This window comes from Papilio machaon, chromosome 8, assembly GCF_912999745.1.
Source record: "Papilio machaon chromosome 8, ilPapMach1.1, whole genome shotgun sequence".
Taxonomy (NCBI): Eukaryota; Metazoa; Arthropoda; class Insecta; order Lepidoptera; family Papilionidae; genus Papilio; species Papilio machaon.
This window is the reverse complement of record NC_059993.1, coordinates 3820246-4062863: the sequence shown is the minus strand read 5'-3', so window position 1 is coordinate 4062863 and position 242618 is coordinate 3820246. Positions and strand designations below refer to the sequence as shown.

At 33.9% G+C, this 242618-nt stretch overlaps 12 protein-coding genes and 1 long non-coding RNA gene across 25 annotated transcripts; 3 read left to right on the top strand and 10 right to left on the bottom strand.

The window, feature by feature from the left end:
• The first annotated feature begins 7318 nt into the window (after positions 1 to 7318).
• LOC106720774 (acidic leucine-rich nuclear phosphoprotein 32 family member A) lies at positions 7319 to 13097 on the top strand. Of its 2 annotated transcripts, XM_045678851.1 has the most exons (7): positions 7319 to 7779; positions 9210 to 9586; positions 9951 to 10042; positions 10215 to 10352; positions 11209 to 11277; positions 11661 to 11783; positions 12079 to 13097. In XM_045678851.1, the coding sequence occupies exons 1-7, from the start codon at positions 7732 to 7734 to the stop codon at positions 12156 to 12158; spliced, it is 927 nt and encodes a 308-aa protein (XP_045534807.1). In that variant the 5' UTR covers positions 7319 to 7731; the 3' UTR covers positions 12159 to 13097. The 2 variants fall into 2 exon arrangements, with proteins under 2 accessions (XP_045534807.1, XP_014371046.1); XM_014515560.2 differs by lacking the exon at positions 10215 to 10352 and having other exon boundaries at positions 7322 to 7779.
• A 1386-nt stretch (positions 13098 to 14483) lies between these two features.
• LOC106720676 (origin recognition complex subunit 2) lies at positions 14484 to 19310 on the bottom strand. Its single transcript, XM_014515419.2, has 8 exons — positions 19140 to 19310; positions 18893 to 19063; positions 18569 to 18766; positions 18168 to 18259; positions 17801 to 17989; positions 16660 to 17188; positions 15819 to 16052; positions 14484 to 14851 (listed from the first exon to the last, which is right to left on the bottom strand). The coding sequence occupies exons 1-8, from the start codon at positions 19195 to 19197 to the stop codon at positions 14652 to 14654; spliced, it is 1671 nt and encodes a 556-aa protein (XP_014370905.2). The 5' UTR covers positions 19198 to 19310; the 3' UTR covers positions 14484 to 14651.
• Positions 19311 to 22096: 2786 nt separating this feature from the next.
• LOC106720763 (protein roadkill) lies at positions 22097 to 64406 on the bottom strand. 3 transcript variants are annotated; one of them, XM_045678954.1, is made up of 8 exons: positions 64378 to 64406; positions 52452 to 52480; positions 30910 to 31075; positions 26226 to 26563; positions 25266 to 25507; positions 23186 to 23364; positions 22785 to 22927; positions 22097 to 22284 (listed from the first exon to the last, which is right to left on the bottom strand). In XM_045678954.1, exons 3-8 carry the CDS (start codon positions 30982 to 30984, stop codon positions 22131 to 22133), a joined length of 1131 nt encoding a protein of 376 aa, XP_045534910.1. In that variant the 5' UTR covers positions 30985 to 31075; positions 52452 to 52480; positions 64378 to 64406; the 3' UTR covers positions 22097 to 22130. The 3 variants fall into 3 exon arrangements, with proteins under 3 accessions (XP_045534910.1, XP_045534909.1, XP_014371026.1); XM_045678953.1 differs by lacking the exon at positions 64378 to 64406 and adding an exon at positions 40991 to 41026; XM_014515540.2 differs by lacking the exons at positions 52452 to 52480; positions 64378 to 64406 and adding exons at positions 40991 to 41026; positions 49495 to 49704.
• A 1226-nt stretch (positions 64407 to 65632) lies between these two features.
• Positions 65633 to 67079, bottom strand: LOC106720702 (huntingtin-interacting protein K). Its single transcript, XM_014515450.2, has 3 exons — positions 66732 to 67079; positions 65994 to 66101; positions 65633 to 65815 (listed from the first exon to the last, which is right to left on the bottom strand). The coding sequence occupies exons 1-3, from the start codon at positions 66888 to 66890 to the stop codon at positions 65720 to 65722; spliced, it is 363 nt and encodes a 120-aa protein (XP_014370936.1). The 5' UTR covers positions 66891 to 67079; the 3' UTR covers positions 65633 to 65719.
• A 532-nt stretch (positions 67080 to 67611) lies between these two features.
• Positions 67612 to 71877, bottom strand: LOC106720697. Its single transcript, XM_014515442.2, has 7 exons — positions 71667 to 71877; positions 69768 to 69884; positions 69087 to 69201; positions 68755 to 68880; positions 68086 to 68178; positions 67932 to 67998; positions 67612 to 67699 (listed from the first exon to the last, which is right to left on the bottom strand). The coding sequence occupies exons 1-7, from the start codon at positions 71734 to 71736 to the stop codon at positions 67616 to 67618; spliced, it is 672 nt and encodes a 223-aa protein (XP_014370928.2). The 5' UTR covers positions 71737 to 71877; the 3' UTR covers positions 67612 to 67615.
• A 7610-nt stretch (positions 71878 to 79487) lies between these two features.
• LOC106720686 lies at positions 79488 to 81770 on the top strand. Its single transcript, XM_014515430.2, has 3 exons — positions 79488 to 79585; positions 80435 to 80612; positions 81205 to 81770. The coding sequence occupies exons 1-3, from the start codon at positions 79568 to 79570 to the stop codon at positions 81393 to 81395; spliced, it is 387 nt and encodes a 128-aa protein (XP_014370916.1). The 5' UTR covers positions 79488 to 79567; the 3' UTR covers positions 81396 to 81770.
• A 2341-nt stretch (positions 81771 to 84111) lies between these two features.
• On the bottom strand, positions 84112 to 84799 carry LOC123721184. Its single transcript, XR_006756170.1, has 3 exons — positions 84722 to 84799; positions 84471 to 84560; positions 84112 to 84243 (listed from the first exon to the last, which is right to left on the bottom strand). It is a non-coding gene; the product is annotated as an uncharacterized LOC123721184 (long non-coding RNA).
• A 1190-nt stretch (positions 84800 to 85989) lies between these two features.
• LOC106720684 (lachesin) lies at positions 85990 to 88781 on the bottom strand. The gene is made up of 6 exons (XM_045679065.1): positions 88724 to 88781; positions 88268 to 88365; positions 87303 to 87507; positions 86899 to 87051; positions 86054 to 86182; positions 85990 to 86012 (listed from the first exon to the last, which is right to left on the bottom strand). Exons 1-6 carry the CDS (start codon positions 88779 to 88781, stop codon positions 85990 to 85992), a joined length of 666 nt encoding a protein of 221 aa, XP_045535021.1.
• A 931-nt stretch (positions 88782 to 89712) lies between these two features.
• On the bottom strand, positions 89713 to 91444 carry LOC106720563. Its single transcript, XM_014515284.2, has one exon. It carries the CDS (start codon positions 91414 to 91416, stop codon positions 89713 to 89715), a length of 1704 nt encoding a protein of 567 aa, XP_014370770.2. The 5' UTR covers positions 91417 to 91444.
• Positions 91445 to 91827: 383 nt separating this feature from the next.
• On the bottom strand, positions 91828 to 93558 carry LOC106720564. The gene has a single exon (XM_014515285.2). The coding sequence runs from the start codon at positions 93556 to 93558 to the stop codon at positions 91828 to 91830; it is 1731 nt and encodes a 576-aa protein (XP_014370771.2).
• A 3318-nt stretch (positions 93559 to 96876) lies between these two features.
• Positions 96877 to 111771, bottom strand: LOC106720754 (guanine nucleotide-binding protein G(q) subunit alpha). Of its 8 annotated transcripts, XM_045679130.1 has the most exons (10): positions 111535 to 111769; positions 110852 to 111055; positions 107528 to 107712; positions 106869 to 107023; positions 106362 to 106490; positions 105917 to 106045; positions 103113 to 103242; positions 101905 to 102058; positions 100917 to 101024; positions 96877 to 97666 (listed from the first exon to the last, which is right to left on the bottom strand). In XM_045679130.1, exons 2-10 carry the CDS (start codon positions 110967 to 110969, stop codon positions 97584 to 97586), a joined length of 1191 nt encoding a protein of 396 aa, XP_045535086.1. In that variant the 5' UTR covers positions 110970 to 111055; positions 111535 to 111769; the 3' UTR covers positions 96877 to 97583. The 8 variants fall into 8 exon arrangements, with proteins under 8 accessions (XP_045535086.1, XP_014371012.1, XP_014371013.1 ...); XM_014515526.2 differs by lacking the exon at positions 105917 to 106045 and having other exon boundaries at positions 111535 to 111767; XM_014515527.2 differs by lacking the exon at positions 106362 to 106490 and having other exon boundaries at positions 111535 to 111767.
• Positions 111772 to 113905: 2134 nt separating this feature from the next.
• On the bottom strand, positions 113906 to 128492 carry LOC106720648 (fatty-acid amide hydrolase 2-A). 3 transcript variants are annotated; one of them, XM_014515377.2, is made up of 9 exons: positions 128365 to 128492; positions 119175 to 119357; positions 118732 to 118951; positions 116301 to 116518; positions 115913 to 116042; positions 115426 to 115565; positions 115122 to 115262; positions 114470 to 114739; positions 113906 to 114291 (listed from the first exon to the last, which is right to left on the bottom strand). In XM_014515377.2, the coding sequence occupies exons 2-9, from the start codon at positions 119349 to 119351 to the stop codon at positions 113935 to 113937; spliced, it is 1653 nt and encodes a 550-aa protein (XP_014370863.2). In that variant the 5' UTR covers positions 119352 to 119357; positions 128365 to 128492; the 3' UTR covers positions 113906 to 113934. The 3 variants fall into 3 exon arrangements, with proteins under 3 accessions (XP_014370863.2, XP_014370862.2, XP_045534882.1); XM_014515376.2 differs by lacking the exon at positions 128365 to 128492 and adding an exon at positions 123262 to 123587; XM_045678926.1 differs by lacking the exon at positions 128365 to 128492 and adding an exon at positions 121819 to 121855.
• A 105736-nt stretch (positions 128493 to 234228) lies between these two features.
• On the top strand, positions 234229 to 235586 carry LOC106720565 (trypsin-1). The gene is made up of 4 exons (XM_014515286.2): positions 234229 to 234334; positions 234543 to 234753; positions 234923 to 235181; positions 235290 to 235586. The coding sequence occupies exons 1-4, from the start codon at positions 234301 to 234303 to the stop codon at positions 235584 to 235586; spliced, it is 801 nt and encodes a 266-aa protein (XP_014370772.2). The 5' UTR covers positions 234229 to 234300.
• The last annotated feature ends 7032 nt before the right edge of the window (positions 235587 to 242618 follow it).

Sequence of the window (242618 nt, the reverse complement as noted above, 5' to 3'; positions counted from 1 at the left end):
GTACAAGAGCACCTCTGTTGATACACGGCTCAGATTTATTTTCTTTTGCAACCTTATATCACTTTACAAGTAAAGGATCACTTATCATTAACTGAAGGTGGGAATCAGTACATGATCGTACAATGATTCACTAATTTATAGTAAGTTGTTTATTGAATTGATGAACAATTTGTACAACCACTAATAAGCAGCTAAAGAATATCTTTTCTATAAAAGCATATCGTGTAACAACGTAATTTGTTCTTCAAAACAATGAAATTTACTACTTTCCTACCATTTACTCATTTAACTCGCCCGTGTTTCTGTTACTTAGTATAAAGTTAAACTTATAAGTATACATTAAGAGTTCAAAGTATTTATTAATGGTTACTAAAATATTCACCTAGGTATGAATTAATTGTGGTTGTTATTTATAATTGTTGCATGCTCTCAAAATATACTATTAATAATGTTTTAAGACCATTAATATTTTCAACGACTTATTTGTCCTTATATTCCACGCTATTAACATTTTTGCTTGGCGTTTCAGACAGATTAGATCCATGAAAAACCTAAACAAGTATGAAATAACGGAGTAATTTTAGAAATAATTTCAATTCGTATCTAAAATGGTATTCTGAAATAGATTATGCTTCTACCTTTTAAAATTTTCTTATTACCCGACTGACAAGAGTGTAATGTTTACCGCCATTAAATATTTATGCTTTTATGTATGTGGATTTTTATAATTCTTCTTTTATATTTATTTTATTTATAATTCGGATTTAAAAATCCGTGTCATTTTATCAATGTATTCAGTCTATCGGCAACCTTTACGTATTCAGGAACCCATTTACAACTTTATCCCTTCGCTCCCCAATTTCAAACGGATTCAATAAGGACGCCCAATTTTCTGTAACGGAAACTTTATTGAACCTGCCATATATATGTAGATGTGTATATATATTGTATGCTATGATTTGGTATATACTATATATATATAGAGTATTTTGTATATGTTTTTTTTGTAAAATATAATTGACAATAATTGTCTTATGTTGCTTTAACTTTGCCGACAAAAATTGTAAAAAAAAAATTATTCATATCAAGACCGGAATGCAATATGTATTAAAATTAATTTTAATCAGTGCAATATTTTAAGATTTAAACCGAAAAAAAAAACAATAAAATCCTTTCTCCCCGTAATATATAATAATAACTATAATTTCCTCGCTTCTTTTCCTTTCGAGATTGTAAACAAAATGTACATTTGTTCTACAATATTTCTGCTATAAAACGGCTTAGATCCTTATAACGGTTAATATGCAAATCCCTTGTCGAATAATAATGCTGCGAAATGGTCGAAGCAATACGAACGCTCCAATACGCTACCATAATGAAAATCAAATTGGAGAAATGTCTGCGCAATGAAATTTTCAAAATGTACTAGAATATATCACAGTTAGGACAATAAACACATATAGAGTGCATTAAATCAAAGCTGTCCAAATTTACATATGCTCTTTTTCAATTAAAATGTAGCACAGACGTAAAAACAGCACTATCAGCGTACTATGCATATGCATACTCATGGCTGACATATGGTGTAATGCTCTGGGGAAATAGTGTAAATAGCCAAGATTTATTTATATTACAAAAGAAATGTATTAGAATAATTGCTCAAATAGATAATCAAGATAGTTGCAGACCCTACTTTATTAAATATAACCTACTAACTCTTCCCTCCATATATATTTACGATATTAGTTTATTTACATTTAAAAATATAAAGACTTTTACAAAAGTAAAAGACACACATAATGTTAACACTCGTCACAAACATAAATTACACTTACCGCAATCTAGAATTAAAATGTTAAATGAAAGTCCCTATTATATGGCTGTAAAAATTTTTAACCACTTACCAAATGAAATAAAAGAAGAAGTAGAATTCATAAAATTTAAAAGAAAATTAAAACATTTTCTAATTAAGAAATGTTTTTACAATATTGAAGAATACTTTAAAAATCCAAAACAATTTAACCTCTAAATAAACCCAAATAAGCATACACACATAAGGCAATCAATAGGTAACATATATTAAATGTATTTCTTTCTTTGTTATTGTATATTATAATTTGTATTGTATTGTATGTTAAAAAATTATATGTAACGATGCCTGGAAAAGGCGAAATGTTCAATAAATAAATAAATAAATAAATAAATAAATAAATAAATAAATAAAAATTAATTGTTCATTGTTTTATTATGATTAAGAACACATTTGTTCTCTATTAATAATTTAAAATCGAAAACCTACTAAGCATCTTATTATTTTCTTTTGAAGATTTTCGATTTATTCTTATAATACGAGTATGTATTCTCTCTACTTTGCTTTATTAATGAATATTAGTTACATACAAAACATAAATCTGAACATTTTATACAATAAATGAAAAAGTGTCGTAGAGATTGTCGCAAATATTTTATCAATTGTCTTTGAATATACTCCCGCAAGTAAATTCAATCTAATCTCTTAGTCCCTTAACAACCGCGATACATCCAGCTAATTACTTCGTTAATTGGTAATTCAGTGTTTAACGAGTACTTTAAGAAGTCTCGGCTGAAATTGGATGTGTGAATTAAATGCAAAAGGTTTTATTTTTAATTCTATTCAAACTTTCCAATTAAAACTATTTTTTTTTCATGCTTTCAATTAATCTTACTAATATTATAAATGCGATAGTTTAGATGGATGGATGTTTGTTAGTAGGTATCTCCGAAACGGCTTAACGGATCTTGGTGAAATTTGGCATAGATGTAGAACGTAGTCTGGAAGAATCCATATGCTACTTATTAAGTTTTTTTTTAACTCCGCGCGGACGGAGTCGCGGAAGACAGCTAGTAACGGATAAATAAAGTTAAAGTCGTGTTTATTCATGAAAATAATTAAATATGATTAATTAAAAAAATATTTATCTTCAGGTGTTTCTTTAAACTTTCTAAAACTTGTATTCACCACTCCTATCAAAATTAAATTACACATACAAATTCCCTACAGCGTGTAATTTCAACCAGACAGGATGTGCGCATTGGAGTTACGAACAAGAATTTCAATTTGAAACTTGTACATTATGCATACCGTGCAGGCTAACGGAGTTCTTTTTCATTTTTTTGGTGAAGGAACATTTCTGATGTTTACTTTTATATGCATGTAGCTGTAAAAACAATTTACATGAAATGAAAGAAAACGTGTTCAAAGCTTGGTTCTAAAAAGCTTTATGGATGATCACATAAGTTTAAGACCAGACAAGGACATGGGTTTTTTTAACTTAGCAAAAGACTGACTTACAAACTTTTTAAACTAAAGTTTCAAATGAAAGGTAGTCTCGATTTCAACTTTAAAAACCTTTCTCAGTTAATGTAATCATATTGCACGGTCAAATTTCTAATTAGGTTAGATATGAAATAATTTTATCAAAGAAAAGCTGAATTAAGTCCATAATTATTATCAAATATAAATTCTGCGAAACCCTCGTGTATACGAGCGTAACCTAATCCTTAAGTTGGCGTCTTCGGGGACGCTAATTGGCTCGTTATACCCAAGCTAGGGCCTAAATGTACAAACACAATTTGTACATTAGCTGTTTTAAGTGTAATTAATTAATGGACATACACTTTAGCAATGTATTTTATATTATTTCTCATTATTTTTCACTTATATTGAGATGTTTTGATATCCATTGGTAGTTTTTTTTTAAATAAGTCAACAGATATCATAAATAAACTCTGAAACAATGATCTATTAACTGACACATAAAATTTCACAATCAGTAAATTTAGATTATCTTAGGGTATTATGTAAAAAAGGTCGTTACGTCGAGAATGAGAACTTTAATTATAAGTGTGGAGGGACGTAAGAAGAGATGACTGGATCGCGTGACATGATCAAGAAGGGAGTGGTGACTGAGATCACTGAAGATACGCTTCTACACGAGTGGGATAAGAACAGGGAGATGATGTTGAATTGTTACGTAATTTATTTTTATACGATTGATAAAGAATAATTTGTAATTCGTAAAACTTGAAGGATGCTTTGAGATTCAAGATAATGCCGACTCTGTAATGAAAAAAAACTACAAAAAATCTTTACAGTTTGTAATTTGAGATGGGGGGAGCGGCGTGGGCAGAACCCAGCTTGAATAATTTAACACCTCAAACAGTCGTATTCAAACGTCATTGTGATGAGTCCTAAAATTACAAGTTTATATACTTGTATGTTTACATAATTGTCTAAATGTATTCACAACTCAAATACATAGTTCCCTTCTGTCTGATCTGATGATGCACAATGTTACTTTGTTTATTGTGACTACGTTCCGTAGGTTTTGCATCGTCAGGAAGTTTAAATATTAGTATCTAAAGATAGAGCTCAAAGATCTGTTGTGTATTAACTGTTTACAGAAATTGTAAACTTTAATACACCTTGCATTAACTTCTGTATATGTACAGTCAAAACCGTTTATGGCGACATCGTTTAGAACAACATACCGGTTAAATTGACCAAAATCAAAGGTCCTGGCTGAATGTTATATACATATCTTTCCTATTAATACCTGTCACCGGTTGTTACAACTATCGGTTTTTACGACTCAATATGAGTAGTCCCTTCGATGTCGTTATAACAGATTTTGACTGTATATTCATATTTGCAGTTAATGCAAGGAACATAATCCGTCTAATTCACCTTAAAATTACCTTTATGTAAAAAACTTCAAATCACAGCTGGAATTTACTGGAAAAATTAAGCTGAGAAGTGTTGATAAGAAAAACAATACATGTGTCTTTTTTATTATCCGATCAAAAAGTTCTAATAGCCGTTAGCGATTTTATCGTTGGTTTCTGAGATCAAAATTCCTGTTTAAAACATATTGTAATCCCTCTAATTGTCTTTGAGAAAACAAAGAAAACAATACTTTTATAGAAGAAATTTTAGAAACCAACGATTAGTGACTTTTTCAAGTTTCTTTATCTAAAACTGCTGGCTCTGGTACTTTTATGTTACCCGTAAAATAAAGAAATTTAGACAATGTACATGACATATTAGATTCACCAGTAAAAATCAACATGTTTTGTAATACACATTTCAAATAGTTAATTAATCCTAAATGGACCCTTAAAAAACAAGTTGGCACTTCCCTAGACATTGCAGCACCCGTCAAGCAAAACCAGACCGTGTCAAGGAGTACACCACTAATCAAAAAAATTTGCTTTTTTAAACGAGTTTTCAAGCTAAAGAACTTTGATAACTGGCAGTGTACAATTATTACGAGTGTGAGAAATTTCATTCAATAATTTTCAATTGACTGCTGGTTCAGTTTTTTTTTTTTCATTGTTTTATAATAATTACGAAAAATATTTTGTGCTCCTTGATAAAAATAAAAATTGAGAAAGCATTTTCAATCAAGGGTTTACATACTAATAAAGCTCTTAACTTTGTAATAAAAACCACAAATATTGTTTAACGTATAAAATAATATTAGGATTTAAACTCAAACTTAACGTGCATTAAACTAACTTGTATTAAAAATATGCAAAGACATTTTTATAATGACTACCAACACTTACCGACATAAATATCGCCAATATTATTGACACTCAGTTTCACATAAATATTTTATTTTAAAATTAACATTTACAATTTTACACGCACTTTACATGGAGAAACTGTATTATATGCGAATTATTTAATATTAGTCTTGATTTTAAAAATTAAAAAAACATGATTAAGTAAAACAATTTTTTTTTAATTAAATCATTTTCACTTGATTTTATTGTATAAAGTATAAAAGCGAAAATCCGAAACAGCTCGTATGAACGTACGAGCGTAAATAATTAATGAAAAAGATGCGCTATCACTGAAACTGCGGTAATATGGTTGTCAGCCTGTCACGATGGTTGTATGCTATGTGATGGTGATGACGAAAGATATAGTGGTGAGTGCTTACCATTCCTCATGGTACCGTCGATTAGTGGCAAAGCTGCGAGCACACTGTTGCGTTCCGCCGGGCGGCAAGCCGGGCTGCGCGCGCACCGCGGCCCGTCAACCCGCCAGCGCCGCGGCCTGCCCGCCGCCGCCAGGCCACGAGGCCGCGCCTCCTATACCTACCATCTCACTCCTGACACTTACCGCTACACGCTCATCTCTTTGTTTAACGACACTTCATATTACTTACCGTTATTTTTCACGACAAGCAAAAATAATATAACAACCAATAAAAATCAACTTTCAAATCAACATTAAAGGTAAAAAAAGTAGTATAAAGTGGCAAGATAAATATAGGAAAAATTTTAATCATCATCATGTTGTAATTTAAAGTTCATTGTTAAAATGCACTTCCTACTTATCCTACATTACATCCATCTCTCTACTGCCTGCCACAGTATGCGATCCTCCGCGTAAGCCATCCAAACAATTCCTGCCTCTCCCAATGTCGCCCTCCAACAGCACTCTTATAAAACAAAAATAATTTGAAGTAAAAAAAAATATTTACATTATTGCAAGACATGGCATTATTAAGAATGGTTCATGAGCTTACTCACCTGCTCATTTTAAATTCAGTTTAAAAAAATCAGTGAGGATAAAAAATATTAAAATAAAACAAGCGTAATAAAAGGAGTTTGAGGTATTCATTTATTTTTAACTTAATATTCCAATCTATACCATCCCATTAATTCCTTCCAAGTTCTCTTGATATGACCGTTAAGAGGCAATTTTACTAATATTATAAACTAGCTGTCGCCCGCGACTCCGTCCGCATGGAATTAAAAAGCAAAACTTAATAAGTAAAAGTAGACTATGTTTTCTTTCAGAATATGTTCTACATCTGTTCCAAATTTCACAAAGATCCGTTGAGCCGTTCCGGAGATTCCTTCAAACATCCATCCACCAATCTAAACTTTCGCATTTGTATTAATATAATGGATTTTTGATTGAAGATATCTCCAAAACGACTCAACGGATCTTGATGAAATTTGAAATTTGATGAAATTGAGACAGATGTAGAACATAGTCTGGAAGAACACATATTCTATTCATTACGTTTTTTTTTCACTTTGCGCGAACACAGTCGCGGGCGAGAGCTAGTATTTTTGTATAAGTAAATAAAATTAAAACACATTTGTAATTTAAATTCATTTATTAAAAAAAAAAACACAGCAAATAAATTTTATATCCTATTTGGATCGATTATAAGGACAATATAATTTTATAATTATAAATAAAATTACTAAAATACAAAAGATTGAAAATTTTCAATTCATGAACACACTACTAAGCACTTTTTTAAAATCCGCGCCTTTTGTCAATCAAGGCAGCAACGTTACAATACCTGTCAAAACTGCCAACATTTCCAGTGCACTTTATTAATTATATTCAGGAAATCGAACGTTTTTGTGACTTTTTCAATTACAAAACACTATTATAATACTTTTACAACGAGTAGCAATATTTAATTCAATATTTTATCTCCTTGTTATAAGATTATTTATAATAAATTGCTCAACGGCGTCGTATCCGGTCTCGTTGAACGGCCACCAGGCGGCGCCTCTAGTACAACGTCACTCGTGTGTAATGTGTATGTATAGTTTCCTTCTGTTTTGAAACCCAAGCAAGCTTAGTGATTTAGTTCTTTTGGTAATGTAATAAGTGATCCGATAGTGCTAATTGTGTGAAACTCCAGATTTGCGAAGATGGAAAAAAGGATTCTTTTGGAGCTTCGGGGAAAAAATCCCTCACAGGTAAATAGATCTACACTTCGTTATATCGGAATGTTTTGTCGATACGTATTTCGTCAGGCATTTAGGTGTTACAATCCAAAAAACGTGATTACTCGAAATAAATAATCGGCCTTTTGTATAAGAAACCCGAATTTGGCCTTATAATAGACTGATGGTCTTTTTAGATGTGGCGTTATTGTTTATAACGATAGCTATTACCGATTGTTACGTCTCATACATGTCCACGTTCTAATATTACAAAGAGTTTAATTAAGATGAATATTTCTCCTTTAATATTTTTCCTACATATTCAAAAATAATTCTAAATACACCAATGTCTTAAATCTCTCAAAATTTTCATGTAAAATAATGTTCAATTTGAGGTTAAGTATTGAAACGCTCTAGACGTAATAAGTGCGACTGAAAAGCAAACAAAACGACGACAAAGTACCAACAAGTTTTAAAGTAGCAAATACTTTTAATTCCTTGTGAGATTTACATAATTTTAATCAATCATAAGTATGATTACTTTTCAGCTTTACATTACTAGAATAGCCGTGTGGAGTATTATTATCTCTTTTGAACAGAGAATATGTTATTTGCACTCTCTTCTATAATGATAATTTCGTTTAAGTACATATTTATCAGTTGCATTACAATATTTTTGCATAGTGATTTTATTATAACTACTCGACATAATTTCGCGCCCTTTCACCTATCTCCCTTTTTTCTATAAGAATAGCGAAACAAAATCAAGAGTCCAAAAGAATATGTGATCATTTTACTTAGTGTATTTATGATTCAATTAAAAATGTTATTCACGCAGCAACAAAATTTACTTGCATTTTGTAAACGCACGCCTTACCAATACAGCGGCCATTTTTATTGCGTCGCGATGATTCGTGTCATCCGCCATTGTAAATTGAAAATTTATCTAATTTTAGCGTCAACTAAAACACGGCATTATGTTTTGTTCAAACAAACGGTTACAGATACACATCCATTTTATATTCCCGTTTGATATTAGCCAATTTAATCACTTGTTTGTGGGATTTTACAAACTACGACAATATGGATCTTTGACAACTCACACCATTTTGACGTTTTGGTTGGCTTGACTTGAAAAATACGATCAGAGGCCAGTTGTAGTACTCATTTCTTTAAAATTGTAGTGTATCTAGTGTTATTACTAATTCTAGAAGTGAAAAAATCATCAGTTAATTTTAGTGACGTTTAATTTTACCATTCTCAACATATAATATTTATTGTGTACAGTTGACGTAACCTAACAACAGAATAGTGTTACCAGTTCGAAATAATTATAGTCTTCTAAAATACAAAAAGAACTACTTCAAAATTATAGTAATAAAATCACTATATAATGCTATTACAATTTTTAGAGTGAACTTGATGATGAGCAAAAGGCTAAGAATAATTAAATTGGTTTACAGGTCAAGGAGTTAAACTTGGACAATTGTAGAAGCACTGCCATTGTTGGGCTTACAGATGAATATATTAATCTAAAAATACTCAGTCTTAACAACTCAGGACTTACAACTCTGAAAGGTTTTCCAACACTTCCAAAGTTATGGAAACTAGAGCTTTCAGATAATAGAATATCAAATGGACTCAATTTTCTACATGGGTGCAAAAAGTTGACTTATTTAAATCTTTCTGGTAATAAAATCAAAGATTTGGTAACTTTGAAACCACTAGAAGCTTTTGAAAAACTGAAAAACTTGGACTTGTTCAACAATGAAGTAACTAATATTGAAGATTATAGGAGTAAAGTCTTTGCTCTACATCCATCATTGAAATATTTAGATGGGTAATGTATTTTTGTTTTTATATGACAAAAGTAGCATTTATACTCTGGTGGGACTACAGGCTTGGGATACTAACATTTATAATATTATGCTGCAGAATTGTCACAAATTTTACAGTAAAGAACAGTTTCTATTTTACTAGCTGATAAGAAACACTTGTAGAGTAACTGCTAAACTGTACTCCATCATAGTTTAAGTGGAACATTATTCATGGTCATTCAATATCGAGATGTTTGCAGATTCTTTGTGAAATGTAGAATATCTAAAGATGATTAAAACACATATGCTTTAGATGCCATGCTTGCCACAAACTTTCCATTATTATTAAGTAGTAATTGTTTTTTTTTTTTTTCTTTTTTTTTTTAGATATGACAAAGATGATAAAGATGCTGAAGATAGTGACGCCTTCAGTGGTGACAGTTATGAAGAGAATGGAAATAATGACAGTGAAGAAGATGGTTAGTATACTTAAAAATACAGAATCTAACTGTGAGTTTTCACTGGCAAGACTTGTACAAAACTATATTTAATAAACATATAAAACTGTCTATGGACTTTGGGGTTTTACTAGTGTAAACTTACGGTAATATTCTTCAAAATAGTATTTATGTTAACTTTGTTGGGTTGCAGATGTGGATATAGATTTGGGTCCGTTGGTAATTGACGATGATTCCTTGTCACAAAGGCTGACAGAGACAAAACCATCCTTACTTATGTCAATATATTCAGTTTATGGTCTCATATTCCACATGGGTTACCTATTAAAAAGTAAGCATCCTATTATTAAATCAGTGATGCTTTACTACATTTATTTAAAAAAACAAATTTAATGATAATTAATTAGAAAGATGTAAAATTAATATTGTGTGTGCCAAATCAAAAATTATTTCTTAACTTCAAGGAATATTATGTCAATTATTCTTTTAAATAACTGCACCACAGCAGATGAAAACAAATTTTTATAAAATCCCTTGATCACCTGTTTTTATTCAAGAACATTCTGAGATGAAATAAATCCTACTATATTTTTTACATTTTAAATGTTTGGTTTATACAAGTATGGAAGAAAATGCGCAATAGGCAGTGCAATCTGTGCAGAAATTTATTACTACTTAACATAATTTGGAGATAAATATTTCTTTTTTTTTTTCAAATTAGATTTTAAAATTATCCAAAAATAATTTTTGATATGGTGTCCTCAATCATTTGCTTGGACTGTTTATTATTGCTTCCATAGAAAAATAATATACTATTTAACAATTTATCACACTGGCTTGGGTAGTTTGTTTGTTGTGATGTCCTTAAATGAACTTTTTATGTAAGAGTTATTGTGAATCAAGTCAAATAAGGATTACTTTAAAGTCTCGTCACCTGCATCCGTTAATACTCGTTCTTCTCTTGTTGTCCTTTGAGAGGCCTAAATTGTTCTACTAAATTATAGATTTATGTGAAGAAAAGAATTACATCTCATATGGGAGTCCCGTAAGAGATTCTTTCATCACACAGGTCTATAAATGTACTTCTTTTTGTTTTCCATACCAAATATCTGCAATCCTTCTATAAATTTATCTCTATATAACATATTTGTTATATGTTGTATTGTAATATGCTATTGTTGTTACAGATTCCGATGATGAAGTTGAAGAAGAGGATGATGAGTTATCACTTTCTGAAGTCTACAATGAAAATCTAGGTAAGTTTTGAATAATTTAAATAGAATAAAATGGCTTTGTTAAATACAAATAGAATGCAGTATAATAAATAATAATTCTAAGTGTCATAGTTAGACTTTAAAATAAATAAAATTAAGGTTTTTCACCTTATCATGTGTTAAACTAAGGTAAAAATCAATTAGGATATGTCAGATACAAATCAATTAATATTTATTTTAATTTTGGCATACTTTTATGAATTTCCTTGTTTATTGTGGGTTAATTATAGACAAAAATTACACTTGTTAGTGCAGATTTACACTATGAACATTTCTAACAATATTGCTAATACAATGGCATGAGACATCTTTTTTTTTTTACTTTCTTTATAACTTTAGTAAAAAAAAGTTTAATTAACTTGTAGAGGAGGAGAGCTCAGCGAGTCCATTGTATGAAGCAGAAGGATACTTGGATGAGGACTATGATGATTTCGAGGAAGGAGATGAGGAAAATGATGCTAATGGAGAACACAACTCCAAAACACAGGGTAAGAATATATAATATACTGAATGGTAGCTGTTCTTAAAAACCATAGGGTTTCACTGCCTTCCCGAAACCTCATTGTTTTGTATGTTTTTATGAAGAGTTTAAAAAAATTACATTATTTCAAATTACAATTTAAGCTGGATTCAATTTTGATTGAACTTTGTGTAGGAATTATAACGGAAAGTCAGTTTATTTGCCTAATATATTTTTTTATTGCACCTACATTTATATTGCAACAATACTCTGTTATGATGTATTTATATATGGAAAATAATTTGTGATTACTGTTGTAACAGAGGGCGCGAACACGCGGGAGAACACCGAAGAGAGCACTCGAGGTAAAAAGCGGAAACATGAGGACGACGACGAAAACTGAAAGTTGCCTTACGCGGAGTTATCTTACTAGTTTGTAAGTTTACAAAGCTCCGAGACATCGGACAATAAATCACCACAAATTGAACTGTTCCCAGTAGACGAGAGATTGTTATCATCCGGAGCGTACAGAAAAATGTTACGTCTTTTGAGAGGAATCTGTAGTTTGTTGTCCGACAAGTTGATGTTTCAATTAAATTGTTTATGTAATAATAATTTTTTATTCTATTGAAATGCTTAATTTTTAGTCTAATCATTGAAATGAAAGTGCATGGATTTTAGGGTTAAAAATAGCTCTCGACAAATCTTAAATGTATAAATAACAATTAGCTATAAGTGAAATGATTTTTTTTTTAATGATTCCGATGCCTTTTAACACGTGACGATTATATTCCGATGTGGGTATTCCGCCTGTATATTAATATGACCAACTATTAGACTGGTTGAGACATATTAAATATGAAAAAAAAAAATTCTATGTGGTGACGATTTTCATATTTATGTACAAAATGAAAATACAAAAGCAAAGAATAAAATATTAGTACGGGCAAACTACATACTTTTGATTGACTTGTATATATTCTGTTTGAATTTATTTTATTAATTGATTTAAAAATATATATATACTCTTGAACACCATTTATGTTATGTTTGTGATTTCACTTGTAAATATTCAATATTTATACATTTAGGCAACACTAGCATTTTTACTCTTTCTCTGCATAGAAAAGAACAATGTACGAGATAAGAAGCAAACCGCAGAAAGTCAGTGATAAACCTCAACTTGTTTTCGATATTTTGTCTTATTGTACCATATTTAAATATTTCCAATGTACACTTGTAGAAAACCATATTGTTATTTTCACATTCTATTTGAAGAAACCAACATCTATATATATAAAAGAAAGTCGTGTTAGTTACACTATTTATAACTCAAGATTGGTCGAACTGATTTAGCTGAAAATTGATGGGGAGGTAGCTTAGAACTAGGAGACGGACATAGGAACTTTTTTATCTTGTGTGCATTTTTTTATTCCGCGCGGACAAAGTCGCGGGTAAAAGCTAGTGTTTTAATACAAGTGAAAGGATGACACACATTTTATTAATTTTGTTACGTTCCTTCGCAGTGTGACAAACTGTGTGAACGGCAGACTTAGCAAAAATTAGGAAAACAGTTATAAATCTAGGAACAGTACAAACATTGTTATTAATATTTATGTATTCATTTATTAAATACCTTATTCTATTTTCCATAATTAATACTAATTACAAATTGAATTATTTAAAAAAATCACATCATACAAATTATGCCTTAAGTATGACAAGGTTACCTATATTAACAACTTGCAACAAATCAAAAGGCGTCAAGAACTTTATTTTGTAAAATTTACAAGTGAATCCTTCAATGATTAGTATAATTTTGTACTCGTGGTTTAATAACATAGATGGTGGTCAAGAGGCGGGTAATTTTAATATGTAATAGATAATTGATTAATTCAGGCAATTTTTAAAATACCCAAACAATATCAAAAATTATATTGCAATCTCACTAATGATAATTCCCCTCATCAATGATGTCAAAGAGCGTAAACAAATTATTGGACAATGAAATCTTATCAAATACTAGGTCGTCTGAGATGAGTTAAGAGAATATTTTTCTACAATATATTAAAATTTAAAAAAGAGCAATGAATGCACTTATATCAATGATAGTTATGAAATGTTCGGTTGATGCGTCAATGGTGAATGTGCCAGAGATATGTTGAAGATAATTTTTAGTTAATAATTTTATTGTATTATGTAAGTCATTAAGTTTAAGTAATTTACAACTTGGCCTGTTGATATATATTATATAATCCTATTAAGACTTTATTTCTGGGATTGTAAAATAAAAACTGAACCTTATCCTTATAGTTTTATTAAAACAATCCCTTATTTTTTTTATTCCGAGATCGAAAAGACGACGTTTTCACATAAGAAATATGATTTTTCATTTCATCGATTTACGCTCAGGTACAGTGATAATTATATTTTTTGTTTTCAGTAAATTATTCAGAGGATTAAAAGGTTAATAAGAAATATTATACGAGACATAAACAAACACACAAGATTATTTCATTATAGTAAACCTAATACATAAACTTGATAAAAAAAAATCATATCTGAATCTACTGAAAAATTAGATCATTTTAAAAGTAATAAATCAAGTATACAGCAAATTAATTATCTTGCTCTAACTAATATAGAAAACGGCTCAAACACGTACATTTGTCCGGTGTCGGCACCGACTAGTTTCGAGCCTATCGGGGGCCTTTCATCAGGGCTTCATCTTCTCGAGGGGGCGCGGGGTCGTCCACGAAATAATACCAGTCCCACACAACCTGATGAAGGGCCCCTGATGGGCTCGAACTAGTCGGGGCCGACACCGGACAAATGTGCGTGTTTGAACCGTTTTCTATACTAGTTAAAGATAATGTCTCACGAAAGTTTGAATAATTTAATTATCTTGCTCTTCTAAAAACTGCTGTAATAATGAACTGTCAATGGGTATGATGTAGTTTTCTCCGCCATCGTATGTTCTTTTGATTTTGACCAGTTTGTGGTCGAGGAACTCTGTGAGTTGAGCTCTCAGCGCCAGGTCGGAACTCACCAGGAACTGCTCTCGACACTTCGAGTACATATCCTTGAAAGGTAAACCTGAAAGTATAATAGTACAGATGACAGTAGCCCGGGAGCCAGGTACATTTTCGGTCAATCATTTCCTCTCGAGCGAAACTTCGTAAAATGCATAAGGGACTTATACTATGAATACTCGCGACCATCAGCTGCGGCTCCGTGGGTGGGGTGGGCAGTGGCAGTCTCCCACGCATGGAGAAAAAAATTTTTTTCAGTCATTTCCTCTCATTTGAAAATTTATCATAGTATAGTTAATGTAGTATTTTGAAAGAAAAACATAGTCAGCTGACCATAACACGGTGGATTATACGTCAGCTGGCTCCTTGAAGATGGAAAAAAATTTTTTTTTTCAATGATTTCCTCTCAACTAATAATTTACCTGGTGATCGTATATATGCTACTATGAATGAAAATTAATGTCAGCTTGCTGTATCTCAGTGGAAAGTTTGTCAGCTGGTACCTTGAAAGGTGTAACGCAACAGCATCTATGACCTGTTGTGAGGTCACTTAAATGTGCTCTACATTTAAGTGACCTCACAATCTTTCTAGTGATTTTTAACAGATCCAAATAATCAACACGTTTTTTTATACCATAAGTTGGCAAACGAGCAAGCGATCACCTGAATTTGCAGTTACAGATGCTTTGTCTACCTTTAATCGAGGATAGGAGGCACAGAAAGTGGATATTTCCCCCCCTTCGTCCAATCCACTTCCCCTTCCCATCCTTTCTTCATAAGAAAAGAGTAGAAGGAAAAGGGGACTAAAATTAAACTTCTGGCATCGCAGAATTGCTTCCACTTCACATCTGTCTTCAGTGTGGTCGTGGTATTTCACTGGTCTGATGTTCTCTCTGACGACTGCTGCTGTCTTTCTCTGGTTTTGGAAAGACTTATAATGAAGTAATTCCAAAAAACATTCGTGCAACAGATGTTGCATCTACTACTGCTAAATGTGATTTGAAACATATATAGTATGTATTTTGTTATACCTTGGTAGTTGTGTTGCTTGTGGTGTTGGAGCTGGTGGCGCACAATGAGGTTGTAGATGCCTCGTGCGTTGGCAGTAAGGGAGCGGTGCACAGCTGCCAGCGAGGCCAGCTGCAGAGCTCCTCCAGCACGCGCCGCGACTCCCGCCGCCTGCGCCGTCTCCTGCGCATACGGCACGAACGTTGTCACATCCCACCACGTCCACCGCAGCTTGCTCAGCTTTCCACAATCCCATACTAGAATAGTTTACAAATACTTATTTTACCTGAAGTGTTAATACTTTGTTACTGTGGGTAGTTACAAATATGTTATGCCCATTTATCATTATACTGTATGTATGATCAAACTTAATGACCACTTTTTGACAAGTTTGGTGACTTAACCCAATTCATATTTTTTGATTTAAGTTTCATAGAGTTACTTTTAATTAAACAAAAGTAAAACTTGGTTTTTAACCATACCATCTTACTAATATTAAAGATGCGAATCTTTGGATGGATGGATGGATGTTTATTTGAAGATATCGCCAGAATGACACAATGGATCTTTATGAAATTTGGAAGTGTAGATAATAGTCTGGTAGAATACATAGGCTACTTATTATGTTTCTTTATTTAATTCCGCGCGGACGGAGTCGTGGGCAAGAGCTAGTACTTTATATAGATAAAGCAGAACAAAACATTGTAATTCAAGCTAAAAATAAATAATAATAAATAAATAACTGCTTTATTGTAACACTCATATACACAATTATGTGGGAACCCTGTGTTTCAGGAACCCTTCCCCCTAACATTTAACATAAAAATGCCTCTTCATCTCTACTTTATAATAATAAATACTTACAGAGTGGTGCATTAATATGATCAATAGTTGCAATCATATGAACATTCTTGAGTTGTGTGAGGCTCGCCAACACTGCCTGGGATTTCGAGTTACGTAACATGTCTCCGTCTATATTATGTACGATCAAGAACAAATCCACATTGTTTTCTGATAACTGAGAGCCAATTAAATCAATCGTATCACCAACATTGGAAGGTACTCGAGAATTTTCTAGCAAATCTATAACGATTGTTTCTAGAATACTTCTGATTGTTAAACTGGGGAAGAAACCGTTAATAACGATACAAGGTTGATCGTTGAGATTCTGAGCTTGGAACTGTTGTAAGACTCCACGCTTGGAACCCACTCCATACAAAATGACATTGAAATTCTCACTCAAAACATACAACCATCTATTAAATAGATTCTCATAAGATTGTACTAAATCAGTTATTCTGTGCTCATGCTCTTTTGATATATAAATAGTTTCATTTTCATCATTCAAGTTCATATTCTTAAGTCTAGCGAGAGTATGATCTGATGTTGTTATCTGAAAATTTAATAAGGATTCATAAAATAACTCATATCTATCGTCAATCATCATCAACAGCTCACTCAGCTATACGGCCCCACTGAGGGGCTCGGAGCCTACCCTAAGTTAGGTGTGACTAGGCTGTAGTCAACCACACTGGGCAAGTGCGTGTTGGTTGACTTCACACATATCATTGAATTTCTTCTCAGATGTTTTCCTTCACCGTAAGAACGTCGGATAAATGTACATATGTAAATCGAAAACCGAAAAACACATTGGTACATGGCGGGATTCGAACCCAGGACCTGCAGATTGTAAGTCAATTGCTTAACCCCTGAGCCACCGACACTCTATCGTCAATACTGTTACAGTAATAAAAATTATCAAATGCCATACAAAAATTGTAATAGCAATATCCACTAGGTCTGTCAATTTTTAATATAGAATTAAAAAATTGACAGACCTAGTAGATATTGTTGGCTTAAATGGACTGGCTCAAGAATACTAAAAATACACAAAGTGTACATTTGAAAAGAGTTCTTGTCTCTCTTTCAGATGTCTAGTACTACTTGTTACTACTTTTTTGACAGTCAAAAAACATTTACAAATGTATAGAGTATTTATACATACCTTTTTACTTGAATGCATCAAGAAGTAATTATCAGGAGTAATAACATATTCAGAGTCTTTTGGCCTTGTCCTATTGTCCTTTTTCTTTACGATTTGCAGTTTTTGTGCAGTGCAACGTAAATTACTCGTCTCATTTTCTTCATCACTTTCTTCTTCCTCTTCAGCAGTCTCCGGTGCAGAAGAATCGGTCTGGAAAATTACGTTGAATATCTGAACAAGTCAAAGAGAAGTGTAGGCTAGTTGAAGCACAATAGAATGAAAAATACATAATGTGCAAAAAATTTTACTCTTCTACATGGAAGGCAATGTACAGCTAAACAGAAAAACAAAGAACATAAATATATAATAGCATTATGTTTACTGGTACCTCATCATAACTCTTATCGGGAACAAAGTCACTGCTGCTTCCATCAGAGAAGTCACTCTCTGAACTCTCACTTTCCACTTCCCTCTTTATTCCTATAGTAAAAAAGTCTTAATTAATACACATATTTTGAACATGCCATCATTATCAACATGAGTGGACCACCACTGCTGGACGTAGGCCTTCCCTATCTATTATCACAATGGTATTGGTATTGGTAATGGTAGCTTAATGAAGATTCCCTCCAAGCAAGTAAATCTTATAAATGACTTCAAGTCATGAGACGAAATATACCATCAACATTCCACACAGTAATGTCAGATATACAAAAAGCCAAAGCATGGCTGATACCTCGTAAGAGATAGCGATGAAGAAAATTTTAAAAATTGCTAATAAAAACTTACTCTTTTTCATGATATCTGTGACGTGTCTGGGTGTAGCTTCACTAGTACTTAGTAGATGGCTTGCTCTAGACTTGCTAGGTGTCATCAATGGAGAATTGCTTACGGCTGCCTTGACTATGTTCTGTAGGTCATTCTTAGTGTGCCGAGATTTAAACTTAAATATATCTTGCCCCTCAACATCATCACTGCAGAACAAAGCTATAAATAAATTTGTTTTACTACCAAAAATATGAAAGAAGCATTATGACTTTTGTACAAATCAACTATTAGACTGTGTAACTTCAATGACCAACCACATTTTACTTCTAGTTTTTTAATATTTACCTGTAGGTTTTTCCGTACATGATCTTTTAACATCATCCTCTTCGGAACTTTCATATTCTATCAGACTTCTTCTTTTGCTCGGTGTTAACTCCATATCGCCATACTTTTTTGGTTTACTACGTATTCTTGTACTACGTTTTGGTGTAACTGAAGAATTTTGTCGCATTTTATCTAAAATATTAGCTTATAATTAGTAAAAGAACATTGATTTTATTATTTGGAATTTAGACAAACGTCAAATATATACCCTCTACTAAATTATCTTCAGTTCCTGATGACAACCGAATTCGATTTCTGCTATGCATTTCTGTATAATGTTTTAAATATATTTTTCTACTTGGATTATCTTTACTTATTCAACTAATCCTTACTTGACTATACCTTTTTGATTTGAACTAATCTAATAGCCGCCAAATTAGAAATTTAAAAATACTTTAGTGACATTGACTTAACATTATGTTGCCATGAGAAAAATAGAGTATAAGAGTAGTGGCAGAAAGAAATAGAGTAAAGTTTAAATTCTAACACAAACTTGTTAAATTATATAAAAATATAGTTAAAAAGTTTCTTTAAAATTAGTTAAGATTTTTACATTTTACACTTAATGAAAAAAGCTTGTCTATACTTGGAAATATAAAAAGTTGATATTATATGCATGGGATGTTGATTGTTATATGCATGGGTTTTAAGAAAAGTGATTTGGTAGTTATCAATGTAGGTTAAGGAAACAATCTCCACCGTATGTCGCAGCTTCGTAACTAATAATACAGTTAGCCGAAAAACTGCGCTACGGAAATAGCTTGAGAACGTGAAGGCTTTAGTGCCTTTGGCCTTAACTTGATTAGATTGTATGTGGTAGCGGATTCTATGTAATTTGCTAATAACTGCTAGTTTTAACATGCTACTGCTTTATGCATATTTAGGAACACTCACCAGCAAAGAGTGGTGACCATCAGTAGTTGTGATGTAAACAAATGTAGAGAACATTCAAGGCTTGTATGGAAATGTTTTTAAGGTAAAGATTTTGGGAAAGAATTATATAAAAATAAAATATACAAGTTTATATCTTTTTGTTTATTTGCTCAACTTATTGACAATTTCGAAAATCACAGTTAATATTTCTGACAATTGTTTTTGTAACTATCATATTACACGACAACATTTGCCAGCTATGTAAACGGAAAGTGGGTATAAAATGGTATTTTATAAATATTATTACTTTTATTGGCCACATTATTTTATTACTAATGTTGGGTATTAATTACATCTAATTTTTTTATTTTAGAACATGAGGGAAGTGAGACATTTTAATAGGAATAGACAGTTGTTTAGTACACATGTTTGTATTGTTACATTGAAGAATACAATATCAAAAGAGATACTGAGCAATATTTAACGATAACTGATCAATTCGACTAGCGCATGTCGCAAAGTAAAAAAGAAAAGCAAAAACCAATGAAGAAATTTTTAAAAATTATCTACAAACATTTTTAAATTAAGGCAATTTACAATTCATTGAAAACAGAAAGCATTGTGTGTTAAAACCTATGGGAATTTGTAAGAAAAATCACAATAATTCATTGGAATAACACCTATAGATACAATATAATATTAGAATGGTGTCACCTGTGATACCACTTACAATTTAGTACTTAGAAATATTATAATGGTGGGATCATAGCTCCTCTATTTACAACACCAACAATTTCATTATACTTATTACAAACACTCGAGTCGCCTACAACTTCTACACGTCACAAGGCTTGTTACACACCGCAACAAACACATGTCCAAAGCTATTAAACAATAGGATGACATTTTTCAAATAAAAAATTATTACATAGCAATAGATCGTTTAAAACAGAGATGATAAATTTGTACAACCTGGAAAACAGTGTTTAATAAAATAATTATTAACTTATTATATCTGAGTAGGTACTTTGGACATGATATCTGATGCTGAATGTATATGCCCATGTTGTTAACGCTTTAGTTGACTACAAGCCAACATTGAATCTTTATCCAACGACACTTCCAACAAAGCCATGTGACACAACTTTACATAGATTTATTGCATTCAATAACCATGCTACTTTCATATGACCAAATGTGCTACTTCAACAGGTCTAACTCTCACAATACATATACAGGACATAGAAATATCAACTGTCCTCACAATAAGAATTATATTTTACATCAAATAAGATATATTTTATTTATAAAATGTCTGCCAATAATTGATGATATTTTTATTACATTGTGGATTAAATTATTAATGACACCAACTGTTTAAGATACGAGGATTCCATTCTATTATTAGATATCAATAATTTACATTTAAAATAACCGTAAGAGAACATTCACAGAAACGACATACGTTAATTAAAATTAATTATAAACCGAGCCTAAAACTACAACGCACAAAAAGCGTTCAGCTTCAAAACACAATATTTAAAAGCGGTACCATTAAACGACAAAAAAAATATTAGGATCGAATATCGCCTTGAGATCAATCATAGTAAATGAAAGGGATGAATCCCTCCTGGATTTACAAAATACGGACAGTCGCAGTCCCACATTCCTCAGCCTGAGACAAACTGACCACATACAAAATACGGCCATTCCGGTTTCAACCGCTTCTACTGCATTTATAACTCTTAACTCGAGGCTAAACTGCTTGTGCTTGTATCATCGTGTAAACATAAAATATTGTACAACTTACACAAAACAAGCTATAAAAACACATATCCTCAATTTCAAATCAATACATACAATTTGCAATGTAAGACATTTAACAGAAAGATACATTAGAGGTGAAAAATATATTCCCATTTATGTATAGCGACTAAATGGTCCCACACATTAACAGTCCGTCGGCAATAGACCACACACTCACAGGTTTTGAACTGAGTGTGTGGCCGCTTGCCCATTACAGCCTGTATAGGGTAAGCGGCCACATACTGATGGTATAAGTCGTCAGTTCAAAACCTGTGAGTGTGTGGTCTATTGCCGATGGACTGTTAATGTGTGGTACCCTTTAATCTGAATATAGTCAATGACATAATTTGGTGCAATCAATGAACGATCAATGACAGTATATATATTGATTTGACAAGGATATTGGTGTGTGTGTGAGCAGTCTGCGGCGATCAATTCACTAGCACTTCAATCCGTATAGTTAACGGTTGTCTTTGGTATTGCGCATGTTGTGGCCGCGATGGCAAGTGTAGTGATGCGCCTACGCCTGCTTGACGCGCTTGCGAGGTGGACCGATGGGCGGTATCTGTTGCTGCTGCGTGGCGAGCGCGCGGAACGCCTCGGCGATCAGATGCGGGTGTGAGGAGATCATGTTCTTCCAGCCCGCGGTGTCCATCACATCCGTCGCGTGACTCCTGAAATATACCAATCGGACACTAAAATACACGTTTGTATACTTGTATACGTATATTAATTAGACAAACACATTATTATATAATTATTGTTAAACAATAGATTATAGGATATTGATACTTTTAGATGGTTACTAAAGATTGTAATGAAAAGCTTTTTTAACTTTTATTCATGAAAAAACATGGTGAAGTTTTGATGGATGGATGTTTGTTAATACGTATGTCTATAACGGCTTAACGGATTTAGATGGAATTTGACACATATGTAGAATATAGTCTGGAAAAACATATAGGCTACTAAAGCTTATTTTTTTAATTCCACGTAAACAATACTATGCAATATTAACCATGCATAACATCTACGCATCATAAATACTTTATTAACTGGAGAAACATGTATAAGTTCGAAGCGGAATAACACCAATAGTGACACAAACACTTGTGGTCCATCCACTCGACATATGTAAGCATAGACAAGTGTTAGTTAGAAGTAAAGCACTGACGTGTTGATGAAGTCTATGGTCTGCGCTTTGAGCTGGTCGGCGGAGTGCAGGTCGGCCAGTATGAGCGTGTCCGCCGCCGTCTCCACAGACAGGCTGAGGCACAGCGCCTCCTCGCACATTACTTTTAATCTGTCCAGCGCATACTGAAATCAAAATAAAATAAATTAATAACCATTAAATGTCTCAATATCTAAATTTACTTTGTGTTGCGCTCAAAATTTTCAAAAATGTAACCTAAAGACTGAGAGACCTAGAAGGAGTTATGCCTTATGACTTGACTTTAATTTTAAAGTATGAGGCTTTATTCGATTCGTATTCCTAAGAAGATCAAGGATTTTTTTATTAATTATTTGATACTAACGGATATATGGATATTACGAAAGAAACATACGAATACGTACTTTATCGGCTGCGGCTAATAGATCGTCGGCCATTTTGTCCAAATTAGGCGCTCGATCTGTGTAAATGAAGCGCAGCATCTCGCGCAGCACTTCGTGGTCCACGTCCGTGATGTCCACTCTATTTCTCTTTCTCTCTTCCATCTCGTGTTCAAACATGGCCGCGAACACAGGACTTCGGGCTGAAATAATAAAGGTCAAGTTAATTTAATATATGCAAAAACAGTTTCAAAAAAGAATCGGCTGCCATTTTGTGGCAGTCGGCCATCTAAGATTTACAATGCTATTTGGAATGTATTAAATTGTATTGTCTTCAGAAATAAATATGTGTACCAAATTTCTCAACAATTTATAAACATGATGTGGATTTAATTTTAATTACTAGAATCGACCCAAATAAATAAAATCCTTTTCCCCTTACCTCATACATGCAATAATTGTGACTAAACGAACTCTGATAAGGAAATATGTAAAGTACATAAAAACTGTATTACCCACATTTTATATATTGTTATTGTTATTTTATTATTATTCAAATAGTTAAAACTAGTTTAACAATATTTTTTTGTGTATTACATTCGTCATAAGATAAACCATTACAATTTAATACAACTATACATTGTAATCTATATATATAAAAGAAAGTCGTGTTAGTTACACCATTTATAACTCAAGAACGGCTGAATCGATTTGACTGAAAATTGGTGGGCAGGTAGCTTAGAACCAGGAAACGGACATAGGATAATTTTTACCCCGTTTTCTATTTTTTATTCCGCGCGAACGGAGTCGCGGGTAAAAGCTAGTAATTCATATAAGTAAATTTTATAAATTTCAAAATAATAAAGAATATTTTAACAATATAAAAAATATGTAAAAGTGGAACGTATCATTGTTTTTGTTTCATCATCATCACATCATCAGCTCACTATACGTCCCCACCGAGGGGCTCGGAGCCTACGCCAACTTAGGGGTGCTTAGGCCATAGTCAACCACGCTGGCCAAGTGCGGGTTGGTTGACTTCACACATATCATTGAATTTCTTCTCAGATATGTGCAGGTTGCATCACGATGTTTTCTTTCACCGTAAGAACGTCGGATAAATGTACATATGAAAATCGAAAAACACATTGGTACATGGCGGGATTCGAACCCAGGACCTGCAGATTGCAAGTCAAGTGCTTAACCTCTGAGCCACCGACGATCTCACCTCTTGTTTTTGTTTAATCCGAGTTAAATTAAGAGCGTTAAGCGTTATATCCACGTACGACCTAACCCGTTTATGGATTCAGTGTTATCTAGCACGTACTGTGTTTGTATCTAAAATTAACAATGTGTCAGCGTATTAATAATCGTTACTGCGCACTTCATTTTCCGCAGTGTTTATATTCCAGTTACAATAAACAATAATTAAACATTGTAACCGTTAGTATCTTTAAATGCGTATTAATTGCTCACATATCTTCGTGTCGATCTTTATACTCAAATACAAATAATGTGCTGTATCTCGGTTATCCATTTAATTCACATAATATAAGTAATTATTTTTATTACTAAAATTGAATAATAGAAAAATGTAATAAATTCAACCACAACACTATTGCCAAAAAAGACGCCAGTCTAAATTTTACTTGTCCCATAAACTAAAAGACTAAACATTTGGACTAGATTTTTATATGTATTTAGATTAAGGTGAGTATATATATATCTCTAAATATAACATTGTTTCATTTATTTATACGTAACACGGACAATATTTTTAGAAACATGTCTCCGATGACTAGAAGGAGAAAGCCAAATCAAAATTGTGAAGGAGGTCATGCGTCACTATATAGAAAAGTATAACACAAATATAAATCTAAGTGATTAAACCTACACCTGTTATCAATTAATATTATCGAGGGTATGTCAGAATTCATTTCGCTTACTTACCAGTCTTCTAACTTAACAGAGAACAAAGAAATTTTTATTTCTAACACATTAAACTAGTTAAAAAAAATACAGTGTATTTTGTAAGATGCTTGTTGCGTCATTTATACGGTATAAAACATAGAACCGAAAGGTTAATACTTATTGTTTAACTAACCTGCTAATATGGCTTTGTGCGCTTGGAACTCCCTGCCGCCGACGGCGAGCGTGACGTCAGAGAATCGCTCGTTGTCGAAGAGCGCGCCGAGGTCGTCGGAGAGTCGGCACTCGGGCACCTTGAACTGCACAACGTTGCTCTGTCCACTGATGTTGATACTGTCCGCCACCACCGACACCTCGCAGAATATCGTCAGCTTGTCCTCCGGCAGCAGGCCGTTCGCCTCATCCAATAGGAAATCTCTGTAAACCACACAATAAATAAAAATAAATTAACCATCACACTCGTAATCTGTAACCGCTGCCTGAGTTTACAGATATACAATTTGGCAGAGCTCTTTTACATACATCTCGTTTCTCGTATTATCATGCGTATTCTACTAATTTCCTTAGTCCATCTTTATTCATATATCGTTACAACATGCTCGAATCATTATGTGGTATCAATAACAGCGGCTAATTGACTGTAATGACTTTCGATAATGAAGTATCCTCGTTACAAACACTTAGGTGTTGATAGACTTACCGACACTTGAGATGGACACTATGAGGTGTACTGAAACGCATATCATATAGATATGTGTTGATTGCGACCATTTCAAATATATCTAAAATACATAGCATTTGAAGAGTAATTCCGCAGTGCGTCCGTCGCATATGGATAAATGCCGATGACATAATATTATTGTGACATAGGAGGAGTGCCGCTCATAGCACCATAGAAGGAACGCACATATTTCCTGCTTTATTTAACTGTGAATGCAATCGTTGGTATTGTTTGATCGTATTGAATTATTCACGTGAATACACAAGCTGTAAGTATAGTCTGTGTGACTAAAACACACAAGAAAACTTAAAAACAACAAAATTCGAGTCTAGACAAGAAACAGGTTCATAAAAAAATTAACAGCTTTTTGATTTCGAAATCAATAATGTTTGTTAAAATAAACAAAACACTAACCTTCTAATAAACTTTTTGAAGCCCCAATCTTTGCCTTGCACAAATCTGTAGGCGCGTTGCGACTCCATCGCCTTGGTCTCCTCTCGCTTCGCATTTAGAATCGAGAACTTGAACTTTGCCCGCACTTCAGATTTGTTACACGACACTAACAATAAATATAATGATAAGTAGTCTTTGCTCTCTTCGTCGAGTCCTTTTGGATTTACACGAAGACACCATTTTAATTTGTCACTAGCACCGGCCGAGAAAGTCGATGATTTTAACACTTCACCCATCTCTTCTCTACAGAAACTAAAATTGTTTATCGTCCACATATAACTAAACTTCACCACTTTCACCTGAAACAAAGAGATTCGTAGGGTTAATTACATATTGTTTAATACAACATTATTATAAAAGAAAATATAATTGGTGTTTGTTTGGAGATACAACGTTTAAGTACAGAGCTAGAAGTCCTCCAAATGAAGAAAAACTATTGGAAAAATACCAGATTTACTCTATCAAAGACTTGGTCTGTAGTTATAATGCAAATATTCCTTGGCTAACGACTGAGAACGAGTTGTGTAAAGTTCTTTTAACTATCTCAGCAATATCACATCAGTACGATTTAATTTTTTACTTTATCAATAAGTATTTACAATCTGTATTCCCAGCAAGGTTGGCAATCATAAGTAAAAGTACAGAATGAAAATTAAGGATAGCCTCGAAGCGGCCGGACGCAGGAAGCGCATAAATAATGCTGGAAGGTATAAGCTTATTTCGCAAAACAAAAGCTTTGCGAAACTCCATCACATTTTTAAACTTGTTTTATCCAAAACTTTTAAATTTAAACTGTATATCAACATACACTTTTAGCAAATTATTCTTCTGTTCGGTCTATCACGGAAGAAACGCTAAGCACGTGTTAACGCAAAATTTATGGCCGATAAATTTTTTCATCATTCCAGGATCCAAGGCCAGCTTTATTATACAAATTTACGTATATCGACAGCGTAATAGCTAACATTTAAACGTTATGCGTCTCGTATCGCAATACGCTACAATTGCAGCTACAAATAGAATTTCAAAAATATGGACCTTTAAAATAATGTGCAATATAACTATATAAAGTTTCCTTATACTAAGACAGTAGCATGCACCCGAGTTGCGTATTTCGTCAGAATTATAAGTGGCGTGTGGAAGTAGTGATGTGCACACAGCCAGGTATAAAAAGAGGCAATCGCATCGTAGGTAGCTGGGCGCTTGGGCCATAGGGGTCATGAGGAGTAGTGGTAGCGTCCGCTGGTCGTTGCCCCCGACCGTTGCTTGGCTTGCGGGCTGCGGGCTTGCGGTGCTGCTGGGGTCTTCGGCCGGTCACCGACCCGCCGCAAGGCCGACCGCATCATCCCCGCACGTTTATGGACGCACCTTACAGATAACGCTCGCAAATTCTAAACCTTCCTTCCAACTAGATATGTGACTAATATTTCCTTTTAAATATTTGAGCCAATTCGTATGCAGTGTGCGCCAATTGAGACCGACTACTGAAATTGTCACAATTGGACGATCATTTGTCCGTGTCTGAGTATCGAGTGATCTTTGTTTGATTCTCAGTCAAGGTTAATGTTTGTGCAAAGACGAAAATATTTGTTGTTATTCCATAGAATTGTCACCACCTTTCAAGAAAGGGCTGGGTCTCATTGAGATACTAAGGTGGAAATATTGAAACATGTTTTAGTATGAATGTAACAAAGAAAACCTCCTCCCTCAAAGAAGGATAAAAGAAAATTTAGTTATAATTATTTATTGCAGAAAATAGCAAAATAACAATTGCGACTTGTATTAAAAATAATCAAATAAAAATGTTTCATTACATCCCATAACAAGAGGGTCATACAAATACTAAACAGTACGTGTAGATGTTTGTAGAATGTAACGATAAAAGTTATATCGATGAATGTTAACGAGCGTGATACTGGCGTCAGCAAGAAATCTGATGTTGACGCGAAACAGTGCAACGTGTATTGTATCCACAACAAAGACACGTGGAACTGCGAGCTCTAGGAACACGTGTAATGATCACATTCCAACATTAAAGACCTACAAGGAATTGTTAGTTGACATTGTGCAATCAGTTTTAACACATATTCATTTGTAAACGAAGCGAAACTTATTATTCTGGTTTCTTATTGCTTTTTAATTAATAGTAAATATTATTTTCCAAATTAAAAAGTTCACAAGTTCAAACATTCTTATATCAACCAAACAAATGTGACTGACTCACAACCCTCTGTAAATAACTACATAGTAGTTAATTTTACGAGGAAGTCGCCTGTCGCCACATCTCTCTGATTGGTCCGCAACACTTCGTCGGTTTTACAAGTCTACCCGTTTGCTAAAGAACCCTCTTTGACGTGGAGCTGGTGTCTTTATATTGCTGAAAAATTGTAACAAAGTAACATTCACTTTTTAAGAATTGCCAATGGTACATTAAATTCGGAAACCTAAGCTGACGAATCGAGGCCTCAATAACCAGCGCGGCCATGTCGACGCCTCCATCTCAAACTTTACCGTTAATTTTAGCGAACTAAATAGATTTTTTTAAGCAAAAAGTACACAAAAATGGTAATACCCGGTCGACGGCTAAGTCGTTCAACGGTCGTTCTGATTTTTGGAGCGTACATCAGGAAACAAATGTTGAACGGTTGAACGCAATAATACAATTCGGCCTCGACGAAACAACCGGTCGCGCTGTATGTGAATTTCACCGTAGTGATTGCAAGTACGCGTATCACTTCTCACCTCTACCGTACACTTTCAAAAATAAACGAAAGATTATACATGCCTTTTATTTTTATTATTAATTTAAGGTTATCCTAAGTCCTAAGATTCCATTATAATCCTACACAACGTATATAATAACAAATCATGTATAAAACCTAGTAACATTAAAATTACAGGCGTATTTTTTTATAATTTAACATTTAAACACCATATATTAACAAACGTGCTTATATGGCATTGTGTGTACACGATCAATACTCTCATATCGACAGTCGGCAGTGTCATAATACATAAAGCGGCGAGCAATGTCGCCTCGCAACGCTGTGGGTCACGTCGCGTCATTGTTGCCCACCGCAAACACTGCGCCACCAGCGAGACTCACCTTCTAGCGTTTGAACATCACACACGTATTACGTACGTCAGCTACTTCCTCGTTGATTTTCATATTAGCACAATCAGCGAGTTTATTTCAAGTTCAACGATAACTACCGTCGGCGAAGGAATATTCATTCCGCACCTCTCAAACCTATCGTCGCGATACAAACGTCTATCGATTAAATATTCGCAAATTAATTTATTTTACATTTGCTTTTGTACAGTGTTCTTTTATTTGATTTGTACAGTATATAAATGATATACCAATTGCGCTGGTCCTTTTGTTCTTCTAAATCAAGACAGATAAAATTTACACTGACATAGTAATGTGTATTTATTTAGGGTTGATGTAAGTATTAATAAGATAAATGCATTTCTTACGATGTATTAGAGTTTAAGGGTCAAATAAACATAATATGTAAATAATTTACATAGATGACAGAGACAAAATTAATAACTTCTTTAGTAGTAAAGTCGTGGCCGCAGTCAAAGGGGATAGAGGTCGCCGTGATCGATACCTACAAGACGAAAAATCGAGGTTTACGATCACTCATAGTTGATGAAGCTGTTTGCTTGTCAATGCAAAGCTTCGAGGTCAAGGATAATAGTTTTAATAAATTTCGTACGCTTTATATAGGAAATGTTTAGTACAATAATAAGCAAGGGAAGGTCATTATCAGGGTTTTATTAAATATATTACATTGGCAAAGTCATCAAAGCATTTCCTTCTATCATCATAGCAAAGCACGTTATAAGCTCTACGGAATTACAAAGGTCGTCTTACTTTTCAAGAAAATCTTTCATGTTATGTTATTTTTCATGCTATATTTAGTTTCTTCACTTAATATGTTTTATGTCATAAAATTTAATTAACCTTCCTGGATTATATCATACAAAAGGTCGAACCAATGTCAAAACAAATTTGGTGAATGTTTTAAACCAAATGTTTTAAATTCAAATCAATTCGTTGAGGTTGAATTTGTATTTCTGAAGAAATATTTTTTAAATTCCTGCAATTAGCTATCACATTGAATTATCATGTAATTTTATAAAACCTTATAACAATAATACATCAGAGTCTTTTAGTTACAGATTTACCTTAATATGCATATATTACAGCAAGGTTAATGCTGACGTGCATGCTAAAATGCACGAAGACAAGTTTGTAGTCTTATTTTGTGCTACGACAAGTGCATTTTATGTATATTATGTTTCAATACTCAAGTACTATTCATTTTGTTAAACTACTCTTTGTTGATGTCGACTTCAAACAAATTTATATAAAAACTTTTTAAACGATTTGAAGTTCAATTGATTCACCCAGTCTTTCTTCTCCTATGAAGAGTTCCTAAAGTACAACCAATGGCTAATACATTTCATGATTCATTCGTGTGCAATGTGTGTTTCAATTTTTGGCAAGTAGTTTTAGTGAAGTCCAGATAAAGTTTTCTATCGGTGTCCATTAGTAGCCTGGAAATCTGTTTCAGCAGAATACAATGTTTGATTTGTCATTGGTGCGGTTGTATCATATGGTTTGTGTTCGTACCTGAGTAAAGCACCAGTTTTCGGCGACGGGCGTGTTGCCGTCGTGCAGCGGGCTGGGCACGCGGCTCACCGCCATGCCGCCGGCGCCGTTGGACGTGACGCGCGCCGACTGCGGAGCGGCCGCGCCCCCCGGGCCCGCGCCGCCGCACTCGCTGCCCGACCCGAGCCTGCAACAAGCGCACACACAATGCTATTCATGCCTTCACACCATAATATTAACCCTATAAGGTACGTAAACAGGTAATAATCACCTACATACAGAGTGGCTTAGTTGGGATATTCCAATTTGTACGCTCACCGAACATGTCATCTGTCCGTCTATAGGTTCTACTAACATGCTAATATTAAATAGCATAGTATAACAGGATTTTCAATGGATACTTGTCTTTGTTACATGTCTCAGTACTCATTTTGTTACGAGAACAGAAATAATTCGAGTACACAGCAATAAGCAGTTACGTTATACGATTATCAGCGATTTCAAACTAAGTTTCAAACATAAGGCAAACATGTGACTTAACTAAAATAATGTTCCAACACTGTAATTAGTTTACCAATATACATGGACAGACACTCCTACAAGTATGGATAACCTAGATTATACACAACAAACATTTTAGGTTAGTTAAAAGATAAGTCAATTAATCTTTTCTGTATGTCTTTGTAAACCTCTAAACATCATACTAAAATTAGCGCAGGAAATATTGGATCGTGGAAGTCTTTTAAAAGTTACGAGCGACTCAGTGACCTAAAGGCGAAATCTTGTAGCTTCACATAGAATTGAATGCAAGGCAAAATGTAACAATATCGCAACACGTCAATCGTCGATCGCAGTTTCGCATCCCAGAATTGGGACGAGAGCACAATTTTCGTTCCAGTTCACGAACAATGACGATTCGTCGAGAGAAGAGATTTAACGTTATTTAAAGTGATCTTTTCTCGGTTTTGGGTTTCGGTGTCGTCGAATGTCGACAGACGGTGCGGCGAAGTGGGACGCGGTACGATACGCGAGATATTGCCGTCCTGCGAGCGAGACTTTCACGAACTTCGATTACCAAATACGCGTTAGAATCTGTGTCAGTTTCATCAGCGACGCACTGCATCCGCTCGCGACTCACGTGCGCCGCTTTGTTCGGGCGCACGCGGCTTCGCCGGCGCGGCCCGCGTGTATTCGCACCCCTATAACTGCCCACAAAGGAAGCGGTTCGACCCCGAAACGGGCTGATTCATTGAGCAAACGAACTCTCACCGAAGAGTGATGTATGACTACCTACAATTAAATCGATTCCCCAACTCATCGGTGCCTAGACTTTAGGGAACATGTAGGAAAAGTTGGCAAATTAATAATGACGCCCTACTCTTCTTTTCCTACTATCTCACTATTTTTTCAACTATATATCGGCCTATAATTTTTCTTGTTTTACAAATTTCAGGGTAAGCGGCACGCACAAACCTACAGAACCGCTTGTTTACTTCCTTTCATTTTTTCTTTTCATGTCTAAATCGCATATAGGTAAAGCTTATTTCCTAACATATGATTCTATATATTAAATACCCGAGCACATTTTAAGAAAATCAGTGAATGATAACGTAATCAGCCTAGTTAACTATTGAAACAACTTACTCATCGCACTGCCCTTTAGGCCAAGGTTACCTTTTTGCAGGTGCGCTTGAAAGTATGTCACAGATTTTTCAGCGCTTGCTGAAGTTATAAAAATTCTCCGAATTAAAAATTTATTAAAAAAATAGTTGAATAGTTAATTGTGACAATTTAGAGTTGAAAATATCACAATTAAGGTTCATAATATGATTATTATTTATTGTTTACTAATGTACTATTAAAATACATTAGCAAGTGATTCGTGGAACATTATACAAATTAAATAGGTTATACAAAATACTTGACTTAATTAAGTTAATTGTATAATGTTTATTTACAAAAAGTAAAAAAAAATCATCAAATACATGTCATCTCTACTATCTTAATAGATAGTAAGTTGGCAGAGTTAAATAGTTTGGAGATTTACGTTATGAAAAGAAAAAAATAACGATAATCATGAATATTAATGTCAAGGGTTTTGCGACGGTCGAAAGCGTCATACACCTACAAAAAACGACTTGTAAAATAGCACAAAATGATGCCTTTAAAAAACTGTTGAAAAAAAAATGGTGCCATTAATTGTCTTTGATATTACACTAACTTAACATTAGTGGCTTAATAAAGAAAATGCTTTAATACGTGGTCAATTCCTCTATAAAGTGTTAAATTACATATGTAATTATGAAATATAAAATATATGAGTATCGTGCCAAGCGCTGAAATATTGATTAAATATAGCCACGAAAAAAATGAGAACGAATCCAGAAGGACGTTTGTCGAGGTTTTTCCCATTAAACATGGCCGTTCGTTACGGCGGCTAACCTCGGTGCTATTTTACCGAATCACATAATGCCGCGTAGGTCTCGATACGTGGTCAATTTTTCATAGCGAGTCGAGTACTGATAAGTTATCACCCGCAACGGTCCCACCGAGGTCGGCGAACGAATTCGCCACAGCGGCAAATGGAGCGACCCGAACGACCTACATTCGATCCGACTGAACCATAGTTCTATTACGAATTGTGACGAGCCATCGCAGCTGTCCTTTTTTTTAATTCTTGACACACAAACATACTGGGTGTGTACTTGAACTACCTGCCCGCGGCCAAAGATTTTCATTCGATAAGCATTGATAAGTTTCTATATTTGACGATTTACTTTTTATAGTATCATTGGACATTGGATAAAGTGTTTTATGTATTCTTATTATATTATCAGTACAAGAATAGTTCTGAAATACTTATAAACCTCTGACATCAGTTCAAACTTGTGTAATAATAAAAATACATATAGTCATTTCACAGGCATTCATTTTTACACAAAGAAATATTCCTTCATTATTAAAAAATAAACTACTCTTATCCCGATTATCTTGAGATCTGAAATTAATTACGTAAAAAATAAATCTATTTGATATCGAATTAGAACGACACTATACGGAATATCTATTATTGTGCACAGAAACACAAGACGTTCTTCCTCTTTAACCCACATATAACCATGAATGTGATACCTTCGTTTCGTGAAACAGAAACAAGAAGTGCTCATAAATAAACACGGAATAAAACTTATTCAAACAAGTTCATTTGAACAGCGATATAGCCTTCCTTATTACTAGCTCAGTTAATCCGCGGTTGGTTACAATTATCAACACCGATATCTTATAATTCTGGTTAAATTTCATGCTTCGTAAATGAGAAGTGAACAAACTATAATAAGTTAACACTATAAAACAATTTCAAACAAAATGCACTCAAAAGTAACATAAAAAAACAATTTCAAACAAAATGCACTCAAAAGTAACCTAAAAAAACAATTTCAAACAAAATGCACTCAAAAGTAACATAAAAAAACAATTTCAAACAAAATGCATTCAAAAGTACCATAAAAAACAATCTCAAACAAAATACACTAAAAAGAAACAAAATAATGTCATGAAAACTTCTTTCTTTCTTTCTTCTCTCTTTCAAAAACCCTCTAAACTCTAAAGAAAGTTCTCTTCTTTCTTGTAACATGTCTATATTGTATAATTATTGTTATTTCGCAGTCGGTGTCGGCCGAAGTAAATAGGTGACATTTTATATTTGAGATGTATTAGACATACTTACGTTTATGTCCCTACTTAGGCCGAAACCGACTCCAAAATAACAATAATTATACAATATAGACATGTTACAAGAAAGAAGAGAACTTTCTTTAGAGTTTAGAGGGTTTTTGAAAGAGAGAAGAAAGAAAGAAAGAAGTTTTCATGACATTATTTTGTTTCTTTTTAGTGTATTTTGTTTGAGATTGTTTTTTATGGTACTTTTGAATGCATTTTGTTTGAAATTGTTTTTTTATGTTACTTTTGAGTGCATTTTGTTTGAAATTGTTTTTTTAGGTTACTTTTGAGTGCATTTTGTTTGAAATTGTTTTTTTATGTTACTTTTGAGTGCATTTTGTTTGAAATTGTTTTTTTTACGTTACTTTTGAGTGCATTTTGTTTGAAATTGTTTTTTTTTTAAGTTACTTTTGAGCGCATTTTGTTTGAGATAGTTTTTTTTGTTTTGAAGTCGGCTATTTTTTTTTCTTAAAATGTTTGTTTTATTTCTCAATTTTTAGTGAATTTGAAGTTTAATTACAAATTTCCTTAATACGTATAAGGACATAAATAAGACAAATAAAGAAAAGGACTTTCCTATTTAATATGTGTGTACTTCAATTCAAAAACTAATTTAGAATACACCAGATAACCACTTATCCTTTAAACAATGAAATAATTATCAAAATCGGTATACAAATTGAAAATTAACGAACTAATACATCGTAGCGTGCCTTTAATTTTGTCCAGCCGCGCGCCACAGTAGCATTTTCGAATGCGCGTAGTTTTTAATAATTTAATATCTTCCAAACTATTGATCAGAATTACATAGTTTAAAGGCTAATGTAATCTGCATTTAATACTCTAGCCATCAAACATATTTATTTGGATAAGGATTCATATCGAATATAATATAATAGCGCCGTAAGCTTACGACGCTGTTTTTCGTGTGCAATTTAATCGAAGTTTGTTCATAATAACATGGTTTTTGTGAGACATCCATAGATGATAGATATATGCCACCTGAGACTTTTATTTAGCAAATTTAAGGATCTATAATTACTCGATACATCATTTTAATGTAGGTCATATAGTTTGACCTACGTAAGCCCAGAAAGCAAATTTGTGCTATTCATTGTAACGCGATGTAGCATTTTTCGTTTCCGCGTAATTTTATTCTTACGATATCTCCTAAACTATTAGACAGAATGATATAGTTTCAATTGCAAATATAATCTACATTAAATTCTCTTGATAATGAACATATTTATTTACATAAGGGTTAATACTGAACTTGAATAATAGCGTCGGAAATAGGGCAAGAATTTAATTAATGTTTCGTAAAGAAAAGAATGGTTATTGTGAGAAAACTATAAAAGATAGATATATGCTATCGCGGACTTTTATTTAGCACATTTAAAGAGCTACAATTCGCCATACGTCATTTTGATGTAGGTCTTATAGTTTAGCCTACGTAAGCGCTGAAAGCAAAAATGTCCCTAATTTTCGCAACAAATTTTGAAGCTTATTCAAAATCTACTAGTCTTCTAGTTATTTAAAAAAAAAAACAAAAAAATGGGACCCACCTGCAAGCACTTCCTTTCGATTAAAATAATTTTTATCAAAATCGGACCACCAGGGGCGGAGATTCGCGGTAACACACATAAAAAAAAAAAAAAAAAAAATTCAGTCGAATTGATAACCTCCTTCTTTTTGAAGTCGGCTAAAAATTTGAATAAAATAAAATGATACCTTCTTTGTAAATACGGACGAATCATTTGAAAAAGTCAATAACCCTTAAAAGCTTGAGCAATCTCGGCATAAGCACCTACCACCGTTCTCTCTCGGTCTTATTATAGATGTCATCCGACGTGCTAGTATCTCTTCTATATTTAAGTCCTCTCGGCGACGATTCCCCGCATCATTGAACCGCTAAAATAATTTTCGAAAGACTGCAATTTAATATCAACCTAAATCGATGCGTGACAATTATTGCGCTGTTAGCACGATTCCAATATAGATGTACTGGTGGCATTATTATTTGGCATTTATAGAGCAAAAATTTTAAGTTCCACCTTCCACAAATGTTTTTTTTAATTCAATTTTAAAAATTTTACACAAGACCAAGTGACGCACCGACACTGACCGTATGTACTCGACTTCATTGAAAGTCATAAAAATGTCACACATTTGACACTGAAAGTCAAAAGTTCTGCAACCCGACAGCACAAACAGACCAATGCATATGTAATTAAATTATTCATTATATTGTATCAGTACGCCATAACGAGCGAAACAATATTGGCAGTAGCGTTGGCAATCAATAATGGAGGAACAATGGCGTTAGAATTAGGACGTAGATAAAACAATGCGTTAAATGTGAAGTATCTACATATATTATAAAGGAGCGGTTTAGTTATGCGTCGAACGCTTCAAGGGGGTTGAGCGAGTATAGTGAGCAATGCCCGCTTAACGACAATTGCATGAGTCAGACGCCCCGAGGACGACCCGTAACTAGGGTCCTCGACTGCAGCCTGAAGGACGGATTATTCGCCGCAAACGAGTCGCACTGTGATATCGGACGTTGGGCACAATGCTGAATAAACATCGCCGCTTATTTATTGTTATTCGCTTTAAAAAGATCTTTGAATTTACATTTATAACAAATCACTTTTATGTATTATGTTGGCAACGAGTGCAATGCACTAATTCAAATCGAATAAAAATAAGATTTAAAAAAAACCAATTGCCTTTTAGTCTATTTCACCAATTTACTTGAATGTTATTAGGTGATTTAAAACATAATAGCTTTCAACTTTTATCTCTAGACCTAAACGATATGATGACTTGCCTTTCATTAATAAGTAATTGATATTAAAATTTTACACACTAACTTATCTTTGATTCAGAGGTAAGTTTGATAATGTACCCCTCTTAGGATAATACGAGGTCGACGTGCATCGCGTCTCGAAATACATCAAACAAAGGTGAGGCTGGCTATTAAGCCCTATTGTTCAAAACCTTGAAGCAGGTAAAAACAAGACGCGGGCTGAGGACGACACAACTGAGGCATTAAGTTAGCATCATGGCAACACACATGGAGTGTGTGCTAAACGCACAAGCCTACTCTGTGTTTCACATATATTAGTGCGTCTTTTTTTTAATTTAAAAGTTTCAATTCTATGCCAAATCTAGGGTACTGTTTATTATTGTTTAAATTACAAAGGAGCTAAGTCCAAGTTTTTTTAAATACGGATATAAGATCTATTTGTACCGCAAGTATATAAGGGCGAGGTATATAATGTACATGACTAGTTTACGTCATTTATAAACCTACTAATGATACTCGTGGTAATTAATACAAATTGCAGCTATAAACTGAACAAATAAATAGTTATAGATACACAAGCAATAGATGTGAAGCGAGCAGCGAAATGCTTATAGTTCCATACATATTTGTATATAGCTCATACATGAATAAAATACAATGTTCTTCGATGTCTATGTACTGGATTTTAAGTCTAAGCCTAAGTTAAGTTAAATTGATTCTGGAGTTTTTGAATGTTTCCTTTTTCGATGTGTTCAGTTAAACGACATTTGGTGTAGGATCGTATGAGTAATTCTAGGAGCGAATTACGTTATTTTTTTTAATAATAATTGCGTTTATAATGTATACTATAAAACAACCTTCACCATACGAATTGATTAGACGGTTTAAATAATAAATAAATAGTTGTTCGTATGAATATATTTCAATTGGAAGGAATATATTTATTATATCTCATACCATATCTATATACATAAAAGAAAGTCGTGTTAGTTACACTATTTATAACTCAAGAACGGCTGAATCGATTTGACTGAAAATTGGTGGGCAGATAGCTTAGAACCAGGAAAAGGACATAGGATAATTTTTACCCCGTTTTCTATTTTTTATTCCGCGCGGACGGAGTCGCGGGTAAAAGCTAGTAAAATATAAAAATGAAGATGTGTCAGGAGCGGATAACGGTTTACATAAAGTGTATTTTATTTCTCAATATTTATAAATGGTGTTATCATTGGGAATCACGATTTGACAAATATCAAAGCTATGGAGATATTTCCGACCGTGAATTGTCAGAAATAGAAAAAGACAGACATTAATATTCTCGGCTAAGGACGACCTTCAGACGTTCTCCTCGACGATTTTGCGAAGATATTATAATTATTAAAAACTCTTATGAAAACTCCTAAAGCACCAAACTTTTTTTTATTTATTAAATGAACGTTGAACATACTCATACCTGGTATGAAATAAAAAAAAAGATTAATTTTACAATGAAAATGTTTAATCTTGCATTAACAATGTGCCTATATAATAATTTTGCCTCTCCTACAATTAATCCGTATGAATCGGCATTATTAAATGTATGGGTATGGAAGGAGCGCACACATTAGTACAATTTGTAGGTGTGACGTGCGGAATAATAAAACATACTATACATCCAAGGCTACGTCGGCCGTCACAGTCTCGCAGACCGTCGTAATTTGTAACAATAGGTACTCAATGTCAAAGCAGTTTTACCGCACATGCGGAAAACTGTAACGCAAAAATTACCCATTTGAAAGGAAAGGACATATAAACGAGTCAAGATTTATAATTTATACCGCTCCTCACAGAAAAGGCAAAAATACACGAAAAGCTTCGAATGTATACTCGTAGACTGAGGAAATCAATACCGCTCCCACCCGCTGCATAAAAGGAATTACATTGGCGTATAACAAAATGTTATAAACTCCGTAATGTGCTTTCTGTGACCTTGGATGAAAATGTAATGCTCGAGATTATTGAAATTGTACGTATTTTTATAATTTTTAATCAATAATTTTAAACGTTCATTTTAAAATTTAAATAGACTTTTGCCATTTTGAGGCAAGCATAATTGCTCAAATTACGAAATATAAATAATAACTGTGCTCGTTGTTGTGGTACGAAGTGCAAAGCAACGCGGAACTGAATGCGAATGGCACCTCTATTCGTCCGAGATGCGCAGGGACGCGCAAGGTGACTTGCTCGCGTCACCCACTATGATTGTTTGCTCACATTCGCGACAATTGCGCGATTCACAATTACTATTAGTAAAGTTACTCAAAGAGGATAACATTGAATTCCGATAAACAACATGGAATATAGTCAGACCAGAATGAGAAACGAACTCGTTTTTGTTCTAATATTTTTACCTTTTGTGGTAATTAAATTCAACAAAGGTTTCCAAAATGATAAACTATTGGTTTTTACAATCTAAAACATTAAAATTAAATTTATCTACCAAGCTTGTTATTCAGTTTCCTTATCAGCAAAACCATTTCCGCAATTAGTGTCATGCGGTAGAAACCGTTTTGTATCAAGGAAATTTTATAAATGTTACATCACAATGTCATTTTTATCACGGAATGTGATGACGACCATATTTTAAATACTTTAATATTTAAGTTAATTTCAATCTATTAGGTTTGCAAAACTTGGTAGAAAAAACATAGATTAAAATGCAAAAAAGCTTATAAACCGAATTTGCGCAAAGACGCCTATTCTTCGAATACTCGTATCTATCAAGGCAAGTCTTCAATATTAATCAACACTTTTGCAGAGAGAATAATGGTGAACAACTCGCATTATCACCAGGAAATGATTGCATAAGTTCTGATTGGCAGATACAGAGATAGCTGGTTATCACCTCATGTTCTGATAACATTTGTAATGGTACTGTGTTTCTCATCATGCTGTACTTGATCGGCTTAAATTTATCTCTAATTCTTTTGACTAGTAATAGTGTCGCTGCCTTAGAAATTTTACGATTTTTCTTTTACTTTGAACTGTGGCAACTCCTGCTCAATATTATGAAATATAATTTCATTAATTAGGTAAAGATAAAAATGACTGAAAGCCTTTGGAATTATCGTGTCAGTACATTATTATAATACCAAACCGATGATTTAAGAATGGCTAAAATTTTCGCTGAATTAAAACTCTAAAATTACAAACAAACACCAGTTCTTAATTGTTAATATTAAAACCGATATTCTAGGCAAAATATTAATATAACAAAAATATGTTTGTAAAAACATACGCATATTACCATCGGATTTAATATTGACAGTGCTGGCAACACTATCTATGAAGCTGGCCTCGTGAGGAATCGGCCGGCGGATAACAAGACAGAATAGTTAGGTGTCTGTTACGTCATGACCTTCGTGAGCCGTTGGAGTGACGTCGGCACGCCTACTATAGCCACGTGTTCTATTAATTAACATTTGTTCTACAAGCATCAAATTCGCAAATTCATGCACATCCAATTACATCAATATTTTAACTTAAAATTTGTTTTATAAAAATTAAACCTAATAAATAATTCAAATTACGTACTTTAGCCAAGGCGAGCGCGCGCTCTGCTGATTATACCTAGAAAGGAAATACGTTAATATAATAGTGATAAATCAATAAACGAATAAGTGAAGTCGGCAGGAAGGTCTAGGATCAAGGCTTGTGGCAAAAAGATTATCATGGGCACTGCCGAACGAGGATAAACCGAGGCGGAAGCGAACGGAGCGAGGCCGAGGACACGCAGCAATTCACAAACTGAACGCACCGCCGCCCGCAGCCCGTCGCCCGCCTCCCGCGCCCCGAACGCTTTTGACCAGCTCCCATGTGCCTAATTGTTCTTACAAAGTAAAGCACTTAACATGCCTTTCACCCAGAGATGTAGACAGAGATTACGGATTTTCAAATCGCATGAACACAGCTCTTTCGTTTCTTTTACATTCATACATCAGCATATCCAATTTTCAATACCATATTTTCTAAATGTTTTGGTTTAATTGCAGTTAAGACATAACCGTTCTACGCACAGGTATTGTTTCACATTTACAACATATATTTCAATGGAATACCCCCGCATCTTCTTTTGCTACTTAAAAAATATTTTATAAATTACAGCGAAATCCAGTTACATAAATATATAAAAAGATTTTGTATAGGTATTAGTATTAAAACGCGGAACGCTCATCAAAGCAAACTCTGGCTTGTGCCAACGTGATAGATGCACCAGCTGTCAACGAGATTTTGAAATTGTTACGTTCACACTTAACATATTTTAAATACAAAGAGTCGGAGTTTGCGAGTATATTATGCAACATTCCGGTGACACGTGAGGTGAGGTCGCAACTCGCAAGCGGCCGCGCGTCCTACCTGTGTACGTACGCATATGTACAATCCGCAACTTGGGCCACGCAACAAACCGACAACATTTGGCAATGTGGCCAATGGAAAGCACACACGTCGATAGCTGTGTAACGCCGCATAGACATTAATCTAACTGGGACACATTGATTTATAACAGAAACAAGAAACTGTGCCACCTCGGCCCTACTGCAGCTCGCTCCACATTGTTATACTAAGAATATTCAAACGCAACATTGGGACTAATACGATATTTAGTTGTCCCTGGACTATATTAAAATTTCATTCAGAACAGTCAATAAAAAGGTTGCAGGCCGGCCTCAATGTTTATTGACTTGTCAGCGCGATGACGCTCCACGATCGGCCGAGGCCCTGACTTCAGCCTAATATAAAACGTGTGAGCTAACTTCCTGTAAAATTTTTGAGTCACGCCATAATCAGCTTCGTTTAATTGTATCTGTAAATCCGATGGTCACAGTGCCGCATATAAGTGTTATATTATGTAAAATAAAACTTCCTTGTAGCATTATTTAATACGATTGATCAAATTTGATTACTAAATTTAAGAAATCAGTATTTACGTTTTAATCGTATATTATCTTTTAGAGTCATCTAAAGCGAAGGTTTAAAGATGATTTATTTAGATATTGATGATGATCCAGTTAGAATTTTATATAACTCTTGTATTGTATGACACTAAAAAAATTGTTGTGACTTTAATCAAAACTTTAAAAGTCTGGGTAGTTTCTACGAACTTCTTATTTATTAAAAATTAATTAAACAACAAAAATATACAAAAATAAACAACATGGACATACATATGACATGAGTAACATTATGCGCTAATCACAACTTCAAAAAGAACTAGTTGTGTTGTAGAGCCAACACATTTAAAAGCTGCGTTCTAATAGTAATTCTTTCCGCCACGTCATTTTAATTCGAAATTACTAGATAGTAGGACATTGCTAGACAATTTATTGTTTTTATTTAAACTGACTGTCGCAGCCAAAGCTATTTAAGTGTAGAATTGGAGTAGAATTTCTTTTACAATTGTAATTAAAAAAATTCTGTCATTGAAAATAAATTGAAGGATCAACAAGACATTTTTTATAATATATTAAAAAGTGACAACGAGCAAGCGGCTACCTGAATTCGCCGAAACAGCGAATCGACTGATTACCATATAAATCCGTAATTGCAGATGCGTTGCCAACCTTTAGTCAACGCACAGAAAGATAATTCCACTTCCTATGCGACCCCTGCTCCATCAAATCACCATCCTCTTCCCATCCTTTCCTTACAAGAAAGTTGGGGTAAGAAGAGAAAGAGGGCTAACATTAAGCCTCCGGCACCACAATCTATTAATCTACTAACATATTTAATCATATTGGATTATGCAAAGTAGCAATGAGCAAATCCGTTATCCGTGCATAAAAGGTGCTTTAGCTATTTTTTATTACTTAAAGTTATGTTCTCGTGTCTGTGTGGCAAGCCGAGCTACCCGAGTTGTTCGGTGTTGGCATGGAGAACGCGACCCGGTTCGCGATCGAGAAAGCATCTACAAAACTCGGTTGAGGCCGCGCACACACTAAAGAGGACGTGTCTTTGTATACAATTAATGTGTAATATAAAACCTCCTGCAATTCCTTTGTCAAATAAACGGACGAGACCGAGCCTGACTCACCTTCAATAGCACGTTTCCTGTTTCAAATCAAATACGGCAGGTTACTGACAAAATTGTAGATTTAATTTTTAAGTACTTTTAGAAGATCTGTTTTTTAAACATAAATCACAAAAAAATTGATATTACTAAGAGAAATGTTAATTATTTGCTAGTATGGACATAACTTTGCAGCGCTATATTTATAGCGAATAACGTTACATGTTTAGAAAAAAATTATACTATAATAGTTTTATATATTTAATAACGCGATACATGTTTACCTTATTGCCAAATATTTAGTTTGTGTTAAATATTAACGAATTTGTACAGCTACGTCCTAGGCCTTGAATTCGACGCCCCCGTTCTACTTTTCTACGTCTTACAATGCGTTAATCACCATATGCAGAAACCCGAACGCTTGGATTTCATGAGTTCTCACTCATTATATAAAATCATACATAGCGAAAAAAGACTTTATAAATAATTAGCTTTTACCTGCGACTCTGTCCGCGCGGAATAAAAAATAGAAAACGGGGTAAAAATTATCCTATGTCCGTTTCCTGGTTCTAAGCTACCTGCCCACCAATTTTCAGTCAAATCGATTCAGCCGTTCTTGAGTTATAAATAGTGTAACTAACACGACTTTCTTTTATATATAGGTATAGATACATTATATTAGCAAGAGATATTACCATATTTCTACTTACAATTATTATCATGTAGATGTGAATAGAAAACGGGGTCAAATTTGACATCGCAATGCATTTGATCTACATGGAGAATGAATGACGTTTAAAAAAATCTTTCAAATTAGATTTTTAATTACAGGCTAATTGATAACTTATATAACTACCGATAACTCGTTTGAAATACGAAAATCCTAGTTAAGATACTGAAAGGACTACACTTGCCACGATGATCCAAAATATAAGGAATGAAAGAAAGAATTTGTTGCATTAACATAAAACGATAGTGAGACATTATGACATTTTCAACGATTTGGTCATTGATTTCAAGCATTTGATCATTCAAAAACGTAACAAAATAAATTCATTTAATAAGTATTGTATTTATACTTTTGGCCGCTCTAGATCTAGGTAATTCATAAAAACCGACTCGTGCGCTTGTATTCTTTTATTTAAGTATGGCGGCCATCGGCTGCTTTTTCGGGTCATACGGCAGAGTAAGGGGCACAAGGTAAAAGATGGTGCATTGAATAACGACCTTAAGCCCAATAGCGATCTGCGACCGTGTCGCTTCCTACTGGCGTGGCGCGGAGGCGACAATGCCGGCAGCTGCTCGACCCGAAGGTGACGGAATGCCTAAGGTTGAGTACCATTCGATCGATTATCGCAAGCTGCGACAGCAATGTATAGAAAACTAACCTTACTACTTATTCACTTTGTAGTATAAATATTAACTTAAATTAGACTACACTATTTGTAATACGTAAATAAACCCTTGAAAGTGAGTTAAAATGCGAATGTATCGACCTCTAACCGTGGACAACTTTTCTTTACCGACGCGGTGCGGGCCGCCGTTCTAATAGTTTAAGCCTAAAATGTGTATAGACTGTCGTAAGCAAACGAGTCGGTTGCGAAAAGTCCTTAAGTCTAGCTAATATAGCGAAGGAAAGGTTTGTTTATTATTGGCCGAGAGCACGTAATTTATTGTGTCGACATGAGGAAACATTGCACTTCTCATTGCTGCAGACCAGGCCACCGATAACACGATATCTGGTGACCCTAAACCATTAAACGAGACTGATGAAGGTGAAATACAAATACACGAGTTTTATAGGTCAACTGTTGTCGAGGGAGATGGAGTGTGGGCGCGGCGCGAGGGGAGAGGTGCGCGGGGGCGCGAGCGAAGGGTGTAAGTTCCGCGGGGAGGACCCTGACACAGATCCTACCATATCAGTGAAGGGCTATGAGAGCCTTGAGATTCGGCTGTGCGTTGTCATCGATTCCTTGGCGCACCACGCCGTGTAACGCACAAAATGGGTCAACCGGCAAGTCTTCTGTAAGCAGCGTAACGTGCGATGTCCCGGTTTCAAGACGCTTCCTCGACAAATTAACTCTACTCGCGACCATATTCAAAGTAGGCCATTCCTTTATCCCCGATTACTACATATAGCGTCATGTTTCTAATTTCCTTTCTAGGACATCACCTTGTTAAGAATCATATGAACACATCACACCGTATAAGAGTTTAATTGGCTTTCATAATTCATAATCCAGTTTATAGTTGATGTATTGAAGAACAATGGCTCATCAAAATTTTAAGTTTGCAAGTATACATATAAATTGAGAGAACGTACGTGACCCGGTCTCGTCAGTTGCACGGGGCCGCTTTCAGCTTAGCGACGGCTCCGGTGAGCGTTGCAGTCGAATTGCGACACTCCTTACCTCCACCGCGTACATAGCATGTAATGGACTCTTATTTTACAACTCGGCTAATATTTACTGTCTTATATTCATCACATTTTGCAGTCGCACTTTACCTCACAGAATCATTGTATTTTCATTTTTTTAATATAATAACTTATAAATAAATGCAATAAATAATCTAATGCTTAATTTACTCGAGCGACGTAACATTTTATAACTCAAGCCTTGGCCTTTATAGCAGACAGCTTAGTGCTCAATGCAATTGACAAAATAAATATCGCAACATTCATAAATGCAAATAGCTTCCTATTTTATTAACAGAAGATTAGTATTAATGAAATAATTTGCATTTAAGGTTTTTAGAATTTTACTAAATTTACATAAAATAACTGTACCATCAACCTCGAATTAAAACAATTTCCGCCGAATGTAACGAAAATAAATCTTATATTTTATTCCAAAAGACTTAATATTCGGATGTTATATATATTCACTAAGTCTTTGAGACATGTATTTTTGCAAATTGATGAGTTTGGACAGACAAAACAATAAAGGACTTTTATCTAAGAAACTTTTATTTTAGCAAGAAGCTAATGCTCTGTGAAATGTCTATAGACGAATAAAAAGTAAATGAAACACAACATTTACACATTTAACTGGTTGACAATGCAATTGCCTAGGAATTTATTTTGTTAAGTTTGTAAAATAGTCAAAGAAAAAAAAGTTATTGATACAAACATGTCTGTTTTTAAAAATTCTATGATTAAAGCCTTATAAAGGTTACATAGGTTTGTTACAGTTTGTCGTTTCCATTGAATTCGGTGATAAATTCAATATTAATTATGAAAACGGCATGTTATTTTGGGTAGATAAATGTCAATGGCTTACCACACATCAGCCATATAACAGTTCATTAGTTACAAGTTAATAAGTAATCGAATACCAAATAGGCAAATAACGTGCTGACACGTTGCCAACTATTGAGCTATCACAGCTTTTATATTAACATTTTTATGTTTTCCTTAGATAAGAGTCACGTTTCTATATCGTGTGTTCTTTTAATATCTGCAAATGGCAAAGTATCGATAATTTTGTACAAAAATATAGAATGCGATCGAAAACGAAATGGCCTTGGACTTGTAAAACGCAAAAGCGATAAAATATCTTCTCAAATACTTCTTTACTACGTAATTCAAAATTCCAATGAATTGCTAAATAATAATTCCAAAAAAAAAATAAAAAATTTTATTAATGGCAGATTTTATAAAGAAAATACTTTCCCCTACATCAACTGTGGTACAGTACCAATGCTTTTCTTTGTACTCAGAGATTTCAAGCCTAAAATTATATTAATTACATTACTATTTATGTTCTCTCATCATCACTGGCCAAGTGGCTTGTAACTTTGCCTTCATTTTGTACGAAATCAAATATTTTGTAGTTTGCTATTTCGAATGACAATATGCAAAAATGTAATAACGCTTAAACGACATCAATGGCAAAAATTAAATCTATCAAGTTAAATCAAAAAGGTGATAAGTGGTCGTTTTATGAGTAATAGTATTGTAACCGAAATACACGGCGGCAGCAGCGGTAACCCAGTTTAGTTATCGCATTCCGCTGTCAACGAAACAGGAGCACGCCGAGTGGGCCCGGCCGAGATCACTCCGCTAAATTGATACTCTCTTGCGAAATAACCTCGCCCAACTTATTCAAACACAATCAAATTTAATGGAGACCGGCCACGATTGCGTACTCGTGCTTGCTAACGTTGTAGTACACGAGGTGTGGATATCGATTTAGACGCAGGCAACAAGAAACTTAACTTACAAATAAACTAACGTCCGAGATTTCAAAAAACAAGTGAAGGATAAGTCTCAATTATTGAACCAATCTTCCTGTCGTTAAGATATTGTCAATGTCACATAAATAGCTGTAAATATGAAAATAGAATAGTGATATTATTGTCATAGTATTGAGACAAAAATTAACTACCAATAGAATTGCGGAATTTTATTTTTTGGTATATTTTATTAAATAATATGAATAAGAAAAAGGAGTATTATTATGTTAAACCGTCAACTACCTACGTGAGAGACATTTCTCTGTGTACTAGTGACTTTGAGAAGCCCTGAGTTCAAGGGATCGGGTATACATAATGTATCTGGCCGACGTATAAATCAAGTAGGGTGAACCGAGTCGAGGCGAAGGAATACACGTTGACTTTCGTGCAACCTCCATGACGAGGGGACGTTGACCTCTGAGAAGCGCATCCCTGCGAAACCTTAACATTCTTCCATAACTATTATACACTGTATACAGGTACATATACTGAATATCTGTGTAGGTTTGAATGTCATGTATGATTTATATACATTACATTATTAATTGTAATGTACTGCATAATTGTGTTAAATGTGTATTTGTATATCATAAACTCTGCGTTTACATCCCTTCACACACTCGCTTCGTTCCTGGATAAAAATTATTCAACTTTTAGATCTGAATTACAACTAATGCAAGCCGTAATGCTTGTAACAATGTTGTAGAATAGTTGATGACGAGGGTATTACAAAGTAGTACAATGGCACTCATTGTTTATCAAATAAACGGTAGTTTGTTTGTGATAAATATTACTAAAGTTCTTCGAATATTACTAATGTGATACAACAAAGGACGAAGATTTTAAATTTAGAAGGCCAATAAAAAGGCAAGAAAAAATTGTAAAGTAAGAAGCGAGCGCTTTCCGGCATCGGTATTTTGCTACCTGCACATCTACCCACAGTCAGGCGAGCGTTAGAGCGAGCGAGTCCTTGTTCAAATATAATACGACTATCTTATTGTACCACAAAACATTTCCATGGTGTGTCCATGAAACAGAAACTCGTCGATTTGCAACATTTACAAATGTTTCTATAACATTTCAAAACGTACGGATAAACGAAATGCGATAACCTATAGACGTTACTCGTTAAATAGTGACATGAATAACACATTAATACATACACATAAATACAGTAAACTTGTTTTATACATAACGTTTAGACGTGAACAGAAAATCTATAAAATCAAGCGAACATAGCAAAGACAACATTTGGGGTTCGCTTTTTAGGGTAACAGTAACAGACGAGGGTGCGTAGAAATAAAGAGGAAACAGCGGCATCCCATTAGGCCAACGTATACGAGCGCGTTGTGGGAAACGGGCCTGATGTCCGTTACACAAAGTTAATTTAGATCTACATACCGAGGTGATTGGTTTATGGTGAAACAAACTAATGTCTGTAAATGTGACTCGATTTCTAAGTCGCTCCCTCTACTTGTCGCTCGACGTTTAGCTTACACAACAAAGAAAGTTATATACGCATGCGGGGCAAATTAACTTTCGCCGTTTGTAGCATTGCTGTCTAATTGATACTAACACAACATTATCGGAAAGACTACTCTACTTAAAGGTGAACGTATCGAGGTTAACACGGACAGACGAAGATCGCAATATCTTTCGACATCTATTCACAATCAATTGCATACCTGTTTTGTTTTAACAAAATCAAATAACGACTTAAACGACGCAAAGTCCTTCGATGAACATAGCAAAATAAACTAGTTCCGCGTTGACTCCAACAACCAAAATAGCTCACCTAGCTAAGGCCATTATGTGTCTGTATAATCCAATTTTCGAAATCAGTGGCACCACTTCTTTTACACAAATCACCACGCGTTTATTGTGAAGCGGTAAGAGTTCACAGTGTACGGAATGGGATCACGTTTGACAGTTTCACTTCACCGCATGGTTGGATGTTCGCGTGAGGTGGCGTGACAGACGTCCGGTCCGCTCGACGTGTGACGGGCGACTGACTGATCGAGTTTGGGAGGCGCGGCGGCGGCGGCGCGGCGGTGCCGGGGGCAGGCGAGGGCGGAGCGCCCGTCCGCTCGCACAGCGCCCGCAGGACAGCTGCGCCGACCCTTTCTCTACACCATCTCCATTGTACCGGTGAAAGCTTAAGCCCGCTTGCATGCTGTTCATAATGCTCAGCTTAGCGGCAAACCATATTAGTACTTTTACCACGTTTTTTAAAGTACTATCGAAAGCTGCTGTCTTCTTAATTGCTCCACAAAATATCCTCATTTATATTTCCTCTTATAAAAAAAAAAATATTGAAGGTCAGGCATATGAAAAGGTGAAGACCTTTTCATATGTAATTTATCACACATAAGAAATGTAACAATTCCATTAAAGATGAATAACTAAATGTTGAGATTTAATTGACAATTTATTAATATTATGCCCAATTATAAACAGTTTTGGACAAAAATTTTAATAATCTAACGGGAACAAGGCCATACGGTCATACAGAGAAACTGAAAAAACAGGCGGTTTAGAACTTGCATTAGTACATTAAGTTCACGTTAAACGTCCTGTAAGTCGATAACTTCTATGGTCGGAATACCCTACGTAATAAGTGTATTGTAAACTTCAGAAGAGCTACAAATGTTATTGAACACTAATTTTTTTTTCTATAAATTGTTCGTGAAGTTAATTAAATCCCGAGGAGGAAAGTCGGTGACCGCTTACGACTTATTAACAAGTCCCACTTCACTCCGATCCAAGTAGGATTCTATGACATAACTAGCAGAAAGAATAATTTACACGTTTATAACTGCAACTACAACTACAAATATATCATCAGATAGAAGATAATCAGTTGATTCAATGATAATTTTGTTTAAAAATTTGTCAATAGATGGGCTAAAGCAGATACGCTAGCGTGCACTTTCCACGATTAACTTTCTTATTTACAATCGAATTGACCTTTCCTTTTTGTAACATTCACATGCAGTAAGTGGTTAACTAAAAGTTCTCTTCATAGGAAAAAATTTGAATAATAATAGTTGAATTTTCATATTAAAAAAAAAACATGGCAAACACCTATAGACAAAATTTATCAATATCAACACAAGCTATGTACCATGAAAACAGATATATTATGTATAGGAAAAGCCTTAATGGATGATAAAATTCAGAAATAATGTGGAGTCCTGCGGTACTGATTATAATTGAAAAGGAATAACTCGTAACTTTATAACGGCCAAGTTTAATTTTTAATACATTTCAATACTATTTAAAGAAACATCCCACACTAAACCAAAATTGTTTAGGCTATTCATTGTCATTGTATATTGCCATAGCGGACGGCAGTAGCGCTGCGTTCCCATTGGCAGATTGTTTCATCGGTTTCTCAAGCCCCTTCCTCCCCTCACGTATCCGTTTAAACAAAAGTTTTAGAGCGGCAGTTGAGGTGTGCAAACGAAATCAGTCAGATTTTAGTTGGCGATCGTAATGAAACCAGGCTTAATGTCAAAAATCCCAGTTTCTGTACCTTACATTGAAGATAATGGTTTTTCACTTCACACGAAAACATATAATGACAAGCAATGCAGCAAGCATTTGATTCTAAAAAAGCATACTGACTTCAATTCACTATGTTACAAGTGATTAAAGTTAGTATAAAATTAAATTGTTATCACTAAAAATCACCAAACAGCAAGTTCTGTATATCGAGATATTGTAATTTACAGCTCTATAACCTGAAAATAATGTAGGTAATATAGTAAGTATTAATAGAGAGTAGTGCAACAATCCACTGTCGACTCTCGCGATCTTCACCAAGTGAGAAAGCTCCTATCACACGGTGAAAACCCTATGGGCAACGTCATAGCTGTCACGCATAATATAAAGTACCTGCAGCTTTCAAAAATCGCCGGTCAAACGAAACTTCACGATTGTGAAAGTAACATGCACGATCAGAAACGTTGAGACGCTTAAAGGATACGACGTCGCGCGGCGCTCGGATTAACAATAATCGACTAAACAAAAAATATCGATAATGTCTCGTGGGTCGTAAGAGCGTAACGCTGCAGTGAAAGTGCATCGCGTCGCCATTGTGATCGCGCAGCATTCGGAGCATTTTCAGCGGCGCAGAGAGAGCATGAAGCGGCCAAGAAAGCGCCAAAAAGCGGGAGATGGCGAGGTAAAAATTTGAAAGCCGCCACACAATGGCGCGTTGTCGAAATTGGAAAGTCGAGTGGTGCGCGTCGATTGCATAAGCGCTCTTACGGCGCCGTGACGCTGACGAAAGGCTCGAGTGACGTCATCGACACGAAAGTGCATCGGCCGCCCCCCCGGACAGCAGCGTGCAGCGCACGTGCACCACTGCGCTTCCTGTATGAGACTTTCTATTGGGAAACTGCGGCAGCGGCCCTCTCTCCCGTCCGTTGGGAAACTTGACTCTCACGGGCCGATCGACTCCGAGTGAGATGCATCTGATTGAGCAACGACGCAGACCACTTTGCCGCGCGCTTACACAATCGAGAAACGGGTCGTTTGTTTCAGTAATAGATTCATAGATTTAAAAAAAATTGTGTACACGTGTTATAGCGTATATTACTTTTGTAAAAACAGATATTAAACAAAAATTAGACGTTGCGTCTGCCTGTTAATAATAATATAATAAATTATTTTAAATAGAATGGGAGAGGTAAATGTTGTATATCAATGTTTCGCCAGTGGAAACTGAAAACAAACGGTTATACTTACACTTTTGTGGCGCGACGTGCGCGAAATACCTGTAACAAAAATCATTACATTAATACAAGAAGGGGTACAAAGATTGTACCCCTTTTTAAATAAATTGCTTGAACGGATAAACATGAAATTTGATGTTTTCACAATTAAAGTACTTGAGAAGAAGGGCTGTAAAGCTATTTTTAATCAAAAAGGAAAAATCTTTGAATATTTAATTATGGTCGAATTTAAACGACCACTACTAGAAATTACAAACGCATTTTAAATCAAATTTCCAACAAATCAATAAAAATGGATAGACAATACAATACATACATACAATACATTTGAAAAAAATATATTCAAATATCAAGGGTTTGTTAAGTTCGAATAATTATGATCATTTTCGTAAGTCGTGGGATTTATTCTAATAAACCGCCATATAACAATGGTATTACTGTACAAATGTCATTCTGATTGACCAATAAGTAAGAGTTTAAAAAATTGAGGTCTCCACTATGCGGGACGCTCCTCGAAGGAGTTCATGGTTGAATGGAACATGTACAGTATTAAACTCTCGCTAAACATCTTAATATAGATCTTTGCACGCGGCAATAAGGTTTATTATCCAATGTCGAGTTAAAGTAGTTCCTAATTGTCAGATTGAGAACGACTGACGACCGTTTAATCAATTTCATCACTAAGGTGATATAAATAAGGTTGGTTATAGTTTGCATCGTGTCGACATTCAAGAAGTAGGTTGACATAACTCACACCTAGATACACTTGTATATAACGAAGATTCATTAACTATTCGGCTTTAGATTTTGTGCAATCAATAATTAACCTTATAAAATTTAATAAGAAACTATGGTATTAATAAACAGTTGATTTTTTACTCTTCTTATCCGTAAAAACAAACGTTTTAGAAGTAAATTTATTAAACAACGATTTTTTTAAAGAGGATGTAGAATAGAGTGCTGAGAGTTTTAATTTTATTTTTGGGATTCCGAACACAGGTTAAAGACTGTAGCGCTTCTCTGGAAGTTGTTTACCCTTTGACAATCCAAAAAAAAAAAAAAAGGTAAAATGGTTTTCATTGCTAATAAAAGTCTACGATAGCTCATAATCTGGTGATGAATATTAACTACATTCTGAAGTAGTACCTGTTAGTTTTTTTTTTAAAAGTTAATCGGTAACCATTATATGTTATTCAAATACTAATTAATATTTGAACTGGCAATTGTGAGTTAAATTTCTAAGGATTACAGAGGTTTCGTGAAAGTTGCAAAGTAAATTAAAACGAGGTTCAAAAGCAACGTTCGAATGCTAGTTTCCTAGGTAATAAATAGAGTCAGAAAAGCGAGTGGTTCGTGCACTTTCTAGCGGAGCGGTGGGCACTAGTTACGATATCTCGAATGATATAATAACAGTTAGCGCGGCGCCAGCGCCTACGCAGCGATCTGCCCAACCGCTACACTGAAACCGAGGCGTAGTGGCCACATTTATTTGAATACATTAATATGTATGTTGAGATTGTACATGTATTACAATTATAAATTATACCACATCTTTGTTAAGCTAACTTGTACATAATTAATAATCTAATCAAATAACAATCAGAGAACATGTTTTCTTGCATTCTAATATATTAGTATTGGATGTAGGCGTATGCACAAACTAGAACTTAATCTTAAATTTAAAAGCAGGACAAAATCAAACAATAAAAAATTATCAAATAAAAAAATAAAAAATCAAACAAACAAAAATATAAAAAAGCACCAGGAGCAGAGTTACGGTAACACATAAAAAAATACAATACTTATATTATAAATAAGAATATTTAAATGGATGGATGGATAGATAGATGTTTGTTAGAAAGTATCTACAGAACGGCTCAACGGATCTCGATGAAATTTGGCATAGATATAGAAAAAAAGTCTGGAAGGACACATAGGCATAATTATGTCTTATTTAATCCCGCGGACAAAGTCGCGGGTGACAGCTAGTATGCTAGTAAAATTATAATGTTTATTAGAGAATATGAAACTGATAGGAAACCATTTCATGGCAGATGCATCGTTGCAATTAGGTTGCAAAAGAAATTAGGTAGTTGGTGATTATGAAGATAGAGATTGTTGATTGCTCTTGGATCTCTAATAAAGTACTCGATGTTAAATCGCAAGAGATCTCGCCGAGAAATACGTTCACCGTCCTAGATGCGCGGTACTTTCGTTTTGAAATCGGCTCGCACAATTGGCCGTATCGAGACAGAGGCGGCGAGCGGCCGAATGGTGGCGGAACGCATTCCAGCGTTTCTAATGTAACCATTTTTTAAACGATAATGTGAAACTGAACGTTCTAAAATTATTACTTTTAATATATGATGATTTATCAATACAAAAATCTTTCAGGCGTTTTCTTGTAAGGCCTACGTAAAAGGTTATATTTATACATACCCCCAGCAAGATATGTGTAACACTTTTACCAAATGTTTAAATGTTGTTATCACTATTAGTCATGTTAAACAGATGTAACAGTTTTCATTTCTTTTCAATGTCGTATTTAAATACGATTTACAACTCAGCAGATCAACGTAATCGTTGAAAATATCAGTTTTAGTCGCAGTTACTTTCCTTTACGTAATAACTTTCAATATGATTATCTAATCTAGACTAGGCTATTTATTATAAGGCCTGCTATACAATGTCTTAACAATTTACATAAAATATACCGGCATTGTTGAATATAACCAGACGTGTAATTAAAAATTCGAAGAAAATTATTAATGTTTCGTATATACAGAAAAAACTACATGAATATTTTTTTTCAATTTAGAAAAGAGGATTTGAAGAACATTTCTTAAGTTAAGTTCCAAGTCCGGAGAATCAATGATTATTTTGGAAAAAATTGGCAAGGAGTACCAACCATAGATAATGAGATCAGGGATGAACAAAGGAATATGATAATAATCTATGTTCCTTGAGACATAGCGCAATTTTTCATTTAAATGTAATATTTTTATTTACTACATAGTTATCAGACACAAGGCCTTAAAAGGATTAGCAGTTGTAAAACTAATATTCAATCACTTACAATTCTACAAAATCTACATACATTTAGAGTTCTTTCAGCAATTTACAACATTAAATATAGGTACGTAAAATTCTATGTCACTTATGCAGGCAGCGTGCGCCAGATTTCATAAGCGATCTCTCCACACCCTGATCTAGGTTAGGTGGTCGGCATCGGCAGCGGCGGTATCGAGCGCGTCCGATGTTAACCTACATACACACATACAACGGCTGGGGTCGAGGGGACCCGCAGCCGTAAAATTCGTGACCCAATCCGGACGGTGGGGGCATTTCCGACCCCGGGCCGTCCCGACGCGGTCTGCGCTTCTAAACTTACTTAGATAACACTTGCAATGCTCCAAGAAGATCCTAACTTTATAGCTAGTAGCGATTGTCCGGCGACTTATCGCGGAAACAAGGCAGAGTTGGTCATTTAGCTCTAATTTAGAATAATTAAACCACGAGGTAATTGATGTTAGTTTCTATTATAATAACGGATCAAAAAATCAAAACTGTATGTTCTAAAACGAGATAGAGATAAAACAAATGTGATCACATTTATAATTAACGATAAGTCCTCAAATACATAAAGCGCATTTAAATCGAAGAAATCTTTTTAAAAGTCCATAATGTCGATAAAGCGAAGCAAACGGGGTAATACTCGGACTCGGAGTCAAGAGTGATGACCGGGAGGAGATCCAACAAAGACGAGTGCAGTGGTGCTGAAGTTGCAGGGTCGACGTCCGCCCGCCCGAGTCGAGTCCACATTGACAGGGTTGCCGACATCGCATCGAATGACATTACAACTAAGGAGTCTCTTTGTATTAAAAACCATTTCTTTGTACAAATAAATCGCACTCTAAATTGAAATACGTTATTCAAAAATTAAAGCTCTAACAACGTTATTCAGAGTTAATAGGGAACGTCCAATTACACAGTCGGTATCTTTTTAATAAAAATTCAGCTTTAACGTTAGATTCAATTTATAATAGAAGAATAGAAAAGAACAGATATATTCAGTCAGACAAATAAAATTTGATACATTGACGCTTTCCAATTTTAATTGTTATTTATGTGGGTATTCTATTAAGCTAATGTCTATGGCAACCCTGTTCATCAGAAATCGATAACCCGATTTGCACAGTACTACTTGTCATTATTCATTCAATAAACTATAACCGGAACATTAACTGCCGATGCCATATTAGTTGTGTTTTTACAATTCAAAAACGACCGACACAGGAGCGATAAGTTTGTTTACTTTGTACTATGAACGTAGTACGAGGGGAGGTCCAAAAGTTCGCGGAATGAAAGGGTTGTCAATGAAATATAACAATAAATTTATTTTTCCTTTTCAATATAATCACCCTTAAGTCTAATACATTTATTCGATCTATGAATTAATTTTTCTAAACCATCGAAAAAATATTTTTTGTCTTTGGCCTCAAAATGGGCCGAAATTGCCTCCTTCACTTCATTATCGTCGGAAAATTTCCTTCCCCTTAGCTCTTTTTTTAAATTTGGAAATAAATAAAAATCGCTAGGAGCCAGGTCTGGACTGTAGGGTGGGTGAACAAGTGGTTCGAACCCATGTGTGTGCAGAGCAGCCATGGCAACTCGGCTCTTGTGAACCGGCGCGTTGTCTTGCAAAAGCAACACACCCTTGGCCAATTTTCCTCGACGTTTTTCTTTAATTGACTCCTTTAACTTTTCTAATATGAGTGCGTAGTATTCTCCGGTTATAGTGGTACCTTTTTCTTTATAATCAATGAGTAATATTCCCTTACAATCCCAAAAAACAGTGGCCATCAACTTTCCCGCCGATTCTGACACCTTGAATTTTTTGGGAGGTGGTGTACCCTTTTTGTGCCATTGCATGGACTCCTGTTTGGACTCAGGTTCAAAGTGATGAACCCATGTTTCATCTCCAGTAACAATCCGCTCCAAAATCTGCACGGGCTCGTCTCCACACAACTCCAAAAAGTGCTTAGACGCGTCGACGCGCTGCTGTTTTTGAAGCGGCGTGAGCATTCTCGGCACCCATCTTGCACTGACTTTTGTCATGCCCAGGTGGTCGTGCAGGATACGCAAAATAGTTGTATCTGATACTCCAACAAATGCAGATAATTGTTTCTTCTTCAAACGTGTGTCTTCGAGTACAAGTTTTTCGACTTTTTCGACGATGTCTGATGTGGTGGCGTCAGCTGGCCGCCCAGAGCGAGAGTCGTCTTCAATTGAATCTCGACCATGTTTAAAAAGACCATGCCACTTATAAACCATTGTTTTACCAGGGCACTGATCTCCATAAACGGCTTCCATTTCATTTAAAATGGTTTGAACGTTTTTTCCTTGCTTGGTAAGGAATTTTATCACAGCGCGATGTTCAATTTTCTCCATAGTTGCAGTTTGCTTCCGGATTGACTTGTTCAGCAGGCGAGTACTCGTAAACGAATGGCACTATAGGGTTGAAATGTTATATATATATACTAATTATGAGTGCCCAATTAGTATGACACTAAGCGAGCTACCCTATCCCCACTCCATCCCCTCCATTCCGCGAACTTTTGGACCTCCCCTCGTAATACGATAATGTAACCTAAAGTGTACATAGCATTACTTAAGTCACAAAATAGACCATAGCTGTATTTGAATAAAGTTTTATATTCGTCAATATTGCACCGCCAACAGTTAATATAATAATAATCCTACACATTTATAATATTTTTTTATTGATGGTATACAAATACATTCATTAATCACTACCGAATATATACAGTTACAGTTTACAGTTTGCAGACAGTGAATCCTAAGGTTTTGACAGTGAGTCCTAAGGAAGATTTTGAATAACAGTTTCACTAGATTGTGGAGTATTAGCACTTGTATGATCGATTCTTTAGAAAATAATAACATTAAGTATAAATCAGAGCAGAGCTTTAATTCGAAGCACGTGGAGCAGTGCGACAATGCAAGCGCGTCCAGGGGAGCCGTATGGCCGGGTCAACGGCCTGACGATGGACGAGTCAACCGATGTATACAGATTACAGGCCTCACTAAATGCACTTTACAACGTACGCAATGGATTTCGTAATTAACTTTAGATTGACCGATATGAGGCACTAATATTTCCGATGTTTTTACCGACTTGAAAATTAATTTGACCAAAACAAAGGCTGTTTCTTGAAGAAACACAAGCATCTGTGACTGGCTGTACTGGTCTAAACATAAGAAAAATGTACTTAATCGTTTCCGAAAAGTCACATAAACCTATTGGGTTATATAATATGATAGACTGAATGTGGCCTTTAGCTGTTAAAGAACGGATTCCAGATTCATGTCAAATTTGTTGTAATTGTGCTTAGAAAAACAAGATTTTCTGTCTGCAATGCTTTCCTTGACACACGTAAAAAACTGATAGCGATTGTTTAGTCTATTCAAATGAATTTGAAGTCAAGCATTAAGAATAGATAATCACGTAAACATATTATAATTATCTATTTTTAATAACGTTTTATATCACATTTATATAAAGTGTCAATTGTTTTCAACAATGTAGCTAACGAACGTTCAGCCGTTGTACCGAATTGGATCAGCACACAGTGGTGACCAGAGCGATAACAAGCGCGATAGATAACATATCAACAAGGGACGCATTGTGCAAAACTGCTTAACCTACAATAATAACCGGTTTAGTCAAATAATCGTACAATATAGCCAACAGTCACATGAACAGTGTCCGTTTTTAATGTCCAATTACATTAAATTCATAATGACATAGCAATGAATTCAATTTATGTCAAAATATATTAACTGCTGTAGGTACATAATCATTAAGCTTTTTATCAGAAATTTATTTAGTCCAATTTAATAATTAAACTTGTGTGACAAATATATGCTTGCTGTAACAACTATTATTGTGAAACATTAAACATATAAGCATTTTATATTCAATATAAAAAATACAACAATATTATTACATATCTGCATCGCCAGATATGGCAAGTTATACTTTAATCCGGCCAAAGTTTGGCAGAACTATAGGGCGAAATTGGTCGCTCTTTAGACGAGCTTCCGGGTAGAACTGGCAACCACCCAATATAAAGAGAAAAGAAATTTACTAACACAAGACGCGTAAGTCTTTAGAAAATGTCATAATCACAGGTGGGCACAGTTAATCAAAAAGTTAACTTCGTTAATCGTTAATTCGTTAATTAAAAAATTAACTTCGTTAATCGTTAAAGCGTTAAATTCTTGAAAATTTAACGCAAGTTAAAGTTAATCGTTAACAGTTAACCATACCAAAATTATACATACTAATTTCGCTCTTATTGTGACGACACTTGTTTTAAATAGTTATTTGACTATACATTCTATAACACATTAGTATTAGAGACAAGTATGAATGCATTATAGTACATTTCATTACGAGTGTGGAAAGTCTGTCATTACAAAGAGTTCCGACAAATGTCTACCCGAGCCGAGGCGCAGCCGAAGGTGAGGGTTGAAATTTGGAACAAGTTGTAATGACAGTTTCGCACGTGTACTGAACAACTATTTTTAATGCAGTTTCGAAAAAATGAAGCAATTTAATAGAATAATAAAAACACAATAAACTCAACCAACTAAAATGTTTGAAAAATGGCGCCAACCGTAAAAGAATACAAACAGAGATTTTTTTTTTGTTTTCTTCACCTATTCTGGGTAGGCAAAGGGAACTATGCCCAAACAATCAAGTCTTCAGTAGATTATTTTTATTGATATGAAATGAAAATGAAATTTAATGAGATGAAATAAAATGAAACCTAACCTAATTCATTGAATAAAATCATTAAATTTGATATTGTAACAAATTAGGAGCTTCTTTTTAGAAATATTTGCATGAATCATGAAAACTTCAATGATTTTTTTTTTAAACTTCGTGGTAGGTTTTTTCTTTTTAAAAGTCATATTTTGACAGTTGGGAAAGAGAACGCACGAGTTTGGAAAAGCTAAAGAAAAAGCACGAGTAAAAAAGTGTTTTAATACAGTTGCTCAATAAGGGATTGGAGGGTATTGCAGGGACGAAGAGCGTTCGGAATGTGGGCTATTACATACTCTTGCTTTTACATACTCGTAATGAAATATACTATTTCGAATCTTCTTTTGATTTTGTCCTGTTGGTCACGTCTTTCCCGGACGATCTGATGCATCACACTTGCACGCGAACTTCACATATATCAATTATCACCTCGTTCGTTCACCATTCGAGTCGCTGACAGTCGCCCAACATAGCTGAACTTAGGAGCGTGGCGTGGCGCGTAATTTAAACAAAATGACAGCACGTCTCCAAGTTCCTAATTTAACGATTAACGGACTTTTATTAACGGAAGTTGAGTTTAACGGAAGTTAACAAAAGCGTTAACACTTTTTGAAGTTAACTTAAAAGTTAATCCGTTAAGCAAAATGTTAACTTCGTTAATTAACGATTAACGGATTAACGAGTTAATGCCCAGCTCTGGTCATAATATACAATGGAATGAGTAATGAAAAAAATACAACAAACACATTACAAAGAATTATTTGTTTTTAAAATATCTATGTAATCGATTTTCAGACATTTAACTAATTTTCCAACAGAAACAGTTTTTCCTAGTCTCCAAAATTTGTACAAAGATATATTGTCATTTCTTTATTTATCTGCGAGAAAACAGAAATAATAATACCATTTCGTGCAGGGGTATCGGCAGACAAAGGAGATTAAAACAGTTTACATTTTCTCTGACGGTAATAATGGAGTACCGAACGATATTAGCAAAAGTGATAAGCTTCTAGTAAACATTCTAAAATCTAAAAATTTAGTTTATTTTTTTTTGGTGTTGAAAGTTTCGCATTCAATTTGTTATGAAAAACGAAATAGATTAATAGAAAATACGCGTTTCTTTAATACACTTTCACATATCGTAACATTAATTTGCACCTCATTTCCGCTGTATGGGTGTCGAGTTGATTATTGGTAATGATCTGATAATACCCACCACCACTTTGTGCAGTGTAATCAACGACATATTACGTAATAGTAGTCACACTCTTTAAATTCTAAAGGACCAAACATTATATCAATGTATTCAAATTATTGAATTTGAATGATTACGTTGTGTGTGACATTTTTAATTTTTTTATATGACTACGTTGTAGTAAGTCGTTTTTAGGGAATTATCTATGTATACCTAAATTAGTTATATAAATTATTAACCTAATTTTGCAGTGACAAATTTAAAACATTAAGAGCTTGGTAAATACATAAAATAAGGGGCGGTATAATTTTGTATTCAGGGCGAGATCGGAGGGTGGGTACGAATGACCTAGAAACAACCAGGTATGCTTTTCCTTTATCATTACAATGCCTCCCTCCCTCCCCAAGTCCTTGAAGACTAACTCAAGGCCTACTCATTGCCGGAAATGTCCTTCAATGCGGAGATCCTTGTATATTTGGGCACAAGGTCAACTGTTTTCATATATATTAAAATGAAAAAACGCCTTGTATTAATATATTGTGCAGAGCCGCCAATATTTTTACGTTTGTTTACTGATTTTTAAGATAATTCTTTCGTAAGCTCTAAATTTATACATATTTGTGTGCCTATTAAAAAATAACCTTAAGATAATTGAAATACGATTCATAAGCCGACGGAGAAGGTACTGATAAGTCTTGTTGGGGGGTAATATAAAATTAAAACAATAAAACAAATTTAAATTTAAAAAATTCCAGGCGACATCTCGCTTTTCAACTGTCTGGTCTTATCTTTACTTTTATTATGGCAAAACTAAATTGCCTAACGACTTAATTGCTCTTTTGCCACGATTGCTTATCAAGGTAACCAATGATACTTTTGCTATCAGTTTATGAATTTGAATTTTCTCCAAGTATCTAATTAACCGTAAATAAAGATGAAACTCTACAATAGCAATAGAAATGGCTATGAAAAGAGACGCAAGATTGCGATTTTTTACCCGAATAGTTTGAATGAATACTTTATGCGGGTTAAAATTATTTGATCCTACATCTAGTGTAATTAAGAAATATTTGATTGAACTCACAGAGAACATCCTTTTAATAAGAAAAAAATAAATAATTCATGTATGTATTTTTCAAAATATGCTATTACCAAATTCAAACATTTCACACAAATTCAAGTTTTATATTTTTATGTATATATGTTTTGTGATTTATAATATTAACTTATGTTTTGTAATATTTTACAAAATTGTCAATATAAGTTATGATTAGTAACTTTTTTATTAGTTTTTAACAATGGTAGTCACCAGCAGCAACAAACATCTGTTGCATGAATTGGCCGTCTCGCCTGGTGACATACCACAACAACACAGAAGAGAAGCGTCAAGTGGAAACAATTCCGTGTTTTATATGATGAGTCTGGTGCCCGAGGCCTAATTAAAGTTTTCTTTCCCGTTCTTTTCTTATGATGAAAAGATGGGAAGGAGATGTGGAATTGACAGAAGGAATGCATAGGAAAGGGAAATATTCACTTTTTGAGTGTCCTCTTCTCCTCCGATTAGAGGTAGGCAATACATCTGCAATTTAGAATGTCCATGCACAGCGGTCGATTCGCTTTTTTGGAAAATTCAGGTGGCTGCTCGCTTGTTTGCCACCTTATAATATAAAAACATCTTTATATACGGATTTTTTAAAGATAATATGATGAGTGTGCTTGTGAATATTAAACAACTTTTTCCAAGTTGTCATGACACATGACACCATGCATTGTTCTGTTGGAATATGACACCCTTCAATTTTACAAGGTCAGAAAATTTTGATCTGTTGAATTCAAATAATTATTTACTTATACTTTTCTGGCTTTATTATTGTTAATATATCAAGTATCTGATATATTTGCTGTTGATTTTTAAGTGTTTGTCAATTTATTTCATAGTAAACAGTTATGTTGACACTTTTGTTGATTTGAAGAGGATATTTGATTTGTCCCATGAATATTTTGATCACACATAATTGACAAAAAAAATGATTATTTTTGGGTCACTTTAAATGATGTGTTTTTTTAATTTTGTAGACAAAAATATGCAAGAAACTTTACTTTTAAGGTTGCCGCAAGAATGTTGAGTACTATTGCAGGTTGCACTTGTAAGGGTATTTAGCTGACCCCCAGATACACAGTTTTAACTATGAATATTGAATACAAATTTTCAGCGTAAAATCCTTGATTTTTTCTTTCATTAGAACCGTCTGACAACAAAAAAATAATTCATCTGTTCCATCCATTCAAATGTGATGCAATGAACAAAGTAAATAAATAATTAAAATAATCATTTGTATAAAAATATAAATTAAGTAAATGTCCCAAAAAATTAAGGTATCTTAAAAAAATATTTTACAGTGATACATATGGATTTATAACGCATAATCAGGTCGTATTTTAATGCATTTTTTTTTTTGTAATTCGTATTAATGAACATTTGCATTTTTTAATACATATAAACACAGTTATGATAAAAGAGAAGTACCTTACAAAGTTAACTTCTTACTATTTATATAAATATGAATTCATACCAATTAACAAATTGTGTTAATGACAATTATCTCAGTAAACAGCAGTGACTGAATAAACGTGAGAAACATGATAATATGAAAGTTATATCTGTCAATCTTCATCACATGCAAAAACTCCATGATGGTTACCATTTAATCAAAGTAATAGATTTACACGTATAAAAATACATGCTAACTTACATTATATTATGCATTCTAAAAAACATTGAGATGCTTCAAAGAATACAAAAAATAAACATCAAGGCCAGAAAATTATTTTAATAATTAAGTAGACGCCTGAAAATGTTGGAGTTTGACGTTTAACGTAATACATCTTACTTACCAATTCTGATCTCAAAACCGATGCAATCGTGTTATAACATTACACTTACTAGTTTTATTATTTTTAACACAATTTTATTTAACCAAAGAATTATTTGCTGTTAAAAATAAAAACAAAAGAAGTAGATACTTGCAGATGCAAACACACCTCAGTTGGCCATAAAGCATACCGGAGACAAAATACCACAGACAAATTAATAAAAAAGTGTTTAGAATTTCGGTTTTTACATTCGTTCTCTTTGAAAATCGATTTCAATCTTGGACTGTAAAGGAACGGACTAAGCAAAGAGCCATAATTAATTATTACACGTGTTTAGATCGACAAAGTTACTTGATTTCGTTGGCTTAAGTCAAAATAAATAATGACAGCTTACCGCGATTAGAACTCCTCAATCTCCAGGCTACTATAGATTCTTTGGTCGAAATCATGCCGATTGGACCCAACTTTTCTTTATAAAGTTGTTTTGTTTGGCCAATAGAGGGCATTTAAGTTTACAAATTATTTTTCTTTCATTCAAATATCACAAAGAAGTCTTACGTAGATTTTATTCATATCGAAAACACGGTATTCATTTCTTAAACTACTGAACTTTTCTTTGTCTAAAGTGTGTTCGTTTGGCCAATAGAAGGCATTAAAGTGTAAAAAAATGTTTTTCTTTCATTCAAACATCACAAAGAGGTCTTACGTAGATTTTATTCATATCGAAAACACGGTTTTCATTTCTTTAACTACACATTTTTGTAAAACAAACCCTTGTCATAAAACCTATAAAGAAAAATATTGCCGTCTGGGTACTACTGTACAACTGCAACTGTATTTTATTACATGGTAAGTTAAGTAATAGATCTGTTTCCCATGTTCATACTTTGTAGAAGATAGATATACTTATAGCAACAAACAAACATACAATGACTTAAGAACCTTGTTGACATATTAACATATCTCTCTTGTTTCATTATGATAATGGCTAGCAATGGTTATATAATAATGCTCATTCTTACCATAAAGCCTTCATACCATAAAAGTTAAAATTATAAAAGGCTTCATCAATGTTGGTCACAGGTAGCATTTTTAATATTGCTTTAATTCTAAATTATATCCAAACAGAGGTGGAATACTTACAATCTTACTTATATTATGATGAAATTCGGTATAGATACAGAACAGTATGGAATACCACAAAGGATATATTTTTTTAATTCAGCTCGGAAGATGTGGTTCACAGCTAGTGATTAAATAAAACAAATTGGATGGTATACAAAATTCTATTTGAAAATGTTACATAAGTGTAACTATGTTAAAGTTTGGTTTGTGAATAAAATATATTAATCTTATCACATTGTTAGTTGGTAAGTGTTGTTAATGCCGCCACCACATCACCTCTATGTTCACGTAAGGTTCTTTCAGCTAAAATTCTAGAGATTTCCATTTCCTTGACCTGGAATATAAAAATTTTAATGTTGTTTTATTAAATTTTGCTATAACTTATGGGAATTACCTATACCTGATAATAATTATGTAAAATATTAAAGTAAACAAGTTTATTCACATTTAATAGAAAACATTTTTCAAGAAAAATTTATAATAAATAAAAAATACATAACATTTGTACTCACGATTAATTCTATATCATCTTTTTTGACAGAAACTTTTTGAAGCTCATTTTCTTTTTCTAATCTTTCAGCCGCCTCTTTATTTCTTCTGTCACCAATTAATGAAAGTGCCTGAAATTATTAATGGTACAAATAAAAAAAAAAGAAAATTAAAAACATGAGCCATTTAGCACATGTCTTTTCAAATAACTTGGTGGCTCAAGGTGATCTGTGTTCTACGCAGTGCCCTCCTCTGCATTATTTTATGGCCAGCTACAACCAAAATTGTATTATATGAAGCAAATTGAACATTTATCTAAGCTTTTTTGATAAAAATATTACATATTCATAAAACATAATCTAATTAAGAATATTGGAGACAAAGTATTTGTATAATAACACCCTCCTATATTATTTTTATCTATTTGAATAAAAACAAGAAGTGACTGAAGGGAGTTCTATGTATTTAGGTTGGAGATAGACCACAATGATTCAAGGTTATGAATGTCTGTTTTTGCTATTAAACTATAAAATTATTTTAAAAAATTAACAAGTTTAAAGGGGTTGTTCAGCCACACTTCACAACTCACACTAATGGACTTATTCTACTGGACATATTTGTTGTACATTTTTAAAAATATCTAACAACAGAATGAAATTGTTTCTATCTTTGCTTTACTTAGATCTGTAAAATGGATGTAATATTATGTGATGTTCATTTGCTGAGCTAACCTCAAATTTTTTGTAAACATAAATACTTACTCCAGATATATCTTGAGAGGATATTTCTTTTTCTTCTGCATAGTCTGTTACTTTTTCCAAATCAGCTACTCCACTATCGTGCTTAGCAGTTTTCTTCTGGGTTTTATCTTTATCATGCTGAATTTCGTCAGTGTCTCCATTAATTTCTTCGTCAGCCATTTTCACAAGATTCACGATTGTTCTACGTTTAAATAACAGTTCTAAAATTCATGAAATAGAACAGACGTTGTTTAAAATAGAGAGTTTCGATACAAAACTTATAATCTCATTATTTAAAAACGTTTCTGTATTAAAAACGCGATCGCAGTTTAGCTCTCAAAGTAATTTGACATTTGTCAAACTCGCCAATCGCCAAATGAAGAAAGGAAAGCTGTCACTTCATCTGTCAATTGGTGGATAGTTGTGGATTGCCAGAATTACTCGTATACTGTATATTAAATACTTTAAATTATTGTATACTATTACATTCTAGATACTGCTAATTCGTAGATAGTTTTTGTGTAACAGATAGTTTCTTGCTTTCAAAATCATTATTATCATTTCTTTCTTGATTTTATTGGTCTAGGAGCAAATATTAAAGGTAAAAGAGATACTGATTTTTTAAAGCATATACTTAGCACGGGTATTTACAATGTTCTTGTACTACGTACATAAGGTATTCTTGATTAGGAATCAAAGGTTTTTTTGCAGAATTTATTATAATTTGAGTAGAGCTCTCGTACTATTAATTAGTATAACTTAACTTCTATAGAGAAAAAAGTATGTTATAGTTTGAAAAATAGTCTTATTTTATTTTAATCTTATAAATTACAAAAATTACATCCAATCAAATCAAAAAGTTATTTATAAAACTATATTTACAAGAGATCGATTAATTATTATTTTTATATATGCAGGGTTTCGCTTTGAGTATCTCGGGGCTTGGTGCTGGGCGTGTAGGCTGGCGGCGGCACGCTGCTATCGTGTATCTGTGTGAAAAATAACAAAAAAATACAGATACTAGTGATTTATTTGAAAACTAAAAGAATCAAATGATTAGGCATCTTTGAAACACCAGGGTACAAAACTAACGAACTTACGCAATTAAGTTTGTTGAAAAGGTACGCTGGCTAGGTACGTTATGATTACTAACAAATCGTCTATTATTTGAATTGAATGACTATTGAACCTCGAAAGAGTTAAACGTATGAATTTACTTACAAAACCTGCGTTAAGATACGCGGACGCTGGATACACGGAGGAGCCAGCGGGCGCAGTTCTTGTATACCTATAATGAACCATTTTTATTTATTTGTTTATATATTATACATCTATATAAATAAGAATTGAAGTTTGTTTGTCCTCTACGCATTACCTTGGTGGAGCATCCCTTAATCTTTCTTCGACGTAAATTTGCAGGCTTCCAATAGACAGACGACTCTCGTAATTAGGTCTGGTCCCAACAGGTCTGAAAGAATATAGATAAATTGTGTAATAAATGTAACTAGAAATAATTGAAAAAATGATACTATTTGAAAAACGAAGGCTAATCCTTAGTTACTAAATGCCTAGTGCCATTTAAGAGCTTTTAAATCTTACCAATATTATAAATGCGAAAGTTAAGATGGATGGATGTTTGTTTGAAGGTATTTCCGGAACGGCTCAACGGATCTTGATGAAATTTGTCTCAGATGTAGAACATAGTCTGAGAGAAGACATAGACTTATTAAGTTTATTATTAATTTAGCACGGACGGAGTCGCGGGCAAAATGTAGTATACAATAAAAAGCCATTTTCATATTGAAATTAAAACCTTATTCTTCTAGTAATTTTAGTTAACATACTGGAAAAGAAAGTAAGTAAAGTTTTTTCTTTATCATCGTGTTATTAAGATTGGAAAGAATCAAACAGAAAAGTGTGTGAAATACAATTACAAATTACATTAAGAATTCCTTTTCTTTGGTTAATTTTGCTTTACAAAGTACACGTTAGTTGTGGAATGACTACTACCAAGTTTCCCCTATTTATTAAAGCGACTACTTACTGCAAGTTAGCGGTCGCAGCACAAAGTCTGTATAGTAAAATGAAAGTCGTTATTATTCCTAATATTAACGCAGCTGCCATTATTATCTGAGTACTCGAGACCAGAAACATCTGGTCCAAGGAGTCACTGTAATCAAAAAATTATTAAATTATTTTCACATCACATAAAATTAGCTAAGCAATTATGAAAATTGTGCTGAGTTTCGAAATATCACTTTCGGCAAAAATATTACTTTAGAAGAGTTGTGACAATCATCGTATGGGAGAGACCTCTGACGATGATGACTATAATAAGGATGATGATGATGATGATGTAAATTTTATGTTACATACCGACATATCCAATTGCCGTACGAATCATAGCAAGGTTGACAGACACCCTGTCGGCATTGAAGACTCCCATTCTTATGTTCACCGCAACATGTTCCGAAACATTTTTCACCCAAACCTGAAATATACACAAGTTGAAGTTATGAAAATGCGAAGATTCTTAATAATACTATAAATGCGAATGTTTAGATGGATGGAATTTTGTAAGAAGGTATATCTATAACGGCTGCATTGATCTTGTTGAAATTTGGCATAGATGTAGAACATAGTTTGGTAGACCACATAGGCAATTAGTTAAGTTTGTTTCCAATTCCCCGCCTACGGAGTCGCGGTCGACAGCTAATTGTAAATAAAAAATAACATTCCTGATTTTTAACTTAAATACTTTGGTCACTTTTAAAGTGCGTTTTTAGAATCACATTATTTAATATGAAATTTACTAAATAACATTAACTTAAGATACAAAATCTATGTTTGCAATTAATTTCTTACTAAATGTAACTGTTCAATTATTCGTTTTAGATTTTAATTAAATATCATAAGGGTAGCTTTCTGAAACATTAATCCAATTAATTTCAAAGCTAATGTACGGTCAGAAAACCAATGATTGGTATATATGTTTGGTTGAAAAATTAGACAGACATTATACACAGAAACGATATATTAAAGGAAAAAAACTAAGACCTGGACATTTTAGGCAACGTGTCTGAAAGGGATTGGGTGTGTATCCCTCTGCACAGTAGCACTCATCGTTTATGCATACATAGGCTTCCCCCACACAATATGTCACTCCACATTTCTCTGTAAACAAATTAGAAAATTTATATATATCAAGGAAATTCTTTTCTGTCTGCAAAACTGTGTTTGATCCGAGTAATCTCCGAACTTTGAGGGGAAGGTAGCTTATGTATACGAGTATATTATCGAGGACTTTTTAAAAATATTGAAGTAATCAACTAATACTACACTTAAAGTGACCACAGAGCGACCTATGGGGTACCTTTATGAATTTTATATCAAACAATATGAAATCTTAAAATGGTTAGCATATAAATTTCAAAGAGTTCAATGACATATTATGTATGTAGTATACACTGAACACGTACAGGTAACTAAAGTCAGTATGATAAGAATTACATAAATGAGGAATAGATTATAACAACAAACAATTATAATAGATACGTAAATATACAAATTTTGCCAAACATTCTGGAACTTTATATGAATGTTATCTAAAACTTAAACAATCAAGTGTTAAATAAGGAAATTATCGGCGTATTTACACAAGTACTTAACATCTAAGTCATGATTGTAAAAAAATTACAACATTCAGTTGAAAACATGGAGAAAAGAGACGAATTTCTAAGATGAATATGCAAAATGTAAGAACAAAAACCTTTTGCAAAAAATAAGTGATAATCATTCTATGGAATGTAAGAGTACGATAAAAAATATTGATATATTTAGTTTTTTCTACTTTGTTTTCATGTATTAGAGTGATCGATAGATAAGTCGCAAATTTACAAATGTAAAAAATACAGAGGTAAAAAACAATGGTCTTGTCAACGGCCATGGAGCGTCGAAAACAAAATACGTTTACTTTTTACTGATAAGACAAAAACCTAACACAATGAGACATTTATAGGAATTCATTTATGAGTTTTAATTCAAAATGTAACTGCTACAATAACATCCGGTAACACTTTAACAGTGGTAGACGGCAGCAACAATATCATCTGTTGAACGAATTGGCCGGTTAGATCGGTTTAATACCACGACGAGAAGGCTGGGGCTAAGTGGAGGCAATTACGCGTTTCGTCTGATCAGTGTGGTATCCGAGGCCTAATATAATATTAAGTATAAGTATAAAGTATTAACTTTCCTTTATAAGAAAAGGATGAACTGTACGCGCTCTAATTGGAAATTCGTAGACCTGTAAAATAGTTTGCCAGTAGTTTTTCCAACTGCCTTTGGGCATAATTATTATTCTATAAATCTATATATATATATATATATAAAAGAAAGTTGTGTTAGTTACATTATTTATAACTCAAGAACGGCTGAATCGATTTGACTGAAAATTGGTGGGCGGGCAGGGCAATTTTTACCCCGTTTTCTATTTTTTATTCTGCGCGGACGGAGTCGCGGGTAAAAGCTAGTGGTAAATAAAATAATCCTCTAATATAACTTGTGGGTTTTAATCGTTTACACAAATCTTACTTTTCACTTATTATAAACTAACTTTTGATGCGGAATTAATATTTGCTATTTAATGGTCATTATCTTTATTGAAAGTTAAATATCATATTTTGTCACCTTTTGAAATGATTGAATATAAACTTAAAATATAAAATTTAAATTCATAAACACTTAAACAAAAACAATATTGTTCATATATTGTTTTCAGATTTATTTTTTGCGTAATAATTTAAATTAAGAGAGAGATTGTTCTCTGTTAATACTATTTGGTTACTTACAAGTTATAATGTAAACAGAATAAAACACTATAAGCATAATTTAATTAAATATCATGATATGTAGGCTTCGTAAATAGCAATTGTAACAATGTAAAACAGTAAATACCTATGATAGCTTCATTTATCCGCAGCAACAAGCTAAAAAATATGCAACAAAACAAAAGCCGTAATGCCATTTCGAATCACACTACAAAACTACCGTCACAACATTGTCTAAACGTTTTTTTTCACGCGCAATATAACTTGTACGATATAAATTTGTAACATAATGAAATGATCGCGCTGAAGGTATGATGCGAACGTATTAAAGGCTCACTGATAACTTATCAGAGATGTGGCAAAGTAGCGATATCGTTACTTTCACGTCGTTCATTATACTGAATGTTGCCGCGGCAGATTTACTATAACCTTGAATCCGTTACTAATAGTACAATGGTTATTCGCTTGACTTAAATCATCGAACCGTCATTACGAAGAAATAAATCTATTTATTATACTAAGAAATATGTAGCCGCAATTAGAAACCAATTAAAATTGATTCAAATGAATGGCCCATTAATTAAATAGTAATAAGTTTCTAGAATCTTGTTTTGATTTCGCAGTATGTCCCATGAAATAACGTTGGAAGACCTGAACTAGGTTACTGTTCAAAGTGCTTCGGTTAGTCCTTTTAGAGAAAAAATCCTGTTTTTCAGATTTTTATTAAACGTCTTTATTACTGACAAAAAATCAACTTCACAGTTGTATTGAGTTTTAAATTTACATTTGGTTTACTTATGTATGAAAATGACGTTGTCTTACAAAAAGCATACGTAAAAGATAAAAAAGTATATGTCAAAAAAATTTTTATATAAAAATCCCTGTATGAAACAGATTGAATAACAACAAATAAATTATGAAACAAATCATCTATTTTGTTAAAGATAATGAGAGGGATGATGATATTTCTCGGACAGGGATGGTCTCAGTAACCAAAGATAAGTAATCTACTGTCGAATATCAAATGCAGCGGGACCAAAGACCACTAGAAAACAGCGTCACTCCAGTTTTTGGTGGTTGGAATTGATCCTGCCAATTTAAGTCTGCACTTAAATATATCCCACAATCCATCAATCCATCTCCAAATAGACCATAGACTTATGCTCAATTAGATAGGATTATTCAATTTCGAAATTTTTATTTTTTCAAGGCTTAAATATATTTTTGTAAACTTATGTAAGTAATCAATTTAATTCAATAAAGCATGACAAAATGTTTGTACCTCATAACAAACAAGTTTCATTTGTTTGTGACAAAAGGCTTGACCGCACAAACCATCATCAATCTAATACAAATAAATAATTGATTTGATGTTCACCGCAACCCCTGTCAGCAGCAGAACAACATTTGTCATGATTGTTTCGTGCTGACAGAAATATTGCATTTATTTCAGCAGATAAAAAAATTAGGCAATATCTCGTTTGCCACTTTCTTTTATAATAAATTTAGCTGTCGTAGTACATTCCTTAACGGGGTGGATTGTTTATGTAATATTCACATGAATAACTATGTTAACATGCTAAGCCCTACAATTTCTATAAACAACTTTGTTCAAATTAATTCTGAATTTGTGCATATTATAATGAGCCGTTAGTGAAACGGCGCCCCGTAGCGATAAATTTGGACATTGCAGCCACTAAGTAGAAATGATGGTAACAACTGTTTAGATAAGACTTGTATCAATAGTTTTAACGTGATATCTGAAAATGTACAATTAACATGCGCGTGCTAAAGTAAAATAGCGAATTTTTTTTGGGACAATTTCAAGAAGGTATTATTGTTATCTATTTAGTTAAGGTGTAACCTAATATTTAAAAAGGAAATGGTGTTTATATAGGCCCGTATTCGTATAGCGTAGCTAAGCTAAATTCTATTTAAATTGTCAGAAGAAACTATAATAGAATGTTACAGAACGAAGAAGGGGAATATTTTTTCTAGCAATGTTAGTTGATTTATGTTGGAGCAAAAATAATTCAAATAGATTCGATAAATGTTTCTTCAGTAAACAGCTTAGCTGCGAAAGTCGATGCGGTTGTACGAATTCTCTTGCTAATAAAGTAATTTACGTCTTGATGAACATGCCAAATGTTTTATTTATTTAAACAGGAGTACTTAGATATTATTTGGTTTTAATTTTCATTTCGTTTGCTTGGTGACAGGCATACTATTTAATGATTCCTAAAACATTCCAACAACGAATTATGGATACTTTAAACATCTTAATACCAATATTATCAGTTTTTTAGGACGTCATTCTATATAGTTGCATTGTACCATAACAACAATCACTAGCTGTTGTTTAGTGAGTCTATGATTTACTGTTGGTTGAATTAATTATAATTTAAACGTCTACAAAACTACTAAAAACTAAAATTAGACTCTATGGAGTCAACCTAATTTTATCCAATAAATGATTTTAATTGACATAAAAACTTTACTTATTTCAAAATAAGTGTTCGTAATCAATGAATGTAAAAAAATACAAAACAAACGCAATGATTTGTTAATAGTTTTAATTATCAATTAAATTGTTATTGCTCGATGCGATTAAAGAGAAGTAGGTCACACTCAATACAGCAGGAATCAAAACAAAATGTTTCAATGAATAACCTATCGATATCGGACTTGATTTCAAATTTATACATACATAACAAATGCTTCGGTTATTTTTATCTACAAATAAGGGATCTTTTTATTTGTAATAGCGTTAACTTGTATCTTTTTGGGATAAAAATCAACAAGATTTCATCGACCCCAATAGGGTATCCAGTTTGGTCTAGTTTTCATTGGCTCCGAGAAACATTCATGTTGGCTGTGTACAACGCATCACCGGTGCTATCGTTTGCAGAATAATGGATGTTGCTTATTTGCAGCATTGATACTTAGAAAAAACAAGGTGGAAGACAATACACAGACCTTTGGGTCTTTGCCTTTTCAATAACTCTTTTAAAGGCCCTAGAGGCAAAGTTGTACTTTTTTTGAGCAGGCCGGGCTGGCCTTCCCTAGCCGCTTACACCTCAGTCCAGGCTCGATAACAGTCCTGTTTGTAGCTTGCAGATAATTTACATGATGACAGATGCCAGAATAAATAATTCCATTCCCTGAAGTACCACATCAGCGACACAATCGGCAACAGCATTGGGGTCGTCCAGCTTGAAGTAAACTAGCTCTTATGGGTAGGATATAAAAAAGCACCGCATTTCAACCTACTCTCCTGACCTGTAGTGCCGCAATCGGCGGTGGCCATCCGGTATGAACCGTGGGCGACGCGAGCTAGGCACTGTAGTTCCTCAAGGCTCAATGGAAACTGAGTAGCTGTCCAGATCTTCCACATCTGGGATTCCCGTGGGCGAGGTAACTAGCTACGTTAGATCATATGATAGGCCAGTCATAGACCGATTTCTCCGCGTGGTCGTATCGTATGAGACCCAAGCCATTCGTGATCGTGGTGGGCATTAAACTCGCCAAGTACCACAATTTTGACGAAGGAAAGCTGCCATCACAAAGTTCGATAGGTGCCTTCCTTCAAGAAGGCTAAGGCGACGGGAGCAGATCTCCTATGGTAAACCCACATCCCATCCGGGGAAAAAGAAATGCTCTCATTTGTATCCTGGGCAGGATAGATACGATGTGTCCACCGCAGAGGTTATGTGCGCCTCGGTGAGGAAACGCAAGGGTATACTTTATAAATTACATATGATACATTTAATTTTCAAATTTGATTAGGTCGCTTTAAACGACCAATATAAATTTCATTTGTACTATTCTACTTAACCACGTACCTCAACGTAGTCAACATTCAAACAGACAAACTGACATCTAATTGTGTTTGTTAATAGTTTATCTAAAAGTTAGTTGCTTACCCACGCGACAGGCGTTTGCAATGACTTGTTTATGACTTGGCAGTATCAGGCGCCGGCCACGAGGGATGTCTCAGTGTATCGATAAACTGAAAAACAACAACAAAATTAAGGTTAGGTCAATTCTACAATGATGATTAAATAAATCTACTAGAGGAGATGTCGGGCATATTTCAATGACAAGTCTATTTTTAATTGTCTCTGTGGGTTCCATTATGGAAGGTTACAAAATTTTACGATATTGTTGGTTTGATAATTGGTTTCAATTCGTCCAAAATGGTTTCAAAACTTCCTCGGAGTGTTAAATAGGTATAGTCCGAGGTGTAGAGGTATCTATAATTTTATTAGTTTTTGATATTTATTAGCGTTAGAACATGAAACTATAGTATCTCTAATATAAGATAATATCATTGAAAATTGAATTTTGTATGAGATCCTCTGAGTTTATACATTATTTGAAGAATGGAAAATCCAGTTATAACTCGTAAACAACAATTTACAATGGATAATTTACTATATGCAAAGAGTAAGTAAAGTCGAAGATTGTAAAAGTGCATTAATCATTAAATAATTTTCCAAAGTTATGATTTTTTTTACTAAAAATAATAGCACACCGCCACATATTTATCATAGTTTAGTTTATGATTAATTTAATGTCCTTTTCGTATCGAAAAACTACGAAGTAAACAAGTAAACAATGACCTTTGACCCTGTATTTTTAGTTTATTCGTACAGCGAGTCTTCCGGCCTATCTCTCACCTATCACCCTCGCGATAGTGCCCTGTTGCTATGTGCCCGCAACGCACCCACTTTAACTGTAATAATTTATTTTTTAGACGTGTTTCCTATACATGTGGAAATCAGTCACAGTAAACAAAGTACTTATGCAAATTTTACTATTTTCTAGTAATTTCTCAAGATACTGGATTAAATTTTGTCTACATTTGTGTGTGTTCTTTTTAATTCAATGGACCAAGCTTCTCCGCAATGTAACATTTTTCTCAGTGGTAGCTTATTATTGTTGAAAATGGACAGATTATATTATTTTTTCCCGTCTGGTATATATTTTATAGATCTCATTGTACAATGCATATTGATTCATTTTTTTATATCATAAGGTGGCAAACGCGCTACCGGCCACCTGAAGCCGAAATAGCGAAGCGACCGCTGACCATAGACATATGCAATTGGAGATGCGTTGCTTACCTTTAATCGAGGAGGGGACACACGGGAAAAGGATATATTCCTTTCCTATGCATCTCCTCCTCCGTCAAATCCAATTCCATTTCCCATTCTTTCATTATAGGAAAAGGGTGGACAGAGAAAGGGGACTAAAATTAGGCCACCGTCACGCACACTCATTAGACGAAACGCAGAATTGCTTCAACTTCACAACTGTACTCTGTGTGGTCGTGGTATTGGTGTACGGTGTACGTGGTGGAGCCGGCCAATTCCGTCAATAAATGTTTTTGTTGCTGGGGTCTTCTACTGTTAAATTTATTAACTTTTAAGATTATTAAAACAGCATGTTAATACTTGAATTTAGGTCCCTGACTAAGGTACCTTATTTGTTTAATAACTATGGTAGTATGGATTTTGCGACATCCACACGAATTTCCCTATTTTATCTTAGATTAATATTTTTGTCACCAATTAAAAGAAAACATAGCTATCGAACAAACTGTAGTTTGTTAACTATAGTTAGTCTATTGAATTCTGAATTAGTTTCACAATTCATTAGAGATGGGTTGAGTAAAATTTTTCCGTGGTTCGATGGTTATTCAGATAGAACTTACAATCGATAATTTCGTGTTTTTTTAATTACAATAACATTAAAATTGTTTCTTTCTATTCCTAAAGCTAAATAAAGGAATAAATCTTTTAACCAAAAAACGAAGTGTTGACAAACAAAATTAATAATAAGAAAGATTTTTAATGTTTTTTTTTTCAAAATCAATTCGTTACTTTATAGGTAAAAATACAAGCTATAGCCACAAGGGTTGTCGTTTTTTAAGAAATTTATCAAAACATTTTTACTGGAAGTTTTTTTACTCGTCCGTACCCTATAGTGGTAAGCAGTAAATTGTGGCATCGTGGCAAAATATGTCACAGAACCTAGTAAATTTCCAGTGCTACTTGTATGCATGTCTTTATTATTCTACTCGGTTGGCAACAATCTTACTTTCTCAGGATTTCATAAACGTTTTTGAGACAAATAGAGGCGAGATAACCGTTTGTGGGACAAACACATTGTTGATCCCGGGTCACAGCGGTTGTTTAAATATTTTTAAACAAATTGTTTTTATTATACTAAAAGTTCGATCGGATAACATGGAAGAAAATATTTTTAAGAATATCACGTAATAACACAGACACGACGCCTGACTATTTATTGATAAACTACGTACCTATAATTGTTCATGATTCGATTTAAAAAAATTACGTTTTTTATTTAGTTAATTTGTTAATAAGCGAACTCTTAAAGAAGATTTATAATATTAAATCTTGATTTTACAACTTTGAGTGCGGCAGAAAGATTTGCTTGTCTCCATTAATTCGGATTATCAACTCTACTACTCGTAGTTTGAAGACGATATCTATTCGTGACACAATTATGTAACAAACTCCGTGACATATTGTCATCCAAATTATCATTATATTTAAAGAGCTATGTCAGTGTGATAAGAAGTTATCTATATATATAAAAGACTAAACTGACTGACTCACTGTCGTTATCTGTGATTAAAATCTCCATTTGAAACAAATCGTTGTCAGGAAAAATAGTGACAGAGATGACGAGAGGATTATACAGAGATTTTGGACTCAGAAACCCACGGTCAACTATCAACGTATAGCCAAAAAGTCTGGGTCCACAGATTTTAAAATGTTGCATACAGGTTTCTTTTACGAAGTAGGCGTCCACTAAGAAAGGATTTGACGAAATTAATCCCCTAAATGTCGAAAATTGGTGTCCGAAGTTTATGTGGAGAAACGTTAATCCTTCGGCTGAATTTCATGAAAATTGAGATAAATGCTTTTCAACACAAATAATTACTTCGTCATAGGCTTTTTACAAATGTTTACTTTAAGATCTAAAAAGGGAGGTCAAATTTCGTATCAATATTTATTTGTCACAGCGCAACGTTGATGCGAGGCCTAGAGACTTGATGTTTTGCCTATGGGATTTTATTACTACATAGAGGAGCACTGTAAAAGGCTTTTATGTAATTCATCCCCTAAAGGCGGGTGAACGTTTATATGGATATTGTATAAGCCAACACAAATTGTTTGCACATTCACATGGAGTCCACCTGCCGTAAATATAATTCATAGACCGACCACCGCACGTTTGTTTCGAAAAGAAGGAAGGATATGTGTAAAGAGAAAAGATTTGATTGTTTTTTTATTTGCTTGTTTGCATTGAGTAAGCTTCAAACCTACGGAATCGATTTAAAAAATTGTTCACTGTTGGAAAGCTACACTATCCCCGGATGTCACAGGCTATATTTATTACTAGATTTTTCTATTATTTTCTACTATAAATTTTGCGCGGACAAAGTTGCGGGCAACTGCTAGTTATATGTATTTGTGTTAAATGTAATTGCACACATCTAAATGGTTTCCGATCACTAATAAAAGTTTTCAAAAGTCAAAAGTTTATCAAGTAAAATATTTTGTTTTCATGAAATTAAAAAAAAGTTTGTTTTTATGTATTATATCTAAATATATAACATAAAAAACATATTTTGCTTCATACAATTACAATTAAAAATAATGTTTACGAAGCACATTTAACTGATTTCTTTTGAATAATTATTGATATTACATTAATTTAAATGATACTGAGAAATATTTAATTAATTATTAGTATTATTTATTTAATAATGAATGAATTGTAAATCACGTATTGTTAAGAGTTATCATTAATCTTATCGTAATGATATTTTGTAAATGATATTATTGGTGTAAGTTTTAAGTAATTCCGTACTATGGACCAGAGTGAACTTATTTTTAGAACGACATCGTCGATGTAGCTTCATTCATCAGGTTACTGTTAACCAGACCAACCATTTATTGTGCTAATAGTTAAAATAAAAAAAAGTTTCAAATGGATGTTAAATATATCGTACGTATAATTTTTTTTTTACTTATTATTGTTTTTGTAGCTTTTAAAATAGAATGAATTTTGTGATTGTGTTAGTGAGTTTAAATGTGCATTGTTTACATAATTTATATTTGTATACTGGATTGTTTTGCATGTATTTATTTTTTGTTATTTTCTCAATTTAAATACTAATTATACGCGTGTTTTTAAATCACTTGATAAATAACACCGATATAAATTATCCAAAATAATGTAAATAGCCTTTATAATAATTTTTCGCCTATTTTTGACTAGTAAAAAAAACAATACGAGAAAATTAATTAAAAAAGGCCATCTTTAATCTGGTTCATGGCAAACAATAAAAACATCGATTAAGCACGAAATACATAGAACGTAAACAATATCTAATACTTTCCAATGTTGTTGTACCACTATCACCATAATTAGAACGACTCTAAAAATAGACAACAGTTGTTGATATCGCTTAGCTCAATAAACAAACATATTCTAGACAAATATTTATTAGTTACATGTTTATATCGTCAATAATTTGTATTATTATATGTATATATTAGTATTTATAAAAGCGAGAAAAATAAAAATGTTATTTGTTCACTAGCATATTTTTTAAAGAGATGGCACAACGAATTTATATATTTTTTGGTAATTTTTAATACTCGTATATATTTTAAATTTCATTACTTTTACGAGGCCTAAGTTACGAGACATTTTTTAAAAGCTACTTTCAAATTCATAGATAAGATTAATTTGATATTAATTTGCGGCTGAGGTTCGTTGAACATAAGGACAAGAACCTTTAATATTTTATTGTGTTAAAGAGATATTGTGAACACGGTGTTTTGTTTTTAGCTGTACGTTGTACTTTTGTTAAATAGAAACATCAACACGGCGTATGGATCGGATATTAACGATACATTTAAAATAACTGACAGAGTATTCAGTTGCAGCAACTGGCTATCTTCACTAATAGACAATATTTGCAATAATGTGTACAAAATTGTTAAAAGGGATACATCGCTTATGATCGGTGAGTACATACACTTTACACATAATGCAGTAATCCTCGTACAATAAGATTGCTTTGCGTATTTTATGTCTATCGATACGAATATCTTCTCATTTATGAATCGCAATCGTATGCATTTTAATTGATACTAGAACAAGTGGCAAAAGTTTACCTGACTGCGCCTTCATTTATTCTGAAATGATCAAACATTTGTAAATAATGCAGGATACACACAGCTTGTTGTTTGCTAGAAAATATCCGAGCGTATGCTCTATCGCACGTGTGCAGGTTTCTTTATTTCTCATATAGGTAGATATAAACTAAAACCGCAAAAGGAATTTTTGCGATCGCGTAAGAAAAAGATGTTATTAATAAACACAGTGCTTATTTTTGTTTCAGTGCATAACATTATTCAGGGAAATTTTTGTAATGAAATAGTAGTTTGTGCTTGAAACGGACTTCTTTAAGATGTACTTCGTTAAGTAGACAATAAAGAAAATATACTAATCATGTGACAAATAGTAAACTGTCTTTCGAATTCGAAATATTATAGTGTAGCACCAGATGTAACTTTTTCTTTTTAAAATGTATTATATAGTACTTTAATTTCCAGAGAAAATGGCACCTAAAGATCTGCAAAAGAGCATGTACAAGCAACGCTTACTTACCGAAGAGCATTGGAGACGCGTGCGGAGGCAAGTCGCCAGTGAATGCTGCGAACGAGCGTGTACAGTCGGCAACATAATCATGTACTGTCCTGACGATGCAAAACTATTGCGAGAAAATCCTGACATATTCTATTGAAACGATGACACCAATGAGTGATAAAGCCAAAAATGGTACATTCATGTATCAGCGAACATTTTAAAATCTACCTCATGCTTCCGAGACAAAGACGGTTCTTAGGCAATCTGATGTTCCGAAAGTAGCTGAATAACTTTGTAGTACTCGTTATTATAACTGGCAAAGTTACAAAGTCCGTCCAGTATTTACGTGGTTAAATATGTGATCTGATGAATCAACAATTTAAATAAAATATTTTAAAAAGGATTTTCCTTTTTGACTTAAATATGGGTGGGTACATTCAGTAATATGGTAAAATGTTTAAATCGTACAAGTAAGATATCTTTCGAGAAGCGATATTTAGCAAGCTTTATGTGTAAATATTTTCCTTAAATTATAACTATATTCGATTTTGTCCCACTTTACTTATACCTTATTTAATTGTACAGGATTGTATTATTGTGATAGTTTTACAATTAAAAAGTTAAAAAAAGGAAGTGCCTAGTTTTTATTTATACCGAAAAAGTGAGCGACAAACAATCAGGTCATCTTATGTCATCTGAATACATATATGCCTACATCTCACTGCCTCTACCCATAGGTAAAGGCAGTGAGATGTAGGCGTTGCCTATCTTTAATGGACTGAGCAGAAAACACACAAACTAGTCCGTTTTTTTATCGTCAGTCACTTTCCAGAGACCTTTAAAAGAAAATATAATACGAGAGAACGTATCGCAAAATTTTAAAAGTGCTAGCTAAAAATAGACAGGCCCTTTAAACAAATACGATCAACATCTCATATTCCGATCATAAAAAGCTTAGTTAAGTGAACCAAATGTACATTATATATCAAATTATTTTTTTTACTTGAACATAATTCTCGTCGATTACTTTCATTGTGTACTAATGGAAGCTTTTTTTCTATTTTTAGTCATTAATAACAATTTTTACAATAGTAATTTTCTTTTGATAAAGATAAAAGAGAAGGAAAAGACAAGTGAAGGTTGTCGTATACATTAATTGATAGAAAGTTTAATTTATAAAGCTACAAAAAGATATAAGGTAAATTTATGTCTCATGTTAAAGGAAAAACTTGCGATTTATGAGATCTTTATCTTTACAATCTTAATTTAAAATTAGACATACATGAAAATAAAGTAGCAATCATCGTTTTTCTGTTTTTTCCCCCACTTAAATCGGTTCCGAACATCAATTTTTGTACACTTTCGACAAAAAACATCTCAGTTTAACAACAACTCTTTTCTTATGTCACCTTTTATTTTCAACAAACGGTATTTTGGCTAACTTATGTTAAAAATAAGCTCGCGTACCATGAATTTAAACAAATTAATATAATTAATAGAAGCGACATACCCAGAGCTGGGCATTAACTCGTTAATCCGTTAATCGTTAATTAACGAAGTTAACATTTTGCTTAACGGATTAATTTTTAAGTTAACTTAAAAAGTGTTAACGCTTTTGTTAACTTCCGTTAAACTCAACTTCCGTTAATAAAAGTCCGTTAATCGTTAAATTAGAAACTTGGAGACGTGCTGTCATTTTGTTTAAATTACGTGCCACGCCACGCTCGTAAGTTCAACTATGTTGGGCGACTGTCGGCGACTCGAATGGTGAACCAACGAGTTGATGATTGATATATGTGAAGTTCGCGTGCAAGTGTGATGCATCAGAGCGTCCGGGAAAGACGTGACCAACAGGACCAAAACAAAAGAAGGTTCGAAATAGTATATTTCATTACGAGTATATAAAAGCAAGAGTATGTAATAGCCCACATTCCGAACGCTCTTCGTCCCTGCAATACGCCACTTTTTGAGCAACTGTATTAAAACACTTTTTACTCGTGCCTTCTCTTTCCCAACTGTAAAAATGATGTCTATTAAAAAGAAAAAACCAACCACGAAGTTTTTACAAAAAAAAAAATCATTGAAGTTTTTATGATTCATGCAAATATTTCTAAAAAGAAGCTCCTAATTTGTTACAATATCAGATTTAATTCAATGAATTAGGTTAGGTTTCATTTTATTTCATCTCATTAAATTTCATTTTAATTTCATATCAATAAAAATAATCTACTGAAACCTTGGCTGTTTGGGCATGGTTCCCTTTGCCTACCCAGAATGGGCGAAGAAAACAAAAAAAATCTTTGTTTGTATTCTTTTACGGTTGGCGCCATTTTTCAAACATTTTAGTTAGTTGAGTTTATTGTGTTTTTAGCCGACTTCAAAAAGAAGGAGGTTATCAATTCGACTGTATTTTTTTTTATTATTCTAATAAATTGCTTAATTTTTTCGCAACCGTATTAAAATAGTTGTTTAGTACACGTGCGGAACTGTCATTACAACTGGTTCCTACTGTCAACCCTCACCTTCGGCTGCGCCTCGGCTCGGGTAGACATTTGTCGGAACTCTTTGCAATGACAAGCTTTCCGCACTCGTAATGAAATATACTATAATGCATTCATACTTGTCTCTAATACTAATGTGTTATAGAATGTACAGTCAAATTACTATTTTAAACAAGTGTCGCCACAATAAGTGCGAAATTAGTATGTATAATTTTGGTATGGTTAACTGTTAACGATTAACTTCAACTTGCGTTAAATTTTCGAGAATTTAACGCTTTAACGATTAACGAAGTTAATTTTTTAATTAACGGATCAACGATTAACGAAGTTAACTTTTCGATTAACTGTGCCCACCTGTGGACATACCTATGTCTAACTGGTTCTAGTCGGATTTTTAAATGATTAAATAAACTACGTAAAGTAAAATCGTAGTATGCGTTGTTCTTGTAGACATCGCATCCGATGTGTCCGGATTCGAATCTAGTCACGAAACAGTTGTCACACCTGAAACAATTATGGTACTAAAATAAAAATTTTATTACATTAAGTACGTTTTAAATGAGGCTTGGATATAATTAAAAAAAATGAAGTTAAGAGAATTAAAAAAAATTACGCGTTTGTAAACCTTACTATGAGGGTTGACTATTTACTGTATGAATAGTGTTGGATAGATGTAACTTTTAAATGATTTTAATGGACAGATCACATTGTACTATGTATATTGTTTTTACCTGGGTTCAGCATCTGATGTTGGCTAACTTTTGCTGGCAGAATTGAAGTTAGGTGTCCATCTACTTCGGTTACAATGAAATCTGGGGTAGCTATAGAAAATAAGAAGATTAATTGGCATATTAATATACTTGTATATCAAAAATTCTAATAAAAAATACATTTTTACACTTTATTATAAGTAATACACAGTTTCAGGGAAAAATCAATCTTAAATTAATTTTGAACCATTTCATAAAAGTGGAGTACTAACTAAAGTTTGTCGCAGTTGTAACTGGTTCCGATGACGTCACAGTTCGAACCGATGAAGTGCTGATTTCGGTCAATGTAGCGAGCGCTAGAAATATTGGAAAAATCATAAAACTTGCATTGCTGCTTTGTTGTAACAGAAAACTAGCAAGTGATATTAGTAGACAAGTAGTATTAACAACCGTGTATAGATTAACTTGGAAAAGATATTTATACAATCAGTTTGGTAATAATTTATATTTGATTACTTATTGAATATTAAGTATTTTAATACTCACTATAAAGAGTGACCGTGGAACTGCCAGCCCCAAGCGAGTTCTCTGCGAGGCATTGATATAGACCCGCGTCCTCTTTTGACACGTTGTTAACTGTGAGACTGCTTACGTGTACATGACCACGTGAGATCATCTTTATGTCGTACTTAAATCCTAAATACATATGTATTGGTTATTTTTATGTTCGATTTATTAAAAAAAAAAATCAAACTGATAGGGTTTTAAGACACCAATAATTATGGTATAAATTAACATGACTTCCTACTTTCTTAATCTCTCTCCTTTTTTATTTACTATCTAATGTACTCTTACCTGTTTTCTTCGCGTCTAAAATTAGTTCGTAGTAGCAGTACGTCATTAATAAAATATATACATATTATATTTATATATTATATAAATACGATGGAATATATCAATAGTACAGTGTACAATAACATCACAGCAAGTAAAATACCATTCGTCAGGCGATTGCCGCGCATATCGTTCCAGTGTATCGCAGGAGGAGGGTAAGCTTCAATATGAAACCGCAGTGTGGCAGCACTGTAGATATATGCTCCAACTTGTTGCTCTAACGCCTTTATTCTTGGCCTACCTGCGAATACATACCTATGTATGGAGGTACATACTGAGAGCTTATCCCTCTACATCATAAATCTTATAATTTTGTTCATAACAAAAAAGACAATTTATAACTTTAGCTGTTAATTAAAGACTTCTTCACAAATGTTATTAAAAATGTTTGCAAGTTACGAATATTTTTGACGGGATGACGTACGTAAGCATATTTATTCATTAGCGCTACGAAGTTGTAGCTAGCTACGTATGTGTGTCTTTTATTAGATGAAAATATGAATATGAAAGGTAATATTACACTGAGGTAATACTTGTGTTAGAACATAATGTTGACTCCGTTTTTTCAAAGATTACGATGTCATTATTGACAAAAAATATCATGAAAGTGTTTCGACTTTGGAAAAAGGAACAAAATTCATCTGCCTTAGACAAATGACATCTCCAAACCTTTAAAAAAATAACAATCATGATATGTTTATGAAACTTACTCAAGACGAATAGAAGAATTCTTTTGCTGACGCTTGGCGGTATTCCGTTGCTGGCAATACAGAAGAGCACGCAGTTCATATCCCGTTGAGCTACAGAAATATTCAGCCACTCGCCTTCCCATTTCAACACTAAAAAAAATTATTTATTCTTTATATTCTCTCTATCATTTTTCACTTTTGCCTGGTTCACTATTTCTTAGACAAAACATTTCAATTTAAAAAGTTTAATATGTAACGTATGTAATTACAAGTTGTCGCCCGCGATTCAGTCCGCGCTAAATTAGCAAAAAACTTTATTATTAGTCTACGTGTTCTTCCTGACTATACTCTACATCTATGCCAAATTTCATTAAGATCCGTTGAGCCGTTCCGGAGATACCTTAAAACAAACATACATCCATCCATGACTGAGATCACCGTAAAAGACATTATCTAATTACACTGAACTGCCATTAAACAAAATAAAATGGCTGTCAATTGACTGGGACATTCAATCGACATCTGAAATCTAATTTCGATAATAAATGTTGTGCTATTGTTTCCGTAGCAGTTTTCAATTTAGATGAATACAATTTTGTACTGAAAGTAGTATCTACCAAAATAAATTCCTTAATCATTATTGACAGTTTAGCTTAAACAAATGAACATTGTTATTTGCATTCTATTTATTGCGTTGTGAACACTTGTTTTTGGTAATTATTACATAAATTTATAATTCACTAGCAACTCCGAAACATACATATAACAAAGACTCGAGTAATACATGAGATACTTTTCATCTTTTTCTTAAATTCTGCGCCGAAGTCACGGGCAAAAGCTATAGTATAATAAAACAATATAGATACCACTTTCACCAGCAATAGTTAGAGGTTTGGATTCCTCCCTTTTCCAAGTGATGTTGGGTTGTGGGTTGCCCGACGCCGCGCAGTGCAGGGCTATACTGGCACCTTCCGCTACAACCACTTCACCAGTGCTGGAATCTATGATCTTTGGTGGAACTGTTAATATATTAAGATTTAACTAAAAATATATATTGTCTCCCTAATTTATATTATTTGTGGATTTTGTAAAAACGTGAGGAAAGAAGCACTTGAATCTTTAAAACGACCTTTTTTCAAGACTGACAAGCAAATTGTCCAGATGTAAGCCTTTTAGGTACTTCACTATCAGTTGCACTTTTCTCCGTTCTTTACTAATTTACGCAGCCATTCCTGTCTATCTTAAAAAAAGCGTTTAAAAATTATCATACCGTAAACTTGAAGGTAATGTATTTGCACGATCATGGGGTCAGTGTTGAGCTGGCACATGTATCGTCCGGCGTCACTACGGTGTGTGTCTCGTAGCGCCAGCGTGCATGAGTGAGGACCACTGAGTACTCCCACCCGTGGGTTCTTTGTCACAACCAAATGACCCACTGTCAATATAGTCTGCGTGTCAACTCGCAACCACGCCACCTGGTTACCAGACGGAAATCAAGTAGAAGTCCAATTATAAGCTATGATTATGACATTCAATTATATGTTGTAATCTTACTAATATTATTAATGCAAATATTTAGATGGATGGATGTTTGTTAGAAGCTATCTCCAGAACGGCTTTACGGGTCTCGCTGAAATTTTAGCATAGATGTAGGACATAGGTTTGAACATAGGCTATACTACTTAAGTTGTTTTTTTTTAACTCCGCGCGAAAGAATGTTCGTTGTTGGCCTTCTCAATACATATCTAGAATATTAAATACTTTTATATCGTGTCTCGAAAAAGCTTTATCATTACAAAAAATCGGGTGTATTATATATTATACGACTGCAATTGGATCAAAATTTATATTAAAACAGATTTTGAACAACATTGAATATGCTATTTACTTTTACAAAATGTTTTATTCTGTTCGCGTTCAAGATCACCGAAGAAATAGTAACAGATAATGTATCTCTTGTAATAACTATAGCGGTCTGCAAACCAATCAAACGTACATGAAAGCCTCATATTAATACTAGCTGTCGCCCGCGACTCCGTCCGCGCGGAATTAAAAAAAAAGATATAAGTTGCCTGTGTTCTGACAGACTATTCTCTGCATGTATGCCAAATTTCATCAAGCTCCGTTGAGCCGTTCCGGAGATACCTTCAAACAAACATCCATCCATCCATCTATCCAAACATTTGCATGTGTAAGAAGTAAGATGAAGATATATATAACGCAATGCAAAGGTACCATATAGTTTTGTAAGTTTTCCACGTTGCAAGTTAGGTATGCGTCGCGTCCCATAACGACTGTAAGATTTGTTTCGGAGCTCGTTATACTGGGCACGTCTGAAATAAAAATATCAGCAAGAGATATAGGCGGGATGATTGCTCATTGCAATATATTCTTCATTGTAGCATTAATTTAAAGACTTTTGGAAACAATTACAAATAAAAGATAACTTAATAAATTCATAATTTTAGCTTATTACAATATATATTCTATTAGCTTTTATTAGGCAAATAACAATATCATCCAATTTCCAGTTTGTACAAACAATAAACAAGTGAACTTTTCAAAGTATTTAGATTTTTTTAATGAAAAATGAAGGAATAGCATAATGTGGTCTGACTAAATAAAAACCATCAAGAAATGTGGAATACATTCTTTGATGTAAAATGTTCTTACTAATACATATTTATTTACCTTTTGCCAAAACTATATGCAGGATAATGGAAGTCAAAATTAATTTTTTAGAACACATTTTAAAAATTTCACATCAATTACAACGTCAATTGTTATAAAGAATATTTTTATTCAATCACTAAGTTTCCCGCGTAAAATTTAGATTTGATATTCAGCGCTGAATTTTCAGACGTGTTGTGCGTCGAATTCGCAAACCTAACTGGCGTTGAACACATTGAAGCAAAAATAAAGGCTTCGGAAATGCGCAGGTCCAAAAAGTATATAGTCCTATAAAGGGTTATTTAAGACTCACAACAAAAAAAAACTATGTCCCTTCACAAAACTTTTTGATTGACTACGCTTGCACACATAAATTAGCTAATACATAATATAAAATAAAAAGAGTAAACAAAAGAAGTTATACAAAAAAAGTGAGTTTAAATTAAATTAAAAAAGATTATCGGCTTCTACTCGACTGGTTAGCATTGTATGTGTAAAATATTAGCCTTCATTTGACATAATACGCTAGTAATTTTTTTTTTTCACTGGTGCTCCAAGTTCGTAGAACCTACCACTGTAGCAAAACAAATTAGGTTAACTCCGTGAACCGTTAGCATTGCTAACCTCAATTTGAAAGCAAAGGTTTAATAGATCCATTTTATATTTTCAGGTCCAAGCTAGCGGGAAAAGTGTTCAATTGGTACTACCTCAGCGGTCATTTTTATTAAATGTTTGTATGTTTCATTTTAACTTAATTCTTCTTGTTATTGTCGTCAAGTCCTTTTCATTATGAAAGACATCGAATATTTTAAAGCTCATTCCTTTAAATTATCGTTCCCGATTTATTTAATTTGAAAACAACCTGACGATAATGATCAATTATTTTTAAGGAAAAGTTTTATCGTAAAAAGGGTCAACAATAGGTATTAAGTTTTTCAGCCTTTTATTTATTTAAAGGTGCAATTACATTTGTTCTAAACAATAACAATGTTTGAAAAATGAAACATATTTCATTTCCCGTTAAGTCTTCCACAGTAAGCTTCAACGATGAAGAAGATGATAGATATGATCCAACCTAAAATTAACAAACCTATAGTGCCGGCAAAATATTTAACATTCATAGGTTCATACTGCTGCTTTGTCTGGTCATATAATTTACTTTGTAGGTATGTGCCTTGCGTGTACACTCTCTGTATAAAACCGCATTCCACGAGTATCTTTAAAATCCTATTAATCGGTCCAGTTAGCGCAGAATACTTAGTAAAATAAATTACAGAAGGACTGTTCACGATCTTTTCGGGAATGATTTGCAGTCTTCGTGAACCATTATATTGTTTTAAGTATTCCATAATAACCTCCTTATTGAACGCCAACACAAAGTTTGAGGTTCCACTGGATAGTTCATCTAAGATCTCGTAAGTATTAGAGAAGTTTAAAGACATCCAATTTCTGAAAATATCATCGTCTTCTGAATAATATTTTCTTAAAGATTCAAGACCACCGAAGGGATATTTGTCACGCAAAACTTCTTGTATGGTTGTAAATTTCTTTTCATACAATTTATGTTTCAATGAATCCTTTAGAGCGGCTTGGTAGCAGGATCGAATTATAAAACTAAACCAAATCCATATGTAAACGAATGCAACAAAATTTCTTTTCGATGGCATCCTCAAAATTGGCAGCCCTAAAAAAAGAACCCATGAATAAAATAGTAAATTAACATTAGACGGAGAAGCATTAATTACTTCCGTAATATGCTTCCAGAATCGTGTCTTAGTTAATGAGTTTAATAAAATAATAATTAAAAACATCAATATCAATATAAGTCTCGGGTAAAATTTGAGGGGATGTAAAAGTTTTTCCCAAGCCGGTTTTAATAAAGGCAATTTAGCTGTCCACACAATATCCATGGTATTGTATGTGAAAGAAATCTGAAAATTTCCATATAAATCAGAAGTGAGTGGAATAGAACACATTGAAGCGTGGGCTTCGAAATTATAAATGTCTCCCAGCGAACCGGTCCAATTGTTATCTTCATATGCACCCCATACTTCTCCCCCAGCTGGTAATTTTATTGTTAAACTAGCGTTTAATATATCAGATAAAAGTGTCAATACATCGCCATCAATTCCGCTCGGATTTTCAGTGGAATTTTTAAGAATCATAAAAGGAGGCTGATCAAATGTCGATACAATTAATGGACACTGGTGAAAATTTGTTAGTTGCTCTCGAAACATCGATTTCCAATTCATTCCGTTTTCGCTATTGTTAAATTTTATTTCGTAAGGAATGTCGTTAACGCATTTTTCGGGTTCTAAGAATCGATAGGAAAAGAGTTGTGGACTATCCTCATTCTGAGCTTTTAGAACAACAACATTAGGAATACGCTCATTGGATAATGTTAGGAAAATTTCTTTCTCCGCACATTGTTCGTAATCAGTAGTGGCACAAACAACAATAAATTTTCCAGATGTATCGTACATCGATTCTCTGAGCCATTTCAACATATCTGATATTTCAGAAGACTGTGTTCCGAACAAAACGTATTGTGATATATGTGTTCGTCGAGACGGTAAATATTTGCCTCGCTTCAGAATAACCGACTGATTGTACTTGCTCAGGAACACATCGACTGCAATCAATGTTTGTATATTGAACATAACAAGTGTAACGAATCGCCATTCGAAGTTGTAGTAACCAATTTCTGAAGCCATTTCACCAAGTTTTAATATAACTGGTGGATCTTCGTCTATTAATAACTGAGCACAGTTTGTAGATATACCACACATGTTCGTCGTTCACAGTTACATGTACTATAATAAAAACTATTTGTCTAAATGAGCGATTGTCGTGATTGCCAATACTTCGTAAGTAATGTCATTTTAAATTATTTATGCAATCACTTAAGAATCAAAGTTTTTACCATGATTATGCTGTGGATAAACGAGTTTTTTTATCCGGTTAATAAGAATAATTTTTTTCTGCTTTTACGTGAAACATAATTTTCTTGAATTACTTATATAAGAATAATTTGGTTGTATGATAAAAAGTTAATCTCAAACAAAATACTTAATTAGAAGAAAAACATTTTTAAATAAATTTAATTACAATGTCTAAGGATACATTTACGAAGATGATCTCGACCTTCCAACAAATAGTTCTAATATAAAAAATACAAGCGACATAATCCAGCCTCCGATGAGAATAGCATAGCAACCAGTATAATGCACTAGATTGATTGCCTTTTTCTTCCCACTCGACCTACTCGTATATCTCGACTTTGTATAGTTTTTGTACAGTTTTGAAGTAAATCCAGCTTCTATCAATTGCGTTAAAATTGTATTGATCGGTTCTGCCAACGGGGAGAATTTGTTAAAGAATATAACAGTTGGGCTGCTGATAACCTTTTGTCGTAACTTATGCAGGTCGATGCTTAGGTTTCTTTGAAATATTTTCAATGTTTCTGTGTTCACTCCTATAACAAACTTTTGGCCATTTGAAATGTTAAGCATCATGGGAAAGATTTCATTGCTTTCCAAATTAATCCAGCGATTATAAATTGTAGGTTCATCTATATAGTAATCTTTGAGTGCCGGCCCCCCGCCAATTTCGTAGTTAGCTGCAATGGCGTCCTCTATTGTCAACAGGTCTGAACGATATTTATTAGTTTTCAAAGCTTTTATAAGGAATACAGTGTAAATAGTCCTGACTAAGAAGCAGTACCAAATCCAGAAGAGAACGACATACAGAAATGCTGAATTTTTAGGTAGCTTCGTTGACGGCAAACCCATGCAAAGCTCCCATGAATAGAATACGAGACTGCGACGAGGTCGTATCGTCTTAGTTGCCCGAAACAAGCAATCACTACACTTACTCTTAACAAATATAGCTAGTATGACAATAACTACAAAAGACAGGGCCAAAGCTATCCTTACTTCGAAATTAAATGGACGCATTAACTTCAATGAGGGAGACTCTAAATCTGAAGGATGAGTGACCCATACTACGCTCACTGTATTATAATCCATAGACATTTGGAATTGTGAGAATCGACTGAGCGTGATGCTAGCAGACGTCATGGAGAAGTTGGCCAAGTTATAATAAACGTCAGCGAGTGATCCAGACCAAGTTCCGTCTTCTTCTAGTTTACCCCATCCGAAGCCCCGATGTGGAGTCATTAGTACGAGGCTAGCGTTTAACTTTTCTGCGATGAGACGAAGTAAATCTCCATCGGAACCTGAGGGAACGTCATTGGTTATCGTCATAAAAGGCTTCTGTTCGAACGTGGACACTGTAATAGGACACGATTGTAAGTTCCTTAATTTCAAAGGAAACATTTTTATACATTTAACGTCATTAACGAATAAACAAGAGTGCCAATTGTCTAATTTTATTGGCCGTATACTCTCACAATCATACTTTCTGTTGAAGTAGCTATACACATCTGTCTCGTTCGAAGATTTTCCTGTTTTGAGTAACACAACATTAACTATTTTGTAATTCCACAAAATTTTCACAGCCTCTGCTTCATCGCAATCGTGATTCGATAAACAAATGATGATGTACTTGCCGGTGTTGTCGAACTGACGTTTATTCATCCATTTTAACATTTGCGCGATGTTTGATAAATTCGTATCGAAAAGTATATATTGATGAATGTTTTCCGCGAATCGAGGATAGAAATCGCCATTGCTTAGAATTAAAGTTTTCTTGTATTTTTTCACAAAGAAGTCAATGCCGTACAAAATAGATATGTTATAAAACACAAAGGTGGTGAATCTCCATTCGAAATTGTTGAGCGCTATAACTGCAGCGCTTTCTGCTAAATTCTCAAAAGCCGAAACATTCGAAGGCATTAATAATTTATAATGTATGCTTTCATAAGTCCACATGTCGGCCGCGTGAGTGTAAGCGATTGAATATAATGTAGTCCGTGACATGGCACGGCTACGGCGATGTAATCTCGAGCTAAAATCACACCTAATGGTGCAAATGGATCACACAATGAATCATAATTGCCTCATAAAGTAATGAATAACCTTATTGAAAAAATCTGTCACTAATCATACAAAACCGCACAGTTTTTGTCGATATTTTCTCTTTAGCAGCACATCATTATCATCTTCCTGTCCTTGTCATGTACGTAGGATTGGCGAATCAGGTTTGTCCTTCATATGAATCTATCAACCGTAATCTCAGTCGTCACTCCCTTCTTAATCATGTCTTTAGGAGTACAATATATATTACTATATACTTTACTTTTAAAATTTTAATGATTATTGAACCACGTAGGGATTTAAAAGTTACCGATGAGTTGTATGGGTGTTTGTATAAGGTCAAAAAAAAACTACTTGCTTAGCTGAAAAAAATTATATTTTATGAGAAATTATAATTTACAATATTACATACAGGCATCCATCTTCAGTCGAAACTTAAGCTAAAATTCTCACAATCTCACGCAAAAGGTAAAGCAACGTTAGACTATAATATAGTTTTTAGCATTATTTTGAATGTCCACTGTAAAAAAAATATAGGTAATAAATCACGCCAGTACAAGATAATTCAATCCATTCGTACGACAGGTACCCGACGTGGAGGGCGCGGCGGACGGGCCGAGGCGTGCAGCCGGCGTCAGGCGAAGACAACTAGTTTCATTTATACGTTAGTCACAAATTGAACTATGTAAATGCAGACAGAATAAGAAAAATGTATAAGAATTCAGGCCATAAGCTTGTTGGAGGATGGAAAATAAACCTAGTTTAGACACAGTCTGAAAATCGTACAAATTTACTCTACAATGTACTAAGTAATTTATACAAAATATTAATTTTAATTTTCCGGAAGAGCGATGATGAATAAATCATAACATCAATATTCCTATAGTGCTTTCACTTTGAATCAATAAAAACTACTAAAATGTTGCCATGACCAACTGTAACCAAATAATTGTTAACCAATAAACATTAAGTGAAGTTTAAAAATCCAATGGAATGCTAACATCGGTTTCAATAGGTTCGATCAAGGAACGCTATTACTCGTCCAGATTACAAAAGTCATGAGATCTATGTTCCCCTCTTCATTGGCTCTGCCGGTAACCAAACATGAAACAGAACAAAATAAAGAAAACAATAATTTTAAAATATTTATTAGTTATTTCCATAAAAATCTTTGATTTTAAAAAGAGTAATATAAAGATCACGTTCATAAATAAGTCAAATATCCTGGCCCTGTTTTTTCTTAAAATATACTTGTTTTATTCATTGTGACATACTTAATTTGTTATATACTTAAAAGGAAAAGTCAATTACATTAATAAACTCAATAAAGGCTTTCAAAAGAGTCAACTAAGTTATGCTAAAGTGAAGAGAAAAAGCTCCTTAATTTACTTTGGACATCAGCATCATGTCTGGAGATCTCTAGTCGTTGAGTGTGGGCGAGGTCACGGGCACGAATAAAAAATATTAACCATTTTGAAATCTCACAATTTTCTTATTCCGTTTACATGACATTTATCATTACACAAACTCACACCTGACGCCCGCTGCACTGTACACAGCTGTAAACACCCACACTTATATACTTTAAAGTATTGAAAAAGAAAACTATAAGATCAGTCTGTACATCATTACTTATAAAGGCATTAAAACATATTCCCTTTGGCAAATAAGAGAGATTATCGATGGTGTTGTCTCCCCGGGCGGCGTGCGGTGAGACTGGGGGTGGGGGGAGGGTTAGTGGGGGAGTTGGGGGAGCGCCCGTCGCGCCGCTCCGCGCGGGCCGCCTGAGCCGGACACCGGACTCCTAACCGATCGACGCATTGCTGCACAGTTGCACAAACCAAACATAGTTCTATGTACACACAGAGATTGCACATCAATGGGTAACATCACTAGAAATATTCCAATATTGTGCGCTAAGTTTCAAATTCACAATATCTTGAGCATCTCGGACAGCTGTATCTCATAACCAAAAGCAAATAGTTTTGCTATTGACAGTGTCGGTGGTCGGCTGATATATAAAACTGTTCGCTTCCTTCTCCAAAATCAATTGGAAACTCTTAAACGGTAAATAGAAAATCAAGTCACAACAACAAATAAGTTAACACAATAAGTTATTCATTTAAAAAATAGAAACTTTGTTTCTCACTATACATAAAATAATTAAACAATAACACGAAGCAACACACTAAATAAAGCATAGCATAATAAAATTGTCTAAAACATGTATAGGAGTTGTGTGTGAGTGTGCGTACGTGTGTGTACGAGTGTGTGCGTGCGCGCCAGTCGAGGCCGCCGGGTGCGCCGGGTGCGGCGGGTGCGCCGGGTGCGCCGGGTGCGCGGGCGCGCGGGCGCGGAGGCCGCTGCGGTTGCCAATAGCAAAACTCGGCGCCGAGCTGTCTGCTCGCTGCACTCAGCACATTTAGACCCAAATGTACAATATATTACATTCGTGTGTTAAAAGCTTTCGTGCAAAAAACTCCAGTTACGGTTTACACAATTCACATTCCGCTTTATTGGATTTCTAGTAAAAAAAGTTTATATCAAATGCATCAAAAATGTCCTTACACAACTAACATAGTAACGTTCTATACTGATATAATGCTATTTGTTTTTCTTTATTTTCGTTACAGATAACATTAGGAAGAAACGAAATACACCATACAACTGCGTACACAAAGCCTACGGTCGAACGTAAATAAAAGTTTCGCTTGAAGTCAATTTGGGTAGAAAACACCATTGTTAAATATAAACAGCTTAAATAATAACATATAACATATTATATCAAGTAACAAAATTCCAATGTACAAAATAAACGCATCATTAATAGAATATAATCTTCCAAGCTAACAGAACATACAGTAGTACTGAATTCGAGCAATTGAGAAGCGGCCGAGGTACAGATGGGTTCTAATATGTACTGTAAGAGTTTGTACTCGACTTGAATTTAAATCTGTCATTGTTAATAGTCGTAATTATATAAAAAAAAACCCCGTGCCAAGTAAGAATTTAATCTTTGTTGCAAAAAATGGCAGTGAGAATTAAGGTTGTATGATTTTGGTGCAATTTGATTGGGCCATCTTATCATATAATTCGTCCCGCAGGCGACAAAGTTGATGTAAGTGAAGCTTAATAAGTATAACAGCGTTGTGGAAGATTGTAATCGACAATATTACCTTTCTCGGGGTGACTCCTATAAGGTAAAAATCCATAGAGATTAAATATTGGCCCCAAACAGAAGTTCCGTACCCGTGATGTCCCTCGGCCGTCTTCCCAGCGCGACCCTCACTCCAGAGCGGTGCACCAACCGCCGCACATCATCATAATTTAAATAAATACGTAATAGTAACACGGAAGCATCCCGATCGATAAAGCTGAAAGTCCCGTCTCGACCCACAAGGATGACGTGAAACACGCGTAAGTTCATAGGACTAGTTTGTTCAAATCCATTCGTCTGGACATAAATGTATACTAAATGTAGAAAGATATTATGGCAACAAACTTTACAAAAATCCTAAAACAATGACTATAAAGCAGGTGCCGCGGCGGGCCCGGGGCGCGACGCGGCATTTAAAAATGCACAATTTAATAATTCACCGATACAGACACATACATAAGTCGTGAATAACTTCATCATAAAAAAACATGTCAAAAAACCTGACGCGTCGTGAAGTGACCCAATCGGATCGAGAACGAATGATTTCCGACTCGTGCTAGTTTTGGGTTAAATGACTTACAATCTAACCTTATTTTTCTCATAAATCATTTAAAGATGTATCGGTTTGTCCATTCGATCTCAGTTCGTAAATTTACACTTTGTTGTGAAGTGATGATGTTTAAATTATGTGTTATACACAATCACAGAGGAGTGCGGGCGGCGCTGCCTACACTAGGTTGTACTCCTTCAGGTTGGACTGCAGGATGGTGTCCTTCACGGCGGCGAATACGAACCGGATGTTCTCAGTGTCTGCAAACAAACAATTATTATTCAAAAGCACATCAGACAAAACTTATTCTTGCATCTTATAAAAATTTGTATAGGTTTTACTCTATTTCGATGCTTAGCAGCTTTGGAACACCTTTTGTTGCATGAGTATCCGTAGAACTACTTACACTCCATGAGAATGCTGCGACTGGTTTCCTATTCACTAGTCAAAATGTAGAACATCATCAAGAAAAAATCCTACACCGTATACGTGTGTCAACTTTAATGCTGAGTTTAAAGCTGGTGGTTTGTGTTTTACGAGAAAAAACGGTGCGCTACCGAGTCGTAAACTTTTGACGTAAATTATAAAAACTTTAAATCCCTATCAAATTCCTATCAAGAATATTATGTCCTATTCAAGTGTAAACGAGTAAGTCAAAGACATATGCTTTGAAGTCTTGTGTGCTGTTGTTAATTAGAGAGAAAAAAAGGTACATATCACTGTAGTTATCAGCGCTGCCAATTAAGAACATCCATTACACTTTAAGATGCGCTTCCGGCCTTAAGTTAAACGATTTTTAATCAAAATGTTAACCTTACATTCTGTCTCATTATCTACACAACGCAACAATATTACACAAAGGTCGAAAATACAATGTAACGAAAACTGATTTTTTTTTTAATGAATTTTATAATTCTTCAATGCTTTAGGCTTAAAAAGAAATAACCTAACAAAAAGATGGAACTGTTCCAAAATAATAATATAGGTGTTTATATCAAACAAATAATATATGTTGTGTCTTATGAACATGCTATTTAAAAATATCATCAAAACTCCATCACCGCAAAGTAAAAGAAAAGATTAAATAAATAAATTGCACAATAAAAGGTTAAATAAAACATACATGCAACTATAAGTAAATTTTATTGGCAAATTAACACATATAAAAATAAATATTACATTAAGCTAAGTTAAATTCTTTCAAAGCGGATTGCATTATAGTATCCTTTACAGCACAGAACACTAATTTAATGTTTTCAGTGTCTTTAAAATAATCCAAGGCAGCATGCAAAAATTAAAAATAAATAGTAGAACTTGTTACACGAAAAACAAATTGTTATAACAATCAAAACATGCATTAAAACAATTTAAGTGAAGGTTCATGCAGTTTAAAATAGTAAGAAGATAATATTTAAAAAAAAAAATTTTAATCTGCATTAACTTCAAAGCGAAACGTAACCAAAAAAGCATTCTTAAACAATAAATATGAGACAAATGGATTCAAGCAATAAATAAAAGCATTTCTTTTTTTTATTTTGTAGAGTGGCAAACAAACAAGCGGCTACCAGAATTCGTCGAAACAGCGAAGCGACCGCTACCCGTAAGCATCTGCAATTCTTTATTTGACAGAGGACGGGATGCACAGAAAGAGGATATTTCACCTTTCTATGCGTTCCCTCCTCCACCAAATCCACTTCCCATTACCATAATTTTCTTATAAGAAAAGAATGTGGTAGGGCGAGAAGAGAATAAAAACTAAAATTAGGTCTTCGGCACGCATATTCATAAGACGAAACGCAGAATTTCTTCCACTTTACGCCTGTCATTATATTCTAAAGAAATGTTTTTTACTTTAATTAGTCGAGTTACTATGCAGTTACACGAATGAAGTTGTTAGCATGAAAAAATTCAAGCGCACACCAACAAAACCAAAACCATAGCTACAATTAATTTGACTAGAAAACAACAAATCACCTTGTATACCGAAGCTCCCATGCAACCTGTGATTCTAAAAAGTGTAACATAAAGAATAACATGGAAAATATACGAATAGGAAATGAAAAGAAGTATTCGAATACTTAAATCGAAGAAAATAAACATATTTATTTAAAAACGAATTAAAGAATAAAAAATAGATTTGATGAAATACGAATTTTTAACAACTATTTGTTAACACTCAAAACTTCTTAATTGGGATTGATTTCGATTTTGCGTTTATTTTATGGTTAGTTAAAAATTGTAATCAAAATCACTAATTAACAAACAAAACTCTTAAGCACTTCGTACACAAAGCAACGTAGATCTTGGAAACCCGCAGATTTCAGTCGCTAAGCGACTTAATACAATACACTGTCATAGATTGGTACACAGCGCGCGTTGCTCACATTTCGATCGTCTGATGTCAAAATCGTCGTGAGAAAAGGTCCTGCGATTTTCAAGCTGTCGGTACACATCTCTATATTTGACATGTAGTCGCTATGCATGTATTAACCGAATAGACGACGCGCATCGACGATTCAACGTGTATACGGAGCGCGCGCAACGCGATTTTTTTTGCCTTGTGTACGAAGTGCCCGAGTCATAATAAAATCTTGTAATAAATATCAAATAATTTATATTAAGGAAGTTATATCTGTAGACTCAAATTACCCTTTGACGCTAAAGGTTTACGGTTGCGCACAAACTAATTACAATGCAAGATTTTAGATACAACATTCCAGAGAATATTCATATTATTTACCTTATACATACAAAATAGCATGGATTTTACACGATTGTATAATAACTCAAAGAAAGCAGGTATGAGTACATAAGACTACCGTTGTAATACATAGATTCGAATTTATATGATTAGCTGTCGCCCGCGACTCTGTTCGCGCGGAATTAAAACAAAAGCTAATATGTAGCTATATGTGTCTTTCCAGACTATGTTGTACTTCTGTGCTAAATTTCATAAAGATCTGTTAAGCCGTTCCGGAGATAACTTCAAACAAACATCCATCCATACATCGATCCATCTAAACGTTCGCATTTAAAATAAATAGTTAGATTTCCTACACGCACTCACTATTTGAGTTCTTACAATCGATAAGCTTTGTTTACATAAGAATAAATCGGAAGTATGACGAATAATATGAACGAAAAACGACCCAAAATATTATTATTAAGTGTATGTACATTATAAAATACTTCGAAAAACGTATTACTATTAAATGTTAGAATTATGAGACCTAAAATATTTGTTACAAAAAAAAAACTGACTGCATATTAGGTGTTTTTCAACTGAAGAATAATCGAAATCTTATCGTGGGATTCTACGGCCGTAACATTTTCAGAAATATATCTCTTTGATTTGGTACATATTTGTAACAGGCAGTGAAACGAGATAGTTAAAGAATAGTGTCGTAATTTTTCACGCTTTATAAATAGTTGGTTGGTTATCTTTAATTCTCCATACAAAAGGCTCTGCAATGAAGATTTTCGTATATAGTAAATAGTTTGTTGACTTACCTGTCGCGCAGGTGAAGTGCGAATAGATGATTTTCTCCGCGTCCGGGTTGAGATCGACAAACATTCGTAGAATAAACTCACGCGCAGTGCTGGCGTCGCGCTGAGGACCTGATGGTATTACCACACGCTCACAACTACATTCATAAATACTTCAAGTCTTCATTGGCTTACAAAACGACGTATATATTGTTGTATTTTGTAAAAAAAAAAGTTTTTAAACCATGTAAAACTGATCCGAAAAATGAACTGCCGAATCAGTTTGACAGAAACACATTGTTAACTCTTTTTCATCAAAGATTGTGAGAGAGATGACAATGTATGCCACAGTTAATGCTTTTATGTTCAACTATAAAGGATAAAAGTATTAAAATGTAAATTATACCAAGTTTTACAAACCAAAAAAAGACTTAATTCTAGCTTACACACTTAGCCTAATCAACATCTAGCTAAATCACACAATCGAGCGTATACTGTTGTATGTAAGTCGCGTTAGAATTCAACCTGTGGCGGTGGTGAAATGCGAGTAACAGGATCTGTCCGGATCGGGGTTCTCTTTCAAATATTTCTGAAGGATAAACTCTCGAGCCGGTATCGGATCGCATTTCGGACCTAATGATTTCAAAAGACTTACTTAAAAACAATTATTACTTAATTATTACGATTCAAGTTTGGTATACTGAAATTACTTGCATGTGATAATATTTTAACTTTAAGTTACGCATTGATTAATAACTTTTACTGGTTTAAGTCAAAATGACGGTTACAAAGACTAATTTCTTGTCATTACCCAAAGATTGACCTACCATGGGTTTCTGAGACCAAAACCTCCGATTAAAACATCTTGTTATCTCTTTTTTGTCAAAGATAATGACGGGGATGACGATGTTTTATACAGAGATTTTAGACTCAGAAAGACACGACTTCGACGAAATCTATAGAAGGAAAAAAATATCGAGATATTATTTTTTTTTATAAATGCAATACAAACCGTCGTATTCTGGGAAATAGTCGACGAGATGTGAGTACATGATCTTCTCCTCAAGCAAATCCTTTTTGTTCAAGAACAAGATGACTGACGAGTGCTGGAACCAGGGATACGTGATGATAGTTTTGAATAACGCCTTCGATTCTTCCATTCGATTCTGAAATGAAGGAAATATTTTATGTTAAAATATTATCACAGACTACTTTGTATTAGGAAAATGTTAATATTATTCTCTCGCATATTTCTACATATAAAAGTCAGGTGTTCACAACATTTTTCTCTTGTCATGGCAAATTCATGTAGCCTTTATCGAATTCTAAAATAAATTCTAACGAAACGAGGGCATTGAGTATGAGAAACTAGGAAACAATTCAAGTGATTTGTATTATTACAAATGTCTCTGCACAGCTTGTTTCTCACGGCTGTTTTTATCCTATTGTAATATATGTATTAAATAAAAATACTCTCACACAAATCATTGTTCTAGAGAAATTACAATAAAATAGATTTCATACGCCGATAGCCTTGATTACACGTGTACGAAATAAACTTCTTAAATTCACTTCGCTTTCATCAAACAATACTAAATACTACCTATTTATATAGAAATTAAATATTTAAGCAACATTATTAAGTATTATTTTTCTAAATTAAGTATTTGGTTCATGATTAATTTTATAAATATTGCTAAGTTATGTATCGTATTCTTTTGATTAGTTAAAGTAGAAAAATGTTTACATGACAGTTAAAATTTTAAAACAAGTTATCAACGTATTTAACATTTATTTAATACTAGCTGTCGCCCGTGACTCTTTACCCGCGGTAATAAAAAACTTGATTAGTAGCCTATGTGTCCTTCCAAACTATGTTTTACATCTACGCCAAATTTCAGCGAGATCTATGCAGTCGTTTTGGAGAAGCCATCTAACAAACATCCATCCATCCATACATCCAAACATTCTCATTTGTGATATTAGTAAGATAATTATTGAAAGCGCCTAAAAGTGGAAGTTTTAGTAAATTTTAAAGCAGAATATAGTTAGTAAAACTATCAATAATGTAAAGTTTATTGTGCGACATTGTGTAATAACTTCAAAATATAATGTGAGGTTCCACTGTCAAAAAACTTGCACTTCAAAAAAGCATTACACTTTTATTGTTTAATGCCTTTTTAAAATATACTATGTTAAATGTCAAAACACTAAACTTACCTCATTTTCGGATTCGAATAAAATTTGATCATATTCACTAAGAGCTACTAAGAATATGATAGATGTGACGTTCTCAAAACAATGAATCCACTTCCTTCTCTCGGATCTCTGGCCACCCACATCTACCATCCTGTTGACCACAAATACAAATTAATATAACTTGAATTTTACATAACTAAACTAAAAACTGTGTATATCTTGTAACACGGCAATGTATGAAAATATTACAAGTAGAGTAACTTTTAAATAAACATTGTTTTCGGATCAAAACGTTTACGCAAAAGTATTATTGACGTTTTTTGTAGTAAAAATAATTTATTGATTATTTAAAACAATATTAAGCTAATTAAATTGTTTAAAATTTCGTGAGACATAAAATTAGTTTGATCACACGTGAGTTATACCGTTTCTTAATGAATTAAATATTAAGATAAGTTAAAAAAAATCGTACAACTCACGTGTTGATGAAGAAAATGTAACCACAAGAACAATGACAATACTATTCAAGTATAATAGTAATTAGACATATTCAAAATGGTTCTTATAACACTATCAATAATTATATACTAGTGCATTTAAAATCGTTAATCGTGAAAAGTTTAATTAAAATTTTATGACTTTAATAATGATATTTGTTAGAAATCATTCGATAGACAATAAAATATCAATTTACTTCAGGAATGTATGTACTTGGTTAATATAATTATATATTTATCTTTAACTTTGTTTATTATCAACTGTTTATAAGAGATCATGCAAGATTCAATACATACCTTTTGCAGAGTCGTAATTATTACACAATTTAAACGTTACATAGTAACTTATACAACATTATTAATAAGCAAGCAATTCAAATTATAATGGGATGTACGCAATAGCAACAAAAATACATATAAATACGTGCAATAAAATTAAAGCCAGTTAGTGTGTTAAGAAAAAAATTTTATTAACATCCTTCCAAAATTGTAAATTTACTAAATACCTCAAGTTCTATTCAATCATTACTTACAAACCTGCTTGTACCAAAACCGCCAACTTTGGTAGTTTTAAAAATGAAGATTTCTCGCGTTCTTAATACAGCAAAGAATGGTTATAACCACAGGTGGGCACAGTTAATCGAAAAGTTAACTTCGTTAATCGTTAATTCGTTAATAAAAAAATTAACTTCGTTAATCGTTAAAGCGTTAAATTCTCGAAAATTTAACGCAAGTTAAAGTTAATCGTTAACAGTTAACCATACCAAAATTATACATACTAATTTCATACTTATTGTGGCGACACTTGTTTAAGATAGCAATTTGACTATACATTCTATAACACATTAGTATTAGAGACAAGTATGAATGCGTTATAGTTTATTTCATTACGATTGCAGAAAGCCTATCATTGCAAAGAGTTCCGACAAATCTACTACTTTTTAAACTAAGTTTACCCGAGCCGAGGTGCAGCCGAAGGTGACGGTTGACAGTTGGAACAAGTTGTAATGACAGTTCCGCACGTGTACTAAACAACTATTTTTAATACAGTTGCGAAAAAATGAAGCAATTTAATAGAATAATAAAAACACAATAAACTCAACTAACTAAAGTGTTTGAAAAATGGCGCCAGCCGTAAAAGAATACAAACAGAGATTTTTTTTCTTCATCCATTCTGGGTAGGCAAAGGGAACTATGCCCAAACGGCCAAGTCTTCAGTAGATTATTTTTATTGATATGAAATGAAAATGAAATTTAATGAGATGAAATAAAATGAAACCTAACCTAATTCATTGAATAAAATCATTAAAGCTGATATTGTAACAAATTAGGAGCTTCTTTTTAGAAATATTTGCATGAAGCATAAAAACTTCAATGATTTTTTTTTTTGTAAAAACTTCGTGGTTGGTTTTTTCTTAGACATTATTTTGACAGTTGGGAAAGAGAACGCACGAGTTTGGAAAAGCTAAAGAAAAAGCACGAGTAAAAAAGTGTTTTAATACAGTTGCTCAACAAGTGGCGTATTGCAGGGACGAAGAGCGTTCGGGATGTGGGCTATTACATACTCTTGCTTTGATTTACTCGTAATGAAATATACTATTTCGAACCTTCTTTTGATTTTGTCCTGTTGGTCACGTCTTTCCCGGACGCTCTGATGCATCACAGTTGTACGCGAACTTCACATATATCAATTATCAACTCGTTCGTTCACCATTCGCGTCGCCGACAGTTGCCCAACATAGCTGAACTTACGAGCGTGTCGTGACGCGTAATTTAAACAAAATGACAGCACGTCTACAAGTTTCTAATTTAACGATTAACGGACTTTTATTAACGGAAGTTGAGTTTAACGGAAGTTAACAAAAGCGTTAACACTTTTTGAAGTTAACTTAAAAGTTAATCCGTTAAGCAAAATGTTAACTTCGTTAATTAACGATTAACGGATTAACGAGTTAATGCCCAGCTCTGGTTATAACAACGTATAAAACTGTCTTATCTATCACACAAGCACACAGGATTAGATCAAAACAATTGCTATTCCTACAATCCTACACATAAATATTTAAATCTACTGATTGAAGTAATATTAACTTCTTAACTTTTTCCATAGAAAATCTGCTTGAAAGCGAAATTTTTCAACTTAAAGCTGAACGATTTGTTTCGATGTTTAGTAAATTTGGTATTTACAATTAGCCGAAGCGGGCTGTTAGTACCCAGGTGCATACATACCTAAATATGGGTTGTTTGGACGGTGAAGGAATAACGCGCTCCCAGCGATCTACCAAACCATGTAATCCACAACACCATTTTCCTACACTGTGAACATACCTAAATATGATTCCGTCAAGATCGAAAGGATACTCAAGTATACCGGTTGTCGGCTGTCGAGCGCGAAGAATATCCTGTTCGGTCGGCAGATAGTCGTCTTTCTCGATCCTTTCCAGATCGCTTAAATAGCTGGAATATGTTTTAAAAGCAACTCAAAGCCCAAGTATCGCATGCAACAAAATTGATACATCCCAGTTGACATGGAGAATAAAAAAGAAACAAACAAAAAATTTAGACATTCAAATCCATGCTAATAAACTCCATTACAAACTTTTTTGTTGTAAAAATATCATTACATTTTATTTGATACTGGTTATAATGTGTTTGTCACCATGGATAACATTAAAAAAAAACATGAAACCCAATAGTACCCGTAAACAATAACATGCACATCGAAGCGAAGCATTCGCCTTGTAACAGCATGCAGAGGCAGTAATGTTGTTACCTAAATCGAATCTCTTCCAAGTCAAACGGGTACTCAATGATACCCGTAGTGGGTACTCTCACGCGAAGGATGTCTTGTTCGGTAGGTAAGTAATTTGGACCCGCCACGCGGTCAATCTCCTGCAGGTAGCTATAGAAAATTCACGCTTTTTTGTACAGTTGTATTTTTTATCCACATTATTTGCCAATTATGACACTTCTAACGACATACAAACTAATTGTCGTTAGGACGATAGACGTCGTGTCCACGTGTTAAAACACGGTCATTAGACATATAAAGTTATCGGTTTATTAGTCGAAACGGATAGAGACTTATTCCGGGTCGACAGTATATCACTACGACATTATTTTTATGCATAATTTTTTATAAAATTCATTATAAATAATTTAAAATGTAAGAATTTGACCAATATTCGATATTACAAAAACTTTTGTTTTCAAAAAAACATTAAACATAAACTACGTTTTAAATGTATACATTGGCATTGTTGTTATTTGTATGACTTACTATTTAGCCGAGTCAGTCAGTTGGTACTCCCGCCTGCGGTCGTAGCACTCTTGAATCCCCGAATCGGCCCAAAGGGCCTTTATAGCTTCCACGTAAGGGCTCTCAAAGGTCGTCACACTCTCAAAGTCGATTGATGATATCAACTCCGCCTTTTCCTGTAAGTCATTAAGTCATTATTTAATTGACCTGTTAATTGTATGAAACAGATATTCAAATACAAGTTCAGTGAATATTATTAACATTGACTAACAAAAAATCTATTTAAAATAAAGCGATGTGGCGTAACAGACGGCATATGATTTATTTCCTGCGTTGATAACAATGAGGAAGTATTACATGTATTTTTGTTGTACCTAAAATTATCTGTAAACAGATTTATTGCTTATTTAACAACAGGGATACTAATGGTTTGATTAAAATTTGAAGAAATCTTTTTTAAATCATTAGTGCTAGAGATTAAAGTCTCGATCATCCTGTTGTACACCCTGACTTCGATTAATTATTCATGCTACTTCTGTGTTAATAAAGCGTTTTAGCATAGTTTGAAGTAACATGTTGCTTGTCGTTCAGATTTGTATTTTAAAATTTAGTGTCATCGCTCCCACCACGTACCGCCCGTGTGGCATCTCTCTAACTAGTTATGGTAGGACAATACTTACTGCATTGGACGGATTTCCGTATTGTATTTTGAGTAGGTCCATAGCGCGTATCATGCTCTGCATGGCCATGAAGATGTTCTGGTAGACGAGCTTGATGAAACCGCGCTTGTCGTCGTCGCTATAGCCGGAGCCGTGGATAATTCTCATCTGCTTGATGAACGTTGACTTGCCCGACTCGCCAGTGCCTGTTAAGTATCACCAAATATGTTTATACTTAACCAACTTCTATTAAAGTCTGGTTTCAAAAAGAAAGTTTCATTTTTCATATTCTCATCCCTGTCTAATAACTTCAAACAGCTTAAACACATAATTTATTTTGCTTACATTGTTAATAAATAATGAACTTAATGACGAAAAGACATCTTAATGTCTAACAATAAAATTACTCTTTGCCATTCTTGTACTAGAAGTGTGGGTAAGTAACTTTCATTGGAAATAATTGACTTATATATAGAGCCAAGCACTATCTTATAGAATTATGTACAAATAAATTTTGCTTTCTCTTGTAACAAATATAAAACATTAGTATGATAATTATGATTTTGAAATTAAAAGAAAAATTAAATTTAAACTAAAACTACAGGATGATTTATATCTGCCAAAATTTGGGAAAATTGGTCAATTCAGATTATGTATTAACTAAATCAATATAAACCTTAAATAACACTTCAAAAGAATGTAAACTTAGTAGAGAGAGAACTTAATTGCCCTTAACTGTGACCTAGGCTGGGGGAAGCCATTAGTTGGCTTATGACTAGAGGACCACTAATAGGATTGGCATCAAGCTAACTCATTGCTAGTAAATAAACCTTGACAATGGCAAACACATAGCAAATACTTATAATATAGTGTATTTCCTCTTTTAAAACAGTATAAAATATCCAATAATGTTAAGCAACACATAATGTTGGAAATATTGAGCATAGCCACTTGAATATTTTACTATCTTCTTATTTTGAAATTAACTATTTACTCAATAAGTTTGGATTCTAAAAAAATATCATATCTTTTCCATTCCTCAAAAATGCACAAGTTAGAAAAGATTGAGATTATATAATAAAAAGATATTTGTAGCAGTAGAAATTCTAGTTCTTAATAGGAACTAGCTGTCACACGGGACTCCATCCGCACGGAATTAAAAAAAAAACTTATTAGAAGCCTATGTGTTCTTCCATACTTTTACATCTATGCCAAATTTCATCAAGATCCATTGAGCCATTCTGGAGATACCTTCAAACAAACATCCATCCATCCATACATTCACATTTATAATATTTGTAAGATTAATGATCAACAATATTCTGTCACATACAACATAATAAGTAAAGTTGCTTTTCACACTTGCACTTTTAGGTTTAAAAATTTAAAGGCTAATTTCTCTACTATGAGAGTATAATAGTGTAAGAATTGAGCAATATTCTAGTTTAACATACTTCATAATGTGATACTATTTCTATCTGCATGATGACTAACTATTATGATTTCTATAACATTTCATTGTGAAAATTCAATGAATCGACATTTCTATTGTGATAGGATGTCTTATATAAAAACATATAACACATATTAAAATTTAATGTTTACTAAGTCAAGGAAACTTTAACCAAAATATTGCATAAAATAGTTTTTGTCCAAGAGGAAAATGAATTCATTGGAATTTCAGTAGTAAAGTTAAGTCAAATTGAATACAGCCTAATAAAACTACTCCTACTATTGATACTTAACAGAACTAATATGATAAAAGCAATGATTTGTTGTCATTTTGAAACCTTTCACTATTTATCTGTAAACAAGTATGAATATTATTAGAAAAACTAGCTATTGCCCGCGATTTCGTCCGCACAGTATTAAACAAAACATACTAAGTGTATTACGCGATAAAAATTATCTAATGTGTTCAAGACTTATGTTCTGTGTCTGCCAAATTTCAATAATATGTGTTGAACCATTGTGGACTTATAGCGTAAATATGTAAAAACAAAACAAACATATCCCAAGGAACCCCAAGTTTTTCTGGGTTTTGAGGGTGCTTTTGTGTTCTTCCAGACTATGTTCTACATCAATGCCAAATTTCACCGAGATCCTTTAAACCATTCTGGAGATGGGATTTAGCAACAGTCTGACACAAAAAAAGATATGTTTTATATCATCATAAATAAATTTACCTTTTAAATATGCTTTAACCAAAGATATTATTTGAAATAATTTCAAACTTATAATCTAAATACTCATAATGACTTTAAAAGGCTAACTTAAATAAAATGTTAATATATTTTGTATCTACATAGTATTTCATCTTATAACCTATAGATCGAGGATTTTGTATACCATGTTCTGTTTTAAAACATTTACATAAAAGTAGTTCCACAGAGACACAGTGAATGATTACATTGGAACAGGCACTTTAAATAGACACTAACACAACTATAGACAAAGAAATAGACAAGTTTATTGCCTCCTTAGCAATCTATTTCTGTAACTGCATATAATAGGTTATTTTTATCATGATGTAAAATATTTATGTGATTAGAATTACAATTAGTTTTTTAACATCAGTTAAATGCATTCAGTTATTTAAAAAAAGTCATTAGTATGTTCCTATTGTAATCTCAGAGAATGCTAGTTAAATTGGTACTTGGTACACTTATTCAAGTTATTGGACTTAAAATAGTGTTAGAGTGGGTTTAAGAGCCTATAACTCTATACAGCTGAACTTGAATAAGCAAGAGTCCAAAGAACCGCAATTTTTCTAGCTTTTAGAGATTTCTCTCAAATTTACTTTAAAATATTTTTCTTTGTTGGATACAGTAAGTAGATATATTTTGGGAAATAGAATATATTTTTCATGTGTAATAGTATTTTTTTAACATCATCATATCAAATTTTCGTTAATTTGTGTTTATGTCCAAAAATCATCAAAATAATAGTTAAACTATACACATAGAAAAATCAGTACACCACAAGACATATAAAGTGTATGTTATAGACAAAATTTGAGAGATGTTTTTATAAGAATATGGTATAAGCTGAATATTTGTTAGTACATAAAAAAATACATATAATTTTAAAGAGCATATAGGTTAGTAAGTTATAACATCATAGGATTATGAATCATAGCTTGCATTTAGAACTATAACAGACTTGAATTCAAAGTAGACTGTTTACAATATTTTTTTTAATTTATAAATCAAAATATGATTTTTTTTTTCTATTTATAGACCTAACAAATAATTTATTCCTTAAATGCACCTATAATTAGATTAATCATTACTTCATTGTGTACTTGTGTTATAAAAAAAGATTTTTAGGTTAAGTTTAACTTACCCAGCAGGAGCAGTTTGAGTTCTCTTCTGGCATCGCGTTTGTCCTTTCGGAGTTGCCGCTCTATCTCCTGGTTGATTCTTTTCTGTTCTTTGGCTTCCTCCGAAATACAGCAGTCCATGGTTCCTCAGAGCGAAGGGCCGCGGACCGTCCTCGCGCGCGGAGCCCTGTCCTTTCGGCAGGCCTTTCAACCGAGGCACACCACTCCTAAAAATTACATATTATTACACTCACTAAATCACGGGCCTCACAATTCCCGGCTGAATTCACAATCGCTCACAATATCACATACCGACACGAAGACGCGCGTACAATCATCCGAACTAGAAGCTAATACTAAAACCGACAATCCGGTCACTGGGTGTGGTGACTTATGATCGCTCATATACATATACGCTTCTGTCAACTGCCGACATAAACATTTCGAAATCCGTTTATATACGAGCGGGGAACCTTGTGAAGCGATCGTATAATCTTATTAATGTAACTAGATTCAAGAAACCTATGGCTACTCCCCGCACGTGTGTAATAATATGATTAAAACTGTGAGCAAACAGCGGATTGACGATACCTAGGTAATCTACTGATAACTAGAACGGCCTATGTCTAGGTTACAATTTTACTTCCCATGCCACTGTAGTAAAGAAAACACACAAGTGATACACATTTTTATACACATTACGTACCCAAATATATATCCATAGGGCACGATCAAGTATTCCACTTCAATTTATTGCACTAACCACGATTTAATCACTCAAGTCATACAACGTCCGCCTCTCTCAATATGGCGCTGGGCGATTTTGGGCGATGGGGAGTTCTGCGCGTGCGTCGTACGAGTATTAGCGAATTAAAAGTTGTGTATGGAAATTGAATCAAAATATGTAAAATTTTACTAAATAAATTTTAATATCTAATTACATAAATAAAATATCGTTAATCAAATATAAAAATTAGAATTTTAATTTCCATTTCATGATCATCAAATTAATTATAATTTGACAGCAAAACTGTCATACTGTCAGTGTAAGTAAATGTCATCGTTATCATTCAATTTCAATCGATGCAATCGAATATAGTTTTTGATAGTAAATCGATTTTTCTTTCACATTTTAATGGAATTTTCACGGTTTTATACAGGTAGAGAAAATTAAAATAATAGTTTTAAATTATACGAGACTAGAATAGGTAATTTTTTAACGAATCTCTTCAATTTCGTTGGCTTTGTATGCTGTTGGTGCATAGACAATTGGTTTTTTTTATAATTAGATTTGGTTTTTTATAATTTATTAAATTTTATACGTAAATAGAATCAAAAATAAATATAAATTATCGAAAATGTTATTTGGTACACTTATTTATTCACTATACACTGTACTGCACAAATTCTTGTTGATTTAATTTCTTCTTTCACATTATACCTACTAGATGTTTCAGACGGCAATTTATATATTGAAAACGCGGAAAGAAGCCCTACAGTATTTGCGTAACATCTAACTCTACACAATGTCATATCGTGTAGTCGCCCCAGACACAGGGATTAACCTTCAAAGGTAACTCATATTGCTATACCAGGTCACATAGTTTAACTGTTGTCAAGCCTCTATCAGACGTCTATAAAAATTGAGTACCCTTCTCAATTAATAGAAATTGTATATTAAGTAAATAAGTATTACTCTTTGGTTATTTGAAAAAATAAAACATCTATCTATAAATATTTGCAACAAAAGCATGAGTGTTATTTAACTTTCGAAATATTCGCTCAAGTTTATACGTGGAGAACAAGATAAAATTATTGAATTCGTAATCATCATCAGCTGCTTCCTAGAAGACTTCTTTGAAAAATAACAAAACATTATATTAAAAAAAAACATCGAGAAAGGACCACCCTATGTGAGGTCTAGGCCGGGATGTAATCGTATTAGCGGTGTAGAAGGTTGTTACATTCGCCTTGTGGCAATTTCAAGAGCAGAAGATTATTATTTAATCGATAACGCTTTTAACTTCCTTGTTTTAACTATCCTGAATAGAGAAGCATTTCTTTTTTATTTTTGTCAAGTAGATTTTTAATGTTTTTGGTTATCAATATGAAAAAACTTAAACTGGGCACTCGGCAGCATAACAAAAAAGAGCGAAGTCTACTTCACGGTAGTGTTTTTAAAGGTCGTCTTAAGTTCTTTGGACTTTTATATTTATTAAGAACTAGTTGTCACCCGCGACTCCGTCCGCGCGGAATTAATTAAGATAATAAGTAGCCTATGTGTTCTTCTAGATTATGTCTTACATCTGTGCCAAATTTCATCAAGATCCGTTCAGCTGTTTCGGAGACCTTCTAACAATCCATCCATCCATCTAAGCATTCGCATTTATTAGTAAGATTGAAATAAAAAAGAAGTTCCTTACTGTCTACATTTCAAATCAATTTATATAATTTGGTAAAATCTTGTTAATAGTATTATTATTTGAAAACAGCGATAATTAGATTTGTTACTTTTATGTCGGATCACATGTCATTTAAACTAAAGTATTTCTATTACGAGTATACTACTAGTACTACTTACTCGTAGTGTAACGTTACAGATTGAATGTTATTTTTGTTTTAATTCTCAGTGAAAAGAAAAGTGAATGATAGGGAGAGAACCACACAGAAGACAGGTGTGAAGTGGATGTAATTCCGCGTTTCTTCTAACGAGTGTGCGTTCCGGAGGCCTAATTTTAGTCCTTTTTCCCTTCCCACCCTTTTCTTATAAGGACAGGATGGGAAAGGGATGTGGATTTGATGGAGGAGGAGATGCATAGGAAGGTTAAATATTCTCTTTTTGTGCGTCCCCCTCCTTCGTCGATTGAGGGTAGACAACGCATTTGCAATTGCGAATGTCTATGGGCAGCGGTCGCTTCGCCATTTCGGCGAATTCATGTGGCCGCTTGCTATATAAATATAAAAAGATATTTAGATCAGGTAATATTAAATATACTCAAATTCATTAGTAAAAATATAAAATATTCTTTATTATACACACCTTAACTAGTTTATTACATACAATCTGTAACTTATTGCATTATTTATTTATTCATTATGTTATGTGCTACGCATTACCGATATTTAAATTACAATTAATATCCTTTTCACCAAGTTCTAAGTTTTTATACTTTTGAACAGTTTCTAATGATGTATTAGGTGGGATCCATCCACCGAAAGCTTTTTCAAATTCTTTGGCAACAGCTACGGTTAAATAATCGTTGTATCTGCCGGCGACTATTTGTATCCCAACTGGCAACCCTTTATCTGTGAATCCTATAGGACACGCTGTTACTGGCAACCCCAACGCGTTGAATATCGTTAAATATCCGCAGTTTAAAAATTTGTAGAATATTTTGTAGTGCACATGAGCAGGATAAGGAAACGTTGGGAATAACAGCACCGCGTTCTCCGATAAAGCTTTCTGAAACAATAACATTTGTTAACATTTTTTTTTTATAATGACCTACGAGCAACTAACATTATGAGTTTAAATTTACAAATTATTGATGAATGTAATCTACAAAATATTCTGTGTCTTTTGGACATGTAGTTAAGATCGTAACTATCTTAATTATAAATCGTAATATAACTTTACTTACTTGGAAATCAGTCTTAATCTCTTCGAACATTTCAACTAGTTTCTTATAATACCCTGATGGTAAAGCGTCAAAGAATTTCTTTACTGGACCATAAGCTACACATGTGAAGTTATGTCTTGAGACACCAAGCAATTTCTTTAAAACCTCAGGCCACGTCGACACCCAAAACTCCTGCCTCTCTGGATCTGTGTAAATATTTCTAATATGTTCTATCTTGAAAAGAACTCTGACACTTATCTCCCACATGTGTTGGATGTTTTTAATTTTCAGCTGCAAAGTATCAACAAAGCGTTGTAAATATTAAGAAATGTACCCACACTCCGAAGCCATACTATTTAAATTTTATCCTACGTCCTAATATTGGTTACAAAGTCAAGATTTACGAACAGGACGAAATTTAAGACATAGAAATATAGAAAAAAATGTGACAAAACAATTTGATAACGCTACTAAAAATTTATAGATTTCGACGTTTTTAACTGTGGGTTTCTGAGACCAAAATCTCTGTATAAAACATATCGTCATCATTATCTTTGACAAAACAAGAGACAATATATTTTTTTCTTAGACACCGACGGTAAATTATAAAACGTTTACAAACACAACTGACTGTGTCTGAATTCTCGTAATGTAAATGTCAAGCATTATTTACCTCTTCAACTTGTACATTATATGTATGTTGTATGTATCCCTTAGCTTTATCCATAGCTTTTTTAACATCTGGTCCAATTTTATCTGTGACATCACTTCCTTCGCCATACATGTAATAAAATTTAATTTTTTGGAAATCTATCTGAAACGTTTGAAGGATTTTTATACATTTGCATGCAGAATAAAAGTATTTACTATTATAGTAGTTAGGATGAGAGCTTAGTACTTATGTAAGTTTAAATATTTCTGTATAAAACAAGTATATTGTAAGTGGGGTAAGGAAAAAACTGGAAGTTTCAACTTACAGGTTTATCAAACGGAATTTCAGGGGAACCAGGCTGTTTTAAAACATTTAAAAGTAATGGCAAATCTTCGGCATATCGTGTTAACGGTCCTACTGTAAAATATTCTTCAAACTGTGGATCCAAACTGTCAGGTATATGTCCTAGAAGCAAAAAATTATGCATAAGTATTGACTTTAATTTTCTAACTAAGGACTTACCGCTGCTTACTCTAAGGGAGACTACTTAAAGACTTTTCTTGCAGTAGTATGGTTAAATATTTTCTATTTAGTCTATTTTACCCGACTGACTCAGAAGGTTGATGTTTTTAGAGCGTATGCATGTATGGTTTTTTGTATGTATTTGAGTGTTTGAAAATCAGGTCACATTCACAGACCACCTATACCTTAGACAAATAAACTGATTTTTACGATTTGTAACATTCGATTCGTACATTTAAATCTCATACATTTTTGTTTTTTACTAACAAATAGTTATTATTATGTCGTACCTTCAACTGATAACAATTTAGGTGTAGGCTTGTGACCAAATATTCCTGTAAACATAGGTGGTAGCCGCAAAGAACCCGCTATGTCTGAACCCACGCCCATAATGGATGCCGCGGCGGAAATTAGTGCAGCCTGGAAAAAGCGAATTTGTTTTTCTAAAAAAATGTTCACATTCGAGTAGCATTGAATACTATTATACATAGAATTAATGCATAACCTATTATTGTTAGTTATTCAAATAACATTTTTGTAAAAAAAATTATCGCAATCGTTTTAAAAGTAATTGGGTACAATTAAATGATTTATTCATAGTTTAATAATGCTTGTAAACAATGTTCTTACCCCAGAGTTTACTAATTATAGATACATCTTTTCTCAGAAAAAACTTACTTCACCACCAGAAGATCCACCGGCGGTATGTTTCAAATTGTACGGATTCATCGTGATACCGGTGACGTTGTTGTACGTCTCCCAATTCATGCAGAGTTGAGGTGTATTGGTCACAGCTATTGGAATCGCTCCAGCGACTCTAGCCAGTCTAACGATTTCTGCGTCTTTCTTTGCTGGATTCCTAACGTCACAATCCGTGCCGGAGTCATTACACATACCTGGAAAATAAAGGGTCAAAATTGCCTTTAGTCCCTTCGAGACAAGGATGATTCGACCGCGGTTGTCTTGGCGTGGGTACTCCCGCGCCTCTATACTCTTAGTTCAATCACTAAACAGTTTGTAGGTACTTGAATGCAAGATTTTTTGTTAGCTAAAAGAATTAATACATACTAATCATATTAATTTCAAAATTTGAGGTATCCTTAAAGAACAAATTAATATGAAGGAGAGAACCTAACTGAAAAAGCTATAAAGGGGCAATCAGATTTAATGCAATTAGGAAGGATCCCGAAAAGATTTCAGAAAATGCCTTGAGGATGAAAAATTTAACATACTGTTTTATTGAATATCGAAATTCAGTTTTTATTTTAGATATCACCTAATTCGTAAAAATAACGAAGCTAATATTTTAAGCTATTAAATACAAATTAGTCGAAGTAATTATTGTTCAATACATGATATAGACAACAACTAGTTACGGAACATTTTCAAGTTAAATGTGTATTTTATTTTCTAACATTTATGAACCTCGAGAGAGCTGCCATACCTAACATAATTACCAATAATTTATTATTTTACGTGTCATGGTAAGTTCTTTTGATAAGACATTCTAATTGCGTCTTCAGGAAAACATGACTGAGATTTTTTTATATAAGACGTGATTATAAATTGGCTTATTATCCACTTACAGTATTTATAGTTATTTTAAAAACAACAGTTTTTTTAACAGTAAAATTAAAAATATATATAATATGAATATAACTTATATAGAAACGGCTAAAACACTCACGTATATATATCCGGTGTCGTCACCTACTAGTTTCGAGCCCTACGGGGGCTCTTCATCAGGGTGAGTGGGATTGGTATTATTTCGCGGACGCGGCCCGTCGCTCACTGCGCGCCTGCGCTCTTAGGGCGCGTCTTGAGGGGGCGGGGGGCAATACCAATCCCACTCACCCTGATGAAGAGCCCCCGTAGGGCTCGAAACTAGTCGGTGACGACACCGGATATATATACGTGAGTGTTTTAGCCGTTTCTATATAAGTTAGTGATAATGTCTCACGAAAGTTTGAATAATTTAATATGAATATAATAAGCCGTTACAATTAATTCTGAATCTAACATTGAAATTGCAACGGTTTAGTTTATAACATCGCGTTATTCCATTCGATTATTCGTTAGGTTGTAAAGGTTATCAATAATAAATAATTAAAAGCATTGTAAATAACATTAAATAACGTTATATGTAATTCACAATAATCTGTTTATGACAAATAGTAAAATGTAATATTATAATTAAAATATGTCGACCAGATGGTTTATTTAGCTTGTTACTTATTTTAATTATATTATGCGCAATATAATTTTATTATTATGATTAATACTTTATTAAGTATATTGAAAATCGTCTTTGTTTCACTACAAATTACGCCATCATCACCTGACCTCACACACCTCGTGTTAAATTATGTACAAGTGCATACCTATACAACTTTGATTTCTATTATGATCAAAGTGAGTGAAGAGACACCTATACTATACCATAATGTTTACAGTTTTGTGGTACACTTTAGTAAGAAACTATTAACCTTTCAGATTTGGGCTTTGGCAAATTTGATTCAATTCATTTCTTTATGAAAAATGCAAAAAAAAAAGATTTTACTTTATCTGAATTTTATTATATTTCTAACGTTATCTGTTACAAAATATACAACCAATAATATAAGTATGTATAATGATATATAATTTCTCTTTAAATTATATTTTAGGAACTAGGACAAGGTAGAAATCTTTGCGAGCACTGTTTGAGCACCGTTAGCTATTCGAAGCGAAACTTTGTAATAGTTACCTCTTTTTAAGGAAATTTTGCGAACGTTATGTTTTGTTATAACTCCGTTAAAGTTAATGTAAAGAAGGTGTGCTGTAAAACTATTAAAAGAAAATCTTTGATTATGAATTCATGATCAATGGGTGACCAATAACTAAAATATTTTAATAGTATTAGATCCAGAAGTATGAGCTTATGCACGTGGCAGCATAGAGACAAATCGTGGGATTTTGAGTCCAAAATCCCCGTTCATATGCATATAGATTTATATGTTGAATGTTTTATACAGAGATTTTGGTCTCATTAACCCACGGTCAGCGTGACTACACACAATTATATAAATTAAGACGATATATTGTACAAGGCTAAAGATAAACTGGTTACCTTCGACCGCTATACTCTCCTTGACCGTCATAGGCAAACCGAGAAGCGGGTACATCTCAGCTAGCATGTCTGTAGAGCCAGTGTAAGCTTCCAACATCTTGTCTATGAGCCTGGCGTCTCTTAGGGCCGGCTCGTAGCGAGGCTCGACGATGGCGTTCAAGTAATGATTCACTTCTCTACATCGTTCAATATACGCCGATACCACTTGCTCGGATTTTAACTGAAAACATTGATTACAAAAATTAGTTAGTAAATTGTGTTGTTTATGTTTATTTGCAGTAAGTATATTAAGATTTTGTCATCACTTTTTTTTATAAACATGGACAACCATATAGATTGAAAAAATATTATGGCAGTTAACGGTAAGTGATCTTACTTCGTACTTGAAAAAAATATGCAGAGTGTATTTAAAATTTTAGTGTAATGATATTCATCCCCATTACCTGCTTGTTTCTTATCATCTTGGTCAAGGTGGTAGCTGATTTGAAAAGCAAAGGATTCGTTGGTGGTGGACAAGTTCCATTTCTTCGTTTGTTCACAATCCATGTAATTGGTATGACTATTATGGCGAGCAGTGAAACCAGAAATCGCAGAAACCGTCGTAAAAACCAGGGCATCATGACTGTCTGAAACGAAAAAGGAAAAAATGTTATCATCGGTCTGAAGTAACGTTATTTTTGATGACGAAACATATTTAATGTTCAATTTTGTTACATTACAATACCACGAACTCTCCTGTTACTTCTCGTAACATATAACTTACTTTATGTACTTATAACTTAAGATATTTGCATTTTAATACATCTTTGACTTTTTTAACAGAACATCTCACGGAAGTATTGTTGGTGAGAATATTCGAAGTTTTTAATTGTGTATGAATGTATTTTTAACCTTTAAGCCTTTAAGTAATTAATTAATTTTTCATTTTATTATGACACATATAAATCAAAAGATTATTTCGTTCTAACCTAATCTTTTGCATACTAGTTTTAAAATATATTACTATTAAATTGTTTAAACTTTCGTGAGACATCATAATTAATTAATTAAGAAACGGCTTAACTCACGTTTGATGGACCCCCGATGGGTCCGAAACTAGTCGGTGCCGTCACCGGACGATCAAACGTGAGTTAAGCCGTTTCTTAATTAATTAATATATTACTACTTCGCATATTTCTACTATCTACTTCATTTATGTTCTCATAAATGTAAATTGGATTTTGTAAAGTAATTGCTGTCATAATTTATTCGTATTTTTAGAGGAGTTATTTTTGTAGTTGTCTTCATTCTTTTCTTCAATTAATAGTTGGCTTTTGCATTATTTGCAATGCTTTATGAAACCAAAAACCCTGTATAATACATATTAAAATTTAAATAAATAAATAAATAAAATATTGTTATCTCTGTTTTAAAAAAGATAAGAGTGTGATGAGGACATGTTTAATACAGAAATTTTTGTCTCAGAAACCAAGGATAAGAGCCTCAAACCAAGTTACCGTAGATCATCAATTAAATGCAAAGTAAACTAACAGTAAGGTTATATACTCGTAGGTTGCCTAATTTTGCGAATAGCAAGAACTCTGACCTCAAAAAGCACAGACTATCAACATTCGATCGTATGGACTCACAGTTAGCAGTTCGATTCCTACTTAGTTACTTCGTAGTTTGTCATATATTACGAAAAAAAAGTATCAAAGTAAAGTATCAAAGTTCAACGTACTAAATAGTTGTCGCCCGCGTTTAAATATAAAATAACCGCGTAAAAATAACTTAATAGCCTAATCGTTCTTCCAGACTATGTTCAACATTTTTACCAAATGTCAACCAGATTCCTTTTTAAAAACATCAAACAAAACATGCAAAGTAAACTAACAGTAAGGTTATATACTCGTAGGTTGCCTAATTTTGCGAATAGCAAGAACTCTGACCTCAAAATGCACAGACTATCAACATTCGATCGTATGGACTCACAGTTAGCAGTTCGATTCCTACTTAGTTACTTCGTAGTTTGTCAAATATTACGAAAAAAAAGTATCAAAGTAAAGTATCAAAGTTCAAAGTACTAAATAGTTGTCGCCCGCGTTTAAATATAAAATAACCGCGTAAAAATAACTTAATAGCCTAATCGTTCTTCCAGACTATGTTCAACTTTATCGGCAAATGTCAACCAGATTTCTTTTTTAAAAACATCCACCTATTCATAATTAGCATTCATAATATTAATAAGATATTATACTTCTGAAGTTAATAATACAAACAGGTTATAGCACAGGTAAATAAATTTAGAAAACATGTAAATAAATGTGTTAAAATTTTCTGAAAAAGAAAACTATTTTAAATGTTAATAATTTACATACCTAGCTGTCATACAGATAGTATCAGTTATTGTGTTCGTCAGAGTTTTTAGTCCTTTACCGCAAAAACTAATTAAAAAACAATAGAAGTAAGGAAAAAAGAAACCGATAAATTTCCGTAATTTAATGAAAATTACAATACACATTTGCTTTCTGCATTCATAAAAACCTATTCGTGTGAGGCGTTTTTTTTTAATTTAAATTTTATATGATTATAATAAAAATTATGGCTAATGCTAACCTACTTTGAAGACAAGACTAATTCTTATTTATTAATATTGTTTTTTAACAAAGAATTAAAATTTTATACACATATTAAAACAAAGTCACCATAGTGCTTTAATTTTTAGACAATTTTTAGCAATTAATCTATATTAGTATAGTGAGCAATTATGTAATGACTTTGATGGCCTTTTAAGAAGTAAGGAATGTGTGACATATTTGTTTGAAACCGGAATATCTTGTTACTACTTACTATAGAATCAGAGACAAATGTTTATGTTTAAGTAGCGGTCTTTCGATGGATATTTATTTTTAAATATTTCAAACAATATTAAATATAGCCTATTTTACTCAGGGAAAATGTATCATTACAATCATGAAAGAATTATTGAAATCGGTCCAATATTTTCTAGTTTATTTGGTACACAGTCGAATATATATGTCAATAGGTACAATTTCAATCTATACTTTTACTCACAGAATAGCTATTGCCCCTATGCGACATACTCACATCCTGACGCATTTGTAATGTGACTAGTGATTTTTGACTGTTTATTGTAGGTGAATTTTTAACACACTAGAAAAGTATAATATTGTCATAATACAGTCATAAAATAACGTCCATAGAGGTTCCAAAAGAACAGTTGTTTGCAGCTCTCCCGAAACAAAATCATTTTGAGTGGATTCGGGGTTTGAAGTTACTCCACCACATCTTATGGTGTGCAAGGTCTACATTTGTAGCTCTAATATGTTTAGCAAATGTTGACGCGTTGTCTTTTAGACTATATGCATGTGCATGTTTTCCTACTGAAGTATTGCCTAAAAAAATTATGATATACAAATAGGAAATCTAATTTTATATCTACGTATGTTGCGACAGTGTAGATAATAAAATCAAATCGACAGCATCGACTTAAATATTTATGTGTTATTATTTCCTTGTTTTTAATTAAATTTAAAAGTCGTCTTGAATTTTATATTATTTGAGTTTTATAGTAAAACTAGTTGTTGCCCGCGACTCCGTCCACGCGGAAAAAAAAACCTTAAGTAGTCTATGTGTTCTTCCATACTATGATCTATATGCCAAATTTCATCGCAATCCGCTTCGTCGTTCTGGAGTTACCTTCGAACAAACATCCATTCAAACATTCGCATTTATAATATCAGTGAGATAGACATTTACTTAATTTTTATCTTTGACATATATCTAATCTATATGATGCCAAAATAGTCGTGAATCATTTTGAGTGGTTAGTTTAACTTCGATTCTTATTACCTATAACGATGTAGCAGTCTTTTCTTTTTTTAATTAATTCCATTATTTATACGTCATGAACCAGTGAAGCTATCAAAACAGTTCCACAGATAATTAATGATAATTAATTCTTTTAGTTAAATAAATGATAAAATACATATGTCTTGACCAATATAGTCGATAGGCACACCTGTCGTATTGGCCTACATTTGTACCGTTCAAAGTTGTTCTGGTTCCGCTTAATTTTCTTTACTTTTATACACTTTGGAAATTACCACAGTCTTAATTAATTCATCTTACTAATTTTATAAATTGAGAATGTGTTGGTTAGATGGATGTTTGTTAGAAGGTGAAGAGCGGCTCTACAGATTTAACTGAAATTAGGTATATATGTAGAATATAATCTGGAAGAACACATAGGCCACTAATTAAGTTTTTTTTAATTCTACGTGGACTGATTCGCGGGCGACAGCTATTTTTAGGCCTATTTGTATTATTACTTCATTTGCTTATTCAGAAATAAAGGAAAAAAAAAATTGTTATGTTTTGTATTTCTGAAAAATTTTAGCACAATTATTAAGTTTATAAAATTAATTATTTTTTACTGTGCTCGTAATAAAATAAATTTGTATTTCTTATTATAATTATGCGTTGATTAACAATGCAGTCTTGTCAAAGGTAATTAAAATTTATAAATACCTTCCTCGCAACAGTCGCAAAGTAAATATTAACAAAACTATACAACAAACGTTGTAATTTAACATTTGCTTTCGACAGCCATGGCGGATACCATAAGTTCGAATTATTCAACAACACTTCGGCGATAACGAAGCCATTATACACACTTGCACTTAATAATATTAATAATAACCGCGTTACAAAATTAGTTGTCTTATTAAAAAATACTAAACACACACTCCCGATTGTAACATCCATGATTTACGTTACAAGTTGTAGTAAACACGACAAGTACTAAGTCATTGGGTCAAACCGTCTGAGGCGACTGCTACAAAACATTCAATGATACAAACAAAGGCGAGTGATATTTGTTATCTTATATGACGTATTCAGTATGCGATGGAGTACCCACTACTGCGATCATTGTGTTTTAATTAATACGAACTGTCAAATTATGAGCAGCACATAAGGTCCACATTCGCATATATTTAAGTTGTAATTAATATTCTTTATTGTAACGAAAGTGGTAACAGGTGCTTATATGTTAAACAAACAACGACTGTTGTATAAATGTGCTATAAAATGTACATAAACTATGTGATTTAATAAGTCAAGTGCAGGCTATATTTATATCAAGAGATGTAAAGTAAATATTTTTTTAATAATTAATTAATTAAAAAAATATAAATTATTATTATTTTATTCGACACAAGCTGTATAATAAATAATGTCTTTCTAGTATTATATTGGCACAGTATGTAGACTATAAACGTACATTTTCCTATTAAATACAATACACGTAACTATATAAAACTTGTTGCACGTGATAAAACTTCAAGGAAGAGAGAAAAGGAAGGTAAATCAAATCGATGGTAAGGATAAACATAGTAAAGTTTACGACTATTTTTCCTTCGAGATTTAAATACAACAATACAAATATATTTCAGTAATCGGGACTAGTAAACTAAAGATATGTGAGTAAAATGTAAATATAAACGGCTAAACGCAAACTATGCTGTGTCGGCACCGACTAATCTCGAGCCCATCGGGAGCTCTTCTTTAGATTAACTGGGACGGGTCGCATCTGCAAAGTAACATCATTCCCACTCACCCTGAAAAAGAGCTCCCAAGGGGCTTGAAACTAGTCGGTGCCGACACCGGCATCATCGTGAGTCATTGTCTTACTATTAAGCTTATCTTACTAACATTATAAATGCGAAAGTTTAGAAGGATGGATGTTTGTTTGAAAGTATTTTCCGAACCTAAGCTCAACGGGTCCTAGAACATAGTCTGGAATAACACATAGCCTACTTATTAATATTTTTTAATTTGACCCGGACGGAGTCGCGTGCAACAGCTAGTGCATTATAAAAAATCATCCTGCTAATTCATGCAAAAGATACAAAAATGATGGCTACAACTTTTATATAATAAAAATGTAAAATGGTTTTTTTTGTTATTTTTATCTTCTTCCTTGTAGACGTATTCATTTGAAATTGACAATCCGAGATAAAATTCTTCTCGTTAATGTAAAAATTACATTTACAATGAGTATATAATCTCATAACGTAAATTACATTTTGATAATGATTTTTTGTAATATCTAAGTTTCGCTAAGTTAGCGATGTTAATAAATATGAGGTTACGTAAACGATTTTAAAAGTTAACTTCTAATATATGTTTCATACAAAAAATAGTCACGAAGTACATCATTATTCATCTATATGACTTATGTATTGTCTATAATGATCATAACATGGGTTATCTTCCTCTATCCAGGATTTATTATCTAGAGCTTTGTTACTATTGAGTATTTTTTTTCGTTAATACGTCTAAATAAAAATGATACACACTTTTATGTTATTTACCCATTGTATCACTTACTTAAAATTTATCAACATCGTACCCATGGTTAAAATGTTGCTAAACAAGAATGTTATTTCAAGTCCGACTAAAACGTAAGTTAATACTTGCAGTTGTTACGCAGTATTTGAACGGAGTGAGGTTGTTTCACAAATTCCTTTTATAGGGCTGTCAACTCTAATTATGGGATTTCCAATTCAATGTCAACAGATAAAATTATCTTAGATGATGTAGATGTTTCTTATTATTACAACCATGTTGTTCTCTAATTGTTATTGCATTTGATGGCAGTAACAGCGTGCTGCATCTACAAATAATAACTCAAACCATAAAATTAAATAACTTTGTATCAAGTTATTTAATTTTCACACTTCGCACATCGTATATATTACGGTGGTTTTAACTAGGGTTGTATGCAAACTGTTATTATTACAAAAACATACTAAAGCATTTTACAAAGATACGAATAGCGTTTGTCAACCATATAAATGTAAGTCCTGCAATTCTTGCACCACTAGCTGCGTTTCCTTTCGACTTGGTGGAACATTGCACCGTTGCATTGAAATCCAGCAGTTACTTTATATTTTCGTAATCTAATATCCGAGTAATAGAGAATAGGATCAATGTATGTGATGATTTAACGTCATGTATGTTTGTTAAGTATAAACACACATTCGTCCATACAAAATTATAAAAGATATGTTATGATAATAATCAGCACCTATCTTGTAGTAAGTAAGTAAGTAGAAATTAAATGTCATGTCGCTTAGTATTCATAAGTAGAGAATATAGGAGCTAAAAAAATAAAATAAAACTAAAGAAGAAAGAAAAAAATATTGTGTGTTGAAAATATTATACGTATTATTATAGATGCCTTATTAGTTTATCGTTGTTCGTTTTAAACATAAAATAAACCAGTAATATTTAACTTAAACTTATAAAATACACGTATAAACCTTTATGAATACAGTAACATTTTCGTATTTGTTTTATTCATTATGTTGCTTATATAAGTAAGTAGTTAGTTTAAAATGTAAGTGTAACTGTTTGATATAAGTACATATTAAATTATTTACATAGTATGTAAATACACTTGACATTCGATTGCAGAATACACGAAGAGTTTAAAACAGTATATATTAGCTGGCATACTGTATTTAAATTCGATACATAGAATATTATTTACAAATCGCACTAGTATTTAGCTAGCTATTTATTTAGTAGCTCTTGAAATATCGTCTAAAATAACAATAACTATGTTAACACTTGTGTGCTTTCTTGATAATTTTTTTCTCTTACTGTGGGATTCCATAATGTATAATTTTTCAAAGAAAATGAAAGCGGTGATAATATTGTTTTTTATTTATCCTAAGTGTTATGGCTTTAATTTCTTTTATTTACCTACCAAGTCCAAACAGACAGAAGACGGTAAAAGATAACAATGATGGCTTGATGCAGTAACATTTATTTTCATATCAAAGTTACTTAATAGTATTACTATCGACATTTAATCTAGTTATTAATCAGTTTGTGATATCGCTACAGTACGTGATCTCAATGGAGTGGACGCGAGTCAATATTAAATCAGACGTGAGGGATGCATAACTATCAAAATGGTTATTAAAAATTCAAGATTACAGCGATACTGCTAATACGATATCATTCAAGACCTGCAACTGTAGGACTTTAAATTTTTAACTGTTTTTACGTTGTTCGATAACACACATATCTGTCCTCAACTGGGGTTAAAAGGGCAATGTTTCATCCAACGGCCATCCTTGATAACAGAATGTTTTATACTATTTTAAAGTAATAGTTCCAAACCTTATATTAGGAATATAAACGAGAAGATTGTAATTGCTTCTATATTTTATCTTAACATAAAGAATTTAGATGATTCGACGATTTAGATCAACAAAAACGACAAATTAGATTAAGATGAAATGGTTCAGGAATAGGTGTTATTCGTTACCTTCTCATAACCGTAATGTTAAAGTTTGTTAAATAAATAATTACAGCAAATAAATATATTTAGCTAGCGTCTTGTTCATACAACTTCATTCCGTTAACACAATAAAGATTTTCGTTTTAATATTCGCAAGTTCATAAATAATTCATTATTCATAATCCCATGACATTAGGCACGCATTAAAAGAGTAATCTTACAAGTCAGGTTGAACTGAAGAGAAATCCGCAGTACCGCAACTGTGTCGAGGTACCGATGTACTTGTGCTACGTAAGTACACTTTCTATTGCATACGTCGTTCACTTGCAGCAAAAGTAACATCAATAGCAACGATAAATGAAAAAGATAACGTAATGTTCGCGCTTCAGTGATACTTAGAATTCGGTCTTAATTAAAAAGACTTATAAGTTCGACTGATCGCACATATATCCTCAGAAAAATACGCATTAAATTACTTCAAACTCGCCAAAATCAATTCAGTTATTTATTCCAATTGTCATAAAATGTTGTAATTTTATAATCGGTATTGCTATTAAAAGGAAAAGTATGGAACGCTCATTCTAGAAGTTTCTAAATCTATGATTACGGTAATATAAATGCAGGTCACAGAGTTGCTGCTCTATAAGAAATCGATAGTAATTGTGTTACAACGGGACTATTAGCAACAGCATCATCAATGGCTTAGTATGTCATTGAACGAATGCCGGGTAAGATGTTGACTATTCTGGCCATGGAAACTATTGTATCAGGTTATAGTTTGGTGGTATGGTTTGACATGAGTTGTTATTTACGGTTGCATACATGTGGTAATAGTGACACATAATATTTCAAATAATTTGTTATTTATTTTTAAATTGCTTAAAAATTTTGTAGTTTTTTATTAAAAGAAAAACAGAACACCACTGCCACTTACTGTCACTGCTTACAAGTGTTAACGAAAATAAATAGTTAAAATTTTCGTTAAAATGTTTTGTTATGTTGTTAGCAAATAAAAATAAAAAATTAATAACGTCCACTTAATTCAACTCATACTAATGCAGAGTATACTATCAAAAAAATAACCGTCCAATAGAATCGTTTAAATACTAATGAGACTCACGAAAAAAGAGCATTTTACAATCTTATTGATTGCACACGCGATGCCAATATTAGACACTTTGCAAAAACAAAAAAATGTATAAACAAGCATCGAACAATTTTGAAAATCAATATAATTTATTAAGTTTATTTACAACCAATAAATAATATAGAAATAGTGTTAATTAAAAATTTTAAGAAAATAATTTTTTACTTACAATTTAAAAAATTTTTTTGCTTCTTTAAATAATAAAATAAAACAAAAAAACCATCGATAAAAAGAACGCGTTCTTTCGAAAGAAAAGCGCGATTGTGACAGAGATCGGTGACACGCGCCACCGACGCCGGCACGGTGAAGACTTCACGCGTCCGCGCCAAAATTGAACGCCTCCATATCTCTCCCGCCATAAACACTTACTTTCAGTTTCTTTTAAAATCTACATATTGTATGGGTATGTCATGATATTAGGAAAAGATAATAAAATGTCTTGAATAAGAAAATTTATCAAAATGCCTATAAGCTATCTTAAAAATTGTCTGTATCCGCTTTTTCATTTTTAATTAAAATAATATTTTTTGTTTACTATTATAATTTAGACGTATTTGAATTGGGGTAAGTAAATGTTTGTAGAATGAAGGATGGATGATTTTATTTGAATGGACAATGATAGCTGCGTTAATAAATCTCAAAAGCAAATATGTGTTGAGTGGTAAAGGTTGCGTAAATTTTAAGATTCATGGAAATTAAATATTGTTGGCGTGTACATATGTATGTATGTACCTATCTAATGCATAATAAGTCAGTATTTCTTTAGTTAGACCAATAGTTTTGGTGCCTTGACGAATGTTGAAAACTGAGAAATGACATTAAATTTTGTTATTTATCAGTCTGATAATTTTTTTGTAATAGTTTTAGATTCCAGGATTTACAGGAGCATAATTGCGTTACCTCCAATATTACTTAGTACAAATACTTTTGAGTTAGTTTACTAAATAATTATTAAATTAAAAAATACTTATTATTAATACGCATTAAAATATTTATAAAAAATTGTCTATGTTTACATCTTATTAAAGGACCAAAACATTTTACTGATAATTAAAAATCGAAATTTGTTTTATTTTATTTTTGAAGTAGGCAATTACGGTAGGTAAGAAATAATAATTTTATTTAGTTGACAACACATACAACAACACTGTACCAGACAACAATGGTAGTATTTGAATTTTTTAAAAATGTGCATTTTGAGTACTTTTTGTAACTTATTTAAATGTAACATGTGGTGGCGCACAATTTTAGTTCTGTGGACTGTTTTCAAGTTTAACATTAGATTCGTATCGTGGGAAATTTTTGACGATCTTAGAGAGGTATCTATAAATTTAAATAATACATTTAGTCATGGGTAACTTAACTAAAATTGCTGAGACCAAAACCTCTATATAAAACATATTACCATCCCTATTATTAGAATAAACCTTCTGTTCACGAAATTCGCAAAAGAAGAGTATTGCTTTAAAAAGATAAATTTAAGCAATTTAAAGTACGTTAATGCAAAATAATTACTTAGACGGTTGACTTATCTAGGTCTTATGGTAAAATTGTTAAGTGATAATGCGCAAATGTTATATGTTATCATTGATCTATTGTTTTTACTTTAGTCGATTTTTTTTAAACGTTTAATCTTACTGTATATGAAGTGAAGCGCCATCTGTGAAGTAATATTTGGAAAACCGTGTGTGTAATATTAATTTGAAATAGTACTGCCACTTGCCAATAGATGGAAAATGTATGATCGTGTTTTGTAATTTCGGCTCATACTTGTTGTGTGTAAAATTGATTACTATTTTTGAATAGCGTAATTTTGATAACATACATAAATTGACTCATCTTAACTATTGAATTATTAATAATTTTTGACATTTGTTAAAAAATTTTAAAAAATGTAATACTAGATGGCGTTACTTATCATATCAAGTAGTGATGCAACGGAAGTGTCTTAGCGGAACCAGAAACGGAAACAGATGTCAAAAATAAATTTTAGCAGAAACGGAAACGGAAGCGGATGCGGAAACAGAAGTGTAAATAATATGAAAAAAAAACATATTTACAATTTTTTTTTTTTTGATAAAAACAGTTTGTATTCGTTTTTAATTTATTAAGGCATTGAATATCGGTGTCCTTTAGCCTTCAATGTATGTATTTTTACTGTGCTGCAATAAGTTAAAATACGTGTTGACAAACGGAGGCTTTTAAATATTTAAACTTAAAAATAAAAATATTATTAAATAATAAAATTCACCGTAAAAAGTTTTGGCTCCCAGCTGTTACCTTTTTTATTTTGTAAACAGTGAATGTGTTAAGTATCAAATACACCAAATCTACATTAGCAAAAGATATAATTATTAGGCGTCGGTGGCTCGTGGCACTTGACTTGCAATCTGCAGGGGCTGGGTTCGTATCCCGCCATGTACCAATGTGTTTTTCGATTTACATATATACATTTATCCGACATTCTTACGGTGAATGAAACCATAGTGATGCTGCCTGCACATATCTGAGAAAAAATTCAATGATATGTGTGAAGTCAACCCGCGCTGTGCCTGTGTGGTTGACTATGGCCTAGTCACCCCTAATTTGGGGTAGGCTCCGAGCCCCTTAGTGGGGATGTATAGTGAGCTGATGATAATAATGATGGTAATATATTACATGGTTATCACTTATTCAAAAGTACATTTAATAACTCGTTAGTATGAAATAGTCACATTTTGCCAGTTGTCAAATTTTATATGGACAACAACTAGACAGTTAACTCCAGCAAGAGAAACTGATTGTTTCAAACAGCAGCAGAAAATATTACGCGCTTAAATTCACGAAAAAGTACGTAAACAAACAAATGCGACAAGTGCCGAAAGGCCGCACAAGGACTGCGCGTCTCGCGCCGCGCATTGGGATCTCTCAGCCGTCGTAAAGTTCCGTTTTATCTCCGTTATAAAAGTTGCGGAAACAGAAGCAGAAACGGATGTTGAAAAGCATGCGGAACTTCCGCACTTGCGGAAACGGAAACAGACATCCGTTGCATCACTAATATCAAGTTAGAATTTCCTTTTTTTCAGCCAATTGAGTAAAATTGAGAGATACATAAAATCGACATGACACTGAAATTGTTAATTACTTAATTACTATATTTTTTACATTCATTTTCGTTGCTTAATTTAAATTTGATATGGTAGTTAATATATTTATCTTTTATAATTTGGTTTGCGATCAGAAATTATGCATGCTTAAATAATTACTTCGCTGATATATGAAACATAAATTTTAAAAAATTAAGTAATTATAGGAAGTATGTATTTAGAAAATAATATAGAATAAAAATCAGTTAATGACAAAAAGCGGGTTGGCCGTAAGCGCGGGCGGTTGCGCCTCGCGACATGTTGCCATAAATCAGAGGGGGCGCCACCCTCGCCCCCTCGCTACGGGTAAGTGTGATCTTTCCCTAGATCCTACATTTTTATAACTGGCAACATCCAAACGACTTTTTCGCGAAGCAATATCGAATGGAATTTGTGAAGGCGTAGTTACTCTTTGTCTTTACCTACTGGTTTTCCGAAATGTTACTTGTATTTAGAAATTTGTGTAGAATTTCAGACAATATAGGTACTCCGATTCCAATACTACAAATATTGTAGTACTTAATACTAGTTTTTATAAAGTAAAAGCTAAGGAAAGTATGGCCGAATGGTTAGCAAATTTTTCATAACATCGGAACTTTCATACAATATTTTTTTTGAATAAAAATCGTGAGTCAAGTAAATCTCAGAATCTCTTTTTTTGTAACAAATAGTTCAACAGACGTATGTTTCAGCGCAGTACAAAGCAATTCGGATGGATATTTTTGAAAATGTAGCACGATAACCTCAGAAGTAATTATATGTTTAGGTATTATATGATAGTAGAGTACATATGCAATGAACGATTTTAAAAAGTGTATATAAATGGGCTTTCACTAAGAAAATAAAAGTTTTGAGAATGGCTGTTCTTAGTTTTCCTATGATACAGAAATAGATTAAGTTTAATACAGTGAAAAAAAACAACTTTTCGTTCATCACCCTAAAGTTACTAAACCTTAAACTAGGTGGCGTTGTTCTCTATCTCAAAATTAAAAGATTCTTATTTATCACGATTATTCTTTTCACAAGACTAAACCAAATTAAAAACCTTTAATTTACTTAAGGTTCTTAGAAGTCAATATTGTTTTTTAAAACTGTACTCTGCTTACTAATAAGGTGTAGTACGATTATTGTCGAAAACATAATCATGAAAAATTAGCCATAACCTCGTTTTTTCATATTTTTATTTTCTTTACGAACTGAATTATCATGAAAAGCGGGAAAACAAATGACAACCGAAAATTCTACAATTGTTTTATTTTCCCCTCGCACCGAGTTTTTCGAGAGCTTTCTACTTTATTGTATCCGACGTGCATTAAAAACAACTCTGAAATTGACCAATTTGGAAACAAGTATTTTAATTATGTACGTTATAATTATAACAATATAATATCACTAAAAACAGAATTTTAATCATGACTTATATGTAACATATAAAGAAAAGCACGTAATCAAATCTTATATTTTATTCAAAATATATATCTGTTATTGTATCTCTGGATCCATAGTATGTAACTTATGCGGCGATCGTATCCTAAGTACCTGAAAAGGTGTCAATATACAATCAAGTTGAAACGTCCCTAAATGCTCTTATACAAACAGGAAATCTCACCTTAAGGACTAAAGAGATAGAGTTGAATTTCAATTGATTTGATATTTGTTGTATACACGATTTGGGTTCTTAAGATGTTCTTCAAGAAACAAGGGTTTCCTCTATGGGTCGCCCAGGGGAGAGACGGGTAGGAAAGGATTCCATCTAAATCTCCCGAAGAGGGGTGTCTGAGTTGAATTACTGAAAAGATGTTTTCGGAGACAAACTTTTCGAATTAATTTTTCATTATAATTTACTTCTTAAATTTCTAAGCTATTTCTAAGTTAATATTTACGCATTTTAATATATCTGTAATGAACAAAATTAACTACCACTGAATGTCTTTTTACAAAATTTATTAAATAAGCTTTTTCCCGAAACTTCTTCCGCGCGGAATTTCTGTCATTCATCCAAAGTTTTGCATTTACAATATTATTATGGTATTTAATGTGACATATCTTTAACCAGCTGTAATTTTAGATACGAAATATTATTTTATAAAACCAATTATTTTAAATGTAACCTTTTACTTCAATTAATAAACAGACCACCTAACAAATCTGAGTGTAATTAAAACAACAAATCCTTGACTTGTTCATCTCGGAGAAATTAAAGCTCTTTCCCTTCATGGCAATTAATTTTTTGTTCCCTCCACTATCATAAAATGTCGCAAAGAGGGAAAATAGGTCAGTACACACACAACTACGCTGTAATCTGCAGTGTTAATAATGCAAAGTTTTTAAAGTCGTAAGATCGACTTCACTAGACGGACGTTTTAATATTTTCGCTTCGTTTTGCCGCCTTTTTTCCACGTTCAAACTTTTTCAATATGTCGCCCGTGAGAACCCCGCGTCGACGCCATTAACCACCGACACTTCACTGTCGCTATAAACTCACAAATCATGAAATGTGCCATCACCCCTCTTTTATACAAATTTAATCCTAATTTCAAACAAAATAAAGTTCTTTACTCCACTTAATTCGAAAGCTCCATCGACGAGAAGTGAGTTTTGTAGGAGACAAATCATTTTGCACCTTATAGCGGTTAGCAAATAAACATATTTTTCATTAAATGTCGGGAAAAATTGCGAAACGAACAAAGAGAGCGAGGAACGAGGCCAACATTCGTTAATAATGTAATGTATATTTATTCATCTACATTACTTCATCGTTTACGATAAATGTTAAATTAATTTAGATATCAAATGATTTTTTTCATTTATAAACATCTCTAAACGACAATTATTTTTAAAACGATATTCAAAAATACTAAGCATATAATTCTTAGAAAAACATCGTCAAAGTATGTATTTAAGAAATTCAGTGCTTAAGATTTAAAATCAATTAACTCTTTTGTTCGTTACTTTTACAATTGCAACTTTAAGAAGCTCAATCAATGGTCGCGTAGAGTTCTGTAAATTAAAAGGCAGTAATTAAAGTTAACATTACTTATGAAAAGATACGATTGAGTTACAATAAAAGTAAAAGTATTAACCGACTCTATTATTTCCTAAAATCTGTTTTTCTGCGGCCTAATTTATATGGCATCGGGTAGTCCGCATCTAATCAATACACGGCTCGGTGCGACGCGCGCTTCGATCGGGTAACTTCGGGCATGACCGTCGCAACTCGGCCAAACTCGGCTCTTCCCGCTTGAATCGTAATTCCATTTTCCGCCCGCCTTGGCAAATTGAAATGTCGTAACTCTTGGGGGAATATCGGCTTTCTGCCTAAGAAAAATATTCTTCTAAGGCATTGTAACGACATTCGGTGTTACTCGTATTATGGAATATTTCCAGTCTATCATACAGTGCGGAAGAGGCCTCTTAAACTTTTATAATAGTGATTCTGTTCACCGGTTGTCCGCTCGTTTTTGAGAGCGACAGTAACGCCCTCTACTCTTTCAAAGTCAGTTGGCGCCAAATGTTTCTTGTTCGAATGTACGAATAAAGTATGAAAGCCATTTTTTTTTTCGATTTTTCCCATCGATGACTGTTTGATTATTTTTTGTTTGTTTAAACAGTTACCCCTATTAAAGTTTATTGTAATGACTATCTGTTACGTAATCACACTTTTTTTCTTAGAGAATGATATAAACTCTGATTCGACACAGGTCTAGTAATTCCACTGCTGTGATACTTGTACTAATGCATACTGTTGTCCCTTTTCTTTCAAGTAGAATGAGAGAGTGACGCGATGTTCTTGTACAGTTAATCGGCAGTGGAAACTCACGGGTATCTGTAATCGAACCCAATACTTACCAATACTGTAAGTGTAACCGATTGCTTTCGAGATACTGGCTGAATCTAATATTTTACTTAAATAAAAAAATATCAATTTCGCAATGCGAGGATTATAATCTACAAACAGCACAAGTTACAAGGAGGTTGATATTAAACTGTTGAATTTTTTATACAAAACAAATGTTTTATAATTCTCTTCTCAACTTTTTATTAACATGTTTTGAAGATAGATGACTAGTTCTATTTAAAAGGAAAATTATGTATAATAGTTTTTTCTGGGTTTTACGGATATATGCAATTTCAGTCGAATTGTAGTATTGTCTTGTAGGTTGGTAATTTAATTTTATATGTAAGTATAGTAAAGTTCACGTCTGATCGGGTGCTGTGGGTGGATAATAAAATGTTAATGGTAGTCGTCATAACTCTCTAGGTCAAGGACGGTAAATTTATTAAATAGAAAAGAAAGCTATTAAATATCCTAACCTAAAACTTAAATAAGCCTTTTGAAAAAAATCGTTAGTAAGCATAGTGATTTTTAACCTGATTTTTTGAATTTCAATCATAAGTCAAAAGCGTGACGGAATAGTTGCGGGAAAGTTTGTTGTAAATAAATTGTTACACTTTTAATGACGGGGAAATCTTTATTATGATAAGGATTTAGCATTAGTATATACGAAAACTTTATCCGCGGATAAACCAAAAAAAATAACAACCTTAGAAATACAAGCAATTTCAGGGGTTATATTAGTAAGAGGCCGACTAGGTCAGATAAATTGAACCCTCCGTGGCGTTGTGTTCACACGTAAATAACATGTAGAGTTTGGGCGGGGGCCGTGGGCGGCAGTCAGGCCCGCGACACACCAACTTTATCATACCGCTTTTAAACTTCTGCATTAATCAATTGTGAGCTTTATTCTTAACGTCATAAGTGTTATTAAAGTTTTTCTTACATGAGTTGAAAATCTTGCATAGTAACAGATGATTTCCCAAGCTTTCAGCCAGAAAATTATTTCTCACTTAATTTGCGACCTTATTTTAATGGATTACGGATTATGTATCAGTGTATGAGTGAAAGATGTATTTGTGCCGGAATAAGAATGGATTTCGTCGAACACGCAACAGGAGTACAGTAAACTTTTGCTACGGTTTGTTAGTCTTTAATGTTTTATAGTTTTAGTTTATTTCTTAGCATTATATTAAATAGCAAATTAGTTACGGATAAGATTATTATAGCGTTATACAGTAAAGTAAGAAATATATGTCGTAAACATTTGTTAAAAAATTATTTTTTTTACTGTGATATTAGTGTGAAAAGCACTAACAATCTTAGTAACCTTATTCTACAAGAATTGTCCTCGTTGAAAGAAGATATTGAGGCTGTCGGGGGAAGGGGAGGGGAAGGTTGGAATGGGCGAGGAGTATTGAGGCCGGGGGAGAGGGAGTGCCTAGGGAGAGAGACGGGTCTGGGGGTGCGCGAGTTTTGAATTAATAATGTTGATATCGGCCTGCCTTTCGATTAATTTCATTATTTGTCTAGTGTTCTGATCTTCACGGTCACTAATATGCTCGTTTGGTAAACGTTAGTGATGAGTGTAATGAAATGATAACTTAATTTCTAATGAAATAAGGTTCATATTGCCCTGGTAAATTATACTCAATTAAAATTGCATTTCGACCTACTTCTAGTCATCCTGATAGTATGATGTAAGGTCAAATAATTAATTTAAAAGGATTAAGTATTAATTGCTTTTATTAAAAGACAACAATAAATTTTCGTCTTTACATGTGGTACTTATTATATCTCGTAAGAACAAAATATTTATTTTTAGGTGTTTCAGCAGTGAAAACCAACATTATAGTTTTTAATGCCACAGTCGTCGTTTTTTTACAGACGAAAAAAATGCCATCAATAACCTTTGTGACTTTAAATCAAGTTAATGAATTTCATATTTAAGTATAGGTCGTCTTCTAGTATATGTTACATCCTGTGGGTAATATCCGTAAAAGAAATATGTGTTTGAAGATTAGGGTTACAGAAGAATTAATTAATGTTCAACGATGGAAGATAATAAACTTGCATTAAACGATACTTTCGGAATATTCGGGAAGGTTGGGCGGGCGGTTACACCCTACTAGGGATGGAGGTGTCTTAACCTTTCCTTAACTTCCACAAGTGAGATTGGTTACGTAAATATATAGAGCAACTTTAATTAAGACAGCTCCTCGTTATGCCGGCGTGCATTGTTTATGAGGAATGCCGTAGCACGTAACATGTGCTACGAAATCAAGGTTGTGCTACGAGCGTAAAAATATTTGGTATACAAGTACGTGTGATATTTTGATCGCGTGCTTAGCTGCTGTTAAATAACTGCTAATTGCTGGCGTGGCGCGCGGTGTTATTTAAGGTCGGATCTAAATGAGCAATGCGACCTGATCGACAGAAAAGGTTGGACATGGTGCTTTTACCTATACTGTTTTAATAATGTATATGGGCCACTCACGTGTTACATACATAGTGTGAAAGTGGCCAGTAACATATTTTATAAGTTTTTTTTTAATCTGTGTTCAGTTACGCTTCCAGTGACTTAAAGTAATGTAGAAATTATTCGTAATTGTCACACTAAATTGATATCAGGCACACTTTAGAAACAGCTCTATTCGATCTAAAGATTCTCGGCTGGAGTTTGTAAGCGCAGAAGGAAAAGTTTTCGCCGATGAGCAGTAGCCGACAAAGCTAGCTATAGACTGCGACAGCCTTTATTAGGACCTTACTTAAGTGTGCGCTTACTGATTTATTGACGCTGCGAACTTAGGAATTTTGAAATGGCTGGCGCAGGAATGTATTGTGTGTAAACTTCGTTGGAATCTTTTTAAGAACTCAGTTTATTATTTATTTACACTATGGAAAAGAATTTATTTGGGTATGTTACATTTGGATTTAGCCTTGGTGACTTGAAAAGGGTAAATAGGTCGTTGTTATGTATTTTCAAAATATTAAAAGTGTGTTGTAATTGCTAGTATGGTTTAATATAAAACAATCAAAATTATTTAATCTACTCGTCGGCAATGCACCATTCATATTACTCTGTCATTAATTTAACTTTGAGATTGAACGCTGTTCACTCATATAGAAAGAGTGCAATAAAATATATTTTACAGCTCTAAGTAATCCCGCGCCAATCTAAGGCGACGCTCGAAATGTTTCTTCGCTGCTGTCTCGTGAATAAATTATAATGATAAGGCCATGCCTACGCAATATTGAAGACGTTTTGATCATTAACCGGGTCCGCCTCGCCTCGGCCGCTCACTTTCGCCAAATTTTTCCCGGTCGGTATCCACAATGATTCCCCTTTTGCCTCCCCTGTCTCACCCCCAAGGCCGTGGCCTTTACAAGAACACTTGAACTTCTTTTATCTTTGGTTTGTCGACAAATGCGAAACGATCGCAAAATTTCGTTGCTATGCTATAAGGGGATAATAGTCGTAAAAAATGGATTCTCTTAAAAAAAAGACATTTATTTCTTACCATTATGGATCGAAGTTTTTTTGAATCCGAATGAAATAATTACAGATAGCTGTAACAAATTTGCGAGGTAGTTAAAAATAGGAGTGACTGTAAAGGAATAATAACTGAGCTAGGAGGCAACGTATTTACGTGGGCTGGAAAGGTCAACCCATACGTATTGCAAACGAAAGAATGACGACAAGGCGTCACATAGCAACGATTGTCGTCTATACAACACTAACGACATTAAACCTCCACACAGACCTTTTTATACACCAACCTTCTTTTAGGAATGCTATATAAAATAACCTGTTTATTTTGATGTCTCTGAAAACAAAATGATGACAAGATTTTGTAAAAATATACTTTAGTAACACATTTTCTGGGCTATGGGCAGGCAATCAACTCATAAAGAAAGGGAAAATGCCAATCTAAAATTAGCAAGAGAAAACACAAAAAGTATTCATGTTTGTAAACTAGCTGTCGCCCGTTAGTAGCTTATGTGTTCTTCCAAACTATGTTCTTACGCCAAATTTCAGCGAGATCCATGCAGTCGTTCTGGAGATACCTTCAACAATCATCCATCCATCCATTCATCTATCTATCCATTCATCTATCTATCCAAAAATTCGCATTTATAATATTAGTAAGACTACCAGAACAATAGTTTTACGAAGTCAGTTGCAATCGTAGCTGTGTCCGTAGAATATCGTAGAGGGTTCGATTCGTAGCCAACACACCTCAAAGATTGATTTCTTGCCGCCTAAATCCGGTCTACTCTTAGGTACCTTACCCAAATTTACATATCATTTCTCTCTCTTTTTGATATAAAACATGTTTATAGAAATGTTTCGGCAATGTGAACTCTCGGGAATAGCGCAGAAACCTCTAAATGTTTCTGACTTCTGAGTTGATTTGCATTATTTAAATGTAGTTTGGATTATTTTAATTATACGAAGTTCCCTCGAATGTTACACCATAAGTACGTGCATGTCTTTGATCTCTACATTACTTTGTGGTGTTAAGAGGAAAGATGGTTAAGTCCTAAGTGTGTAATTGGCCTAACCCCTGCCCCTACGATAAATCCCAGCTCTTCTAGCTCCGCGCTGTTACCCCTCTAGTTTTTACTAAAGAATTTTTCGACTATGCTCATTCCAAGAGTATCTAGGCGATGTCATCTATCATACAAAAAACAAGGCATTCGTGTAATTGTCGAATTCCTTTGCGAAAATTCAAAAATATTCGAAGAAATAAAATTGAAATTAAAAAATAAATACTATCTTTAAATAAATGTGAGTTCTTTGATTGGTGAGAATTATTATTATTTACAAGATATTCATATATTTACTTAGTAATTATGAAGGAGGAAAAGAAATGTTTTATGAAAAGATTTATAAACGATTATTTGTTTATTGTTTGTTATTTTTAAAACACACCAGTAAATAAAATATGTATTTGTTTTTGTTATTAATAATTTTATGAGTAAAATAAAAAAACTGTGCAGGTAGCTAATGCTATGAATCTTTTAATATATAACTTCAAACTTTCGTGGTTTTTACTAATATGCTGTTTGTATGAAACGGCTTAATCGTGGTAAGAATCCGTTTCTTACGAACAGTATAATGTTTTAAGTTAGTTATCACAATTATTTATTATAATAATCGGTCGATTATTTAATTAAATTGTTCACGGCGGATTTTATTAGTTGGGGATCGGCCGTCGAATTGACAGTTGCATGCGTCTATCTCGATAGCGTATGTGTGTTGTAGTACCGCAGGTGATATGTTTGTATGTGTGAGTAGGAGCTGGGGAGGGGGAGGTGGAGGTGGATTGCGCATATGTCGAGGGTGGCAGGGAGTATGGTGTGGGCGCGGAGTAACTGCTCAGGCTTGTAGCTAGCTCGGTACATTTTATTGTAGCTCGCCTCTTCAGATACTACTGAATCCGAGCGGGGCCTTCCCTATATCGATATCGATGAAAAAATTATGTTCATCGATGTTTTGCTTGATAATTTTAGTACCTGTAAGATTGACTAGTCTTAGTCACATGGTGATAAATCTGTCATACTACGTCGCGTAATTTCAGATTTTAAGTAATCGAAAAATTCATGATTTCGTGTTTTTTAAATTGTATTCTTTGTTACTATAACATTACATTATATTAGAATTGTTATCGTAATAATTGACATTTATTAATTTCATTATTTGCGTCGGTGTTTTCATTTAATATACTTATCGATATGTCGGTTGTTGACATCACTCGACAGGTTAACCCGTCGTCGCCGGGGCGTTGCCTCAACTGCCCTGTATGTGGCCAATAATTTTATTACAAGTTCATTAAGGAGCCGGCGCCCCTTGCAGCCGTCAACTTACCCTTAGCTCGGTTTCTGTTGACATTGTTCTCTTGCACCATTTCATTGTTTTACTTACATAAAGAATAATAACGATTAGTATATGAATAGATTTAGTCAACTGATTTATAAATAAATAAGGTCCAAGCTTCGAAAATTCAAAATTGTTATACTGAATTCTATGAGATTTAGTTTCTTAAATAAACTAGCTTTTTACACCAGAAGTTTTAGAACATATTTAAGTTGTTACAAGCGCAAGCGCAAAGAAATTATTTTCATTGTCGTTTGTTAAATACACTTTAAAATTAAATAAAATATTAGATATTATTAATGTTAAAATAATTCTTTCTACATGACTAAAGCGTAGCAGTTCTCGTAGACTGAGGTGTAGCAGTCCATAAATAATGAATTCTAAGGTTGTCGAAATTTTTGTTTGGTCTTGGTTTTTGGCACTACCTAGGTAACAAGTTCAACAATTCATGTTGTTTTGAGTTGGATATACGTTACAAATTCAACTTTTAAATTATTAAGATATTATGGAACGGCAATGGAATTCAAAACGTACAGAGCTACTTAAAATGCTGTGTTGCGAAGAACGAGTACATAGTATACAGCGTTAAAAATAAAAAAGCACTAACATAAACCCTAAATTGCGACGTATCTCATCTTTTTTATTTTAGATTTAGACGCATGCGAAATTCAACTCTACTCAGATAAGAAATAAGATTGGTTTTTGACAGTGACGCAATAAATCGGAATATCGCTTCAAAGTATTTAAGGGGAGACGTTTGTACTCGACTGCACATGCCATGTACATGAATAAAGCTGTTCCATTCGGCTCATAACCTTAACCAACTGTAACGAGTTGGTTCGCGAAGTGTGCAGTCAAAATGAGGGATATACATAAGCAAATTCTCTGTTTTCATACTTAAAATCCATCTTACACAATTGTAGATATACATTTAAATTTCACAGGTTAAGGATCTGTGGAAGTGAGGAAGGCGATTGAAGCTTTGTTAACTCTTTCGCAAAAATGAAAAAAGGCGAAGGCAATTAAAAATCGTAATAACTCTAAAGCAAAGTCAACGTAAGTTAAACAAAGCGACAAAAATAATTAAACGCTGACACGCGCGCGCCGTAAAAATGCCGCCCGCCCAGGGAATAAGGCGACACGCGAAATTATTTAAATATAAACCTTAACGAAAAGCACAATGAATTTACTGCTACCTGAATAAATGATAGCATCGCGGTGAATTTGATGTCAATATGTGTTAACACTAAGCTATTTAGTTTACGACTCGGACCCCCTCCGGCCCGGCCCCGCACAGCCACCCCCTGTCTCACACCAGCGTCCCCGCACCACTCACACAGACATAAAAGCAATTTTTCACAGCTTACACGTACACACACACAGAGCGGTTGCTGTAGTGAGTGCCTTGCCCCACGAAAAGTTTCGTAGTAGAGAATTTGTTCACTAGTTGTGTCTAGACATGCCACGCTGTTAAGTTAGAGGTGAATCCTGCGAGACTTGTTTCATGAACTTCGTTCGGATAATTAAATTTTAAATAAAGTGAAAGGGATTGCGCCATTGTTTCATTTTTTCGTTTCGATTTAAGAGACTATTTATACTTCAAAATGTTATAATTTTTACGACCAAACCTGTAAAGTATAAATGTAAATATTTTTATTAGAACTTTTATAAAACTTTTTGCTGTGTCGTATTGAATTGAGGGCAAATAAAAAAAATCTGTAGCGATGTTCTAAAAACGCAAAACGCTATAATACTTGTGTTCGCAAGTGCCGCGGGAAAATCATGGCAAGAGAATGCATCGAAAATGATTACAGAATGTGTTCGAAGGGGACGGCGCGATTGCAGCGCCCGCTGTTCAGTCTGTTAGACAGAGATCAAATATTGAATATTGCGGGACTTGCAAAAATGGAATATGGCAACTTATGTTTCAAACTAGAAAAAAGCTCTAATCCTTTCAGATAAGGCTTTAATTCGATCGTCAAGGTCCGCACATTCGTTGAATTGAAGTCGCAAGCGGGTGGCAGCGCGGGGCCGTGGTGGCTCTCAACTCTGGCAGATAATCAATATCCGCTTGGCTTGTGGACACTATAGTAATATATGTTATTTTATTGCCGCGTTGTTCTCGCTCCGCGCTTTGTTATATCTTTTGTCCCTCTCGCACCATTATCTAAAATGGACAGTGGCGTAGATTTGGTAAATGATAAGTGTGAGAAAGTATTTATCACGACAATGAAGCGTGATATGTAATTGTATAACTTATTTATGTCGCGGTGATACAGTGTCTGGGGTGAGGGATATATCTAGGAAATTAGTGATATATTTATTTTTATTAGCTCCGTGGACGTTGGCCTGTGACCGCACGCGATGCGGGCTTAATTCACTTATCTGTTACTTGAACATTATGCTTTACGCTACTAAATTGTTTTAATCAAACTATCTTTGTGTGCCTAAAACATAGTCTATAAAAATAGGTAGCCTATAAAAATATTTTTTAATCATACGTAAAACTATCATATTGATTTTGAAATGTTGAAGTTAGTTTATTGGTAGTTTTAGTTATTCCATTTATATTATTGAACAATAAAAAGAATATGTTTTTTTCTTTAATCCGGCTAAAATCTCGACTCTGTAAAAACCAAACTGTTCAAAGTCGTCGCAAAGTTAGTTTTAAAGCGGAAACTTTTCAGTAATCGAGACTTTAGGAAGTCTTATAAAAAGTTTGACTATTGTTTGAGAAATTATACATCCTGTGTACTTATAACTCTTTCACTTTCAAAGGGAAATTTTTATTTAAGTCAAAAGTCAGTCCGTTTTCTGAGGCTAATCGTTTACAAAGCAACGTAAATCTTCGAAACCCGACACTTTTTGTTGCTAAGCGACTTACGTAATGCAATTTAATAAAGGTTCGTACACAGCGCGCGTCGCAAAATTTCTTCCTGCTAGTGTCAAAAACAGTCGCTCGCAACTTGTTTGTCGAGGTCGTCGTGAGAAAAGTCGCTGCGTTTTTCAAGATGGCGGAGTAAATTTAAATAGACGACTTGCGTCGAAGACTCAACGTAGTGTGTACGGAGCGCGCGCAACGCGATTCTTGCGTCGCAACCATACAGTGTAAGCTTCGACGATTAACGCTGCCTTGTGTCCGAAGGGCTTTAGATTTTTTAAATAGCAAAATAAAATTGGACTAAATCTAAGGACAGCTGCGCACTAAACGTGTGCGGTCGTAGCCGCGGATAGTGGGTTGTAGCGGTTCTCACGCGGCGGCCGAACACAGCACGCATGTATGGATCGCATCTGTAACCGCGCATTGCAACCGCGCCACAAATACCAACCGCACGGAGGCCGAAGTGAAGCATTTGCAGCGGTTTGACATCTGCCGCATGTCGCATCCTCTTAGTGAGTAGGATACCCTTACAGTGCGTTTACATTACTGAAACTTTTGTAGAAAAACATCTTGTCATTTCTTTCATTCACCTTGAAACAGCAGAAATAACCAAACACAATAACTTGCTTTCCCGAATCGGCTTATTTAAAGATTAAGTAAGTTATTTATAGTTTATTTGTTAACGTATTACTTGTACAGTATATACATAAACATAGAATATACTATGTGTACTGATGTGTTTACTAGTAGCACATCACCCCAGCTCCGACTGCGCAAAGCGATTCCAAATAATAATGGAAACATAATTCGATTGGCCCCCGCACGTCCACGAATCAGATAAAACACGGATCTACGACATGTAACTGGAAGAGTCAAACTTGGTATTGAAAATATCAAATGTTAGACATTTACTTCCGGTACATTCCAACGATCTTACTTCTTACTAATATTATAAATGCGAATGTTTAATGGATGGATGGATAAATAATTAATTAAGAAACGGCTTAACTCACGTTTGATCGTCCGGTGACGGCACCGACTAGTTTCGAACCCATCGGAGGTCCATCTTCAGGGCGAGTGTTTAATCCGAAGACTTCGCGGTCGCGTCGCGTCTCGCACTGCGGGCCATAGCGCGTAGCGCGCGGCTCGAGACCGTCACCGGACGATCAAACGTGAGTTAAGCCGTTTCTTAATTAATTAATTATGATGTCTCACGAAGGATGGATGGATGTTTGTTTGAAGCAATCTTCGGAACGGCTTAATAGATCTTCATGAAATTTGGCGCAGATGTACAGCATGATCTGAAAGGACACATAGGCTACTTAAGTTTTTTAATTCCGCGTGAAACGGAGTCGTGGGCGACACCTAGTATGTGATATTGTATTTTGAGCACACCGATGATTCGAAAAGCTTTGCTGTGAAAGATATCAAACGTCTGACGCCGACGACGAACAAGACGAGAAAAAAATTGCCCATAATTTTAATCATTTAAATATTACTGACAATAACTGACATTTGTTCATACAAACACTTGCTTAAATGTTATAAAACATTGTAGTTAAATGTAGTTAAATTAGAACATAATAACGTGTATTTATGGCGTTAGTGTTTAAAGATGTAGTGCTTTAAAGTGTGTGTAAGTGTGGATTATTCAGTCAATTCTAGTGTTCGTAGCTCTATGGAATACGATATCTCACGCAGATTAGATACTGTATGCAAATCAATTAATACGTATATGTATTGGGTTACGGGCGGAAGTTTGATAAAATAATAAATAGAATCGTAATCGATGGCCATTCCCTGTATAGTTTTTGTTTTGACATTTTGTATGAGAAAGTACGGGTCGATATCACAACTATATGTGATAAGGTGCGAAGTAGATAGTGATTGATATGATAATGGTGTTGTAATAACATACACGTACGTTTATTACGAAGTATGGTGAAATTTTGAACACATTAACATTTGTTGCGGGCAACACTGGCCCCGGTGTTGCGTGGCCAGTACGCGCCGCGTGGCGAATTTCGACCTTTTTAGTATTTTTTTTTCCTTTTTATTTTTCATTTGAATGTGTAATAAAAAGACACAGGTCATTTTATACATTATTAAGTTATTAATCAGATCATCAAACAAAGTTAAGCTGATGCATTCATCGCACAACTAATATTTTAAAAAGATCTTTTAGGAATTAGTGATCTTTTGGCACGATTACTTCTTTATTGTAATATTTATTTTGAAACAATTGCCGAATTAAAAAAAAAATATCTGTAGAGTAAGTTACCGCAGGCGTTTTATCTCCGGTTAACGATTAAAGAAAAAGTTTACCTTATGCAAAGGTTAATAACAAATCTGTAACTATTTTAACTATCACGAATGCTCTTGATAGCGGCGGTGACACATTAACCGTGTAAGAAAAATATTCAATTAATATAAACGAATAGTTTATATTAATTGAATATTTTTCTTTAAGCAAAACGTAAATAAATAGTTTGATCACAATTTTTTACTCTCAAACGCACATCGAATTTATTAAAGAAGTCATTTATGTGTTACGGATAATGTATTCTGTTAATTATATTTCGAATAGTAAATTTATAACTACACATATTACCTTGTGCTTTTGAATAATTTAATATAACATCACATTGGTATGCAATCGATAGCATGATTAAAGCCATATTATGTATTACAGAATATTGACATTGTGAGATGTTGAGGGGGTTAGTTAGGTTTCTATCAGACGTTAGTCTTTTCATTCCGTCTATGGTTTCAGAGAATATAAAAATAGTTTATTTATTCAATTCATAAAATCATCAATAGGCACAAGGCAGTGTATTACTTACCTAAATATTTTTGATTTTCAATTGTTTTTATCAAAAAACAACGCCATCTAGTAGGGACTGCTAGTACCAGTAGAGTTTACTAAAATGTAGGGAAGTTACAGTTGGGATTTTTTTTTTTATTTAAGGAAAGGGTGTAACGTTTAACTTGTTGTTATAATTAACTTTTTTAATCGATTAGTATTCCTCATAGATAATTCATTTATTATCAAAGTAAGTATATGCAAATTCAGTTCTATTTGCGGATTATAATATTACCTATTCTCTGTACATTACACATGGTCATTGAATGCAAATTACAGGTATTAATTCTGATAATTAACGCTCGCAAATGGAACCTCACTGTGTCGCGTCATTGAAGTGCAAAGTTAAATAGGTCCGGATTAATCATGTCCTGTAGCTTTGCACTGTAATGAAGTGAAATATTGATATTTTACAGAAATTGTGATGTGGATTTATATCACATCTATCACTACGTATCAGAAAATGTTCAACAATATCTTTTCGTATACCTTCAATGTTTTATACATATGTACTCTTACAGTTCTGTACAATTTTACAAAGGTTTTCAAATACCCTGATTACTGCCTTACGTAATATTAAACTGTACGTTTCAAGTTTTTTTTAATCAAGAAACTTAAATCTTTGATATCTACATTAATGTTTATACATCACATAAATAAAAAAAGATATTTTATTCTTTGATCAAAAGTGACATGTACTCTGTATAGTCGGATGCAACTGCACAAGTATCGACTGGGCTTTTTTTTTCAATTACGATGTACGGGAGCGTATTTTTTCCGAGGGATTATGTCCCTTCGGCACGTGGTTGCGCCCCTGCGACATATTGGCGACCCCTCGCCTTGTCCGCTTTCGAATTGTCCATCAGTTTATGAATCATTCCGCTTGCGACACTAGTTAACACCAAATTGTAATTCCGTTGTTTTGTAAATTGTAGTTTATTTCATCAATGTATTCCTTAATATTTCCTAAATATTACTAAATATACAGGTACTTTTAAATGATTTATTATTGTAACTTATATACTAATCTTAGAAGAAAAATAATCTTACTAATATTATAAATGTAACTTATTACGTTTTTTCAATTTTTTTTTTTTTTACCGCGGACGGAGTCCCTTGCGACAGCTAGTAATTTATCTTTGACTATGCTAGAACCAATTGCTTATTAATATATTGCAAGGAAGTTAGTTTTCTACGTAATTACAGTACCATAAAGTCATGTTCAAGTTGTTAATCATATTAAAATTATCATCTCTCATTCTCCTTAAAACAATATGTTTCTGCAAGGTTGTTTCGGCGATGGAAACTGTGGAGTAAGTAGAACACACGCTCATAATAAACTTAAATTACTTAGCCACGTCTCTCGGCGACAAACCGCTCACCAAGCCTCATACGACCTTTCTGTTTGAAGTTACTTCTAACTACTTTGATTAGACACATTTATTAATTAATAAGATTATAGCTTAATGCTTTTTCACTTGTAAATATGTTTGTCTATAAATATATTTTTTTAATCTTCAGAATCATCATCATCAGCATATATCCCGATAGAGGGGTTTGGGGTCTACCCCAAGACAGGGGAGACTAGGCTATAGATAGGTTTTTAATTGCTTTATGGTATATTTGATTGTTTCGTTATTAATTATTGGTAACGGTATTTTTGTATTATTACGATGTAAAAGTGAATTTTCTTAAGTTTTTCAGGTTAAATAATTCCTTTAACATTTTGGTAACGAGTGAGAGAAGCCGATTTTTTATGTTTTTCGCGATAATTGGAGACTGAACTTACGTTTGACCTTTTCGATAAATGTCAGATAAACATCGTATATTATTAAATTTTCTGTTAAGGAGTGACTGAAAATAGTACAAACGTAAACCGCCCCCGCTGCTTCGTGGGCGTATATGCCAAGAATTGTATGTAATATTTTGAAGGTTACCTGCTAAGGTGGTCCAATTATTTATCTCTATAATATCTTAAGCACTTGTCTGAAGCTACAAAGAAGCTTACAGTATCCCTTTGCGGAATTATACAAACGAATTTCCTAAGAATATACGAACTTCTGCACGTGAATCTATATTATTTTCTGCAGTTCGCGGTAAACGATCTTCTTTTGTCAAATTTAATACGTTCCTCAAGTGATTTAATTGTTGTTGATGATTGTTGACACATTGACTTTCGGTCAAGCAGGTATTGTTCCATCCAATATTGTTACTGCGCTATGTCCATGTGTTCATGTATTGAGGGTCGCCGGACCTATTCGCAGTTGATTTACAGTAATTGATCGCCTCGGGGCCCTCCATCAAGATAGAGAACGTATGGGTTTATGCCCTGAATGTGACTAGCCTTTACAAATACAATAACTTTACGCCTATAATGTTTAGTTTGGACGTAAAACAAACTTTTGTATATTGTGTTAGTAATCTGTCAGGATTACTAAATAGGTTTATCATAATTAATTGTAAATATTCAAAAATCTTTGAAGATCTGTCACCTCTTTTTTCTCGCTAGAGACAGTCGACCGTCTTCAACTTTCCCGTTTCACCAGATATCAGTCTCAGTTTTCAGACATCAATTATTATATACTATTAATATTAGTATGAAGTCGGTTATATTACATTTTTTACAATAGTAAATGTAATTAAGTAAATTACACTAAAATCGCTAAGACCACACGAGATTTTTAGGTGATTACTTTCTTTATCTTCACCCAAATGCTATTTTACAACTGAAGTGCTCCAGTCAAAGTTTGTTGTAATTGTTGACTACACATACGCAATCAACAAATGAAAAATTCAACGCCCAAATATCTAAATTAATCTATTACTGCGCCCTGGTACAGGAGTGACACGACGCTCCGCGTTTCATGGCCTCAAACGGGCGTGGAAATTTACATATTATTAATTTACACAGCAACACAGGCCCCGAGCCGACGCAATCTGTGTAATTCGGGCGTTTAGTTGTTGTCTAGAGCGAGCGCGCTTGTAGCACCTTGTAAATGCTTCGCAACGACTTTATTTACCGTTAAATACAAATTTATATTCATATAATTGATCATTTAATCTTAAATAGTGAAATAAATAATTACAAATTAATACAGGTTATTTACATTTAGGACCACAACTTCATAATTTTCTTTACGGAAGCGGGTAACAATTAGGTAATCTGTTCTGTTTTAAATTTTAATTTGCCTTTTCTTATGTTTGTATATGTTTCAAAAACAAACTCTGTTAAAATTGTACAGTGAAATTATTGTTTATGTTTATAAAGAAACTTTAACGAATCCTGTTTTCTATCGAAAATTTGTTCTTGAAGTTTACATTATGATTACTAATTTTAAAAGTGTTAATTTAAGTATGAAATTTAATAAATATTTATTTACCCTATTGATTAGGAGCTGTTACAATAACAAAGGAAATATTTACATGATAATCGTGATAGTATTTGAATGAACAATAAAATTGATTATGTAAAACAAGACGCAGTAGCGATGATCGCCCTATGGGACTTGGATCCATATTTCTGACACTATCATCGCGAGGGGAGCGCCCCACCGCTGTCTATTGGGCCGGAATGAAAAGTAGTGGGTAATATTGTCCATTTGCATATTTTAATTGTGATAGAAGGGCGTCCCCCGCAGTGCGAATGTGGCATAAGTAAACGATTTGCATACATCGTCGCGACGCACGCCCGACAACAAATCACCCTATCTGTAAATAAAACCATTGGTTTACGTAATCATTTACTTTTTAATTTGTCTATCTTTTAAAAATCTAACAATGAGATGTTGCTTTAGGAATTTAATAGATTGGTACTAATAGTAATAGTTGCAATTTATTATAAATAATTATTTTAATGCTAATCGAATTTAATAACTAAATAAAGAAATCTGTACTTACACAGGAAAATCCTTTTTGTCATGGTTTCCTTATGGTCTTTCCGTGGTCGCACCGATAGGGGCATTGTCGCACCGCTCAAATATCATATTTCATTAAAATGTAATAGCATCATAGTTTTAGTAAAATTAAGTATATAATTTGTTATGTTAATTACTTACGTCTTAAGATGATTTTAGAAAAGCTCGCGATTATCTTCACGGTTAATGTTTTTGGTAATAGATGGCGCTGACAGTCGTAAAAATTGAGCTTTGTTGCGTGAATAAATAGTCTATTTTGAGACCTATTTTATTTGAATATCCAATGAAAACTGGTTAATTAAATGTTTTTTTTTTCACTTCAATTTGCAATTTAACCTTTTTAATTTATTTTTTTGCATACTAAAAGAATGTTGATTAAAAAAAATGCAATAGATTAATTTAAACACATTTTTTCTTAAAAAGAACCCTAATTTTCTAAAGGAGGTTTTATGTTATCTTGTTATTATTTCTAGTAAAGTACGTCTATGATATTTGTAAGAGGCAGATAAAATTCCGATCGTCTCGGCTTATTACAGAATTAGACCGGCGTTGTCATAAACAAAGAGGTTAAGTGCTCCCTAAATAAGATCGCTTCCCTTCTTTACCTTAAGAGTTTTTAGGCTGAAGATGTTATTTTCGGTTGATTGTAACGGTTTATACGAGTACATATATGTGTTGTAATTTTTAATACGCCGGAAACGTAAATCCCGTAACGACTAACGATTTAACCATTAAATGTAAATAGTTCACATCGATATGTTCGTATTTCATTTAAGAACTTAATAAATATATTTAGGGCTCCATTTCGATGTTATTATATTTTATTAAGGAAAATAAAATATTTAATTTATTTTTACTTTCCTACTTGCCGCTGAATGTCGCTAGTGATGTACAACGTCATCTAGTAGCGGAAAGATTAAAGAAAACTTTGTAATAAATTACCCACGTCAACGAGTAGCTTTACTAATTCCGGCAGAGAAGTTGCTTCCGCATACAACTTGAACATCTTGTACATTCGAGTACAAATGTTTAACAAGAACTATTTTGTACACAGTTTGTAAAGCGCACCTATCATTTTATAAATTAATCCTTTTGTTCTTGTAATTTGGTGTACATTTTTTATTTTACTATTACAGCAATAAAAAATATATTCCGTTATTTAAAAAAAGAAATCTAAAGTAAATAAAAGGATACACATGTACTTTATTTTGTTTATTAGTTTCTATCTTTAAAACATCAAGGCAGTTACGATAGGGTTCACCATACATCAGAAATAATAACTTTAATATTAAATCAAATGGATATCTTAGTAATTGAGTTGTAAAGGTCGATGTAACTTGGGACACTCGGCATGAGCGAGTTCGTACAAGTACATTCAGTGAGCAAGGGACGAAGCCTTTGGGAGCCGTTCCAAAACTACAGCAGCCGGTCCCGTTCCCTCATTTCCCTGTTTACATATCGTATGACGCATTAGTAGCGGGATAATGACTATACCGCTGTTATTTGTGTAATTACAGATTAAATTTTTAGACGCGAATGCAAATAATTATACAAAGTTGTAAATATTTCACAGCATTTATGTATTAATTTTTATTTTAATTTATCAAGGAATGTAAATAATCTTATTATTTTAATATCAAAATTAGGTTTATGCATAAAGAGAGATAATATTATTGTACAATTTAGTAAAAATTATGGCTTGGCTTAACTTTTTATTAGTACATTATTTCGCCACTAGATGGCATTAGACGAACGTTGAGGTAGAATTTTCCAGCATTGATGAAAAACCCAAATTCACTAACAAACATTCCTTTTCTATGAAATACCATTGAAAATTCTCGAAAATATCCAGATCACTTTAAACAAATTAATTAATAATTTAGTAATGTACACAAAAAGCTATAAAAACATTATAAGTAATGTAACACTTATCGAGACCAAAATTCTCCTTTAAAACATATTGTCAAAAATAATAACATGGATGACGAAATGTTTTAGACAAAGATTTTAGTCTCAGAAACCAACGGTTAAAGAAGTATTTGAAATAACAAGATGATAAAATAGAATCGTGTTTGTAACATTTTTATTGGCGTTTGGTTTTCATCTGGTGGCGTATAAACAGAGGTATTTGAGCGGCCACCCATTCCTTCTTCAATTACACGTAATCTGTAATCTGTGGTAGATACAATGATATTCCGATGGGCGTTTTTTATATCTGTTATAAATCACAGCAAACGCCGAAAAACCGTCGCCTATTCACGATCTGTCGAACTGGGTCGAGACCGAGTATCTTCGTCATACGTTTTAGTTAAATTTGTTTATACAAAAATATATACATTTGAATTGACATATTTTTTATGTTGTTTAAATATTGAACCGGGTTTATATTGAAATAGTACGAACGTTTCGCAACTGAGAGAGTTATTTGAATTCTAAAATGATAGCCGACTAGTTGAATCAAAAGCACGCACTGATTTATGTATAGCCAACACTGTGCCCATTTTTTATGCGGTATTTTATGTATGTTTCTTAACAATTAAAAAATTTGATGGTCGTGACATGTTAATGTTTTATTTAAGTTTATTTACTCGGGAGGTTTTTGAGCGTGACTCATTCTGTGAGTCCTTAGAACTAACTGCTAGACGAGTGAGGTCATTACAACCTTTAAAGCTACGAATAAAAACTTTGATAAACAAATAAAATTAAAAAAAAGTTGTGTGATGAATATAGAATAGTCTGGCACCAAATTTTCTGTAGTCAAAAGTAATTAGTACGTGCATAAGTCTCGTTAGCAATACGATATGTGGTCGGCTAGAGGCCGCAGCAAGAGCTGCTAAATCGGACTGTTGTAAATTTAAGCGAACGCTCAAACATAAATCAATAGAAGATTTACGGCCGCGCGGGAAGAATAACATATTCCGGTGTACGTGACGATCTAATTCGGGAGATAGCGCTCTCTATCGGCCACTTCAGTAACTATACATCGATTAAGTTTTGCATCGATATTTATATACAGTACTTTTAGAGCTAACCAAGTTTACACAGCGTAGTATAATGCTCTAGATACAAAATGATTAGGATTCGAACTTGAGATTTGTGTACGGCAAGGTTTTAGACGCTTTTGTCTTAGACGTCTTTGGATTGTGAATACACTGCTCAACAGTATTGAATAAAAATAGATACGGTATAATCCTTTCCAATATTTATTATAAATCGTTTAGAGTGGCGTTGATTTTATATAGATTACATTTATTGAATCATCTTTAAATTTTCCCAAGCTCTAAATCGTTCGTTTAATCGTAGTTCGATGGAAAACATGCGTCATTGAATGCCGTCATACGATATCACATGGCGACTAATACTAACATTTAGAAAATGCTTTGGAAACCTTCAATAAATGTTATTTAATTAAAAACCAATTTAACTTCCCAAAGTTTTATGTTACTAATTTAAAGTAAGCAAATCCGAGACAAGAATAACATGTTGCACGTCGTGGCTACTAGAAGAAAAACATTAATTGTCCAGAAATAACATACCAAGATCCTTAAAAAATTTACTGCTTTGTAATATTTTCTTAGCTAATTGAAAGCTACATTTTAAACTTCCAAAATTTCCAATATTTAAATGAATTGTACATTGTTTGGTTTATTTGCTATCCGACGATAGATGGCGCTAATAGTTTTGAATTCTGTTTTTAAATTCATGGTAAACCATAGATCATTCAACCCTGCTCGGTGATATACAAGAGTAACAGTAACTGTAACAATAAGTTTTTTACTTGTAAAGTATTAAATATCAAATATATATGTATATTAAATAAATATATGTTTGTGTTTGGCTAAATATGTTTTGTCTCTTTACTTAATTAATTAAAAAAATATTGACGTAAATCAAAACCTATACAGCGAAGTATTTTTAATAGATAATAAGTATAGTAAGCATCAATACTGTTAAAATACCATTTTTATAATAATTTAATCTTGTAATTGAAGTGCAAATTAACAAGTAGGTATAATATAAAAATTAAGTATATCAGCTGTAATAAGGGGTCGGAAGCGGAGAGGAAGCGTTTGTCAACACGCGCGATCTGTTAGTTGCGATCGCGGCGTCACCTGGCGGCCGCGCGCGTCATATTTTAAACACTGCGGCTATTATTACTATGACATTATTTTATCTACTCAGAGCTGCCAACACTTGGCACTATAAAAAGCCAATATAAACCTAAACGTCGTTGAGATCGGGCGCATTATCTCATGATTATCGCGTGTCAAAACATCGCCACGCTCGCGATACTTCGCATGTAATCTGATAAACGATGTACGCTGCACGCTTCGCGCTCTTACGCCGTCCTTTACGCGCGCGTGCGATTCGCAGCGCACCCTCTCTCCGCTGTCGTCCATTTCATTCATGCGCGGTACACCTCACGGCCGCGCTGTTTACAGACACAAACAAACTGTACACTGCAAACCGCTTAGCTTTAAGTACGGACCGTGAAAGTGATATTGTCAAATGTACCCCGTCTCGCTCTAAAATCCGAACGAATAGTTCCCAGGTCGCGGATAGATGTCGCTAGTGGTATCGTTTAGTGGCTCGTTTGAGCCAAATGTCACAATAAATTTGGGTGCGACGTTGCCGGACTTCGCCACCCGGTGCGGTGGCGGGCGGTAGTCTATAAATCGGAAAGTTTAATGCGGTATACGAGGAGACGCTTATATGAAGATCGTAAGGTGTATATTGGCGTGTCCGGGCGGCAGGTAGAAGTTGGGAGCGCGTGTGAGCGTCACGTAAACGTAACGAGCGTGTTACACACACGTAGCCGAGGGCGAGCTGTCAGTAGCTAATACGAACGATGCGCCGCGCCGTACTCGCGTACTGTGGCAGGCCGGAGCGGCCCGGCGGCAGTGGCGGGCGGCGGGCAGCGGGCACGGTGCGCGCCCGCGCGGCTTATACCGTTTAATTCAATTTAGTAATTGATACGTTTGTCGGTTGGCTTTGTCGTGCATGTAATCATTGTTGAAAGACTAAATAAATATAATATGAATAAGCGTATTTTTTAATTATATTATCTTTAATTTTTATCTCTCCATCAAAGATGATATATTAAATTTTACTAACTCAAACATTATTTACAGTCTATAAATATTTATACACAATTTACATATTTATAAGATCAACAGTTTCAATTACACTAAAATTATATTTTATTTAATCACTTGGAATTACGCAAAAATAGAATTTTTGCGTAACTTTTATAAGAACATTTATTCTTAAAAGTATCTAAAGGAATCTAAGCTAATAATTCCTTTAATCAAAACACGAAGCCAAATAAGACTAAAATTGTAAAACTGACAACTCCCTAAACATGGTAATTCACGCTCCGCATTCTTCGATACTCCGCTCAAACCGTTGCGGCTCACACACTCTTACAAAACACATTCTTATTGCCTTAATACTTAAAAACTGTTAATCAAAATTATCATTTAATCCCAAGACATAAAACATAATTTCGTTTGGCAGTCGTATAAGTCATTTTTCAATGATCGGGACGCCGAGCGCACACAGACAATATGCATGAGCGCGGTAGTCAACGTGTTGTGTACAATATGACGTGCTCGTATTGTATCTACTATTATAAATGAAATGTGTAGCTTTCACGAGAGCACACAAACGTAGATTTGTTTCGTCAGCTCTGCGACATTCTAATTTGTACCTTGTCTAATTGTAATAGAACTTAATTTGTTGTAGTACAGCTTTGTTTGTCTTAGGATCTTCTTGTGGGTGAGTAGCGAGTGCCGATGGTAAACGCGTGACCTGTTATTGTGTGTATTAGGTTACTTTAATCACAATTTGGAGTGGGCCGCGATATGGCTTTCGAGGCGGCGACCTAGCAACAACGATAAATTGAATTGTTATAATACTGTCCATTTAATTTGCTTACGATTTGACCGTTGGGTAAAGCGTTAAGCAGTATTGTGACATACGACTGTGTACTAGGTATTTGGTATTCTAACATTACTTAGCATTTAGATTTATTGCGTCTACACTCTGAGTAATATTATAAATCATGGGCTAGTTTACGTTAACGTGTTTATTTAAACTGTTTAAATGTAATTATGTCCACCTCGTAGATTAGCTACTCTAAACTTCAATTCTCAACCAAGTGAGGCGATTTTTTAATTCTAGCCGATTGCTTATTAACTTATATTTTTTGTACCATTCCAAATAAAGCTGGAGATTTGTGCAAGATGATAGTTTACGAGAATAGTCGAATCTCGGGATTTGAACCCTCGACTACAATGTCGGATGTCTATACCCATAACATTTATGTTACTGGCGTTTCTAGATTTATTAAATTGTGTTTAATTAAATATATTAGCAACTTAACATGATATTAAAGTGAACTTTTCCGTAAAGAGAAGAAAAGGATCTCTTGCGCATGCGATGAGGAGCGAGAGACAGAAAGAGGTACAGAAAGTGAGGGAGAAATGGAGAATTCCTAAATGTGCGTTATTAATTTTACTTATCTTTCAATATTTAGGAAAACTTTTTAATTTTGAGCTATTAAAGTTAAATATTACTATATAAGATAATTGTAGTATAATAAATTAATTTATATATTTGTAACCAAAGTGTAAAAGTTTTAATTTATGTTACAAAAATATAAGTTAAAATATTTAGTACATTGTTTAAAAGATAGCGATGTTATTGTATGGAGAAGTCCACGGGCGGCGGTCAAGTAAATTAGAGAGCGACCAGACTATACCTAAGACCTGAACTTGCACTACGATAAGATTAGTATGGATAAGACATGAATGAATAAATTTTACGTTTTAACCACAACAGTCAGGTTCTCGTGCGTAGTTATATACTTTTGTAAGCAGTTTCTGATAGATGTTCATTTTCTCAACGTCCTTAAGCCTCAAAGAAACTGTCCTCAAGCATGTGTGAGCAATCGTTAAGAACTTGAACCAAGTTATGTGGATCTGAGTAAAGATTAACAAAGGAGTCAGAATTACATTTGCATATTATGAATCAGTTGCAAGCATACCTTTATTTATTTGTATAGTTTAATTTTAATATCGGTTTTCAAATTAGATGACTAAGCTAAACCACGTTCTATTCAATACGTTTTTGATTACATCAATATAAAATTACTAAAACAAAAATGTCCTAATTTTGCTTACGAATGCACTTGTAGTTAATTGAAAGCTTTCGTATAAAAAGCTCCATACATCGGCTTGTAAAATCTAAACAATTTAAAGAAAGCACCGTGACTCATGCGATGTAGAATGACTCACGCGCAATCCGGAACTTATTTTGGAGTACAATATTCACTTAGAGCGTACGCTTGTAGGAAATTTGATGCGCGTAGAATTTCACACTCAATCTAACGATCGCTTCGCTTGTAAACATTGATTTTTAATTTGGAACGATGGAACTTTTTTTTTAATAGATAATTTTTCTCTGGCTCAATAAATATTTAGGTTGATTTTTATGGTCCTTTAGAAAACGTTTTATTATTACCATAAACAGATATACTTCGTATCTAGAACTTCTTTCTTTACCTTTTTTTAGTAAAGCAGTCTTTATATACGCCGTTGTTCTTCGTAGGGTATTTAATAGATCCCGTTAAAGGGAACTTATCAGTGGTAGGACTGACCCGTGTCGAAATTTCGTATAACTGTATAAAACGTTAGTCGTCGCGGGATTATCCACAGCGTTTAGCTGTCCGCTTGCACCAGGAATGCAGCTCAGCGACTGCAGTGATGCATATCGTCGTACGGTGTGTCCCCCCGCCCCCGCACCGCCCCCCGCTACCTGCCGCGTCTTTGTTTTCTGCTTATTATGTAGGCATTAATTTCGTAGTCTAAGTACTGGAAAGCGGAGTCAACTTAACTTTATAAAGTTATAAACTATGGATACGAATAAGATATATAAAAGTATTTGATTTTAATAAGTTTTTTAGTATTATCTAATGGAATAAAATTAAAAAAAAAGTTAATGATTTTATTTACATACACAAAATATGATCATAAAATGCTCAAAGTGTATTAGGTGATATTAAGATTAATTGTTTTAATTATATTTTACAATTAAAATGAAAACAAAATTTACAATAAATTAGCATACAGATCGAATAATAATATTCTAATAAATTTAATATTTTAATTAACTTTATAGTACCCTATGAAAGATTTCAACGCGCTATTTTCGTAGCACACATTGATAAAAATGTCCCTTAGATTTTTTTTGTCAACAAATTGGCCTAACTTTGATATCCTTCTGTATATATTGTATTCATTTGAATGTTGTCTTCAATAAATGGTAATGTTTAGTAGGTTTTTTCATCTCGGACAAATTAATTTCAGAATGACATCAGTTTTGTCATTATAGATTGTCATATCATAATTAGAGGGTACTAAAATACTTTGAAAATAAGCATCTCTCTATTCCACCTGAGTTTCAGTACAAGGCCATACAGACCAGCTGAAATAACAATTCTTTAAAAGACTCCTGCGGAGTTTCGTCCCAGTTCCTCGTTCACGTTCTATGCGATTTTGAATTAAAACACAAGAAAATGTTTAAGGAACAATTTGCGTTCCATTTTCAAAATTGTAGCGTGAGAACAAAAACCATGGCGCATTATAAATCCTATGTCGCGAAAGCGCTTGAGCCTCCGTCGTGCTGCACCGTGGTGGAATTAAAAAAAAACGAGTGCCTTACACAAAAGAAGGTTGATTACGCGTCACTATTTCTAAGACCTCCTTTGTTTCGTGTTTCCTGTTTTCAGTTTTACTTTAATATCTTTTACCTGTGTTTGTAAGGTTAGGTAAACTTTATTAACTGACCATAAATAAAACACTTCCGTATTATTCCTGATAAAACTGTTAGACATTGTTTAGTTAAACACGTGTTTTATTTCTTTGACCTCCGGTGATTGATATTATAGACGTCAACGTGTTTGTATGATTCACCATAAATATGTATATTTAAGTACTTCATAATTTATTGGATAGCATTTCGCAAGTCTACGCATAATAATGTTTCAATAGCCATGATATGTCAAAAATTCTTGCTGGGCGATAGAGTGACGGTATAAAAAGTTGGTGTACGTTTAAGCTTAATTACATTTGAAACAATGTCTAAGTTTTTTATGGTAAAGCTTAATAACTTTTACTATTTTGATAATGATAACGTATAATAAAATAAGAATTTCAAAATTTTACGTGGTTATTATTTAAAACTTACAATTTTCAAAACGTATTACCAAATTATAATCATATTACCAACTGTTAAATGGTTTTAAGTTAGCAAATATAAACAGAACGCCTCTCCGTAACTAGTAATCTGTAAAATTAATTTGCAAATCGGGCTTCTATTAATCAATGCAACATATTTCTTGCATGTAGGTAATGAATACGTTCACCTGTCGATGGTTACGAGACCTGCTGACTATATAGCATACATACAACATAGAATACAGACTGTAAAGCATATAACATACGCACTCAAGAGTAATGTATACTCTCAGGCATCTGGGTTAATGCGTTGAATTAATTGATCAAGGCACAACTAAGCTAAAGGGCTTCGTTATATATGTACGATGTTTATTTCAACATATAACCATATTTGTACATCTTTAAATTAGGCAACTGATACAGGCTTGCATTGAACGACTTGAATAACTTATTGCATAAAATTTTGCAGAAGAAGAAAAATTACATGTTAAAAGTTGTACGTAGTCTTTTAATTTTTTATTGTAAAAAAGTTTAAATGTGCCAAAATTTAAACAGATGTTTTATGAGTACCGTCATCGAGCACCAGCCAGTAATGCGTCGTAAACTTTTATATAGGAAAGTGTGTGAATTAGGAAAATTTCTAGAGAAAGGGATAGGAATGCTTGAGAGTAGTAACATAACTATAGCAACATTATCACTACTTAGTAATTTATACTTTGAAACTAAGAGTACACATATATGTGTGACATATATGTTCCAGAAAAATGTGTGTTCAATACGTCCTTAGAAAAAATAAGATTTCATATATATTTTTACATCATTATTTACAAGATGTTTCTTTTCTACGCCAATAATTTTTAAGCTCCATCTTTCTTTCATCTTTACCCTTTCTGGTTGGTTTCTTTGTAGCAATGCGGCGTTGCTATCTAGACTACATGAAGTATTTATTTGTAGTTGAATAAATTGATAAAAAATATTGGAAGTTGAGTCATTTCGATCTATCCACTAAAAATGTCACTTGGATTAAGTACACTTCTATCGATACGTAATTTGAATTTTTTATTAATGCAAAATTATAGTATACAAAATCGAATATCATTTATGATACAATTGTATTACATTCATATTTTTTTTAAATATACAAATAAAAACATAACATAATATTACGTCTTACATCAAACTAGGATATCTGATATTTTTTATCGTAATTTTCCATTCAAATAAGAAGTACGCAGCCGACAAGTTATAATAAAGTAAGTAATAATAATAATCAAAAGATCATGAGAGTGATGTAACGAGCGGCGCGGTGAAAGGCAGAGACATTTTTTCAGCAAATTACACGCGCGCCAAATCATTACACACCCAAACAGAGTCAAAGAGGCAAACCGAAACACTCCTGAAACTTCTGAAGGCTTTCCGACCGCCAGACAGAGATGGAGGACTATTACCCGTACTATTAAAACTCGGAAGAAGTATTTTTACAAGAATTCTAATTCACTTTAAATACTGACATCTTACTTTAAAAATAAATTTAAAATACCAACAAATGTTATCAATATTTTGCTACAAATTTAAATTAGAAGTTGTAAGTTGTAAAGTAAAGCGAAATGAGAAATAAGACAATAGTAGTGGTTTTTGTGGGATGAGTCGGGTGAGTTAGGGTGAGCCTTGCGGGTGGGGGCGGGGGTGAGAAAGTTATTAATTCTAGAAGAGAGAGGCGCCGCGCCGCAGCCTACGGTCTGCGCTGCAACACAGTGGAGGCTTACCTTAGATTCGTTTAATGTTCTCCTGATATTATTACGATGCAACGTTTCAGAAATAGTTCTTAATGCACTACTGATTTGCTTATAACATATATTTTAATATCTTTTGATGTCAAATATTAAATATTTATGCTAGTCTAAAGTATAGTCGGTTGTATTTAAATAATACAACATTCTAATATTATACCTATATATGCGAAAGTATAGAATTTTGATGGATGGATGTTTGTTCGAAGGTATCTCCGAATCGGCTGATCGGATCTTGATGAAATTTGGCACAGATGTAGAACATAGTCTAGAAGAACACATAGGCTACTTATTAAGTGTTTTTTTTTAATTACGCGCGGACTGTCAGAGAATATCATATATTTTTAAAATTCTGTTTTTCAGTTCACACAACCTAAGATCTGAATGAGCTTAAATCGCGATATATAACACATTTTAATAAGATAACTCCAGCTCATTCTTTCTATGTAGGTAGATTTAAAAAAACGTCGAGGAAGTTATACAAATTAAAAGTTACCTAAAAAGTCTATAAAGTTAATGGAAACAGTGGCAGTTTGAAGAATGTAAGAAAGCATTTCTACGACCTCAAACTTTTGCTAACGTGTAGTTCACACCGCTGAAGTTCAAAGGTATTCTGTGAACGGATTAACGTCCTTCATGTTCTGATTTAACAGTGTGTTGATTAAGTTTCAAGAGAGTAGAAATTGCTGTTCTTAAAACACATTTGTAAAAATATTGTATCAATGTAGTGTTAAATAAAATATTAGAAAATACTTCTAACTAAAGGAGAATATAATATGTATATTCTATGAAATTGTATTATAAAGACCCAAAAGGTAATCGTTTATTTACGGACCTTTAAGACGATATATAGTAACTATAGGTAAATATTTCTCCATAGCGTCCCACTGTTGGATGTTTCGTAATAAATCAATTCATTAAGTTCAACCTTTAACATTCATAGTAGTGCGGTTAGTATCTGATATTGCCCCGAATACAATATTAGCTCGGAATTACGTTTTGATTAGTATAGTCCGACCTCGGGTCTGGCGCATAGAGTACCTACTCATATCGATCTTAGTATGAATATTTGAAGCGGTGCCGTCCTTGCAGACGACCACAGAGTAGCGAACAAAGCAAACGTTTTTAATTTTTTAATGAAGACATTCACGTGCGCATCGGTTAAGTGGCCTTGAAATTTATGTCATTACATTCCCTGTTTATTTGAAAATGTTCATTTAGACGTGACGTAAAACGTTGTTTAAATGCAAAGTAACCGCCAGACGTCAGCAGTCAGTGAGAAGATGACCGTACATTGATCTGTAATTTATCCAATCAAAACAATAGACACTTATTGTGTCAAGGATTTGTTTAGTCTGGTATCTTGGTATCTGTCATTCAAGTGTTAGGACGGTATAATAACCAAAACAAATGAAATAGTACACATGTCTTTGGTGTTTACTATTTTAATGATTAATATTGAATACTGTTTTTTTATCCCATACATATATGCTTGAAGTATGGTTCAATCTATTAAACCAAATGAACCTTTTGCTGACAGTTTTTCAGAATAGGTCTATTTTAAAAATACAAGGGCAATAGGTTCTCTATTATCATGGTTGTACGAATATATTTATCTGGTACTTCTTGGTATTGTCTCTACGAGTAATTCGTCAGTGACAGTAACACAACATATTTCTACAATAGCCCGCTGTACACGCAGCGAGCTCTCCATCCATATTCGCGGTAATTGGATTGACTGTAGTGTATGTAGGTCGCCGTTTGCGCTGACCTCTAGTGGACGCTCCCACATACATGTGACAAACTTTTTAAAAGCTTTAACGAATCACGTGCCTTTGTGCGATATTGTTTTTTTTTGCAGTATCTGACAGCTTTTGTAACAGAAGGAACTGATGATGAATTTAAGTAGGTACGCGACATACCTTGAACATCTTGACAGTTAAATGTGTTAACCACCAGTCCCGGATTATTTACTGAGTATAGATTTTTAATCACCTTTTTCTTAAGTATGTCTTATTTTAGTCAGTCAGATCTTCGTTGTACTTCGATCGGCACCAAATTTACTTTTACTTGAAGTTAAGCTTTTACATGTATTTTGGTTAGCAAAACCACTTACTAACAAACTAAAAAAGGAAATAATATCACATTATGACTTTGACAAAATCCTTTGATCCACCATGTTGTAACATGAAATTCGTATATGTATAAGTTTTGAGTAACAAAACTTCGAACAGAGAGAGTTCCATTTTTGTGTTAATTGCTTATTCGACATAAAAGCAATTGTAGATGGCGATACATATTTGTGTTTACGTGCATCGCGCACTGCAAGTAATTGGAGTGAATTGGATCGGAGCGATGCAGAGTTTATTTGGGTCAGAGCGGTCGACAGTAGGTAGACATTTGTTAACAACGATCAATTATCAAAAATTATATACGTTATCGCATTAATAAAAATTATAGAAATTGTTAATTTATAAACTCAAAAACTACTGGACTGATTTCAAAAACTGTTTCACCAAAAGAGTGCTACATTATCCCTGAGTAACGTTAATGTTTTATATATAAATTGCTTTAATTTTTTTAAGAAATATGTTCATCAGTGCGATTTCAGGACGGGTCGCTAGTTTAATTATAAATATTTTATCGGTAGTAGTTGTAAGATCGATGCAAGATACAGCGGTCGCTTCCCCCGGCCTGGGATGCGAGGAAGCTGCATTGGATTGCAGATCACGTATCGGAGGCGGGACGTTATACCATCGTTATTACCGCACCCAGGCTCTTTCTTTATTAAACAAACAATAATTAGTTTCACATTAACGCTGTTCATACACAGAGCCTACCAATTATCTATTTTATTAATAAAATTGTAGTGTATGTATTTGCGTAGTTGATAACGAAAAAACAAGTTTTAAAATGTTTGTCTGCAGGGCCGCAGAACGGCTGGACCGATGTTGACTGGAATGGACGGTAAAGTATCTGAAGCATGCGGTCTTATTATACTTTTTTTTTAAATTCTATGCCGACAAAGTTTCGGGCGACCGCTTGTTGTTAATTCATCATCATCATCATCAGCTCACTATACAGTCCCCACTAAAAGGCTCGGAGCCTACTCCAAGTTAGGGGTGACTAGGCCATAGTCAATCATGCTGGCCAAATGCGGGTTGGTTGACTTCACACATATCATTGAATTTCTTCTCACATATGCAGGTTGCATCACTATATTAATGGGCAGCTTATAAAACACTACCTTTTGTCCCCACTGACATTATCTTTGTGCAGAATTGTTATCAAATAAAAATATCAGTAGATTAAAAACTGATACTTCATTACAACAGATATTTAGCGGGATTCGAACTCGCGACCACAAGATCCGTAGTCCGTACCCTTAACGGTTAGGCTACTGGCGCTTTATTGAGTCAATTTTAACGGTGGTTCTCAAACCACAACATATTGTCACTTTTTTTTCAAGGAGAATAAAACGAAGATGGTACGGTACGTGTTGCACATTTGCTATGTTTTGCAGTGGAAACTCGTGATGCGTGCATGCTAACTAGTAGAAACACAACATCTAGTGAGTTCCTTACAGTTATATATTTAAGTATGATAGGGATTTCTTCGTTATTGACCTTGTCTGTGACTCGAGCGTCACGTACGCGTCTAAGGATGCATTTTTTAGCCGACTTCAAAAAGAAGGAGGTTATCAATTCGACTGAATTTTTTTTTTTTTCATAAAGAGCGTAAACCTTCCTTAAAGGCCGGCAACGCATCTGCGATTCCTCTGGCGTTGCCAATGTCCATGGGCGTCAGATCAAATAACTTTCGGTCCTCTCCTAAAAAAAAAAAAAAATTTTCTTTGATTTGTTCATACTCAATTTTAATGTAAGAAAAGAATAATAAAAACTGCACACATTTTGCTTATCGGTTAATATTATTTTTAAATTGTGGATAACAAATTAAACATAGATTATTATAAATAATAAAATATATACAATTATTTGTCACGTAATTAAGTGACTTGTTGCGAGACTTTAGGTCACATTCAGTCAATAATCTTGTTAACATTTCGTTCGGAGAACGTCTGCAGGTCGTCTAAGGGTCATTCGGTATGATGCGACTACGAATTCATGTATAATTTTTATACGAAAAAGGATTAGACATTTTTTTATGTTTGAAGTTAAGCTTTAGCCTTTTTTAGCAGGACTAATCACTTAAGTGATTTCGAAAATGTTATTAGGAATGGCATTATTAAAATCATCCCTAATTTCTGCAAATGCAATGATAGTTATAAAATTATTGTAGGCCATTGCATACAATAATTATTACATTAATACATGTTATAAGTATATTTAAATTTAAATTAATAGATACCATAGTTAATTTAAGTCAGGGTAAGCTCCGAGCTTCTCGGTGGTGACGTAAAGTGAGCTGATGATGATGATGACGATGATGTTAGTTAATTTGTTCATAAGTATAATAAAAATAAATAGGAAGTTTCAGGAAAATCATATTTTCCCGCTTTTCTGTCTTAGTCATAGAGACTTTTCTCTCTTACCATTAAACGAATCTGACCATGGCAACTAGTCATTGTACTCGTACATATTGTTTCTTTTTTATATACTTACTACAATGTACTTAAGTACTACGGTATTTTTAAAAGATAATGAATTACGAAGATATTTACCGTCTTATGTGTTCAAATTCCTGCGATGAATTCATATAAAGCGCTACGGCACAATATAGGGATTTGTTTTAATGTAATATATTTTTCATAGCTACTTGTTTTTCGCAGAGCGTCCGTCTGGACACCCAACCCGTATTATTACCTCTCGGTAGATTGCGATGCTCGGAACATTCGGGGCGAGGGCGGCGCGGGGAGGGTAGGCGGTGGGAAAGGGGGAATCCCCCACTCATTTTACGTGATTAAGTGGCAAAATGTTTATAGTGTACAGATTTTATAATTCCATCGGAGCTGGCTGGCAATATTAAATGAACCTTTTAACATAATTGAGTGATACAATTGATTGAAATGTTAATTTAGTTTGGAAGTGTACTATTTGAACTGACAAACTACGTGGTTAATGGACAGCTATTACTCCGTCTGTCTTTTTTCTGTTCGTCACTTTGATATAAAAGTAAGTTTTCCATAATTTTTACTTGACATAGAATGTAAGAGCAATAAAGAAAGTATACGAATTGTTGTAATCTGTTTAAGCTCTTTTAAACTTACTAAACAGACAGTACAATGTAGGTACACGATAAATATCTTTTTGCTTATTCGATCAGTACGTTTGTCGACCAGCGGTTGTGTTTAATTAAAAATAATGTCTGAGGCAGTGTTTTCTCGACAATAACCGAGCCGGGAGGAGATAGCTTGTTATATAAATTTCTGCCGACTCCTGGGGGACGCGCCGGGAGAATAAGGCGAGGAAGCTGCCGTGGTAGTGTGAGTATATTATACCCATTTTCTGGGTCGTCCTTCCTACAAATACGCTTTATGCGGAAGCTAGTCAGTCTCGATCTGGTCCGTGAAATTGCAACCCTGCTTAAATAACTCTAGGTTTATTTTTGAATGACTCCACGTAGTCCCGGTAAAAGGTACTTATTTGATTAGGGTGTCAGACGTATCACCGCGAGTGTGAGCCGTGCCCGAGGTTTTGGATCAAATTTGCGTATTTCGATTTTTTTCCGTTCGCAGCGCCCCCTGTGCTCGGAATTGATGTGAAATTGTTTTCGATACGTTCACTTGTATGAACCGATGTATACTTAGATAGTCACTTGTTTATCGTTTGATTGTGAAGGCGCATTAATATTCTAATGGCGTCTGAACGCTTTATATGTGAGCGGGTTTTGAATAAATCATTGAGGTGACGTTAATATCTGAAGTTCTCACAAAAAGGTTGAACACCTTTGTAAATATGAGTATTTTTAAGTGCCGATGAGGTTGGTTTCGACAGCACGAGTACATGTGCGCATACGAATCGACAGCGGACGTCTGGTCAGTATGAAATCGTTTAAAAAGGCGAAAAAAGTTTGTCGAAATGAACGGTCGATCGATCTCCGGTGACACGTTCCCGGATTTTCCACTGGGAAATGAATTAGCCGGGAGCTGAAGAGGAGAATTTACATTTTTATTGACATACGATCTATTTTCAGCGGAAAATTTCCTAAATCTTTGCCTTCAAGACTTTTTAAAATGTTAAGACTAGCCTTGTCTTAAAACTTTGATTTACGCAGAAAATATTTGTCTAATAATGTAATAAGTCTGCTACATACAACAATGTCTGTAGAATTACAGTCAGGTATTGACAAAGAGCGTCGTAAACGAACGCCGCACTCATTGTATTAAATAGAGAAATAGGCAATAAACCGGCGAGCATTGTAAATGAGAGATGTCATCACATTCGAACCTCGGTAAGTAATACGCATAAATGTCACCGCCACCGATACGCAGCCTCATCTACAAATTGAGCCGAAAACGCGGAGTAATTATTTAAACCGTCATATAAATTACTGCTGAAACTTTTCACGTTGGGGCGGCGCGCCTGTGGGGGTGCCTTCACATATGTACGTGGGCGCGCGTCTGTGTGCGCCGCAGCCTGAAAATGGTTCCATCATTTCACTCCTCCATCCTTTTTCACCATTGTGTATGGTTTACAGCGGGATTTGTAAAGTGAAATGTTATTTTTACTGAGTTTTAACTTTGACTTAGTTGTCTAAAGATATGTTACAATCAAACTAATTTGATTTATTGAAGTCATTTTATAATGTAGATTACTTTAAATGACAAATGATAGAAGACAAATTGATTTTCAATTACATCTATTGAACTTTGAAATGGTTTGTGTGCCTAACTTTTAAGGGCATATAAAGCTAAATAAGTAATATCTAATGATCGACATAGTTTAAGTAGTAAGTTTTAAGACGATAATATTATTACTAGGACCACGCGTTTGTTTCTGAAAGTTTATCTCGTACTGTACAAATGGTAAGTATCAGCTCGAAACATATTTAGCTTTGTTCCCTTCCCTACGGTTAATCTGTCCCGTTTCCTCTCGTGTCAAGTGCAGATAGACTTTTTGGGTCGGGCGCGGGCGGGCGCAGGCGGTCGCGCGGGTCGGGCAGCGCCGCCGGGCGGGCGGAGAGTGGGCCGCCACCCTGCCTGATGATGAAATATTGTACACGTGGTCTGATTTTGAATGACAACGTTCTGGAGCGGCCACGCAGGAGAACCTATATTTCCAGGACGACGTTTTATACGATAGGATCAAATCTCAAAGTACAGATATCATATCTTAAATGTTCATACTAGTACAATAATTGGTCTTTGATTTATGCACAAAAATACAGTTACCAAATTAGATGATAAATATAGGACGGTAAAAACTCGAAGTGCACATTTGCATGAAATTCTTTGGGAACTTTGGGAAAGTTTGACTGTTTGTAACTTTGTTAAAAAGTGTAAACTTTCCTAATCTAGTCTAGTTTATAAAATACTCATAAAATTATGAAAATATTTTTTGTATAATATTAATTTCACATTTTATAACCTTAGGGGCAGGTAAAGGGGACGAGGATGCTCCAAAGGCAATGCTTGGCCTTGGCCGGCTTGTTTATTAATTCGTGCTCAATACAAAACCACCCGCGGGCCGCCCGCCCTACCCACATTGGGCGGGAAACAACAACTTTTAAATTTCACCTAACTAACAAATTAAGTGCTTTTTTGATTTCGGAATTAAACAATCGTATTTTCTGTATGTTTGAGTAAATCGATGTTGTAAGTAAGTGCTAGTCTTTAAGGCAACCATTCCGCTAATTTACGTTACACACTAGATCCCGAACACTTTTAATCTTCTGTGAGTGTATCGTGAGAAGACCCTAATATTTATTCCCACTTCTTATTTTCACCTTGAGAATTGTAAATAAAACACTAACATAAATCCGATTTTGTACTCAATTTCTAATGACGTTGAGTTCACAATTGAACAACGATAAAACTCCAGTTGTCCAACAAGTCGGGCGATCTGTCGGGTGATTAATTCGCCCCTTACCTCAAGAGTAGATTTATTGGTTCCGCCGTACGCAAAACTGCGGGTTGGTAAAAAATCTCTATCGAAAATTGAATAGAAAAGCCATTTCGGAGACCGCCGCGAATCTGTTGATACGTTTCTCATTCGCTTTCACGGCTATCTTCATTTTATTTACCGGAGCGAGTTGAGGTGATGTTGATCGTCTTAAATACTATCTGCACAGGTCTTTAGATAAAACAATATTTTAACCCTCTTTCATAATTTTTCATATATTTTATCATATAAACTATAGTCATTGGTATTCAAAGTAACTAGTCTACTTCTATCCGAATAAAAATATTATAAAAGTAGCTTAAAATTGAGGATCAGTAAAATAAATTGTTGTCAATGTGTAGATACATACTTAAACATTTACTTCTTGTCGTAAACACATGTTCACCTTGATGACTTCCGACAGCCATACGCGGCATTATGACTTTAGCGAACAAGGCTCTTTTATGAAACGTAAATTTCAATAACTTAATTGTTTGCAGAAAAGTTACGAAATCGCCCAACATGAGGACGGATTTCCAAATTTCATACTTGACTTTGCACTTGTGGTTGTTTCCCGTTGGCCGATCGGACCACCAATCGATCAGCTCAATAAGTTTTTTCCTATTAGACCGGTTGATTCTATGCCTTCGATTATTGTACGGATTTCACACGGATCGTACGGATTGTACGGATATGAAAATTTATGTTTGGTAATAAGCACCCATCCTTAAATCTGACCCTTATACGTTAATCTTAAATCTAACCCTATTATTTACCTAATGAAAATCTATATCACATGTCTAAAAATTTTAATTATTTTACAATTATTTGAACTGCATACTTAATGTAAGTATAAGAATCGTTTGCGATAAAACACATACAAAAGCGTCTATGTATTGTAACGTGAGAAAAAAAATCGGTCCGGAACCTCGACTTCCCAACATTCTCGTAATATGTTTGGGGATTAAACCTCTCCACCCCGCGGGGGGTTTTTATTTTCGATCTCCTTTATCCGCCCTATGGACATACGTGCCGGGGCGTAGGTGTGTCAGTATCGCGTCATATACTATTTTTATTCAGCAAGTACAAAAACACTTTCGAAATGGAATTAATTGGCAACTAACTGTGTGTTTCCACACCTAAAACACTTGAACAAATACATGTCAACAAATACAATGTCATCTCGTGCATTCTCCTAAGAAAAATCGAGAATAAAATATTTCTTATACTTGTTTTTAGCATTGGAAAGTCACTTTTCGACTCACTCATATTAGCACGTTAAATAAAAAGATGCTCAATATTTTTTTTCACACAAATCAAACCGGATACTTTTAATGAAAATTTAACTCAATCAATCTATACCTACATAAGTAGTCATTTTATTACTCGAAGAGGCCGGAATGCTAGAAAGGATTGCTTTGTTGCAAACTGAAGATGCTCTCAAAGCAAAAGTGTCAGGTGTCGTAAGATTTGCACGATACGTAAAGGTTATTGCAATCATTTTAATACACAGCACCCATTACAACATGCAAATTGTATTTGTCAAATGTAAAATGTCGCTTAAAAGCAAACTACAGAACAATGTTTTACGATCGCGTTGAATGTCCACACATAAGTAACTTATTTAGTCATCCTCTAAAATCGTATAAGGAGACATAACGGGTACAACGAAGCGAATGTTGGCGGAAGCTGCACTTTGTTTCACGAACCTCTTCTATAAAATTAATGGGCAAGTGTATCTACAAATTGAACGCAGATTTATCGACGGCATTTTATTTTACCCGGTGTCATCATTTTATAAAGTTGTCACACGTATTATCTTATCCTATTGGGTAGACTAATAGCATCAAATTAATAATACAGTCATGTTATTTTTTATTTGATCGAAAACTGGATTTTACACGTGTATTGTTTCGTTTGGTGAGAGTTATAAATTGTGTAAGAAATAATGGGTTTGCTTAGTTTTAAGTTATTTTGTAATATTTAGTCATCAAGTTGTTATGGTTGTTGTGTGTTGAATAGATTGCCCTTGTGAAGCGGGCCGTGTATCAATATTGGGTGAGACGGCCGCGGTCGGGAGTTCGACTAAGGTCACGTCACGTGGGGTAACAATAGATTGCTAACTGAATGATTGCATGACTGATACATGAAAGCTTTCCACTATGGCATTTTTGAAGTTCACTGATATTTTGATAGCGATAAACTTTGTTGAACTTAATTTTATGGTGTTTTAACTTTTATAGAAATTAATCATTCAGTTTTCTTTTTATTAGTGGAGAACACCTAACTATTTTGATTTTTAGCTTTTTGTCTTTCGAGTTTTTTCTGGGAACTTGAGTTCAATGAAAATGTGCTGTAATTATACTGCGTGAATTGTCGTAGAAGCATTTTTAATCATTCTTTTAGTCATAGACCTTGTCCAAAATTTGTATTTTGTAATTTTTGAAATTTATAGTTAATGAATTGAAAATATTTACCACTAGACTACACACACCATAGAATAATGCATATCTTCTTCCAACCGGACGACGAGATAACCGTCGCTCACGCTGAGATACAAGTAATCAGTGAACAAACAATATGCCGTCCTCGCGAGAAAGGTCGGCAAACTTATTTATAAAACTACAACGCAAGCGATGTCTTTCCACTTATTGATAAAAGCTAGTGTTTCTTCCAAAACCTTTGTTAAACTTCAATAAGCTAAAGTACTCTCATAAAACATATGATCATCCCTGTCATTATCTTTGACAAAACAGGGAAAACAATAGGTTTTTAAAGGTGATTTTGGCATAAGTAAAGCCACCGTTAATGTTCATTCTGTGAATATGAGTAAAGCTTTTTTGACCTAGAGATGTGATTTGCTTTCGATTTGAGAACATGACGAAAAGAGTCTCATCTCTGAGAGACAGAGAGATCCCTTGATTTTAAGAAAAATGATGGTAAGTTGTAAGCGGCTACAACGAATCTACAAAGTACTTTGATGCTAAAGAAAGTTCACACGCTATAAAATAATATTTTTAACTTTACTGTAACGGTATTCAAATGAATTGTTGTAGTAGAAAAAGAAATTCAATGAAGTGACACTGTATATATATGTATATTATACAATTTGTATTCGTTACGTACAGAGCTGGGCATTAACTCGTTAATCCGTTAATCGTTAATTAACGAAGTTAATATTTTGCTTAACGGATTAACTTTTAAGTTAACTTCAAAAAGTGTTAACGCTTTTGTTAACTTCCGTTAAACTAAGCTTCCGTTAATAAAAGTCCGTTAATCGTTAAATTAGAAACTTGGAGACGTGCTGTCGTTTTGTTTAAATTATGTGCCACGCCATGCTCGTAAGTTCAACTATGTTGGGCGACTGTCGGCGACTCGAATGGTGAACGAACTAGTTGAAAATTGATATATGTGAAGTTCTCGTGCAAGTGTGATGCGTCAGAGCGTCCGGGAAAGACGTGAGCAACAGGACAAAATCAAAAGAAGGTTCGAAATAGTATATTTCATTACGAGTATATAAAAGCAAGAGTAAGTCGAGTATGCCCACATTCCGAACGCTCTTCGTCCCTGCAATACGCCATTTTTTGAGCAACTGTATGCACACTTTTTTTACTCGTGTTTTTTCATTAACTTTTCTAAACTCGTGCCTTCTCTTTCCCAACTGTCAAAATAATGACTATTATAAAGAAAACACCAACCACGAAGTATTTACATAAAAAAAAATCATTGAAGTTTTTATGATTCATGCAAATATTTCTAAAAAAAAGCTCCTAATTTGTTACAACATCAGATTTAATGATTTGATTCAATGAATTAGGTTAGGTTTCATTTTATTTCATCTCATTAAATTTCATTTTCATTTCATATCAATAAAAATAATCTACTGAAGACTTGGCCGTTTGGGTATAGTTCCCTTTGCCTTTTTTTTTTTTTTTTTTTTTATACAAGGAGGAATGCTTAATGCATACTCCGTGCCTCGGGGAAGACACGCGAGTTATGTGAGATTCTCTCCCCGAATGGGAGCATACCCACTAAACCTCCTTGTTCCCTCATGGCCATACTGTGGGGCGCCACGGGATTGCGTGAGCTTGCCACCGCGACGCCCCACTGACCGCCCCGGGAGGGGCCCTCTCTGCGCCCCAAAGGGGCGCTGCGCCCTTAGGCGCTCCTCAAGACGACACCGTGCAATGCAGGTTCGGAATCCCCGCCTCCCCCGCTGGTGCCGCCAGGGTTTATAGAGACCCACCTCTTGGCCCCCGTCTTGATCAAGACAGGGGCCCGCGGTCCCGGTGATCACCGGGATTACGCGCTGGGACGCAGGATCACACGCCATCGAGTAACAGCTCTGTAAGCAGAGTGTCACCGAGGTCGTGCTCCCACGTCCCGACCGGCGGCCACGACCCAGTGGGTCGCGCCCCCTCTGCTAGGCTTACCCTCCCCTTTCGCTGCCCTGAGAAGGGCAGTTACTCAGTTTGGGTTCGCCGCCCTCGCTGCTGCGGACCCACAAGTGGGCCCGCACCCTAACCTAACTAACCTAGCTTAATCTAGCTTATTCTACCTAACCTACAGGCTCGCCCTCACCTTTCGCTGTACGCGCAGCAGCTACTTGGTTCGGGCTCGCCTCCCTCTATTACCTAGTCTATTCTACTTAACCTATAGGTTCGCCCTCCCCTTTCGCTGTGGTCATTCCAGCTACTCAGTTCGGGCTAGCCTAATAGGCGCTCGCCATATGGCGAGACGCCGCCCTCGTTAACCTAACTAAACCTAGCTTATTCTAACTAACCTCTAAAAGGCGCTCGCCTTACGGCGCGACGCCGCCCTCAGTGGCGAGCCCACAAGTGGGCCCGCTGGGGGGCTGTGGCCGGCGTGGTGAGCCGGCAACCCCGGTCGCCTGTGTATATATATGTATACATATATATACACATGGCTGTCGGCGAGCGGGGTAACAGACCCAGCCACCAACCCCAACCCCTCATCCTAATCTAACTAGCCTAAGCTACCCTAGCTAACCTAACAGTGTTTGGTTCGCGGGGCCGAAGCCCTACCCCGGCATAAGGCCGGGGCGTTCCCCTATCCACCACCCGGGGACGCGCCACGTCGGAGTTCACCTCTCCGCCCACTCGGACAACCGAGCAGGTCCGTGGTAGTTCCCTTTGCCTACCCAGAATGGGTGAAGAAAACAAAAAAAAACTCTGTTTGAATTCTTTTACGGTTGGCGCCATTTTTCAAACATTTTAGTTAGTTGAGTTTATTGTGTTTTTATTATTCTATTAAATTGCTTCATTTTTTCGCAACTGTATTAAAAATATTTGTTTAGTACACGTAAGGAACTGTCATTACAACTTGTTCAGACTGTCAACCCGCACCTTCGGCTGCGCCTCGGCTCGGGTAGATATTTGTCTGAACTCTTTGCAATGACAGGCTTTCCGCACTCGTAATGAAATATACTATAATGCCTTCATACTTGTCTCTAATGTGTTATAGAATGTATAGTCAAATTACTATTTTAAACAAGTGTCGCCACAATAAGTGTGAAATTAGTATGTATAATTTTGGTATGGTTAACTGTTAACGATTAACTTTAACTTGCGTTAAATTTTCGAAAATTTAACGCTTTAACGATTAACGAAGTTAATTTTTTAATTAACGAATTAACGATTAACGAAGTTAACTTTTCGATTAACTGTGCCCACCTGTGGTTACGTATATCTACATTAAGCAAACGAAGTAAAAGCTTCAATAGAGGCCGGTGTAGTAACTCAATAGTCACTTTGAATGTCAGTAGAAATATTCAAGTAGATCAATCAGTGGCCCAGAAGACGGCAAAATATGGCATTGTTAAAACAGGCGTTGCTTTTCTCATGTATTCAGCCTTTCACTTAGCTATTACCAAACGACGTTCTGACAGAAACTATTTTTATATTGCCGCTAGTTTTTATTATTTTGAGTCTTATTTCGCTTTGCTTAGATTGTATTTGGTTATTTTAATCGCAGATTAAGTTTGTCGAGAGATGTTCGAATTATCGTAGTTGGCCATGCGTGGAAGTCATTTGTATGTATGTAGATTAGAGGTCATCATACCGTAGTCTACAGTTCCACATTATTTTTGTAAAGCATTTAAAAAATGATGTCTGTAACGTTGTAAATTACCTTTCTTTCAATTACCGGTGTTGCAGTTTGTCTTTTAACATTTCACGGTCATTGTGCAAATCGTTAGCTGAGATTTTATTTCCCACAGTTCAATATCTTAGCTTCTGGAATCTCACACGAAAGTATTGCTTCGTATCAAAGATATGCTAAAACTCCTATAAACACATTGTAATAATTTTAGCTTTACTTTGTATACAGAACAGATAGTGCACAATATCTTAGAATCTTCAATTTTAATTTTTTGCAAATACTATCATTATAAATTGAACCGAGTTGACTTTGATTCGATCACTGTCTCATCTGAAGTAGATACACGTAGCTGTTAAGCTAATAGGAATAGTAATAAGTCAATTATCTAAATACGTGCGAAAACATGGAATCCACGTTTACCTGGTGGGCGACGGGGCGACGTTAACAAATGGTCGTTTTTATTCTGCGCCCGCGCACCGGATACGTACGCCGCGGTTCCTGTGAGAATGTCGAACCCGATTTTTTTTTTACCCTCCAAAAAGCGGATGTCCTTCGTTCGACCGGTTATGAAAGGTGTCGAACATATGTCTGCATCATTTTCGAACCGATTACGCTTTCGATTCAAATGCATTTCTCGATTAATTGAATTTTGTGCTCGCCGGTGGAACTTCGATAGTTTTTTAATGGCACATTTTTAGTCTTTCATAACTAATTTTTAAATAACGTTTTCTTTAAATTTCGTATTAGTATTTATGTTATAGACTGCGTATAATGAAATCAATAACCACATTAATTCAAGATAAAAAAAACCTTGTACTTGTGCTAAAATTTAAGTCACAGAAATAAGAGAATCGGTCAGAAATAGGTACGAAAGGATGCCATGAGGATGATTTTTGAGAGAGTAAGGTCCAATAAGTAATTAAACAATGTTGGTCGTTTGCAAAATGTGCTTGCAAATTGATGTACTACTTCCTATTTGTAAATACCACATAAATTTTTAATATTATATCTTAGGAACCAACTTGGTATTTATAAATGAATATTGTGATGATATTAAATATAGTTTTTGCAATCTTCAGTCAACAATTACAAGTAATAAATGTTTCCATAATATTCAAACGTTAAATATGACAACAATTGCTATTAAATATTGTCGTAAAATAGTAACAATTTATTGTTTCCTCTTTAAATGAATGCTTTGCAAGTTATTACTTTAAATAAAGTCAAGAGTGAACAGTGACGACGCATTGCGAGGTATGATGTAGTTTTAGGCGAGTGTTTAGCTTAAAACACCTGTCTTTTTACAGTCATTTATAATCACCTGCCGATAATTCGCAGTGTCGACTCACTTGATGTTTTATTTTGTCTCTTTGCAGTTCAAAGTGTCCATTGTTTACCGTCAAAAAGTCAAAAGTCTTAATCATTAATTTTGAATGGGTAAAAGAAGTAAATAATAGTATTTACATAATATAATTATTGAAATTCTTGAATTATTTAATGCAAAGGACAGAACATGGAGTGCTATAAAAATAGTCGTGTAACAAAATGAAAATGACAAATTATACAATATACAAACAACATGAAATAGTTATAAATGCTGACTTTGATCAAAACAAGTAACAAAAAGTAGCAATTTAATTCAGTATCCAGCAGGATAATGCAATGCAGAAGTATGCGGTGTTAAAATAGAACTGTGCCAGTATAAAAATAGGTCAGGTAAAAAGGTGGGTGCAGCCGCGGCCGCTGGTAGACAAAAGGTGTTCGCGCCACGTGCGCCGCGCCGGCAGATGTCGCGTTGTTGACGACATGCGTCGACCATGATCATGTCAAAAAATTACCGGACTGTCCTGAGCTACGTTACATCCACTGTTCAGACACTAAATCACACAACATTCATACCAATAACACAGTCTACACACCAATTACACGATCACGCTACCTTACAGGCTGGCATTCCTCGACGGTATTTTCAAACAAAGTACTTACGGTTCTTTTATAAGCCAGCTGTCTTTTTCTTAAAGGCTGGCAACGCATCTGCAGTTTCTCTAGTGTTGCAGATAGCCATAGGCGTCGATGATCGCTTCTTTGTATCTGCCGCTCGTTTGTGGATGTTGATGTGATGATGGAAAAAATGGATATAAGTACTTATAAAAACTGATCATAGAGCAGGAAATAGATGAAATAAAAAGAAAGATACATGGAAACAAACGAATCCACTAGGTGTGTTATTTTTTAAACAAATAGAAACAATAGAAAAGGAAAGCTGTTCTAAGTTTCATCGATTTGTTTTTAGACCCATGAGTCCTATGTTTTCTGTCTTAATTTTTGGTATCCCTAATGGTCCTGCGCCCGCACGATATAATTGACGGCGTACTCATTTATTAATATGACCAGAACTATTTTTAAAACAAATGCATCGCTATGCCACATTTACTCTTTGTTCTGTTGTTTAAAGAAAACTTAATTCATAGATAAATTAAGTCTAATCTAAAGATTGACATTTATATTTTTATTGATCTATATTGTCTGACAACAGAACTGATGTAATTAGAATAAGCACATATATAACACGTATATGCAGCCATTCAATTACGAGCAACAGCTTCGAGACAAGCATGATGTAATCGAGAGCTATGATTTAATTTATCACGAGAGACGATTGCGAGTTGTGACTACGGAAGAAGTACTTCTATAATGCTATTGTTTGTGATTAGATGTAACATGTCGAGATATTACAAAACGTGAACATATAGTTGAAATTCTAAAAGACAGAAAATTTCAAAGGATTACAAAGGTCTAAAGAATGAAATAAGCACTCACCATAGTACCTATATATAACATAGAGGTAGAGTTCGCGATATAATTATTAACTAAACCATTGTTGATTGTTGAGATTGAACTAGGTTCTCATTTGTTTCAACAAAAAGTATCTGTAAGTTATCAAACTTGGCTTTTTCGACCTCCATCCAATTCTACATCAAAATATTTGTCAATTACTACGGAGCTACATATCAGACTTTACGAAACTGATTTTCTTTATTTTATACACTTCGAATAGTGTAGCAATTCGATCAAGTGCAATACGGCTAAATTCCAGTGGCGTACCGCGGGTGCGGCATTGTTCTATTGAGAGCAGCTAGCAGCGCCGGACGTATAACACATCTTACCCTCATTTGCATGGAAATGAGATCGGAGAACATTCTCGGCGCGGCCCTCCGTCTTGCGACGCCTCCTTTGCTTAATTACAATGACGATATGCAGTCGTGTTGCTTCCGACTAACTCCTTGTTAAATTTTTGACTAGAAAAATTACAACTTTATATGTCCTTATTCCGCTATATATATGTTATCATTGCACAGAATAATTTACAAATATTTGAAATTAAAATGTTCGATGATCTTCGCGTATTTCATGTTAGCAACAATCTATTATTATTTGTTCCGAACAAACTGTTTAATGTTAATAAATTTTGCAAATTTCCATATTACATAACAATATTTTCTGGCTAACGTCCCCAACCGCAGACCTACTACACGTACATATATCCAACTAATAACAGATTACAGTCGTACGACTTAATTGGGTAATATTCGATGATGCGTCGTGTTAGCTATCCACATGCGAGGTTTATTGTTTTCAAGCTTTCAGCTAATTAACGAGAGCACCACAGTTCAATGAGGGGCAGCGATATAATTACAGTTTATGCAGTCAACACACATTTGCATCAGTGTTTCGAGGCACGTGTTCGACCCCTCACTCCTGGCCCTTACCCCCTCCACCGCCGTTTCACCCCCACAGCCTTTACCCCCACCCGTTCCATACGAACACCATTACAGTAATTAGGATATGCTTAGGCATAATAGATGCAGTCATAAACTAGTTTCTGTGTAGTTTACCTATACGTGGTTGGCGCGACGTTTGATCTAATTGTGAAATAATATTGTGTTATGAAACAGAACATTGTATTAGTTACATATAGTTTCGAATGCCTGTAATTGATGTAATAAACAGATACTTATTTTGTATAGAGATTTAAGTAAATATATTATAATAGGTACTTAATTTTTGCCAAAAATCGTTATTTTATGAACAGCAACGAGTGAATGAGCTAGGACAAGTTACTAAATGTTACTTGTGTTGGCTTTCCTTAGTAAAGGATAAGACGAATAGATAAGAAATAAAATTAATCAATTATGAAGAGATTGGCCTCAGATCAGTAAAATAGTTTGATAAAGCAGTACGTAATAATAAAGGAAGATGTACACAGTATTATAAGTTAGAACGAACAGCGGGAGACTAAGATGAAAGTCTTGTCGCAATCTATTAGCGCTTGGTCTGAAAATTATTAAGTTAAAAATTAACAAAATTGTTTTTTCCTGTGTACATTGTGGAAAAATATTACTAACATTTTTATTAACTATTTTTCGGCGAATGCTTTTAGGCGTTATTACAAATACTGATTCAATACAAATTGTGCAACTGAACTGGATGTGATAATTTTAATGGACTTTTTTTTCTGAATTAATTTCAATATTTTGCTTTAAATACAGTGTGCCTCTCAAAATAGATAGCAATTTTCTCACTTGTATCACAATGTTGTTCAAAAGTATCGATTGAGAAGTTCAAAGGGAGCCATTGCGAGGTAATGCCTGCGCAAAATCAGGAATGCTGGACGTCGCCTACCGACCGGTTTGCACTAACGCACTTGCACTATTTGCGCACACGCCTACTTATCAGCTAGAATTGTAAGGGTTTATCCTTGTGAATACATCAGGGTCACATAAGTCTAACGAGCCGCTTTGACTCTGGCACCAGGATAAATAATTTTATACTCGTAAATTGCTTGCATATTATTAAATAAGCATCCATACATTCCATTACTAGATGTTTGAACATGGAAATATATATCGGCTCTATTAAATAATGTGCTGCACACATTATACAAATTATTGTTCTTTATACAACGGTTGTAAATAATTATGTTTGCTACTTTGTTCTGCTGTGTAATTCTGTTATGTATTTTTTGTCACCTATAACAACCGTAGTTATGACATTATTGTTAATTAATTTATAAGTTATTGTGTGAATATAAAAACACAATTGAAGTGTATTAATGGCATTTTTATAAAAAAATACTAGGTTTCCTTTGTAATATGTACTCGTAAATGTAAACTTATTATAAACATTCTCGTCGTCACCTTTATGATTATTAAAGCCTAGTAATTATATCTCTCAAGCAAGCGCTTTTAGATTATTTCATTATCTTTGTGTCAGATTATGCATATTAATTACTAAAATGACGTAAGCTTGATCGCAGTAAACCTTCTTAGAACTATGACGTAATTATTCGCTTAGTCTGAGCACTGGACTCAATGAACTTATTTCTCTCGCATCTTTCATACATTTGCTCAAAAGCTCGTTGCGCTACTTTACATTGTGACTCAATATTTTCTTGTTTGTTTGTTTCTTTTTTCATATCGTAATATCATCACAGTAATTTAGTATTACTTCCATTTTGACTTTTAAATACTGGACCCCATAGTAGTAGGTTCTACTTCCAATCTAAGCATCATCTCTTCATCGGTATTGATATAACTTAAATGCTGAAATCAAATTGATAACGTATGCTTACTTTCGCAAATCTTAGTCACTTTGTAATGCTCTACTTATATAATAATGAAATAATCTGACGGCATAGCATTGTATTGGTCGGCTCTAAGCGGTCATAATAGTGATAGACTCATTAGCAAGTAAATACACGTTCAATGGTCGTGCTTATGCTGCTTTCTCAGGAGGGCAGAACGGTGAGGCCAAAAGACAGATCTGCCATGCTATTGTTTTAACATACACTTAATGTTAAATTAGTACGTGCAAACAATAGCAGTACTGATCTGTCCTACTGTTCTGCCTGACTATGCTGCCGTCGTGTGAAACTAGCATTATGTAAATTGATCCCAGACTCGCTTCATCCTATAGATGTATTGTTATGTTCGGCTAAATGTCACATTAACAAAGGACGCCTGTATTGCGTACACTGCGGTGGTATGCTGTTTAACATACATTTTACGCACTCGCCGTATATGCTTGTGCAATTAGTTATTGATTAATTACAGTCAAGTTATTTCTGCTAATATTTTATGCGGCAATTTAAAATGATTTACGGTATTCAAGCACGCCTTCATTTATTCGTCTTCGTAACTAAATTGTCGACAATGTTAATATTGATTCGATGCTCTTTAATACTAAACCAGTTACCAAACTTTTTCTGTTTGTAAGATTTATTTTGCATAAATCACGTAAATGGATTTCATATCGACAATCAGGCTCTTGAATATCTAATTATCTAATAAGTAACCATTTCCTATCTACCTTTGATCAGTTGAAATACACGAGAGTTTATTCGAATAAAAGCAATTTAGTAAAAGTTGTTAAATAATTTAGCTACGGCTAAAATGAAGTTGTAAAATTGATAACGTTACATTTTTCATAAACCCCGTGCTGAAGTAATCGTTTTACTTGGTCCAGATCATTTTAGATGCCTGCACGGGGGCAGGCAACAGGGATAGACGATTTTAAATGCAACTGGTTCGAAAAAGACAACATTTCGCGACTCGAATTCAAAAGTGAAGTAAAGTATGCCAGCGATTAAGCGAAAAGGATCAACAACAAGTATACAGTAAGGTTCAATTTCTAATAATAAAAAGAATAGATACTGTTGTTCAGATTAAAACCTGTACGCAGGCTACACATTTTTATTTGCGGCAAGAAGGAGAAAGGCTTATTTGATAACTTTACGCCAGAAAGGGATAATACTATTCAGCATTTATATTCTGGGTACGTGTAAGTTTCAGGCAACGGTCGCCGTGAAACTCGTAAATGGGAAAAAAGCAACAACGAAGAGCTAAACCGCCTCTAGTGAGGCGACTTTTGCAGAAAAATGTAAACACTAGCATTGATCAAACTAATAAACTATAAAGTGATATTTATTATATCACTTTGTAGTTTATTAGTTTTAAATCAGCAAAAACAAGTCTTAACAAATTAGCTTTTCAATTCATAATCCTTTTTGAAGCACCACTCGAAATATTATTTAAATAGGCAGGAATACTTCAAATGTATGATCAGCAAATATTGAATAAGTTGTTTATTCAAATTACAGTTATTCATATAATTAAACTGGTAAAAAGATAAATTGATTACATATACATTTTGTGTAAGATACAATAAACAGTAAAAAAATCCTCGTAACCGAAAATAAGGCGTCAGTTATTTATTCACGACGTTGATGAGTCAACTCAGCCAAGTAACTACCTGACCGCAAATTAATAAATCGGCTCACGTCTGATAAGTGTCACGCGTGAAGTAAGAACTATATCTGCCGCAATGACAAGCCATTGTCATGTACACCCAGCCACACAGGACACGACTTGTGAGCATCGGCGAAGGTAATTCGTACTGATTAACCAATATATAAAGATCACAGAATGAGTATGTTTCATTCAATGTCAACCACTGCGTCGACTTCTGTACGCATCTTCAATACAATAACAATTACTTGCATACTTCATTGTCGTAGTCACCTTCGTAATTACTTTAATACCAGCTCTTCGTCCCTCGATACATATTGCTCTGATTTAAAAATACATTCCTTTGTGTTGTGTTTACTCAGACGCTGTCGGGAATTTAAATTAATCGTTATCGACACACCGATCGCTTCCCATCCCTAGATACTCGTCATCATAGCACGAGCCTCGCTGATATTTCCACGTAGATTTCACTCCGTAAAACCTTTTCCGTTTATTTTTATATACATTTTGGTTGGCACATCTCTCTTTATTCACGATCACTTCAATATTGCGCGTGAAGTTTTTCAGTCTGCAAATATTATAACATGTTATTTTGGTTCAATTGCGAGGTTAAGCTGTAAAAATAAATTTGACTAAAATAAATTTTGTTAATTAACGGAATGTATGTGATTGTAAGGTATACAATTATTTAGATACAATTTTAACAAGTCCCATGATTTACTTGATGATGCCTATGTTATATTTTTAGATTTTCAATAAAGTCAGTATGATTCAGTCAAAAAGTCTATAGCCAAGCTTTAGAAGATATTGTAGTTGTCAATAGTACACGTATCCAAGCTTTGAATATTAACTCGAAATGCGAAGCCATACCACTGCTAGTTCACATAATTGCTTGCCCAGGTCTTACATAACACGATGCACTGGTTTCGTCAACGAAGCGACCGCCAGCTAACTTATTATGTAAAGAGAAAGCTTCTCTTTACAATAACTTACCTGTGCACCGTACAGTTAGTGCGCCGCGTCGACGAATGTTTAATTTGTGTACACCAACAAGTTTCATCCAGGTATTTTAAACATTACATTTCAAATATTCCAAATTCAGTTGATGTTAAACAAAAAAAATCTTTACACGAAATTACCAACGGGTTAATGAATTAAGTAGAAGCTTCTGATAAGAATTGGATAAGTAATAGCTTCTTGAGAATTAATGTGATACACTTAGCTTTTTAAAGACGACAACAGAGCCTGGACAAAGTTTATAATGTTAATCATTAGAGTTAAAACCTACTTTGAAATCAATCAAAATATAAATAATATAACTATGTCTTATATTGTAGTTGTCGTGTGACGACACGTTACACAGCATTGATGGCTAGGTCACACAGCTCGTCTCACCGCTCGCAAGGCTAAACCTGAATGACAAATGATAAGCAAAGTTGTTTATTTTGTTGACGAGTCTTTGATTTATTTATATGAATTGTACAATCCTAGAAGAGAAAATCAGTGTGAATTATTCGGTATACTCTGAGCCCGTCTACACTTTTACGACTTTTTGTATAAAAGTGAACTCGCCTGGTGAGTTGATAGTGATGAGTGAATTAAAATAGGTGCGCTGAATATGTTTATACTTAAAAGAGGAATTTGACGTCTTAATACGATTCCCTCGCCTATCAAGCACAGGCGGCTCACAGCAGTATTTGTAGTGCAAGGCTCTTCGCTTGTACTTCTGCGTATCTTACAGATCTTTCGTGCTATAACGGCATGGTCATAGTCGTGCGTTTATTAGTAATGTTAAGAACGTATTCTAATTGGTTTTCTAACAAGCTGTAAGTTCCTTCATTACTGTACTCGTATGTGTAAACTAACACATTGTTGTCGGCTGATGTTGACCTCTGTACGTTGCAGGTCTAATATGAAATCATATACTGACCAATTAGGTGTTACGTAAACATAACATAGTTGTGTTTAATTAGTTATGCTATCATGTGAATTGTTTTTAAGTAAAGTGGCTTCGGAATTCTGTATCTATGCCATAGAAAATTTATGAGATTTCTTATAAGGTAAAAATGTTACAGTTACGAAAGTAAGGGGTAATTGTTAGAATTCTTAGTAAATCTGAAATGCAGCGTGTTTTGAAGATAATGAAATCTAGATATAAGATTCTTAGAAAACATTTTGATAGTGTAATGTGTAAGTGTGTGTAAGCGGAGAGGTCGCTAATACTGTGCGAGTGTAAGGGTGAACGCATATTGGCGCGGGAGGGCGGTTGGCGGACGGTCGCAGGCGCGGCCAGTGTGGCGTTTATCGACGCAGCCGCGACCGACCTATGTATGCCGATTAAGGAATATATATCTAGAGCTGCTTACTTTATTATTATTTTTATATTTATTACCTGATTCTCTTGGTTAGTTAGATTATTATTTAGTAAAATGGCTTTTACAACTATGATTGACAGTGATTAGATGCACTTTTGAAGTAACTCAACATAGATTCTTAATTATTTTAGATCTTAAATATTTTTCGTTAATTCCTTTGATAGATACCAAAGTTAAAACAATGTTGTATGTCATTTAAAAAATACCAAAAAAACATTAATTTACCAACAGAATTTACGTGATCTAAAGCGGAGGTTTATGAGTAGACACTTTTTTGGTAAATTTAAAAACAACTTAATTAAATTATTGTCACACTAAAACATACGCTGGCACGATCGTACTCAGCTCTATAAGTGTACATGTGGACAGATCTCGGTCCGATAGCGGGCGAGATGTCGACTGCACTGTCGCAGCCTTTCTAACCCCGCTCTCCCCTCGGGTGTCATTGAACGTCTTGAGGACTGGCTCATAGCAACTTTAATAAAGAATGCAAAACGCAACACGAGACAAAGAACCCTGTAATGTATATAAAATTGTAGACATACTAACAAATGTTTTATAAATTGTAACTACAGCTTGAATGGATTGTAAAGTGGAGTATTTTTTAAATGACATGAGTAACAGATAGGGTAAAAATGTAACGGATGTTGTGGTTGTGATGTCGCATAAAGCTGGTCCGAGATAATTTCACCTGACCTCTGATAGTTCACTGACTGCTGCATAGTGGTATACGCATTTCTAATTTATTAGGCGGTGCAAGTTACAAACTTAATACAGTAAAAAATTTCAATAATACATTATAGTGCAAGAACCTTATCTAGCAATTACACTGTGATACTCGTATATATGTTTTTTTGTTTCATGCAGATTCTCTTTTGTTTTGCCATCAAATCTGTTTTGTGTTTACAAACTAATACCTACCCACCAAGGACTGTAGATCGCTTTGAACACACAGTACTTATTCTCATAGCTGATTAGCTATTTTAAATCATGTACTATGTTACCACAGTTTGCTTACAAAATTATTTTTAACCTTCATTCTGTTTCTGTTTAGTACTTGTATGATGTTAAAAAATGATAATAATTTTCCTAATTGTTTCTCACAAATAATATAAGCTTTTTAATCAAGGCTTCAACAATCAGTTAGCAAGATCCTACTGTGTAAGTGTTTTGAAGTAAAACCGAGATGAAGAAACAAAGAGGAAATTTATCTAAAGGCGTGGGCGAGCATAGTTAAGTGTTAGCCGAGAGCTTATTACAATGTCTGGTACGGGGGAAATCATTTCTCTTAACTAAATCAATGATTATACATATCTTATTTCATACACTCAATTCATATAAGCCTAGCCTGAAAACTTATGTTTGTTTTCATTTATTGAGTATTACTGATATTGTAATGTCATTATTCAGTACGTGAGATTTTTATTTATTTTATCTGTTAATAATTAGTTGTCAAGAACGACAAAAAGTCAGGTACATTTTAAGATAAAATTGTAAGTGTCAATTTGTAAATAACCAGACTTACAGACGCAAATGCTATTAATTATAACAGTGCATAATAATTCAATTCAAGATATCGAAGTATATGAACGTGGAATACGTAATAATAGTTTTTTAGATTAATCAAGTTAGTGCGTTGTTACTGCCGAGAGAATCAATATCCATAATAGGTTAATAACGTTAAGTGTGCTCATCGACCCAGTATCGTAACTGTATCGAAGGACTGCTCTATTGGAGTTTATTACGTATGAAGCTTAACCTTTGCGAACCATGAATTCTATGTAAAGGTTTTTGATACCTAAAAATGTAATAATAAAAAGCAATGTGTAATTTAATACAAAATAAGGTTGACAGTAACCATACAGTCTACAAAAAATGCAAATCAAATAATGTCTCAGTCATTTCCCCATTATAAAGACTGTTTCATAATTTGTCAATAGTTACGTTTTTGTTACAGTAAGTCGCAATGTAATTGTCAAATGTACATACATACTAACAAACAAACTCGTTAAAAATCCACTGTTATCTGGCAAAAACAATAAAACAGAATCACTTGTACGTTCTAAAAAGTATAATAAAAAGGTTAATGTAAAATAAGGTAACAAGCAATAATCTAAATACTTATTTAAAGTCTATTTTAAAATTTCTAGAGATCTAGTTTAAGATTGTTTGTATAAGGTAAATGTACGGAATGTTAAATCACCATAAATACATACTCTTCGTATTGGCGACCAGTAGACCAACTTTTCAAATGATCATAACCAAGTTGGGCGAAGTTCCTCAAATTCACAGCAGCTTACGATGATTTTAAATCATGTATACTCTTCTGGTAGCTATCAAAAATTTATTAATGAATCCATACTAAGAATATTATAGACAGATTTGCAACTTACAATAGTTAACTTTAACAAAATGTATTTTACTTGTTTTTAAAAGAATCTTTCCAACAAACGTTGGTAATTGTGTATCGAAAAATATTGTTCTTATATCCTTAACAACTTTAAAAGTAACTTTTTAATAACGATAAAAATATTATTTATGGGATATTTAAAAATATCTAAAATATGTGGAAATTATAGATACTATATATGGTATTTAGTATGTTAAAAGAGCTAAACCTGCACACGTTGGTGCCTAGCGTTTAGGTTCGTATCGTGTTAGAACCGGACAGAGCCTACCATCGAGTGACCAAAGCAAAGGACGTCCCACAGATCTACGAATACAAATTACATGTCATTTTTCTTTAAATAAAAGTAATTTAAGTACAACTTGCATGGAGCAAAGCTTTCATTTCTATATTAGATTTTTTATGATATAGTTTTCCTTCGCAATTCAATTAAATTGAATTTCTTCTTGAAATTAGTATTTACATATTATATATTTTGTATGCATTAAATAGCAATCGATCGACTGCAGGGCCGGACTCTGACAGTGCAATTATCACGAGCACTTAGCCTTTGCACACCTTTGCACACCTTGTGATAGAACTTTAATGCATCTTATTCGCAGACAAGAAAAATAGATAAGTTCTTTTAAATAGATTAAAATAATTTTAACATATTGACTAATAGCTAGAATTTTTAATTTTTCCGCTGTGTAATAAATAAATTTTAGCTGTTTAATTAATGAAAATGTTGTAAACCACCATGTTAAACGATGTATTTATCCCAGAATTCGTTGGTCATTTCTGTGAGTTTCTTAGTTCTACGCGGAGTCATTTGTGTTTGTGTTTCTGCGGAGAGTTTACGAGCGTTGTCCTATCGTGCACTCCGCAGCCAGCGAAGATTCTAGATTCAGAACATTGGATATTTTCCTCTCAATAGTGTGCTAGTCTAGTGTTTCTCAAACTTCTACTAATCTCTATATAGAATAAGTAATTTGATCTGTCTTGAAAATTTAAGTTTAAATTGAATTTCTTAGTTATTTTTGCTCTTCTGTTTTTCTATTTTGTATGTATAAATATTTTTTGTTTCCTGTTTGTATCATTGAAATTTAAATTAGATATCAGTTATGTTACTATCGGTTGCTTCTGATTTTTTAATCTGAAGCAATCGTTGTTCATTTTCTCATAACTTCAGAGATCGTCTTAAGTCATTCTTCAAGGGCAAGGAAATTTTTATACCTGTTTGTAGTTAGTTTTTCAAATAAATCTCACATTTGTAGCATAACATATTTAGAGCCGCTGCCTCGGCTACTTTATGTCTCACAGTCCGTGAGTTCCGCAGTCGTAAACCGCGGCCTATCGCTGATATGCCATTATTATTCAATTTGCTATTCTATAATTCATTGTTTATGTTTCCAATTAATTTCCAGAGCATGTGTGATAAATAGTTGTGATTGTTTATACTAGGTATACATGGGTAAGTCAACTAAAATTGATGACCTGCAGATCAGCTCACAGTTCACACGTATGAAGCGGATCAGTGAACCGGCTCGCAATTCAGCTCAATTTTATACCTGCATAGATTTCGAACTGCGAGTCACCAGGCAGGTTGCGACTCGTCGCCTCATATAGCTATAGTATATCACGATGAGCCGTAAATTTTGATGTTGAACCGCAACTCAACGGTTCCAAATTATGTGACCTGAACTTTTGAATCGTTTCAGAACTGATTTACACACGTATAATACAAGGGAATGAACTTGAATAAATAAATATTTAGTGGTCAAGTAAATCATGAACTTAAAATATACAGTCCATTATGAAGGTCAATACGAAAGAACTAAAAATTATTTTCTTAGGCGATAAGGTAAAAATCACATAAATAAAATTTCGAGGAACAAGGAAAATTTTCTTTTCCTTAGGTCATTAGTAATGTTTTCAATTACTATATAGCTATATAATTGATTTATATATAACTATATTGTATTTACATATAAATATATAAAAATTACATAAAAACTTTTTTTTATAAATAATGCGAATATGACAACAATTAATTCATTCGGCATTTTTGTTTTGTAACATTGATTATTGTAATAGTTATTATAAGTTATAACTGAATTAAGATATTTTATTGTCCATAAATAACCAGCGCGATGATTTACATCTCAATTAATTAATGGTTTGCATTAGCAATCATTTAAATATACTTGAATTTATTTACAATAATATCATCATCAATAATTCCTTGGTGATTTATAATGTATACTTGAATATTTTGTATACCTTTCGTCATTTTAGCGCCGTATCGTTAAAGTCAGACACACGGTGGGTGGTCTATTAAATATTAAACTAATATGCAATCATTTTAAAAATAACTATTTTTTTTAATATATCATTTTATATCATCAATTTAAAAAAAAATGAGATTTGGAATTTCGCTAGTTGATTGAGCTTCTGTTTATCTGAAAAAAATTACCCAAAATATTCAAAAATGATTACTACAGTTGTATCAATAAAAATGTATGTATGTTTTGATTTAAAATTAATGTTCACTTATGTTCTTACCTAATGATTTGACATTTTTTATTTGTCTAATCGTTGGTTTCTGAGACAAAAATTTCTGTGTAAAACGTATCGTCATTACTTTCATTATCAAAAAACAGAGAAAACAGCATGTTTCATACAAGGATTTTGGTCACAGAAATCAACCATAATACAGTCGTCTACAATACTACAAAACATTTATATTTTATTGTTTTTTTTTTTCAGAAGATCCTAACAAATTTTGTCGTCTGTGCAAAAAACCGAAAGGTCAATTCAAAGTGAATACAATATAAGTCTTTATATAAAGACATATCTGCATAATATTGTTCGCTTGTGACAGCTTTACCGTTGGTTACTGAGACCAAAATCTCTGTATAAAGCAATATCGTCATCCCTGTCATTATCTTTGACAAAACAGAGATAACAATTATGTTTTAAACGGGGATTTTGGCTTCGGAAACCTACGTTTAGTGTCACATTCGTTGTTGTAGTTTTTATTCGCCAACTTGTCTGGCAGAATTGTTTACATGTGTGAATTAATTTGTTGCTGATTGTGTTTTTTATTCTTATTTTGATAATATATCTTTTTATTTGTCTTCATGTTTTTATAATAGGAAATAAATGTTTTGTCTATTCTTTACCTTGAGTGGTTTGTTTATGGAATAATACTTATATTGCAGATTAACGACGACGATAAACGCTTACTTCAATATTAGACGTTTTATTTCCATAACAATAAAAAAATGAAAAAATGAGAAATAGGCGTTTTGGCTACTAGCTCAACAAGCCTTCTATTAATATTTATTGTTCTGAGTTTAAATAAATATTTCTTGATAATAAACAAAGTTTTTTTTTTCAAATCTGTGATAGCTAACAGTGATTTAACAACAATAAGGTCGTAGTTAATTATAATTCATAAGTTGTCAACATGTGGATATTTCGCGATGCGAGTTTATCGTGCGCATGCGCGCCTCTCTCCGCCCCCGCTCCTCCACCGTCAGTCCCCGCGCGTGCCCGTTGCCCTCCTACCCACAACGGAGCGCCATTCAATTACACCACGCGACTAAAAATAATTTTCAACATACATTGACGCTTGCATATGTAAACAAAGATAATGATAACTGTCATGAGATGTGTACTGTTTTATAGTATAGACGATTAACCTGCAATCAAACAAAAATGTTTTGATGTCTTTTTTATAAAATTTCATATAAATCCGTAGATATATTTATTTTTAAGGTACTGTTAAACATGTTTTTATTAATTAATTTATTTTTTCAAGAACAATCAATGTAATCAAAACAGAGATTAAACGTCATCGCAATATTTGACGCCGTCCGCGACTAATTGTCCGATAAGTCGTCGATTCGCGTCTCGTTTTAATAAGGCGCGTTGTTCGCGTGTGTGCGGGCTGCCGATGGAATGCCACGGTCATGTGCCTGAGTGTGCGGCACTCTCCGATGTGTGCGGATGACGTCTGCCGCACTTTTCATCGACCAGTCCAACCTGATCTACTCATCTCCTCCGCTCTTCGAGTACGTTCGACGATAGAGGGGAACGAGGTGTTTTAGCGAGGATCATTCTGACTGGTCGCTTTGTTCAGTACGTGATCGTTGTTGCCACGTGAACTCGTACCATCGCGGTGCGCATGTGTGTAACCTCGATTCGGACATACTACATGAGGCATTGTGGGTATAAACACGTAGTAATTCGCGAATATTATTATCCTAATGATTATACACTTCAGAAGCTGTTCGCTGGTCGAATGATGCAATTAAAAATGTAATAGATACAGACTGATGGATTGTTTTTAATTTATAGGATCTCTGTACATTTGATAATAACATTCAGTGCAGTTTAAGTTGATAGTTTTAAATATAGTCACGCAGCGTGCAGTGCGAAAGAATTCGCATCAAAATAACAAATGATAGCTGTTTTATGCCGGCCTGTTAGCGCGGTCGCAGTCGTAGGCATTTCCCACGGCTTGTCGGCGCTGCGCTGCGCTGCCTCCCTTCCCACAGCGACCCGTCTCCCGCGCTGCCCCGTGTTTGTAGTTCACTACGGAGTACGGACTTAGCATTCAAAGTGGTGTCATCCTCTTGCGGCATTATACTTTCATATTTATTGCTAAAACGCCTCACGCTGTATGTAAGTGCCCGAGAGCCTTGACTTCTGTTAGTCGAAGGACGAATGATAATGAACATTGCTTTTGCTTCTGTGTTCGTTTTTTTTCTCATACATACAATTTGTCATGCACTGAATCCACAACACCAACTAAAGTATAACGATTATATCTAAAATAATACTCAAAACAATGATATTAGTTAAGTAACAAGTTCTGGAATCTTTATTTCCTTCGGCATACAAGCAACATTCACCTGCGTGGGTTGTGGTACATCACTTATATCCATATACGCAATATTGTAGTTATTTAGTGTATATAGAAACAAAAATTTAAATTAAATATATGGATATTGTCTGTTAAATAAACTGCACTGACTAATACTAAGTATTAGAGAGCATAAAATCTCTGTGCCAACATAGCAGCGGAAATATTACACCCAAAAAAAAAATGAAGGCAAGCTTAAGGACTCGCGCTGGCCTAGTTCCAAACGTTACGCAAACACTAGATACCTAAGACCGAAGTTTTCGAGCGCACGAAACAAATAAGGCAATTCATCAATATAAAAATAAAATTAATTTGTTGTAGGGGAACGACTCGCTTCGTCTCGCGCGCTATTTTAGTCGTCACCTTACGCGTCGACAATTATTCGGGAATTTCGAAAGATCACCCTGGAGCGGCGGTCGTTGCCTTCTCTGACTCACTCTTTTGTTTTTATTTAAACATATTTCGGATTTATTTTAATCAAATTTGTGTCTATCTGATAAGTGAAAATCAATTCTCACGTGTTTAAACCATTTTGGTTAAACAAGGAGTTAGTTGCATTTCCCAGTTACAGACCTTTATTGATTGAATAAGAAAGAATACTGGAAAATTAAAACAAAAGAAATAAATTTGATGAACTAAAATAAGTGGTAATTGTAGGTATTAATAATTTCCGAGTAAACAAATCATCATCATCAGCTCACTAAACTGAGGAGATCGGAGCCAAACACGCAGGCCAAGTGCAGGTTGGTGTAAAAAAATCAATTTAAATTTGTCAATTAGCAAACAAACGGCTTTTCCCTAATAGAAACAAAATCACAATCAACAAGGATACGGAATCGTTTACCAAACACGGGAAACCCATTGAGAATAATTTGTCAAGATTGAATGTATCGAGCAGCAGATACGCAACGTCATCGCGTCGCGGCCTGTACTCGTACCTACACGGCACGGGTAATTTGGATGGTGCTAATTATAGGTGCTATTGCGGTTATAATAAGATCCTCCCGACTTCCCAGAAACGAGGCCGCCGGCTTTATTAATATTTATCCAATACACAGCCGAATGCTCCGTCCCAAGCTAACTGACGCAGTCAAAGAAAACACGCCGGCCAGAAATAAAGTCGTAAAGTACCGGAACGATTTCGATCGATGTTCCCGCGTGTAAAGCGTGTAGACGCGCGGAAAGTATCGATGAAATAATCATTGACGACAACATTTTATATTTAACTGTTCAAGGTGTTTACAGCGGAGAAATTGTCGATTTGCGTCCGTGCGCCGATCGTTTAATATCGAACGCAAATTATCGAATAAGCAAAGATATTAGCAACAAATAAAATCATAATGCACTTTCTGAACCCATTGCTTTTATAACTTTGAAATAATTAAAAGGGTACACACAAATGTTACAGAAAAAAGTCAATCAACCGATTAAGCACGTAATTTTCATAGAAGTGGCATTTACTAGAACATTGCCTGTCTGCAGGAGAACAGCTATCATTGTCTACGAAGTACGTGTACGTACTCTCACAACTTGCTTTTCATTTTCTTAAAAGATTGGTTATATTAATGTTAGAATTTCATTCAAATAATATGGTTAATTTAAACCTTTATTTAATTAAATATTTATTTTTAATAGAGCTAGATAAAAGTCGATAATTCGCATGGTTTTTAAATTCGTTTTTTAAAATTATTACTTGTAGTCTTTTCTGATGCCATGATTGATGTGGTTAAACGATAATTGCATTTATTTAGGAACAATTACGATTCCCACATTACTGATTCAAATCAATTTCTGATGAGCATGGAATCGGGTATTATAAGTTGCATCAAACTGATCGCCTTCGGCTTCCACAGAAGCGGTTGCAGAAGCACGCAGCATGCAGCACGAAGACCGAACCATGCATATCGCACACGCGTACGTCACATACCGTGCCGAATGACAGACGTGCCTCCGGGGAAAGTGAAATTCCAATAAGCTCGTTTAGGAATTAATGCAGTGATTATTTTATTATAATCGGTGCAATTTTCTTGGATTTGCTTTATTTTTGCAAGATGGATGATGGAGATTTGATGATTGTGCGGGTTGCATGATTGTTATACTTGCAAAAAGTTTATCCTTGAATGTCTACTTATAATTTAGTTAACAAATTTGCTTTGACTGAGTGTATTTTGGACACTAATTGCTATATACTACCTTAGATCGATTTTTATTATTGTGACTTAAAATAAGCATATTCAGCGTTAATTTTTGACGCTAGGCATAAAGTAATACGTAAAAGTGGGTGGAAAAAGCTAGGACGAGGTATAGAGAAGCAGATTCTTTACTATTTAAGGAAATGTTTTTTATTTTTTTTACTATTACTTTCTTTTCTTGGTTGTTGTAGTACAAAGTCATATGCTTAAGTGTTATATTTGGCTATATCCGTATATGTTTGCGTTCTGGGATTTCCACTACCCTGACATCTTGTTTATATTGCAACACTGTTGAAGCGTTAAATATTTTGTGATTGATGTCAGAGAACGTATTATAGGTATAACCGTTGGTTTTCACTGCTCTTACACTCATAAAAATTATATTGTCATCCCTTTCATTCCCTTTGAAAAAACTGGGAGACCAATATATTTGTGTACTGATGGTTCGGCAGTGAAAACCTACGCTAATAATATGCAGTTCTGCGGTGGTTGGATACTGGGCGCGGGCTGGCCACTCGCCAATAATCTGGCCTCAAATTGATTCTGCAGTTGCCGTACCAAAACTTTTCATTCCCGATGTATGCATTAGGATTGTTAATTAATTTTCAGAATTAATATTCCGAATAATTAGATAATATTATAGAGTATATTTTAGTGACGTCAGCAGTGATAAATACAAACGTAAATAATTATACGTCCATGATTAAAGCGTTCATTAATTTGACAAATAGATGACGATTTTGCCAAAAGTACAATTGAGTACTATTGCAAAACAGCGAGTGCAGCTCTCGTTGGCTTTGTTAAGCACTATGGGTGTCCCGTAATGCAGATTTCGTAAAGGAAGACTGTACGAAGCTACTGTGGAAGCTGAGTGCGGCAATAAGCTATGTCATCTGAACAAAAGATGTAAATTAAACTTGGAACCAAGAACTTAATGGCTTAAATCTTTAATTTATCTAGTTACAATGCACTCGGTATTCTTTTCAACAGTTTCATTAACAAGTTTGCCCCCTTCTCTTATAAAAAAAAAAAAAAAAAAAGTTAGTTCTTGAAATTTTATATTGTAGTAACATTAATTTTATATTAATTATAAAATTTTAATTTATTTTCGATAGATTTATGATTGCGCGTGTCCTAAACGTTTCTTGTGAATCGTAAAATTTGGCACATAGCGGTGAAGGTGACACCGTACATTTGTACCAACGCTTCACATTCAGAATGTTACTATTAAAACATTTCAAAGCCAGTGTGTGTTACATTTTTGTTTTACACCAAATAATTTTTTTGATTTCTCGATAAATTAAGAACTTATGACAATCAGTCCAAAACTATATATAAACTTCATAATAATAGTAGCTGCAAAAAAACAATGCCTAATTATTCTGTTATATAAGACCCTTCGGCAGTTATCTTTGTACTATATATTTAATTCTTTGTTAAATTGTAAATAATAAAACGCTATTTTGCTAATTTACAATAATATGTGGAATTACAACAGCGGGCCTAGCACGAATATTTGTGACAATTGCCATAGGGCGTAAATTACACCAAAAATCTAATACTAATTATGACATAATTGACGATGACGATACGAAGGCGCTTGTCGCAAATATTCGTACTAGGTCCACAATAATATTTACAGTTAATAATGATTTATCATATTAAAATGTATGTGTTCTTAAATGCTTGCATTTTTGATGCAGAGCCAAGATTATAAATTATGTTTCACATAAAGATATATGCCGGGTCATGATCCCACCAATTTAGAGATATCACGGAAATTGCACTCAAAAGTTACATGATGATATAGTTTCGACTTTTATCTCTGATGCCTAACATTGTCGTAAGCTAACTCCGTCTGGACCAATGCCAACTTACTTCGAATCGCTACCACCTATCACACGGTTCTCGTCGTTTTCACCAATAAAGTCGCAAAACTACGAAAACACTAAGAATATTATCATTATTAAGGATAAAATAAATTCACCTTTTGGCACGCAGAGAAAAACATTGAATTTTACAAAGAATTTAATCTTGTGTCAATGATACGGTTATAAAATAAATAAACCTTTTTATGTGAGTACTTATGTTTCTTACATACAAATGTTTCAAATGTTTACGAACAGATTCAGTATTATATTTATCGTAACAACCATTTCAATACTCAATAAACTCTTAAATAAAGTAATTTTTTATTGTTTTGTAATATTAATTGCTATTTACTGATAATAGTTATCTTTTAAAATCATCAATCAAAAAAGGAATTTGTGACAAACTTAATTATAACAGTATATCAAAACAGCTCTCCAACTTTATTCACCATAGTTTTATATCAATGGTACAGATGTTAAAGAAAAGTAATTTTAACTATAGTTAAATATGATTTAATTAAATCCTGTTTAGGAAAGTAATGATTCGCGGTAAAACATAGGTAAAGTACGCTAAACACACCAGAAGAGCATGTATTGGTGCACGAATGTCGTAGCAAGTTTATTTCCACTGGCCCATTGCCAGCAGCCTCCGCTTGAAATTGCTTTTGCTGTAGTGGAGCAATGATATCGCAACACTGCACAGAACGCCCGACTCACAACTTCCATACGGCACGTGTATTCGGGACTCTAGAATAGCGCAAGAAGTTTTAACTCTAAGAGAAACTCATAATCCGAAGAGCGTTATTCTTTCCTCGTTGATATGAATTTCACAACATGTCGTGTAGTAAACTCAACAAATTTAATATTGACTAGATTTTATATCAATACACAAATCCAAAGAAAAGTGAAACATTCAATTTTCTGAACAAATCGTGAACAAAAACATATAAATTACTAGATGCTTGATTTGTTTTGTAAACCATAAATCCTTAAACTCACAATGCCCTCCTTTAAGAGATATGGAATACGAAATTCACCTGAAGCTCTAATCGGTTTCTTTCCTTTAAAGTATCAAGAGTAGCTTCGTAAAATCCAGGTGTTTATGAAGGCAGGTCTCGGTATTGTCTGAATCCATTTAATGACAGTACCTGGCTGCTCAGCAACACTAACATAACAAACAAAACAACAAACGCTCGATCCGCGCCTCATCATTACCGACCCAAATCCTAATGACCCATTTCAATGAACTCCTTTTCTTTTTCGACTCGGTTTTAATCAAATTATAGGTTGAAGGTGTATTATAATATTTCAATACGTCTCAACCGATATCGTTTGAGGAATTTTACCTTTTTATTACTTGATTCGTTTTCCTTTCGGTATAATTTTGGTCGGTCTAGACGGAACAAAAAACTGTTGGGTGGCTCTGTTAAATTTTTGTATGAGAAATTCATTAATCAGTTTACGTTAACAAATAACGTTTATCATATGTATAAAGGCGGCCCTAACTTTAACTCGCAAGATTAGTTTCAAAGAAAAATATCAATACCGTAAAAAAATTAATTTTTTAATGACTAGTTGTTTATATTAACTATTTACTAGGCAGTAGTTATGTAATACGAAACATACAATTTTTGCTTAAAAGATTTGTTTAAAAATAAAAAGCTTTTTTTAAAATAAGTTGGCCATAGACTCTATTGATTTTTTGAATTGTTTTAAAAAATAAGCAACCGTTTTAAAAAGTGGAACCGTCGGTACAATTTACTCTGTAAACATAACTAAAAGAAACTCAGAACTTTCCACAAAAAGGTTCAATGTTAGAAGTAATAACGAATCGATTAATAAACGTCTGGACTTTTGAAGGTGAATATGAATTCATTTAGATTTGTTTGAAAATATCAAGGCTTAGAACTTAATGCATAAATATAAACATCTCAATATCATTATTCTTTTTTTGGAAATTTGGTTTATTTTTTTCAGGCAGCCGTAAATGAGTTACGTTGAAATGCATCATTATCTAGGCGTAGTATCTTCACTTAAGTATTTATTAGGTTTTGCTTAACCCATTTAGAGTGTTACGCTAAAAACATAAATTCCGACATTATCAAAAGTTTTTTTAAAAATACTGCGAAATTGCTACAAAAATATAACGTTTAATTTAAATCAAACTAAGTATCTCATATCGTATACCTAATTATCTTTTTAAAACACTAAACCGCTCAACAAATAAAGATCAACAGAATAAAAATCTCTTTATAAAGCCTTTCGGATGTGATTTGTAGGCATCGGACCTTTTCATTTACATTCGTAGTGGAAAGAGACGGAACTAAGGGGGTGAACCACCCTGTACGGTGGGAGGCAAAAGATTAACCCAGTTTTGTTATTTGTCCACTGTCAGTCGAGTACCTATTCACAATGCGGCCTGAGTCTGCCGCGCTGGATCCTTTGCCCGTTTAACGTAATTGTAAATGATTAATGTGCCCCCTACACTGATGTAATAGCGACAAGGAATTCCGAAGCAATGCTCCAGTTTTGATTTATGACCTTACGGACAACAATAATATCTTAAAAATTTACTACAATATAACGGCATATTTAATTTTCAATTTGGGTACGAAAGGCTCCTAACGCTTCTGGAATTAGATAACTGGCAGGTAGAGTTGAAATATTATAACGTAAGTGAACTTCTTGATTGCAGCAATAATGGTTGTATCTAATAAAAATTATATGGGACAAATTTTCAAGTAAGCCTTAGAGGTTTTTCTTAACGTATGTTTGTCTTTCGCTTTAATATTTTGCATTTTTAGGCCGTGAGTTAATGATTCACCTCTCAAACAACCTTGACGAAAAACACGACGCGCGAAAATTGTTCTAGAAAAATTCTTTTCATATTTTAAGGTTTCTTGTAGACACTGAATTTTTATAAGAAGACTGCATAAAAATCCTTTTTTTTTCTGCGACTATGCTGCCTAAATACGAGTACATTTGAGGAATTATTATTTTCCCTAAGACAGTAATAGGTCGTATACCTAAGTACTTATAACAATTTTTGTAATTGTGTTCCTACTTTGATTAAAGAATATAATTGTGTACTTATATTCATTTACAATATGAAGCGGTAAGAAATAACAGGAAATAGGAATATATATTTAATACAGAAGCAGACTTTAATTTGCAATCTAAATAACGATATCAAAGTTTATAGAATTTATAAATTTAAATCAAATGTTATCAATTTTATTGCGCTACCCAAATTTTTATGTTAATTTATATATAGCCAAGACTTGTAATTTATTTATTAACAGGATACTAAAAACTAGATCGTTAGATCACTTGTCTTTGAATTTTATTATCCATTTAACGACTTGTAAATATTCCATAATAAAATATTTGTAATAAATCAATTTTTTAAATATTATTTGTATTATAAAAAGGTTAGCTGTATATTGTACAATATGAATCATCATTATGTTCTCGAAGGTCTTTAATCCACTCACTTATTTCATCTTGATTTTCATCTATTATGTTTTTCATAAGAAGAAAATTGTTTAACAATCGAGTTATGAATACAAAAACTAATGTTATAATTAAAGCAAAAACAAGCGAGCGAAAAGTATTCAACTGCACTCTCGTGACCTAACCCGCCGCGATTTTTAAAATCTGTAGAGGGGGGGCCAAAGCGACCCCTCGCGCCTCTTAGTGGCAGACGAAGGGTTGAATGCGACGAGGGGACAGAGTAGAAGAAAGCTGTTATTAAAACGCTACAGATTACCGGGCCTTTTTTACTTTGAGATGACCAGGTTTTATACCGTATTTTTAATAATATTCGAAGATTTTCCGTAAAGGAAACGCAGTATTCAGCTTTAGTGTTACATAAAACATAAGCACCAACGCATTTTTATTAATAAAAGGATTTCGTAGACGTGAGATTAAATTTCATTTGGTATGTTAGTTATTTTTGATAACTTATTTAAAAAAATCTCAAATTACAAAATAATGTTGTTGCTTTTTTCATCTTGAAGCCAAAGCAGTGCTACAATAGTGTGCATTCCTAGTGATATAATTTTTTTTGTCAGAAACTACTTCAGTTAATTGGGGCTTTAATTTACTCCTTACTTAACTAATAACTTAAGGTTATTAATTACTTATTAACTTTTATAAAACAATGGAAGCAACGGGTCAGTTGTGTTTAAGTCAAGCGTCTAATCATCCAAGTCAAAATCTCTTGAGTGTCCATTGAAATCGGTTGAGAGCAAAACGTGGAAACAAATGGCAGCGCTAATATTCCTCCCGGCCAATACGCCGGGCGTAATTTAATCCTGGCGCGGCGGGGCATCCAGGAAAATCTATAAATCTGCCGCCATTAGAGCGGAGGACTCCCCGGGACTCTTATTTACTCCGGGCACAAATTCAGATGACAATGTTTTAGGGGAAGGAGCTCCGTTACTGCCCCGCGTTGCATACCCATAGGGTTGACACTAGTTACGAGTTACGAAGTCACTAGACATGAGTTACGAAGTTTACAATCACTGTACAGGCCGCAATAATCTTAGATAAGTTGAAGTAATAAATCAATATATCATAAATTTTAGGTGCGTATTTTTCTGCCAAAGTGTCATAAATGTTTTTTTCTTAAGTTTTAATAATTTTATCGATTAAAATAGCTACGACAGGAATACATAGAAAACATTTTTATAGTTTATTAAAAATATCGATATATTTATAATAGCAATGACACGCAAATGACTTACGAGTTTTTCAATTGCTAACTGTCTTTGCGGCGTTAAAAAGCATTTCTGCACATTTAAAAGATTCCTTTGCAAGAAATTGTAAGTAGCCTAAGAAAAGTGTAAGAACAAAAGTGTCAGCCCTTAGTTTATCCCACACCCCGCCCTCCGTCAATTACCAACCCTGACCGAAGCGAGGCGAGACTTATTGACGGACGCGAGGCCCGACTCTTTGTCTCTACGCCAACCTCAATTGATCCGTAATTCGATCGAAAACTTACAAAATGTCGCCACTCTTAACTGAATCTGGATATTAGTTTAGGATTACTACATTATTTTATGCGATATAATATGTTTGCTTACGATAAAAATAATTATCACTAATTTATTTTTATTTTTTTTACCCAGTAATTAATAACAATTTACATGCAACTATTTATGTGCATAGACGCGTTAAGTTACTTTTGTACCATTGTTATATAAGTTTTTAAGCAAAAAATAAATACAAAGGTTTTTATAATATCACGATATGATTTTTGGATCATAATCTTCGTAGCAATGTAAATATAATATTAGTATAATAGAATAAAATTTAGTATTATCAAAAGCAACATTAATTTAATAAAATTAACACATTTATTATCTTAATTTGAATTGACGCAATGACAACAAAAAAGAGGCTAAGGATATAAATAACGATACATTGAAGTTGTCGGAAGGATTATCTCATACGAAGAGCACAAATTGAATTCGTGATTGTAATGTTACGGATATCATAGAATTGGTTAGTCTAACTTCTCATGAAGACTACTAAAGAAGACTTGCCTATATTTACTGATATTATGAGTGAAAATATTGGTAAATTATAGAAACTTGGTAAGTGTAAAAATGTAAAAAAAACATCAAAAATTCACATCGAAACACGAAACTGATTTGTTTTCTACGTCGGTAAACAAAACTAAAAACGTTGCGAGAGTAACTAAAGAGCACTCTATGACGACCGCCACCCTAGGGGTGGTATGTGCGAGCATGTGCGCGGCACGGGGCGCGGGCGGGGGTTAGAAATCATTCTGCGAATGATACAACATGCAGCACGGCTCAATCGTCACGATATATTGCACCGCCACGGCCCGCGATAATCAAGTTACCTCCTCGCCAAAGACTATTCAATACATTTCATATTACGAGTTAATGGAAAACTTTAATAATTCTAAATGTGATGACCAAAAATATGCCCCTGACTCCTTGTTTATAATTATCATGTGTAGCACTTTAAAAGTAGCAAGTAACATATCAAAAGATAAATATTTGGCTATTAAACATTACTCAAAAATGATATTTATGTACCATCTTAAACGTTTTCTTATTAAGCTTTATTTACTAGATTAGTAATTGAGTCTAGTTTTCCAAATTCCCGTGAGTCCTTGACCCTTGACCGTCCGAGAGCCTTTATTTAATTTTGACCTTAACTGTTCCTTTCGTATTACTTACATTAATGATTCTTTACATTTAGGGATATTAAAACTTGTTTGATTGCTATAAATACTAAAGCAAGGTGAACAAAGCCACCAAGTGTTGTTAAGTATTTGATAATTGTCCCTCGCTCGTCTCCCAAAGTCCGGGCGATGTTTACTCTGTGGAGTGAGGTGCGGGGTAACGCGGGCCATCAATATTTCATGCGAGCGGGTAATATCGGCGGTTTAAACTGGCCGAGTCGTTATTGCACATCTGAACTTTATGGGGGGCCACCCTAGCTACATAAATTTTGAGAAGTGCACTGCTTTTATGGAAAGGTGAAATGCGCTACGAACGTATTGATTTTGGCGATTGCCTGTCGGATTAGAGGTGTTAACTTTGTTAAATTATAAATGATTTGTTTTCCATTCAATTTATTTTTGGTTCATCTGATGGTTACAGCGTACTCGCTATTTACAACAGAGGGACGTGTTAGTGTATTAATTACTTTTAATATTTATCTTTTTTCTTGATTTTTTTTTTGAAATTCGAAAATATGTGTATTTCAAAAAGTTTATGTGCAACTCAATTATATCTATGAGTTTTAAATCCATAAGAGATTATAACAATTGTTTAATAATCACTTCAGCTTACTAATCTTTGTAAGATCGTAATATTATGACAAATATGAGCACCGCAAAAGCACAAAGCGGCAAAGCTTTCTATATAAGATTGATCCATAAGGCCGGCGTTGTGCAGGGGGCTCTTTACAATGATCTCTCCGGCGTCCAGAATGGCGTCCCCTTTCAATCTTCGCCGTAATAAATAAAAGGGGCAATAAAATGCGCGGGAGAGACAGTCGCTGCCGTCGCCGATCTACTCTCCAACATCATTGTTGATGTTTTACATGATATTTCCTATTGTAGATTATTCATTTCAACACCCAACTGTTGTTTACAGAAATAAACAGTACATAGATAAATTGAATTACACAATTTTGAGGTTTTTTCGTCAATAAATAAAATGATTCGTTGTTAAAGTGACAGGTGGTGTGACAGATTGCCAATGCGCCGTCGCCGCCGCGCCGGGCGTCAACTGTCCTTGCGACTTGCATGCCTTCCACTTCACTGTGCCATAGCCTAATGACATTTCGTAACAGTTGGCACACCTTGCTTACATCGCTTAACCAAAAACTGATTTAATATTTATCAAAAAAGCATAAAACAAAACAATTATGTTATGTTTGGTGTTATGAAAGTTTGGTCATGTTATGTTGTTATATTACGAAAGTTAAATGTATATAACTTATGTACACTTCTGTATGTACTTTGTTCTCAGTCACTACCTAAAAGGGTAGTGACATCGCTCTTTTATTGACTAGTCGTATTTAGATACTATCAAATTGGTATAACATCTTTATATGTTTCCAGCTAGTTGGCTTAAATCTTTGATTCTTCTAATCTTGATTCCCATAGTACGTGATTCCTTCAAGACCTCCTCCGTCTTAACAACAGTTGCAGGCGACTTATTTCCAACGCTATTTGTAGCCAAAATCTGAAACAATTACAAAGTATATTATTATATTATATATTACATTATATAAGAATTTGTAATATTTTCTCTGTGTATTCGTTATAAATGTTAAAACATATTCCTGTTGAATATTGAAATATTTACGAATCGATAATAAGATTAGGTTAACAAAACTTGAACAGTTCTGTAGGAGGACGGAAGACATTTTCTGATATAAAGTGAAATTGGCGCAAAGTCGATAACACTGTATGCATTTTCTTTAAATTTATAGTGTAATTATCTGGTAATGGTATTGTTAATTAAATACGATTCACAAATTATCCTCGCATTTGTTTATTTCAATTGTTATTATATACAATATGTTTTCAAATGAATAATTAGCGTTTTTATAAGTAATGGTAAACTCTACAAGTTTTGTCTAAAATGTTATCCTATTTTCACCTTCGAAAAAAAGCAACCCTAAATGTTGAATGGGCCAACTCAAAACAATTGTCATTTTGTTGACTACCTCATATTTAATAGAGAACATGAGTAAAAATCCTTGTCGTTTTTTTATTTACTTTTGCCATGACGACGAATTTTGGGAAAAAAACAACAACAAGTAAGCAAAAAATAGATAAAGGTATTTCACCATTTCTGAATATATCGCATAAAAATCACACATAACAGTAAACCATAGCGTACATGTAGGTGTTCCACCCTCCGCGGAGACAGATATTATGTAAAAACCTAACGGGAGTCACTTCAATCAATACATGTTAGTGGATGATTTAAAAGCTTTTCTTCCAATTCTTTGAGCGAATTTCGTTCTTAAGCTATGAGCACAAAGGTACATGTTCATATATCGCTTTGATTGGTTTTTCTCTAGACGATGTGAACAACAAATATCCCTGCAGACAAGATTCAGTCTTATTGCAAAGGAAAATAACACAGAGCGGTCGTGCGTTACTCCGGAGGGAGCCCGTGGAAGAGTTAGTTTTTTGTGAATATAAAAATATGAGCCCCCATTTTACAATCCCATTGTATCCGATATTGATCCCCTAATAGTTGAAGTTGGCTGGTCTTCGTGTCTTAATAAAAGGGATAATATGATTAATGCCCAGCACTTATAACATTTTATTGACAGCATTTATCAGAACTTTGAAAGCTAGAATTTTTTTTGCATCAATTAACTTATCTTATTTGATTTTTGTGTTCAATAAAACATAGTTTGTAGAGTTTTATATCGTACTAGCTTTTACCCGCGACTCCGTCCGCGCGGAATAAAAAAAAATTAAAACGGGGTAAAAATTATCCTATGTCCTATTCCTGGTTCTAAGCTACCTGCCCACCAATTTTCAGTCAAATCGATTCAGCCGTTCTTGAGTTATAAATGGTGTAACTAACACAACTTTCTTTTATATATATAGATAGATATAGTGTATAATATCTATATTGTCTAATAACTTATCTATCTTATAAATAGTTTATTTTAATTCAGTATTATAAAAACATAATACAATCGTCAACACGACTGTTCTTTGTTCGCACTATTATATTTAACTTGCCGAATTATTTTGATAAAATGAATATTGTCGTTAGTTCTTATATATTACAACCGAGGGGATCGGAGCCTACCTAAGTTAGGGTGACTAGGATGTAATCAACCACTCTGGCTCAGTGCGTCTTGTTTAATTTGAAACATATATATGTGATTTTTTTGCCGACATGTGCACGTTGCGTCAAGATATTTTCCTCCACTTCAAGAACGTCTCATAAAATGTACACGTGAAATTTGAAAATCGAAAAACAAATTGGTACATGGCGGGGATCGAACCAGGACGTGTACATTTCGGTCCACAACTTAATCGCTCGACAACTGGGATACCGACAATCATATATAATATTATAATTATTTTTCTATATTTCTTATGTTTTTTAACGAGACGATTGAGAACACATTTTTGTACAGATGTTTCCGTAGTGGCAACACACGAGAACAGAAATAACAACATCTAAGCTAATGTTCAGCATTTAACATTTGGTTTAGTTATATTTCTTTATATTGAAAACAAAATTAATCTCACTTGATTATACTAAAAATGCTGTTAAATGGTAACAAATCTGCATATTTTTGTCTATCTGTGTAATTACTACATAATTATAATTTAATTTATCCATTTTCTACATAACAATATATTTGTATATACACTAGGTGTCGCCCGCGACTCCGTCCGTGCGGAACTTAGAAAAAACCTAATGTTCCTAATGTAAAAGCCTATGTGTTCTTCCTAACTATTCTACATCTGTGCCAAATTTCATCAAGATCCGTTAAGCCATTCCGGAGATACCTTCAAATAAATATCCAGCCATTCATCCATCTAAACATTCGCATTTATAATATCAGTAAGATTTGTATTATAACACTATTCAAGTCTATTCTTGGCCTATGGGTTAATGACACTTACAAAAAGTTGTACTCTACAATTGAATAAAAGAACATACATTAATATACTTTTTTTTAATCCATGTCATGAACACTAACATATCTTAATTGTGTTTCCGTATCGTATTAATAAACACGTCGTTCTCAGATTACAATACAAATTGCTTTTTATGAGGTTACATTTACCATCGCGCTTTGCTTGATAAAATTAACACTAAAGCGATTACATACGTAAGGGGAAAATTTAAAAAAATAAATGAAAACTTGAATGTGTTAAAAATGTGTAATGAAAAAATTAACCAAAAAACTTTATCTGCACAATTTTTTTCTAACATTAATATGATTTATTATTTTAATTTTACTTTATTAAGAATTTTTTAAGAATTTTAAGAAAAGAATTTAAGAATTTTTACTTTATAAAGATATTTTTATTTTATTAAGAACACAAAGCGTATTTCAGTATACTCTAATATGAGACAAATTCCTGTATAATGATGACATTAGCGAAGCAGTTTCACGGTCACTTCTTCGGTGTGGCAGATTGATCCCGCTACGGGGTTGAATGGCTAATGCGATCGCTACGAGCCCGTAAGCTACGTTACGTAAGCCGCGTAACGGGCCGGTCGTTGACCTCGCCGCGGCGACCTGCGCGCGCGCCTGTCGTCGCCCTACTCGACGCGCCCGCTATAGATAACTATCACAGAGTGACAAGTAGGCAATAAACTAATATTAAACATTTTGCTGTCAAAACTTATCGCAACTTAACGAACAATTAAAATATGTTAAAGGATAAGTTTATTATGATAATTACGGTGCTCTAGTCTCATCATCAATTTATAATTTTCAATTGATGTAATGTAATAATTTAGTATATATATATTATGATTTTTGAATTTTGGTGTTCTTAATAAAATGATAATTTTAAACAAATAATGAAAACAGCTTATCAATTATGAGGAGGACTTCAAATGCGATTATAAATAGACATAATATTGTATGGTTTAGAGAAGAAAAAAAAATCGCATTTGGATCAGACATATGTGTGTTTAAAGTTTGTTGTTGAAACGAATTTCGCTTCTGAGAGTAGCAACAAATAGGTAAAATAATGTTGACGTGTCTGTAGGTGGAGGCATTATTTAATCTATGTGGTTTGTACTAGGACGTGTTTCGTTCTCGTTAACAGATCTTCCCCGCGCGATGTGCCATGGGACGCCATGGGACGCCAAACATCGTGACGTTTATGGCTTTTGTTATAGCTATTGTCGGGACGCAGCGGTATCTACCACATAATTGGTCATTAATGTGTTTGGAGTTATTCGCTTTGTTTAATTTAATTTTTTATTTTTATGATTGACTATGTGCTAGATCATTGATTTTACAAGAGCTTCTTAAACAATGATATGTTTATTTACATTACATTTGAAGTTCTTTGGTATAACACTAATATCAAGTTCACTATTATGTGATTGTCTCCTATTTATTCGTATAATAACTTATAAGTAAATACAAACGTTATCTCTACTTTGATTCAAATTAGTTTTACGCTTGCCTACTCTGTACGTGCTAATAACAAATAATATCATACTTCCATATAAATATTTTGTAACTATTTAAAATAAGTCAATTCAGGAGAATAAAACTTGATTTTTATGTCTACTTAAATTACAAGATAACAAAGTTCAATCATTCAATGAAAAAGAGAATTATAAAAATAACTTGTAATCAAACGATTTCTTTTCTCACTTTACCTCAAATAAATCGATGGATGTGTTTCAACACATTTCAAGTTTTGTATTTATACAAGTTTGTAGTGCGTGATAAATGGAGGACACGCGCGTGAAATTCCATTAAAACGCATCTAAAAGAGTTTAATTAACATTTTTCAGAATATATTTTATTGTTTTTCTTAAATGGATCTTGTTATCAAAATATTTCGTTCTGTTATCACTAAAGAAGACATTAAAATTATTGTAATGTTTATTATAGAAAGAGTTTGTTATATATCTTCCGTCTCTCAATTAACAATAATTAACACAGAATTTAACAGTTTAATTTATCGTATATTGTAGCTTAAAAACCCGTTTTGTTACAGCCTAGCTTTCCGCGTACAAAGATCTTGTTGTAACAATTTACCACTCCATGCGAGATAAACAGTCGCCGATGATATTCATCTATGTCCACTTAACGGTATAAAATAATTGATCAAATGAAAAAATATAATAGCATTGTAACCGCAGTTACGAAATTTGATTAGCGGAATGGTCACGTCGGAATTCGTCTAAAAACGCACCTGAACTCAGATAATTCAAACCATTACGATACGATGGATGCGCTATATGGATACTTAGTTAATTGAATTTGATAATATCATAACATTCTTATGTTTTCACACTTTAAAAGTAAATGATTAGAAAAGGAATGTATTGAAACTTATCGAACTAAATGCCTCCGATAAGCAATCTATTGAATTAAATCTTAAATTAAGTATATGAAACAAAACGAATTTTATAAAGCCATTGATGCCACATAGGGATCACTCGAGCGTCACTCTATTCTGAATATAACGGACTTCCAACAAATCCTTTCACAGTTATGACAAGGTTTACTAACCTTTCTCAGATGTTGTTTGGGAGATTTACAATGTTATTTCAATAATCGTATTCCTTCTGATTGAATTAAACTTTCTATATATATATCCAGCGCAATATTTCTTCTTTTTATTCCGTCGTCTCCAAATCCCCAAATGCGGAGAGTTTCGTAGCTCGATGGCGTTAGTTTAGTCGCGTTCAGGGGCAAGCGGAACGGTACTGCGGCCGACGACCCGAGATCAGACTCGATAACTCATCGTTGTATTTATTCACTATTATCGAATCGTAGCCAATGAGCGTTTCCAACTATTGTATCTCGACACTTGTTTCCAAGTTCTTCGACTGAACTTTCTGGAATGTCGGACGAAAACAAGATAAACGGTAGGCTTGGTTGTGCTAACAATGGCACAAGATTTTCGTACACATTTAAGGAATTGACCAGATTTGAAAATGCGACAATGGCAGTTTCTATATTTCATAAAACTAGATAAATTGAAAGAAGTTTTTTTTTCAATTCTAAAATGAATATTTAAACAGTTAATTCGGTATTCTAATATAATTATACAACACACATAATTATCTCCATAGGTATAATAGAAAAATATTTCGTACACATGATTTTATTAACAACGTTAAAGATTTTTTGCCTATTGGCGTAAATGCAGATTTGCGTCAAAAAAATCGGGTAAAACCAACAGCTGGACCGATTTTGACGGGAAATTCACTGGAAGATAGCTAATGTATGCGAGAGTAACTTAGGCCTTATTTTCTTTTGTTTTTAATTTCACGGCGACGAAGTCTTCGACAACAGCTATATATTATATATTTAGGAAAATATATTTAGTATAACTATAAACCTTCACCACAATCGATTTAGTAAATCGATTTGATATTTCAAAGCGAGCAAGGTCGATAATTATATTTGTCGATTCACGGCGAGGCGGTATGACGAGCGTTTGTCGATCACATCCGCGTCTCGCAAGTAAAACGTTCACAAAAAATATGTCCAGTACTGTTATACTAACGTAAATTAAAGAACGGGTTTGGAAATTGATCAAACACGCTATTTAATAACTGCAACATTCCTCATGCCGTCAACGCTTCATTAATCTTAAGTCGAATCGAGTCAATATCGATTTAAGTGGCAATCGGTATTAGTTCTATGTGAAATATAGTAACGATATTGTCGGCACTATTAAAGATCCGGTTAATATTCTAGGAATAATAATATCGTAATTGATCTTGTATCCTGGAATCGGACTATCCAGAACATACATTTACCTAAATACATCACGGAATCTTGTTGAATTTAATCTATGCAACCCATGTTAGAGCTTTGGCTAGAAATTTATGCCTTCATGTTAACACAATATACCTGATCTCAATTTACACAGACATAACAGTATTTTTTTTTTGTTTTTACTTAATCATCATAAAGTAGAAGGTGTCTTAATAATAAAGCGAACTTTATTATTATATCTTTCTTAATTTTTCAATATATCGATCTAATCAATGGGCTAATCAACATCTTTTCAATCACTTATCAAATTAAAACAAATCATAAGTTGTGTAACAATAATCCGTGTTACGAAATACCTATAAGTACAAGTTGATTCCTTTTCACTTACAACAATATTAAACTTAAGGCAAAAGTCGTATAACCCGTGCACCAACGCAATACATATCCAGTCTAACGCCCTTATGTTAGCAGACGATGTATTGGATAAATACGTACCAAATAAACGGGTAGCGTGTATCGGTTATATCGGTGTGATATTGAAATGTCGGAACGGGTTTGCCTCCGGGCGCTAGGGAACGCTCTGACCCCGGACTCAGGCCGAATACGGAATCGACTCAGGATCTGTGGTCGCAAACACCGCGCGAGCGCGGGCGAGCGCTCAAAGCATAGCGAATTAGAACTGGCGCCGAACACATTATTGTTTTCCATTCCTATTCGAATATAATGCTCGTTTGCAAATTTAAATCGCACTGTTGCGTTTCATCTTCATAAGATTTAGAAATCGATTTCATTTCAAATTAAATCTGGATTAGTTAACTCTTTTTGTTTATAATTGCTAGTGATTGTTAAATAATAAACTTAAAAGCATTGGCCTCAAAACATAACGCGTTTTTTCTAAAAAAAAAAAATATATATAAGATTAGTTATTATATAATTTTCTAACAGTCGCATCCTTTTAGTTGAATAAATAAAAAAGTAATATCACAGAAATATATCCTGACAAAGTTGAACTGAGATCTTTAATGATAAATAGAGAGCTACATACACTTTAGATAGATTTATATATGTGTAACGAATGGCTGTGTATAGCCACATACCTACATAATATTATCAATATGCGGGCAGCAACAACAAATTTTTATTTCACTTATGAGTGTACAAAAAACCGTATGCGACGCATATCAAATAATTCAAAATCAAAAAAACGGCATATGAAAATATCACTGTAATATTTAGTAGGTACCGACCGGTTTGGTTTTATATTTAGTAAATTACGTCAAGCACACGCACAGAAATATTTAAATATACGATAAAGTTAAATCTTGGAAGTTACCTTCGAGCGAATGCATTTGTTTTTGCCGCAGTCATATTTAAAAAGGCGACCTGTTAACGCGCGCCAAGGTTGGAGATGCATAATCTTTAGGCTGTCGCTATGTCCGAAACGACTTCTGTCCTCACACAGGTAAATTAAAAAAAGTGAATGACATGAGGACCTCTGATGTTAAATGGCAATGTGTCCTCTAAAATAAAGAGAAAAAAAAACATTCCGCAAGGCTGGCGGAGTGTCCAATTCCTACCATAACATATAATCGTTTAACGTGTTTTTTCAAATATTCGCAATATTAAAGTACAATGATTCTCTTGTAAGACTATTAAAAGTGTCGTGCCATATCAAAACAGCAATGAATTAAGTTGTATCGTAAATGTCGCATAAGTTAAGGCTTACCGTGTTTTCCTGTACTAATTTGTACACGCGCTAACCATATGACACATTTTTTTTAAATATGTCTCCATTTAATAATTGTTGTATTAAAATTTTTGTATCAATTATAACGTGGCGAATAATTTAAATATTTTTTCATTATTACTAAAATTTAATGGAATAATGATAATTGATATTATGTCTATTTGTATTAAATTTAGTTGCAAGTTAGAAACTTTACTGTCAAATCAAACTTCACATTGTGGTATTCAGGGTTGTAGCAAAGCTGAAAATATGTAATTCAAAAGCAGGATAATATTCATACTGCTTTAGAACTGATCTTGTTCCTTTAGTCAAATAAATGTGTCAATGCATGGACTTACAACAATACTGACAATGCACTTTTATGCTACATACAAAATCACTTGAAAATCCCCAATACATACGAACAACCCACTCATATTATTCAGAAATTCTCTCCAATTATCTTTCACATCTCTCATTATTTCGTTAAACATTTAACGCTGTTTTTAAAGTATCAATGAAATCCCGACCTATCCTTTAATAAATACGTCTACGCTATTAAAGTATGAATTACATTAAACATACTGTATAACATTAATAAAAAATTGCAAAAAAACAAAAATGTGTTTCGCCAACCCTGCAGAAATGCCTTAATATATTACACTCAGATGTGTGAGTGTAACGCCCGTGTGTGTGTGCAGGCCACCGTGCGATGTGTTGGTATTTATCCCACATTAGCATGCATCCGTTTCATTGATCCGACCTCTTTGTTCACACAAGCCCTTTATTTAGCGAATCCTCCAAAAATCATTACTTACACATTACACTAATCTTGTATTCCATTACAGTATAGGAAGGTATCACCCTAAACTTTCCCGAGAACCCTTAGCGAGAGAGCGAGGGTATTGTGAGAGAACCACGTGAAATTTTCTCGAACTATTGAAAATATTAAACTGAGGAAGACGTCGAAGAACTGCGTAACATTATACTGGTCAACCATTTTTTTTAATAAAGAAGCTAATTCCAATGTTTACTTAATAGTTTGACTAGACGCTTGTGTGCTGGTGTAATAAAAGGCGGGGGTTACAGAATAAAATGAAGACGGCAACAGGCAGTAAATGTGTCTAATGGAAGCTTGGGCCGCCTCTCGCCGCCGCCGCTCGCCGCTCGCCGGGACCGGAATGCAAGCCAGGGCAAACGCCCGCTATAAGCATATACGTAGGGATTCTGATGCGTCCTAGTCGCTGCGCCAAGCTTTGTGGGATAATTTGCAAGGAGAATACATATCAAAGTACAGTATTTTAATATTTGCTATTTAATTAAGAGGCGTTTTAATTTAAGCTATTATTTATTTATGTTTTAAGTATTCCAAGATTTACTTACTTTAATTTATGATTGAAAGTTTTTGATTCCTATGCTTTCAATTGTTTTTTCTTAATTTCTTTGATAGGATAGCCAAAGAAGCTGCGGTTTTTCTGGTGTTAAGTAATTTGGACAGGACAGAAGACTACACAGATGTTGGCCCACCATTTTTTATAATTCATAACACAATACCATTCTTTAAAAGCTCTTTTTGTAAATGTTTTAAAGCAGCTGTGTTTTATAAATGGACTATGACATTTAATATTAAGGTTATATTTTCTTACATTACTAAAAATATTATAAAAAAAAAATCATAACTGATATTTGAGCTCATCGGTTAATACGTCGTTCATTCGCAAAATTTGTATTCGTGGACTGTATTTTTTACAGCTAAAATCTTTAAATGTTCATTGTAACGTGAATTTTTAGGTTAATTGACCCGTAGAGATACCGCTAGTCGCAAGTTGGCTATCATTGTAAAATGAAAGAACGGTACGCGGTTATGGTGCGTTATGATCACAAAGAAATGTGTTTGCATTATTTCGTGTATTAAAGTTTAAAGTCAGTTACTTTTTTGTATCAGTGCCCGAGAATGTATTACACGATGACATACAAAATGGCGCGAAATGGTAATAGCTAGGAACCTTCAAAAAAGACTTTATAATTTTATAAGTAAAGATTACTTGATGACTTATCCTTTAACATATTACTTCAAGTATTTTGTGGCTATTTGCGTTCTTCGTGGATAAAATCGTCTACTGTCTAACATTATATGCATCTAAATATTTTCATTGAAAATATTGTACACTCCAAAATAATAAATAAATAAAAGTAATTAACGATTTTCATTATTTATTTTGAATATAATAATTAAATACGTAAATGTGTACAAATTTTATGGAGGTAACAAGAGAGCGGTCTCAGTTAACGGTGTTTGTTTGTCCGCGCTCTCTTCGGCCTGTACTCGCACCGACGACGAGTAACTTTATGACAATATGTAACCTGCGCCGAGCCTTCGGCATCTGGTAATAAGTTACTTTTGTTTGTAAGCGCTTAAAATATAGTACACCTCAATAAAACAGATGCTACAACATTTACAAATTATAAAATAACAATTGTGCATTTCTTAACTGCGTTGATTGATTGACTTACGATTTATTAAATTACTAGCTGTCGGAAACGACTCCGTCCGCGTGGAATTTAAAAAAAACATAAGAAGTAGCCTATGTGTTCTTCGAGACTGTGATCTATATCTGTGTCAAAGTTCATCAAGATCCGTTTAGCCGTTCTGGAGAAATCTTCAAACAAACATCCATCTATCCAAACATTCGCATTTTTAATATTAGTAGGATGTATTTTGCATCACGGTTTAGATGTTACTAATTTATCTATATTATGTTACAAGCTTGAAGATTGCTACTAAATAGTAGAATAAGATGTTCAAAAATAATATCTAAATATTGACACGGTAAAATATACGGTTGTAAGAGACTAGTTAATAACGTAATAAACATAATTGTTACTTGCACCATCTGGTTATATACGCAAAATAAATCAGAGTAATATTTATTCGAAGCATCGCAAATTTTCTCATATCCTATATAACGAAGCGCGTACCGATTAAATGAGGTGCTCGCGTTTCTCCAGATAGCCAAGCTTGCCCCGTCCCTTTCTAACACAGGTTCAATGGATGCTTCCGTTTCTTTCCAACGAGCCTGCGCAGCCTCATCTCACCGGCACCTCGCCGTCGCCTTCCAGTCACATATTTTATTTGTGGGGCCTTCCTGCATCCAGAACGACTAAAGCTCCCCATACACAAAGCGACCAAATCGATTTTGTTTCAGATCCTTCGTTCCCGCAGCGTCGGTTAGACAAATTCTATATAAGGTCTTCGACATCGCAGTCGTCTAATGAATAGTAGCCTTTAAATCTGTTTGTCGTGCCGGAGTGCTGCCAATAATATTCACCCACACAGGAACAGATTACGTGCGTCGCAGCCAATTTTATGCTTAAAATGGTCGAGCACACATAGGAAAACGCGAAGATTCATTGTCCGCCTTCGCTTAGGATAAACTACTTTCTTGCTTTCAATTTAATATTATCTTATCTCTTATTATTTATTTTACAAGTAGGTACCAATGGCCTTGCTGTGTTCGTAGTTTCTTGAACGTGTCAAGTTATTAGCTCAAGTGATTCACGGGAATTTTTGTAGAAGGGGCTTGAACAACTAATCATTGAGACATTAAACCTCAGGATAAAAAACTCTATCGTGAAGTAATTAGTATGTCAAGAATTGTTATCGAAACAAAAGATGGTCTTCGTAGACTTTGTAAACAATATTATTACTCTATCATTAGCGTTAGAGATTGGTGTCATATTTTCACTTAAAGTAATGAGAATGGGGCGTAGACTGCGACAAGACGAAAGGTCTTATTATAATCACTTGTGAAGATTTCACCGAGTTGTCATAAAAGCACAAACGGCTTTCTCATCTTGTCATACGCAACAGACGTGCCGCTGTGTTGAAATATAAAGGCCCGTTCACAATGGAAATTGAGGCGCGAACTCGCCGTATTGTGAATGCGTTTGCGCGAATCCAAACGAACTCTTTCGAGTTAAGTCTTGCAGCACCGAGCCTGCATCTCGCTCACACTTGCGATGTGAATAGATCTTAACAGCGGAGCATCTCAGTGGGTGCACGGCAAGATTAACCGCGCCCTGAATCACGTAGTGGCCGAAAATCAAGAAAAAACTGTTCCAGCGACACAGCTCAGTAAACTGTTTCTATAGTTGCTCTGTACAGATTCCTCTGATTGTACTCGTAATAAAAATGATGCATATTAATTTTGATAGTACACACTTTACTGAAAACAAGCTGATATTTGCTACTAATATTTGATAAGCTAAATACATTTAGCACAATTAAAAGAATCATTGAATCATCTGTGAAACATCATTTTATTTAAAAAAAAAATTATCTTCGGCTTTCATTTTAAATTTTTCCTCCATAAACATTAACTACAAAATATTTTACGAGCCGCGAGGATTGTCGTGGTCGAGTTTACGGTCCTGGCTCAGAGGTGACTTGTCCGTAGCCGTGTCTTTTGCTTACTTTTTCGAAGCTCCTCATTAATTTACGTGACAGTTCCCAAGAAAGCGCATAATCGTCACTTCAATATTGCCGAATTGGATGGGAGGACATTAAAATTTTTCATCCCTTGCAAATCATTTTCGACCTTAATTCGTTTAAAGACCGTAAACACGAAAGTAAACTTTGCCTCCTTGATATTGCATCTCGGAATTACAGTATTTTATTTTTAGGCATGCCTTGTATTTTATGATTCAAGTGTGCAAGCTTGCGTATCCGTTTTGTGGACATTGTGTTCGATGAACACGTCCGCAATGATAGTGTTGAACAAATCGACAACATAAATGACGACAAATTTATGGTCGAAGCTATAAAACTCATGTGACGTGTTGCCCGCGGCTTCTACAAGGCTAGTCGTTACATAAAACAGACTTGCGCAGTTCTAGCATTTGCGATGTTTATGAATACACAATAGATTTTTTTGTTGTTAACAAGTTATATAAGAATTGCCATTAAAAGTTTTTTTTCTATAAGCTATATTAATGAGTACGCTAAGATCAAGTACGTTTTACTACGCGGTAAAAAGAGATATTAAGCAACATAGTAAAAGAAGAATATAACAGTTACACAACATGAACATCCAGCTGCCACCTATATGGGCAAAAAACAATTATATTATTGTAATTGATCTGTTTATAGAAGAAAAAATTAACCTTCATTAGTATGTACGAAACGGCAATAAGATAACGCGTTAAGACGACCAGGAAGAGAACTGGCTATATTAGCAACACAAAGGCCGAGACAAAGGAGCAGTGGCGAGCGAAGTTCACGCATATTTAAATAAATAAACTCACCTAGAAGAGCGCTGCGAGCTGCAGGCTTGGATCTTTGAAAGTAAATGTGGAGGCTGTTTAAATATGGATGTGGTATTTTAAGTTATTTATTGTCATCCACTGCACTGTCGTTTTATATCTACATCATAATTATAAGATAAATTTTCCATGTGAGAACTAAGTTGTAAAAATATCCAAAAGAAAAATCAAAAAAAACAAGGCTAACTTCAAAAAATAGAATTAAAAACATAAAAACTTTTTTCTTCTACAAATTTATTGGCCCTGAAACCCTTACAGATTAAAAATGGCAAAAAACTATTTATGCAAGTCTGAGCAAAGCAAAGTTTAAAAGTTAAACTTTACAAATAAATGAAGATGCCATATCCATTCCAGTGAGCATAGTTCTTAACACAACTCCGGGGCTAATGGCCGCGAATATCGTCAACGCCCGTGAGAATCCGATCGTCGGCGATACGCGGCCGCTAGAAAGCCAGCCGATATTGCACCGTATTCTTACTGCTATAGAATACGTGTAATTGCACCAAAGCTTTACTTGCATACCAGTGTTGCATTATTTATGTCCAACATACAACAAATTAGAGATAGCCCTCGAAAGTAATTATTGGAAAACGGTTGTGCTAGATTTCTTTCGATTTAAATACTTGTATATGTAAAAAGTTTCGTCAGAATTTCAAATCTTGAAAATACTTACAGCTAAGTTTGAACTTAAACGTTTTCCTGCGCGTACTCTTCTCGGCAATTTTTAAATACCACTCTATTTATTATTTTAAATACTGTAGACGTAAAGAGTTTCATAATCAAATATATACCATAGTGGTACGTCGCACGTGAAATAATACTATTCAATTGTTAGGTAATATGTGATCTTCTTAGTTCGATCATGTGGAAAAAATGTAATTGGTGATAAGCTCGGTCGCTCAATAATGAAAAACGTGCATAAAGCTCTTTCACACGAAGGCAGTGAGGCAGGACCGTAGGGCAGTGCAGTACTGCTATCGGTTGGACGAACACGTCAAGACAAACAATATAATTAGTATACTGTACTATTGTACTATTTCACTCTTTCGCCCCTGTGTAATACTAATATGGTATTAGCGGGATAGCTAGCGGGACGTGCTAGGCTGCGTTCCGCTGTCTGCATCTCAACTCGTATCCGAGATTACGATCATTGTTCACTAACTGTAAATACGTTCACATTTGTTGAATTAATAGTATATACTAGTTGTCGCCTGCAACTACAGTTAAAAAAATCCGCGCGCAGTTAAAAAAAACTTAAAAGGGGTATGAAAAATATATAGTAGCCGATTCTCAGAACTTCTGAATATACATACAAAATTTCATAAAAATCGGTCAAGTCGCTTCGGAAGACTTTGGTAACTAACATTGTGACACGATAAATTTATATATAAGATTACTTAATTGATGATCAAACATATTGAATAGTTATTTTTATTCCAAGATTTTTAAAAAAAACTTCTTGTATATTTTAACACAAGAATACACATCTTTAAAACAATAATTTTTCAAGTCCATCGCATAACCCTTTAGTGACAGTTAAAGGTTAATATAACTTCGGATTAAGTTAAACAATAAGTGCTCATCTCTGCGATGTCGCAGCAAGGTTATGCCTCGACTATTGTATAGTTTTCCTCCTTCCTGACCATTGCTGCGCGGAAAAACCTTGCCCGCCAGAGGTCGCCACCAAATGCTTTATCACAAATAATCTTTGTATCTTTGATGACATATTATCAAAAATACATTCAATTTGTACTGTAAATATAAATATGTTCATATTTAAGAAATAATACAAAAAAAAAAACAATATTATATAAACCGTAAAAAATACCACAATAAATTATCAGTTATAACGATTAAGCTAAAAGTATGAGATAACAAGACACATTAGTCTTCAATAATATAACAATGCTGAAATTAAATTTAAACAAAATTAAATGTCAACAATATTATTTACAATTTTCTATACGTCATGTATAATATGTATTAATTCCCCAACACAAACATGTAACGAAAATGCAACAACAATTTGCACGACTATTAAACGGTTTCATGCAATATGTTACGTGCAACTCTTATTTCCTAACTCCAATGGTAATGCAGTAATAGGAAATCTCAGGGACTCTCTCTCGTCTAACGCATGGTGAAAGTGGGTTACGTAATCCGCCCTGTGCCGCGCCACAAGCCGCCAGATATGAAAACGACTTGCACTACCACGTGTCACATTTACGTTACATTACGACAAATTAGTAAACGTTCCTAATGATAGTGTCTTATAATTTATGAAAACAACAATACTATTTACAGGTGTCACCTAGAGGAGTAGGCAGAAACATAGACTAACATTTGGCGCGCCATTTATAAATGTGAAAATTAAATATTATTTATTTTTCGTTAAGATATCTACCTCTAGTAATTCTACCTCTAATGATTTCTGAGATTTAAACTATTTTATTTAATTATAAAAGTGTGTAATAAACTTAAGTAAGTTTTCCGTTAAGAAACTAAAGACATCCACAAGAGAAATATCATAACAATAAAAGAAATTAAGTAATTACGTACACTTATTTAAAAATCAACGTTTACTACATATAAAAATGTAGCCTTTAACATTAATTTAATCTTTTAACAGTGATAAAAATTAAGATAATTTTAAGGTGCAATTTCGTTGCAATTACACAAAACAATTTCGAGCATAACAATACTTAGCGAGTCGAAATGCCTGTAAAAGGAAGCGGTTATTATTAAACAACACGTATCGAGTGAGTCAATGGGACGAACAAGTCGGACGGGTGCTTCTCGGAAACCCTTTTGTTGCTGCATATCATTCTCATTGCCCAATAAGACAAATTCGGATTTTTACACTGGCGCATTTGATCGCTGTAAAAACGTCATATTTTCACTTCAATCAAAATTTACAGAATCATTTAAACTCAAGTTTCAGCGTAGGTATATTATATTTTTTTAATTAGCGTTTTTATAAATAGCTACTACATCTAAAGAAATTTTAACTTTTATTACTAAGCTGCTATTTGTTCTCTTGACAGATAAGACGAAACTTGTTCGTTTGATACACTAACAATAGTTCTGTTTGAACGACTGACAATTACTTGAAATGAATGCCCTGTAAAGTTAACAGTTAATTTACTTTAAAACGTTTTAAAACGCCAGTGTGAAAGTATGCGACAGCGGCGAAGCGTCAGCGGCCGTCCCGCGGGTCGCCGCGCGCAGGTAATGGACACAAAACGACACACACGTCACACGCCCGCCTCAAAGTTCCCTTTACACGTAAAGGACAAGACCCTCTCACGACCATTAAATTTCAAGGGAAAAAATTACCTCCAAATCAATTGATTTGCTGCAGATGGTTACCTTCAGAAGATAAAATACGTTATGAACTGGTGAGTGACGTAGATCTCTTTAAATTTCTTACAAAATAAAACTTGGTGCTACGTTAACAAAATTTGATTACCTGACTTTCGGATTACTTTTCTTTTCTATTACACAAGTATTTCTCGTAGTGAATGAATGAATCTCATACAAATTAATTCCCATCGTTATAAGAGAACATTATTATACCTCAAATTACGATTCAAATAGATATAAATTTACGTGTATACGTTTATATTCAAAATCATGTCGTATCGTGCGCGTCACGTCATATTTAAAGAGACGTGTCGACACGGATCATAACAAAACTATCTGAGTGCATACCGAGAGGTGGTAGACGAGTTTAACAAATAGCACTAAAGTGATGGATTATACCTTTTCTTATATACGAAAGATTTTGTGCTATAGCAAAATAAAACGGCAAATGTTCATCCATATGGAGACTGTGTGATCCAAGTTACTATTTATTAGTTTACCTTTGACCTTTTGACCTTTGATCCATCTTCAAGACGGTGGGCTCAAATGGTATCATGTGTGGGTTAAGCATAGAAGTCATTCATCATACTTAAGATTAATTTTAAAACTGAAAAAAACATCACTTACCTTCATACGAATTAAAATGGTGTGTTTTACTGCAATGATATTCTCATAAGTAAGCTTGGCTGATTGATTTGATACGCCAAGTGACCTTTGCGAAACAAATCTGCGTAACTATGACATCACTATTTATATGCAATTGCGACACAATAATGTTTATATCTGTTCTGTCGTTAAAGGAGACCCTTAGCGTAGATTTAATTTGAAAAACTACACTAAGTTCCTGTTGAAATTACCATTAAAAAAATGTATGTGGCAATAATTCTATGTAAATACAAAATACAGCTTTATTATGTTCCGAACTGTTTACCTACGCCCCATTAAGTTAAAACTAACACAAGCGATTACCATGACCACGATATTACGTAAAGCATTTGCTAAGTCTTCAGTTACATCGGACAAAAGGCGCGTGTAACAATTTATTTCCTATCAAACAACTACAACCATAAGAACAAACATTTATCCTTAAAGGAAAATGGAAATTATTGCAAAATTTTCTATTTATACCATAATATTTACTATAAGGCTTAATTACTGCTATTTCTTCTTAATTACTTTATATACAGGAAGTTAGGCAAGTAGCTAGAAAATCAGTTTATAAACCCATAAAAAATTCAGCTGTTTTTATTTCAACTAGATGGCCGCATCCATCAAAAATCATTCAAAATGTTGCTAAAAATTATATTTTCCGATTCCAAGGACGTAGTAACATAGTTAAATCAGTGGGTTAAGAAACATAACGTCGTATGAGTAAATAGGACTGATAATGAACATAGAAGTGCGCAATATTTTACAATCTTAAATGGCGCTACATTATTATGTCTAGGACATATTACCATTGTGGGGAACCCCCTCTTTTTTACACCATATGCAGTCCAAGTATTCTATTTGAATAATATTCACGATCTAACGCTTGCCTGTTATGTTTTGACTCAAATATAATGTCATTACAATATAATAAAATGGAATAGTTCTTGTTAACTTTTTTTGTTGTTAAATAACAACCCGGATACTGTCCAGTCTCGGTTGTATGTATTCTTTTTTCTTAGTTAATAGATATCAACTTCGCTAGTCCCACGTGGTGTTAAAGTCCAGATTTGTTGAGTGGAATGATTTGCTAATTTAACAAACATCCAAAAAGCGTCTACTAACATATCTGGTAACACTAAGTCAAAGTCTGCATTTGTAAAATCAGATTTTCATATGCTAATTATAAATCAATACAAAAAATAAATACTTTGTAATACTCGATAAAGAGCTAAGTAGAAGATAATACTGAGGCTCAAGCTATTTCTTTTTTCCATACTATAGCCTACTGGGTTCTGGACATTAAGGATAGCTGGTTGGTTGAATTACGCTTACATAAGAACGTTGAATCAATCAATCAAACTAAGAATTATAATATTAGACTAGCGTTTGCCTACGGCTTTGTCAGCGCAGAATTAAAGAAAAAGCCTATGTTACAAGTCCCGTCACAATCGGTCTACCCGTTTCGGAGATTACCCAGAATAAAGGCGTACTTGCTGACATACAGCCAGATAGGCATATATGCATAATTAAAAAAAAATAGATTTTCATTATATGTATCCCAAATATAGGTACGTCATGTGCACGAAATGTTAAATTATTTTTTACATATTACATTCAGACATTCCAATTTTATTAATTATAATATAATATATACGTATTATGTATAGATAGAAGATGAGACAAACTAATCTTTAAGCTGTGAGTTTACAAAATAGTCTGTGTTAATAAAAACCGTAACACAATTAGACGGACGACTATTAAACAGCCGTGGGAGGCTTGGCGGTCCGGCACAATTCTCAATAAGTCTGCAATTACCCATATTAAAACTACCAATAACGATGTCGCGTGGGCGCCAAGGCCCATGCCCTTGTTCGGCTGAATTGTGTCGCACTCGTACCACCGTACATTAAGATCTCTTTGTTATATTTATTCGTGTCCGAACCGAACCTAACATGTTAAACGTCAATGTAAACACACATAAACGTCTGCATAAAACTCCGGCTAATATTTGCGCTTAGATTTTTAAGCATCAAAGTAGCTAAATATCGTAACTAGTAATAAAATTACAATTTTAAGACGTCGAATTAATCAATAATTTTCCCTGATAGCTTTAAAATGCAGAGTAAAACGACGCGCCCTTATTACGTTTTTTGAGGTTAACACAGTTGCAGATTAGTCAATACCCTAAAATACACCCGACATGGCGTTTACTACAAGCTATTAAAAAGTAATTATTAGTGATTTTAACAATGGATACTTTCGTGTTATATCGGAAGATTAGTGCTTAAGGTCCTAAATATCATGCACTGAGTAAGTAGTAATCAAGTATACAAAAATGGTAATACGTATGTTGAAAAACTATAAAATTCATTCTGCAGCGGTGTAAAAGGCTAAATGTTTACAAAATCGATAATAAAACTTTCGTCTTATAAAACGAATTCTAAATTTAAAATCAATTAATTCATTTGTTAAATGACAATAATAAAGCCAACAACGATAAAACAAAAGAACTCAGGAATAACCTATCCTTGCCTGGATTTGACTTTAAATTGAACATGAAATTGGAATATTAAATGACTTGACATCAGCCGATGACATCAGTGACAATAGATAAAATGTTGGACAAGAACAAATAACTATAAGTCACAATTAATAATGATACAAATCTGTTACGGATACACGAACTGGTAAAAGTGCGTCATTATTCAAATTCTATTGTGTTCTGTTTAAAAACTCTATTAATTATTATGTCACAAATCAAGGAGACATTTTAATCTATAGGAAAAAGGATGGAAAAGAATACGATGTAACGTGTACAAAATTCTTCCATTAAAGAAAACATGATCTCTACTTGTATACAGAAGACATGTATTCATTGTTTATACAGTATCTAGTCTAAACTGGTCTACATCTAAAAGTAAATATAAAAGTAAGCGGCGCGGCGCGTACAGAGCATCGGAAACCGTCCGCCCACTATGCTATTTACTTGTGTCCAGAAGACGGACTCAGAAAAAAACCCGCACCGCCATTTAAAGCAATAAGACAATGTAGTTCATTAAGTTTTGTTACCTCTGCCCACGCCAATAGCACCTTCGTACATTGCTTACGTACGGGGGTAGATACTTGTAGACTTAACATATGTTTACTATGCACTATATAGAAAAACATAAAGTAATATCTCTGCATATCCAAAAAAAAAATCAAAATAAAATACTTTTTCAAAAAAAAGTAGGTATTTTTTCTGGTGATTTAAAAAATAAGTGTAACTTTGAACGTATGTCAAGACTATCATTTTCGCTATTTCAGCGAATTCAAGTGACCGCTCACTTGATTGCAACCATATGATTAATAAAAAAAGTAGAGTTACATGAGATGTGTCCTTTATCCAGCAATACTGCCTTTGTTTCTCTTTTTACTTCGTATTTAAAAACCGAATCTAGTTGTAACTCTATACTCGAGCGTACAGCACAAGGCCAAACGTCAACTGTTCCTCAACAATGAAATAGTATTTCGACCATAAATTTAGTATTGACACCGGTCTCAGTTTTTTAGTCGGTAACTAACAAAAACATTTCCTACTAATGCTTAATGACTTTGATATACATTGCAAGAAATTTATGTTCGGAAAAACCGAATATAAAAATGACCACGAATATTTAAATAGATATTTAAACATATATTATCAACTAAATTTTCAAAATACGGTACTGATAATATTGACATCATGCGTATTTTTGTAGGCGAAAAAGTGTGTTTGAAAAATGTAGTAACTTTATATTTAAAAGAAACTGATTTTTCAAATGTATTCGAACCAAATTAGGTGCGTGAGATCCCACACATTGAGTTAAGTTTCCAAACGTCGTATCTCCATGATCTGAGTTCAATACACCGATATATTCATTTCCTATTAACAACTCTATCGAACGAATGCCATTACTCATTCTTGTAGGTTTGACTGTCCAGAGAACGACTGTGTACAAATATTTTAACTCCAATTAAGTAGATAGCCGGTAAAATGGTGCAGTACTTAAAAAAAAAATTAAAAGATGAATCTAATTTGTAAGATGTTGTATACACTTCTTTATATCAAAATTGTTTTGTTTTTAGAACCCACAAATTAGGTAACAAATATTTGTTTAAAACAAATAATTTGGGATAAATTGTAATAGAAATACCAAATTTTTATTAATATCATAGTTTAATATAATAATAAATCAAAAGTCACTAAAATTGCTTCTAAACAATTTAAGGTACACGTACTAATGTATTAAAAGCGATTGGCCAACATTCAAGTCAGTCACAAATGTCAGTCATAGTATCCAGTTAATGCAACATGTTATGACTGGCCGGCCTCAAATACCATTGGATTCACCTACCCATACCCATACCCAATGTCTTTAATAATGGCGGGCGTATTAACAATGTGAATTGAAAAGTGACCGACTTGCATATCAATGAAAGGTTAAACATTATTTCTTTATTTATTGCTTTATTATAACAGGTTAAATAAATGCATAAAAAGAACTTTGTACACCACACAATACACAAAACGAGGTTAATGTGTTAAATACTTATTAATTAGCCTATTTTTTATTTCTTTAAATCCTTTAATAAAAATACAGATTTATTAAAAAAAAATCCAAAAATAGATTTAGATCTTTAAAAAGTTTGATGTTTTGCTTTTCAATTTGAATACATTAATTTAATTCCATACCTATATGATATTATCTATTACATAACAAGTATTGCTTTTAGAGTACTCATTGTATAAATCGTGTGAACGACGATGGAGCCGTATGAGAAGCTTATCTAACGATGTAAATGAGGTTGTGAATTAAAGAATGTACTAGTAGTAAAAATACTTACTATCTATGCGATTTAGTGTGGTGGTTAAGTTATTTCTGCCTATGTTATTAGTAAAAATAATCAGGCTTTCTGTATTTGATTAATGAGCTTTCATTAAACGTATGTTTGCAAAACACGAGACTCAACATAACGCAACAAATCGGAGTAATTTCAGTAGCGAAGTAATCATTAGCCGCATTACTGAGTCCCCTTGCGATAAATGACCGTTGCTAACTTCCTCGAAGCGAGATTCCATTAAGTACAAATGAAAAATAAAAATATATAAGAAAATAAAACGGTCCGTTCACACAACAGCGCGAGAAGCAGAAGTTTTATAGTAAATACGTAATGAGCTGGGAACGTAGCGGTGATCGGCGTCGGCCATTGTACGGGTTCGCCGCCTTCCGCTTGCCACGACCACTCTAACCGGAGCCCCGGCCTTACATTCCTCGGCCATTCGTTACGTACGAACAGTACACGAATAAGTAAATCAGGAAGGGGCTGGTGGTGCTGGTTCGGTGTACATATTAGTATAGGAAAGTATCGAAAGGCGGAACGGCTCGATTGAAAAATAGAAAACGGCCGCTGCACCGGCGTGGCGATGCTCTACAAACACACGTGCATATTAACACGAGATGTGTTGCGCGTAACGCCAGGAAATCGCCGGCGTGCTATTGTTATGCGACGACTTATGTGATAGACGGTTCAAACGTCGATTCACTTTCTACCTTTAATATATGAGTATCGTATGACTCCAGGTATATTTTAAAATAATTTACAACAATTGAAACAAAAACTTTGATTGAATTTATTTAATATCAACACTGCTAAGTCCACAGTTTGTCGCAAACCCGTTATTTCTCAATACGTAATTTTTATACTATTGTTTTCTGTTATACAAATACGTAAGTACTAATTCGCGATTATAAAAAATCATATCCATAAGTTGCTTGGCTTCAGACACCATTCATCAATCACTTCTTACAGGTCCACTCCTAAACATAAACCATATTAAATATAGATTTTATTTAGAATTTAACAATCACTCCTTGTAGAAATTATTAGTAACGAATCCATATAGAGGTTATAATAAACAAGTCACATAAACTTTATACGTTAGTTAATACAATGAAGAAAGCTATGTAAAGATGTCGTCTAACTGAACGCCCTTTGACTCCCTCCTCTCGACATTTGCGCCACGACGTCTTCACTTGCGACATCGCTCCGACACATTCCTTGGTATCAACTTAAACATCCATATTGATACCATGAACCCTATCCACGACGTATCATTAAGGAATACAAAGCTCAAAGCTTTTTAAAAAGCATGTTTTGTTACTAATCTTACTAATATTATAACTGCGAGTGTTTAGATGGATGGATGGATGTTTAGTTTAAGTTATCTCCGGAACGGCTCAACGGATCTTGATGAAATTTGGCACAGATGTAGAACGTAGTCTGGAAGACACATTATTAAGTTTTTTTTTAATTCCGCGCGGACAGAGTCATGGGCGTCAGCTAGTATAAGAAATAAATTAGTACTCCTTCTACTTGAGTTCAGTTAAATTGGATAGTATCGGAAATATTATGAAGTTTCAAAGGCATATTTCTTTACACTCACTACCTTGATACAAATAAAGGCGCAATGCCAAAGCGCCATAAATAGGAAATCGTCGCTCCACTGGCTCGTATAATTCACTAACAATCTCGGTTCCACGTGAAAATACTAATTTTGTATGTAAATCGTACATATGGTAAGATTGTACTGATTTAGCGGCTTTCTCGGCCTAACAGTTTTTCGCAACGGAATAAAGTATCTTAAGAACATTTCTCATTAGATAGATTTTCTACTAAGACAGTAGCCGCGCTCGCCTCACTCGTTAAGGCCTAAAAATATTCCAATTAGAAAAATGATATTACTACTTATATGCATACTCCTTTAAGAATATTATTTATTTGCTGTGTTATGACGTATGAGTGACTATGTAAATAAATATCTATGAAAATTCTCAAAAACCTAAACGGATAATTATCAAATTTTATCACAATGTACGTAATACATTTACGTAATTAGCACGAGGCGAAGCATCTGAAGTGTAAACACACGTTCACAATTTGTTTACAGCTCAAACAAAAGTGGCTGAAGATCGCCATCATTTGGCTGACGTATACGACAAGTGTCAGTGTAGACAAAGGTTGCTTTATAAATATTCAAAACATGTTCGATGGACGTAAACATCGTGATTGTACGCGCCGGCAGACTGTAATTGGATTCACGATTACTCTAATGATTCGTGGGGCATCTTCTGCGCCACATCGCATTGCCCTTCTACGTACTTCGACCTAGTGTATCAAGTAAGCGGTCGTTGTATTTGCTCAACACTTGATAATTGACCCGTACGATAGAATCATATCCTGTTTAAAGTCCCCTATATATCCCCTGTAAAAATATTAGGTCAGTGCAATGTCCTAAATTTAGGATCCACTTACTGCCAAAATATTGATAATCTACTCTCCAATATGTATTGATTATTGGTATACCAAACTACTCATATTTGATACTTAGATCAGAACAATGTAATCTGACATACAAATTTGCTTTGACTTATAAGAAAAACTTATGATAAATGTTACAAATATTATAAATGGGAATGTTTGGAAGGATGTTTGTTTGAAGGTAGGTATCTCCGAAACGGCTCAACAAATCTGTATGAAATTTGGCGTAGATGTAGAGCATAGCCTGGAAGAACGCATAGGTTATATATTAGTAAATAGAAAAATAGATCATGTCAATAAAACTGTTATTTTAAAATAGTGTCTATTTAAATCTAACTCTCGGAAAAAAATTAAGTAAAACAAAGAAAAACAACAAAAGGCAGTACTTTCGCCCGCGACTCTGTCCACGTGGCATTTAAAAAAACTCAATAAGTAACCCATGTGTTCTTCCAGACTATATTCGACATCTGTGCCAAATTCCATCAAGATCCGTTGAACCGTTTCGGAGATACCTTCAAACAAACATCCATCCATCTAAACATTCGCATTTATATACTAGTAAGATTGTACACAGTGAAGAATACATTATAAATTAATTCTTTAATATCATAAATGTATGAAATATGTTAACTAGAATAAAGATGCAAATGATAACACATTCCGCGACATGCAGACATAATAAAGACATAGTTTAACATCTGAGACGTGTTTATAATTCATAATTAATTAGGTAGCCACATTCTATGTAATTAAGTCATAATTAGCTACGGACCACTAATATCAAATTAATTAACAAAATTCAACGGAGTAGATGTAAAAAACATCAAAACTGTCGATATAATGTTCTCAAGTCGCAATAATGATAACGCCAACACATTGTGGGACATTTGATATGACGTTTGGGTTATGCCACAAGTGAAATTTTAAATACCACTGGAACCGGTCTCTAGCGTATTTGACCAACAACAATATTACAACAAATTTGTCACTTTTAAAAACGCCTTTCAACAAACGGACGTTTAGTATCTTGAACGTGGGTTTACAATCTTTATTAACGTTCCTAACGACTTCAACAATTTTGAAATTCCTACATGTCAGATAATTAGATCAAGTTAAAAGGTGACCTGTAGATAAAAGCTTACAGGACTGATATTTGTTACTACTGTTTTGCAGAAAACATTTATTTGAATATGATGAATTATTTTTAACAGTGGTAGACGCCAGCAACAACAACATCCGCCCGATGAAATACCACGACCACAAAGAAGACAGGGTTGAAGTGGAAGTAATTTCACGTTTCGTCTGACGAGCATGCGTGCTGGAGACCCAATTTTAGTCCCCTTACCCTTCCCTCCATTTCTTATAAGGAAAAGATGGGCAAGGGAAGTGGATTTGACGGAGAAGGGGACGTTTAAGAAGGGTATATATCCTCTTTCAATGCGTTCCCTCCTCTGTCGATTAGAGGTAGGCAACGCATGTGCAATTGCGGATGTTCATGAGCAGCGGTCGTTTCGCTATTTAGGCTTATCCAGGTGGCCATTTGCTCGTTTGCCACTTTAAGAAATAAAAATAATAATAATCCTATCAAAGATGGCACCCAAGTTAAATCATACTTTGTATTTTTTATATCAAATTATGAACGCGTAGTTTTTTATCAAAACGCTGGTCGCTTGTACCTTGAAATGCGCGTACAACGGCACGGTTAGAAGTCGGCCGTCAAATCACAGCACGCCGATACCGCCCGTCCTTCACGCTTCACCGGCCGCGGCCGCCTGCGAAACTCACCGCTTATGCACCACAACTATACTGATGCATTATTTCATTATTTTCTGACATGAATTGAACATATTAACATCTCTCGATATTACGAATGTGACTGATTTTTTAAGTTTAATTATTTACACGATTTCTTTTTTTTTTTGTCGCGGGGACAAAGTCGTTGGTACTAGATAGTTTAGATAAATGGTATGTCTGATTTTGAGTTATAAAAATTGTATAAGACCCTTTTTAGGCTGAAGCGACAAGCAGCACGACTCTAGCTAACGCTTGCCTCTGCTTTTTACCAGTTCACGGCCGGTGGAAATAGTACTTACATTGTGTACCGAAATAGCAATCGCATTAGTGGAACACTAGTCTAAAAATAATACGACGATGAAAACAGGATACTATTCAAATATACGCGTTTCCGATGCTTTTTACCACTGTCATGTTACAGTACACCGGTAGTCTAGTCTCCCTCAGCCTATAAGCCTAAGCCAATTAATATTGTTCGCTTTTAGAACTCTTACTACTTTATAAAGGATTACAAGCAGAGAGATAAACACGAATAAGCCAACTTATAACAAACGCGACATTAGTAAGCCGATGTCAACTGTTGATGTTCTACAACATCTGCTTTTTGCTATCGATTTAAAGAAACTTTAATCGCTAAGATACGACAAGAAGCTATTATTCAAAATTTCAGAGAGGTAAATAAATTATGCTCTTAATTAAACTAATTAAAACAAAAACCAACCTTACAAATGTAAGATCATCTTGTATTTTTTAGGTATACCAAGTTTAAACTGTTGTAAACTGCGCACAAGTGCAAAAAAGACTTCCGTTTGTACAACCACCAGTAACTATTGTAAAAGTTAATGTGATTAAAAACATTATCCGTCGACGTCAAAGTTAATACACAAGTGTTTAATATCTGAATTAAAAATACTTGAACAAATCTTAAATGTTTTTGTTGAGTAACACATTAACACAATCGTTAATTAAGTTTTATGTATACGTATCTATTAAAAAAATTAAAAAATTATAACATAATTTAAAGATTTTTAAATCACTGGAGTACTAAAATGATTGCAAGCGGCAATATTTCCGAATCCTTATTATATTAGATTTGAGATTTTTGAAGCTAAGAGCAACCTCCCTAAATTTATCGACAAATCCCATCCCTAATATTATTTGAAACAAAGATGGATACATTAATTAATTCTATTATAACAAACGAGAAGTAGTTGCCGCTTGTTTGTTTACCAACTTATGTGTATTATGTGAAAAAATCAAAGAAACTTTAAAAAGAAACTCAAATCACAAAAAGTATAACATCTGTGACATCCCAACATAACAATTGTCTATTCGGTTGTGTGTTGAGGGAAGCGAGAGGTCTTTGGCTCCCCACGGAATGCGCGTGGGCGCTGCTCCCATGCGCCTGACTTTCCATTCATTCGAGCGGCGCTATCTTATCTCGCTCAATATGCTTATTACACAGTCTAAACGTTTCCTACTTACATTTACTAATTCAATGATCGCTTCATAAACCGAACTTGGCAATAGAGCTCTCGAGTAACTTAAAATAATAGTGGCATGCAAGGATTTGTGTAGTATTGGTGTTTTTAGATTAGTTATTTATAAAAATTACTGGATCACTCTCGCGATCAAACCAATTCTAACAAAAAAAAAAGTTTTAGGTAATTTGGTCGCTTAAAACTGTGTTTAAATGGAATATGAATTTTAAAAACCACACAAACCAATAAACAATTTCGTCCCCAGTTGATTAAATACTACTTACTACATTAATTTTAGTCAGAAATAATAAATTGATTAGCAAATATTACAGTAGCTTGGGTTTTAACTTATTGTAAAATCAAGTATAATTAGCATGTTTTCTGCATTAACTGTCGTGTTGCAGAATATTAATTACTGGTTATAACTAGATGGATGTATTTGTGTTGTACGTTAGTTGTTGCTACTGCAATCAGTCGTTGCGGATAATAGATGGCGCCACGTGTTATTATTCACAGAAAATTTTGAGAATATAATTTTAAGAAATAAAATTGGAAACCTTTTTTAATAAGCTTCACTCACACACAACAATTACTCCATAGAAATATTTACATAGATACATTTAAACAGCAGAACTAAACTATATCTGTGTGATTTCGATTTATTAATGTTTCCATTAATTTCTGTGAGCGCGGGACATCATTTTGATTGGCAATAAAATCCCAACCATACTGAATGAACCATATTAAAAGGCTATTAATATAATTTGCACCTTTTTTACGACTGCAAACTTAATGTCGCTAACAAGTCGTAATCCGAAATCGCGGTGTGTTACATCGTTTTAATTCAATTGCAATTCACACTGCAAACATTTGTATCATATTCATGCGTTTGTTTTTAACACCTTATTTTATTTATTTATTGTTAAATTTTACAATTATATAGAAGGCATCGGCTGTAATATCATATCAACCGTATTGACTACTACGGTCTTTGATCAAAATAAATAGTTGAAAATAGTTTACGATAGATTTGATCCCTCCTTGCTAAGATTGAACTCCGACCGTGTTTTAGATAGTGTTTTTTTATATTCTGATCAAAGCAGTTGACAATAATTGACACTTTAAGGAAGTTCTTATTTATAACACTTGAATATAAATGATCGGAAGCCAAATGGAATGGAAACTCAATAATTTGACAGATTTTTTATCAAGTGTAACATTGATAACAACGTTATTTCCAACGTTCACATCAGATAACAACAAACCGCAATATACTCGTAGTTTTCCCCGCGTAAAAAAATAATTTTACCGATCATTTTGAAGTGATTATTTATTTAAATCTAAAACATCATATCATCGCAATACTGTTGGAGTATTTAATTATGTTTACGATTCTTTCAGTAAAACCAATTGTAACAGAAAAAAATTGTGAGATAAATTGGGAAGAGGTTTACTGAGCGGTTTATAATGGACAGTCCGATCTATCGTCATTTATTATTAGTATCATACGTCATTATTTTTACACTTATTTCTACTTGTTACGTAGAATTTCCCAAACAATATCAGATCGGCACTTGATGCGATTCAGTAAGAAATGATAAACTGAAGAGCGTCTCCGATTGATAAAAATTATTATCACTTTAAAGTTAACCTGCTTCCAAAACTAAATATTTAGTAATCTGCGGGTAACATGAAGTGTACATTGGTTTTTGTTTTTATTCTAGGTAAGTTTATTTTTTTTAATAAACTCGGAACTAGTGCTACTTAAACGCGTTTACAACGATCCAATAGATTCGAAGCCAATTTCAGTAAGAAAAAATATATACTTTTATTTTCATTAACAAAAGAACTTTAAAAATAGTCAATTGTTATCATTGACTATCATAAATTGCAGTTAGACGGTTATAAAATGACATTTTATTATTGTTATAGTTTTATCAAATGAACTAGAATCGTTGTCTACGGCTAATTTGATAGCAACCTATACATCAGCTCGAATTGTCAATGGTTTCGAAGTCGACATAACAGAGGTGCCATACCAAGCGGTTTTACGACGGAAAGTGATATCAGGTTGGGCTCACTTGTGCGGAGCTACTGTCATCAGTACAAGGACATTGGTTACTGCAGCCCACTGTACTTCAAGGTGAGTGATTTTTCAATGAGTCCAATTCATTTGACGAATACTTCAATGGTTAAAGACAAAAGTCTTAGAAATACACTAGATATCCTTTTCCTTCTTATTATATCTTAAGTTAAGTACGCATTACAGAATAGTACTTCCGTATGGCAGTAACATATCTTATATTTTTTAGCTATGAATTCGAACCACCTTTGTTGCGAGCAGTAGTAGGCACATCATATCGCTTGATTGGAGGCAAGACATATGAGTTGTCAAAGGTCATCGTTCATGAGCTATATTCGATCACGACGTTAGAAAATGACATCTCTTTAGTGATCACGACGAAGAGGATGATATTCAGCGCTAGCGTTCAAGCTGCCGGTATCCCCAACGCTAACTTCCTTTTGCCTGTGGGTTCAACTGCCTTAGTTTCTGGATATGGAAATATTTCTGTAAGTTTATTAAATTAAATGTTTAGTATTATGGTATTGCTGAGTCTTTTAGCATCGATGTGACAATTTTTTTTACGCTGACTACAACAAAATTTAATTAAATTGCAGTCTACGGGAACGTCTTCTTCGGTACTTTTGGCAGCGCAAGTTAAAATAGTTAAGCAGAGTACCTGCGCACGCGCATACATACGTATCGCAGATATTACGCAAGGAATGTTGTGTGCGACTGCTAATAATCCACCACGGGATGCCTGCCAGGGAGACTCAGGAGGTCCTCTGGTGGTCAATAACACGTTAGTCGGCGTAGTGTCATGGGGCGAAGGCTGCGCCGATATGAGTTATCCTGGAGTATACACGAGGGTCTCTGAATATAACTCGTGGATTAACAAGTATTTAGAAAATTAAATTAATACTAAAATTACAATTAATTGACTTTTTTCTTTCTACCATTTCTTCATATTCCTACTAATTGAAATTCTGTATGATCAAAATGTGACAAAATTTTACCAAGCGGAATCAAACCCCAAACGTGAGGTAGCTCATTTAGCCGTTAAGCTAACATTGCTTTTTGTCTACATATTATTTGCTGACAGGCGTTTTAAGGCGTTCAAAAGAAATAGGGTGCAATGTATCTAAGCTTGCGTCTTTTTGGCCAGCCGTCAGCGAGCGCTGTCGCACTGATTGATTGCCTCATTTAAATCCGACGCTAGAGATTCGATTATGATTAGCCTCTATCAAATTAAAGTCATCTCTAGTGACAATATGCCGGGTCACGTTAGGAAGTATACTGTCGCAAAACATATGTATGTTTATTGACGTCTATTTTTATTGAACAACTCATTCAAGATTATTTTGAATTCTACTTGTGAACACAAGTGCTGTCTAACCTTAATCTGACAGGACAAGGATTGGGCTTATCGCCGTTCTGAGGCTACCGTCCAGACCCAAGCAAACAATTAAATTCTTGTACACACTTCAGACGAATTTCGTTTCTCTAATAATCAATCGAATGGATACTATTTCTTACAACATAGTCTTTTCAATTGGGATAGAACAAACAGTATAGAAGACATGACAAATAGATGATATGTCAGTGGTAGGTTATTGCTCCAAATAATGTGAGTAAAATGTACCAAACGCCTAACTGTATTAATTAATTTTGACAACCCTATTTGAATAGCGAGTCTCTCACAGGAATCGATCTCTCATTGTCGTCGCAACTCTTGTGACACTTCGCGCGATGGCTGACGTCGCGCCTAATCATACTACGCTTCTTCTTTGTTCTTAATCTGTGGACGAGGGCGATTTCAGTCAGTTATTTATAATCCAGTTCGTTGTTTATATGTGTCACAGTTTGAGAGATTTGTTAATAATGCGTTGAACATCTCGTTTTATATTTAATATATCTTCTCTGATCTATAAACAGAATGTTTTTTTTTCTAGTGCTGTCATTGAGACGTGTATAAATGTCCCCGCCAGTATATGATTCCGATGACATTTCCGCCATGTTGTAAGTATAAACGATTTAAAGTATTTGAAAATATTGTTGTGATCTACGTTATTTTTATAACATCACAAAATATTTTGTTTGAATTCGATGTCATTTTATTTTCATTTAACATTTGCAACGACTTCATGTTGTTTATTTAACACATCGAATTTATAGTAGTTTACTCAGAAATTAAAGGCTTAGCCGGAAGTTAAAATGTGGGTATTTCTACCATATTTTTTTCCTTCGTTGCTTTTTCGATGTTAAAAACAAATTTTGTTTTCTTCTCTTTACTTGAAGATATTGAATCCGCATAACAGTGAAGGGGAATCTGGTTGCGTGTAGGTATTGTTGCATAAATTATTTATCTAAACCAAACAAAAATTATTGATTCATATTACCAATGGAGGCAAATATACCTGTCACTTTCTATATTGTTTTGCATGGTCTTTTTAATTGTTTCATCGTCGTTTTCGTATCAAAGTAGATTGCATGATAAGCTGGTAAGTCAACGGCGGGCGTCAGTGTGTCGCCAATATTCAATTCGATTAGGACGTCGAGCGTCTAAACCCACCAATAAGTATGTGTTATATAGTCCCCCGGCCTATTACCTGGCAATTTCACAGAACAATCTACGTCGGATCGCGTCGATAGCACACAGCGGCGAACGCGACACGCAGCGACACACAACGACACGCCGAGAGGGACGGCGCTTCGGGATTTGTTTGCACAGTGTAGCTTTCCCTGTCGCCTGTGGCCGTGTGTGCCGCCATCTGGCGGGTGGCAACGCGCTCGTGTGCGTAGCGCCCCCACACCGAAGCGCCCCCGGTTCGGGGTAGCGGTGCGACTGTGTGGGTGACCCAGTCGAATAAATCTAATGTAATACACACAAACATATTGGTGGCGCGGCGTGTCATTTTTACGCTTGTGTTGCCGCTTGCCGCTACTCGGGACTTTATGCACGATGATATTATTATTCTGACGATTACGGCATCCTTTATGCTTACAATAAAATAATTAATAAGGGATGAAGTATATTGTTGCGCGGCGGAGCGGCGGTGCGATCGGTATCGGCGCTTACCTTCATTCAGTTTACAAAGGTTACGATAGAGTTCATTAGTACGTGTTTATTGTAATGGCCGTGTATTGTTTAACGGCTCCCTCTTTAGTAATTGTTTTGCGTCTGTTTCCCTGTCCGAGAATAACAATAAAATTGCAAAACCCCTTATTTATTTTTTGTACTTTTAAATACCAAATAAGTTCTATGCCATAATAAATATTTTTTTTAATTAATTGTTAATTAACTGTGTTAAGTAGATATTGCGAAAATAATAAAACGTATTGATCACTGTACAATATTAGATTAGGAATTCTAAGCCAAATTAATGGTTGGTATATCATAGATTAAAAACGACGAAATGTTAAAATACAATAACTTTAAAGGTACTCATTAATACCTAATAAAGAATATACATATTACTCTTAAAACATTTAACTATATTTGTAGTATTTACAAAATAGTATTTATTATAGTTATAATTGTCTCTAATTAAGCAACGTGTCGTAGGCAGCGAAACAAAAACTTGTTGAATTATCAGCTTAATCTGTGACGGAACAGTTGACGAGCCGCTCGACCCCCGTTCAGTTTAACAATTACGCGGCAGGCTCATTGTGATGCGACCCTACCTCTCCAGCCATTGTGGACACCACATGCCCGGCCAGCGGACCAGGACACCTCATCCCGCTACCTCGAACCCCTTTCACGCCTGAAAGAAACCAAAATACGAGGACAGGGGAGGTCAATTTACGCTGGGGAATAATATACAAATATTATTATCCAGCCCGTTCACAAATATCAATAACGTATTACCAACATCGGGACTGATTCAAAAAGTTAATAACGAAATTTTAGAGGCGTTATAAGGCCATTCGGCGTTGATTAAGATGGCGGCTAGCTACCATTTAAATCTACTAATCTAGTTACAAATCGATGAATTTCAAACAGAATAAATTATCTGGTTTTATCATTATTTATGCTAAATTTAATTTATGTTGGCAAATAATTGCTAGTCGCCTGCTCCGTGGTGCCTTGCTGTCATATCATTTAAATATTTATGTGCACTTTATTAGCTACAATGTTCGATACGATATCTGCTTAACAATCTTGTTGATTTTACATAATTGTGAGTTTAAACCACAGATGGCGCTATTCATTTTACATTTCTAAACATATATTAAGAAATGTAACTCTTGAGGTTAACGGGCATTCGTCCACTTCTTGTTCACCCGGCGCAATCGCCATCAACTCGACCGTAATTAGGCGGATCCCCGACGCCTTGCGAAAAGTGCGACGTTCATCCGTGCAAGGAAGAATGACATATCGGTTTTCTAGCAAATTTATATTATCTCGCTTAATCGGTGTCATTGAGGCAGCAGCGAGTTTATGCCGTGCCGATTGCAAGGCGAGGCGGTTTCGGATGGGCGAGTTGACGAGTCGGCGTTAACCTTTAGTGCTTAAGTAATGTAATAAAATATTAGTTTATAAAAAGAAAAAAAGTCACTGTAATATCAAAAACATTTTAATCAATTCAATGGAAATATTCATAAGTATAAAAATGTAAGAACAAAGGCCAACACTTTTCCTTAGCCCGCATACAAATGATCTGTCTCCTAACCTTACTTATACTTTGGTAAATACAGATCTAACTAAAGAGACAATATCTCCGGCGCTAAAAGGCCAGCCCGAGTTCGGGTGGGAGGCAGGGGGGGCTGGAGAGGGACAGGGAGGGCCACCCTCTCTGCGAAATTACTACATTTGAAGGGAACAACTTTTTATGAGAAATAAGCCGCTATGAATCTCGAATTATAAGCGAATCGAGTGGTGTGAGTGCATTATACTGAGCTTCTGTATCGATTTAACAATGACTCGCCGCTCTACGGCTTCTGATCCCTCTCCTTTAAACACAACCGTTTAAATTGAATGCCGCACAATACACAAAAACGTAGGCATCCTTATATCAACATTCTACAAAAAGAAATCCGTTGATCCATTGAGAGAAAACAGACTAACAAAAATTTGTTTTGATCACCTCTTTCTCTTTTCATCATCTGATCTTGTGCCTCATATGGTGGTGAGGTTAGACGAATGAAAATAAAAAACAATCTTACTAAAAAATGTTTTCGACAAATATACAAATATATTAAAAACAACCTTCGAGTGTTCTTCAGACCCCATCACTATGAATCATTAGCCAGACTAAAACTATAAACGTCAAATGACACTTTCGAAAGAAGACGCTCCAACTTGGAAAATAAAATAAGCAACAAATGTCAATGAACCTTTAATGCTTCATTACTTTACTATTAACTGACAAATTAAAATCAAAATAATTAATACTTTTCAAAACTTTTTACTTATTTTATTGTAGAACAAATCTCTTTTGGCTAACGCCTAAGGTTTAGGGTAATATCAACAAGCAAGCAAGGAATCAACATAAAATTTATAAAATCTATTTGTTAACGTGGATTTGTAAATGTAAATCGAATGATAAAACCATCACATTTTTCTTTTCGCCGTCTAGTAAGATAATTACTCAATCATATGCAAATTTAAGTGTTACGGAAGCTTGATAGCTTTAAGCTAGATTTGCAGTTAACCGGTTTTTATGTTTGCTGATCGCCTGTCTGAGTCACGGCCTCACGTTAATCAACATCGTCTGAATGTTACATATTATCATACAATGACCTTTTCTTTTTAGGTGTAATAAAATTCAAGGACATTTTTTCCGCAACTCGTGTTAATTGATCCAATTAAAGCTCTTGCTCGAGCAATTCCCATCGAGATCATGAATAATAATGATATTTTAGAGGAAATAATCACGCATGTACTTATGTAGTGTACATTAATACAAATTTTTCCACGACAAAAATTCGTCCATTGATTTTTCATAAATAAACTTTTACACGTGATTATTATTGATGCAGTTTAGAGTAAAAGTTAATTAAAATAATAAGGATATAGTAAAACAAAACAATAAAAAGGCCGTAATTTTGGATCGAGAAAGCAGTTAAAGCGTCCATTGTCAATGGTAACCGAATTTTAATAATGTTACGTAAGGTGAACGTGAGATATCCCTCAGTGGGCGGCGGGAACGGAATGCCGGAGGAAAGCTGCCGGCCTTGACACCACGATATTTGGTGTGACCATCTTGACAATCGTTAACGGGAACAGTGACACGTGAAACAGGCAGTACACTAACAGAGCGAGGTCCGTTTGAGCTACTCTGTGGTCGATAATGATAGGGTAATGCGCGTTTACTATGCTTCCACGCCCCGTGCGCCGGCGTCTCGCAGCGCACGGTAATTAAGACGCCTCCAGCGCGCATCTGATCTAAGTGAATACCTCTTTAGTGGTAGTTAGGCAAATATACTTTTTATATCCATTTAGGTAATTAAACATACCATGGCTTCGCGATGTGTTAACGTTTCATATTTTTTCAAGTGGGGCGGTAAACGAAAACGCAAAAACGGCCATTTGCGAGGCGATTAAAAAAAGGTGAAAGCAAACGGACGATTATAAAATGACCCACGTGAACGTATTCGTGCGGACAATATTTTAAAACAAAATGTCACACGCTTTCCACGGGTGTCTACACCCCTGCCCACCCCGTCTGACGTCTGGAGTTGGGGTGCGGGGGCGGCGGCGGGAGCGGCGACGTCACCCTGTCGACTGGGGGGTGTCATTGTGGACTGTGGTGTCGTAACTCCGCGAACTTTTTAATTTACAATTAGGCAGCTTCCCATTTCTCTGCCCTATTTAGCTCTCGTTTTTCCGGTAGCCACGGCCGTAGTTCATAATTAAAATTTATTTATCGCGTTATTCTGAAAATACAACAGAGGCAAGGTTTAAAATACAAACTTAACTGAGAATACTTGAATAGATAAATAAAAAAAATAAAAACATTTGAACAATCCAAGCCGCTTTTATGTTATTTGTCATTAGAATGAAAACAAGTAATCCCAATACAATAATTACGCTTATGTATGTCCCATCGTGAACAAGTGCATTCTGCAACTGTTTAACAAACCGATAAATCAGTGTACCAGGACCTTGCCAGCGGGGCGTCAACAGTGATTGCTCATTGTGACATCCGCCCTACTAATTATCTTGTTTCAACAACATTGGAAGGCATAGTTGGCTTTTGTTGTCACTCAACAATTGTTATTGACTTGTTATTTTATTGTTAAAAGACGAAGTAAACGTAACACGTCCATAAACGAAGGCGTATTCAGTAGTCAATAACGTTGCTACTTAATGCAGAAATTTTAAATGATAAGTCATTACATTCTCATTAAATGTATTGTTACATTTATTATCTAAGCGTCTTGAGTTAAACGAATATGGTAGCTGACGTGACGTCAGAGGCTCCATTAAAATGACGCCAGAGTTAGCCGCGTCAAATTCTATTATCCGTCTAGGTATGCAAGTGGTAAGGGGAAAATGAGGTATTGCCTTACCCTTCCCCCTTCCCACGCGCCCCCGGGCCGCCCTTCGCATCGTGGGCCGGAGAACTTTCTTGTTTCCCTAAAGATATTGTCTATCGGCAACTGGTCATGCTACAAATATTATGTATATGTCATCAATATTCAAGTTATATTTAAATTCGAATTGATTAAACTAAACTAAGAAATTTAATACATCTTATATATAAAATTCTCGTGTCACAATGTTCGTTCCCGTACTCCTCCGAAACGGCTTCACCGATTCTCATGAAATTTTGTGAGCATATTGAGTAGGTCTGAGAATCGGTCAACATCTTTTTTCATACCCTTATTAAGTGTTTTTAACTGCGCGCGGACGGAGTCGCGGGCGACAGCTAGTATTTTTATATAATGGTTGGTAGCGACACTTAACGCGTTATGTTCCATTTAAACTACACATATTATAG

Excerpts from the sequence above, each read along its gene's own strand:
- LOC106720774 (XM_045678851.1), top strand. The coding sequence starts at position 7,732 with ATGGAAAAAAGGATTCTTTTGGAGCTTCGGGGAAAAAATCCCTCACAG. Across the intron at positions 11,278-11,660 it reads AGTCTACAATGAAAATCTAG|AGGAGGAGAGCTCAGCGAGT; the intron begins GTAAGTTTTGAA and ends ATTAACTTGTAG. Across the intron at positions 11,784-12,078 it reads ACACAACTCCAAAACACAGG|AGGGCGCGAACACGCGGGAG; the intron begins GTAAGAATATAT and ends CTGTTGTAACAG.
- LOC106720754 (XM_045679130.1), bottom strand. The coding sequence starts at position 110,969 with ATGGACTGCTGTATTTCGGAGGAAGCCAAAGAACAGAAAAGAATCAAC. Across the intron at positions 107,024-107,527 it reads ACGGAAATCCGTCCAATGCA|GAAAAGGCGGAGTTGATATC; the intron begins GTAAGTATTGTC and ends AATGACTTACAG. Across the intron at positions 101,025-101,904 it reads CTATTTCCCAGAATACGACG|GTCCTCAGCGCGACGCCAGC; the intron begins GTTTGTATTGCA and ends TAATACCATCAG.
- LOC106720702 (XM_014515450.2), bottom strand. The coding sequence starts at position 66,890 with ATGGCTGACGAAGAAATTAATGGAGACACTGACGAAATTCAGCATGAT. Across the intron at positions 66,102-66,731 it reads CCTCTCAAGATATATCTGGA|GCACTTTCATTAATTGGTGA; the intron begins GTAAGTATTTAT and ends TAATAATTTCAG. Across the intron at positions 65,816-65,993 it reads AAGATGATATAGAATTAATC|GTCAAGGAAATGGAAATCTC; the intron begins GTGAGTACAAAT and ends TTTATATTCCAG.
- LOC106720565 (XM_014515286.2), top strand. The coding sequence starts at position 234,301 with ATGAAGTGTACATTGGTTTTTGTTTTTATTCTAG. Across the intron at positions 234,754-234,922 it reads GCAGCCCACTGTACTTCAAG|CTATGAATTCGAACCACCTT; the intron begins GTGAGTGATTTT and ends TATATTTTTTAG. Across the intron at positions 235,182-235,289 it reads CTGGATATGGAAATATTTCT|TCTACGGGAACGTCTTCTTC; the intron begins GTAAGTTTATTA and ends ATTAAATTGCAG.
- LOC106720648 (XM_014515376.2), bottom strand. The coding sequence starts at position 123,498 with ATGGATGTTACAATCGGGAGTGTGTGTTTAGTATTTTTTAATAAGACA. Across the intron at positions 116,519-118,731 it reads GGAGAGTATAGCGGTCGAAG|GTATGTGTAATGACTCCGGC; the intron begins GTAACCAGTTTA and ends TTTATTTTCCAG. Across the intron at positions 114,740-115,121 it reads ATAATGTACAAGTTGAAGAG|CTGAAAATTAAAAACATCCA; the intron begins GTAAATAATGCT and ends GATACTTTGCAG.
- LOC106720763 (XM_014515540.2), bottom strand. Across the intron at positions 25,508-26,225 it reads TTCAAAAAGTTTATTAGAAG|AGATTTCCTATTGGATGAGG; the intron begins GTTAGTGTTTTG and ends TGTGGTTTACAG. Across the intron at positions 23,365-25,265 it reads GCACAAAGCCATATTAGCAG|CCCGAAGTCCTGTGTTCGCG; the intron begins GTTAGTTAAACA and ends TTATTATTTCAG.
- LOC106720684 (XM_045679065.1), bottom strand. The coding sequence starts at position 88,781 with ATGTGTTCTAAAAAATTAATTTTGACTTCCATTATCCTGCATATAGTT. Across the intron at positions 88,366-88,723 it reads GCATATAGTTTTGGCAAAAG|ACGTGCCCAGTATAACGAGC; the intron begins GTAAATAAATAT and ends TTTTTATTTCAG. Across the intron at positions 87,052-87,302 it reads ACATTACCTTCAAGTTTACG|TTCCACCAAAGATCATAGAT; the intron begins GTATGATAATTT and ends ATATATTAACAG.
- LOC106720686 (XM_014515430.2), top strand. Across the intron at positions 80,613-81,204 it reads GGATACATCGCTTATGATCG|AGAAAATGGCACCTAAAGAT; the intron begins GTGAGTACATAC and ends TTTAATTTCCAG.
- LOC106720563 (XM_014515284.2), bottom strand. The coding sequence starts at position 91,416 with ATGGCTTCAGAAATTGGTTACTACAACTTCGAATGGCGATTCGTTACA.
- LOC106720697 (XM_014515442.2), bottom strand. The coding sequence starts at position 71,736 with ATGGCATTACGGCTTTTGTTTTGTTGCATATTTTTTAGCTTGTTGCTG. Across the intron at positions 69,885-71,666 it reads GATAAATGAAGCTATCATAG|AGAAATGTGGAGTGACATAT; the intron begins GTATTTACTGTT and ends ATTTGTTTACAG. Across the intron at positions 67,700-67,931 it reads CGTATCTTAACGCAGGTTTT|ATACACGATAGCAGCGTGCC; the intron begins GTAAGTAAATTC and ends TTTTTCACACAG.
- LOC106720676 (XM_014515419.2), bottom strand. The coding sequence starts at position 19,197 with ATGCATAGCAGAAATCGAATTCGGTTGTCATCAGGAACTGAAGATAAT. Across the intron at positions 19,064-19,139 it reads TGAAGATAATTTAGTAGAGG|ATAAAATGCGACAAAATTCT; the intron begins GTATATATTTGA and ends CTAATATTTTAG. Across the intron at positions 18,260-18,568 it reads CACAGATATCATGAAAAAGA|GAATAAAGAGGGAAGTGGAA; the intron begins GTAAGTTTTTAT and ends TTTTTACTATAG.
- LOC106720564 (XM_014515285.2), bottom strand. The coding sequence starts at position 93,558 with ATGCCTTCGAATGTTTCGGCTTTTGAGAATTTAGCAGAAAGCGCTGCA.